This window comes from Chiloscyllium punctatum, chromosome 11 (assembly GCF_047496795.1).
Source record: "Chiloscyllium punctatum isolate Juve2018m chromosome 11, sChiPun1.3, whole genome shotgun sequence".
NCBI classification, from domain to species: Eukaryota; Metazoa; Chordata; class Chondrichthyes; order Orectolobiformes; family Hemiscylliidae; genus Chiloscyllium; species Chiloscyllium punctatum.
Genome location: NC_092749.1, coordinates 14,782,285 through 15,026,077, shown reverse-complemented (window position 1 = coordinate 15,026,077; position 243,793 = coordinate 14,782,285). Strand labels below are relative to the sequence as shown.

Genomic DNA, 243,793 nt, shown 5'->3' with positions numbered 1-243,793 from the left:
AAGGAGATCTCAGCTATCTGTAAGAATAATAGGGTGGTTATGGTAGGGAATTTTAACTTTCCAAACATCGACTAGGACAGCCATAGTGTTAAAGGTTTAGATGGAGAGGAATTCCTTAAGTGCGTACAAGACAATTTTCTGATTCAGTATGTGGATGTACCTACTAGAGAAGGTCAAAACGTGACCTACTCTTGGGAAATAAGGCAGGGCAGGTGACTGAGGTGTCAGTGGGGGAGCACTTTGGGGCCAGTGACCATAATTCTATTCGTTTTAAAATCGTGATGGAAAAGGATAGACCAGATCTAAAAGTTGAAGTTCTAAATTGGAGAAAGGCCAATTTTGATGGTATTAGGCAAGAACTTTCGAAAGCTGATTGGAGGCAGATGTTCGCAGGTAAAGGGACGGCTGGAAAATGGGAAGCCTTCAGAAATGCGATAACAAGAATCCAGAGAAAGTATCTTCCTGTCAGGGTGAAAGGGAAAGCTGGATGACTAAAGAAATTGAGGATTTGGTTAAGAAAAAGAAGGAAGCGTATGTCAGGTATAGACACGATAGGTCGAGCGAATCCTTAGAAGAGTATAAAGGAAGGAGGAGTATATTTAAGAGGGAAATCAGGAGGGCAAAAAGGGGACATGAGATAGTGTTGGCAAGTAGAATTAAGGAGAATCCAAAGGGTTATTACAAATATTTTAAGGACAAAAGGGTAACTAGGGAGAGAATAGGGCCCCTCAAAGATCAGCAAGGCGGCCTTTGTATGGAGCCACAGAAATAGGGGAGATACTAAATGAATATTTTGCCTCAGTATTTACTGTGGAAAAGGAAATGGAAGATATAGACTGTCAGGAAATAGATGGTGACATCTTGCAAAATGTCCAGATTACAGAGGAGGAAGTGCTGGATGTTTTGAAACAGTTAAAAGTGGATAAATCCCCAGGACCTGATCAGGTGTACTCGAGAACTCTGTGGGAAGCTAGAGAAGTGATTGCTGGCCTCTTGCTGAGATATTTGTATCATCAATAGTCACAGGTGAGGTGCCAGAAGACTGGAGGTTGGCAAACGTGGTGCCACTGTTTAAGAACGGTGGTAAAGACAAGCCAGGGAACTATAGACCGGTGAGCCTGACCTCGGTGGTGGGCAAGTTGTTGGAGGGAATCCTGAGGGACAGGATGTACATGTACTTGCAAAGGCAAGGACTGATTAGGGATAGTCAACATGGCTTTGTGCGTGGGAAATCATTTCTGACAAACTTGATTGAGTTTTTTGAAGAAGTAACAAAGAAGATTGATGAGGGCAGAGCAGTAGATGTGATCTATATGGACTTCAGTTAGGCATTCGACAAGGTTCCCCATAGGAGACTGATTAGCAAGGTTAGATCTCAAGGAATAAAGGGAGAACTAGCCATTTGGATACAGTATTGGCTCAAAGGTAGAAGACAGAGGGTGGTGCTGGAGGGTTGTTTTTCAGACTGGAGGCCTGTGACCAGTGGAATGCCACAAGGATCGGTGCTGGGTCTTCTAATTTTTGTCATTTACATAAATGATTTGGATGCGAGCATAAGAAGTACAGTTAGTAAGTTTGCAGATGACACTAAAATTGGAGGTGTAGTGGACTGCGAAGAGGGTTACCTCAGATTACAACAGGATCTGGACCAGATGGGCCAATGGGCTGAGAAGTGGCAGATGGAGTTTAATTCAGATAAATGCAAGGTGCTGCATTTTGGGAAAGCAAATCTAAACAGGATTTATACACTTCATGGTAAGGTCCTAGGGAGTGCAGGTTCATAGCTCCTTGAAAGTGGAGTCGCAGGTGGATAGGATAGTGAAGAAGGCGTTTGGAATGCTTTCCTTTATTGGTCAGAGTATTGAGTACAGGAGTTGGGAGGTCATGTTGCGGCTGTGCAGGACATTGGTTAGGCCACTGTTGGAATATTGCTTGCAATTCTGGTCTCCTTCCTGTCGGAAAGATGTTGTGAAACTTGAGAGGGTTCAGAAAAGATTTACAAGGATTTTGCCAGGGTTAGAGGATTTGAGCTATAGGGAGAGGCTGAACAGGCTGGAACTGTTTTCCCTGGAGTGTCGGAGGCTGAGGGGTGACCTTATAGAGATTTACAAAATTATGAGGGGCATGGATAGGATAAATAGACAAAGTCTTTTCCCTGGGGAGTCCAGAACTAGAGGGCGCAGGTTTAGGGTAAGAGGGGAAAGATATAAAAGAGACCTAAGAGTCAACTTTTTCACGCAGAGGGTGGTACGTGTATGGACTGAGCTGCTAGAGGATGTGGTGGAGGCTGGTACAATTGCAACATTTAAGAGGCATTTGGATGGGTATATGAATAGGAAGGGTTTGGAGGGAAATGGGCCGGGTGCTGGCAGGTGGGACTAGATTGGGGTGGGATATCTGGTCGGCGTGGACGGGTTGGACAGAAGGATCTGTTTCCCTGCTGTACATCTCTATGACTCTATGAGTCTATATAATGGAAAGAACATTGGAGGCTCCACCATCAGTTCCCAAAGCTCCAAACCACAACATGTATTGGTCAGAGCATTGAGTACAGGAGTTGGGAGATCATGTTGTAGCTGTACAGGACATTGGTTAGGCCACTTTTGGAATATTGTGTGCAATTCTGGTCTCCCTCCTTTCGGAAGGTTGTTGTGAAACTTGAAAAGGTTCAGAAAAGATTTACAAGGATGTTGCCAGGGCCGGAAGGTATGAGCTATAGAGAGAGGCTGAATAGTCTGGGACTTTTTTATCTGGAGCATCAGAGGCTGAAGGATGACCTTATCGAAGTTTATAAAACCATGAGGGGCATGGATAGGATAAATAGCCAAAGTCTTTTCCCTGGGTTGAGGAATCCAGAGCTAGAGGGAATAGGTTTAGGGTGATAGGGGAAAGATTTAAAGGGACCTAAGGGGCACCGTTTTCATGCAGAGTGTGGTGCGTGTATGGAATGAGCTGCCAGAGGAAGTGGTGGAGGCTGGTATAATTACAACATTTAAAAGGCATCTGAATGGGTACATGAATAGGAAAAGTTTAGAGGGATATGGGCCAAGTGCTGATAAGTAGGACTAGATTAATTTAGGACATCTGGTCGGTATGTACAAGTTAGACCGAAGTATCTGTTTCCGTGCTGTACATCTCTTATGACTCGACAAGTCTATGCATGTAAAAGTGCACATTGTCATAGCGACTCAATATTCCTAGTGAATCATAACACAACACAGCCAAGTGATCTTAAGTCAAAATACATGGGCAAACACACATATTCTTAAAGGAGAACAAAAAAATGTTAATATTGAAAGTTGTACGCATAATACCAACACAACTTCAAGCACTGGAAGAAGCTAGCTGCCACTTCACAGGAGCACAGAAAATGTCAGTGAATTTTAAACTAAACATCGATTAACATGTCACTGAAGTTTTCATTTTGCACTCATCAGGACAAATTTAAGAATACCACATTTCAAGCAATCACAATGATTTATATGAAAGCAGAAAAAGCTGAATGGTTGGCAAGTGAACCTGGTTGGCTGAGGCAGTACCATGCAAAAGCAATGAGAAATTTTAAGCTGCTGAAGTTCCCAGGTAATTCAAAAAAGTCAAGGCTTGAATGCATTCCCTTTGTTAGTGGAGAATGGATTTCAACATGTGAAGGTACATTGCGTAAATCAGCCGCATTATGAATTTGATTATTTAAAATTGGTTTATATTTATAAACTTAGCTTACCTCTTCAGAACAAAAATAAATTGACACTCCTAACATGAGACCTACTACTCCAATTCGTCCAACATATATTTTCTTTTACTTGCAACTGTTTTCCAAAAATTCTATTCCAAGTATCGATCACTGTTTGCAAGATTCTAAATTGTCTTCAGCTTTCTTGATCATGTGTCTTGCTTTACAAGAAGGTAAAATTTTGGATTGAACTTATGTACCTTTTAATATAATGTCAGCTTCTATAAAGTCTCCTTCTCAGTATGAACAAAACAGCAGCAGTAGGAAATCAGCTTTTTGATCATTTTCTACAGTCAGTAAGATCGTAGTTAATCAGCAATCTAACTCCAGATAGTCATATTTGTATCTATCTTTCAATGTCTCTGGTTAACAAAAGTCCATCATTCTCAGGTTAAAAATTTACAATAATCCTGTATCAAATGACATTTAAGACAAAGTTACAAACATCTTATACCCTTTCTGCATTTCCTAGTTTCTTAATTTTATGAAAGGCCTGACTCTAACTTTTAGGCTATGTCACCTAGCTCTAGACTCCCTAAGCAATGAAAATAATTTCTTTCCATTTGTCCTATCTGTTCCTGGTAATACCTTGAAAACTTCAACCAATTTACACCTTAGTGTCTTAAACTCTAGGGAATACATGCTCCCAGTTTGTGCAACCTCTCCTTGTAAGTTAACCCTTGGGGAAAAAATATCATTTTAAGAAATCTACACTGCACTCCCTCTGAGGTCCATATATTGATTATAATGTTTGGTGTCTGGAAATGCTCACAATGCTGTAAGAAGGTCTTAAGGTCAAATGGGTAGTGTCCATATCTCTGAACCAGGAGCTCTAGGATCAAGTCCAATTCCAGGGCTTGATGACCATTGAAGATGCACTCAAAACATGGCCAAGTAGTGCAAGCATCACTGTAAATCCTTCCAACACACCAATGCCAGACAATAAGAATGGGAAACACTATGGTAAACCACTAGATGGAAACAAAATTGGCATTTCTACCATAACAATCCTCAGGTTCAAGCGACAATGTACATGTAAAAGTGTAAGTTGCCACAGCAATTCAGATTCCTTTGGGAGCTGGTTGGCTCAATGCCTGGAGTTTGATCCTCATTCCAGTTGGAGTGAATTCTTCATGGTCGAGCCATTTTGGAGAAAGGAGTACTGGGGATCAGACTTGCCTTCAGGCAGAGAACTGAATAAGACTCCAGGTATGGTCTGATCAGGGCTTTGTGAACTGAAATATGACTTTTACCCCTTTATATTCCTGACCCATCGTTACAAAGGTCAGTGTTCCTATAGCCTTTCTCATTTTCTGTATTTGTTTCTGCCATTTTAATGACCAAGGTACCTGGACCCTCCCAGCACCTCATTTCTTTATATCTTCTTTATTCTTAAATTTTCACCATTTTGAAAGAATACTGTTCTGTTCTTTTTAGATCCAAAGTGGATGACCATTTGTGTATGACTAAAGAACCTCAGGTTTTCATCTTTTCTCATAACTCAACACTTCAATCATGAACATTCATGTCTGTCCTTTGTATCATCCCAAAATCTTAATGTTTTCATTCTGTCTTCTTACCTTCCAAAATACAGTACAATTCTTGGGGAGTAGTCTGCTCAAGTCACTAGTTCCAGCTTTAGCTTGGCAGATAACTTCCATTCAATGATCTAGTAACATAACTAAACATTCTATTCACTTTTTTCAATCACTGAAGCAGAACTATGCAATTTATTTATTTCTTCGTGGAGTTAGGTGTCACCAGCAAGGCCTGCATTTGTTTTGTATCCCCACTTGTCCCAGGACGAAGTTCATGCCAGGATACTGCAGAGAGGTGTAAAGAGACTACCACTTTGATTTGGATCTGGAGTCATGTGAGGGCCAGACCAGATAAGGACAGTAGATTTCCCTCTTTGAAGGATATTAGTGAACCAGATGGGTTTTTACAACAATGGTCACCAACACTGATAATAACCATCAATTCCAGATTTATTAATGTCATCAAATTGAAACATTTGTCCTCAGAGCATTAGCATGGGTCTTTAATGACTAATCCAGTGACATTACCACTCACCACCATCTTCCTCTTATATGTTAACAGCTGAATCTACAGCAAGATACTTTTCCACTCACCTTTAACCATCCGTGCATTCTCAGTACTATTCTTAATACACATACATTTTTCAACAAGCGTGTACACACAAGCACACAATCAGGAAATGCTTGCCTCTTTTGCTTGCATTAAGACCATAAGAAATAGGAATAGTTGGCTATGCCATTCAGCACTTCAATCCTGCTCCTCCATTCAATAAGATCTTGGCTGATCCAACATTCCTTATGTTCACCTTTTTGCCCTTTCTATGTAACTCTTGATTTTACAACTGATCAGGGATCTGTCTATCTTAACCTTGGATATGCACAAGTACTCTGCCCCACAGCTCTCTATGGCAAGCAGTTCCAAAGATTCACAACCCTCTGAGAGATTACTAAGTATTGCAATGCGGTACAATCCACTGCTTCAGTATGAATTTTGACAAAGAGTGTCAGCAAACTATTTAACTGCAAGCAGAGCATCACAGCCAATCCTAGTACTTAGCTTGTCCATTAGCAGTATGCATTTGCATTTTCAAGTCAGGGCGGGGTAGCATCACTGATTTGTGCTTGGAACTGAAAGCCTCCATTGATTTATTTCCTCCTCATCTTGCCGATGGCTGACTAGGTGAAATCACGTATTTTCGATAATGCCATCCACATATTTGTACAGTCGGAGACTAATTATATTGATTCATTATAGTAACTTATCTATATTTACCTAGTCTTGTGTGTTGCCCAATATTTAACTGTGGTGTAAGTTCCTACAAAAAGTAAATATAAGGTAAAGTGACTGTATGTTAAATATTGTGCTGAAGCATACTATATCTAGATCCTGATATAAGGTAACACACATCTGGCTGCTATTATGAATTGCTCAACATGTAACTATTTTCCCCTATATCTTGTCACTGCAGCAAAATAACCTATATGCAGTGGATTAAAGTGTACAAGAGCAGCACTCAGCAACATTTATACTTCAAGTAAAGTCACAAAACAGATAATCTTGTCACGATCACATAGCTGTTGGAGGGGAATGTGTGAAAATAGGCTGCCTACATTACAACAATAACTATGTTTCAAAAATACCTCATGGGCCATAAAGTGTTTTGGGACATCCAGAGGTGGTGATCCGAGCAATTGAAACACAAGTCTATTTTTTTAACCATGCTGTTGTACTGAATTGTTCTATACAGTATAATGTTATTGTAGGGAATTGCCTATCCCCAAAGTACCTGATTGTAGTTCCTTGTCTTCTAAATACTTATTGAGGTGAATTATCTCTTCAGAACTTGTTTTATTACTTGTGTGGACTCATACTGTATGTGGACATTGATGTCCACTTTACATATACTCTTTGAAGAATGTGAAAGCTTTGGGCCTGCTTTCACTACTCAAGCTCTTTGGCCAAGTTTGTTCTCTCTCTCCCTCACCTGTACCCTGTCCTCCAACAGCACCTGGCAGCCGCCGCAAGGCTCTCCGGGTAATGTAGTTCCTCTCCCCAGGATCTGTATGGGCGCCCGGCAGGCGAGAACTACAACTCCCACCATGCCCGACTGCGGAAAGGGAAGCTTTCCGGGGTAGAGGGCGCAGTGGGTGGTGCCATGACAACCAAGGTCTGACCCTGCTAACGCGACCTGGGGAGTGAGAGGAACGGGACGGTAGGTTCCGTTCACACCCTCCGGAGACCGGGAGATCGAGGACAGGTTGATTCGGCTGGTTGTCGCGGTGGATGTCCCTCCTCCCGGGCGCTGGAGGTGGGCCTTTCTCTTCCCCCGAAGCTTCTGGGCCTAGGCCTTCTTTCCATGGCCTTTTCCCCCTGCGACTGCAGGCGCACAGACCGTCACCCCGGCCACCCGCCGGCCTCGCTGACCCGTCATGTCCTGGGCTAGTCCAGCGCCATTCTCTGCAGCATAGCGACCAGCAGGGCTGGGGATCCCGGTAAGGAAGGCGCCCGCGGTTCTCTGTTGTGTCTGCCTCACTACTTTCCACAAACCATCACGGATCACTGTCTCCAAGTTGGTCTCTGCCCTTTTGGGAGGATCATCACCGTAAACTGTCACCGGCAGTGAATATATCGACAGACCATCCATGGGCCACAGAGTGAATGTGGGCTGCATTGCGTGGCCTACTACTCTCCTCTCCTCCTTATCTCCAAAGTGTTCTGCAAACATCATTCCTCTTGTATTACTATAGTGCCTTTTACAGCTATTAGAAAGTGCAGAGTATTTGAAAAGTGGCTCATTGCAAAGTTTCTTCTGAAAGAGTAGGTATCTGAAAATATAGCGTTCTTTCTGCCTCCCTCTGGTAGGTTAGCTTCTGTGTGGTCCAAACAAATTGTGATGAAAGTGCTACCAACTAAATTAAGTTAGTACTATATATCTTTCAGTTCCTACACTTGAATCCACCAGGAGCTTTGTATTCTTAGTGGATATTTTTCCTAATCAACCTGTTCAGAAATAATATTATATACTCTTGGCTTGAAGGTACTGTGCCACAAGAGCCCTAGGTGTTTTTGGTGGAAAATGCTTTATCAACATTACAGACCTCTGTAACAGGTGGGACTTGAACCTCGACCTTGTGGCTCAAAAGTCGAGACACTACCACTGCACCATGAGCCCTCAAAAGCCTTTTCAAACTTGTTTATAACATGCTAAATTGCCCGTAGTGTTAGGTGAAGGGGTAAATGTAGGGGAATGGGTCTGGGTGGGTTGCGCTTCGGCGGGTCAGTATGGACTTGTTGGGCTGAAGGGCCTGTTTCCACACTGTAAGTAATCTAATCTAATAAATAAAACTCTGCTCAAATGTAGTATGTTCGATTTGAATAATTGCCATTGCTTAAATTAATGTCTCCACTTGATTTATTGTTGTCACGTGTCAGGATAATGCAAATGTTGTTTTGCATGCTGTACTGGCAGATTGTACCATACCAAGTGCCTCACGGTAGCAGAACAGAATGCAGAATATAGTGTTACAGCCAGGGAGAAGGTGCAGAGAGAGAGGGAGCTATCAAAATTAGCATGAGAGGTCCATTCAAATGTCTGATAACAGCGGGGCAGAAGCTGTTCTTGAATCTGTCCATACATGTATTCAATCATGATATCTTCTGCCTGTGGGAAGAGTGTGTAATAGGGGAAGGAGGGTTCTTGATCATGTTGTTTACTTTCCTGAGGCAATGGGAAGTATAGCTGGAATAAATGGGTGGAAGGCTGGTTTGCATGATGGACTGGGCTGTGTTCACTAGTTTCTTGCAGTCTTGGGAATAGCAGTTGCCGTGCCATGCTGTGATGCATCTTGATAGGATGCTGTCTATGGTGTATCTATAAAAATGGGAATCCTTGTGGATGTGCTGAATTTTCTTAGCCTCCTAAGGAAGACAAGACATTTTCAAATATGAAGTAGCCAATTATTGTAGTGTAAGAGGGAGCTCTAGATCTTTCCTATTAGCTTTTAATATTTGGTTTATATTTTTGTTTTTAATTGACATGTTGGATAAATTTATCTCCAACCATCTGCTTCTTTAATTGTCAATATCTTAGATTAATGACCTTGCGAGTCTCTTTCCAGCTGTTAGTCACATCATTGGGTGGCACAGTGGCTCAGTGGTTAGCACTGCTGCCTCACAGTGCCAGGGACCTGTGTTCGATTCCTGCCTTGGGCGACTGTCTGTCTGTGTGCAGTTTGCACATTCTCCCCTGCGTGGGTTTCCTCCGGGTGCTCAGGTTTCCTCCCACAATCCAAAGACGTACAGGTTAGGTGAATTGGTCAAGCTAAATTACCCATACTGTTAGGTGCACTAGTCAGGGGTAAATACATGATAGGGGAATGGGTCTGGGTCCATTACTCTTTTGGAGGGTCGGTATGGACTTGTTGGGCCAAAGAGCCTGTTTCCATACTGTAGGGAATCTAATAAACAAAGACTTAACACATCTTAAGTGTTCCCTTCATAACCTTGAACTTGTGCATCTTATCCTAACATATCCAAAAATATTGTGAATTTGCTTTTTTCATCCCGTTGTCGTGTAGTTCTAAAGTAACTGATCTGAGGCATCATTGATCAAGGCTAAATAACCCTAACTGAAACAGTTGTTTCTTGTTGCCTTTCCATGCAATGTAGTCTAACTCCACATGACAGGAAAATGGCAGGGCTTTGCTGGGTTATCTGGTCTCATCTTGCTTGCAGTGGGGATTACATGTCTTTCTAAACCTGAGTGGGTTGGAGGGCAAATTCACTTCTTATTTTTATTGCTGTCAAATAACACTTAACAATTAAGAAAAGATTAACCAACTTGCTGGTTACAGATCACACTTGAGTAGGTCCCTGGGTTGGTGCACTGAATGGCAGCTTGTATCGGATTAAAACCTTGACATTAATTGGGAGAGGGACAAGGGAATGAACATTGTTTGAGAAATAGTTGATTCTTCTCAGTAGTCTAATGGTTTTGATGAAAGATGTGCAATTTATTTATATATACTTATATTAATATGACTTGTGGAATTTGGGTTTCAAAATAGATGCATGTGGGTGTTGGCTAATTCTGTGAAGGATTTTCTTTTTAAAAAAAAAGAGTCCTTCAGCCCAATGATTAAATCCAGCGTGTTGTCAGAGAGCAAATGACTTTGAATCATGGCGGTACTAATGGAAAGATATTTATATTGTTGGAATGATAACGGTCTCTGTAGAGAAAGCATGTAAGACTATTGGCTTTGTTTTCAGTTCAGAAGACCCTGAGACAAGCAAGCTTCTAAACTTCTCAACCCGCAAACCTGCCTGCCTGACATAGCCCTCAATTCCTTGTCTATCAAAAATCTACTTAACTCTGCCTTGAAGAAAATTCTATGATGTAACTTCCACAACTTTCTGGGAAAGAATTCCACGAACTGCCAACCTTCAGGGAAAAAAGAATTTACATAAAAGGAGATGTCGTCATCTTAATCTGTCCTACTGTAACATTAAATGAAATCAATTGATTACAAATCTGATGTTCTGATTGTTATAAAGGCTGTAAGTGATTATATATTTCTTTCAACCTCTCCTCCGTATCCCTACAACTTGTTTGTGATAAGCTGTTCTTCTTTAAGATGAAGTACAGAATCTGTGTCCTAGTGTCTATCACTGAATGGAGGCACAGTACATTGGAAGTGTAACCTGCTGTAGCACAGAAAACGGATTGGTACTGCGAAAGTGTCAAGACTGACATCACCAAAGGAGCATACATATTGGATAATGCACAGAATGCGAGGTCTTGACTTTGGGGAAAAATAATACAGGCATGGACTATTTTCTAAACAGTGAGAACATTTATAAATCCAAGGTACAAAGAGATCTCTGGATTGCGAGTACAGGATTCTCTAAAGGTTAACTTGCAGGTTGAGTCTGTGGTTAAGAAAACCAATGTAATGTTGTCATTTATCTCAAGGGTTGGAATGTAAAAGCAGCGAAGTGCTACTGAGACTTGATGAAGCTCTGGTTTGGCCGCATTTTAAAATACTGTGTTCAGTTTTAGGCCCCACATCTCAAGAAGGATGTACTGACGCTGGAGCATGTCCGGCGCAGATTCACATGGATGATCCCTGGAATTGCAGGCCTAACATACGATGAACGTCTGAGGATCCTGGGATTGTATTCATTAGAGTTTAGAAGGTTGAGGGGAGATCTAATAGAAACTTATAAGATAATTCATGGCTTAGAAAGGGTGGACGCTGGGAATTTGTTTCTTCCAGGCAGTGTTGCTAGAACCTGTGGGCACAGGCTTAGAATTCGAGGGGGTCAGTTTAGAATGGAAATGAGATGTTTCTTCAGCCAGAAAGTGGTGGGCCTGTGGAATTCATTGCCACGGAGCACAGTGGAGGCCGGGACGTTAAATGTCTTCAAGGCAGAGATTGATAAATTCTTAATCTCGCAACGAATTAAGGGATATGGGGGGGGAGTGCAGGTAGGTGGCGCTGAAATGCCCATCAGCCAAGATTGAGTCCACTCTGCCATTCAATGAGCCAAATGACCTTCCTTCCACTCCAATGTCTTATGGTCTTATATTCTCTATTCTTTCCCAACCTTGTACCGACTGTAGCACAATGGGGGAAAAATAGAGAATATGTACAGTACTTTGGTGATGTCAGTCTTGGCAATTGTAATTTGCTTGAGAGATCCCAAAACCTGTTCTAGCCTGCGATGTTTGAGAAGATTTGTAGATCAGGTTGAAGTTCAGGTTGTAAGTTTGCTCACTGAGCTGGTAGATTTGTTCTCAGATGTTTCTTCATCATGCTCTGTAACATCATCAGTGAGCCTCCAGTGAAGCACTGGTGTTCTGTCCCGATTTCTATTTGTGTCTTGATCTGTTAAGGTGGGTGGTAACATTTCTGGCATCATGGAAGCCCACAAACCTACTGACACACTGAAACAAATACTGATGAACCTAAAGGACCGTGTATCAGCAACCAGCAAAACCAATGTCATTTACAAAGTACCCTGCAAGGACGGCAACAAACATACATGGGACAGACGTACAGGAAACTAACCACCAATAGACATGACCAGCTATCACTAGTATCCTGACATTCGGACGAAGAAGGACACCACTTTGATTGGGATAACACATCCATCCTAGGGCAGGCTAAACAGAGACATGCATGGGAATTCCGAGAGGCCTGGCATTCAAATTGGAACTCCATCAATAAACAAATGGACCCCATTTACCAATCTCTGAGAAAAAGAATCAGAAACTATATCACCCACCTTAACAGACCAAGACACACAAATAGAAAGTGGTTCAGAGCACCAGCGTTTCACCGGAGGTGCACTAATGATGTTACCTAGTATGGTAATGAAACATCTGAGACATCAGTGAGCAAACTTACAACCACTTCTAGCCTGCCAAGCACATTAAACCCTGCAGAACCAGTACAGTTATAGGGTTAAATATGTGTGCCAGGCTAAACTATTACAAGTCATATGATGGGATGAAAGTGAGACTAGCTTTACTCAGTTTAGATTCCCTTCAGTGTGGAAACAGGCTCTTAGGCCCAACAAGTCCACACCAACCCTCTGAAGAGTAACCCACCTCGACCCATTTCCCTCTGACTAATGCACCTAACGCTATGGGCAATTTAGCATGGCCAATTCACCTAATCTTTGGACTGTGGGCGGAAACTGGAGCACCCGGAGGAAACCCACACAGACACTGGGAGAATGTGCAAACTCCACACAGACAATCGCCCAAGGTTGGAATCGAACCTGGGACCCTGGCGCTGTGAGGCAGCAGTGCTAACCACTGAGTCACCGTGTTACACAGCACAAGATCAAAGAACTCTAAGTATTTGTGGGTGGATATCAGAAGACAACAAGTGAGGGAAATGCATCGACAGCAGTGATGTTTGAATTTTATATTGATCTGCAATGCAGCAATAGGCCAGTGACAATGTGAGAGATGCAATTTGTCTTTAACTTTCTAGCCTGCACCAGAAAAGAGCTCACTTCCTTCAAAAGGATGTTAATATTACAGGCTATTCAGTCAAAATGAGCCACCTTCCATTTTGTTCCACCATACCTTTATTCGCATATATTCTTTCTACTTGGTATATTAATCTTCCCCTTAAATATATCTATGCTATTCACCCTATTCTGCTATTCTAATGTATTTCTCACCTGACATAATCTACATGTGGCTCCAGACCTACAGCAGTGGTTGAGTGTTAACTGCCCTCCCAGACAATTAGGGATGGGCAGAGTTCTGGATAGTGCCGAAGGAAGTTGTGGATTACAGAGGGACATAGATAAGCTGCAGAGCTGGCTGAGAAGTGACAAATAGAGTTTAATGTGGAAAAGTGAGAGGTAGTTCACTTCAGAAGAAGTAACAGGAATGCAGAATACTGGGCAAAAGGTAAACTTCTTGGCAATGTAAATTAACAGAGAAGTTTTGTGTCCTGGTGCATAAATCCCTGAAAGTTGCCACCCAGGTTGATAGGGTTGTTAAGAAGGCATACGGTGTGTTAGCTTTTATTGGTAGGGGGATTGAGTTTTGCAGCCATGAGGTCGTGCTTCAGCTGTACAAGACACTGGTAAGGCTGCACCTGGAGTATTTGCATACAGTCCTGGTCTCCGCATTATAGGAAAGATAGAGTCTTGGAGATGTACAGCACAAAAACAGACCCTTTGGTCCAACCTGTCCATGCCGACCAGATATCCCAACCCAATCTAGTCCCACCTGCCAGCACCCGGCCCATATCCCTCCAAACCCTTCCTATTCATATACCCATCCAAATGTCTTTTAAATGTTGCAATTGTACCAACCTCCACCACTTCCTTGGGCAGCTCATTCCAAATACGTACCACCCTCTGCGTGAAAATGTGTTGCCCCTTAGATCTCTTTTATATCTTCCCCCTCTCACCTTAAGCCTACTCTCTCTAGTTCTGGATTCTCCGACCCCAGGGAAAAGACTTTGCCTATTTATCTTATCCATGCCCCTCATAATTTTCAAAACCTCTGTAAGGTCACCCCTCAGCCTCCGACGCTCCAGGGAAAACAGCCCCAGCCTGTTTAGCCTCTTCCCATAGCTCAAATCCTCCAACCCTGGCAACATCCTTGGAAATCTTTTCTGAACCCTTTCAAGTTTCACAACATCTTTCCGATAGGAAGGAGACCAGAATTGCACGCAATATTCCAACAGTGGCCTAACCAATGTCTTGTACTGCTGCAACATGACCTCCCAACTCCTGTACTCAATACTCTGACCAATAAAGGACAGCATACCAAACACCTTCACTATTCTATCTACCTGCATCTCCACTTTCAAGGAGCTATGAACTTGCACTCCAAAATCTCTTTGTTCAGCAACACTCCCTAGGACCTTACCATTAAGTGTATAAGTCCTGCTAAGATTTGCTTTCCTAAAATGCAGCACCTCTCATTAAATTAAACTCCACCTGCTATGCCTCAGCCCATTGGCCTATCTGATCAAGATCCTTTTGTAATCTAAGGTAACTTTCTTCGCTGTCCACTACACCTCCAATTTTGGTGTCATCTGCAAACTTACTAACTGTACCCCTTATGCTTGCATCCAAATCATTTATGTAAGTGGCAAAAAGTAGAGGACCCAGCACCGATCCTTGTGGCACTCCACTGGTCACAGGCCTCCAGTCTGAAAAACAACCCTCCACCACCACCCTCTGTCTTCTACCTTTGAGCCAGTTCTGTATCCACATGGTGAGTTCTCCCTGTATTCCGTGAGATCTAACCTTGCTAACCAGTGGAAAGGATTCAGAGGAGATTTACTAGGATGTTGCCCGGTATGGAAGGAAAGTCTTATGATGAAAGGCTCAGGGAACTGAGGCTGTTTTTGTTGGAGAGAAGAAGGTTGAGAGGTGACCTAATCGTGATGTAGAAGATAATCAGCGGGTTAGATAGAGTGGACAGTGAGAGCCTTTTTCCTCAGATGGTGAAGGCTAACACAAGGGGACATAGCTTTAAATTGAGGGGTGATAGATTTAAGACAGATATCGGGATAGTTTCTTTACTCAGAGTAGGAGGAGCATTGAATGGCCTGCCTGCAGCAGTAGTAGACTCGCCGGTGTTAAGGGCATTTAAATGGGCATTGGACATACATATGGATAATAGTGGAATAGCGTAGGTTAGTTGGGCATCAGATTAATTTCAGGTTGGTGCAACTTCAAGGGTCAAAGGGCCTGTACTGAGCTGTAACGTTCTGTATAAATGCTGGACTAGCCAATGATGCCCTCATCCTGTGAATGAATTTTAAAAAGCTTAAATATTAGATTAGATTACATTACAGTGTGGAAACAGGCCCTTTGGCCCAACAAGTCCACACCGACCCGCCGAAGCACAACCCACATTTACCCCTGACCGAACACTACAGGCAATTTAGCATGGCCAATTCACCTGACCTGCACATCTTTGGACTGTGGGAGGAAACCGGAGCACCCGGAGGAAACCCACGCAGACACAGGGAGAACGTGCAAACTCCACACAGTCAGTCGCCTGAGGCGGGAATTGAACCCGGGTCTCGGGCGCTGTGAGGCAGCAGTGCTAACCACTGTGCCGCCCTTGTAGTAGCATGTCGTGTTCAAGACACTTTCCAATTCTTCTGAGCATTTATTATATAGATGTGGTATGTTAAATCAGTAATGATGCAGTAATAATGCAATGGTTATGTTCTTTTCCCCAAAGTATGTGTTGATCTTCTACGTTCAGGTGAATTTTAGTTCTTGTGTCTGCTGCTGGTTCTCTGCAATGGAGAGATAAAGGCGAGCGAATATTTTGTAGTTGTGGCTGAGTTGTCAGCCAAAACAGGATGTTCAGCAATCTGAGGTGTGGGCTTTCCTCGTCATTTCCAAATCCACTGATTCTGTATTTTGTATTTAAGTTATGGCCGCTAGATCAGAGACATTGATTGCCTTTGCTATCTGAAGAGAAGGGAAGACTGAGAAGACAAGTAATTATTTGCCCACATGAGATTAACTCCAAGCTGAAAAGTTTCCATAGTCTTAGAGGACCATAGGACTATTGTCTCATTAGAGAGAGAGAGAGAACTGGTGGTGGTTTAATCTAAACATCACTCAACCTCATGTGAGGTTGAGAAGGCGGGATGTTCATGGTGACCTCAGTCAGAGTGGGTAATGAAAGCAATTGCATGCATTTTAAGTTTCTAAGACAAGATAGAAATAGCTTTTCAACATTTTTTCATAATACTTCAGATACAATAAAGTGATCTTTTGCAGTTTAATCACTGCAGCAATGAAAGAAAAATAACATGCATTTATATAGCACCTTTTTATAACCTCAAGAATTTCCAATCTGCTGACAGCTAATGATGATTTGGAGACGTCGGTGTTGGACTGGGTGTACAAAGTTAAAAATCGCACAATACAGATGCTCCTTCATTATCAACCACCTGATGAAGGAGCAGCGCTCTGAAAGCTAGTGTGCTTCCAATTAAATCTGTCGGACTATAACCTGGTGTTGTGTGATTTTTAACTTTGGACAACAAATGAAATACTGTACATTATTGGAAATGCAATTTGCTGATTGCTGCTGTGACAGCTTACTATGTGATAATGACCAGATCATCTGTTTTGCTGATTTTAAGGGATAAATATTGCCCAAAGTATCAGGCATAACACCCCTGGTTTTCTTCAAAGTAACATCATTAGATCTTGCCTGAGGGGGCAGGCATACTTTAGATTAATCTCTCAGCCAAAAGATAGGACCTTTTGAACCTGCCTCAGGAAGATCAGTCCTGCCTTCTATGCTCCAACGTTGGAGTGGGATTGGAACCTGATGATCTGGTGACTGCTACCAACTGAGCTGCAATTGGCAGATAAGCTCTCCAGCAGGAATGCTTATGCTCGACTCTCCTGCTCACCTGATGTTGTCTTGACTGGCTGTGCTTTTCCAGCACCATACTTTTTGACTCCGATCTCCAGCATCTGCAGTCCTCACTTTCTCTAGATAACAGCACACAACTTGGTTACAATGCTTAAGTTATTTTAGATATTTTCTAATTGGCCTATTCAGATGTTATGGCACACCACTGGAGCACAGAGGACTTGAACCCAAGCCTTCTGACTCAGAGGTGGTGACTCTCCCACTGTGTCACAAGAGCCTTTAGTCATTACTTTAAATTCTTTGTGTTTAAAATTGCTACTGACAATTTTAGCAATGAAATTTTTCATAGAATCATAGAGATGTACAGCATGGAAACCGACCCTTTGGTCGGCATGGACAGGTTAGACCGGATATCCCAACCCAATCTAGTCCCACCTGCCAGCACCTGGCCCACATTCCTCCAAACCTTTCCTATTCATATACCCATCCAAATGCCTCTTAAATGTTGCAATTGTACCAGCCTCCACCACTTCCTCTGGCGGCTCACTCCATACACGTACCACCTTCTGCGTGAAAAAGTTGTCCATTAGGTCTCTTTCATATCTTTTCCCCCCTCAAACTAAACCTATGCCCTCTAGTTCTGGATGCCCCACCCCAGGGAAAAGACTTTGTCTATTTATCCTATCCTATCCATGCCCCTCTTTTGATCTTATTTCTTTTTTATTGTTTCCCACGTGGTTTGATATGTTGGGCCAAATAGCCAGTTTCTACACTGTAGAGAATCTTCTCTAATCCATCACCTTTGATAACTTTGCCTTCTCTATAAAAGCTTAAGTTGAATTGTTATTATTGGAAAATGCAACTGAGGTAACGGCTGATAGCTAGGTTATTTTAAGATCTTTTTAATATTTAAATTACTTTCCTGCAGACAGACTTTTCTCTTTGAAAAGTCAGCAGAATGGAGGAAAAGAAAATGAAACGCAGGAGCCCTAAAACCTCTACACATCAGCATCATCCTCCAGTGAGCAACAAGAAAAATACAGTACCCAGTAAGAGTGTGGGCTTAAGCAGTGGCACACAGACAGCTGCTCCAAAACAGAAGCTGAAAAGGTAATGTTTTTTAAAATTCGTTCTTGCAATATCGGCATCTGACAAGGCTGCGATTTATTGCCCATTATCATGATCCCAATGAGTGAAACCTGGCTAGTTAAACCAATTTTTTTTACTCAACCATGGAGGTCAGTTCCTGAACACAGGCATAAAGTTCTGCCAGTGTATTTTTAAAACTATTGATAAAATGTTTATTAAATAAGATTTTAAAACAGTAACTATATTACAAGAGACAAAAGTTTAGAAAGATTTCAGAAAAGGATTCAAGCTTGTGCTTTTCCGTTTATCCCAGAGTTATCTTTAAAACATCAAAACCTCAGTGAAGATTTACTACCATCTCCACACTGGGGCTGCTTGTTCAGGCTGACACAGCTGCAACTGGTTTCCTTCTAGCAAATTTTGAACACACTCACCAGATGTGCCTTTTTTCAGCTGGTATCTCTTCCTGAGACCCCTAAAACAAACTGCAAACTTAACTTCAGTGTCCCTATGCTCAGTTTGCAGTAGCTTGCAGGATTTTGTACTCAAGTTTAATGTAACACTCCTGCACCCCTGTTACCAGTCAACAGTGTAGTTTTTCCTATTATTTTCAAATGTATCAAACTACTAACCTCTAGAAGGTTAAAGGGTGATCTGATTAATGTCTTCAAGATGTAAAGATAGGGTAGATAAATGGGGGTGGCATGGTGGCACAGTGGTGAGCACTGCTGTTGCTCGGCACCAGTGACCCAGGTTCAATTCCACCCTTGGGCAGCTGTCTATATAGAGGTTGCACATTCTCCCGGCATCTGTATGGGTTTCCTCCGGGTGTTCTGGTTTCCTCCCACAGTCCAAAGATGTGCACGTTAGGTGGATCAGCATTACTAATTTGCCCATAGTTCCCAGGGATGTACAGGCTAGGTGGGTTAGCAGGGTTACAGGGATCGGATAGGGGAGTGGGTCTGGATGGGTTGCTCTTTGGAGGGTTAGTGTGGACTCAATGGGCGGAATGGCCTGCTTCCACACTGTCCCAATTCTATGAATGATAAACTATTTCCATGCTAGAATTAGTGTCACAAAGCTAGTCCCTTTTTTTTCCTAAAAGCTGTTCCTTGGCTCAAGGAGACTGTCCCTCTGAAAAAAAGATCAATAAATTGGGTCGAGCTCCAATCAGTCTGGTTTGGTACAGAGATAAAAAGGATTTTGAGAGGCTTTTTCTTTATATGTAAACAGATGAGACTTCAGGCAAAAGTGGTCATGTTTTAGAATGACCTGTATAAAGAAAGGGGAGTGGTCACCTCTCAAGCTGAGCAGTTTAATTCAGTCTTGAACTGATTGGAAGTTCAACAAAGGAGCTGTGTGGAAGCTCTTCTCACCCCCCCCCCCCCCCTCCTCTTCTCTCTCTTTCCCCCCCCCGCCTCTTCTCTCTTTTCCCCCCCCCCCCCCCGCCTCTTCTCTCGCTTTCTCCCCCCCCCCCCCCACTTAATCAACTTCAACCTTGTGTTCCATTTTGACTGGTTTTTAAATGGTGTTTGCTTATTGAGACTGTTGTGTATATTCGGAACAGCATAATTAAGTCTAGTTGGATAGACTGAGTTCTGTAGGGGTCCTTTATTCTGTTCTATGTATTTCATTATGTAATTTTGTGAATAAATGTTTGTCTGTTTTAAACTCTAGTAGTCAATCTTACCCCGGGTAATTTTCACTGTACGCTTACCAAAATAAACTGCCATGTTGTTGTCTGGGACTGCCTGCTTAAGAATATTTTGAGTAGCCTGGCCAAGTCCATAACATTAGCAAGCATAATCTGAGAATATAGGGGAGGCAATGGCCTGGTGGTATTATCTCTGACTAGTTTATCTAGAAACTCAGCTACTGTTCCAGGGACCTAGGTTCTAATTGCACCATGGTCAATGGTGGAATTTGAATTCAATAAAATTCTGGAATTAAAGGTCTAATGATGACCATGAAACCATTGTCGATTATCAGGGAAAAACCCATCTGGTTCACTGATGTCTTTCAGGGAAGGAAATCTGCCATCCTTACCTGGTCTGGCCTACATGCGACTCTAGACCCACAGCAATGTGGCTGACTCTTAACTGCCCTTTGGGCAATTAGGGATGGGTAATAAATGCTGGCCTAGCTCATGAATGAATAAAGAAGAAAAAGAAATTAGGGTCTGACTATTCGAGAGAGGTGTGAGGAAGTACTTCTATACACACAGTCTGAGGTATTTAGAACTCTGTGATACTTCTGTTAAACAAAAAATTATGTATTAAGGGCTATGGACCAAAGGCAGGTATATGCAGTTAGGTCACAGATTAAATATGATCTCATTGAATGGAGGAACAGGCGCAAGGAGCTGAATTCATCTGTTGTAAAACCTCATTAAATGCATACATGCAAACAGGCTTCAGACTCCTCCCCAACTGCTCACAAAAGCATCTTTAAGCTTAAAACCATATTTTCCCCTCCTTAAAAGGCAAAATGCAAAATATAAATGTAAAGTTATACGTTGTTCCAAACACCATAGAACATAGGACATTACAGTGAAGTAAAGGCCCTTCGGCCCTCAGTGTTGCACCAACCTGTAAAACCAATCTGAAGCCCATCTAACCTAGCCTATTCCATTATCATCCGTATATTTATCCAATGACCACTTAAATGCCTTTAAAGTTGGTGAGTCTCCTACTGTTACAGGCAGGGCATTCCATGCCCTTAGTACTCTCTGAGTAAAGAACCCACCTCTGACATCTGTCCTATTTCTATCACCCCTTAATTTATCGCTATGTCCCCTTGTGCTAGCCATCACCAGCCGAGGCAAAAGTCCGCCCGATCTAATTCTCTGATCATCTTATACGTCTCTATTAAGTCACCTCTTAACCTTCTTCTCTCTAACAAAAACAGCCTCAAGTCCCTCAGCCTTTCCTCATAAGACCATCCCTCCATACCAGGCACCATCCTAGTAGATCTCCTCTGCACCCTTTTCAATGCTTCCATGTCCTTCCTGTAATGCAGTGACCAGAACTGTATGCAGTACCCCAAGTGCGGTTACACCAGAGTTTTGTACAGGTGCAACATGATATTGTGGTTGCGAAACGCAATCCCTCTACCAATAAAAGCTAACACACCACATACCTTGTTAGCAACCCCCTCAACCTGGGTGGCAACTTTCAGGGACCTATGCACATGGACACTGAGATCTCTCTGCTCATCCACACTACCAAGAATCTTACCGTTAGCTCAGGACTCTGTGTTCCTGTTACTCCTTCCAAAGTAAATCATCTCACACTTTTCCGCATTTGCCACCTTTCAGTCCAGCTCTGCAACTTATCTATGTCCCTTTGTGACCTGCAACATCCTTCCACATTGTCTGCAACTCCACTGACTTTAGTGTCATCTGTAAATTTACTAACCCTTTCTTTTACAACCTCATCCAGGTCACTTATAAAAATGACAAACAGCAGTGGCCCCAGAACCGATCCTTGCAGTACAACTCTAGTAACTGAACGCCAGCATGAACATTTCCCATCATCCACCAGCCTCTGTCGTCTTTCAGCTAGCCAATTTCTGATCCAAACTGCTAAATCACCTCAATCCCATGCCTCGGTATTTTGTGCAAAAGGCTACCATGGGGACCCTTATCAAATGCTTTACTGAAATCCATATCGACCACATCAACTATTTAACCCTCACCCACCTGTTTGATCACCTTCTCAAAGAACTCAATAAGGTTTGTGAGGCATGACCTACCCTTAACAGAACCATGTTGACTATTCCTAATCAAATTATTCCTTTTTTAGATGATTATAAATCCTATCTCTCATAATCCTTTCCAACACTTTACCCATAACCAAAATGAGGTTCACTAGCCAGTTCACCTTGAGTTGGTGGTGGTGAGCTACCTTCTGCAACAAATGCTCTCTATCTCTCTGAAAGGGTTAAAACATGAACCATAGATTGGTATGGAACTGCTATCACATGTAGGCCGGGCTAGTAAACTTTATCCCTCCAAGGAGATTAGTAAACAAGTTTGCATTTTAATCCAATGCATTCATTTCTCATATACATTATAACATTTTCTGCAGTTGCTGAAGTATGTGTTGTCTCAAATAATGTTTTAATCTTTCTTTGTATTTTAATTTTATACATATTGTCCCTCATTGGGGTGAGTGAAGGGCACTGAAACATTTTCCTGTGTTCTCACTTCTAAATATTAAAACTTCCCTGATGAAGTATAAAACAGTTAAAACCAATTGAAATGCCCTTTACTGTACCAACATTACAGAAGAGTTCCCCTTAGTATGGCAGTTTTATAAGCATTTCATAAAATCTTATGGCCATTGACCTCTTTCAAAATGCCTATTACTAGGCCATGTCAATATAACAATGCACAAAGGTTTTACTGGACCTGTGCAATGAAATGACCTCAACATACTTGAGTGCTGATGGAGTTTGATCTTCCTACACAAGTGGTATTGAAGCAATGGGCAAGGCACATTGAAAGGCAAGAGCATGAAAAGGAATAAGATCTGAGTGAGATTGTTAATTTGTGCTCAGGCACAGGCAGATTTCTATAAGGTAGGATTTGACCTGAGAAAGCTCAACCTAATTTTAAGATTGGGCAAAAGAGAAGGAGGATATGGTGTCGTAATTATTTCATTATAAGCCAACTTCTAAATGAACAAAAATCCAAATTTCTAACTTTCAATGCCACCTGATCTTTTAGTCGTTTTAACATCTGTTTACAGCATTGAGGAAAAACTATGGCTATTGCTGCTTTCAATGTATTTGTTCTTAATAAATACTCTGCCTGGACAGTCTGGTTGCTTCAGATGCTTTTGCAACCAACCAAATTGCACACTTTGGGCTTGTGACAAAAAATGTTGCCTAGCAGCAAGTATTTCGAGGTATTCCAGTACAAAGCTGGAGGAATGCAGACAGGTCTTGTTTTTCTTTTTAAGTGAAGAAATGTATGTCAACATCCACAGTAGGTTTGGGCTGTCATTCAGGTTTGAATACAATAAAGCCTGATATTCGTTGTCTGGAGCTTTTGTACTATCTTCAGTTGTGTTGCTGTGGTACAGTTTAGTAATAGACTTTGCCATTCAGAATCTTTTGGCTGGTCACAGTATTTTTGAGCTGTTAAAGAACTAGTGATTAATTGTGGTACATAGCAGGAGAGATGGAGAAAGTTCAGGTAATTGTCAAATTACATCATGTGCTGAGAGGATGTTTACTATCATAGCAAAATGCAGAACAAGGGGACACAGTTTAAAAATAAGAGGTCTCCTATGGGAGATTGAGTTGAGGAGGAATTTCATTTAGTATTTGGAATTCACTACCCCAGATTGCATTCATAGCTGAATCATTGAATGTATTCAAGACTAAATGAAACCAGTCTTTTTAATCTGCAAGGTTGTTGAGGTTGTAGTGGGCAGGTAGGAAAGTGGAATTAAGACTACAATCACATCACCCATGATCCCCTGAATCCCTGAAATGGCTGACTCCAGCCCTTATTTCATATGGTCTTGTCTAGATATTCTGACCGTTATCAATGCATTTAGCTGAAGATGTAGAGAAAGATGTTCACCCTACAACAAGGAAACAGACCCTTTGGTCCAACTTGTCCATGCCGACCAGGTATCTTAAATTAACTGAGTCCCTTTTGCCAGCACTTGGCCCAAATCTTTCTAAACCCTTCCTCTTCATATTCCCATCCAGATGCCTTTTAAATGTTGTAATTGTACCAGCCTCCACCACTTCCTCTGCAGCTATTCAATACACACACAATTCTCTGCGTGAAAAGGATGCTCCACTCTGTTTTATACAGTATCTGTGCACCTTGCATTGAGTGATGCATCATGTCTAGTTTTATCAATTACGTGGGTAAGTTTTGAGAAATGAATTTTTTCTGTGATTTCCTACGTTTGAAGTTACTAATTGTTCTGGCAGTAAGAGTGAAAGTAGTGAGAGGAGGTCAGAATAGGAGTATTAAATCCGTCCATATATTGACACTTAATTAGATCTTGTGATAAATAATGAATAACTGTTACCAACAACAGGAGTTTACCAGCAACTGTCACAGATTTTAAGGAATTGGCAAAAGAACTAATAAGGAATTAAGACTTTATTTCTGAGAGCATGCTCTAATTATTTGGAATGCACTATCTAAAAGAATGGCCAAAGCATATTTGCTACCAAAAGGGAATTTAACAAATATATTTGAACAGAACACAGTCGAGGCTGTGGGGAAGCTAGTGAGATTTACTTTCAAAAAGCCTACATGGACACAATGGGTCAAATTACCTTTTTTTGTGAGTTTTGTTCTAAGTGCTGAATGTATGTTTATGATCAGTGATCATGTATTGTGTTTTATAGAAAAATTGAATTGTTACTTGGTTGGAATAGAGTTAGAGGAGCACATGTGAGATTCAACCCATGCCTTCCACTGAGCAGGGATATCAGAGGCATTCAGCAGCAAAAGTGCAAATATTTTACTTCAAATCTTTTAAATATTCTGAATGCTGTTAGTAATTTGGTTTGAAATCTTTCCCTTTTCCTTGTGTAGGGATGTAACGGAGAAGTTTGTCCAGTTCTAATTGGCATTCTAATATAGTGCAGTTAAAATGCTAGAATCAACAATATGGTAACTGATTGGATCATTTAAATTTTAAAAAGGCTGTTCTCCGTTGCCAACTTTAGGCGTTGGGCGAAGTCCGGTAGATTGAATGCTCCAGTTGGCCAATCTCCCTCTTGTGGTAGGATATCAGTATTGTAGCTTACTCCTATTTTCCCATGTTATTAATCTTATTTGGTCAGTTTACTGAAGATGCAGTTTCTGAGATAATGGACGTCATTTCAGCTTGGTGTGCAATGTTCAACGCGTTTTGCTTTAGACAAACCTAAAAGGTCCAAGTCAATCTTGTAATTTTCTATTTTTAAAAAGAAAGCACAAGTCTATTTGTAGTCTGTTCTTACATATAGATGGGCATGTCATAGGAACACAGAAAATAGGAACAGGCGTAGGCCACTCACTCCTCAGGTATGCACCACCATTCACTTAGATCATGACTGATCTTCTGGGGCACAGTCAAAATCTTTCTAAGCTTCAGGTAAAATGAGGAGCTTTGGTTCACTTCTGTAACTGCTGGTGCCTTAACCATACAAGCCCAGATGGTGATTGTCAGTCAGCTGCTTAACATCCACAGAATGCCTTTTCTAAATCTGTCTGTATTAATTAAACATTGCATTGTGTTTGGGGCAATTTGCTTCAGCGGCCAACTGAGAGTCAGCATGCTGGAGCACTTTCAACCCACTTCCAGACTGTGGTGGTTTGAGGATTACTGACTGAATTTTAAAACACTCATTTAAGTTATATTTGATGTTTATCATTACTAATAAATTAACTTGTTATCTAGTTCTCTGGTTAAGCTTATAATACTCCTTTCTATCTCTCCCATTGAGAAAAGTTTCTTAGACTGCTGGAGAAAGTTAACATTTTGGGTCAGTGACCTTTGTCAGAACTGAACGAATTAGTGGTTTGGTATTTTTCAAATACTTTTGAAACAACAGACCTGTTTCCAAAGCTTTTCATTATGCATTCTTCAGGGCAAGCACAACAATTATGCATTTCAAACAGTTCATACAGCAGGAGAAAAAGATGCTGAATATTTAGCAATAACTCTGGCTGAAGCATTGCTATGGCAAAAGGATGGGGAACTATTGGCTCCCAAATAATTCAAAAAGGTGTGAGGCTTGAACGTATTCCTCTGCCTATGAAAGTATGTGGCTTTTTGCAAGCATACATGAGCCACATACACTTGGTGGGTTATCTTAAGTATATTATTAGTGTGGCTTTGGGCTGACTCAGGAATGTTCAATGAGTGTTGCCCAATCACATTTAACAGTTGATGTTTTGTTTTGAATTTTCCAAGCATACGTTGGTGATGTATGGTTATTAAGATCTGTACTGAGTCCAAAAGTCTCAACTGGAAAGATGGGGAGTAACCTTATGTTAGGGAGAAAGCTTGTTCCTTTCTTATAGTTTATAAGGTCAGGTCACCAAAGGTCAAGTTCTCAGTGAGTGACATCACAAGACCTGATAGTTTAGTGAAATTGTGTTTATTTATGAACTATAACAGATTCTCAACTGTCAGCCTGACTTGAATCTGCTGCAGATTGAGGAACCGAAAGCTTGTATTGTAGGATTTATCAAGGTAAAATGGAAGCTTGCAGTAACTCAGCTCAAAATGATCAAGAAATCAAAATCTTTACTGTGTTTTCATGGCTGTGGAAATTATACAGTCGCTGTGATTGATCAGTAAGGGAAGTCAGTTGGACTGTGAGCTTGTGGTGCTGAAATGGTACGGGTTAGACTTGAATATGTGCCTCCTGGTCGAGAAGAAGGGACTCTACAACAGTCTTTGGATATTGGGTTGCTGTCAGAACACTGGAAGATTGTAAACTTGCAGCCATAAGCCAGTCAACCTAATATCAATGGTGAAGAGCTTTTGGAGACTATAATCCAGGACAAAATTGAAGTCTGTACTTAATTGTTAAAGGCAAATTGTGTTTGAACAATTTGATTGAGTTCTTTTAAAAGGGCAGTGCAAGTTTATTGTTGGGATAGTAAAAGTTGATGTTATGTATCCAGATTTCCAAAGATGTTTGACAAAATAACCATGTCATAGATTCTTCGGAAAATGAAAGCCCGTAAGAGTAAAGGAACAGTGGTAGTGTGGCTGCCGTGGGGCAAACGTTAGTGACTGACATGTTTCAGAGCCGTGGGAGGTGGAGTGGTGTTCCCCAGGAGTTTGTTTCAACACTCCTGTTTTTGATCATAGTAATGGCGTAAACTTGAGCACTACTTCAATATCTAAAAGTGAAACAAAATCTCTGAGGTATTCATGATTTGGGGGTGCCAGTGTTGGTCTGGCGTGTACAAAGTTAAAAATCACGCAACACCAGGTTATAGTCCAACAGGTTTATTTGGAAGCACTAGCTTTCTGAGCGCTGCCCCTTCAGGTGGTTCTGGAGTTATTCCACAATCACCTGATGAGGGAGCAGCGCTCAGTAAGCTGGTGCTTCCAAATAAATCTGTTAGGATATAAACCGGTGTTGTTTTTTTATCTCTGAGGTATAGTCAACAGTGAAGGGGGATATGCAGAGATTTGAAGTGAACAGATGTGTGACAGGTGGATTGTGGAATGGTCTAGAGCATCAACTGAAGAGTGGAGAGCTCAAGCCGTCCTCTCTCCATTGACATGGTCTGCACTCTGCATCATGCAGACATGGTTTCCCACTCTGAAGGACTGTACATTTTAAACGATGCTCGCTTACATTCTTGTTTTCTTTCTTTCTTTTGTCTTTAGGGTGGTAAAGGAGAAACCCAAACCACAGAGTATAGCTGGGAAGAGTACACAGTCAGCCCCTCTTCAGCATTCCTTTCTCACTGACGTTTCCGATGTGAAAGAGATGGAGCGAGGACTGCTCAGCCTTCTAACTGACTTCCACTCTGGAAAGCTTCAAGCATTTGGTACAAAGCTTTTTTTTTTAAAAAAAGTGTCTTTAACGTTCTTCAAAATGCAAACTAGGTTTCACTATTTGATTTGAAGCTGGCATTTTCTCCCTGCACTGAAAGTTGTTAGCTGTAAGTGAAGTTGAGTGCAGATCAGCAAGATCCCTGCTGGAAACTACGAAATCTGGTTAGACAATTATATGCGTATGCATAGGTGTCCGATGAACCCTGCTTTACCTTCTTGGAAATGTTTTTTTGTTGGTTTACATTATATGAGCTTCACTGGCAGGGCTGTCACTCCTTGCCTATTCCTTATTGCCCTTGACAATGTGATAATCAGCTGCCTTCTTGAACAGCACAACTCCCCCTTTGTAGATACACCCACAGGGCTGAAGGTGATTTGGCTTAGGACTCTACCCTGAGGAATTCCTGCAGTGATGCCCTAGGATGAAAAGATTGACAAACCACAGCCAACTCCCTTCCATCTGCTTTGTGCCTTTCCGTCGTGGTTTAGTGAAGCTAAGTGGCTTTCTTGTCCATTTCAGAGGACATTTAAGAGTCAACCACATTGCTTTGAGTCTGAGGTCACATTTACAATAGACCAAGTGTTAAAGATTAGTGAAGTATATGTGGTTTTATTACAATTGAAAATAGTCTGCAGTAGTTTCATGATTACTGAGACTGACTTTTAATTCTGGATATGTTAATTGCATTTAAATTCTACTTACTGCTTTGTCCCCAGAGCATTAGTCTGGGTGTCTGGGTTACTATTCCCGTGACATTACCATTTGCCACCCATACTCCCAGTACACCCGTGCTGGCAGTATTGATTTGTATTCAGGTACGGCTCCTGATGTACTTCATCTTGACATGAATGGCAGTTAGTCTAGTTGCTGATGAACCACCCCTGTTTTTCTCCAACAGGCTCTCTGTTGTGTTTGTGGGCTCTTGCTCTCACACTTGTGCATTCTGTCTCACCAGCATGCTCTCTCTGGGACATACACACCTGTATGGATTTTGCAGCTAGGCCTTGGGGTCAGTCCTGGAAGTATAGGCTGAACATCAGGTGTAATGTACTTGGGTGTTCAGAGGGGTTTTGATATGGTACTGCATAGTAGGATCCCGACAAAGGTTAGAGCATGTGGATTCGGGGAGTGAGAAGCAGAATGGATAGCAAAATGCAACCAGAAGACAGAAAAGTAGGCATCAAACGTAGTTAGGTTAGGTTAGAAGAAGGTGAAAAACCTGTGTTACGTAGGAATTGGTGCTGGGATCTCTCTCTTGTTAATTGTTCACAAATGATTTTGCCTTACTCCTCCTCCCCTTTCCAAGTCCCAACATTTAATTTTCTAATCTTTCCCCTGCACCTTTTTGATTCTTAGGGCATGTTTGTTTTCTGTCATTGCAGGTAATGAGTGTTCCATCGAACAGATGGAGCATGTGCGTGAAATGCAAGAAAAGCTAGCTCGCCTGCACTTTGACCTTTACAGTGACCTCGATGAGCCAGTGGAGGAACAGAGGAACATGGCTCAGGATATGCACCTCGATAAATTGCTAACTAACGTAAGTTCCACTCACAAAATAACGAACATAAGGCCCAATCACAAACAGCCAATTCCACTGGGTTCTAAACATTGGGCTCAAGCTGTACAGAAAAGAAAGATGATTAAAACAATAAAACCCATGTTGTCACGCTCTCCTGGTAACTCAGCTAAGCAATCCTATGAATGACTGAACCACAGACCTTGCGAGGTTGCAGGTTTGATTAGGCTAACTGATCTCAATGTTGGATTGTTACAATTGGTGTGGGATAAGTAAAGGAGATGAATCTTGCAGGTCTCCTTTTCCTATGCACCAGCAAGTGATACTGCCAGAAATACATTGTTCATTTCATCCACTTTGCATAATTTGCCTTGTACAGTACAGACAATTATTGCTGAAAACACAATGGTTTATTTCTGGGGAAAGCAGACCCCCTGCAATCTGATCCAGTTTGGTCCTTTTATGTGACTCCAGTCTCACACCAATCTGTGATTTGTTGTTTTTTGTTTTAAGAAGACTGTCTTTGGTATTCCACTAGCTTGCATCAGCCGCTCGCAATGCAGTAGATGTAAAAAGTAGCTCCCCACTACTGCTGCATTCCGAGAACAAGTTATAGAGTCCTAGAGATGTACAGCATGGAAACAGACCCTTCGGTCCAACCCATCCATGCCGGCCAGATATCCCAACCCAATCTAGTCCCACCTGCCAGCACCTGGTCCATATCCCTCCAAACCCTTCCTATTCATATACCCATCCAAATGCCTCTTAAATGTTGCAATTGTACCAGCCTCCACCACATCCTCTGGCAGCTCATTCCATACACGTACCACCCTCTGCGTGAAAAAGTTGCCCCTTGGGTCTCTTTTTATATCTTTCCCTCTCACTCAAAGTTGGCTTGAGTTGTAGATGCCAATGTTGCTGATCATGCCCACATGCATTAGAACATTTTTTGAAAAAAGACAAACCTTCATGGTTCTCCAGTTAAGCATTTGGCTGCTGTGTCAACTACAGATTTGTTTGTGTTTTGAGTTTGCAGGGATCCTCAACAATGCAGATAACTGGTCCCCTTTGTATGCACTGAAGGGATTGCGATTTTATCTTGCTCTCAGAGCATGTTTAGCATGTATAGTGGCTTCCAAATCCTGCTTTTAGACATTTGTTTTTCTCTTCTGTCTCTCTTGCAGTTGGAGGAGCTGAGCTCTTCGATGTATCCTTTCACATATGTGTTGAACCATTTTGTGTTATGAAGCAGAAATAAACAAGGCTGTACCCACAGCAAAAGAAAGAAAATCTTAGTTCTGTAGCACCATGCATGTTCCTTAGAATGTGTCAGGGTTCTCTCATGCCATTTGCATTTTTTCCAGTATCATTCTTGTTTTTAATAAGTGCACCAACTAATTTACACAGCAAGATCCCACAAAGAGCTATGTGACAATGACCAGATAACCTATTTTTCAGTCCTTTAATGGATAAACATTATTCAGGTTTCTAAGTCCTTCCCTATCCCAAGAAAAATCTTCCTCCTGATGTGAATGTTTTTTTCTGCTGTTAGCAACATTTTGATTTTTGACTGTTTTTAAGTCTGTGATGTAGAATAGCACATAGGTAATATAAAAGCCTCTCATTTCTAATGAAGGGCTTTTGCCCAAAACATCAATTTTCCTGCTTCTCTGCTGCCTGACCTGCTGTACTTTTCCAGCACCCCACTCTCTACTCTGATCTCCAGCATCTGCAGTCCTCACTTTTGTCTAGCACATAGGTAAGACCAGTACAAAAACTACATTACACATCGACATTAAAGATGAGTGAGGGGAGGAGTGTCAGCTGTATGTACATGTTGAACTGTTGATTACATTCACCCTTAACACCATTTACTTTTCAGTCAAAAGCTGAACTTGGCAGATAATCAAGATTTCCCAAGAGCATCCACCTCCTGAAGAATGGTTTGGAAGCCTATGTCTAATACCGTGCAAATACTCTTTGATAGTAGTGGCTGCTGAGGAGATTGCAGCATGGCGCTTCTTATTACAGACATTGGTTCTGCTCTTTTGCACCCATGACTTGTTCTCACTGGAGGTTCTGGAAGCCATTCCTGTGAAGATCAAAGCAGTTGCCACCAATCACTGCTTGCTGATGCTGTGTTGGTCTTCATGCTTCTGGTGAACATTTTATGTGGAAAAGCATGTTTCTTAGATTTGGATGTGTTTTGAAACATAGGGTGAATCGGTTGTATAATAATTTAATTCTGTCAATGTTCCTGCTTTTTTGTTTTTGGAGAGGTTGCTGGATGCAACCTGCTGCTACGGTTGAACGTGTTTCATCTCAGAGGGGAGCAGAGTGTCCTGAGCTGGCCTCTGTGGTAGTGGCTGGAACGGAAAACGTGTTGCTGGTGGATTTCTGGGATAAGTCGAGGCAAGTTTGCAAGACGAAAGTGAAGTAGTACCAGAACTTCTGGAATGTTTTATGTCACCATTCAGAGATTTCCACCTGGATTGAAACCATCAGATGTTTCCAAGCTTTCATTTTGGTGGGATGATGTCAGCCTGCCTCCTTTACATCATAGATCTCTTAAACTGTTCTATAGAACTGTGTCCATTGGCCCCAAGACAGGAGCCAGCTGGGGAACTGCCACTTTTGAGGCTTGCCTGTCAGACCAAATACCTTTCCAATCATAGCTTCGTGTACAGTATCAATCAGAAGGCCAACTATACGAGTAGGGAGCTGATTTGGCTCTAATACTAAATTCCGTGGCTTATCCTGATTCACGTTGGCTCTCGCCATCGTGATCATGTTCCAATTGAATTGTGGAAGCAGGGTGTTCTGACAAGGCAGGCCAAGAGTTTCCCTGTGCTCTGACAGGATAGTAGGGAGTGAAGGAGGAAGAAACTACCGTGAGCAATCCAAGAAGGACTCTTCCAAACCCCACTGCCTGAAACCAGACTAGCGCTCAGGTAGACTCCACCAAGATCAACTGATCCTTGTCCTTTGACAGATAATTTACCAAATACTGATTATGGGCTTAACTGACTGTGTAACTGATGTGGAAGACTTTTATTGAGAAGATTTTGGGGAGAGAGTGAGGAAAGAAAACCAAATCGTGAATTATTAAATTCCTAACAAGTGGAAGGACAGCGTATTATTTTTAAAAGACTGCCTTGTTTTAAATGTTACTCTGTGGTATTTTCTGTGTCCCCCTCCCCTGGCAAAGCCATTCTAACAGTGTCCTTGATCATGCTGCTAAGCTGGTATGGAGAAGGTGGTGTCTTGCCCTTTACTTTTCTCCTCCTCCACAAGCAGATCTGACTGTAAAGGCACAGGGGAGGGTGAGCTCCACCATTGAGTTGGTACATCACCTGCTGACGTTATTTGACTTATTCTAGAGAAGAGACTAGATTAATATGATCCAATTTCCTTTGGTCTGTTCATCACAATGGTTTGCTGAGCTCGGGGGTTGATTCAGATCAGTCACAGAGGCATGTGCTGTTGGTGCAGCAGTGAAATCCTAGCTTTATTGCACATTAATGTGTTTACAATTCATGCAAGTGCAATTGTGGAAGAGTTCTGCCTGCTTAGACTGTCCAATAATGTGCTGTATGTGCATATGGGTTTGTCATATCTCAAATGTGCCATAATTTTCAATTTAAAAGTGCATTCTGAGTTGCAATTTTATAGTTTTCTGTAACATGATCCTTTGAGTTGGGTGAGTGCTGCTCAATTGCAGGTGATCTTTCTGAAGTCTGAATAGAGAGATTGACTATTACCGATCTCAATGGTCTGAGTTTAAGAGGTTCCAGCTTCACAAAATGAAGTGCCGTGTTTGCAAATTGGACATGAACAAGGGCGATAATGATCACCAAGCTGCACTATAGGTAAAAATCAGTGAGGGCAATGGAGCACGGTTTGTTTCATACTTGTGTATCTTCACTGTCTGTCTGCTGGAGGCTAATACCAAATCATTGCATAATGACATATTAAAATGAAACATATTTGACTCTGTGTTTTACTTTTTGTTCCTTGTGTTCCTACTCTGCATGAGACTGATCCATCACTCACTTATCAGGTGCAGCATGTGATGCAGACAACAACAATTTGCATTCATATCTTGCTTTTAAAATGGGATCACGTTAGGTATTCCCATGCCTGCCCCTCCTTCCTCTGCCATCCACAATCCCATTCCACCCTCCCCTATCATTCCAAGTCCCACCCCCCAATCAATGCAGGGTGGGCAGAAAATTCTCTTTTTCAAATGAGATCTTACTTTAATCGCCAGTGTCCACTGTAATGGTTAACATGCTACGTTATACTGTAAAGAGGGAGTTGTTGGAACACCTGGTGTGTGCAGAATGTATAATCTCCCTGTCTCGTCTAGTCTTGTCTTATAAAAGCAAAATAGTGCAAATGGTAGAAATTGAAACAATCTTAGAAAATGCTGGAGAAACTCAGGTCTGGCAGCAGGTGTGGAGAGAGAAATGGAGTTAACATTCTGAGTCTAGTATGGCTTTTTTCAAACCTTATATCATCATGGATGCTATGTTTCTCCAGCATTTTCTGTTGTTTCTAATTCTCTGCATATTTGTTTTGCTAAATTGATAGTGAAGTTGAGGCTAGTCTAACATGCTGTGTTATACTGGACACTGTGACAATTAAAGTAACATCTCTCATTTGGAAGAGAATCGAATCTTCCAGAATGCAGGGTTGTTTTCTGCCCAACCTGCATTAATGGGGGGTGGGACTTGGAATGATAAGGGAGGGTGGAATGGGATTGTGGATGGCAGAGGAAGAAGGGGCAGGCATGGGAATATCTTTTGTCATATTTAACCTTCGACTTATAGAGGCATCACAGACTGAGAGAGGAAATCCCCCAGGGTTACAGTTACTCAAGGCTCACTACACCTGTTAGAAATAAGGTGTTTGTCCTTAGATGAATTATTTCCCTCTCTGTCCCAGAGATCTCACGAGTGAACAAAATGACGGCAGACATGCAGTCCTTGAGTAAATGAGGTGCCAGCAGGAAGGCAGTGTTTAAAAAAACACACACATGAAGAAGCAACTGGATCTTTGCCTCTTGCTGAAATGGCCACCCACTCCAGCATGAGGTCATGCAGATCAGAGCATCCCTGTTTGCAATCCAGTAGCTCCTGTGGGAATTTTGATTGTATTGAGTTCTCTGCTTGATCCATGCCCTGTTCCAGGAAACTCTAATGGCTTCATGAACGGTATTAGATATGAAGTGCTGGGCAGCATACTCCTCTCTCAAGTCTGAAGCTTCAAGCCCCACTCTGTCGTTGTCAGCACAGAAATCCACCTCCATAAGACTAAAGGAGTGCTACGCTGCATTAGGAGGTGACACCTACCAGGTAAAATATTACATAGGCAGGAACTTCAGTTTAATAGTAAATATTGTTAAGGAAGGAAACCTCAATTAGGTGGTCATTTGGAATGAAGAAGTTCAACTCTGTAACCATCCATGGTCAATACCTCCTTAAATAGTGTTTTTTTTTAGGATCAGGGATGACCTACTTTCATTCTGGTTCTAAGCTAGCTGGCATGGTGGAGGTGCTGTCAGCAGATTCTGCCACATGTTGGGCAAATGGTGTTTGGAGACTTTGGTAGATGGATTGTGCTGTCCCTCTGATACCCTGCCTTCATCTGATGGACCTTCCTGCTGAGTCTCTCAATGTGTTCAGTAAAAGAGCAGAAATGATAGTAAGTAAATGGCAGATATTTAAGGAGGTAATTCATTGAGGAGCTATCGGGGGAGGTGGAATAGTCTTGGGCTATTTTCCCTGGAGTGTGAGAGGCTGAGGAATAACCATATAGAGGTTTATAAAATCATGAGAGGCGTGGAGAGGATGAAAAGTCAAGTTTTTTTTTCCCAGGGTAGGGGAGTCCAAAACTAGAGGGCATTGGTTTAAGGTGAGAGGAGTATGATTGAAAAGGGTTTTTTTTTTTGCAGGGGATGATATGTATATAGAATGAGTTGCCAGAGGAAATGGTGGAGGCCAGTGTTATTGCAACATTAAAAAGGCATCTGGATGGGCACATGAATAGGGAAGATTTAGAGGAATATGGGCCAAATGCTAGCAAATGTGGCAATTTAGGATATCTGGTCAACATGGACACATTGGACCAAAGGATTGTTTCTGTGCTGTATGACTCAGCAAACATGTATCCCAAGGAGGAAAGATTGAGAGGGATGAATCAATCATGGCTAACCAAGCAAATTAAGCAGGGTATTAAGTTGGAAAAAAAAGCATTCAAGGAGGCATAGTCAGTGATGGCCCCAAAGACTGGGATAAGTTCAAAATCCAGCAAAGGAGCACAAAAGGATAATTAAAAGAGAGAAAATACACATTAAGGCAAATTAGCAAGGAGCTTAAAACTGACTGAGAGCTTCTCTAAAAACATAAAAAGGGACAAAGGTCTAAATGAACACAGACCTATTCGAAAATAATTCTGGGAAGACAGTCATGGAGAACAAGGAAATGGAAGAGGAATTTAATCAGTCTTTATGATGGAGATACTTCAAAGAACCCAGTAATATGAAATAATGGGGGGAGGAATTAAGTACCATCTCTAGAGAAGTAGTGTTAGACAAGCTAATTAGGCTAAACACACAAAAATCCTCCAGCCCTGATGACTTGCATCCTAGGATTCTAATAGAGGTACCTGCAGAGATAATAAATGCATTGTTTGTAATGTTCCAAAAATTCTTCAACTCTGAAGAAGTGCCAAAGGATTGGAAACCTGTGAATGTGACACCCTTCAAAAGGGAGGAAGGCAAAAAGTAGGGAACAATAGGTTGATTAGCCTAACATCTATTGTTGGAAGAATATTGAAATCAATAATTAAGAAAGTAAAAGCACATTTAGAAAAGCATTATCTAATTAAGCAGAGTCAGCTTATCACCATGAAAAGAAATCCATGTCTATTATTAGAGTTATTTCTAGCAAGCGTCAACCCGAGGGGATGGAGGGGAACCAGTAGGTGTGTAGTATTTGAACTTCCCGAAGATATTTGATACGGTACCTTGTAAAAGATACGATCAGACTGTTGGAGGTCATATATTGGCATGGAAAGAGATTTGGCCAATAGGGAGGAAACAGCAGGGAAAAAAAAGTTCACCCCTCAACCTCCTACACTCCAGTGAAAAAAGTCCTAGTATTTCCAATCTTTTTTTATCTCAAGCCCTTCATTCCCAGCAATGAATATAATCCCAGCTGACCCAGTCCCTGTTCAAACACCAGCCCTGCCAACCCAGGAGTCAGTGTGGTGAGCTTTGCTGCACTCACTCCATTGCTAGAACATCAGGTTGATGACTTGTAACCGGTGGGATTCCACAGGGATCAGTGCTGGGTCTGCAACTGTTGTGAGGGACCAAGCCAGACCCCCTCAAAATATTTTAAGATGATAGCCTGGAACTAACTTTTTCTTATTTTAAAGGCAGATGTGAAGTGGGTTTTCCATGTGTGATGTTACTGGTTTTAAGCAAAACACAATTTATTTAAACACTAATAAAAAAAACGTGGAACTTAGAACAGCTTAACTATTGGAAAACTTAACTGACCTGATACACAAACTATTACCGATAAACTGTTCCAATACAGTAACATCTCATAAACACACCCCCTTGGCAAAAGGATAAATTCAAACACACTTTCTTACAGGCAGGAGGGAACAACCCATAGAGAGATGACTGCTACAACTAAAAGAAATCTAGAAATTACCTGATCTGGGAGAACTGGCCACTCTCCTTCCATTGTTAAACTGTTAAACTCCCTAAACTCCTCGGCACCTCTGCCTTTATGACCTCTCCAATAAAACCAGGGGCAAAATAATCCTTTTCAAGTGACAGTGTCGGCACACTATTTACAACATATATTAAAGACCTGAAGGAAGGAAATCAATGGATTGTAGCCAAATTTGCAGACTTCACAAAAATAGGTGGAAAGGTAAGTTGTGAGAGGATGTAAATGGTTTAGAGAGATATATTGATAGATTAAGTGTGCAAACAGTTGGTAAATGGAGTATAATGTAGATAAATTTTGAAATTGTTCACTTTGGAAGGGGGGAGCAGATATGCAGTATTATTTAATTGGAGAGAAACAGCAGGAAGCTGCAACTTGGGGGAACTAGTGCAGGATACACAGAAAGCTAGCACACAGGGACAGCAGGTAATCAGAAAAAGATAATGAGATGTGGGCCCTCATTTCAAAAGGGTTGAAGTATAAGAGTAGGGAAGTTTACTGCAACTGTACAAGGTGTTGGTAAGACCACACCTGAAGTACAGTGAGCAGTACCTTTAAGGAAAGATATTTCATTGCTGGGGTTGTCTGTGGGAGTTCTGACATTCCACATCCCAAACTTCATTTTGTAGGTTGGCAGCTGCCTGAGCATTTTACTGTGAGGTTAGTATTTGCATGCCAACTGTGAGACGTTTTGGCCTACTTACCTGAGGAAGGATGTTCTAGCTATGGAGTGAGTGCAGCAAAGTTCACTACACTGACTCCTGGGTTGGCAGGGCTGGTGTTTGATGAGGGACTGGGTCAGCTGGGACTATATTCATTGCTGGGAATGAAGTGTTTGAGATAAAAAAAAGACTGGAAATACTGGGACTTTTTTCACTTGAGTGTAGGAGGTTGAGGGGTGAACTTTTACTGAGGTTTGTACAATCGTGAGGAGTATAGATACGGTGAATGACAAGGGTCTTTCCCCTTGTCATAACTGGGGGTTTGGTTTTAAAGTGAGGGGAGAAGGATTTTAAAAAGACACAAAAGGCAATGTTTTTACACAGAGAATGGTTTGTGCGTGGAAAGAACTGCCAGAGGAAATGGTAAATGCAGATATAGTTACAACGTTTAAAATACATTCGGATAAGTACATGAATAGAAAGGTTTGGAGGGATATGGACCAAGCACAGGTATGTGGGACTAGTTGGGAATATGGTGGATGTGACCCCAAAGGGTCTGTTTCCATGATGTCTGACTCTATGATTCTATGGCTGAGGGGTCTATCTTATAGAAACCCATAAAATTCCAACAGGGTTATACAAAGTAAGTGCAGGAAGGATGTTCCTGATGACAAGGGAGTCCAGAACTACAGATCACAGTGTGAGGATACAGACCATTTGCTATTGAAATAAGGAGAAATGTCTTCACTCAGAAAGTGATGAGCCTGTGGAATTCTTGCCACAGAAAGCGGTTGTGGCCAAAGCATTGAATGTTGGTTGACTCTTTACTGTCCTCTCGGCAATTAGGGATGGGCGCTAAATGATAACCTAGCCAGTGACATCCCCATCCCGTGAATGAACAAAAAAAGTTTTCAAGAAGGATTTAGATATAGTTCTCAGAGCTAGAAGGATCAAAGGAATTGAGACAAAGTGGGAGCAGAATATTGAGTTCAATGTCAAGAGTGTGGTGCTGGAAAAGCACAGCAGGTCAGGCAGCATCCGAGGAGCAGGAGAGTTGCCGTTTCGGGCATAAGCCCTTCAACAGGAATGAGGCTGGGAGCCTTGGGGTGAAGATAAATGGGAGGGAGGTAGGGCTGGGGGGGGAAGGTAGCTGAGAGTGCAATAGGTGGATGGAGTTGGCAGTAAAGGTGATAGGTCAGAGAGGAGGGTGGAGTGGACAGGTGGGACAGGTCATGAGGGCGGTGCCACGTTGGAAGGTTGGAACTGGGGTAAGGTGAGGGAGGGGGAATGAGGAAACTGGTGAAATCCACATTGATGGATGGTGGGTCCTGAGGTGGAAGATGAGGTGTTCTTCCTCCAAGGGTTGGGTGGTAAGGGAGTGGTGATGGAGGAGGCCCAGGATGTGCATGTCCTCGGCGGAGTGGGAGGGGGAGGGGGAGTTGAATCATTCGGCCCTGGGGCGGTGGGGTTGATTGGTGTGGGTGTCCTAGAGATGTTCTCTGGAGTGTTCTGCATTTAGGCGCCTGCCTTCCCAATGTAGAGGAGAACTCATCAGGAGCAACGGATACAGTAAATGACGTGTGGAAGTGCAGGTGGAACGTTGATGGATGTGGAAGGCTCCTTTGGGGCCTTGGCTGGAGGTGAGGGGGGAGGTGTGGGTGCAGGTTTTGCAATTCCTGCAGTGGCAGGGGTAGGGGTAGGTGCCAGGATGGGAGGGTGGGTTGTTGGGGGGCATGGCCCTGACCAGATAGTCACGGAGGGAACGGTCTTTACGGAAAGTGGATGGGGGTGGGGAGGGAAATATATGTCTGGTGGTGGGGTCTGTTTGTAGGTGGCAGAAATGTTGGAGGATGATTCTGTTTGTAGGTGGTGGAAATGGTTGAATTCAATGACCAGCCATGAATGGCCTATTGCTGCTCCTATTTTCAATGACTCTAACAAGGTCCCGTGATGCTGAGCCTTGACCTGATATCAAGGGATTTCAGAGACAATTGGAAGCCCCTTGCATGATGTTAACTCTGTGGAATAAATGAAGACATGATTAGGATACCTTATTAATGAGGAACCAAAGCCTATTTAACAGCATCCAGAGAAAAAGGATCAACCTGCGCCCACACCTCCCCCCTCACCTCTGCCCAAGGCCGCAAAGGAGCCTTCCACATCCATCAACGTTCCACCTGCACTTCCACACGTCATTTACTGCACCCATTGCTCCCGATGAGGTCTCCTTTACATTGGGGAGACTGGATGCCTGCACGCAGAGCACTTCAGAAAACATCTCTGGGACACCCGCACCAATCAACCCCACCACCCTGTGGCCAAATACTTCAACTCCCCCTCCCACTCCGGCGAGAACATGCAGGTCCTGGGCCGCCTCCATCACCACTCTCTCACCACCCGATGCGTGGAGGAAGAACACCTCATCTTCCACCTCGGGACTCTCCAACTCCAGGGCATTAATGTGGATTTTACCAGTTTCCTCATTTCCCCTCCCTCCCACCTTATTCCGGTTCCAACCATTCAATTTCCAACCTTCTAGCTCAGCATCGCCGTCATGACTTGTCCTACCTGTCCATCTTCCTTCCCACCTGTCCACTCCACCCTCCCCTCTGATCTACCCCCATCTTCATCCACCTATAGCACTCTCAGCTAACCCACCCCTGCCCCACTCCCCTCCCATTTATCTCTCCACCCCAGGCTCCCAGCCTCATTCCTGATCAAGGGGTTTTGCCTGTAACGTCGATTTTCCTGCTTCTCAGATGCTGCCTGACCTGCTGTGCTTTTCCAGCACCACAGAAACCAACTTACCTTTCACTGGTCAAATCAGAAAGTGCTGGAAACATCAGCAGGTCTGGCAGGAAAGAGGAACAAAAGTGAGTATTTAAAGTTGACTATGACTCTCCTTCGGAACCCAGTTTCTCTCTTCCTCCCTGAATGTTGAGTAGAGAATTAGCTGTAACGAGACAGTGATCCAATACTCCAGGGACGCAATTGTGAGAGTTTGCCAAGAAAATCACCTGCTGCATTGAGTTTTGTGTGTGTTTGGTTGCCTTGGTGACATGTCGTGCATACAGAGAGACTCACCTGTGGAGGAGCGACTGCTGAAAGGGTAAGAAATCAGCAATAATGGCTCAAACTCTCAGCAGAGGACCTGGGTTTCTTCAGGGAGCTTCTCATTGCTTGGTGTGATATGATGAATTGAAAAGAATTTCCCCACAGTGAGTGGGTGTAAAACAAATCCCTGTTCTCATTTATTTTCCAGTTTGTGTCATAAGTGAGTGAACTTCAATCAGAAACAAGCAGAAAGTGAAGGCGCTGGAGAGATTTGCTGCTTAATTTGTGGTAATTGATGTGATAAAGGTTTGTTTCCTCTTTTAACTTTATGATCATTAAAGGGACAATTATAGGCAAGTTACTGAAATGCCTCTCATATCAGATGTGACATGTGACCATAAGATATAGGAGCAAAATTAGGCCATTTGGCCCATCAAGTCTGCTCCACCATTTGATCACGACTGAGATGCTTCTCGACCCCATTTTCCTGCCTTCTTGTAATCTTTGACTTTCTTACTAATCAAGAACCTGTCTCTCTTTGTCTTAAATACACTCAATGACTTGGCCTCCACAGCCTTCTGTGGCAATAAATTCCACAGATTCAGTACTCTCTATCTGAAGAAATTCTTCTTCATCTCAGTTCTAAAGGGTCATCCCTTCACTCTGAGGCTGTGCCCTTGGGTCTGAGTCTCTCCTATTAGTGGAAACATCTTCTCCAATCCTATAGGTAAAAAACAATGACTGCAGATGCTGGAAAGCAAATACTGGATTGTACTCTATGCTACTCTCTCCCCACCCTCACCCTCCTCTAGCTTATCTCTCCATGCTTCAGGCTCACTGCCTTTATTCCTGATGAAGGGCTTTTGCCCGAAACGTCGATTTCGCTGCTCGTTGGATGCTGCCTGAACTGCTGTGCTCTTCCAGCACCACTAATCCAGTATTCTCCAATCCTATATCCAGGCCTCTCAGTATTCTGTAAGTTTCAATCAGATCCCTCCTCATCCTTCAAAATTCCATCGAATACAGACCCACAGTCCTCAACCACTCCTGATATAACGAGCCCTTCATCCCTGGGATCATTTTTGTAAACCTCCTCTAGACCCCCTCCCATGCCAGCACATCCTTTAGATGTGTGGCTCAAAACTGCTCACAATATTTAAAATGTGCTCTGACCAAAGCCTTATACAGCCTCAGCAATACATCCCTATTCTTGTATTCTAGCTCTCTTGAAATGAATGTTAACGTTGCATTTGCCTTCCTAACTGCCAACTGAACCTGTATGTTAAGAGAATCCTGAACTCAGACTCCCAAGTCCCTTTGAGCTTCAGATTTCTGAAGGCTTTGCTTGTTTAGAAAATAATCTATGCCTCTATTCTTCCTACAGAGTGCATAACCTCCCAATTTCCCACACTGTATTCCATCTGCCACTTCTTTGCCCACTCTTCTGGCCTGTTCAAGTCCTTCTGCAGCTTCCCCACTTCCTCAACTCTACCTGCCCCTCCACCTAGCTTTGTGTCACCTACAAATGAAACAACAGCACCCTCAGTTCCTTCCATCTAGATCATTGATGTATAATGTGAATGGTTGCGGTTCAACACTGACCCCTGTGTAACCCTGCTCGTCACCGGCTGCCATCCTGAAAAAGACCCCCTCATCCCCACTCTCTGCCAGTTAGCCAATCCTATATCCATGCCATGCCCCTAACGTTACGGCCCTAATCCAATCTCCGGACGCACTGAAAAATTCCGAATCACTGGGTCACTCACCAAGCTTTGGGATTGCACACAGAATGTTCTGGGCTGCCCCGCATTTGAACTGCAGCAAACAGGACTACCCTGTGTAAAGAAACATAAGCATTAGGAGGGAGTAGGTAATTCGGCCCCTTTTTCACCATTCTATACAATCTCTAAATATCCTTGCCAAATGGAACCCTAACAATCTGGTTTTAACATATTCAACTGGCCTCCCAGCCTTAAATGCTTCTCAGTGGAGAGAGCTCCAAACTGTACTCAACACCGTTTGTTGGACTGCATTCTGGGATCATTCCCTAAAACAGCCTTTAAAACAGCATTTTAAAGGTCAGTCTCTTTAGAACATAAAACCATTCAGCACAGGAAGAGGCCCTTCGGCCCATCATGGCTGTGCCAACTATGATGCTATTCCAAACAAATCCCATCTGTCTGCACATTGTCTGAATCCTTCTATTCCCTGCCTGTTCATGTGTCTGTCTCAATGCGTCTTAAACGTTGCTATCATACCTGCTTCTACCACTCCCCTGGCAGTGCATTCCAGCCACCTAACATCCTCTGTGTAAAAAAAACTTGCCTCGCACGTCTCCCTTAAACTTTCCCCGTTTTGTTTTAGACCTATGCCCTCTACTATTTGACATTTCCACCCTGGGATAAAGGCTCTGACTGACCACCCTATCCATGCCTACCATAATTTTAGATATTTCTCTCAAGTTGCTCCGCAGCCTCTGACGCTCTAATGCAAACAATCCAAGTTAGTCCAACCTCTTCTTACAGCTAATACACACTCCAATCCAGGCAACATCCTGGTAAACCTCTTCTGTACCCTGTCTGAAGCTTCTTCATCCATCCTATATTGTGGTGACCACATCTGCAAACAATACTCCTAATGTGGCTCGATGGCTCAGTGGTTAGCACTGCTGCCTCACAGCACCAGGGTCCCAGGTTTGATTCCAGCCTTGGGTGACTGATTGTGTGGAGTTTTCACATTCTCCCTGTGTCTGTGTGGGTTTCCTCCCACAGTCCAAAGATGTGCAGGTCAGGTGAATTGCCCATAGTGTTGGGTGCATTAGACAGAGGGAAATGGGCCTGGGTGGGTTACTCTTTGGAGGGTCAGTGTAGAATTGTTGGGCTGAAGAGCCTGTTTCCACACTGTAGCGAAATCTAATCTAAAGTCTTATAAAGCTGCAACATGGCTTGCTCACTTTTAATACAGAATGCTCTGGCCAGTGAAGGCAAGCATGCTGTATGTTTACCACTTTATTCTCTTGTATTGCCACTTACAAATGATATGGCCTTGTTCCTCAAGATCCCTCTGTATATTAATGTCCCCAAACGTCCTGCCATTGAGTGTATTATTTCCTCTTTCATTTGACCTCCCAAAATGCATCACGCCACATTTCACCAGATTAAACTCCATCTGCCATTTCTTCCCCCAACTTTCCAAATGATCGAAATCCTGCTGTATCTTTTGACAACCTTTCTCACTATCCACAACTCCACTAATGTCCATGTCATCTGCAAGCATATTGCTCACACCATCTAGATTTTCAAATGTCATCTATATACCTTACAAACTGCAGAGGTCCCAACTCCAATCCTTGCAGAACACCACTGGTCCATTTAAAACACACCCCTCAACAATGATCCTCTGTCTCCTATAACCAAGCCAATTTTGTATCCAATTTGCCAATGTGCCATGGATCCTATGCGACTTGGTCATCTGGACCTGCCTACAATGAAGGATCTTTGTTCTGGAATTCCCTGCCATAACCAGAGGAATTGTTCCTCTCCACCAACCTCATTGTTCACCTTAACCTTTTTATTGTTAATTGATGCAATGTGGACATCACTATCAAAGCCAGCATTTATTGCTCATCAGTAATTGCCCTGGAGAAGATGGTGGTGATCTGATGTCTTGATCAATTGCAGTCCTTGGGGTGTAAGGGCACCCATGGTGTTATTAGGGAGAGAATTCCAGGATATTGACCCGGTGACAGTGAAGGAACAGTGATTAGGTTCCAAATAGGAATGGTGTGATCAGATGTTTGTTTGCCAGTGTGAAAACAATGGAACAAGTGGCCTCCTTCTGTGCTGTAAGTGTCTATGCATATGGCTTGGAAGGGAACTTGCAGCTGGTGGTGTTCTTGTGTATCAGCTGCCTTTACCCTCCCAGAGGGTAAACTTCCTTCTTAGTTTTATTATCTCTAGGGTACTAATTCAGACTGACTGAAGTCACAATGGAGGAAAAGTCAGACAGTGGCAGCAGAAACCTTCCTGTTGATATCCTTTCTTGAAAGTGTTTGTGACATTTTTTCCACAGGCCAACAATTCCTGTGCATGGTTGATGTTTCAGAAGGTGCCCAGTGCCATGGCAGCTATGCTGACCAGCCTTAGACCCATGCCACATGGGAGCCAATGGCGGGAGATTGAACCCCTCGGGCGGTCAGAGGCTTTGGTCAGAGGCTCCAGTTCAAAACCGGATGCCATTATCCAGCCAACCAGATTCAGCACATGGACGCCAGTGATCCATAAAGCCGCCAATCAGCAGGTGAATTACAGATAGTAGTGAGGGGCAGCAAATAGAATGGTATTACTCAGTCTTTGGTTTATGAACGAATTTGTTTTAACAACACCAGTGATGACCTTATACCCTTTTACTTCGTACTTTCTCCATGATTTCCCACACCTCAGACCCACCCCCCACCCCCACCCCCGCCAACTCTTCTCTGGCTTTTGATTTTGTTGTTTCATATTTTCAACCAAACCTTTCTTGAACATTGATGCACTTTGGTGCTTCATTTCTTCTTATTTTTCTGCACCATGTATAGTGCTGAGGGAGCTCCACACTGTCGGAGGGCCAGTACTGAGGAGAAAGTGAGGACTGCAGACGCTGGAGATCAGAGTCGAGAATGTGGTGCTGGAAAAGCACAGCAGGTCAGGCAGCATCTGAGAAGCAGGAGAATCGACATTTTGGGCGTAATCCCTTCATTAATGAGCCCGGGGGTGGCGAGCTAAATGGCAAGGGTGTGGGGCGGGGGGAAAGGTAGCTGAGAGTGCAATAGGTAGATTGAGGAGGGGGCGATGGTGATAGGTCAGAGAGGAGGGTGGATTGGATAGGTGGGAAGGAAGATGGACAGGTAGGACAGGTCATGAGTGTGATACCGAGTTGGAAGGTTAGAACTTGGATAAGGTGGGGAGAGGGGAAATGAGGAAACTGGTGAAATCCAAACTGATGCTGTAAGTTTGGAGGGTCCCAAGGCGGAAGATGATACGTTCTTCCTCCAGGTGTCGGGTGGTTAGGGAGTGGCAATGGAGGAGGCCCAGGACTTGCATGTCCTCAACGGAGTGGGAGAGGAAGTTGAAGTGTTCGGCCATGGGGCGATAAGGTTGGTTGGTGCGGGTGTCCTGGAGATGTTCTCTGAAGTGCTCTGTAAGTAGGCGACCTGTCTCCCCAGTGTAGAGAAGACTGCATCAGAAGCAACACTGAAGCACTCTGAGGGAATATTACCTTGTCCAAGTGTCAGTGCTGAAGGGATGCTGTATTGTCCAAGGATCAGTACTGGGGGAGTGCTGCACTGTCGGAAGGTCAGTATTGAGGGAGTGCTGCACTGCCACATGGTCAGTATTGAGGGAGTGCCGCACTGTCAGGGGGTCAGTATTGAAGGAGTGCTGCACTGTTGGAGGGTCAGTACTGAGGGAGTGCAGCACTTTCGGACGGTCAGCACTGAGGGAGTGCTGCACTGTTGGAAGGCCAGTACTGAGAGAGTGTTGCACTTTCCAAGGATCAGTACTGAGGGGTGCCGCATTGTCAGAGGATCAGTACTGAGGGAGTGCTGCACTATCGGACGGTCAGTACTGAGGGAGTGCTGCACTATTGGAAGGCCAGTACTGAGAGAGTGCTGCACTTTCCAAGGATCAGTACTGAGGGGTGCCGCACTGTCAGAGGATCAGTACTGAGGGAGTGCTGCACTGTCCAAGGATTAGTACTGAGGGAGTGCCACACTGTCAGAGGGTCAGTATTGAGAGCGTGCAGCACTGTCTAAGTGTCAGTACTGAGGGAGTGCCGCACTGTTGGAAGGCCAGTATTGAGGGAGTGCTGCACTGTCCAAGGATCAGTACTGAGGGGTGGCGTACTGTCAGAGGATCAGTACTGAGGGAGTGCAGCACTGTCGAGGGTCAATATTGAGTGAGTGCTGCAATGTTGAAGTTATCACCTTCCAGCTACCTACTAGCTGGTATGTGCTGGGTGTACTGAAGCCTGTACTAACGGTGCTTGTGGATGTGGTATAAACTCTGTGGCTCAGCCTTCAGTTCAACTGAGGAACATCCAATGGGGTTGTGCAGAGTCCTCCATTTACTTCAATGGGTTCGATCATGTTATCTGGTGATGTGACATTTGGTAGAATGTTCTTTTGCTGTTTCTAAAAACAATTGTAAATACTCAAAAGATTTGTGCTGCTGCCTGTAGATGTTTGCAGTGACTGTAATTTTGTTGGCTTGCCAAATTGGTATTTGACACAAGAGCTCCTCCTGCAGGTCTCACTACCCATTACACCCTCCTCTGCCTCTGATGGTGTTGCTCCTCTCATTACACAATTTAATGTTAAGTCCCCATAGCAATAACGCAGTGAATCTTCTCCTCTTACAGCTCTTTGATGAGAGAGTGGCTCTGGTAAGTCATTGGTTTGACCTGTGGACCGACAAACAGAGGAAACGGTTTATACAGAGTCTCCTAATGCGCTGCAGTAAATCGCTGCTCAGGTAAGTGTGATCAAAACCCAACCTGACAACTTAATAGTAGTTCACGCTGTTTTTAACATTGTTTCTGTTTTGCATATTTTGTTTCCGTGCTGTGTTATGTTCCTATGTGTTCCTGAAGCAGGTGTGGGAGATGCAGCCTAGCCTGAAATGGTCCCATTTGACAGATTCATTACTGCTCCAGTGTACTGTCCAAGCTCATCCCAGGGTGGTAAGGTGCCCCATGAGAGTATGTGGAAAGGGAAATATGACGATGTTGTCACTTTAAAAGGTTATTTTGTCCTAGTTTCTTTTTTGAGGAGACATTGCCAGATAAAGTTGCTGAGCTGTCTCTAAGAAAGTAAACGATTTCTGAACATAGAACACAGAATAGTACAGTACAGTACAGGCCCTTTGGTGTCCATGTTGAGCCAACCTTTTATCCTACTCTAAGATCAGATTAACCTAATATCCATTTGCCTATCCAAGAGTTGTTTAAATATCCCTAATGTATCTGACTCTACTACCACTGCTGGCAGTGCATTCCATGCACCCACCGCTCTATGTGTAAAGAACCTACCTCTGACACCTCCTCTCAACCTTCCATCAATCACCTTAAAATTATGCTCCTCTCATGACAGGCATTTCCACCCTGGCTCTCCACTCCATCTATGCCTCTCATCATCTTGTACATCTCTACCAAGTCACCGCTCAGCCTTCTTCGCTCCAATGAGAAAAGCCCTAGCTCCCTCAGCCTTTCTTCATTAGACATGCCCTCCAGTCCAAGAGGCATCCTGGTAAATCTCCTTTGCACTCTCTCTAAAGCTTCCACATCCTTCCTATAAGGAGGTGACCAAGTTTTGTGAGGTCTTGGCGTTTATTTTAAAGTCAGAACGATGGAAGCAGCCCGGGTGTGGCCAGCTCTCACAGACCAGGCTTTTTTTTTAGTTTTTAGGTTTAGTTTTAAGCAGAAGCTGTTGGGGCCTCAAAAGAGTTGGAATCTTCAATGAATGTCTTCTAGCTGCTACTGCCTCTGACTCTTCTCTTGATGATTTTTCCTCCTAGATTCGGGAACTGCATCTGAGAATCTGTGTCTGAATTTGCCTTTTTTGCCAAGGGGTGCGTTTATGGGATGTTACAATATTGGAACAGTTAGTTAGTAATTAATGGTGGCTCAGTGGTTAGCACTGCTGCCTCACAGTGCCACGGACTCGGGTTCAATTCCTGCCTCAGGCAACTGTCTGTGAATGTTCCCCGCATGGGTTTCCTCCAGGTGCTCTGGTTTTCTCCCGCAGTCCAAAGATGTGCAGGTCAGGTGAACTGGTCACATTAAATTGCCCTTAGTGTTAGATGCATTACTCAGGGGGAAATGGGTCTGGGTGGGTTACTCTTTGGAGGGTTGGTGTGGACTTGTTGGGCCGAAGGGCCTGTTTTCACACTGTAGGGAATCTAATCTAATAGGGACTGTATCTATTATTCAGTTAAGATTTCCAATAGTTAAGTTTTCTAAATTCCTCCTTCTTTTGTTTGTATTTTAACTGCAATGTTTAAATGAATGTGTTTTGGTCAGTCACGTTGCATCTGGAACACAGCACTTTACACTTGCCTTTAAAATGAAAAAAAGTTAGGGCCTAGGCTTCCTTCTTCAAAAATATTGAGAGATTTGGTCTGGACCATGACAGAAGGCAATAGAACGTTCAGCCGATCCAAACTGTTCCTCCCACAACCCAGAACAACCTGCTCAAACTCAGTACGAAGGTCACACCTAGAGGCAGATGCTTGTGTCTGTTTCTGTAGTAGTATTTTTCATGACAAAATGTTGCCTGAGGCTACAGTTTATGAGGTCATCACTCTGCATCAATTGTGGCCAAATAGGAAACTCTCATGCACTTACTGAATGTTACCATGGTGGCTCAGTGGTTAGCACTCCTGCCTCATAGTGCCAGGGACCTGGGTTTGATTCCAGCCTTGGGCAATTGTGTGTGGTGTTTGAATGTTTTCCTCGTGTCCACATGGGTTTCCTCTGGGTGCTCCAGTTCCCTCCCATTGTCCAAAGATGTGCCGGTTAAGTGGATTGGCCGTGTTAAATTGCCCATTGTGTCCAATCATGTGCAGGCTAGGTGGGTTAGCCATGGGAAATGTGGGTGGATGGGTGTGGGGGAGGGGGTGATCCACTTTGGAAGGTGGTTGTAGACTTGAAGGGCCGAATGGCCTCCATCTACACTGTAGGGATTCTATGATCAGGCATACTAGAGCAATTTAGAGGCTAAGAATCAACCAGTTTGGTCACATTATGAACTGTGGCCATCAAGTCTTGGTCTCAAATAAAGAAAGAGATGGATAGAGCTCTTAGAGATAGTGGAACCAAGGGTTATAGGGATAAGGCAGGAAGGGGATAAGGCAGGAAAAGGATACTGATTGTGGATGAGCAGCCATGATCATAACAAATGATGGTGCTGGCTCGAAGGGCTGAATGGCCTACTCCTGCACCTATTGTCCATTGTCAAACCCAGAGTTCCTTGCCCAGAGATAGAGATATTAACGACCAGCACCAGAAAACCACCTATGATCACCGATCGTCCACTTTAAGCTACTAAGGAAAATGATCATATTAAAAACTCCAGAGATAACTGGTAAAATCTCAGCCCGTTCACCTTTTGGTGCAAATTCTTGTATAAATTCTTTAGCATCCTGGAGCAACATTGTGATGATGTCACAGAGTTGCTCCTTACTGGGCCTAAATAGCATAGTGTTGGTGGAGTTAAGGAAAGGAGAAATAGATGCCAACTGAGCCAGGGCTTAAAAGTCTAGCTGTGTGAATGTTAAAGACACAAAGAGAGAATCACATGAGAGAATCACTGACTAGCTTTAGGCAGCATCTATTGTGCAATGTTTCTATACTGAAGCAGTAAGTATAGAGCCTCCTGTATCCCTGAATATCAGTGTATTGCCATGGTTGGTATGTAATAAACAAAGAGATAGAGAGGTCTAAGCCTGAACATAGTTCTTGACCTCAGTTTCTCTTTGACCAGTTTGTCTTGAACCTAAAGTCCTGGATAACAAAAGACAAAACGTGACAAAAGACAGGTAGTCAATGTCTGACGAGAAATATATAACCCAGAACATCACCTCTGAGCCCAACGTCCATCAGACTGAGGGGGAGATCAATTGAAGTGTACAGAATAATGGAAACACCCCACAGGGTAAACCCCACAGTAAAAACCTTTCCTCCAGTGGAGGGAATTTGGGGAAGCAGCGATGATGTTATGGTGAGAGAACCAATTGCTAAGGGCTCATGAAAGGAACATTTCTTCACCCAGATGAACCTGGCATTACCAAGCTACTGGATGCTGGGTGTCAATTAGAGCTCTCAAGACTGAGACTGATGGATTTTTATTGGATAAAATTGTTAGGGATAGGGAAACAAGGCAGCTGAGTGAAGGTAAGATACAGACAAATAGTGATGTAATCAAATGATGGGGCAGTCTCTACAGGAATGGCTTTCTCTTGTCCTTACTGTTACAACATAAAGACGGTTTCTGATTATTGAGTGTAAATGTAGGGGAATGGGTCTGGGTGGGTTGCTCTTCGGAGGGTCGGTGTGGACTTGTTGGACTGAAGGGCCTGTTTCACACTGTAGGGAATCTAATCTAATCTAATCTAATCTATTGAAGGAATTTGAATTCAATATTTGTTGTAACAATGTTGCTACCTCCAAACCAGAAGGTCCAAGTTCAAATCCCCAGCACACCTCATGGATCTGAACAGGTTGATTAAAAAACAAGTCCAGTAGCAGGAAGAATGGAGGAGCTGGGTGTTGTGGTAGTATCTCTAGCTCTGGACCAGGAGACATATATTCATGTTCTAGAGGGGCAGAGTAATATCTCTGAACAGGTTGATTGGAAAATATATCGAGGGGTAATGGGGTTCTTATGTCCACACAGATTCATCCAGAAATGGTTTGCCGAGACTATCCCAGTGACCAGCCTTGATTTCACCACCGTTCTGCCACGGTTCCTGTCGCTTTACATCTTCTCATTCCTGAATCCCAGAGAGCTGTGCTCCGTCTCCCAGATTAACTGGCACTGGAGGTTTCTGTCAGAGCAGGTCAGCAATTCCATTCTCGCACTTTCCCAATGACTGCACTCCCATGGAATCTGGTGTGAGGCTTCGGATGGTCATCAATACGTAGGAGATTGGATGTTGTCAGTCCCCAAGTTAGAGACCACCACATACTGAAGCTTATTGGGAAGGTCAGCCAAATGAAACTCCGGCTCCCTTCACCTTCTTAATAATGCCATATCTCTGAGTGAATGAAAATTCCTTTTGTTGAACATCACGGAGGGAACCTTAATGGGGACACTATCACACGAGACCCTTCAGCCCATTGTCTCTTTCCAATGGGGAATTCCCCCAGCTATTACTTTCACTCCTCATGAAGCTCTTTGGTATCACAAGAAAGGCTGGGTGTTGGGGAGTGGGCCATTGATGGGACCATTTAAAACTGGTTTTGGACAACATCCTATAGTCATGGATGTCCAGGGAGAGGCAGAGGTGGGGCAGTGAATCTGCTGGAGAGGTCATTAGGTGCTCTGCAGAATCCATTCTGTTATAAGCCCAGAGTCTCCAATCTCCTCACTAACATTGGGATATGGCTTTAAGAGATGCATTTGATCCTGGATTTTTTCATTAAGAAAGGTTGAGACAGAGGGTGACAAGCAGTCTGATTCAAAACCCACGAAGTAAACAGCTTGTGAGGCCTTGGGATATTTTGCTAAATTTGGAACAACAGAAGCAGCACAAATTGTGGTGAAGTGGGGGTGGGGGGGTTAAGCTCCCACAGAACCAAGAGTTTTACTTTCAGTTTTGCAGTAGCAGTTACTGGGGTCTTGAAGCTGCAGTACATCTCTCCCTGCTACCCTCTCTGAGTTTTCTCTTGATGTTTTGCCTCCTGGACTAGAGTTGCATGTGAGACAATCAAATTTACTGAACTTGCCTTTGCCAAGGGTGTGTTGATGGGATGTTTCTATATATTGGAACAATTACTGTTTAGTAGTTAAATAATTTATTATTCTGTTTAGTTTTCCATTCGAGTTCTTTTGTGATATTTTACCTATCGTGTATGAATAAAGTGTGTTTTGCTTCAAGCCTGGTAGTTTGACCAAAGTGCATCTGGAACACAGTACCTGGTGCTAGCCTTTAAAATAAGAGAAAGTTAGGGTCCAGGCTGTCCTTTTAATATTTGTTGAGGGGGTTTGATCTGGTCCATAACACTGTGAGCCTGGACAAGGAGATGGCCAAGATAATTACACATGCTTTTCTCACTTGGTTGAATGCCTTCCTAACTCAGCTTGGAAATTGGACCAATTCTTAGTGGTATAATGTGATAAAAGATAGAGGAAGTTCCTGACATTTTAACTTCCACAACTTGCCTCTTCCCAAACTATCCTTCCTGGGTTAAATTGTGAATCTTTGAATGCCTTCCTAAAGTTGGTCAGAAGTCCCATGACATCAGGTTATAGTCCAACAGGTTTATTTGAAATCACAAACTTTCGAAACGCTGCTCTTTTGTCAGGTGGAGATGCCTTTTAGATTTACAAGGATGTCGCCGGGGTTGGAAGGTTTGAGCTACAGGGAGAGGCTAAACAGGCTGGAGCTGTTTTCCCTGGTGCATCAGAGGTTTATAAAATCATGAGGGACACGGATAGGGTAAATAGCCAAGGTCTTTTTCCCGGGGGCATAGGTTTAAGTTGAGAGGGGAAGGATATAACATGAACCCAAGGGGCAACATTTTCACACAGAGGGGTGGTGAGTGGATGGAATGAGCTGCCAGAGAAAGTGGTGGAAGCTGGTACAATTACATTTAAAAGGCGTCTGAATGGGTATATGAATAGGAAGGATTTAGAGGGATATGGGCCAAGTGCTGGCAAATGGGACTAGATAAGATTAGGATATCTGGTTGGCATGGATGAAGGGCCTGATTCCGTGCTGTATAACTCTATGGAATGTGGATAAATGTGAAGTTATGCACTTTGATGTGAAAAATAGGAAAGAAGGGTATAATTTAAGCGGTGATATATTGGGAAGTGTAGATGTTCAAAGGGAATCTGGGTATCCTTTTACATCAGTCATTGATATTAAACAAGTAGGGGCATCAAGTAATCAGGACGGCAAATGATATACAGTATTGACCTTCATTGCAAGAGGATGTGAGTTCAGAAGTAGAGATGTCTCGCTGCAATTATACCGGATCTTAGTGAGACTATACCTGGAGCATCATGTGCAGTTTTGGTTTCTCCTACCTAAGAAAGCATTTACTTGTTATAGAGGAGGTGATGGCAGGACTGTTAGACACGAAGAGATTGGTTTGACTGTGTTTATGTTCATGGGTTTGGAGGGTTAGGGGGGATCTGATTAAAACGTATAAAATTATAAAAGGGCTGGACAGACTAGATGCAGAAATGTGTTTTCCCTGGTTGTGGAGTCTAGAACCAGAGGCTCAATCTCAGGATACACGGTAAACCATTTAGGAATGAATTGAGGAAAAGATTTCTTTACTCAAAGGTGGGAGGCAAGATGACAGTATCGAGCTTGATGATCAGCCATGATCTTATTGAATGGTGAAGCAGGCTTGAGGGGTGGAATGGCCTACTCCCACTCCTATATTCAATGTTTCTATGTTTTGCTGCGTAGGACAACAAATGCTGGTGTTGTAATGGAAAACGTGCGCCTCCCTGTTGTGTTTTGTCAGGATTGCCTCTGGATGCCCAAATGTGTGAAACGAGGCTGGTTCCTGCCGTACACACCCCCTGACCACGAATATGGGGCATGGAAACGCCATTACGTGGCGTGTGCCTGCAGCCTGGACTACCTCACCCCGACAGAGACCGCTGAGATGTACGGGGTCCTGGAAGAGCCCAAGAAGAAGCTGGAGGGCAGTGAGGACGAGTGGAACGAAAGGCTTCTGAGGAGGTTAATCCAGGACAGACTGGCTGGGCAGAAGAGTGAGTAAAACTGAGGCACCTCATCCTCTCCTGTCCTCGGTCAATGTCTCTGATTTTCCCGTTCCTCCATTTGCAGCAATGTGAAGGGTGACTGATGGTGGGTGAACAAGACAGGGCATACCACACTAGAGGAGGGTGAGGGGACCAGGATGGGAGGCTCTGACAGCACCTGAGGAGCAGGAGAGAACATGCAAGAAGGCCTTTAGAGTGATATTCTTGACTCACTCCAAAATTTCCACCATAGCAGCTGCTGGAATTTAAATTCAATTAATTAAAAGTCAAACTCGGTGATGGTGACTCTGGCACGATCACCATCCGGCTCACTCGTGCCCTTCAGGGAAGGAAATCTGCCGTCCTTAGCCAGACTGGCCTACATGTGACTCCAGACCCACAGCAATCTAGTTGACTTCACCGCCCTCGGAAATGGCCTGGCCAGCAGGTGAGTTAAACGCCAATTAGTGACGGGCAACAAATGCTGGTCCACCCACATCTGGTGAAAGAATAGACGTAACAAATATGTCTTGGCCAAATTTCTGTTCGATGGCGATTTCTATTGATGCACCTTTTGGGGTGTTTAATTGCGGTAAAGGTGCTTTATAAATGCAATGTTGTTGTTGCTGTTACGGCACTTTATCACTCGCTGATTCTCTGCCTTAAACCTTCAGAAGAGTTATTGAGGTCCCGACCCCCTTGGTTGAGTGGAAAATGGAATTCTCATCATCGGGATAGAAGATCCCAGGCAGTGTTGGGGCGCCCTCACCTCAGCTCCACATTATTGCAGCTGCCAGTAACACCGAGGAGCTTTAAAGAGGGAATACACAGTTCATTCAGGGTATGGAACGGTGCAGGAGCAACATGTTCACGGTCTGCATGCGTGGCATTTTTGAACCCACAGACAACGTTCCCCCTCTGTTTAATTTTATTCTAGGATAAAACCCTCCAGATGAATGTGACTCTTTCCCAACTCCTGAGGGAGGAGATCCGATCGCCAGGTTTGTGGAGTCCGGAAGTGGAGAAAAGGAAGTTGCTGGGATCTCTCCGAGTGCTGTGTTACAGGTTGGTGAAGAAGCCCAGAGGAGACTGACTGGCTAAGCAGTGTATGTGTGAAGTCTAACGGGGTGTGTCACTCCCAAGAGTCTGGCTGCATTGCTGCGGATACAGTCTGGCCGTGTTTGCGTGTGTCCATGCATATGTGCCCATGTGTGTATTTATGTGTCTGTGACCAGGTATGAGTCCTTGCATGTGTCTCCACGTGTCTCTGTGAAGGTCCACATGTGTTTCCATGGGACACATGGTGGCTCAGTGATTAGCACTGCTGCCTCACAGCACCAGGGACCTGGGTTCGATTCCACCCTCGGGCGAATGACTCACCGTGTCTGCAAGGGGTTCCTCCAGGTGCCCTGGTTTCCTCCTACAAGCCCCTTAGTCCAACTTGTCCATGCCAACCAAATATCCCATATAAATCTAGTCGCATTTGGCCCATACCCCTCTAAACCCTTCCTATTCATATACACATCTAGATGCTGTTTTGATTTACAAGGATGTTGCCAGGTTTGGAGGGTTTGAGCTATAGGGAGAGGCTGAATAGACTGGAGCTATTTTCCTTGGAATGTTGGAGAATTATAAAATTATAAGGGGCATTGCTCGGGTCTTTTCCCCTGGGATGGGAGAGTCCAAAATTAGAGGGCGTAGGTTTTAAGGTGAGAGGGAAAAGATATAAAAGAGACCCAAGGGGCAACTTTTTCACAGAGGGTGGTATATGTATGGAATGAGCTGCCAGAGGAAATGGTGGAGGCTGGTACAATTCATTTACCTTGTCTGGCCTACATGTGACTCCAGACCCACAGCAATGCCAGGTTCATTCTTAACAGCCCCCTGGACATTTAGAGATGGCCAATCAATGCTGGGCTGGCCAGTGACTCTCTCATTCTGTGAATGAATAAAAAACGTCTCTTGAGACGGTGGATGACTTTCTTCCACTCCGGTGTTGTAGGCAGATGAACTATAATGTGGGGAAATGTGAGGCTGGAAGAAGAGAGGAGCTGAATATTATTTAACTAGACTGCAGAAAGCTATGAAACAGAGTGATTTGGGAGTCCTCATCCATGAATCACAAAAAGCTAGCATCCAAGTTCAGAGGGTAATAGGGAAGGCAAATGGAATGTCGGCCTTTACTTCAAAAGGAATGTTATATAAAAAGACAGGTCTTGCTACATCTGTAGTAGGTATTAGTCAGATCACAGGTGGAATACCATGAACAGCTTTGTTCCTCTTACCTAAGGGGAGATATATAGCCACTGGAGGCAGTCTAGAGAAAATTCACTGGGCTGATCCCAGGTATGGTGGGACTGCCTTCTGAGGAGAGATTGTGTAGGTTGGGCATGAACTCATCAGAGTAACACACAATGGAAGAGGACCTTATTGGAACACATCCTTAGGGATTTCATAGGAAACACAGGTTCTTAGGTAGTTGGAAAGGGTAGACACGAGAGATTCCTTCCCCTTGTGGGAAAGTCTAGGTCCTGAGGGCACAATCTCAGAACAAGCTGTTGCACATTTAAGGCAAAGATAAGGAAGAATTTCTTCTTTCAGTGAGTTGTGAATATATGGAATTCATAACAACAGAAGCTTGTAGAGGCTGGGTCAGTAAGTATATTCAAGGCTGAGAGAGGCAGATTTTTTAAGCAGAAAGGGAATCAAGGGTTATGGGGAAAACTGGAGTCAGGGATGATCAGATCAGCCATGGTGTTATTGAATGGCGGAGCAGACTCAATAGGCCAAATGGCCTGCTTCTGCTCTTACACAGAGTCATAGAGATGTACAGCACGGAAATCATAGAGATGTCCAACCTGTCCATGCTGACCAGATATCCTGACCAATCTAGTCCCACCTGCCAGCACCTGGCCCATATCCCTCCAAACCCTTCCTATTCATATAACCACCCAGATGCCTTTTAAATGCTGTAACTATACCAGCCTCCACCACTTTCTCTGGCTGTTCATTCCATACACGCACTACCCTCTATGTGAAAACATTGCCCCTTAGGTCCCTTTTATACCTTTCCCCTCCCACCCTAAACCTATGCCCTCTAGCTCTGGATCTTCACTCCAGGGAAAAGACTTTGTCTATTTACTCTATCCATGCCCCTCATGATTTTATAAACCTCTATAAGGTCATCCCTCAGCATCCGTGCTCCAGGGAAAACAGCAACCTATTCAGCCTCACCCTATAGCTCAAACCTTTCAACGTCCTTGTAAGTCTTTTCTGAACCTTTTATTGTATAATGAACAGTGCAATGCTAGATCCCCACACTCTGACACCTTTGGGGCAGGCAGTGTGTGAAGTCAGAGGGTTGTCACATGCCCCTTCTGCTTAGCTTCCACCTGGGCCTCTCAAGCTGGTTGGCTCCTACATGGATGCTACTTCTCCAGCTCTGGCATGCTCGGGTCAGACCTTCCCATGGGCATTGAGCTGGTATTGTTCTGGTGAATCTTCCCAAGCTGTGTTATAAAGAACGTAGACACCGTTCCTCTCACGGGCCGCCCGAGAGCTTGTTGTCAAGACGGTTATTTCTTGGTTAATGACAGGAAAAGCCTGGCTGGAGGAGGGAGCTACCCTGTACTGCCTCACACTGAATCTGCACGACCAGCGGGGAACAGCTCTGACCAACCACGGGTCATCCTCATATCATCCAGGATTCCAGCCTGGGAGGTAAGGGTTATCCGGAACCGGGGAACATGCTGGGAGTGGCGAGGGCATGTGGGGGTTAGAGGAGGGTGGATGGAGGTAGGAGAGGGGAGGTTCTGAATGGAAATACAAGGATCTGTTGATTGGTGTCTTAAGATAGCTAATTCCTGTGATGTTCAGGCCCAGCCTGGATGGGGTGTTGCTGAGTGAGAGTCAGGATCACAGGCAATCCAGAAGGCCTGAGAGAAGAGCAAAACACAAGTATTTTCAATACAATTATAAAGCACCACCACCATCACCTCACAGGACAAACAAAAGCACATCACAGCCAGGATAGTTACCTTTGATATGTCGTCACTGTTGGAGACAGTGAGGACTACAGATGTGGGAGATCAGGGTCGAGAGGAGGGTGCTGGAAAAGGCCTGATGAAGGGCTCATGCCCGAAACATTGATTCTCCTGCTCCTCGGATGCTGCCTGACCTGCTGTGCATTCCCAGCACCCCCCGCTCCTGACTATGTAGTTACTGTTGCAATGCAGAATTGGTGAAGCCCAATTTGTGTCCAGCTGGATCTCACAAGGTGCAACTGTGTTTGGACAATAGATATTGGGCAGGATGCTGCAGAGAACTTCCTTACTCTCTGAGGAAGGGTTAGAGAAATGCAGAAGGAGATCGTTCAGCCGATTGGGTCAGTGTTGGCTCTGTATAGAGCAGTCCAGTCAGCTCCGTTCTCCACTCTATCCCTGCCATTTTATTTCCTGCCAGTATCAACCTGATTTTCTTTGGAAATCATTGACCATCTCCATGTGCCCTGCCCTCACAGGTAGTGATTGCCACGTTGTTACTGATCACAATGCAAAACATTTCATTCTCACCTTCCCATCTGCATGCCTTGTGACACCCATGTGCTCTAGTCCTTGTACCATCAGCTCAAGGGAGCAGTGTTTCTTTGTCAACTTCACCTAAACTGGCCATTCATCTCACTCCATTGATCAAAGCTTCTCTCACTGTCCTTCATTCCAAGGAGAACAACTCCAGCTTCTTCAAACCGAACCTATTGCAAAAGCCCCTCATTCCTGGAACCTTCCCACCATTCCCCTTAGTGCTGGAACCATTCTGGTTCAATCTCCTCTGTGTTGTGTCACAAACCTGTCCATCCTCTCCTGAAGTGTGGGTACCAGAACTGGATGCAGTACTCTCACTGTGACACGCAGCCCTAAATCCATCTGAGAGGGGAGGTAGTGCCTTGATTTAACTGAAAGACAGCTCCTCTGATAGCCCAGACCTATACTGGAGTTTCAGCCTCCATTCTGTGCTCATTGCTTGGATGGGAGCTTGTGCCTATGATCTTCTGATTCAAAAAGATTGAGGTGCCTTTATTAAAAATGGTGGAGGGCATTTGAACATACTAAATATCACCCCATTCCCTCCTCCAACTCAATCTCACCAAAGTGGGGAAATCCATGATACAGTTTGGAAGGATGGAGGAAGAAGGCGCTATTCTCATTATTGAGGTTTGTTCCTGCTAGCAGATGGTTGTGGACTGTGTGAAGATTGGTGTGCTGCCCCTGTTATATGAGTACTCTGGGACGACGCTAGACAGCCTCCTCTACCGTCTGGAAAAAGTGCTGAGGGGTCGGAGAGCCAGAAGCATTGGGATTGTCGCTGAGGGGGACTCGACGGAGATGGACTTGGTACAAGGCAAGTAGAACCTTGGTGATCGGATACTAATGCCTCAAGAGGCCATCAATCAGGACATTATGATCAACTCAGAGACACAAGGTTAAAGAGGAACATACTTGCATTGGGGTCAACTCAGAGAACGTTTACTGACCTGATCCCTGAGATGAAAGGATTGTGCTATGAGGGTAGGTTGAGCAGTTTGGACCAGGACTCAATAGAATTTGAAAGAATGAGAGATCATGTTGTGTCAACATGTAAAGTTCTGAGGGACTCTAACCAGGGAGATACTGAGAGGAATGTTTCCTCTCATGGGGGAATTTACACTGGGGTCACAGTTTAAAAACAAGGTGAGCCCCATTTAAGTAGATGTTGATGAATTTTTTTCTCTGGTTGTGTTGATCTTTGAAATTGCCTTCTGTGAATTTTAGGTTGACATGTTATGGTCAAGGGTTACAGGAGCGGGTCAACAAGAGAGAGGAGCTAAGGCCACAATCAGCTCAGCCATGATCTTACTGAATAGAAGGACAGGCTTGATAAGCTGAATGGCTTATTCCCACTCTGATTTCTTATATTCTAATGAATGTCTGTTAAAATGGACACTGACCAGCCATTGTGGCCTCTATGAGCCATCTACCCACCTGGCCCTTTCCAGACTGGGAGTAGCCTGTGTTGTGTGACTGAAGACTTGGGCACCTTCCTTCAGGGGCCTCTGCTGGGAGTTTCCTCGACAGGTAGAATAGGCTTGAGGTCTACCAATCCTCCAGGATCCTGAGGTGTGTTGCAGGAGCATCACTGACAGAAGGTGATATTCTCAACCCTTCCCCATTTCTCCCTGTCTCCAGGCTGCAAAATCAGCTCAAAGAATCTTCCAGAGGCTGAGGTGAGGGGATTCTGGGAAAATATGAGTGGCTGCATCTTGTCGCAGGAAGAGGGAGGCCGTATCGATATCTTCGTGCCATTGGCTGCCTCAGGTTCGTGTCTGAACTTCAACGGTTTAAGATGAAGGTGCAAAACTTTTTGTGCATCATCCAGTCAGAGCCAGTACTGAGTGGACCAGACAAGGAGATTGTTTTGGAAGGCTTTCCCTGAGTAAGTCGTTTCTCAGTCAGAGACAACTTATGGTTTTGCCCAGATTTAATGTCCAACTTTGGACTGGGATCCACCTGAACATTCCCCTCAAGGCCATAGGCGAGTGGCTTGGACGGGGTCTTGCTCCTTTCATGATGGTGATCTTGCCATGTCTCTGCTGGCCTTGTCATGGGACCATGCTACATCCTACAAATTCCCCTCCAAGTCACACACTATCCTGACTTGTATCTAGGAAGTTTCTAGAATCCAAACAGAAAGTGGACAATTTTCTCCTCGTTACCAATGTCACCCTTTCAGCACTGACTTTCCCTGAGCTGTAATTTTTTTGGCTGTTCTGTAATGTAGACCTCTTCAAACCGCGACGTCTTACGTAAAGGATAAAGAACTTGCATTTATATATCACCTTAGGAATTCTCAAAGTGCTTTACAACCAATGAAGTTGTTTGGATGAGTGTGTAGGAAATGCCGTGAGACATTTGTGCAGAGCAAGCTCCCACAAACAAGTGAGATAACAAACAGGTCAACCCTTCCCAGTTATGTTGGTGAGGGTTAGATATTGGGCTGGGACAGCAGATGGAACTAGCCTGCTCGTCGAAATAATGATGTGGGATCTTCTCCATCCATCCATCTGAGAAGGCAGGCAGGGCCTCAGTTTAACATCTCATCCAAATCTCACCACACTCATGGTACTGCTTTGGGGTGTCATCCTGAATCCTTTGTTTAAGGCTTGGGATTGTGGCTTCATCCCTGGGGGCAGCTGGCGTCACTGTTGTAATGTTAACAGACTCGCAATCCAGGTTAATGCTCTGGGGCAGGAGTTCGAATCTTTCTGTGGTAGCTGAATTGATCACCAATTGTTGTAAAATTCCCATGGGGTTCACTCCTGCCCTTTTGGGAGGGAAATCTGCTGTCTTTACCCGGTCTGGCCTACATGTGACTCCAGATCCACAGAAATGTCTTCACTTCTCTGATAAGCCGTGGAGATGGAAATGCTTGGAGATACCAGATAGTCTGCAGCTTACCACCTCCATCTCAAGGGGTAATTAGGGGTGGGCACCAAATACCAGCTTTGCCAATGGCACCCACATCTCATGAAAAAAAAAGGTCAAGCCTCCATGACCTTGTGCCTCAGAAGGGAAAGTGCCACCCACTGAGCCACAATTGTCAGGAAGTGAGAGAAGAAGAGATGAGTTTTCATTAGGTCATGATGGACAGTTAGTAGCAAAGCTTTCATACGACACATTAAGTTTGTGTTTGTTCTCGGTGTTGTGCCCTGAAAAGGGCTGTTTTATTTTTCTTTTGTATTGATTTTGGACCCAAAACAAGACTTTTATTTAAATCCTGTACTGTCCCACGTATGCTTGATTGATCATAGAATCCCCGCAGTGTGGAAGGAGGCCATTTGGCCCATTGAGTCCACCAACCCTCTGAAGAGCATCCCACCCAGACCGACCCTCTAACACCACATTTGCCATGGTCAGTCCACCTAATTTGTACATCTTTGGACTGTGGGAGGAAACCAGAGCACCCAGAAGAAACCCACGCAGATACGGGAAGAATGTTCAAAACTCCACACAGACAGTCACCAGAGATTGAAATTGAACCTGCAGTTTCTGGCGCTGAGGCAGCAGTGTTAACCACTGAGCCACCATGCCAGGATTTTATCTTTAGTTAAAATGAGTAAAGGAACTCTGCTCTGGATTTTGAAATCCTTTTTGAACCCGGCCCAGGAGCATTCAATGGGGAACGGACCAAAGGGGATTTGATTTTCTTTTGGTTTTCTTTGTTTTTGAATGAGCTGGGGCAAGTTCATTTTGACCCCTTGATGTCCCTACTTCCGGAGTGGTCGGAGGGGGTAGAGTCGGGGGGGGGGCAATTTTTATTTCCACTTTCTGCCAGTGTATTTAGCCACATGCACTGATACTAGCAGAAGGTGCCTCACACACACAGGTACAGAGACAGAGACACACACAGGCGCACTCACAGACACACACACAAACGTACACGCACATACCCACACAGACACACACAAGAAATAAACATTTGCAAGTATTCTGGAAGCTGCTTTAATAATCAAAAATCACTTGCACAATTTGCTTTTAATTTCCTCTTGCACCAATACGTGTAAAAGAATTTAAAGTTCACATACAAATGAGTATTGGATCATATAGCCAATGGTAATGCCTACAGCACATTGCTTCTTTAATGATTAACCACATCTGGAGACCCAAGTAACCACAGCTGGACCATAATAGATGAATGATGTGGAGGGGCTAGTGTTGGACTGGGGTGGACAAAGTTAAAAATCACACACCACCAAATTATAGTCCAACAGGTTTAATTGGAAGCACTAGCTTTCAGAGCACTACTAGACAACCACCTGATGAAGGAGCAGCGCTCTGAAAGCTATGTGCTTCCAATTAAACCTGTTGGACTGAAACCTGGTGTTGCGTGATTTTTAACAATAGATGAACACTTGCCTTCTCAATTCTCCTCCTGTAAGGGACACGATATTTTACAATGCAAAACAACAGTGTTTCTGAAGAGAATAAAATGGAGTATCTGGGAAGCAGGCAGAAAGGTAGCATTTGCATCTACTTGAGAATGTGCGAGGGAGAGGCTCTTTGGGCTGAATGGCCTTACTGTTTTTAAAAAGTCTGTGTGGTTCACTTCTGAGTTTAATCCATCTCTCTGTGTGTGGCCAGAGGCAGGAATGGAGCTCCTTTGCCAGCTCTCAGCACTGACTGCTGTAAGTCACAGCTCACCGACTGGGATCGCCACAGGATCGTACCAGCACAGTGAGTATCTTGGGACTCTTGCCGTGCTCCTGCCTTGATGCGTTTAGTTCCTAAAGTGCAGTATCTCAACCCTGACAGGCTGTTCAACCGATTGCTGTTATCACACATGCACGATGTACCAAAGTCAATAGGGTTCACTCTGTGCTGTACTCTACCACCTACCCCACCATTCTCCCCTGCCTTGCTGTCTCTCCCACTTTCCTGCTCTCTCCCCCCTCTGCTGTTCCCCAAAACCCACACACCCACCCTCACACACACCCGCCCTCACACACAACCGCCCTCCCCAAAACTCTGGTCTGTGACATAACCATGAGCAGCTTCAAGTTCCAACCTGCCTTTCCCTAGAGAAAATAATCAAGAAAGCTAATGGAATCAGGGCAGCACAGTGGCTCAGTGGTTACCACTGCTGCCTCACAACACCAGGGACCCAAGTTCAATTCCAGCCTTGGGCGACAGTCTGTGTAGCGTTTGCACGTTCTCGCTGTGTCTGTGTGGGTTTGCTCCGGTTTCCTCCCACAATCCACAGGTGTGCGGAATAGGTGAATTGGCTGTGCTAAATTGCCCATAGTGTTTAGGGATGTGTAGGTTAGGTGCATTAGTCAGAAATAAATGTAGAGTAATAGGGGAAGGGGTCTGGGTGGACGCTAGGCCGAAGGGCCTGTTTCCACGCTGTAGGTATTCTATGCATGCATTGCTGTTTACGGGCACTGGTAATAATGTCAGGCAACTTGAGTTTATTGAATACATTCAAAATTGAGATTGATGGTATTAAAGGATATGAAGATAGTGCAGGAAAATGGCATCGAGTCAAAAGATCAGCCATGATTTAGTTGAATGGCAGAGAGAGTTGGAGGGGCTGAATGGCCTTCTTCCTGTCCTGTGTTCTTGTGTAACACTCACATTCCTCTCATGGTAGATTAAATGCTTGCTCTGTTGGCTGTCAGTTTTCAGTGAGTGGCTGTGGAACGATGGGGATCCAGCTCCCCCAGCCACGTACTTCAATGAGAGGAAGCTGCAGGAATGGAGCAGGACAGCCCAGTTACAGGAGGAGGTCCTGAGAACAGTCCGCAAACAGATGAGGCCGTATTTCAGACAACTGCAGCAAGACACCTGTGCACGGATGATCGGTACGATTTCAGTCACGTTTTATTCCTCCTCCTGCATTTAATAGTTAGGTACCTAATACTTGTTAAGTTGCTGGAATTTCTTTAAACTCCCATAATAAGCAAAGCAGTGTAATTTCTCTGTTGTTACCCCTGGTATATAACCAGTGGGCTCTTTCCTTCCTGATATCCTGGCATTCTCTGTCAAAGAACCCAGTGAATTCTATAGAAATTGAAACAGAAATTACTGGAAAATCTCAGCAAGTCTGGCAGCATCTGTGGAGAGAAATCGGAGTTAAAGTTTCAGGTCCAGTGACCCTTTCTCACTGTTTCTGATTTCCAGCATCTGCAGTTCTTTCGTTTTTTTTTTCTATAGAAATCGATGTGGAAGATTAATGTTGAGATTTCCCACTTACTGAATCTTTGCTCTTTTTTTCTTACTTAGTTTTTACCTCTCATTTCCCCTCTTCTTCCCTTGGTGAGATTTACAGACCATTTATAAACACAAATGTTGCAGAGACATTAATTGTACATTCCCAAAAACATAATGGTTCAGCCATTTCAGGGAAGTTTGTCTGCACCTGACCAGAAAACTCCTCAATACCACCTTCCATCACCACTATTTCTTGTCACAATCACTTGGGAGTCAACGTGTGATAAAATTAGGAAACAACATTCCCCAACTAAGTATCAGGACAAACAGACTACAATATGGCTTAATCTCCTACATTACAAAACTCATATATAGTATGCAAATGATCAGAACTTTGACTTAAAAATTACATACTACCCCACAGTACCCTTCCACCGACACTCTCATTCGTTTGGCCGAACTGGTCCTCAACCTTAACAATTTCTCCTTCGAATCCTCCCACTTCCTCCAGACCAAAGGCGTAGCCATGGGCACACGTATGGGCCCCAGCTATGCCTGTCTCTTTGTTGGCTACGTAGAACAGTTGATCTTCCGTAATTACACCGGCACCACTCCCCACCTCTTCCTTTGCTACATTGATGACTGCATTGGCGCCACCTCGTGCTCCCGCGAGGAGGTTGAGCAATTCATCAACTTCACCAACACATTCCACCCTGACCTTAAATTTACCTGGACCATCTCTGACGCCTCCCACCTCTTCCTGGACCTCTCCATCTCCATTAATAGCGACCGACTTGACACTGACATTTTTTACAAACCCACCGACTCCCACAGCTACCTGGATTACACCTTTTCCCACCCTACCTCTTGCAAAAATGCCATCCCGTATTCCCAATTCCTCCGCCTCCGCCGTATCTGCTCCCAGGAGGATCAGTTCCACCACAGAACACACCAGATGGCCTCCTTCTTTAGAGACTGCAATTTCCCTTCCTACGTGGTTAAAGATGCCCTCCAACGCATCTCGTCCACATCCCGCACCTCCGCCCTCAGACCCCACCCCTCCAACCGTAACAAAAACAGAACACCCCTGGTCTCACCTTCCACCCCACCAACCTTCGCATAAACCAAATCATTCGCCGACATTTCCGCCACCTCCAAAAAGACCCCACCAACAGGAATATATTTCCCTCCCCACCCCTTTCCACCTTCTGCAAAGACTGTTCCCTCCATGACTACCTGGTCAGGTCCACACCCCCCTACAACCCACCCTCCCATCCTGGAACCTTCCCCTGCCACTGCAGGAATTGCAAAACCTGCGCCCACACCTCCTCCCTCAACTCCATCCAAGGCCCCAAAGGCGCCTTCCACATCCAAAGTTTTACTTGCACATCCACTAATATCATTTATTGTATCCGTTGCTCCCGATGCAGTCTCCTCTACATTGGGGAGACTGGACGCCTCCTAGCAGAGCGCTTTAGGGAACATCTCCAAGACACCCGCACCAATCAACCACACCGCCCTGTGGCCCAACATTTCAACTCCCCCTCCCACTTTGCCGAGGACATGGAGGTCCTGGGCCTCCTTCACCGTTGCTCCCTCACCACCAGAAGCCTGGAGGAAGAACACCTCATCTTCCGCCTCGGAACACTTCAACACCAGGGCATCAATGTGGACTTCAACAGTTTCCTCATTTCCCCTTCCCCCACCTCACCCTAGTTCCAAACTTCCAGCTCAGCACTGTCCCCATGACTTGTCCTACCTGCCTATCTTCTTTTCCACCTAACCACTCCACCGTCCTCCTTGACCTATCACCTTCATCCCCTCCCCCACTCACCTATTGTACTCTATGCTACTTTCTCCTCACCCCCACCCTCTTCTAGCTTGTCTCTCCACCCTTGAAGCTCTCTGCCTTTATTCCTGATGAAGGGCTTTTGCCCGAAGTGTCGATTTTACTGCTCCTTAGATGCTGCCTGAACTGCTGTGCTCTTCCAGCACCACTAATCCAGAATCTGGTTTCCAGCATCTGCAGTCATTGTTTTTACCTACTACCTTTAATGTCAGGAGGTGGTGGCAACGTGCTTAATGCTGCTGGACTGGTAATCCAGAGACCCAGGCTAATACTTTAGAAAAATTGGTTCAAATCCCTTCACAGCAGATTGATTAAAATCTAGTCTAATTGTAACCATTGTCAATTGTCATTAAAGCAGGAAGGAACCTCTGTCACCCTTACCTGGTCTGGCCTGCATGTGACTCCAGATGCAGTTGACTATGAACTGCCCTCTGAAATGGACCTGACAAACCACTCAGTTCAATAAGAAAGGGCAATAAATGCTGAAACAGCTTCATTTAAAAAAAAGTTGAATGCAGGAATCTTTTATTTTTATTCTACAAAATAAAATGACCTGCATTTTGCAATTATTTGTATGCTGAGAAGTTCATATAAATTAACAGCAAACATTTATGTCTATAACTGTCTACAACAATGTTACAAATGATTTTTAAAAAAAATCATTAACTGCATTTAAGTAGGTCCAGATGCCATGGTGTGATTTGAACCTGTGTCCCCAGGGTATTAAGTTGGGCCTGTGGATCACTAGTCCAGTGATATGAATACCATGCTGCAATCTTGTCCCTCAATTACATTTTCTCGTTTGTATTGTTATCACCATTCAATACCTGCCACCAAGAGGAGTTTTCAATGATCTAACTATCCATTTGTCCACCTCTCCGGCCATTTTTCTTCTCCCCAGGCATCTTCTCCTCCTCTTCCACCATCTCTTTCCCTGGCACTGTTCTTCTGGCCAGCTCCTCATTTAATTCTTTTTATTTCCCATCTCCTCCATTCACTCTCCTGGCACCATTTGTGCTTGACATAAATCCTCCTTCTATTCTCTTTCACTCAGTTATACAATTAAAGAGTCATTCAGCATAGGAACAGGCCCTTCAGCCCACTCTGTCTATGCCAACCAACAAACATTGAAATGCACTAATTCTATTTACCCACACTTGGTCCAGACCCTACTGTGCCCTGGCATTTTAAGTGGTCATCCAGATGTTTGTTCAATGTTGTGAGAGTACCTATCTTCACCTCCCTCTCAGGCAGCACCTTCTGTATTTATATCAACCTCTGAGTGAAAAATGTTTTTTCTCAGATCTTCTCTAAACCATTTGCTCACCCTTAAACTTGTGCCCTCTGGTCTTAGACACATCGGCCATGGGGTAAAGATTCTCACGATCTACCCTGTCCAAGTCTCTCATAATACTGTATACCTCAGTCAGATTTCCCCTCAGCCTCCTCTGCTCCAAGGAAAACAAACCCAGCCTATCCAAGTCTCTCCTTGTAACTGAGACTTTCCATCCCGGACTACATCCCGGTGAATTTCCTCTGCATCGTCTCCAGTGCAAAAACATCCTTCCAATAATGGTGGTGACTGGAAGTGCCCACAGAAATCCATCTGTGGCCTAATCAATGTTTTATTAGGAGAAAGTGAGGACTGCAGATGCTGGAGATCAGAGCTGAAAATGTGTTGCTGGAAAAGCGCAGCAGGTCAGGCAGCATCCAAGGAGCAGGAGAATCGACATTTCGGGCATTCCTGAAGAAGGGCTCATGCCCGAAACGTCGATTCTCCTGCTACTGGGATGCTGCCTGACCTGCTGCGCTTTTCCAGCAACACATTTTCAGCTCAATGTTTTATTAGGCTTGCTCATATGTTCTATGCCCCAACTAATGCAGACAAATATCCTGTATGCCTTCTTCACCAGCATGTCTACATGTGCTGGCACTTTCAGGATCGATGGACCTGCACACCAAGGTACACAGGACAGTCCAGGGACCCATTACTCATTTTGTATACTCTTCTCTGCTGGGCCTCCCAAAGTGCAACACCTCACAATTATCGGGATAAAATTCTATCTGCTATCGCTCAGCCCAATGTACCAGCTGATCCAATATCAGACTGTAGCCTGAGACCATCCTCCTCATGATCAACAGCCCCCAATTTTCAGGTCATCTGCAAGCTTACTAATAAGACCTTCTACATTCCCACTGAAGTCATTAAAACATATGACAAACAGCAAAGGTCCCAGCATTGATCCCTGTGGTACAGTTCTTGCTCATACACCCCATAACTCTGCCTTACCTGAGTGTGTTTTCTTGCGGTCAGTTTGGGCAGTTTTTGAGACTAGAGTTCCATGAAGTGTCCTCCGGATCAGTGTGGGTGGACAGTTTCTCAAAGCTGACGGAGGGTTCAGCTGGTCCTGTTGTGCAGTGTCATGCGTACGCCCTTTATTCCTCTGCAGGGCAGCTCATGTTTGACTCGATGAGTACAACTCAGATGCTTCAGAACCAGGAACTTGCTCAAACCTTAACTGAAGGACTGATCGCAATGATGAGGGAAAAGCAGGTATGTGAGAATCAGAGGCTTCCTTAGAGAGAAACCTTCTCGAGATTGGAATTGTAACAGGGATGGTGTTCTTCGCTAACTGCGTGAGATCGGAAGATACCGGGACTTTTGTCAAAACAAGGAAAGCTAGGTGGAGAATTAAAGCAGCTTTGGATATCTTGAAGAGATATGTCAGGGGTAAATAAGAAGTAATGGTTAAACATTGACAAGAACATCAGTAACCAGAGAGTGCAAAGGCCAATATCCCTTCACCAAGTTGTCCTTTATTGTACATGAACAGTCCTTGAAATCAGTACTGCCTCTTCAGGGCTCCCTGATTGGGCCAGATTAACAGCCCCAATCAGGGAACTCACTTCTGTAAGGTCCAGCTAGCTGACCTCGAGACAAGGTACAAGGGAATCGGTGAAAGAGTTGGAGAGTAAAAACACTGAGTTCTTGTGACAGAAAATACATCAGCTGAAAAGGAAAGAGGCAGCTTCAATAACTTTCAAAAGGGTGTTCAACTGCAAGCTTCTGAGTGGTTCTACAGTCGGGCACGCTCCATTAGGTATTCTGCCGAAAGGGGTCTCCCAGCATGGTGTAACATGAAGTGTTCTGCTTATCTTTCAGGAAAACCCCCTGGGATTTCTCGCTGACTTTCTTAACAGCCAAGCAGGGAAAAGCAAGTGGTTTAAAGTTGAAGAAACATTTTTGACGCAAGGTGGAGGTGGGATTGAACCGGTGAAGGTACAGTCACTTCCTGCCTTTAATCAAAGAATCATTCAAGAATGCAACAGAAGACTAGGCCATTTGGGCCATCGTTGCCTGAGCTGGCTCTTTGAAAGGTCTATATCATTAGTGCCTCTCCCCTGTTATAGAACATAGAACATTACAGCGCAGTACAGGCCCTTCAGCCCTTCATGTTACCTGTCATACCAACCTGAAGCCCATCTACCCTACACTATTCCATGTACGTCCATATGCTTGTCCAATGACGACTTAAATGTACTTAAAGTTGGCGAATCCACTACCGTTGCAGGCAAAGCATTCCATACCCTTACTACTCTGAGTAAAGAAACCACCTCTGACATCTGTCCTATATCTATCACCCCTTAATTTAAAGCTATCGTGCTCGCCGTCACCATTCTCGGAAAAAGGCTCTCCCTGTCCACCCTATCTAACCCTCTGATTATCTTGTATGTCTCTATTAAGTCATCTCTCAACCTTCTTCTCTCTAACGAAAACAACCTCAAGTCCCTCAGCCTTTCCTCATAAGACCTTCCCTCCATACCAGGCAACATCCGCGTAAATCTCCTCTGCACCCTTTCCAAAGCTTCCACATCCTTCTTATAATGCGGTGACCAGAACTGTACACAATACTCCAAGTGCGGCCGCACTAGAGTTTTGTACAGCTGTAGCATAACTTCATGATTCCGGAACTCGATCCCTCTGTTAATAAAAGCTAAAACACTGTATGCCTTCTTAACAACCCTGTCAACCTGGGTGGCAACTTTCAAGGATCTGTGTATATGGACACCAAAATCTCTCTGCTCATCTACACTACCAAGAATCTTACCATTAGCCCAGTACTTTGCATTCCAGTTACTCCGACCAAAGTCAATCACCTCACACTTGTCCGCATTAAACTCCATTTGCCACCTCTCAGCCCAGCTCTGCAGTTTATCTATGTCTCTCTGTAACCTACTACATCCTTCGTCACTATCCACAACTCCACCAACCTTAGTGTCGTCTGCATATTTACTGACCCACCCTTCTACGCCCTCATCCAGGTCATTTATAAAAATGATGAACAGCAGTGGACGCAACACCGACCCTTGCAGTACACCACTGGTAACTGGACTCCAGGATGAACATTTCCCATCAACCACCACCCTCTGTCTTCTTTCAGCAAGCCAATTAATGATCCAAACTGCTATATCTCCCACAATCCCATTCCTCCGTATTTTGTACAATAGCCTACTGTGGGGAACCTTGTCGAACACCTTGCTGAAATCCATATACACTACATCAACCGGTTTACTCTCATCTACCTGTTTGGTCACCTTCTCAAAGAACTCAATAAGGTTTGTGAGGCACGACCTACCCTTCACAAAACCATGCTGACTATCCCTAATCAAATTATTATTTTCTAGATGATTATAAATCCTATCTCTAATAACCTTTTCCAACACTTTACCAACAACTGAAGTGAGGGTCATTGGTCTATAATTACCAGGATTGTCTCTACTCCCCTTTTTGAACAGGGGAACCACATTTGCTATCCTCTAGTCTTCTGGCACTATTCCTGTAGACAATGACGATTTAAAGATCAATGCCAAAGGCTCAGCAATCTCCTCCCTGGCTTCCCCGAGGATCCTAGGATAAATCCCATCCGGCCCAGGGGACTTATCTATTTTCACACTCTGCAGGATTTCTAATACCTCCTCCTTGTGAGCCTCAATCACACCTAGTCTAGTAGCCTGTATCTCAGTAATCTCCTCGACAACATTGTCGTTTTCTTGAGTGAATACTGTTGAAAAGTATTCATTTAGTGCTTCCCCTATCTCCTCTGACTCCACACACAACTTCTCACTACTATCCTTGATTGGCCCTAATCTTACTCTCGTCATTTTTTTATTCCTTAAATACCTATAGAAAGCCTTAGGGTTTACCCTGATCCTATCCGCCAACAGCTTCTCATGTTTCCTCCTGGCTCTTCTGAGCTCTCTCTTTAGGTCTTTCCTGGCTACCTTGTAACCTTCAAGTGCCCTAACTGAGCCTTCACATCTCAGCATCTCTGTTCTTACCCCATTCTCTTGTAAGTTTTATTTTTAATCCCTAGTACCAGTGTTTATATCCAATTTCCTTTCGAATGTTGGTGGGAAATCACAACACTGGATTAAAGCATTTCCACTCCACGCAACACTGAGCAGCAGAAGAACGATAATGAGAACCAAGCAGCTACATTTCTCACCAAACTTGACACATACACATAATTGCATGGTCCTACAGTGACCGACCTGGCCTCCGCCTCCAACTTCTGCAGAGTTCCCTGTTTTGTGAGGGGGAATGAATTTGCAAAGCGATTGCGGGTATCATACATGGCTCAATGGGGGACACCTTTGTCTGAATCTCATTCCCAAGACCTAACCATAAAATCTAGGCTGATGCTCCCAGTGTAACAGAGACAGAAGTATCAGCTCTTGATGAAATGTCAAATTGTTCATGATCTCAGGATGAATGGGAGAGATCCCATGACACTCATTTTGAAGGCTGTTACATTTGGCTTTCCAAAACGTATCTACCAACTGACATTGCTAGAATGGTTTTAGGAGCTTGTTGCATGCAAATTGCCTGTTCCATTTCCTACAACAGTCACTGCACTACCAAATCAACTTGTAGGCTCTTTAGGGATGTCTTTAGCTAACCATGGCACCATGGTGCAGAAGGTCATTCAAGAGGTGGGAGCAGAAAGACAAGTAGTTGTTATAGGCGATTCTTTAATTAGGGGGGCAGATAGTATCCTTGGTGAGCCAGATCAGGAGTCCCACATGGTGTTTTGCCTACCTGGTGCCAGGGTGTAGGACATCTCCGACCGGCTTGAAGGGATATTGGAGGGGGAGGGGAGGATCCAGTTGTTGTGGTCCACGTTGGCACTAACAACATAGGCAAGGCTAGGAAGGAGGATTATCAAGCACTAGGAAGGAAATTGAAGAACAGGTCCTCGACGGTCATAATCTCCGGATTACTGCCCGAGCCATGTGCTAATTGGCATAGGGATAAAAAAATTAGGGAAGTAAACACATGGCTAAGAGATTGGTATGGGAAAGAGGAATTCCATTTCATGGGACATTGGCATCAGGTTTGGAACCGGGGGGATCTGTACCGTTGGGACGGTCTCCACCTGAACCGATCTGGAACCAATCGGGCAAAAAGGATAAATAGGGTGGTCACTAGGACTTTAAACTTGTGAGTCGGGGTGGCAGGGGGGGGGGGGGGGGGTGGAGGGAAAGCAACAGGGAGTATGGAGTCAAGTAGAAAGATAAGCAGCAGTTTAGCATGTGTGCAGGGTTTAAGTTCAAGGCAGACTAGGAATGAAGCAAAAAGGAAGGATAACTTAGGTAGAGGTGATGGAAATCATGTGGATAAAAAAAATAGCATGAAGATACTTTATCTGAGTGCTTGAAGCATTTGAAACAAAGTAGATGAATTAACAGCACAAGTCATCTTGAATGATAATGATGTGGTAGGCATCACAGAGATGTGGTTGTTAGGGGTTCAGGACTGGCTGTTAAACATCCAAGGATTTACAACTTATTGAAAAGACAGGAAGGTGGGAAGAGTTAAGAATGAAAGAATGAAAGAGTTAAGTTAGTTAAGAATGAAATTAAATCTATGGCATTAAATGATACAGGGTCAGATGATGTAGAGTCTGTGTGGGTGGAGTTGAGGAATCACAGAGGCAAAAAAACCATAATGGGAGTTACGTATAGACCTCCCAGCAGTGGTCAGGACCAGGGGCACAAGACGTATCAGGAAATAGATAGGGATGTCATGGTGATCATGGGACTTCAATATGCAAATGGACTGGGTGAATATGTTGCCGGTCAATTCAAAGAAAGGGAATTCATGGAATGCTTACAGGATGGCTTTTTGGAACAGCTTGTGATGGAGCCCACAAGGGAGCAGGCTATTTGGACTTGGTGCTATGTAATGAGCCAGACTTTATTAAAGACCTTAAGTCAGGGAGCACTTAGGATGCAGCGAACATAGTAAGGTCGAATTCAGTCTACAGTTTGAAAGAGAGAAGGCAGAATTGGATATAATGGTGTTACAGTTAAATAAAGGTAATTACAGGGACATGATAGAGGAACTGATGAAAATTGACTGGAAACAGCGCCTAGTGGGGAAGACAGTAGAGCAACAATGGCAGGAGTTTCTGGGTGTAATTGAGGACTCAGTACAGAGGTTCATCCCAAAGAAAAGAAAGATTATCCGGGGGAGGGGGGAATTAGACAACCGTGGCTGATGAAGAAACTCAGGATATGTATAACAGATAAACAGAGAGCCTATAATGTGGCCAAGAGCACTGGGAAATCAGAAGATTGGAAAGACTACAAAAACAAACAGAGAACAAAGGGAGAAATAAGGATAGAGAAGATCAAATATGAAGGTAAGCTAGCCAGTAATATTAGAAATGATAGTAAAAGTTTTTTTCAATACATAAGAAACAAACGGGAGGCAAAAGTAGAGATTGGGCTGCACCAAATTGATGCAGGAAGGCCAGTGCTGGGAGATAAGGAAATAGCTGAAGAACTTAATAAGTACTTTGTGTCAGTCTTCACAGTGGAAGACAAGAGTAATATCCCAACAATTAAGGAGAGTCAGGGGGCAGAGTTGGGTATGGTGGCTATTACAAAGGAGAAAGTACTAGAAAAGCTAAAAGGTCTGAAAACTGATAAATCTCCTGGCCCGGATGGACTACATCCTAGAATTCTGAGGGAGGTGGCTGAGGAAATAGTGGAGGCATTGGTGGTGATCTTTCAAAAATCACTGGAATCAGGGAACGTCCCAGATGATTGGAAAATTGCTGTTGTAACCCCCTTGTTCAAGAAAGGATCAAGACATAAGGTGGAAAATTATAGGCTAATTAGCCTAACCTCAGTTGTAGGTAAAATTCTAGAATCCATCATTAAGGATGAGATTTCTAAATTCTTGGAAGTGCAGGGTCGAATTCGAACAAGTCAGCATGGATTTAGTAAGGGGAGGTCATGCCTGACAAACCTGTTAGAATTCTTTGAAGAGGTAACAAGTAGGTTAGATCATGGAAACCCAATGGACGTTATCTACCTAGACTTCCAAAAGGGCTTTGATAAGGTGCCTCATGGGAGGCTGCTGAGTAAAGTGAGGGCTCATGGTGTTCGAAGTGAGCTACTGGCATGGATTGAGGATTGGCTGTCAGACAGAAGGCAGAGATTGGGATAAAAGGTTCTTTATCAGAATGGTAGCTGACTGGTGACAAGTGGTGTCCGCAGGGTTCGGTGTTGGGGCCTCAGCTGTTCACTTTATACATTAATGATCTGGATGAAGAGACTGGGATCATTCTGGCGAAGTTTGCCGATGATACAATGTTAGGTGGATGTACAGGTAGTTCTGAGGAGATGGGGAGGCTGCAGAAAGATTCAGATAGTTTAGGTGAATGGTCCAAGAAATGGCTGATGAAATTCAACATGAGCAAATGCGAGGTCTTGCACTTTGGAAAAAATAATACATCCTCTGCCCCTCACCCTGTCACTATCCCAGCACACCCTCTACACCGCACCCGGTCACTATGCCAGCACACACTCTGCACCGCACCCTGTCACTATCCCAGCACACACTCTGCACCGCACCCTGTCACTATCCCAGCACACCCTCTACACCGCACCCTGTCACTATCCCAGCACACCCTCTACACCGCACCCAGTCACTATCTCAGCACATCCTCTACACCGCACCCGGTCACTATGCCAGCACACACTCTATACCGCACCCAGTCACTATCCCAGCACACCCTCTACACCGCACCCGGTCACTATCCCAGCACACCCTCTACACCGCACCCGGTCACTATCCCAGCACACCCTCTACACCGCACCCTGTCACTATCCCAGCACACCCTCTACACCGCACCCGGTCACTATGCCAGCACACACTCTGCACCGCACCCTGTCACTATCCCAGCACACACTCTGCACCGCACCCTGTCACTATCCCAGCACACCCTCTACACCGCACCCTGTCACTATCCCAGCACACCCTCTACACCGCACCCAGTCACTATCTCAGCACATCCTCTACACCGCACCCGGTCACTATGCCAGCACACACTCTACACCGCACCCAGTCACTATCCCAGCACACCCTCTACACCGCACCCGGTCACTATCCCAGCACACCCTCTACACCGCACCCGGTCACTATCCCAGCACACCCTCTACACCGCACCCTGTCACTATCCCAGCACACCCTCTACACCGCACCCGGTCACTATCCCAGCACACACTCTGCACCGCACCCTGTCACTATCCCAGCACACACTCTGCACCGCACCCTGTCACTATCCCAGCACACCCTCTACACCGCACCCTGTCACTATCCCAGCACACCCTTTACACCGCACCCGGTCACTATCCCAGCACACCCTCTACACCGCACCCTGTCACTATCCCAGCACACCCTTTACACCGCACCCGGTCACTATCCCAGCACACACTCTACACCGCACCCGGTCACTATCCCAGCACACCCTCTACACCGCACCCTGTCACTATCCCAGCACACCCTTTACACCGCACCCTGTCACTATCCCAGCACACCCTCTACACCACACCCGGTCACTATCCCAGCACACCCTCTACACCGCACCCTGTCACTATCCCAGCACACCCTCTACACCGCACCCTGTCACTATCCCAGCACACCCTCTACACTGCACCCTGTCACTATCCCAGCACACCCTCTACACCGCACCCTGTCACTATCCCAGCACACCCTCTACACTGCACCCTGTCACTATGCCAGCACACACTCTGCACCGCACCCGGTCACTATGCCAGCACACACTCTATACCGCACCCAGTCACTATCCCAGCACACCCTCTACACCGCACCCGGTCACTATCCCAGCACACCCTCTACACCGCACCCGGTCACTATCCCAGCACACCCTCTACACCGCACCCTGTCACTATCCCAGCACACCCTCTACACCGCACCCGGTCACTATCCCAGCACACACTCTGCACCGCACCCTGTCACTATCCCAGCACACACTCTGCACCGCACCCTGTCACTATCCCAGCACACCCTCTACACCGCACCCTGTCACTATCCCAGCACACCCTTTACACCGCACCCGGTCACTATCCCAGCACACCCTCTACACCGCACCCTGTCACTATCCCAGCACACCCTTTACACCGCACCCGGTCACTATCCCAGCACACACTCTACACCGCACCCGGTCACTATCCCAGCACACCCTCTACACCGCACCCTGTCACTATCCCAGCACACCCTTTACACCGCACCCTGTCACTATCCCAGCACACCCTCTACACCACACCCGGTCACTATCCCAGCACACCCTCTACACCGCACCCTGTCACTATCCCAGCACACCCTCTACACCGCACCCTGTCACTATCCCAGCACACCCTCTACACTGCACCCTGTCACTATCCCAGCACACCCTCTACACCGCACCCTGTCACTATCCCAGCACACCCTCTACACTGCACCCTGTCACTATCCCAGCACACCCTCTACACCGCACCCGGTCACTATCCCAGCACACACTCTGCACCTCATCCTTTCACACATGCATGTTGTTTTCCTTTGTGTTCACTGTTACAGGAAGGGGAAGTGGATGAAGCTGGGAGTCCGAGTCCTCACTCTCAGCCACTTCGGGAGCATGAGGAGACCATGCAGGAGCTGATCCACCCGGTGAGTCCTCACATGAACCATCGCAGCCTATGTGTGAACCTATGAACAGGGGAGGTAGGAGGCAGGAGTGGTCCATTCTCCACCATTCATTGCAACCATGGCTCCCAAACTGGAGTCTCAATGTCACTTTTCTGCTATCCCCCAATACCCTTTGTTCATCAGGAATCTATCTACCTGCCTTTAATCAAAGAATCATACAAGGATGCAACAGAGGAGGAGGCCATTTGGGCCATCATTGCCTGAGCTGGCTCTTTGAAAGGTCTATATCATTAGTGCCACTCCCCTGTTCTTACCCCATTGTCCAATAAGTTTTAGTTTTAATCCCTAGTGCCAGTGTTTACACTGAATGTCCTTTTGAATGTTGGTGGGAAATCACAGCACTGGATTAAAGCATTTCCAGTCCAGGCAACACTGAGCAGCAGAAGAATATTGAGAACCAAGCAGCTACATTTCTCACCAAATTTGACATATACACATGACTGCATGGTCCTACAGTGACCCGCCTGGCCACTGCCTCCGACTTCTGCAGAGTTCCCTGCTTCGTGATGGGGAATGAATTTGCAAAGCGATTGCAGATATCACACATGGCTCAACGGGGAAGGCCTCTGGCTCTGAGTCCCATTCCAAAGACTTGACCATAAAATCTAGGCTGATGGTCCCAGTGTAGCAGAGACAGAAGTATCAGCTCTTGATGAAATGTTAAATTGTTCATACTCTCAGACAAATAGGAAAGATCCCATGACACTCATTATGAAGGCTGTTATGTCTGGCTCTCCAATACATATCTATCAACTGACACTGCTCAAATAGTTATGGGAGCTTGTTGCATGCAAATTGCCTGCTCTGTTTCCTACAATAGCCACTGTACTACAAAATCAGCTGAAAGTTGAAAGCTTCCCAGATCTATCAATGTCCATTTGCAGATTAATTTGTCCTCTACACAACTTACTTTCCTACTTGCCTTGGTGACACCAGCAAAGTTAGCAACCAGACATTAAAAAGGCTACCTCAGTGTCCAATGGGACCTTGATCAGGTGAGCTTCCGGCCTAGGAGTAGCAGTTGGAGTTTAATTTAGATAAATGTGATGTTCTGTTCTGGAAACCATGATGTGGAGGAGCCAGTGTTGGACTGGGGTGTACAAAGTTAAAAATCACACAACACCAGGTTATAGTCCAACAGGTTTAATTGGAAGCACTAGCTTTTGAAGCACTGCTCCTTCATTAGGTGGTTGAAGGAGCACACTCTGAAAGCTAGTGCTTCCAAATAAACCTGTTGGATTATAACCTGGTATTGTGTGAATTTAACTGTTTTGGAAAGGCAAATCAGGGTAGGACTTTTACACTTAATGGTAAGGTCCTGAGGAGTGTTGCTGAACAGAGACCTTGGAGTACAGGTTCATAGTTCTTTGAAAGTGGAGCCGCAGGTAGATAGGATAGTGAAGAAGGTATTTGGTATACTTGCTTTTATTTGTCAGTTGGGAGGTCATGTTGCAGCTGTACAGGACATTGGTTAGGCCACTTTTGGAATACCATGTTCAGTTTTGGTTTCCTTCCTATTAGAAGGATGTTGTGAAACTTGAAAGGGTTCAGAAAAGATTTACAAGGATGTTGCCAGGGTTGGAGGATTTGAGCTATAGGGAGAGGCTGGATAGGCTGGGGCTATTTTCCCTGGATTCTTCAGAGGTTGAAGAATGACTTTATAGAAGTTTATAAAATCATGAGGAACATGAATAGGGTGAATAGTCAAAGTCTTTTCCCCAGAGTAGGGGATATTACCAAAACTGGAGGGCATGTGTTTTAAGGTGAGGGGAAAAGATTTAAGAGAGACCTAAGGGGCAACATTTTCATGCAGAGGGTGGTGCGTGTATGGAATGAGATGCCAGAGGAAGTGATGGAGGCTGCTACAATTACAACATTTAAAAGACACTCTGGTTACATGAATAGAAAGGGTTTAGAGGGAAAGGGGCCAAATGCTGGAAAATGGGATCAGATTAATTTGGGATATCTGGTTGGCATAGACGAGTTGGACAAAAGGGTCTGTTTCCATGCTGTACATCTCTATGACTCTATGGAATGTAAATAGTTCAGGACACAGCACTGATCCCTGAGGCACTCACTTTATCTTGCTGCCCCGAAAATGACCAATTTAATCTTGCATTTTGCTTTTTGTGAGCTTACTAACCTTCAATCTGTACCAATTTGTTACTCCATATGCTCTTACTGTTGAAGTGGCTTGAAAGGGTTACTGGGATTTGAGTTACAGGGAGAGGCTGAATAGGCTGGGGCTAGTTTCCCAGGACGTAGGAGGCTGAGGGATGACCTCTTAGAGGGTTATAAAATCATGAGGGGCTTAGATAGGTTGAAAAGACAAGGTCTTTTCCCCAGGATAGAGGAGTCTAAAACTAGGCGGCATAGGTTTAAAGTGAGGGGGGAAAGGTTTAAAAGGGACCTAAGGGACAACTTTTTCATGCAGAGGGTGGTGTGTGTATGGAATGAGCTGCCAGAGGAAGTGGAGGAGACTGGTACAGTTACAACACTTCAAAGGCATTTGGACGGGTATATGAATAGGAAGGGTTTAGAGGCATATGGGCCAAATGCTGACAAATGAGACTAGGTCAACTTGGAATGTCTGGACAACATGGATGAGTTGAACCAAAGGGTCTGTTTCCGTGCTGGATAATTCTATGACTCTATAAAAGTATGTTGCCTCTGTCTGATTGCATTGAGATTTTCAATGTGCCCAGATAACATCCTTAATAACAGATTCCAGTATTTCCCTTATGACAGATGTTACACAAATTGTTCTGTAGTTACCTTTATTGAATGAGCTACATACACTGTTTTCCAATCTGATGGGATCTGTACAGAATCGAGGGAAGTTTAGAAAATTAATACCAATGCATCAACTATTTCAACAACCACATCTTTTCAGATCCCTTAGGACCTGGGCAGTTACAGAGTCACAGAGTCAGTGAGATGTACAGCATGGAAACAGACCCTTAGGTCCAACCTGTCCATGCCGACCAGATATCCCAACCCAATCTAGTCCCACCTGCCAGCACCCAGCCCATATCCCTCCAAACCCTTCCTATTCACATACCCATCCAAATGCCTTGTAAATGTTGTAATTATACTACCCCCCACCAATTCCTCTGGCAGCTCATTCCATACACGTATCACCCTCTACGTGAAAAAAGTTGCCCCTTAGGTTCCTTTTATATCTTTCCCCTCTCACCCTAAACCTTTGCCTTCTAGGTCTGGATTCCCACCCCAGTGAAAAGACCTTGTCTACTTATCCTATCCACGTCCCTCATGATTTTACAAATCTCTATAAGATCACCCCTCAGCCTCTGACGTTCCAGGGAAAACAGCCCCAGCTTATGCAGCCTCTCCCTGTAGCTCAAAGCCTCCAACTCTGGCAACATCCTTGTAAATCTTTTCTGAACCTTTTCAAGTTTCACAACATCCTTCTGATAGGAAGAAGAGCAGAATTACACACAATATTCCAAAAGTAGCCGAACCAATGCCCCATACAGCTGCAACATGACCTCCCAACTCCTGTACTCAATTCTCCGACCAATAAAGGAAAGCAAGCCTTCTTCACTATCCTATCTACCTGCCACTCTACTTTCAAGGAGCTATGAACCTGCACTCCAAGGTCTCTTTATTCAGCAACACTCCCTAAGACCTTATCATTAAGTCCTGCTAAGATTTGCTTTCCCAAAATGCACCACCTCTCATTTATCTAAATTAAACTCCTTAGCTCATTGGTCCATCTGATCAAGATCCCATTGTAATTTGAGATAACCTTCTTCATTGTCCACTACATCTCTAATGCTCCCATCCAAATCATTTATATAAATCATTAAAAGTAATAGACCCAGCACCAATCCTTGTGGCACAGGCTTCCAGTCTGAAAAACAACCCTCCACCACCACCATCTATCTTGTATCTTTGAGCCAGTTCTATATCCAAATGGCTAGTTCTCCCTATAAACCATGAGATCTGACCTTGCTAACCAGTGTCCCATGGGGAACCTTGTCGAACGCCTTATTGAAAAGCTTTTAATTGCTCCTGGTAATTGTACTTTGTTTCAGTTCCTTCTTCACTTCAACCTCCTGATTGAGAATGATTTAGAATCATAGAATTTTACTGTACAGAAGGAGCCCATTCAACAAACCATGTCTGTACCAGCTCCCGAAAGAGAGACCGAATCCCACTGGAATGGAGTCCCATTTTGCATGGCCCCGTAAATTCATCACTTTCAAATATATATCCAACTCTCTTTCGAAACCTCCACCCCCACATTCTCCAAGGCAGCACATTCCAAATCCCAACTGCTCTGAGTAAAGAAACTACTACCCATTGTTCATTTCAAGATTGAAATGAATCTTGTTCATAATTTTGAACACCTCAATAAGGTCACCTCTTAATCTTCCCTGCTCCAAGGAAAATAAGCCCCATTTCTCTAATCTTCTTTTGAATCTAAAGTCTCTTGTTCCTGAAATCATTCCAGTAAATCTCTTTTACACTTTCTCCACAGCCTTAACATCCTTCCTTAACTAAGATGCCAGGAACTGAACGCAATACTCCAAATTTCTAGGATGTCATTTCTATCCTCCACAGTGTGACAACTACATAATATCTGTTCAATTCATCCACCATTTCCTTCTTTTCCATTATTAATTCCCCAGGCTCACTCTCATTTTACTTATTCCTTTTCCTGTAGAAACTCTCAGTATATGTTTTCATATTTCAAGCTAGCTATCTCTTATATTTAACTACTTCCCTTCTTACTAATCTTTTAGAAATTTTTTGCTTTTTTTAAAAAATGTTCAATCTTCTGAACTGTCACTAATCTTCATGGAGTTGTATTTTTCTATCTTTAACTTCCTCAGTAATATATTCTCAAATCTTTGCCACTGCATCTTTACTGACCGAACCTTTATCCTAATTCCTTGATTCACTTTAGCCAATTGTTTTCATGTCTTTATAACTGACCTTTTTAAAGTTTAAAACATTCGTCTTAGACTAACACTTCTCTCCCTCAAACTGAATGCAAAATGCAACCATGTTACAATCAATGCTACCAAGTGGCATCTTCACGGTGAGTTATTTAATTAATTTTGTCTCATTAGATGTTACCACATCTACAAGAGTCTACTCTGGTTGACTCTAAAAATGTGCTGCTCTTGAAAACTGTCCTGAAAATTCATTATGAACCCATCTTCAAGGCTACCTTTGCCAATCTGATTCACCCAATTGCTACATGAAAACTAAAATAACTCATGATTACTGTTATACTTTGCTCACAAGCTCCCATCAGTTTTTCCTGTATTCCCTGTCCCATGGTACTGTGACTGTCAGATGGTCTATAAACTACATTCACAAATGACTTCCAACCTGAAATGATCTAGACGTTAATCTTTAGGATTAAATTAATCGCAATTGCTATTAAATTAATGTCATCCTTATCTAGGAGTGCTACCTCTCCAACATTTCCTAGCTTCCTGTCATTCTGAAAGATCTAAAAAAGCTCAACCTGAATATTCAGGTCTCAGCGTCTGTCAGCTTCCAGTGCGTGTGAGGACAAGTGTCAGGGCACATGAGAGGGAGTGAACATAAAACATAGAACAGAACAGCACAGTACAGGCCCTTTGGCCCTCGATGTTGTGCCCACCTTTTATCCTACTCTAAGATCAAACTCACCTACATACCTACATTTGAGAGCAAGTGAGGGTGGACGGTAAATATTGGGTGAATTGGTGCTGCCAACATTTCACGGAATTAACATCCTTAAAAATAAACCTTTATTTCCAACTTGTCACCTACCCTTTAATCTTTCCCATTCTTGTTTCTTAGAACAGAAGTCCACGTGGCGAGTTTGTGGAGAAACGGACCCAGTTTGCCAGGGAGACCTTGAGAAGCGAGCAAAATTATGTGCAGACTCTGGAGATTGTGAAAGACATTTACTGGGTTCGGCTCAGAGCAGCACTGGCTTCCAACCGTGCAGTCTTGAGCATGGCCAATATCCACATAATCTTTTCTGACATCCTCTTGATCCTGGAACTCAACAGGTGCACACCTGACACTTTATTGAAGCAGGATAGCACAGGTTATCAAACCCACCGCGGTATCTGAAGGGTGTAAGAGTGGGAACTGGGGGCTGTCCCTTGGGTCAACTTTGCTGAGAGACATTAATCAAATGCACCATCTTTCCATCTGAATCATTGTATGTGTAAACCAGTTAAACCCCTCATTCAGATCCCAGCTTGTAGCTCACGCACAGGTAACCCTTAGTCTGTACATGAAGGTGAGACAGTGTCGAGTGGGAATGTCACTGGACCAGTAAATCAGAATCTCACCCTGGGGGCATGGGTTCCGATCCCACCATGTCAGATACGTCTGGAATACAAAAAGACTGGCTTAATAGTGAAGTGTAAGAATTGCTGCAAAAACCTACCTGGTTCAGTAATGCCCTTTAGGAAAGGAAATCTGCCATCCTTACCTGCTCTGACCCACAGCAACGGGTTAACTCTGAAATGGCCTAACAAGCCATATGGGGCAGCACAGTGGCTTGATGGTTAGCACTGCTGCTTCACAGCGCCAAGAACCCGGGTTAAATTCCAGCCTCAGGCAACCTGTGTGTGGAGTTTGCACGTTCTCCCTGCGTCTGCGTGGGTTTCCTCCGGTTTCCTCCCACAATTCACAGATGTACAGCTTAGGGTGGACTGGTCATGCTAAATAGTGTCCAAGAACATGCAGACTGGGTGGGTTAGCCATGGTAAATGTGGGGTTATGGGAATAGCAGAGGGAGGTGGGTCTGGGTGGGATGCTCTTCGAAGGGTCGGTATGCGCCAGATGGCCTGCTTCCACGCTGTAGTGATTGTATGATTCTATGAAGCCACTCATTTTAAGGGTGATTAAGAATGTGTGACAAATGCTGGGTCTGTCAGTAACACTCACATTAGTCATGTTAGTTCTGTTAGTCATATTCCTTGTCCATTCTAATAACAATGACTGTTCTTCTGAATGTTGCAGAAGTTTACTGAGGGACTTGAGAGAGCGTCTCAGCGAGTGGGGTCCGTCGCAGTGTCTGGGAGATGTCTTTGTGAAGTTCAGCACCAGACTGACAAATTATACCAACTTCTTCAACAACTACAGTACCATCCTGAAGACTATTGACAAGGTGCGAGTCTGCTTGAGGTGCCTGATCTTGCATGGTCGCATTATGATGGCATTGTGGTCTCCCTACTATAGATGTTGTGAAACCTGAAGGGGTTCAGAAAAGAAATGGCATGGTGGCTTAGTAGTTAGCACTGCTGCCTCACTGTGCCAAGGACCAGAGTTCAATTCCCACCTTAGGCAACTGTCTGTGTAGAGTTTGTACGTTCTCCCTGTGTCTATGTGGGTTTCCTCTGGGTGCTCTGGTTTCCTGCAGGTTGGGTAAATTGGCCATGCTAAATTGCCTGTAGTGTTAGGTGCATTAGTCAGGGGTAAATGTAGGGGAATGGGTCTAGGTGGGTTACTCATCGGAGGGTCAGTGTGGACTTGTTGGGCTGAAGGGCCTGTTTCCACACTGTAGGGAATCTAATCATTTACAAGGATGTTGCCAGGATTGGAGGATTTGAGCTATCGGGAGAGGCTGGGGCTGTTTTCCCTGGAGGCTGAGGGGTGATCTCATAAAGGTTTATAAAACCATGAGGGGAATTGTTAGGGTGAATAGTCAAGGTATTTTCCCAAGGGTAGGGGAGTCCAAAACTAGAGGGCATGGGTTTAGATTAAAGAGAGAGCTAAGGGGCAACTTTTTCACACATGTATGAAATGAGCTGCCAGAGGAAGTGGTGGAGATGGTACAATTACAGCATTTAAAAGGCATCTGGATGGGTATATGAATAGGAAGGGTTTACAGGGATATGGGCCAAATGCTGGCAAGTGGGACTAGATTAATTTAGAATATCTGGTTGGCATGGACAAGTTGTACTGAAGAGCCTGTTTCTGTGACTATAAGTGCCAAAACAGGCTTAATGGGCTAAATGGCCTCTTTCTGTTTCTGTATTCCTACATTACTATGGGACATAAGCTGGCGCTGGGGAGAACAGGTTAACTAAGAGCATCTCGCAAAGGTTAACTTCAGCTGAAATTCTCACCCGGTTCTTGAAAATGTGCCACCTGAAGTTTCATAACTTCCAGTGAACTTAGAATCAGCAACTTGAACTAACAGGTTAGTTACCAACCAGCCTGGGATCCCCTTCCTGGGCAGAATCAAAGGCAAACTGTGCAATTGATTTAATGAGTAAAACTTAGCTTTTTAACCTGCCACGTCCCTCTGACACTCTGTGGCCTTGTCTTCCTCAAAACCAGTATCCACCTATAATGGGAATTCTGAAACAACAGAACAGGGGACAGTGGGAGAAAGTTGCAAATGCTGGCCTTACATTTCTCATCCATTTTAAATCCTGCAATGGCCTCAATGCTTCTCCTCCCCCTGTGTTCATCTCTGGAACCTCCTCCAGCCCTGTAATCCTCCAAGGTCTACAATCATCCAATTTCAGTCTTGATTTCAGTTGTGCTGTGCCTTCAGTTCCCTGGGCTCTAAGCTCTGGAGCCCTCCCTCAGCCTCTCCATTTGCAACATACTCCTTCAAAGCAGCCCTTTGATCGAACGTTTAGGTCACATGCCCCAGGGTCTCCCTGTGTAGTCTGGGGGACAGATTTTGTTTGAAGTGCCTTGCAACATTTTATCACACTAAAGGTGCTACATAAATGCAAGTTGCACTTTCTGGTGTACATGGTCATGTTCATGGGTGTACATATGCAGAAGAAGGACATTCAGCCCATCGAGTCTGTTCCGCCATTCGCTTCTAACTCCATCCACTCATCTTATCTCCATAGCCTTGTTGTCCTTATGTCAGAAATACTTATGTCTGCCCCTTGCTTTAAGAAAACTGCAACAAGACCCTCATCCCCTCCCTCAATCAAAAGAATTTGCTTTTCTTCGTCTCTCCTACCAAATTCTACCAAACACCAGGCTGAATTGTGTGGTTAATAAACATTGCCTCGTTTGTCAATCTGAAGCCAGTTTGAATGATTCAGGGTCTTCCTGTGCATGTTCAGTCTCTATGCTTTTTGTTGCTAATGAGAAATGGTTTGATAGAATTAAAGTCAGACTCAGCCTTGATACTTCCTCCTAATGTCTGAAGATAATGGACCCATTTCCCACAGTCAGGAAGCTAGCTTTTCAATTCCTGCAATATGTGACTTCATTAGGCACAGATGCTCAGCTGATGATTCATTCAATCATTCTTAAAAGTTCGCAACACACCCCAGCTCTGGTTGTTACTATAGTCTGGCTAAGGCCCACTCAGTCAGTCAGTTTATGAACAAGGAGGTGGGCTATCACAGTTCCGAAACCTGCTCCTGCAACAAGAGATTTTACAGAAAGGTATTCCGAATCATGGAGGGATTTTGATTGAGGATTTGAAAATTACACTCAAGGTTCACTCCCTGATGAAGAGCTTATGCTCGAAGCGTTGACTCTCCTGCTCCTCGGATGCTGCCTGACCGGATTTGCTTTTCCAGCAACACGCTTATTGACTCACTTCCAGTGCGTTAGTGAAGGGGTGCTGCACTGTTGGAAGGTGCTGTTTTTCCCAGAAGGTGTTTAACTGAGACACAATCTGACCCACATGGGATGTATAAAATTCCACAGCATGGTTTTGAGGACAGTAGGGCAACTGGGGGAAGAAGTTCTCCCTCTATCAACAAACTATCTGCGCATGATATCATTCCTGTTTGTGGGATCTTGCTGTGCACACACTGTATTGCGCCTCTTTCCTCCATCTCACTCCAAAAATTCTCAAGTGGCGAGAAGGTGCTTGAGATGAGTGTGAAGCTGTGATAGAGACCATACATAGATTGCCCTCCCAGGGGCCAGTCCTCAGTAACTTTCCAAAGACAATCACACATTTTTGAACAGTGGGTTTGGAGGAGGGGGGGAAACAGTGGAAATATGGAATCAAATTGGACCTTCCAATTAAAGACCTAGCATCAATGTGATGGGCTGAATGGTCTCTTTCTGAGCTTTTAAATTCTATAACTCATGCTCACTGTACGGTGAACTTACTGTGTGTGTGTGTCTGTCTGTGTGTCAGTGTGTATCTGATTGACAGGGGAGATCTCAGACACCATATCTCCATAGTCATAGAGTTAAACAGTACAGAAACAGACCCTTCAGGCCAACCAGTCCATGCCGACCATAACCCCAAATGAAACTAGTCCCACTTGCCTGCACTTGGTTCATATGCCTCCAAATATTTCTTATTCACGTACTTATCCAAATGTCTTTTCAATGTTATAACCATACCTGAATCCAGCACTTCCTCTGAAGTTCATTTCACACATGAACCATGCTGTGTAAAAGAAAAATTGCCCCTTGCGTCTTTTTTAAAATCTTCCTTCTCTCACCTCAAAATCTCCCACCCTAGGGAAGTTTCAGCCTACCCAGCCCCTCCTTATAACTCAAACCCTCTATATTCCTTCACAACATCTTGGCAAATCTCTTCTGAATCTTCTCCAGCTTAATAATATCCTTCTTATAACAGGGTGACCACAATACTCCAGAAGAGGCCTCACTAATGTCCTGTACAATCTCAACATAACACAAGCTTATAAATGAATTGAGTAAATGTCTGGCACAGAAAGAGAGCAGGCACTTTGTTCCCTCTGCAATGACAGTCCACTGGAATAATCCCACTGATGTGATCCTCTCCCCATGCACCTTCCTCGAATTTTCAAACATTTACCTGCCAATGGTCAGGATCTCTATCTCAACTATTCTCATTCTATGTGACAGCAGCTTTCCGAATAAGGACAGTTTTCCACTTTCTCTTCCTACTTCTTAGCAGCAGACTTCGAGTGATAACTCCTCATTGGTGACCGCACATTGAAATAATATTGTCCCCTTCAAATAAAAATACAAATCACGAGAGAAACACAGCTTCGAATCCAGTCCAGAACTGTGCTGAAGAAGAGCTTTGAATAGAATCATGAGGAAGCAGGCCATTCAGCCCATTGAGTCCACATTGACCCTCTGAAAAACATCCCACCCAGACTCACCCTCTATCCCCATAACCCCGCATTTCCCACTGCTAACCCACCTAGCCTGAGCATCCCTGGACACCGTGGGGCAATTTCCCACGGCCAATCCACCTAACCTGGACTGTGGGAGGAAACCAGAGCACCCAGAGGAAACCCATGCCGACACGGGGAGAACTGTGCGCAAACTCCACATAGAACGGAATGTGGGTCTCTGGCACTATGAGGCAGAGTGTGAACCACTGAGCCAACATGACACCCTGAAATAAACCAGATTGAAATGTTAACTCTACCTCTCTCCACAGATGTTGCCAGACCTGGCTGAGTATTTTTGCTGCACTCTCAATGCTGGCCTCTTTCCGTGCTGTAGTATTGTATAGTTTTACAAACCTCGTACTGTCCTTCTCTGCTCAGAATGCCCAGAAGAATGGGGTAGATATTGGCTACTGATACCCACTAAGTGTAGCCCGGGGAGGGGATGTCAGCACCTTGAGGAGAGGACAGGGTAATAGGGATGATGATCTACTTGCATTTCGGTTCTCACTGATTAACAGCAGCCTTGCTTTACTGTTCTTCCAGTGTCGAAACACTAGTCCAGGTTTCCGTGTTTTCCTAACCAGACACGACCGGTCGGCGGTGACAAAAATGTTGAGGTATGCTGACTGTTGGCATCTCTCTAACGTAGTGAGTGTGCATTAGTGTGTGATGGAGAAACCCTGGCAACTGCCGGTTTTGGGTTTATTCTCTTTTAAATTGGCTGTCTCCATTGTTGTCGTTACAGTCTTCAGGAAATGCTGCTGAGTCCCAGCAGGCGCTTCGATGAGTACGTGATACTGCTGAGTGCTCTGAGGCTACACACTCCCATCCAACATGTGGACCGCCATGACCTCGCTGCAGCCATTGCCAACCTCAAGCGCTTTCGGGATTACATCCAGCAGGTACGCCCACCGATGGACAGGATTCACCATAGCGGGCAGCTCCAATGGTGTCTGAAAACCAAACCTAAATCAATCCAAGCAGTGAAGGCTCGATGGGCTGAAAGGCCTCCTCTGCTGTATTTTGTTCTATTCACTTGTGGGAAGTGGGCGTCGTTGACTGGGCCACCATTTATTGCCTGTCCCTAGTTGTCCCTTGAGAAGGTGGTGGTGAGCTGCCTTCTTGAACCGTTGCAGTCCATGTGTTGTGGGTTGACCCACAATGCCCTTAGGGAGGGAATTCCAGGATTTTGGCCCAAGGACAGTGAAGGAAAGGCGATATATTTCCAAGTCAGGACAGTGAGTGGCTTGGAGGGGATCTAACAGTTGGTGGTGTTCCCATGTGTCTACCTGCCCTTGTCCTTCTGGATGATAGGGGTCATGGGTTTGGAAGGTGCAGTCTGAGAATCGATGGTGAATTGAATGGATGCTTGTGGATGCAGTGCCAATCAAGTGGGCCACTTTATCCTGGATGGTGTCAACAGACCAACAGTCCGAGAAGAATCATCTACTTGGCACTCTGGTTGAAGATTGCTGCGAATGCTTCAGCCTTAACTTTGCACTGATGTGTTAGTGTCTTCCTGTCATTAAGGCTGGGGACATTTGTAGAGTCTCCTTCTCAAGTTGTTTAACTGTCCATCATCATACCTGATTGGATGTGGCAGGACTGCCGTGCTTAGATCTGATCTGCTAATTGTGAGATCGCTTCGTTCAGTCTGTCACTTATTGCTGATGTTGTTCGGGCATGTTGTCCTGTTTGGTGGCTTTACCAGTTCGACCCTTCATCCTCAGGTATGCCTGGTGCTGCTCCTGGCATGCCCTCCTGCACTCTCCATTGAACCTGCATTGATCCCCAGACTTTATGTTAATCATTGATTCGTGGATATGCCCGTTCATGACATTACATATTGTGCTAGAGTACAATTCTGTTATTGTTGATGGCCCACAGGGCCAGAGGGATGTCCAGTCTTGAAGTCTGTCCTAGTTAGCACAGTGATAGTGCCACACAACAGGATGGAGGTTATCCTCAAAGTGGAGGCGGGACTTTGTCTCCACAAGGACTGTGCGGTTTCCGATACTGACATGGACAGATCCATCTGCAGCTGGCAGACTGGTAAGGATGAGATCAAGTATGTTTTTCCTTCTTGTTGGTTCCCTCACCACTTGTTGCAGACCCAGTCTAGCAGCTGTGTCTCTTCGGACCCGAACAGCTTGATCAATAATACTGCTGCCGAATCATTCTTAGTATGGACGTTGAAATCCCCCACCCAGAGTACACTATGTGCCCTTGCCACACTTAGTGCTTCCTCCAAATATTGTTCAATATGGAGGAGTACCTATTCATTAGCTGAGGGAGGACAGCATGTGGAAATCAGCAGGTGATTTCCTTGCCCATGTTTGACCTGAAGCTATAAGACTTCATAGGGTCCAGAATCAATGTGGAGGACTCCCAGAGAAACTCCCTCCAGACTGTATACCACTGTGCCACCACCTCTGCTGGATGTATCCTGCCAGTGAGACAGGATACATCCAGGGTTGGTGGTGGTGGTGGTGGTTTGGGGGGATTGCCTGTAAGGTATGATTTTGTGAATATGACTATGTCAGGCTGTTGCTTGACTAGTCTGTGAGATAGTTGTCCCAATTTTGGCACTAGCCCCCAGATGTTAGTGAGGACGACTTTGCAGGGTCGGCAGGGCTGTTTTTGCCATTGTCTCTTCCGATCCCTGGGCCACTGCTAGGTGACCAGTCTGGTTTCATTTCTTTGTTGACACTTTGTAGTGATTGGTACAACTGAATGGCTTACAAGGCTATTTCAGAATATGAATTCAAATCTGCCTTGGCCACTAGGCCATTGCCTCCCTGTTGTCATGTGATCATAAGTGTTCACACATTAACATTAGCGCAAGATTTTCTACCCATACTGAGGCAGGGGGTTTGGAAATGTTTGACGGAGACCTTTTGATGTCTGCAAACATGATATTTTACCATCTTTAATTAGAATGTTATGTACAGGTCAAGGCAGCAACCTCTAGTTCATGTGATCCACCTTCTAGTTCATGTGATTTTGCACCATTTCCCAGCGGTAATACAGACTGCTCAATTTACATCTTCACATTGACTCATTATTGACCCATCTCCAGCCATGCATCTGACTCCATCCATTACATTACATCTTATTATTTACATCTCCTCCTCATACAGGAAAGGGATTGATAGTGGGCACCATACAGTAACAGGGCATAAATTGAAAAACGAGGCAATGACCATTTAGCCCATCCAATGTTCTGTTTCTGATAGCCCATGCTCTGCTATTGTTGGTACCTTAACCAGCCAACTTCTCCAAATGCTCCATGTATCCATTTCCCGTACAATCTGTACAATGTTCCGGAGCAACTTGCAAACACATTTGAGGCTGCACCTTCTAAACCTACAACCTCTACCTCTCAGAAGGCAAGGGAAGCAGTTACATGGGAATCACCTCCAAACGCTACTCCAAGGCACAGTGCCTATTATATATATGCGAATATTTGAGCATATACTCTTGTGTACATCTGGTTGTGTATGCAAGTGTACGGATTTGTGCAGGTGACGCTCCTAACTTCTGTTAGGGTGTGATTCTGTGATGCAGTAGGTCTGTTCTGAAGACTTTCTGGAACAATCCTTTCTCAATTGAGGTTACGTCACCTGCCACCAGCTCAAAACACCGCATAAAATCTGTTTTTTTTTAATAAATGACGCCGCCTTTGACAATAAAGTGATCTTCTGACACTATTTGAACCTTCTGTTACTGTTTGTTCCAGCTGAAAGTGCGGCATCAGAGAGATCAAGAGATAGTGGAAGCCCAGAGCAGCATTGCCGGCTCTCCGGTAAGTCAATTGTAGTCATTTGTCTGATGTCTGGAAGTGGAGCTAAGTTCTATTCTACTGACAGACACCAGTAACTGGATCTGTGCTTCTGCACTGTGTCAATGTGCTTTGGGCTGTATTAATACAAAGCCTTTCAATGCCAGAAGATGACAACATAATGTAATCTTTTAAAGTGGATGCAGATCTGCTTCCTTCAGCTGTCAAAAACATTTTACATACAATTTATCAATTTTACATATAAAATTAAAGGTTTGTTATTGCTGTCTCCAACATGGAGATGGGATCTTGACTTTACATAATCTTTTTCCAGAGATTGCTGTAGTGAACGCTAACTTCTAAACAGACAGATTCACGTGCCGATGCTAGGATATCAGGTTCAGGACCACCATCTCCAACTTCATAACCCAACTCTTCACTCTGCCTCAATTCGTCTCTCCCATATTTACATTTGTCCCATGCCCAGCTTCCCAACTGGAGGCCTTCTTAAAAACTTAAACTTCAGCTCACCCAAAACACTGCTGACCGTATCTTAATCCTATTCAATGTCCTACTACCCTCTGCACAGCCCATGCTTGTCCCCTTTAAGATATTGAGTATGCAATGTCCAGCACTTTTTTTTTAGAAAGGTACCCAGGGGATGTGGTCTATCTAGAATTTCAAAAGGCCTTTGATAAGGTGCCACACGGGAGGCTGCTGAGCAAGGTGAGGGCCCATGGTGTTCGAGGTGAGCTGCTGGGATGGATTGAGGATTGGCTGTCTAACAGAAGGCAGAGAGTTGGGATAAAAGGTTCTTTTTCAGAATGGCAGCCGGTGACGAGCGGTGTTCCGCAGGGTTCGGTGCTGGGGCCACAGCTGTTCGCATTATATAATTAATGAATTGGATGAGGGAACCGGGGGCATTCTAGCGAAGTTTGCCGATGATACGAAGTTAGGTGGACAGGCAGGTAGTACTGAGGAAGTAGGGAGGCTACAGAAGGATCTAGACAGGTTGGGAGAGTGGTCCAGGAAATGGCTGATGGAATTTAACGTGAGCAAGTGCGAGGTCTTGCACTTTGGCAAAAAGAATAAAAGCATGGACTACTTTCTAAATGGTGAGAAAATTAATAAAGCCAAAGCACAAAGGGATCTGGGAGTGCTAGTCGAGGATTCTCTAAAGGTAAACATGCAGGTTGAGTCTGTGATTAAGAAAGCGAATGCAATGTTGTCTCTTATCTCAAGAGGGTTGGAATATAAAAGCAGAGATGTACTACTAAGACTTTATAAAGCTCTGGTTAGGCCCCATTTGGAGTACTGTGTCCAGTTTTGGTCCCCACACCTCAGGAAGGACATACTGGCACTGGAACGTGTCCAGCGGAGATTCACACGGATGATCCCTGGAATGACAGGTCTAGCATATGAGGAACGGCTGAGGATACTGGGATTGTATTCGTTGGAGTTTAGAAGATTAAGGGGAGATCTAATAGAGACGTACAAAATAATACATGGCTTGGAAAAGGTGGATGCTAGGAAATTGTTTCTGTTAGGCGAGGAGACTAGGACCCGTGGACACAGCCTTAGAATTAGAGGGGGTCATTTCAGAACAGAAATGCGGAGACATTTCTTCAGCCAGAGAGTGGTGGGCCTGTGGAATTCATTGCCACGGAGTGCAGTGGAAGCCGGGACGCTAAATGTCTTCAAGGCCGAGATTGATAGGTTCTTGTTGTCTAGAGGAATTAAGGGCTACGGGGAGAATGCTGGTAAGTGGAGCTGAAATGCGCATCAGCCATGATTGAATGGCGGAGTGGACTCGATGGGCCGAATGGCCTTACTTCCACTCCTATGTCTTATGGTAACATACATCGTTAAAAGTGCTCGGTACAAAGCAACAAAAGGGAGCATTGCCCATGACTGCTGGGTTTGCTGATCTCAAATCCTTCAAAATTCTCATCCTGTTCCTGTCCTTGTCACCTTGTTCAGCCCTATCTCCCCTCCCTAACCTGTTGTGCATTGAAGCCTCTCATCTATTGCCTCAATGCCAGTCATCCCTCATGCCCTGTTTCTCTCTGCCTGTACCCCCGAGCTACTTACCCTCTGTCTCCTGTGTTACCAACCACCTTAAAGGAAGAACACAGGAGCAAGCCATTCTGCCCTTCAAACCGACTCGACCACTGCATTAAACTACCTCAGTGCCACATTCCCACCCATGATGTCGTTAGCCTCCAGAAACCCTTGGATTTGTGTCTTGAACCTGCTCAATGAATGAGCCTCGACAGGATGCAAACAATTCCAAAGATTCACCATCCTCAGGGTGAAGAACTTCCGTTTCGTTTCAGGATAAGGGTTAGGCCGTTTCGGTCCCCTGGTTCTAGACCCACCAGGCAGGGTTTCCCCTGGTAAAAAGGTAAAAGCAAAAGTCCCCTTAGTCCTACCAAACCATTGCCCTGCTCTGTCCACAACTGGTGGTAGTTTAATTAGAGGATCATCACGCCTCAGGCAAAGGCAGAGTTCAAGACAGAGAGTCTTTCATGGTAATCTCAGCTGGTGCAGGAACTAGCACATACTGTTGGCATCACTCTGCATTACAAACCAGCCAACTGAGCTAACCAACCCCCTCATCTCATCCACATCCATCCTATCGTGCACTGTGAGAATTTATAAGTTTCAATTAGGTCACCTCTAATTTTTCAAAACTCTGGAGAATTTGGAATTCTCCTCCATCCCTTCTCTTAAGATAATCCAGTCATCCCAGCAATTAATCTGATGAATCTCCATTGCACTCTGCCAATGGCAGATACATCCCTCCTTAGATCATGGGATCAGAACTGTAATGAATTAAATCCAAAAGGAGAATTCAGGAGAGGCATTTAACCAGAGAGTGAACAGGTCAAGGAGAATGGTATTGACAACTACGGGGAGGCAAATAAACAGATGAGGAATGGAAGGATAGCATGAGAACAAAATAAACAGGGTGGAGGCTTTTATGGAGAGTAAACATCACGATGAACAGCTTGAATGTGTCTGAAAATATCTTGACAACCTCAGTCTTTGCACCCTCAGTGCTGTCAGAGAGAGAGTTCCAGGACATTGACCCAACAACAGTGAAGGAACGATTATATATTTCCAAATCAGGATAGTGAGTGGCTTGTACAGGAACATGTGGTGTTCCTATCTATCTGCTGCCCTTCTCCTTCTAGATGTGAAGAGGTCTTAGGTTTAGAAGGAGTCGTGGTGATTTACCACAGGGTAGATTGTACATGCTGCTGCCACAGTACATAAATGACGGAGGAAGTAAAGGTTGAAGGTCATGCTGGAAGTGCCAATCAAATGGGCTGAATGGTCCTTTCTACTTTGATGGGCTGTGGGTATCACTAGCAAGGCCAGACTTGTTACTCTTGAAGTGAATGGCTTGTTTGGCCATTTGAGAGCACATCGAGTAATCATTGCTATGGATCTGGAGTCATAGGTGGGCAAGAACAGCAGAATGGCCTAAAAGCCATTAGAGATCCAGATGGGGTTTTTAATAACTGCTGGCAGTTTCATAGCAGATCACTGAGATTAACTTTAAATTTTGCCCTACATGGTACCAAGTCTTCATTCGATCCTGTATCGCTGTGGAGGGAACTGCTTTTGTCTGGGTTCACTATCCAGGATAATTATGAGCTAACTGTGAGAGGGGGTTCCTTGACCATAACCCACTGACCATATCACATTGGAGTGAGATAATTGCTCCCTGGCCATTATGGAGAGAGAAAACAAGTACCTTTTAGTTTTGGTAACATCCCCTTCTCTTTTATTCACCCCACAACCTACAATGTTAGCATTTAGGCATGTTAAAGGGATTGGGGTGTGAAGTAACTGGGTCTTCAGTCTGTCCTGGTTTGCATCCTGGTACAGCCTGCTAAAGTAAGTAATAATGGCCATTTTAAACATTTGAAGAACTCTGTCTGGTCGCTCTCTACAGAGAAGGGTCAGAGGATAGCTGAGCCACTCTCTGGAAATTCCCACAATAGAATGGGCTGTTCTAAAATTGATCTGTTTCACTAAAGTGGTTTTTGCTGCATGTTAAATTGGATGTGATTGCTTTACAGATCTTGTTGGAGGCAAATAGGTACCTGATTCAGGTTCAGGAAGTGACTCAGATGAGTTGCCTTGATGGAAAGATTTGTCCTTCCTTCAGGTGGGTTCTGAAGTTCTAACCTCGTCCGTGCACACAGCCGAAGCTCCTGCTGAGAGATCTAGCTGTTTGCATTGGTTGTAGAAACCGTATCTTTGAATAGCTGCCATGACATGCATCAACACAGCTCAATGATTTCCCCTCCCTTGGCCGTGAGAAAGCTTTGAAACCTCTTGGCGGTTACTATTGGAACACATCGACATGGGAGCTTGGGTTATCAGCAATTATTCTGATAGCTACATTGCAAATTGAGTCAAACAACAAAAAAAAACTGCATTTATGTAGAATTTTAAGTTTGGACATCCCATACCACTTCATGGCTCAAACAAATACAAAGGCCGTGCTTTCAGATGAGGTATTAAGTAGAGGCCTTGCCTAGGTCCCAGGATGGAGATGTAAGATCCCAAATATTTTTAAAGAAAACTTGAGGTATTCTCCCTTTCTAATCCCTCAACCAGCACCAAAGAAAAAGATCTGTTGCTTTTATCGTGACTTAATGGAGTGTGCTGATAAACATACTGTTTTACAAGCCATCACAAAATGTACAAAACCCTGTTGGCTAACCAAGACAAACAATTCCCCAGACTTTTTTTTTATTCATTCATGGGATGTGGGTGTCCTTGGCTAGGCCAGCATTTATTGCCTACCCTTAATTGCACAGAAGGCAGTTAAGAGTCAACCACATTACTGTGGGTCTGGAGTCACATGTAGTCCACACCAGTTAAGAATGGTAGATTTCCATTCCTAAAGGGCATTAGTGAACCTGTTGGTCTTTCCTGACAACCAACAATGCTTTAACGGTCATCATTAGACTCGTCTTTCCAGATTATTATTGAATTCAAATTCTACCTTCTGCCATGGTGGGATTTGAACCCATGTCCCCAAAACATTATCCAGGTCTCTGGATTAATAGTCTAGTGATAATAACACCAGGCCATCGTTTACCTTACAGATTGTTATTCAGGGTAAGAGAAATTCACACCGGGTTTTGTGATTAACACAAAGTAATTATTTACTGTAACACATTTAAAGAAATAAAAGCAAAACATTGCGGATGCTGGAAATCTGAATTTAAAAAAAAGAGAAAATGTTGGAAAAATTCAGCAGATCTGGCAGCAGCTGTGGAGAGAGAAAGAGTTAATGTTTTGAGGTTACTGAATCTTTTTTGGAATGCAGTGCTGAAGAAGTTATACCAGACTTGAAACATTAACTCGGTTTCTCTCCACAGATGCTGCTGAATTTGTCCAGCATTTTCTTTTCATTTTTAATTTGAACATGGCAGAGAGAAGAGAGAGTTAATAATTTACAAATATGCAACTTAAACGATTTCCCTTCAAACCCCCAGAACACAAACATATGGGGTGGCATGGTGGCTCAGTGGTTAGCACTGCTGCCTCACAGCACCAGGGACCCAGGTTCGATTCCAGCCTTGGGTGACTGTCTGTGTGGAGTTTGCATGTTCTCCCTGTGTCTGCGTGGGTTTCCTCCGGATGCTCCGGTTTCCTCCCACAATCTAAAAAAAATGCAGGCCAGATGAATAGGCCATGCTAAATTGCCCATAGTGTTAGGTGCATTAGTCAGAGGGAAATGGATCTGGGTGGGTAACTCTTCGGAGGGTTGGTGTGAACTGGTTGGGCCGAAGGGCCTGTTTCCACACTGTAGGTAATCTAATTAGAAATTAGAAAATACTCATTCACAATTAGGACAAACAAAAGACAGATGGCTTGACACATATTATGGGTGGAAAAAATATAGATGGGGAACAAAATTCTGAAAGTGAAAACTCCAGAGCAGTGTGGGTTAAATTGTGCCTCACATTTCATAGAGTTTTAACACTGATTACACACTGTGATCTGGAAAGCAATGATCATTCTTCACTTTGATAGTTTAACCTGTGGATTTAAGTCTCGTCTTCATTAAATTGGCTTTTATGCTTTCTTGTTTTTATCTCTTTTCCACTCACTGGGAGAAGGGAAGAGGGATATATTTTCAGTTTGCTAGCTCTGGCTGGATAACACTTACAGATTTGTAACAAACCACAATTTGACCAACCCAAGGAAGGTGTCAGGCAGTCTTTCCCTAACTCAAAGACTCTATAAGAGTCATAGAGGTGTACATCATGAAAAGAGAACCATCACTCCAACTTGTCCATGCCAACCAGATATCCTAAGTTAATGTAGTCCCATTTGCCAGCACTTGGCCCATATCCCTTTAAACCCTTCCTATTCATATATCCATCCAGATGCCTTTGAAATATTGTAATTGTACCAGCCTCCACCACTTTGTCTGGCAGCTCACTTCAGAAATGTACCACCCGGTGTATGAAAAATTTTCCCCTTGGGTCCCTTTTAAATATTTGCCCTCACCTTAAACCTATGCCCTCTAGTTCTGGACCCCCCACCCCAGGGCAAAGACCATGTCTATTTACCCTATGTCCCTCATGATTTTATAAACCTCTATAAGATCACCCCTCAGCCTCCGACGCTTCCAGGGAAAACAGCCACAGCCTGTTCAACCTCTCCCTTTAGTTCAAATCCTCCAACCCTGGCAACATCCTTGTAAATCTTCTCTGAAACCTTTCAAGTTTCACAACATCCTTCCGATAGGAGGGAGACCAGAAATGCACAAAACAGTCCAAAAGTGGCCTAACCAATGTCCTGTACAGCCGCAACATGACCTCCCTTATTGTCACTCCGTTTCAATGTACCCCCAACCCCTTCAAACAACATCTTTAACTGCAAGACACTGTGTGTCACTTGATTTTTCTAAGTTGTGATACTCCTGTGTTGTTTTTCACTTGCCGATCAAGCACCTTAGGATGCCTTGAGGTCAAAAAGGTGCTATATAAATGAAAGTCTTCGGAACACAAGATGGGAGGAAGCAGAGAGGTGACATGGAGATATTTAGTGAGAGAATTCCAGAGCTTGGCTTGATGACTGCATTTTGCCTTGAACAATAGTTTATTGAACGACATACAAGCAGCTCCTATATAAAGTGTACAATTATGTTATTCGTTACTGAACATGGTTTCTCCTCCCCAGGATTTATGAGCACATCAACGATATGAATCTCTTCCTCTTTAACGACGCCCTTGTTTTCACCTCAAGAACAGTTGCTCACCTGCCCTTTGAACGAACTGCAAAGATGTCTCTCCAGTTCCTAGCGGCTGTGGCTCTCTCCAGACTGCTCATCGAAGACATCCCCGATTCCAAATGTACATTACTGCTCAGTTATATCAAGTCTGTACAGTATTGGTAATCCTATTCAAGGAAGGGTGAAAACGCACTAGAAGCAGTTCACAAAAGTTCTCAGAAATACCGGGACAGAGCAGGCTGTCTTCTGCCAAAAGACAGCTCATGCTAGACTTGTATCCAGGTTCAGAAGGTTACGAGCCAATGTGATTGAGACATAGGCTCCTGAAGGCTCTTGCAAGGGTGGAAGTGGAGAGATTTCCTCTTGTGGGAGAATCTAAAAGAAAGGGTCACTGTTTAAGGACAAGGGGGTCATCCATTTAAAAGAAAGAGGAGACTTTTCTCATCAAGAGTTTTTGGAACACATTTCCTCAAAAAGACAATGGAAACAGAGTCAACGACTCCTTCAAAGTAGTAGTAGATAAACTCGCAAGGGGGTAAAAGGTCATCAGGGATGGCCATGGTATTCAGATGATCCAATATTCAAATGCATACCTTCAGAGGGCAAGGGTTTAGTTGCAGTCTATGCCCTGAAGATAATAGGAATGTTGCTCAGCCTTCTATGGTAGGAGGGATTGGTTTCTTATTGTTCCTAGTTTTTGTTCATGATTTTAAAGAATAACTTTAGTGTAATTGGTCATGTGTCCTTGATGTCACACCGTGAACACTGACTGCCTTCTCAGGTCACAGATAGCAGCACTGTAGGTTATTTGCACAATTTCTCTCCCATAGCTGATTCACCAGGGCAGATTTTCCCTCCTCTTCATAAAAAATTTGAGTACAGGAGTAGGGATGTCTTGCCACAGTTATACAAGGTTTTGATGAGGCCACCCCTTCAGTATTGTGTGTATTCTTTGGTCTCCTAGTTTGAGGAAGAACATTCTTAATACTGAGGAATCCCAGTGAAAGTTCACCAGGTTGATTCCCAGGATGGCAGGACTGACATATGAAGAAAGACTGGATTGACTGGGCTTATATTTGCTGGAATTTAGAAGAATGCTGCTGGGAGGGGGGTGGGGAGGTGGGGGGAAAGAGGGGCGGAATCTCAAACGTATAAAATCCTGATGGGACTGGACAGGCTAGATACAGGAAGAATGCTCCTGGTGTTAGGGAAGTCCAGAACTAGGGGTCACAGTCTACGAATAAAGGGAATGCCATTCAGGACTGAGATGAGGAAGAATTTCTTCACTCAGTGATGAACCTGTGGAATTCTATCCCACAGGAAGCTATTGGGGCCAGTTCATTAGATACATTCAAGAGAGAACTGGACATGGCTCTTGTGGCTAAAGGGATCAAGGGGTATGGAGAGAAAGCAGGTATGGGACACAGATCGCATGATCAATTATGATCATATTGAATGGTGGGGCAGGCTCGAAGGGCCAAATGGCCTCCTCCTACACCTTTCTATGATTCTGTGCTAATTTTATTTGCATTGCTCTTGCCCCAGCTGAAGGAATACTTCAGGAATCCAGCTTAAAGAAAGCTTGCCCCAGAGGAAACCCTGACCCCATCTCTCAATCCAGCAACTAAAAGTTAAAACCAAAATAAAAGTGATCAAACCAAGATTGGCACCCGACTGAACAAAAATTCACATGTAATCACTGTATTAGTGCACCTCACCAGCACACAACACAGTTTGGTCATTCCAGATAAATGGCTGGCCAATATGGGAACATCAGGATAATATTCCCAAAGAAGAAAGACAGGAAACTGTGTTGGAATAGATTTATAAAACAGCAAATACCATTTCATTTCTGGCACTTGGTAAGGACTTTCGTTACAGCATAGTTTAAGGCCAATAATTTTTAAAAAAGTTTTTGGCACTTTTGAAATGTTAGGAAATGCAACAAATTTGCAAACAGAACTCCCATAAACGGCACTGAGATAAATGGCAGACCATCTACTTTCTAATGGAGTTTGGTTGATGGAGCAATATTGGCTATTTGAGTATTGAACTCTGCTCTTCAAAATTGGTGCATGTAAAATATCTCCAGGCAGAAGGGACAGTGAATTTCTTAACCTTTTTAAATGGCCTACCCATTCAACTGCACAGCCCCGATTTTGAGGAAGGATACAGTGAACATCTTTGGTGTTAGAGATAAGGGCTACATCTATTGTCTGTCCAAACGTGACTCCCAAAGTTATACTTTAACTAGCTTTTACTAAATCAGATTGCAAGCAGATTTTTTTTTCTACTACACAGAAGCTGAATCATTTTCTGTTAGTTTGTTTCCAAATGTTAAAATTATCCAATATTCGGTTTCAGATATCCAAAATGCATTTGCTATGCAAGGACCAAAACGCCAATGGATTTGTGCGACAGAGACAGAGGAAGACAAAATGACCTGGCTCTCCTGCCTAGCAAGTGCCATCCGTGCTGCAATGAGAGAGGCCTAACCTCAATGCAAACTATCAGTCTCTGAAACCTTTCAGCTGGGTTAAGAGTGCACTAGTCAGGAATGTCAAAACGTACTTTTAAAAAGGATGAAGTTCTCAAGGCTTTACATTTTAATCATGTGGACTGCAAATCTTATAACTAAGTGAAATGAAAATTATTTCTGAAGAGAAAGACATTTGCTGAAACTTCTCTCATCAGGACAAATGCGAGAATGCCAAATTTCAAATGATCACAACAATTTACACTAGGATAAGACAGTGATGATGAGTTGGCTCAGATGGGAAGGGCAATAACAAACTATAGGCTCCCCAAGTTTCTGGGTAATTTAGAAAGAGCACTGGGCTTGGACATATTCCTTTTGCTGGCAGAGAACAGGCCCCTGATTGTGAATGTACATGAGCCACAGACTGATTATCTGTATTCTGGATCAGTTCAGGCAGCATCCAAGGAGCTTCGAAATCGACATTTCGGGCAAAATCCCTTCGTCAGGAATAAAGGCAGTGAGCCTGAAGCGTGGAGAGATAAGCTAGAGGAGGGTGGGGGTGGGGAGAAAGTAGCATAGAGTACAATGGGTGAGTGGGGGAGGGGATGAAGGTGATAGGTCAGGGAGGAGAGGGTGGAGTGGAGAGGTGGAAAAGGAGATAGGCAGGTAGGACAAGTCCGGACAAGTCATGGGGACAGTTACTGAGCTGGAAGTTTGAAACTAGGGTGAGGTGGGGGAAGGGGAAATGAGGAAACTGTTGAAGTCCACATTGATGCCCTGGGGTTGAAGTGTTCCGAGGCGGAAGATGAGGCGTTCTTCCTCCAGGCGTCTGGTGGTGAGGGAGTGGCGGTGAAGGAGACCCAGGACCTCCATGTCCTCGGCAGAGTGGGAGGGGGAGTTGAAATGTTGGGCCACGGGGCGGTGTGGTTGATTGGTGCGGGTGTCCCGGAGATGTTCCCTAAAGCGCTCTGCTAGGAGGCGCCCAGTCTCCCCAGTGCAGAGGAGACTGCATCGGGAGCAATGGATACAATAAATGATATTAGTAGATGTGCAAGTAAAACTTTGATGGATGTGGAAGGCTCCTTTAGGGCCTTGGATAGAGGTGAGGGAGGAGGTGTGGGCGCAGGTTTTACAGTTCCTGCGGTGGCAGGGGAAAGTGCCAGGATGGGAGGGTGGGTTGTAGGGGGGCATGGACCTGACCAGGTAGTCACTGAGGGAACGGTCTTTGCGGAATGCGGAAAGGGGGGGGGGGGGGAGGGAAATATATCCCTGGTTGTGGGGTCTGTTTGGAGGTGGCGGAAATGTCGGCGGATGATTTGGTTTATGCGAAGGTTGGTAGGGTGGAAGGTGAGCACCAGGGGTGTTCTGTCCTTGTTACAGTTGGAGGGATGGGGTCTGAGGGCGGACGTGTGGGATGTAGACGAGATGTGTTGGAGGGCATCTTTAACCACGTGGGAAGGGAAATTGCGGTCTCGAAAGAAGGAGGCCATCTGGTGTGTTCTTGGCGGAACTGGTCCTCCTGGGAGCAGATCTGGCGAAGGCGGAGAAATTTGGAATATGGGATGGCATTTTTGCAAGAGGTAGGGTGGGAAGAGGTGTAATCCAGGTAGCTGTCGGAGTCGGTGGGTTTGTAAAAAATGTCAGTGTCAAGTCGGTCGTCATTAATGGAGATGGAGAGGTCCAGGAAGGGGAGGGAGGTGTCAGAGAGGGTCCAGGTAAATTTAAGGTCAGGGTGGAATGTGTTGGTGAAGTTGATAAATTGCTCAATCTCCTCGCGGGAGCACGAGGTGGCGCCGATGCAGTCATCAATGTAGCGGAGGAAGAGGTGGGGAGTGGTGCCGGTGTAATTCCGGAAGATCAACTGTTCTACATAGCCAACAAATAGACAGGTATAGCTGGGGCCCATTCATGTGCCCATGGCTACCCCTTTGGTCTGGAGAAGTGGGAGGATTCAAAGGAGAAATTGTTAAGGGTGGGAACATCTCCGGGACACCCGCACCAATCAACCACACCACCCCATGGCCCAACATTTCAACTCCCCCTCCCACTCTGCCGAGGACATGGAGGTCCTGGGCCTCCTTCACTGCCGCTCCCTCACCACCAGACGCCTGGAGGAAGAACGCCTCATCTTCCGCCTCGGAACACTTCAACCCCAGGGCATCAATGTGGACTTCAACAGTTTCCTCATTTCCCCTTTCCCCACCTCACCCTAGTTTCAAACTTCTAGCTTAGCACTGTCCCCAAGACTTGTTTGGACTTGTCCTACCTGCCTATCACATTTTCCACCTATCCACTCCACCCTCTCCTCCCTGACCTATCACCTTCATCCCCTCCCCCACTCACCCATTGTACTCTCTGCTACTTTCTCCCCACCCCCACCCTCCTCTAGCTTATCTCTCCACGCTTCAGGCTCACTGGCTTTATTCCTGACGAAGGGCTTTTGCCTGAAACGTCGATTTTGAAACTCCTTGGATGCTGCCTGAACTGCTGTGCTCTTCCAGCACCACTAATCCAGAATCTGGTTTCCAGTATCTGCAGTCATTGTTTTTACCTCATTGATCATCTGTATTAGTTGTGTGGCCACACAACATGCAGAGAACTCAAAGTTAAACATTAAATCTGGTGTAATTGTTCAACATTCAAGGGAATTTCCATATGTATAAGACTAAGTCACAGTGCTTTCAGTCAAAATTGTGTTTCTTAAAAGATTTACAGGAAAGATTTACAGGATCTGGTGACACAAAGATAAATGGAAGGACAGTTAGTGTTGAAGCAGGGAGGCTGAAGGATCACTTGGACGCACTAGGAGAGTGAGCAAAAAGTGACAGATGGAATACACTATGGGGGAAGTGTGAGGTAATGCACTTTGGTAGGAAGGAGGGAGATACAGACTATTTTATAAATAGGAAAAGGCTTCAGAAATTTGAAACAAAGGGACTTGGGTGTCCTGGCTCAGGATTTTCTTAAGATTAACACAGAGGTTACTTGGCAGTTAAGAAGGCTAATGCAATGCTAGCATACATTTTGAGAGGGTTAAAATACAAAAGCAGAGATATACTGCTGAGGCTGTACCAAGGCTCTGGTCAGACCACATCTGAAACATTGTCAGCAATTTTAGACCCTGTATCTGAGGAAGAATGTGCTGACCTTGGAGAGGTCCAAAGGAGGTTCGCAAGAATGATCCCTGGGATAAAATGCTGGTCATATGAGGAGCAGCTGAGGACTCTGGGTCTGTACTCAGGAGGGGGCTCTCATTGAAACTTACAGAATACTGACAGGCCTGGATAGAATGGATGTTAAGATGATGTTTTCACTAATAAGAAAACCTAGGACCCAAGGGCACAATCTCAAAGTGAAGGGACAACCATTTAGAACTGAGAGGAGCAGGAACATTTTTCAGCCAGAGGGTGGTTAATCTGTGGAACTCATTACCTCAGAAGTCTGTGGAGGCCAAGTCACTGAGTGTATTTAAATCAGAGATAAATAAATTATTGATTAGTAAGGGGAATCAAGAGTTATGGGGAGAAAGCAGGAGAATGGGGTTGAAAAACAGATCCGGCATGATTAATGGCTCAAATGGCCTAATTCTACTCCTATACCTTATGGTCTTATGAAGACAGACAATAATAAAGGGCATCTTACACACTCATTTACCCACAAGTGGAACCTCCACTGCACAGGTTTTGTTTTAAAGGCTACAGACTGCTTTAATACTCACAAACATATAAGGTAAAACAGAAATTGTAGTGCAGAAGACAGTAGCTCAGGTATTTTTAATATTTACTGTCATCAAACAGGAAGTAATGTACTCAATGAAAAATCAGTCCACTGGCTTAACAGCTGAAGACATCAGGCAGCTTAAAAAAATCTTATTTACTTACTACCATGACAAGGGCTTTGGTGACAAACATCTGGAATACTATGTGTAGTTTTGGCCTGCATATTTCAGGAAGGCTATACTTGTGGTGGAGACAGAAAAACTGTAGATGGTGGAATCCAAAGTAGACAGGCAGGAGGCTGGAAGAACACAGTAAGCCAGGCAGCATCATGAGGTGCAGAAGTCAACATTTCAACTGTAACTGAAAGGTTCCTAAAGAAGGGCTACATCCAAAACGTCAACTTCTACACCTCCTGAAGCTGCCTGGCTTGCTGCGTTCTTCCAGCCTCTTGCCTGTATACTTGTGCTGTAGGCAGTCTAGTGAAGGTTCTCGAAAGCTGTTCAACAACTCGCTTTGCTCTATTTTACTTGAACAGGAACTGAGTCGAGAGTGTGTTGCTGGGAAAGCACAGCAGGTCAGGCAGCATCCGAGGTGCAGGAGAATTGAAGTTTCGGGCATAAGCCCTTCATCAGGAATGAGGCTTGTGGGCCAGGGCTAAGAGATAATTGGGAGGGGGAGGGGTGGGAAGCTGAGAAAGCAATAGGTGGATGAATGAGAGTGAGAAGGTGATAGGTCAGGTGGGGGGGGGGGGGGGGAAAGAGAAAAAAAGAGAGGAGAAAGAGACAGAGTGATGGACAGGTCTGGAGGGCAGTGCTGAGTTGGAGGCTTGGGACTGAGATAATGGGGGGGAGGGGATATGAGTAAGTGGTAGAAATCCACATTGATCCTGTGTGGTTGCAGGGTCCCAAGGCGGAATATGAGGCATTCCTCCTCTAGGAGTCGGGTGGTAATGGTTTGGCAGTGGAGGTGGCCCAGGATCTGCATGTGCTTGACTGAGTGGGAGGGGGAAATTGTAGTGTTCAGCCACAGGGCAGTGGGGTTGGTTGGTGTGGGTGTCCCAGAGATGTTCTCTGAAATGATCCGCAAGAAGGCATTCTGTCTCCCCGACGTAAAGGAGACCACATCGGACATTGGTAGAGGTACAGGTAAATTTCTGACAGATGTGGAAGGATCCCTTGGGGCCTTGGATGGAGGTGAGGGGAGTGGTATGGGCACAGGTCTTGCACTTCCTGCGGTGGCAGGGAAAGGTGCCAGGAAAAGGTGGTGGGTGGGGGGGGAAGAATGTTGACCTGATGAGTGAGTGGTGGAGGGAATGATCTCTCCAGAACGCTGATAGGAGTAGGGAGGGAAATATATCTGTGGTGGTGGGGCCCGTTTGGAGGTGGCAGAAGTGGTGGAAGATGATGCGATGTATGATCATGACCCCACCTCCCACCACAGACAACTCTTACTGCCCCCTTGATCAAGACCCTACCTCCCATCACAACCAACCTCACCATCAAACCCACAGCCAAGGGGGTGGGCAGTAGTAGTCTGGCGCACTGACCTCTATATCACTGAAGCCAAGTGCCAACTTGCAGACACCTCCTCCTACTTCCCCCTTATCACTACCTCACCTCCCATCACAAGTTCCTTCCTCGACTAGGAACTGAGTCAGTTTGCAATTACTATGCTTGAATAAAAAGACTCATTTACTATAGCGCCCATTATGCCTGCATGACCGCCCAAAGCACTTTTGAGACTTAAAATTCTTTGAGTTGTTAAAATACAGATTTCACCATGCACAACATTTTTGCAGCAAACCACTGGTCATAGGCCTACAGTCTGAGCAACAATCCTTTACCACTACCCTGTCTTTTACCATCAAACCAAGTTCGTATACAATTGGCTAGCTCTCCCTGGATCCCATGTCATCTAACCTTACCAACCTGTCTATCGTGCAGAATCTTGTTGAAGGCCTTGCTGAAGACTATGCAGACAATGTCTACCGCTCTACATTCATCTATCTTCTTGGTCACCTCTTCAAAACAACTCAAATTTGACAGACAGTATTTCTCACGCACAAAACTAGGATGACTGTGCCTAATCAGTACTTGCCTCTCCAAATGCACGTAGATCCTGCCTCAGAAATCCCTCCAATAACTCACCCACCACTGACATCAGACTCACCAGTCTATAGCATCCTGGCTTTTTTTAAAAAAAACAGCCTCTCTTAAATGATGGTACATCAGCCAACCTCCAGTCCTCCGGCACCTCACCAGTGGCAGCAGATGATACAAACATCACTGCTAGAGGCTCCACAATTTCTCCTCTAACTTTCCACAATGGGATACACGTGATCTACTCATTTATTCCATTTCCAAGTTCCCTAGCCTCCATTTCTTTCTCCATAGTAAAAATTGATGCAAAATATTTGTTTAGTATCCCATCTCGTGGTTCCAGACAGACGTCATTGATCTTTAAGGGGCCCTATTTGCTCCTTAGTTACTATTTTACCCTTAATGTACTTGTAGAATCTCTTTGGATTCTATAACTATCTGCCAAAGCTATCTCATGAACCTTTTTTGCCCTTTCCCCACCTCCTTTTAAGTGTATTCCTACAGCCCGTATACTCCTGAAGAGATTCATTTGATCCCAGCTGCCTGTACCAGACATATACCTTCTCCTTTTTCTTGACCAGAACATGAATATCACAAGCTGTCCAGTGTTCCCTATTCCTTCCAGCCTTGCCCTTCATACTAACAGGAACATGCTGTCCTTAAAGTGTCATTACCTTGCTTTTGAAAGCCTCCCACTTACAGGGATCCCTTTACCTGTGAACCTCCACAAGTTCCTGTCGAATACCATCAAAATTGGCCTGCCCAATTTAGAACTTCAACTTGTGGACCATGCCTATCCTTTTCCACAAGGATTTTAAAACCAATAGAATTATCGTCACTGGTCCCAAAGTGCTACTCCATTTAATACCTCAGTCACCTGCCCTGCCATGTTTCCCAAGAGGCCAAGTTTGGCCCCTTCTCCAGTACGGCCATCTACATATTGATCAAGAAAGTTTTTTTGAACATATTTAAACTCATCCCCATCCAAGCCTTGAACCCTGTGCCAGTCCCAGTTTATGTTTGGAAAGTTAAAATCCCCTATGGGGATGTGCCCCCTGTGGACAGCACGGTGGCTCAGTGGTTAGCACTGCTGCCTCACAGCATCAGCGACCTAGGTTCGATTCCAACCTCTGGCAACTGCCTGTGTGGAGTTTGCACATTTTCCCCGTGTCTGCGTGGGTCCCCTCCGGGTGCTCCTGTTTCCTCCCACAATCCAAAGATGTGCAGGTTAGGGTGGATTGACTATGCTAAATTGTCCATAATGTTAGCTGCATTAGTCAGGGGTAAATATAGGACAGGGGAATGGGTCTGGGTGGACTTTTTGGGCCGAAGGGCCTGTTTCCATAGTGCAGGGAATCTAATCTAATATTACAACCCAATTATTTGGGGTGCCCATTGTACAATCCCAAAGTGATCACCACCATATTGTTCAGTTGCACCCAGTTAGCTTCACTGGATGACCCTCCAGGAATATCCAAAGTATGCCATGATGTTTTCCCTCATCACTCCCCTTCCTCTTTCCTTACTGGAGCATCATTGGGCTGCCAGTCCTGTCCCACCCTCAGCTGTGTTTCTGTAATCACTATGATATCCCAGTCTCGTGAACTCAGAGCATGGAAGGGAGCATCTACCTTACTTGTCCGGCCTCTAATTAAAATGCATTTATTTCAATGCAAATCAGTCTTTCCTCATTTCTCTGCCGAATCTATTTAACTTGCTCTAACTTCTGCAGCCTGCCTCAACTTTCTTTTGATTCACTACTGCTCAGCATCCCACTTCCCTGCCAGACCAGGTCAAACCCTGCATAGCTCTAGCAAATCTTCCCCCCCCCCAGGATATTGGTCCCTCTCCAGTTCAGGTGCAATGTATCCCTCTTGTACAGATCACTTCAGCCCCAAAAAAGATCCCAATGATCAAAAAACCTGAACTCCTGTTCGATCTCTTCGGTCCATGCATGCATCAGCCCTACTCTCCAATTTCTGTTCTCACTAGCACGTGGTACTGGGAGTAGTTCAGATACTACAATCCTTGAGGTCTAGTTTTTTAACCTCCTGCCTAACACTCTATATTCACTCTGCAGAATCTCATCCCTTTTTATACCTACGTTGTTGGTACCAATGTGCACAATGATCTCTGGCTGCTCACTTGCCCTCAGAATTTGCCACAACCACTCCACGATATCCTTAACCCTGGCACCAGGGAGGCAACATACCATCCTGAAGTTTCACTAGCGGCAGGAGTGCCTGTTTGTGCCCCTAGAGAATTCCCATCACAATTGCTCGCTTGGACATTGCCATACCCTGCTTTACAGCAGAGCTACCTGTGGTGTCAAAGGCCTGGCTGCTGCTTCTGCAATTTTCTTTAAAAGGCTATTCCCCCCCCAAGCTGTACCCAAAATAGTATACTTGTTTGAGAGAGGCATAGCCACAGGAGTCTCCTGCATTACCTGCCTACCTCTCCTGGCAGTCACCCATCTACCTGACTGCCTCTGTGGTGTGGCCACCTCCCTCAAGCTGTTATCACACACCCAGCCTCCTGTTTGCTTGCCAGTGTCCACTTTCTGCTCCAACTGCTCTGTGCGGTCTGAGGGGAGCTACAGCCAGGCACACTTCCTGCGGACATAGTCACTCGGGACAGTTGACTGCTCCCTGATCTCCTACATCTGAGAGGAGATCCATACCACTCCACTGACTGCCATCTCTGCCCCTTTAAGAACAAGCAGACTTTGGGGGGGGGGGGGGGGGGTGGGGGGAGCCTCAACAAAGCCTGGTACTCACCTAGATCTCTTGGATCTAACCAGCTATGCCTAGACCACAAAGCAGCCCCTTGCAAAACTGGCCTGCATAAGACAGCAATACCTCCATCCCCTACTTGCTTAACCTCCCACACTTAATTCAATTCCAGCTATTGCACCCTCTTGCTAGTCACACTCTTCCCCAGATAAAGACCTAGATCTCCTATGCAGGGCCTGGATGGTCTTCTTCGGAAGTTTGTGGCCTAGGATAAGTTACTTAGGAAATCTCTCCACATCTCTCTCCCAACCATCCCCAACACACAGGAACCCCCCCACCACCCCCCTTCCTTGACCTGTTGATCGTAGCTGCTGGAGAAAGTGGCTTTAAGTCTCTCTCAGCCCTGATCAAAATCAACAGGGATGTGTAGAGTCAGTTGCAGGGGACATAGGGTTGAAAGTTGTGCTCCTGCAGTGCTGTTAGGTCAGGAGTTGAGATTCTGAATCAGTGCCAAGGAAGCAACACTGATACATGTCCCAGATGGCAGGCAAAATGGTTTTCATTCAAGCTGCGTGGCCTTATGACTATTACACAGAATGAAGCTTATGACAGCAAACAAATGCATGACATATGCCACTGTCAACCCTATAGGTATATTAGGTCTAATAGGTCAAATGTACAATACTAATCATCTATATTCAATAGATGACAATATTCATAGACTACAGGAAATCTCAATTTTTATAGGTTGAGAGAGACACAATGACACTTATGGATTATAGCTGTACTCTGGCTATAAACAATAGACAGGAAAGTCAGAAAAACAGCAGCTACTAAGAACATTATTCCTCCAATTATAAACTCTGGAGCTGTTTTTAATTTATTCTTTCAAGGAATGTGGGTGTTGCTTGCAAGATCAGCATTTGTTGCCCACATGCAACTGCTTACTGTTTCAGAGGGCAATTAAAATTAATCCACATTGCCTTGGATCTGGAGTCAGATACAGGCCAGACCAGGTAAGGATGTCAGATTTCCTTTCCTAAAAGGACAGTGAACCAGATTTGTTTTTCCCAAAACAATTGATCATTTCACATTACCATTACCGAGGACAGCTTTTCATTCCACATTTAGTTAAGTGAATTCAGACTCCACTAGCTGGTGTGGTGGAATTTGAACCCATGCACCCAGAGCATCATCAGTCTCTGCCTTTGGATTACTAACCCAGTGACACTTCACCAGTGCTTCACCCTCATCTCAGAACAAGGGCATTGGTTGTTGAGGACCAAGATGAGAAGAAAATGTTTTTACTGATAGCTGCAAGTCTTGAAGTCCCCTCCTTGAGGATTGCCAATGCTGTTGATGATTACAATTACTAAAGAAGTCAAGGATAGGGTGCGAAGAAGTGGAGGTAGTGAATGACATGGCAGACTTGACGTTTTTCATGATTCACTCCTAATCCTATTTATTAAATAGATAGAAATGGAGAGACGGAGTAGGCAGTCAGGTAAAATATTGTGCTGTTTTATTTGTGTAAAAATCACAGTTGCTAGATTGCTCTGCCAAGATATATCCATGCACTTTAACATCCAAGATCCCAGAGCAAGAGTAAGCAATTAAATAGAGCTGCTGTTAGTCAGCAATTTAATGGAAATTTACATACAAGATCAAAAGTGTATTATACAATTTACATCATACCCCTTATACAGTACATTGACCTGAATAACAAGGCGATTCTGATTCGGTCAGGACGCGAAGCCTTCCCTCCCTGTTCATCCCTTCTCTTTTGAAGTACAAAGCTAGAACAGTAAGGCTTGAAATTACAGAAACAAAAGATAATCCCAAATGCAAAAAAAAAAGGTTTTTTTCTCTTTTTTTGAAAACAGAAACTGTAAATCATATTAACCCTTAGAATACTGAACACCAACGTCAAAATTATAAAATCTCACTTTTTGCATAATAATTTAAAGAAATATTCTCTAGTTCTGTACAATTTTTGATTAAACTCCCATTTAAATTTAAAGATCACTTTACCAGTGTCAGGGAGGTGCACAGTATGTATTCAGTACTCAGAAGGCTATGTTGGTGGAATGGAAATCGGTCAGTAACATGCAGATAGAGGCTGTGTTGTGAGAAACCACAGAACTGCAAGTCATCAACATACACACACACACACACACACTATTCTGTCCTAAATCATCACAATTTATCCCACATACTGTGCTACTGCACAAACCCCACATATTTTAATTCATTTTGGAGTGAGAATAGGGGAACGGAGAGTATAGAATCATCTGCTTAATGCAAATTTCATACAAAACTGCACATGGATTCACCCGCAAGTGGTGGCTCTTTATATGTATCTTCCGGTTCCACGCAGGCATCTCACCCCAAAATCGTTTATGCCACACAACAGATGATCTTTTTCACAAATGCTTATGAGAAATGACACAGTATTTGCACTTATTCCTCCGCCTCGCAGGTGAGATTTGTCATTCCAGGATCCTGCTTCTTTTCATGGATATATCATGCAGAAACGGATGGAAACTGCAAAGCCAAACGCAAAACACTGCACAGCCACCTCCCTTAATCACGCGTGTATGTGCAGCAGTCAGGCCTCAAATCCTCCATGAAACACTAGTGAGCTCAGTAAACTCAAGTTAAAAAGGCCCGCTTCCCACGAGCATTTCAACATATTCAAACCAACAGACTGCTTTATCGTAAACAGTCTTTAGCGAGTGACTGTCAGACATGTATTTAAAAACATCGTAGCTACTGTCCCTAAACATTTACCCAGGCTTCAAGCATTTTTACCTTTTACACCCTCCAATTAAAAAGTGGTTTTGAACCATGCCAAATAATCATGATTACACGCATACGTCAGTAGTGCAAAATATTTCATTATGTATTTCAGAGGTTGTTATAAACATATAGAGAAATCATTTACTGCAAGAATGCAACAGGTTTTTTTTTGAGTGAAGCAGAGAAGAGCAAGGTAAGCCATTTCCTCTCAATACACTAGAATAAAACCCAACTTCTCATCCAAAATGAAAGTTATGCAGATTGAGAAGAGAAGTACTTTGACACTGACACAGGAAACAATTTCCCATTCAAGCACAGCTCTTCCATCCCTAGTCTTTGCACAATCACAATCATAATCTACTATTATTAACATGTTCCATACAGTTAAGCAAGTTGATTAATTGAGTACGGGTGCTTCAATGTTGCTGATACCTCCCGTTTTCAAATGCAGCAAATCCCAAGTATTCAACAAGCCATAGCCTCACTAAGAACTTGCGTTCTGTGGGTAAGCCAGCTGTGTTATGTTGGACTGATCTAGGAGGAGTTGTTAAATTATTTGCTCTTCTGCAGAATCAACACTAAAAACAAATGACCTCCCCATTCAGGGCTTGAATGGCCAGCTTTATAACACCCTCTTGTATCGTCATCCGCCACCCACACACCAACACAGCGCTTCTTAAAACATACTGCAGCCATGTGTCAAGTGTGCAGCTCAATGAAAGTAACCATGTAAACCTATTGCTTCATTGTAGACAGGCGAAGCTGAACACAGGTGTAAGCTATCTGCAGGGAGGAGGGTACCGTGACACAGTCGGATCAAACACTGGGTTTTTTAAAAAAAAAAGTCCCATCCAAGCACACGGGCTGCTCTGTTACAAATGTGAAAACGGCCGAAGCTGTTCCAGCTGGACTTCAAGAGAAATTCTCTCCTCGAGCACGTCCTATGGCAATTGGTCAGTGAGGTGAGGTGGGGTGGGGTGTGAGAGACAAATAAACCAAGGGAGGGAAGCCAAGATGGAACAAGACAGAGAGTTGGGGGGCGGGGGAGGTTGGAGGGAGCAAGAGAGGGATGGGCAAGAGAGGGAGCAGCAAAAGAGGGAGTGGGAGAGGGGTGGTGAAGAGAGGGAGGGAGGGAGAGAGAGAGGGCAGGTTTGGGAAGACAGAGCAAGTGATAGCACAAGCGGGGGAAGAGAGAGAGGGAGAGAGAGAGAAAAAGAGGAAAAAAAAAAGAGGGAGAAAGCTTTGGTTAATTCTTCACACTGCTCGAGTATACATATTCACTTACTCTCTCACTTCTTCATCAAGTGTCCATCCTCCCCAGTAGCAACACTGGCTGATTCTCACTAACCTCACCAGATCCCATTCATTTTGCCTTCACACTGTTGGTACATTCTAGGTGACTCTATATTTTTGCAACACGAAGAGAAACGTCAAATCAAAAGATCAATATCACTTTTTGGTGCGTGCAAATGTCACATATGTATGATGTAACTGTTATCTGTCTACAAAACAGCATGCATTTATTACCCATGATCTTTTCACCAATTTAATAAAATCACATTTAGTTTTTATAAACTATTAATGGCTCAGTATTCCTAAATCTAAGTTTTGTGTAGAAAGGAATATCGAAAAACTTTCAATTGGGAGTCAATTGTTCACTAATCAACATTTGTTATTTTTTAAATAAATACTTGAATGAGTATTATAATATTGAATTTATTGAGTACTTTAAAATCTAACCAAGGTGTCATGCTTTCCACTTGAAGCACATCCTAATCAGTGTCACCTCTTCATCGAAGATGACATGACGGAAGGCCGAAAGACAGGCTAAAATAAACTTGCTATTCAACGTGTCACAAGCATTGATATTTGCAAGTTGATCGACTTTAAGTTTCAATGATACTATACCACAAGGATACTCCAGGTGCCAATCTCTTCCTACCTTCAGTTGCTGTTGTAATTCACTGTTGAGCCTGGCTAATACAGTGTTGGTTTCTTTATTTCTTCTGATCGAAGCCTGAATAGACTTCTTGTCTTTGCCAAATGATCTAAAATTAAAAATGGTGCATTAATAAATTTTTCCCTTCCCCACTCTCGTTTTGGAGCAGCTCATTTCTGTTTTCCAGACAGTGAGGAAGAGTGGTAACTGGCGTGCAGACTAGCAACATGTGGTAGGTCCCTGCATACTAAAATGTCATTCATCTGGTCCCACATCATAGAGCATCTTGAGCCCAGCCTAGGGTTCCGAAAATAGAAATTCATTTAAAATGTCTAAATTTTCCTGGTACAAGAAAGAAAAAAAATGTTAAAGTTATGATCAACACCTTCCAAAGACAACTGATAGTCCACTGTTCTGACATTAAGTAATTAAATGTAGAGTAAATACCCAATTATGTCCCAGGACAATCAAGTTCTAGATTCAGGTGACTGGAATTAAGTCACTGTCTCACCAACGCAAGACTTTCCATTTCCCCCACTCACCATCCCAGCCCCCTGCTTCAGCCACATAAACATATTGATCACTGAACACAATTAAGAGCCAATTCCAATAAGGAATCGGTTTGAGATGATCAAAATACTCAAGTCAGAATCTTTCCAGCTTTTACAGGCTAGAAAGGTGGGTACAGGTGAAAGGGCCTTTCAGGACACTGACTTGGTTAAAACCCAAGTCACAAATGAACCCACTTACAGCCTCCAGCTCCACGTAATATCAAATTTGCAGGGAACAAGCGCAATGAACTTTGGAGCCATAAATTTACCAGCTGATGAGCCTCCAGTTTCAGCTGAATTATTGCAGAAATAGGTAGTGACTAATGTCCTTGCCTCTGAGACAGAAACCTCTGGTTCAAGTCCCACTTTATGGATTAATATTAATATGTTTGGCATTGTAATTAATGCATCTTCCTTGGCCATCAAATCCCAGAGTGGCCAAACATGTTAATATTAATCCATAAATCCTTATGGTACACCTTTGACAGGTGTTAAACTGTCAAAGCGTGGAAACAGACCCTTCCATTTAACTAGTCTATGCCAACCAAATTTCCCAAACTAAACTATGCCAACCAAGTTTCCCAAACTAAACTAGTCGCATTTGCCTGTGTACAGCCCATATTCCTCTAAACCATTCCTAATGTCTTTTAAATCTCATAATTGTACCTGCATCTATCACTTCCTCTGGCAGTTCATTCAACATACAAACCACCCTTTGGAAAATGGTACCTCTTAGGTCCCTTTTAAATCTTTTTCCCCCTCACCTTAAAATTACGCCCTCTAGTTTTGAACTCCTGCTCCTTTGGGAAAAGATCTTTGCTACTCACCTAATCTATGCCCCTCATGATTTTATCGACCTTTCCCAAGTCACCCCCCCCCCCCCCCCCCCCACCCCCGCCCCATAACTTCCTATACTTCTGAAAAGAAAAAAAAAGACAGACAATCTCCTGATCAGCCTCAATTCACATCAAATGCACCAGCTGCCCTGGCCCTCTCTGTAGCTATGGAAACAGACAAAATGCTTGTCTGTCTCATGTGCCAGTAGAGCACTGGCAGCCCAAATCTACTGAAGAAGTGCCAAGCAGAGATGTGCCACTTTGTATTTGGAGATGGAGTGGAGGTTAGAGGCTGGACAACATCAACTAGATAGAGAATATCCAAGAAGGCAGATACAGTCTGATGAGCCAAAATGAACAGTCAATTGCTTGACTGGCTCCTTAAATCTGACACATTACATCGATTGATCGCAGGAGCAAAGATTAATCAATTTGGGCGGGTAAGGGAATTATAAAGAACCATATCTACCTTGGGATTGATGACTGCGCAACTAGCACAGTATTAATTACACTAGTTTTTGGGGTATGCTCCTCTGGTTCTGTACGAAGCTCATCATCAGATTTCAATCTTCTGCGGATAGGCTTTGGAGGGGGGACAAGAGATGATGTACTTTTAGCCTGTAATTTAAAAAAAAAGGCAGAATTGACAAAATTAGAGTAATATTAAGTACGTAAATCTGTTTTGGTTCAATATGGGCTGTAGACAAATTACTGGATGTGATTCTGACCTCCATCTACTCCAGACCCATACCTGCACATTTATTTTAATCCTCTACAATCGCAGACTTGCCAACGGTATCCCTGTAAACATGCAGTGCTCCAAAAATCTCATTTGTCTTTTGACAATGACAAATGTTTTACTGAATTAATCGGCGAAACCAGACACTACTTCTGATATCTAAAACTGCTGCCCATATTCAAATTCATACCGTCATCCAATACATTCACCCAACCACTTACGCTCACTAACCTCCATCTGTCTCCTAATCTAACAGAAATTCTCATCATTGCCCTCAACCCCCATCTCTTTCCTTAACATTTGAGATAGTTTAAACTCTAGCCTCTTATGCATCCCTGATTTTTCAATGCTCAAAGAGTGGTTTGGTCATTCGAGTTTCAGAATTCACCATCTAAACCTCTCTAGCACTCTTCCTTAGTTGCTGCCTCAGGACTCATGACTGAGTTTTTGTTCAGCCATAGAGATCTACAGCATGGAAACGGGCCCTTTGGCCTAACTTGCTTATGCCACCCAGTTTTCACAATTACATTCACCCATTCGCCTGTGTTTGGTTCATATTCCTCCAAATCTATCCAATCCATGTATTTGTCCCTATATTTCTTAAATGACAAAACTGTATTTGGTTCCACCATTGCCTCTGGCAGCCCGTTCTAGACACTCACCACCCTGTCTGAAAGACTAAGATTTTGATCAGCTGTCCTAAAATATCTCCATCAAGTATCAGTACATTAAAGATCCCAGCAGCAACTTTACATTTTATAATGTAAAGTTGCTATATAAATGCAAACTACTGTTAAATGTGAGAAACATGGAAAACCAAAATGAAAATATAACTTGCTGACCTGGACAGTGCATTAAAGCAATGCCACTGAGTATATGGGCCTTCTCCAAATTCAAACAGAAGCAAAGAGGAACCTTTGGACACAAGGAAAAGCAAACGTGCGCCCAAGTTCATATTGTACAGTTTTGAATCCAGAGACAGCAAGGAGAAAGTCAAATCATGCGTTTGAAACCTAAAGCAGATTCAGATTATGGGTCTCTTACAACAAGTCCAGGTGAACAGTTGCAGGCATGTAGGTTTCAGATATCCTTTTTAGAAGGGAATGGAGAGTGGAATGACTTTTTCATTTCAGATAAAGCTATTTTTGCAGTTAACAATTTGACATTGAACTTGTTTTTGTCCCCAACCGAGTGAGTAAAAAGAAATTTGGGAATGGTCTCCATAAACTATTGTAGTGCCCATTATCAAGAACAGGCACCCACCTTCTGTTATGTGAAAACGCTCTTCTGTAACTTAGAAGGGCACCCCAAAAGGGACTCATTTATTATAAACAGCTTAATTAAGGACTCTACGTACTGTGTTTCCAGTTGGCTTTTCATCACTAGAACCATCTAGTTTTGCTGTTCTTAGGGTCCCTGCTGAATCTGAAGGTTTTTCTGCCTAAGGAAATACATTTAAAAGTTGATTGAATATGGACTTAAATCACAATCAGGTAGACCAATGACATTCCAGCCTAACCACCACAACGAAACTCGAACATTGCTCACCGGAACAGTTTCAGAATGTTTTCCCGAGTCATCCATTTGCTGTTCTGTACCCTTCGACACGAATGCTTCAAATTGCCGGAAATCGGCAAAGTTGGGCTGCTCTGGAATCTGATGAGGCGAGGTGCTGGCACGTGCTACATGGCTATCAGCCTCTACTGGGCGATGTATTGGAGGCACAGTGACCTAGACAGGAAAGGCAGAACCAAAGAGATACGTTTCAATGCATTACATTTAACCGTAAAACTGGCAATGAAGCACAAAACTGTAGCAAAACAGTCAACGTTTGCTGAAAATAATCAAACACCACTTTAAAACTTCCAAAATCTACAATGCATTTGCTGTAATTGTGAATGAATGTTTATATCAGGTGGTTTTTACTAAAAGTTGAAAAACAATTGCACTCAATTACACGTTGTGACAAATGTGCATACATGATTGTTTGGTGGCAGTATTTTTTTTATTTTAATGCATATAGAGAAAGTCGGTCAGGTGGAACATGGTAGAAAGCTGACATTTTTCTAATGCTCAGGTTATTCATATGGATTTCAAATAATTTTGGGTCAGTTTTTGAACATCCTCATGCAGGCTAGTGAGTCTTGGATCAGTTCAATGTATTCTATACACATCTTTTCAAAGTTCAGTCCTGTTGAGCTTATTCAATTACCTGTGTGGGCTGAGGTCTTGGAGGCACTGCAGGGGGACAGGCAACAATTCCTGCTTGCGGTTGCCCTTCAGAACAGCAGTTACAGGGGAAAAAAAAACAAAGCAATCACTAGATATTTTCAATCATTTCACTTGCACCTCACAAAGACTCACTTTCACACAGATAACAGATTCCAGTAGAAACGTCACAATGTAAGTTTAAACAACAATTTCTGCATTGGCGACCAGGCTATCAAAGTAATACTAAACATTCCGGATGCTTTGAAGAACCTTTGCCATAAGGTTGCTCACCCGTGTTGCTGGCAGAAAATGTTTTGTTCATGTCTAGAGATGAAGATCTTGAATGCGAAGGCTGGGGTCTTGGAGGAGGTGGAGGGGGCGCAGCAGTCTTGAGAGTATTGTCTGGCGAAGTGCCTGAATGTGAACTGCGAAGAGCACAAACATGTTCTCAGTGTGCTTTCACCCGTGTGATCAGGTGCTTCCTCCACTGAATTAAGTTCATTAATTTTTTTTTTAAAACTCTTGAGAGAACATATTAATCATAATATACTTCCCTCCACACAGTAATTTAATTTTATTAAACCACAATCCTGGAACTCCCCAGAGAAGCCATGACTTACCGCTGCCGAGTTATGCTGTTTCCGATCTGATCAGACTCTGAAACAAATGAATCTGAACTACTGTATCCATCAGCTGAGAAACAAAAAAAAGAGAATGCTGTTTCAAATGCTTTAAAAAAACTCAGATGTAATGCACAAAACCAATAGCTAAAATATTTAATGTGCAAATTCCAGCAAATATACTTGAACATTAGAGAGAGAGATCAAACTAAAAGCAGCTTTGTTATGCCACTGCAATGAAAGCGACTACTCTGGGTAAGGATATGAGCTCCGCTTGGACCAGAACAGTGTTAACCCTCCAGCATTAACCAAGCACTTTCTCTTCACAAGCTCACAATACTTTGAGATACTGTCCATTATCAGTTCGGTTTATTGTTGCACTGAGATGGGTTAGACCAATCACTAGGAGGAAGGGAAGCTTTCAGTGCTTTCTGCTGGTACACTGCATGATTTTTAAATGGATTAATTTCAGCAATAGCTTGCAGAGACCACTGGTGTCTCTCACCCTTGACCCAAACCATCTGCAGAACAAATCCCATTGGGAGAAAGCATTTATTCTGTTTGGAGAAGACAAAGGCCTCAGGCCTGGAGAATTGTTCCTGCACGCAATACCTTGCTGACCAAAACAAAAGTGTATCCTCACACACTGCGCATCACCACTCGGTTCAACCACTACCCAGTCCATCAGAAGCCAGTAGAAGCACCCTTGCCTTTGGGTTCTCCAATGAGAGGCCTCCTCACAATCCACACACCTGCACTCCACAGACTATCACAGTTGTACAAACCAAATGGTCCACCTGGCATCCCGTGGCAGACTGATAAGATTAAATAAATGTCCAATGTATTACCACTTGGGCTGCGAACATAAACCACTGAGCAGATACTGCACAGTTGATTAGATTAGATTAGATTACTTACAGTGTGGAAACAGGCCCTTCGGCCCAACAAGTCCACACCGCCCCGCCGAAGCGCAACCCAGCCATACCCCAACATTTACCCCTTACCTAACACTCCGGGCAATTTAGCATGGCCAATTCGCCTGACCTGCACATCTTTGGACTGTGGGAGGAAACTGGAGCACCCAGAGGAAACCCACACAGACACGGGGAGAACGTGCAAACTCCACACAGTCAGTCGCCTGAGGCGGGAATTGAACCCGGGTCTCTGGTGCTGTGAGGCAGCAGTGCTAACCACTGTGCCACCGTGCCGCCCATTGTTGAAGCTCCCGTCAACAATGAATTTACAAAAAAAGTTGCCTTTGCCAGCAGTGCTCATGCCCTACCAAGAAACAAACTATCCCAAAATGGTTTTATTTATAAAAAGCAAAAAAGTCAGCCTACAAAAAGTTTACATCATGCACTGAAAATATATCAAGTAATCATACTGTCTCTTATGGAATAGAAAAAGTAAGCACTATAAACATTTATTTCCCTTACCTACAGTGTTTCCTGTAACAAATTTTACAGTGGTGGCTAACTTAGCTTCTTCTGAAAGTTCAGGCGAATTTGTAAGCAAAGGGCTAGTTGGGTGTGTTAGTTCTGTAAAGAAAGAATAGAAATCATTTGAATTTAAATGAACCAAAATTCTGGACAAGAAGAAAACAAATCACTCCGACAATTAGGACGTTACTTCCATTTTAGCTACAGTCTGTTTCATAATGGATCCCTTGATGGCACCTTCTTAACAGATGGAAGAGCATGCAGTGAGCTGCCATTGCTTCTCAGGCAGGGTAGTGGTAGGCATACTCAGCAGTGCCAAAATCCACTACCTCACTTCATTAAATGAAGTTCATTTACATTCAAATAAACCCCAAACATTGTACAGTGCAGCCTCTTTACAAACATCTTTAGGAAATTAGATGGATAGTAGCCAAGAAAATAAATAAATCTGGCCACTTAAGATTTATAGTTTCAAAACACAGTAATACAACTGCAATGAGAAAGGCAATCAATCTGTAACCATAGGGAGCAAATACAAGTAAAACTACTAAGCACTTCCTCTAGCCACTGGGTTCCATCACCAGAACTATATTAAAAAGGCATTTACAGCACTAGAGAGAGATTCACCATGTAACAAGTTATTAATATGAACAAGTCAGCAGAAGTACATGCTTGAGTTTCCTATTCACTCCTTAAAATGGTACCAGATGCAAACTAAGATTATACCAACAGGTAAAAACATGAATTCTACCTAACACCAGACTTCACATAGTTGAATGCCCCTCACTCATTACATCCACTGGCACAAAATGACAAACCTAATCAATCTTTTTTTTAAAGCTTAATCCTTCAGTTTGTGAACCTATTCTGAGGCATTTGAACTGAGACAATAAAATAGGACATAACTGTATCTGTAACAGATTTAGGACTGCCCAATTTTCTAGTTTCATCTAAATTAACATTGTATAATTTATGCAGGACTGGAGCAGTTAACAGTTCATTCATCTGAAATCAAGACTCAAATCCAGCCCAGAATGATACACTGATGGCTTCTCTTCGTTGAAGTAAAATAAGGTTTAGACATTCAGTCTCAAGTGAACATAGGCTAATATTAAGCCAGCCACTCTAGTGACCTCAACTCCACTAGGGATGGGCAACACATCCCATTAAAGAACTAAAGGAGAATGATAGTTGAAACAAAAAGTAGGGAATAGGCCAGTTACTACAGAATGGTTCCTAGGGCTGGAATATGACATGCTGCAGTTGTATAAGACTCTGGTGCGGCCGCATCTGGAATATTGTGTGCAGTTTTGGTCGCCATACTATAGGAAGGATGTGGAGGCACTGGAACGGGTGCAGAGGAAGTTTACCAGGATGTTGCCTGGTATGGTAGGAAAATCCTATGAGGAAAGGCTGAGGCACTTGGGGTTGTTTTCATTGGAGAAAAGAAGGTTTAGGGGTGATTTGATAGAGGTGTACAAGATGATTAGGGGGTTAGATAGGGTTGACAGTGAGAACCTTTTTCCACGTATGGAGTCAGCTATTACAAGGGGGCATAGCTTTAAATTAAGGGGGGGTAGATATAGGACTGATGTTAGGGGTAGGTTCTTCACTCAGCGAGTCGTAAGTTCATGGAATGCCCTGCCAGTAGCAGTGGTGGACTCTCCCTCTTTATGGGTATTTAAGCGGGCATTGGATAGGTATATGGAGGATAGTGGGTTAGTGTAGGTTAGGTGGGCTTTGATCGGCGCAACATCGAGGGCTGAAGGGCCTGTACTGCGCTGTATTCTTCTATGTTCTATGTTCTATGGTTGAAGTACAGTAATGGATATGTTACTATACAGCTGACCTTGAGCACAACTGGGTTGTGCACAACTCAATTCTGCACAAAAAGTGGAAATCTTCCATATCCTTGGCACAATGATAGCACAAGAGCTCTCATTAAAATCCTCTGTGCTCTGCATTGATGAAGAAAAGCTGCAGGCAGCAAGCCAATTACCATGAAATCTTGCAATCACTGAGTAATTATATATCAACCTGTGCACTTCAACATTTTGACCCATCTTTGTAGGGTCCTATAACCAATCATCTCCAAGATCAGGATTTCCAACAACAGCCCTAGCCCCAGCAGTTACACCCTCAAGAACAAGGATAGAACACAGGCCCAGAAAGCTTTCAGGGGGACAAAGGTGAGTGATGAGAGATTACAACATGCAGCAGTTACCAGGCTATTAAGCTTGGGGAAATGGACAGCAGGGGCACAAGCAGCAATAATGCGTAAATTGTGGAATCCGTGGGTGAGAAATTCTTCCAATTTATTTCATTTGAAACTGTGAATATCAATTCAGTCATTCCCTAGATATGTGCAACATCTCTATTCAGCCAGAGGGGGGAGCATATGAGCAATTTCTAACAGCTGCCACACCTTGTAGTGCACGAGGACAGGAACTTTGGTTAATTCTATTCACATCAAAAGCACAGAAGCACTGAACACCATTGGCTGATCCAGCCAAATTACATTTCTCAGCACATTTCAAGTGATTAAGAGGGGGCTTCTAGTCTGAATGGTCTAGCAAAAGTCTGGGCAATGCCTTTACTGACTAAGCCAAAGGTACAGGAAATGGATAATATACTCAATCTACAAAATTCAAAACTGATCAACCAATTCCTGGAGCAACACTTAATAATTTAATTTGAATTAACTCAGCGATAACTAAGATACAGGAGTTACCTGATATCATCAAGTTTGGATTTTGCTGAAAAGTGAGATATGTTGCCAGAACTTTTGATCTTGTACTCAAGCATGGATAAGAATGCCAAATTTCAAATGATTACCAACAACTAATACAACAAAAGATCCCAAAAAGCCTGTTAAATGCGATTCCATGAATGGGCAGCACTAGTCGAACAATTGAGTTCACTAATAGCTACAGTAACAACCAATTAGGGATAATCACTCCAACTTGTAACATGGTTCATTCACTTTTGCTACACAGGGAAATATTTTATACAAACATACATTTGAGACTTACAGCGTTTTAAAAATTGAAGTTTTAGGAAGCTTACATTTGCTTTCTATACGTTGACTCCTTGTTCAATCACAATAGAGTGACCAACTAACCTCCCACAATGTAAGTTGTCAGGGATAATTCGAAATTTGGCATTGTATTTGGCCAGGTAAGTGCAAGTTTCAATAACATGCCTCACTTTTCCACAATACTAAAAAAAAACCAAGAGTCGGCTACAGCAAATCTGCTAAAGGTGGCAAATGGTATTGAGGACTAAACACCAGGGTTTTGGAAAGAATAGAATCCAATCTACACATCTCTCATTTGGGAAACAGACTGCATGTCGAGCTCAGAGGCACTGAAGAACCATAACACATCCCCTCATCTAACCACGATTCTAAGGCTGATGGGATAACTTTGCCGTATGCCCCTGAACAAAGACAGTGATATGCCTCTTCCCCCCCCCCCCCCATTTGATAATCAGTTTTAAAAGGGGGCACTGCAAAAGTATTTAAAAATGCATTCTTTAGGAACTAATTACATTTTCTCTGGAATGAAGAAAAGATTATAGTAATGCATCTAAAATTTTGATGGCCAAAGAAATAAACGTTGAATGAGATAGACAGACACGGGAGCAGCCGTTTTCGTTACCACTTCCAATTCTTTTCAGCTCCATTTCTTGCATGTGAATTTTACTTGGAGTCATGCGGATTGGTACAGGGTGAACGATAGCGGTGTCCTGCAATTATTTTTTTGGGGAGAAAGAAGTGGGATGGGGTGGGGAATAGAAGAGAGAACAGATAATACCATTAGCAATTGCAAAAGAGATTTAAATCAGGCTGTTCACAATACTTGAATGAATTTTTACAACTTGCCCACTTAATATTCCCTATGTCTGACTATGAGTAGCACAATCATTTTGATGAGTGACTAATCATCTTTGATTATAAATGCTTAGGAACAGGAATTTTACATTACCCTGAAATTACTTTTGACAAAAAAAATGCCACAGTCCAAATATTGACTCTAATTCCTTTGCTTTTATTTCTTGTTTACAGACATTGCAATGGGGTGGACAGACAGGTAGGTCCTCAAGACTCTGCTTCTCTGCACTTAAACTAATAGTGTGCACCAATAAAAACAATGGATATTACAAGCCTCTCTAAAATTTACTTGCCAATTGCACTACAGCAAAAGGAAAACACATTCTCAAAATACAATTGACAGATGTGACATAAATGCATTGTGTTATCAGTTAAAGATATCACAGGGCAGAGGTAGAAAATGTATTGCATCAGGGAGGCATTCCACTTGCAACTTTGAGGAGGTATCACATTCATAGACAATACATCTAGGGGATGGGGAACGATGCTCTGAGTCAGTAGGACAAAATCCTGCCATCCTTAGCATTATCTGGCCACTGACTGCAGAGCTCCTCCTTGTATTAAGGCACACACAACCTTTGCTTTTTTTCCCCCAACAAAGTCAGGGAAGAAAACAAATGTCGACTCACTGGTTAGAGTAATATGCCTCTACAACACTGCAGCAGAGACCACTCCTACTGCTGACAAGGAAGCGGAATACTTAACACTGTAAAAATTACACGTGCTCTTAAGCAACAGTTCACATCCAAAAAAGCTTGTGAAGCGAGTTAACAAATATGCAAAGAACACATCTTTTATTTTTTAATTTAACATAAAAACCTTTCACATCTTTACTCTGATGTGTAAGACAGCACAATAAGCTTATTCTGTTATTAAATCAGTAAAGAGTTAACACTAATACAATAGGCAGAGAATTACAATGGAAGTGAAACTATTGGTGGGCAAGAAGAGGAGGAGAAAAGTCAAAAAAGGGACAGAAACTTATCCATAATTCAGTAATTAGTGCACCATGTAAATAAAGGAAGATCATACAATTAAAAATAGGAAGAGAGTTGACTAAAATCAAGTTGTTAACAGTAGGGTGTTTTATCTTTTGCATGTCTACCTCCCTTTTCAACACCCCAACTCATTCTACAATTATGACCACCTAGAACAGTGGTTTGTGCATGCATATACACCCAAGCCAGAGTTCACCAAGTTTGACTAACACTTTATAACTGCAGCAAGTTCTTTACCGTCAAATTTTTATAATTGAAGCTCAGTAAGAACATAGCCATTATCTTAGACAGTTTGCAAGTGGGAAAGCTTTACCTGGTTTAATGTACATTGATTAAAGCTTTTCTTGAAAATGAATTACAACATAGAAATACAGATTGTTTATCCCTACCATTTTGTGATGCAATTAGAACCACAATTCATATGAATATTATTCACTATGTGCTTGCTGTTCCTATATCCTTTCAATCCTGACTTTCAAGCGCCTATCCACCTCTCCTTAAATGTTATCATCGTCTCTGCCTCCATCACCAGCTCCCAGCAGTGTATTCCACAGCCTCACAACACTAAAATAAAAATAAAAATCACAACACCAGGTTATAGTCCAACAGGTTTATTTCGAAGCATTAGCTTTCAGAGCGCAGCTCCTTCATCAGGTGGTTGTGAGCAAGGAGCAGCGCTCCGAAAGCTAGTGCTTCCAAATAAACTTGTTGGACTACAACCTGGTGTTGTGTGATTTCTAACTTTGTACACCCCAGTCCAACACTGGCTCCTCCAAATCAAAAATAAAAATATCGACATTTCTCCTTTTTTGGTCCTGAACACACTAGTTTGTTTTGTTCCAACGACTTCAACCTCTGGTTTCACCTGTACTCCTTTGTTCTGTTAGACTTTTATTATACTTTCATGACATTCTTTCATTGAAAATAGAAAATCAACCAGACCTGTAACTGTGACATTCATTTAGAAGGGTAATCTGGGGCTACCGTCAAAAATGATTCACTTCCATTATGGGGGCTAAATGTCAGAGAGCCAGCTCTAACGGAGGCCTGCCTCCTGCAGAATACCACACCAGTCACACTAACACTCCAAATAATGTCGTCAGATTAACTTCTATTTTAATAAATCTAGGGGTTACCAATTTACTTGGAGAACAGCGATGATTTAAAAGAATATCGAGTATCATCATTTATATAACAGCTAGCAACGTGGTGGTCAATTCAGCACAGCTGCACTAACATAAAAAGGGCTGCCATGTCATCAAATGCAGGTACGTTTGCTTTCCACAAACTGGTCAGTGCACACATACCTCAGTAACTGAATTTGCATTGTAAGACTAATGTACTTGAGCAATCTGCCCAAATTGATTAATCTTCTAGGGAACATGACATTAACTGCTCTTTATTCAGTTGGATTCCCACAGAAGTAGCACCACAGGTTTCAGGCTGCCAAAACAGCATGCCATTATGTGACATTACCAATCTGAGACTAATGTTTAATGCCACAGAGTGGCTTGTGCAAAGTCAGTGAAGGAGTCAAACAACTGACAACCGGAAACCTCTCTCCTCTCAAGTCCAAATGCCACCCCATGACCCCAGTTGATTACTTTATATTTGTATAAGAACATAGTTTTTTGAACCTGCTCCATCACTTAACTAGATCACAGTTGATGATCTACCTCAACCCATTTTCCCTCATATCATCACATGCACTGATGTCCAACGTCTAAAAATCTGTCAATTGCTCTCTTGAATATAGTTAATGAGCGAGCTTCCACATCCTTCTGTAGTAGAATATTCCAAAGAAAATCCCTCATCTCAGTCTTAAATAATCTGTCCCTTAATTTGAGATGATGTTCCTGGTCTCTCGAGAGATAGACAGGGACATGGGGTATACGTACAAGGATGTAGAGGGGTAGGGGTGAGCAGCAGAAGAAAGGGAGAAAGGAATTAAGAATTGAAGGAAAATAAGGAAGGAAAAAAACAAAATCCTCAAAGTACTAAATTGAATGCAGTCTCCTTTAGAAGGGCAGTAATTATTTTGCAGTTGATATGTCAGTTCCAACAATGGAAAGACCATGTCACTTCATTAGGTTTTTAGAATTAAAGAGAGCTTCAATTGCAAGCACATGCTGATGATTTGGACACAGCAGAGAAAGAAGCAATCAAGATTTTTAATGCATCAATATCAGCAAATTCCTCTGAACAGAGTTGATTAGTATATACATACAGATAATTTCCAACTTAACACATGCAAAAGCAGGTTATCTTAAGCAGCTCAGGGTTAATAAAACAAAAGCATATCATCAGATAGCCCACTCTATGTGATTCACTTACAGGATCAGCTGGTGCAATGTTAGAATCAAACTGGGTCAGAGTTTGCGAGCTTGAGGAGCGTTCACTAAAAGTCTCCCACTGCTGGACAGACAGAGTAGAGACCAATCAGAATGAGAAAGGTCACATATCACAAAGCTTTTATAAAGGTAATTTTGCAGAGAAAGCTTATAAAAAAGGAGAAATTTCAAGTCAAGCATTTAATTTATAACGCTTTTAACAGCTTGATGAGATGGCATTCCTTCTGCTTGCCAGTGCGTATCCAATTTTCAAACAATCAATCCCCTAATTCAGTGAACAAAACAAATATTGAATAGATGGCAGGTTGGATGTAGGAAAAATGATATTGAAGGCCTTTCAATGTAATGGTTTCTGTGCCCTGTCTAATAAAAAGACACAGCACAAACAGGCCATTCCTATTTAATGAAAACCAAAAAAACAGATCTGTAGGAACCCAAGACTTTGTCTAATAAGACAATGCTCAGTATTCCATAGCTAGGTCGTTATCAGATTAAGTGACTGAGAACTCTCACTGCATTCTTCTCACACTAGAATGATAATCCTCAAATTCAGATGCGAATCAACAGAACAAGTCAGGAATGCTAGTGTACAGTAATTCAATTACAATCAGGTTTCAGATTCCATATTCAGGGGCAAAAATATTGCAGATATACCAGTATAAGGGAAAAGGACAGGTGAGGGAACAAACATTCTTTGCCCAGATCACATGTTTAGAGTTCCTTCGACGATTCTAGAGCAAGACCAAACAGAAAAATTGAGTGATCATTTAATATCACCACGGGCCAAATGAAAAGGTGCAGGAAAGCAAGATGGGGTTATACCTTTGTTTTGGTCCCAACCATTTTGGCGAGCTTGAAATCAAACACACAAAGTCTTCCGAGCACAAAATAAATGGTGTGTTTTAAATGGCAAAGTCACATCCAAACGATGCAACTTTAACTCAGCCTGGTTATGGGTGTCAACACTACTGGTCTATTCAGACGAGAGATGTGGCAGTTTGGTTTGTCTTGTTAAGTACATCACTTTGAAGATCAGAAATGCTTTTCCAGGCCCCAGACAAACTTCTTACCCCACCTCAACCATTATCTCCTTACTTTGTTAGGGCTCTGACTTCAAGCATTCCCTTGCCAGCAAAAAAAAATTTGTATAGTGTCACTACCATCACCAGTTGGTGAGAGTCAGGGTTGGGATATGCCAATGAGATGTAGATTTTAAATTTCCCAAGCTGATTCCTGTTCAGGGTTAAATTGCATCAGAAAAGGGTGATAAATTGGGGTATATTCACTGATTGCTTTAAAGAACGGTCAGTAAAGCATGATTTGAAAAGAATACCAGTTCTATCTTACATAGTTCTTTGATTGTGGGAACCTTTTACGGACCAGCATCTACTATTAAGGAAATCTGAATCTGCCCCTATCAGCACAGACTGCTCTCCAGCTGCACCCCCAACTAATTAACAAAAGACACACACAGACCCACACACACAGACAATATTTGCTCTGTAATCATCAGGACAGCTCAAGTTAGTCAGGAGACTAAATTATGTAGAAGGACATTTTTTTTTCTCATGACATGCTCAAAACATTTACCTTTTGCAAGATTGCTTATGAATTCACTGCATATTTTTATATAACCAGTAATTCAAACCTTCCCCAAATGCCATATCACTGCATTAAACCCATTGAACTTGATTGTGTGGAACTGAGTAAAGGACAGAAGAAACAAAACATTTCTTTTTTCTCCAGCTACATTAGAGTTGGGAATTCAGGAAATGAAACACCACTTGGCTGAACTACTCTTTGAAGGTTCTAAATTCCCACAAATCAGCTTGCACTTGTGGAGAGAAAGAGAAAGCATGAGCGTGGGAATGTGTTTGATGGTGGTGTGTGAATAGGTAAGAGGGGTAGAGAGGGAAAAACTCTGACACCTTTAGGTGTACCCAATGAAGAGTATACCTTACATGTCAGAAATATCAGATCCAAATCCCTACTGCTGTGACAAAGGCTACCTCATTGAAAATAAAAGGTAATTGTCAGTGTATAGTGGTTGTTAAACCAACTTCACAGATCTCAGCTGAAGGAATGAAGATGCTAAAGGAAACTGTATTGCCAATAAGGTTTCTGCACTTGATGATCCATCAAGTTGCTTTCCATCAAGAAATTCTCAGATTTGAATAAAAAAAAAATCACTCTTAATGATCTATCATCCCTCTCGCACTCAGTCTAAACTCACATAAAAATGATCATTGTATAAGTTCATAGTATTGTACGTTGCCTTCAAACTGGGAATCACAGCACCCAGGAAAGAAATGATGATTGCGGGGTCGATGGAATAACAGTAGCAAATGCAGCAAGAATAACTTAAAAGAAGATGAAAATAGTATTTTACACCAGCAATAAAGGATAAACTAAAATGTACAAGTCAGGCTATTTGGTCTCAATCTGGAATGGATTTCTCCAAGGTTATATCCTTTTAACTTTAAAGCACAGAACTACTTCAAGAAAATAAACAAGCTAATTTTTCATGCATTTGTGCTTTATTTTTGGGTATGACACTTGCCTTGCAGTTCACTTCTCTGTTATAATTACACGTTGCATTGTATCCACCCAGTAATGGAGAAAAGGAAGATCTTGTCTGATTGCAAGAAACTGTGGATAACCTGCAATAGGATGGATGCATATCAATGGAATACAATAGAAATCAGCTACTAACCTCACTGCCCTGGTTCAGTTCTGGCCACGTCTGGTTTAGTGAGGGCATCGATGGTGATTTGCTAGGGGGCACGTCTGCCGGTGAGGTTGAGAAGCCAGTTTCTGAAGCCCGATCAGCAACTCCTACAACAGAAGGTGGGTGAATAAGAACAGTATGACATTCAGTTGTAAACAAGTTGATGAATGTACGAATCAAACAAGTCACAAAGTGCGAGGGTTAAAAAGACAACTTATTCTAAAGGAGGTCTCGTTTAATTATTTTTCCTGCAGCAAAACATTCAACAGGAAGGAAATGAACAACGTCCAGGCTATTGCTACTTGGAAATGGATTATAGTAGCCCAATTACTCCTCCTGTCTTTTTATGAAAATGTATATTCTCTACTCTATTCCTCTCCATTACTACCACCAATGGAATTCCCATTCAAGAAAATCACGGACTCAATCTAACACCCAACAGTGTCCGTATTGTTACTCCCCTACACTACTGACATTTACGCTTTACATTAAAGTTCATAAAATATGAGAACAGAATTAGGCTATTTGGCCCATTGAGTCTGCTCAGTCATTCGATCCTGACTGATATGCTCCTCATTGCAATTTACCTGCCTTCTCCCCATAACTAATTAAAAATCTGTCAAACTCCTCAAATTTACTCTGTCCCAGCATCCACCACACTTTGGATAGTGAATTGCACAGATTCACAACTCTTTGAGAAAAGCAGTTTCTCCTCAATTCAGTTTTAAATCTGCTACTCCTTATCCTTTCATCCAAGAATGTCCCACAAGAGGAAACATCCACTCCACGTCTATTTTATCCACACCTTTTATCATCATCTTGAATACCTCAATTTGATCTCCGCTCGTTCTAAATTCCAGACAGTAAAGGCCTAAACTGTTCAATCTCTCTTCATACAACAAACCCCTCATCTTTGGGGTCAATCTAGTGAACCTCAAGAAAAAAAACCTAAGGCTCTCACACATTCAGGAAATCACTCTCAGGGATTTTATTCCAGATTAAATTTCAAGCAGCGATTTCATACATGGAAATGAATCATAATTCCTTAATTGCAGCAGTTTGGAACTCTGATTTACAACGCTAGCTTTGCTCAGTTTGTAACACTTATGCAAACCCGAAGGGCTTGATGATGCACTGTTCGTACTGCACATACAGAGTCAGCCTGTACTAAGCAAGTGCTGTACTGATTGGTCTTTTGGATGAAAAGTTAAACTGAGACAGAATCTACTTGTTCAAGTGGACACAAAAAATCTTATTTCATTATCTGAAGAGCATAGTTCCATTGTTTTTTATAGCTCATTTTCCCATCAAAAGAGACAGTTGCTGTTCAATGGCCATTGAGCATAACTGGTTGTAACTCAAAAGTAATTAATTGGTTGTTCAGCTTTAAGATATGATGAAAAAGATACGCTTTGTAAAGACGACTTTTATTCACACAATAACTTGTGTGACAACTTGTCACTTAAAAGCACACCACAGATGGCATTAAGTTGTGTAGTTCTTATGATAGTCAATCACTGTATATGGCAAAAGGCCACAAACAGTAAAAAAAAAGAAATATCTCAATCTGCTTTCAGGTAAGGCTGTTTGAAGGAGTAACATTGGTCACAATATCAAGTAAACTTTTTTGTTAGTCTTTGAATAATGCTTATATGGTCTTAAGTGCCCATGTGTAATGGCAAAATGTACAACTGATCCAAAGATAGGAAACCCATAACCAATGTGCATGTAGCTATTTGCATATCTGTACAAGTGGAACATATCTGGTCAAAAGTGCATCATTTTGAGTGGCTAGCGCTTATGAATTAATTCAGTTAACTTTCTATAAACAGCCATTCCCTGAAGCACTACCTCCAATTTGAAAATTTAAGGCTTAAAACTTTCTAACAGCCATTAAGACCAAACAAATGAACTTTAAAGAATAACTAAGCAAAACAAAAACCATATTTGAAGCACATTAGTTAAAGGGCTTTCACACTTGAGTGAAACTTAAGAGGTCAGAACCCAGATTTTGCTGATTGCGCTCAAGTTAAGGTTAGATTTTCTTTATCTAGCAAATACAAAACCCAAAGCCAAATCAATAGATACCTTATTTACAAGGTTGAAGTCTGCCATTAATAAAGGAGGCACCTCTCTGACGAGCAGCACCTTTCAGTGATGTATCTCTCTACAAATGCATACGGAGGTGTAGGTGTAGATATTAGCTTCACAGGGTCTGGTTTCACTGAACTGGTTTAAACCAGATTGATGAACCATTACAGCTAAAACCTCCACAAACGACAAGCTATTGTGCTATTCAGTTTATACTCCGTATTACTAAATACCCAATCTCCAATTACAACATTTTAAAACCAAGCAAATAATTTTAACACTTTGGGATCATAACATTTCTGCTGTTAAATTAGTTGATAACCAGAATACTTCCCCGGTGAGGTTCAGTTTTTTTGTTATTACCTTGATTAGAGAGGAAATCAAATGCTACTTACCCCCTGCATCATCAAGATCAATCAACTTTGGCATCAAACTTTCCGGTAACTTCTCTGGCAAATCGTAGCCATTTTTTCTGGCCACTACTAGGTGGAAAGCTGCACAAAACTCATCCAACGTCAAAGCGCCATCTTTGTCAAAGTCTGATAGCTCCCTGAATCACAAAGCAAACACTGACAAATTCAATATTTCTGAAACGTTTGTTACAAACACTGCCTTCATTACAACAAGGATATTTGATGTATGGGGAATTACGATTACCACCCCAAACCTCTGTCTGGGCACTCAAACCAATTTCTTAAAAACAGCAGCCCTGACTGAACCATTTTTGTGGTCTTTCAATTTCTCCACACAACCAGATGACCATCTGATTGAAATTAGAGCTGACTGAGGAATGATGGTGAATGTGAAAAGATTCTCTAGAAATTGGATGAAAGTATCCAATTATTTTTCTGTCAGACACACAAAGTAGAGTGGTCAGGATTTCAACCCACATGTTAGAGATAAAAATTAGTTCAGTCCTTAAATACACAAATGTATTAAGGATACTGGAACCCAAGAAGAAAATAAAATCTCAAGGTTCACATTTCCAAAACTAGCAGCCTGTGAAGTAGAGACTGACTATACATGCTCATTGAAGCCAAAAACAGGAAATTGCCCAAAAGACAATGTCGGATGGGAAGTTCCAGATTTGTGCGCTACCTTTTGGCATTTTTTTCCAGGTATCTGGAAAAAGGAGTAACATTAATCTTTACATGAAAAAACACAGCAATGAATAGTTGGAACTGCACAGAATACAAGAGGATAGCTACTGTAATGCTAAAATTGAAAATCACTGAAACTTCGTAAACACTGAAAATTCTTGATGGTACACTACTGAAAAATTCAATCAAGGAGAGTACTGAGAATCAGAAAACCAAGGTTATCAGTTTCTCCAAACCATGCTGCACTTAAAATATAGTGTAGAAGGAATGAAGCGTTAATTATGCTTTTACAACACTTGGATTTAAGTGAATCACTTCCTCTATCTTAAATGTCTTCAGAGGGAATCTAAAAACCAATAAACTGTACATTTACTCACCAAGATAATTTATCCAGATTAGTTCTGAATTTACCCTACTTCAAGCATTCCTCCTCTTTTGGATATGGTGAAACAGTTTGACATGAACTACCTGACCTAGACCTTTGAAATCCTAAAAACAGTCACAGTCACATCAACTCTCAACTTTCTCTTTTCCAATTTATAGAATTGTTCCTCGTGATCTAATTCTTCCATCCCTTCAATCAATTTGGTTTTCTTGTGTCCTTTCAATAGTTATGAAGGAGCAATAGGGAAAACAATAGTCAGGCTGAGAGGGATCCCGTAACATATACATGAATGAAGGAATTAGGAGCATGGTATCTACTCCACCATTCAATAAGCCCACAGCTTATCTGACTGTAGCATCAACTCTCTTTCCATATTCCTATGCCTTCTGACTTGTTAGTCAAGAATCTAAGTGTGCCTTATAAATACTCAACTGCACAGACTGAACCCTTTGTTGATTATCAGCTTTTTGCTTGCAATAACCTAGCTATTTACTTGTTACACAAGGAGCCAGACTGACTGATTTTTGATGAACTATACACAGCCTGGTATAGATGTGTTCTTAAAAAAAAAGGCAATATCACTTCCGTTCAAAAATTTCATACTTTATGGTGACCGGTGGAGGACTGTAACACTCTAAAAAGATACTGAAAAGGAAATGATTGCAAGCAGTTTACTGTAGTGAAAAAATACTCCACATCATATTTCCTGCACATCAGAATGTTTCCCAGTGCTCACTTCAATGAAGTTGCATTGTGAGCTTCTAATTCCCTCCAAAGTTGTTGATTATGGGAATGCTTAAAAATGTTGCATCCATTAAATATCAATCAAGTGATATTAGTACTCACCAAATATGAGAAAGTTCAAGAATTGGCAGTTTGGATTTTGTGAAAAATTCTTTAGCAGCAGATCCTGCAAGAAGAACGTGTTGGTAACAGACTTGGTAAGAATTTTTCATAATAAATGACTCCGTGCATTCTGTTCTGTTCTTTTTTAAGATTTGTAATGTTCATTAATTTATTTTTCTGATAGAGATTCAAAAATATAGCAAGAGTGAAGTAAGTGATGGCTTTAAGGCTGAAAGACATTGCAATTCGACAAGTGTAGTCTATTGACTTTTTCTGCATATAGTGCTGCAGCCTCCATTTACTCTGATCTCCAGAACCTATACTATTTCATATTTTGAGGTAGCAGGCTGCACTTTGTCTTATTCATTCATGGAATGCGGACATCACTGACTAGACCACCATTTACTACCCATCCCTAATTGCCCAGAGGACAGTTAACAGTCAACCACATTGCTGTGGGTCTGGAGTCACATGTAGGCCAGACCAGGTAAAGATGGCAGTTTCCTTCCCTAAAAGTGATTAGTGAACCTGCTTGCACTTCCTTACTAATTGGAGTTAGTAATTTGTTTCCAGTAGCCCTCTAAACTGGGGTAAATGGAGCCTGATTTTAGTCAGCTCTAATCAATATTTTCCCTCAATAGCACAAATGACTAGAGACTTCTCTCCAACTTTAACTTTTCGTATGAACTTAATTCTTTGGATCAAAATTATAGTTCTGAAGTTTCAAATCTCATGTCAAAACATGTTTAATTCTTTTCTGTAATTAGCTACATCTGGTAAATCCATGCCAGGATACTAGTTAACATTGGTAAGTTCTGCACAAAAATACTTTAAAGGTGGTGAACAATGCCAAACTTTAGATTACTGAACATTACTTCGGTTCTGACAATCATTTCAGCATGCAAATTCATCTGGAATACATGGAAGCTGAGAGTACAAATTACACAATAATTGGTACCCAATGAGCTATCACTGAAAAACATACATTGGACAATCCTGAATTCAGTAAAAGATCAGGTGAATACTTAAATAAAATGATCTAATCATATGAAAACACTTATAGGCATTTTAGATCCTGCTAGCCTACATTGTGGGAAGCATGCATACAGTACTGTGTTAATAATGGAGCTAACAGATTCTAGCTTGCTGATTTGTGTATGGTTTGGTCAAATAGAGGGATGTATCGTGGATGTTATTTCATGCATTCCCTCATAAGGGCATCAACATTTCAGAGGTGCTCCTATGAGGGACCAGTAAATTAAAGATGACTTGCACCCTACATTTCATGTCCCTGGGTTTCTGGCAGTTAGACACCAACAGATTTCTTAACACCATCCCTTTGCCACAAAACGGTCTTTCACATCTAACACAAAGGATGGTTGAGTCAAATAGCCACTCATTTGGAAACTACTTGGAACTTGCACAAAATGATTACGATAAAGTCAGTGATTTTATATGTTACATTGCATTGTACTGAGCAACATTGTCATTTCAGCCATATCTCAGCTCTGCACATCGTTAAGAACAGATAAGTTGTTTGACGTGGCTTTTACCTCCCTTACATTGTCAGAAGTTATTGCCATTTTATTGCGAAAATAAATTACCCCTTTTCATTTACACCTGTCTTTATTTCCAAGTTTTATTGCAGAATACATTCCCAGAGAGAGGAAGTGTTCACATCTACCCAGCAAAGCTGGCAGTATCTAGTCATGTTATCCTGCTACTGGGGAAGAGCTCAACATTCAGTTCCTCCTCCATCAAGATATGCACTACTATTTTCAGTACTTTTGCTGCACTTGGTCAGTTATCCAACAAAAGGTCAGTTGTCTCAATAATAGTTAGTAATAGTTTAACACAAATCTCCCTTTACTTACCAGTAGATCTGTTTCTACTGTTGGTACATTAGCACAAAGGATGGGGAATGATATCAGTCTTCGAGATCAGCTGCAATTGCATCCTTCATAAGTATTGACAGACTGCCTGTGCACATTGCACATCCCACTTAGCACATTGTTTAACATTTTACTGGGAGGAACCAAAAGGCTTTGCTGCCAACTAAAAGGTCTGGATCAACAAAAACCTTTGTTTAACCTCCAGTGGGAGGAAGTGGAGGAGATAGGTATTTTGATACCATATTCTCTTGAAAACAAGGAACTCAAGATTGAGATTTTCTGCCTAAATTGATGCCACCAATGCAAGTAGCAAAATTTTAAAGTGCAGCTCATTAGCTTCAATTATAGACCTGGAATGTAATTGTCTTACGAATACAGACCTCTTACATATATTTAAGCTCCCACATGAAAGAGGCCATTGATGCAGCAATGATTAGCTTTTTTCAAATACTTCCTGAACTGCTTTGCGCACCTAACATTTTTGCTATTAAAAAAACGTTAGTTTCAATTAACAATTCAAAACTAAAGCTATGTGCATTTTTCTCAACTCTTGCATTGCACAAGATTTCTCTCTATATAGATAGACAGTGGGATAATTTTGCAAAGTGCGGACAAAATTAGTTGTGTATTAAATGTCATCATTCAACAAAAACTTTTCTGTAGTGAATATTAAATGGGCTGGGTGGGGTGGTGAACAGCCCACCTCAAATCAAAATTTCAACTGTACTCAACAAATGATAACTTGTAATACTGTGAACAAGACTTTTGTATTTTGTAAATGGCTGCTTTTACAGCAACAACTTGTAAATGAAAGCACATTGTTCTTCTAGGAAGAACAGCAGTGAAAAAGGATTACAATCTACTTTGACTTCTACACTTAGTCATAGAGACGTACAGCACAGAAACAGGCCCTTCCGTCCAAATCGTCCTGCTGACCAGATATCCCAACCCAATCTAGTCCCACCTGCCAGCACCTGGCCCATATCCCTCTAAACCCTTCCTATTCACATACCCATCCAAATACCTTTTAAATCTTGCAATCGTACTAGCCTCCACCAAATCCTCTGGCAGCTTTTTTCATACACGTACCAACCTCTGCGTGAAAAAGTTGCCCCTTAGGTCTCATATCTTTCCCCTCTCGCTCTAACCTTGCCCAACCCAGGGAAAAGACCTTGTCTATTTATCCTACCCATGCCCCTCATGATTTTATAAACCTCTATAAGGTCACCCCTTAGCCTCCAACGCTCCAGCCTATTCAACCTCTCCCTATAGCTCAAATCCTCCAAAGCTGGCAACATCCTTGTAAATCTTTTCTGAACCCTTTCAAATCTCTCAACATCTTTCCAATAGGGAGAAGACCAGAATTGCACACAATATTCCAACAGTGACCTTACCAATGTCCTGTATAGCCACAACATGACTCCCAACTCCTGTATTCAATACTCTGACCAATAAAGGAAAGCATACCAAACGCCTTCTTCACTATCTTGTTTACCTGCGACTCTACTTTCAAGGAACTATGAACCTGCGCTCTGTTCAGCAACATTCCCTAGGATCTTACCATAAAGTGTACAGGTCCTGCTAAGATTTGCTTTCCCAAAATGCACCACCTCATTTATCTAAATTAAACTCCATCTGCCACTCTACAGTCCATTGGCCCATCTGATAAAGATCCCGCTGTAACCTGAGGTAATTTTCTTTGTTGTCTGCCACACCTCCAATTTTGGTGTCATCTGCAAACTTACTAACCATACCTCTTAAGTTCACATCCAAATTATTTACATAAAGACCAAAAGCACCAATCCTTTGGCACTCCACTGGTCACAGGCTTCCAGTCTGAAAAACAACCCACCACACCACACCACCTGTATTCTACCTTTGAGCCAGTTCTGTATCCAAATGGCTAGTTCTCCCTGTATTCCGAGAGATCTAATGTTGCTAATCAGTCTCCCATGGGGAACCTTGTCGAATGCTTTACTGAAGTCCATACAGATCAGGTCCACTGCTCTATCCTCATCAATCCTCTTTGTTACTTTTTCAAAAAACGCAATCAAGTTTGTGAAACATGATTTCCCATGCACAAAGTCATGCTGACTATTCCTAATCAGTCCTTGCCTTTCCAAAAAAATGTACATCCTGTCCCTCAGGATTCCTTCCAATCACTTGCTCACCACCAACATCAGGCTCACTGGTTTATAGTTCCCTGGCTTGTCCTTACCACCTTTCTTAAATAGCGGCACCACTTTCGCCAACCTCCAGTCTTCCAGCACCTCACCTGTGACTATCGATGATACAAATATGTAGCAAGGGGCCCAGCAATCACTTCCCTAGCTTCCCACAGAGCTCTTGAGTCACCTGATCAGGTCCAAGGGATTTATCCACTTGTGTTTCAAGACATCCAGCATTACCTCCTCTATAATATGGATATTTTTCAAAATGTCACCATCTATTTCCTTACATTCTATACCTTTTATGTCCTTTTTCACAGTAAATACTGATGCAAAATACTAGTTTGGTATTTCCCCCATCTCCATGCAAAGACCACCTTGCTGATCTTTGAGGGGCTCTATTCTCTCCCTAGTTGCCCTTTTGTCCTTAATGTATTTATAAAAACCCTTTGGATTCTCCTTAACTCTATTTGCCAACACTATCTCATGTCACCTTTTGGCCCTCCTGATTTCTCTCAAGTATACTCCTACTGCCTTTATTTTCTAAGGATTCACTTGATCTATATTGTCTATACCGGACATATGCTTCCTTCATTTTCTTAACCACACCCTTAATTTCTTTAGTCATCCAGCATTCCCTATACCTACCAGACTTTCCTTTCACCCGAACAGGAATATACTGTCTCTGGACTCTCATTACTTCATTTCTGAAGGCTTCCCATTTTCCAGCTGTCCCTTTACCTGTGAATATTTGCATGCAATCAGCTTTTGAAAGTTCTTGCCTAATACCTTCAAAATTAGCCTTCCTCCAATTTAGAACTTCAACTGTTGGAGCTAATCTATCCTTTTCATCACTATTTTAAAACTAATAGAATTATGGGTCGCTGGTTCCAAAGTGCTCCCCCCTCTGACACCTCAGTCACCTGCCCTGCCTTTTATTCCACCCCCCCCCCTCAAAGAGTAGGCCCAGTTTCACACCTTCTCTCATAGATACATCCACATACTGTATCAGAAAATTTTCTTTTACACACTTAAATTCCTCTCCATCTAAACCCTTAACACTATGGCAGTTCCTGTCTATGCATGAAAAGTTAAAATCCCCAACCATAACCACCCTATTATTCTTACAGATAACTGAAATCTCGTCACAAACTTGTTTCTCAATTTCCCTCTGACTATTAGGGGATCTATAATACAATCCCAATAAGGTGATCATCCCTTTCTTATTTCTCAGTTCCACTAGTTTAAATCCTCCTGAGCAGCTCTAGCAAAATCTCCCTGCCAGTATATTAGTCCCCTTCCAATTCAAGTGCAATCCGTCCTTCTTGTATAGATCACTTCTACCATAGAAGAGATTCTAATGATCCAAAAAGGTGAATCCTTCTCCCATACACCAGCTGCTCAGTCATGCATTCATCTGCTCTATCCTCCTATTCCTGTCCTCACTAGCTCGCAGCACTGGGAGTAATCCAGATATTACTACTCTCGAGGACCTCCTTTTTAAAAATTCCTATTTAACTTTCATTATTCTCCCTTCAGAATCTCATCCTTTTCCCTTCGTATGTCGTTGGTTCCAATGTGTAGAATGACACTGGGCCCTGTTCCCCCTTGAGAACATTCTGTACCCTCCGAGACATCCTTGATCCTGGCACTAGGAAGGCAACACACCATTCTGATTTTTTAGTTCCTGATAAATTTCCAAGGTAAATCCCAAGAAAGAAGTCAAAGGTCAATGGCATGCTAAGTGTTTTAAAAAAAAAAAGAGTTTAAAAGTGCCATTTCACCTCTAACACAGGGATCACAATTAGTTCAGTAAGAATTTGCAAAGACTGGACACTGGATCTAATTGCAAACATACCTGGAATAAAACCGTTCAAATCGGGCTGAATATTTTTAAACTGATTAATATAATATTGTCTCTGCTCATCTGTAATCTTCCAAGGATCATCATAACCACTGGATTGCCTACGAATTTCCATGGCATTTGTAGCAGATGCCACAGTCCTCACCGTCGTGTGTTCCTGCAAAACCACCATAAGACAAGCATTATTTTAAAACAAATCAAAACACACAGGATGATACTAGAGTTTAATTAGCCATACTGATGAGGTAGCTTAAGTGAAACAAGAATATGACTCATCGACCTGTCCCAACAAGTCAGAAGTTACCTTTTCACTTTTTCTTGTGTGCATAAATTTAATTTCCAGCATAAATGTTAAAGATCTAAAGAGATTCAGTACTTTTATTGGGGGGTTTAAAAGAAAGGCCTTCAACTTGTTGAGACAGCTCAAATTACAAATGGAGGAAACCCAAATTAATGTCCCATTTGCACAGTGACCAAAAGTACCTGTGGCTGTAAAGGAAACATGGAGATTTGCAATGAACAGATCAATTTAAAAAATAGCATCATGGTAACTCCAGACACAATTTTCAGCATTCTCCTGAGAAAGTGACTGCTGCGATTTTCCTGACAGTGACGATCAAGATGACTAATTTTAATTAATTTAAAACAATAAGAGATAAATAAAAAGTGTCTGCAAAACAGACAAAAAAAAGTCAGTTTGTATTGCTTTAACACAGACAATGGGCTTCATTCAGATTTAAGTAGGAAAGTGTCAGCCATCTTTATATTATGGAATTTCTTGAGTAAGTGTTTGGTTCTTCAATTAAAACAACAGGAGCTACCACAAATCATTTCTTCCCCCTCATCTGTTCCCATCTATTTTGTTCTCAAAGTGCCCTGCCTTGGGCAACTACCTGTGTGGAGTTTGTACGTTCTCCCTGTGTTTGCATGGGTTTCCTCCGGGTGCTCTGGTTTCCTCCCACATTCCAAAGATGTACATTACAAAATTGTACTGATCCAACTCAGTACAATTTTGATTTTGATAAAAAACACAGTTCAGAGAGTAAAACAAATTGCCTCACCATATTCTGCTTACCTGAATAGAAGCTGGATGCACTGCAGGAAGTGTGCTGCTAGGTGGAGTGTCAGTGAAACTCACCCAGTTCTCTTGGTTGGGAGGAGGAGAGTGGGCAGGCCACATCCCATCACCAGCAGCAGACCCTATAACACAATAAGAATAAAACCATCAACACAAAGAAATGATAGTTAAAAAATAGGACAGTCCATCATAAGGAGGGATTTCAAAGTATGCAAGTGGCATACAAGATCCTGAGGAGTCTTGAAGTTACATTGTATATGCAAAAGGTGTTTCCTTTCTAAGTTAAGGGTCACTGTTTCAAGATAAGTCTCACCCATTTAAGACCGAGATCCTGTGAAATCTTTTTCTCTCTCAGAGGAATGTGAACTGTTCAAACTCCCTTCATTAAAGGGCAGTAAAAACAGATTTTGAATTTTTTTTTAAAAAGGCAAAGGTAAGTGGATTCTTGATCAGCAAGGGGGTGCAAGATGAACATGGAAAAGGGGAAATGTACAGTTTTCAAAAAAGAGTTGAATGGTGGAGCAGGTTTGATGGGCTGAGTGGCCTCCATATTACTAGTTTGTGAGGTTGTATGACAAAGACAGAAGAGAAGCAGTAAGCTAGGCATGACAAGAAGCTGCATAGAATCGGTAAAGAGCAAAATACACTGGGAACTTAAGACTTCTTGTGATGTGGCAGTAGTGTCCCTACCTCTGGAATAGGAAGCCTGGGTTCATGTCCCAATTTCTCGTGGTATGAAATAGCAATTGTGAGCAGGTTGATTAAAAAACAACAACACTGGGAACTTATTGAATGCAGTCTGATATCATTTCTATGAATCACACAATACATTTACTTACGTCACACAAACCAAGCAAGCACCTTTTCAATAAATGCAATCAGCGTTATGATTAACAGTTTCAAACTATTTAAGGCCACCGGATTTTGGGTTTCACTAACCACACTGTAGTCAGAAAAAATTCCCGAATCCATTGCAACAGACATTAAGTCAGTGTTGCTGCTGCCAACATAAACAGATGTTAGATAATCTAACAGCACAGAATAAAAATATTCAGAATGAAACCTAGATTTTGGGATCCTTCAATGGATACAGGCACCAGATCAAGGTGATATTTAGCTACACAGGATTAGATTAGGAGAAGGTGCAGAGAAGATTCACCAGGATGTTGCCTGGGATGCAAAGTCTCAGTTAGGCTGTGTTTGCTTTCCCTGGATTAGAGGCGGCTCAGGGGGATCTGATTGAGGTATACAAAATTTGAGGGGTGCAGGTAGGGTATATTGCAAACATCTTTGCCATGGCTGATGTGTCAAAGACAGAAGGATAAGACCTCAGTGATTTGAAAGGGATCTGAGGAAAGGTCTTTTCATCCAGGGGGTGGTAGAAATAAGGAATGCACCAACAGGATGGAGGAGGCAGATACCCTTGCAATATTTATGAAGCATCTGAACAAGCACTTAAAACGCCATGGCATAATAGACTATGGAACAACTGCACATAAATGGATTTAGTATAGCGTGGTGCTTGTAGGTTGACACTGACGTGGTGGTCAAAGGGCCTATTACTATGCTGTTTAACATTATGAAACTCTAAGGCCAATGTATGCTAACAGCTGATTTCCAAATCAGCGGGATTGTTGCTAGAAGTGTCAAGGATGGGAGACACTAAACTCATGTTTGTCGACAACATTTTTTTTGGTGACCTCTGCTGGAAGGATGCAGATATGCAAGAACATTGACAGCTCAGTTACGATGCTATTTCACAAGAAACTGCTAACATTCATTATCTGATTTCTGCTGAAAAAATGGCCAATTAGTGAGATGGGGAGGCCTTCCAGCACCCCAGCTCCAACTGACCCTTCAGGAAGGTTGGGGAGTGAGGAACAAAATTAAACTTTCAATAAAAGGCAAGTAATTTTTAAAGAAAGAAAAAAAAAGTCAGTGTGACACTGGATTAATCCTGTTAATTTAGCAACAAATGGACAACTTATTGAAATTGGAGATCAGCCAAGTGTATGGGCAGCACAGTGGCTCAGTGGTTAGCACTGCTGCCTCACAGCACCAGGGTCCCAGATTCGATTCCAGCCTCGGGTGACTGTCTGTGTGGAGTTTTCACATTCTCCCGGTGTCTGCGTGGGTTTCCTCCGGGTGCTCCAGTTTCTTCCCACAGTCTAAAGACGTGCAGGTCAGGTGAACTGGCCATTCTAAATTGCCCATAGTGTTAGGTGCATAAGTCAGATGTAAATGGGTCTGAGTGGGTTACCCTTCGGAGGGTTGGTGTGGATGCGTTAGGCCGAAGGGCCTGTTTCCACACTCGAGGGAATCTTTTAGTTTCCTGTCATATCAACAAAAATTGAATAAGCCAAGAGAGAATTTGAATCCCACTAAGGGAGACGGAGATATTCCAACTGACCATGATAAAACTACCCACTTCCATTCTCGTTTAAAGCCTTCATTGACAATAACATCTGTACCTAGCTCACCGCAAACCCAAAGTGATGCTTGCTAACAGAATTAGGGAACTGGCAGTTACGTGATTATGCAAATCAATTACAGACCCCCTTTGATAAACAACAATTATAGGGATGTTGATATGGCAAACAAAGCATCTCTGCCCACTTGTGATCAGAATACATTTAATCAATAGGGAACAGGTTTCTTCTGAATTCCCAAGTGGTGAGAAAACTGAATTTAGCACATAAGTAGTTGAGGGGATGAGGTAAGCAGATGAGGGGGAAAGGAATAGAACAATGTCCAAATCAGAATTTGCTCTTTGCTTCACATTTTGAATTACCTACCGATTTGTGGAGATTGCAGGTGACTGACTTGCAAATAGTGACTAATTATTCTTAAAAAGGTTCCGTCATTTTTTTAAAACACTTTTTTAATCTGAGGTTTAAAAAAAAATTCTTCTACTGAAGGTTTAGAAATCCACTAACGTCTACATGAACTAAGTTAAGTTGCAAGTAGTACTAAAGTTCATTAGAAATAGAGACACGTTAGCAGACAGTTAAGGGAGGGAATGGCAACAAAGCAACATAAAGAAAGCAAAAAAACTTAAAGAAAACTAGAATGCTGAAATGTATGATATCATTCTTAAGGTGCTCAGTGGATTTGACTTCTCAGCTCAAATTACAAAACAACATTGTCATTTGGAGTGGCATTCTCCAGCCTTAGTGTGCAGAAACATTAGAAGCATATGCCCACCCACATCCATGGGAAGTAGCTAGACATTTGAACGGTTTACTACCCAAATCTACAGATTCTATAATTTGTTACCCATTAGTTAACCACTGCTCGAGAGCCAGCTGTGCTCTTCCAAAGGAATAATGTGGAGGACATTAACCATATGATAAAGGAGGTCTTGCAAAACCCAGATCTCATCCTTTACACCGACGGATCCTCTTCTCTGAAGAAGGGTACAAGGAAAGCCGGATGGGCTGTCACCGCACTGCACACAGTCATGGCATCAGGAAGCCTACACCACCCCCCACCAGAGCATCAGCAGTGCAAGCAGAATTAAGAGCTCTGACAGAAGCCTGCAGATTAGCAGAGGATCAGTCTGCCAATATTTATATGGACTCCCTATGTTTTTGGGGTTGCCCACAACTTTGGCCAACTATGGAAACAGGGTGGATTCCTAACGGCTGCAGGAACAGACATAAGAAATGGGAAGGAAGTCAAGGGCTTGCTGGAAGCTCTCCAACTGCCTAAAGTAGTGGCCATGTGGAAGTGCAAAGCCCACATTAAAGATAATGCCATGGAAGCCCAAGATAATGCACTGGCAGGTCAGGCAGCCAAAACAGCTGCATCCAAGCAGTCCTGCCAAGAGCCTCAAGCACACACCTGCCAGCTTGACATTGGGACTGCAAATCAAAATCTGCAAACAATGCAGAATGAATGTTCCCAGGAAGAGGAATGAGAATAGATCAAAAATGGACATAGGCTATGCAAGGACGCAGTTTGGAGACATCAGCAATAAAATCGATCAGTCACACCCAGAATCTTGATGCCATACCTAGCACAACAAATTCATGCATGGGGACATTCAGGGCCTGAACAAATGACAGCCCAGTTCCAACATAGCTGGTGGGGACAAGGTTTAAAAAAATATGCCCAAGCGGTGGTAGACTGCTGCCTCACTTGCCAGAATAACAACCCCAGAACCAAAGTGCAGGTTCCCCAACTGGCTTACAGCACTTGCCAGTGGATTAGATTAGATTCCCTACAGTGTGGAAACAGGCCCTTTGGCCCAATATGTCCACACAGACCCTCTGAAGAATAACCCTCATTATTTGTCATTCTCACACTGTCAAGGCTATTCAGACATCCTGGTAATTATGGACAAATTTTCCAGGTGGGTGGAAGCTGTCCCCACTGTGTAAGTCACAGCCAATCATACAGCCATAGTACTGTGTAAGGACTATATAGCCCAGTGGGGGTTACACCTGATGAAGGAGCAGTGCTCTAAAAGCTAATAATACATCCAAATAAACCAGTTGGGCTATAATCTGGTGTTGGGTGATTTTTATCTACTTCCAGAGGAAGCCCAGTCCCTGCTAAAGTCATGTATTACCTCCACTTGGATGCTGCTTGCTGTGTTTCCTCCAAGCAACTGGTGAAGTTGGTGGTGATTGGTGAGGAGATATAACTGGGGATGTAGAATCCTAAGAGAGGGGAAGAGGAATGGGGATAAGATCAGAAAAATAATCAGCTGCGTCACATACAAAGAAACCTTTGCAGATATAAAGCAGTCTTAATCTTTGTTTTTATACACACCTCTGGTTTTATACAAAGGAATGGCATTGAAAACCTGGGCTCCTGTTCACAAAACAATGCAAATTAAATTGTAAATGCCAATTCCACCCTTTTGTCCAAAGGGAAAGGACTAACAGAAGTGAACTTGAATGGCATTGAAAAGTAAGACATGTTACTGAAGCTCTTAATTATGCACTCATTTGGAAAATTGCAAGAAAACCACATTTTAAATGATTTCAACAATTTTTACTCAGAGTAAAGAATGCTGACAGGTTGGCAAGACATGACTTGCAATATTCAAAATCTGTATGGTCAGTTCTTCTATAAGATGATAGTTGCGTTCTTGTGCAACCCCGCATTATAGAAAAACCAATTTAGAAACAGTGCTTAAAGTTTGGTACTGTAATTGCGTTACAACCAACACATGCTTTAAAAGTCTGCACTGTAGAAACAGCATCCCTATTTTGTCAAGTGGGTTACAGCAAATTCGCATTGACAAACTGTGCGTTGTTAACAGAACGACCTGTACTACCGTGAAGTAAATTCTCCAGATTCGCAGTACCTGGCGTTCTGCTGCTGCCACACGTTGCCCTATCACATCATGAGGCACACTTGTGGAGACCTTTTTGACTTGCGTCCTGCTGGGAGGTGGGGGGATGACGCTGGTATATGTACCCTGGCTGTCAGGATCAGAATACATAGATGCGTGCCTCAGCTGCAACTTCTTCTCAGAAATGATGGATTTAGGTAAAGGATTCTTCACTGTTAGGGGGAAAAAATGATAAAGAGAGAATAATAGTCAGGATGGATAAAAATACTATGAATTTTATTTGCAACAGCCGGACATAACATTTTAAAAGGTTGTATCTTGCTGTCATAAGTTTACCTATATACTGTAGGCTATACAACTTTAGACATTTTCTAATCAGTGTTCAGATATGTTATTACATACCTCTGGAGCAGATGGGGCTGAAAGGGGTATACTGGCTCAGAGATAGGGACACTACCACTCCCCCCACCAGTGTCTCTCTACACCAATTATATGGTTAGCATCTAGATTCAGCAATGAAGTAATGAAATTGCCCATCATTCTCGTTACTCCTTTCAATTTATTTACCCCTTCTTTATTCCTTGATAACCATGCCTAAGCAATTTAGTCAAAAGGTCATGCTGCCACTCCAAACTGACAGATGCTACAATGGCTAAATAAAAACACCCAGAGGATTCAGAACAAAATGGAGGGTCTAGTCAGATTTAGAATTGATATTCTATTTGGTAACTAATAAGTCACTAGGTTCTGGATTAGTGGTGCTGGAAGAGCACAGCAGTTCAGGCAGCATCCGAGGAGCAGGAAAATCGACGTTTCGGGCAACAGCCCTTCATTTGGCTTTTGCCCGAAACGTCGATTTTACTGCTCCTCGGATGCTGCCTGAACTGCTGTGCTCTTCCAGCATCACTAATCCAGAATCTGGTTTCCAGCATCTGCAGTCATTGTTTTTACCACATAAGTCACTAGGTCACCAGCCCATGTGAATTCCTGGAATATGCACTGAACTGAATAGCCCTGAACTGATACACACAAAAAAATTCTTCATACAATACCAAATATAAAATTGATGGATTCAACACCAGAGGGACAAATTGGATTACTTCCGTGCCTACATTTGTACGAGGTTGACATAATATAATGACTAAAACAGATTTGGTCTTTGATCAATAGCATTTACTCAATATCAAATCACATCCTGGATTTCAGTCTGGTGATCAGCTCTGACGGTCTGCAGACTTAAAACCATTTCAAATGGAATTGTTAGTGGAAGGCGTTCACGTGAGAAGTTTGCTTCACAAGACTGAAGACTATAAGTCAAGGTAGGTGCACTGGCAGAGTGAGAGAAGTTGTAGAAGGTGGGGTGGGAACTTACCAGGTACATCAGAGGTTAGAGGAAACAATCCACTTCCTGACCCACCAACATCACACACTAAAAGGACTCAGCACTCCTTGCCTTTTTTCAAAACAAAATTTCCCTAAACTCAGCTCTATGTCTGTGTATGCAAAGACTCCTATAACCAAGGCAAGTGACCTCATTAAATACTTAAGTGATCAACCCAGCTACTGCAGATTAGATGTCAGCCCATCGTCCTGCCTCAGTTAAGGCAGGAAGTGGTTGACAGGTTTGGTTCCTGTCTGGATTAGGTTCTAGCATGAAACTCAGACGTGAAAGAGTTAGGATTCAGAGCTGAAAATGTGTTGCTGGAAAAGTGCAGCAGGTCAGGCAGTATCCAAGGAGCAGGAGAATCGACGTTTCGGGCATGAGCCCTTCTTCAGCAATCTTCAGATTGCTGAAGAAGGGCTCATGCCCGAAACGTTGATTCTCCTGCTCCTTGGATGCTGCCTGACCTGCTGCACTTTTCCAGCAACACATTTTCAGCTCTGATCTCCAGCATCTGCAGTCCTCACTTTCTCCCAGTCAGAATTCAGCCCAAAGTCTAGAAAAGGCTATCCAGTCCACCAGAATAAAAAAACAGAAGTTTTCTCACAAACATGCCTCAAACTATGCAGACTGATAAAGATCACAATTGGTCCCAGGGGGTCACACTGGCCTTTCATTTAGGAGTCAAGAACTGATTCCAAGATTCAGCAACTCTATTCAAACTTCCCAAATTAGGCAACTTGCCAAGTTTTATCTGCTTGCTAGCATGCCAGGTATGGGTGCAGGACTGGAATCAGCATGGTCATGCTCCATTCCACAATTCTCTTAGCAAGCAACCAAAGTGCAGAACATGAAGTATTTCATAAAGACCTTTCTAATACAAGGCTAAATGGTAACCATGCTTGAGAGCAAAGAGAAAATCCATTTGGGGCAGGCTGAGATTAAATGAGATGAACCTGGATACTCGGGAAAGAATGTACAAATCGAGGATTTAAACAGGAACCTACTGCCTTCAAAGTTTCTGATTAAAATTGACACAGTTACCATTACTGCAAGGCACGTCAATGTTTGCATGGATCTCTTATGGAGAGTTACAGTTCTACCAAACAAAATAAAGTGCATCTTAAATGGGCCATGGTTGGTAATGCAAATAGTGTTTAAAGTATTGTGTGTATTGTTGATAACTGTATCGGTATTGCCTCGTTCTCCAGAGGAGCTTGAACACTTCATTCACCACACCAACACCTTCCATCCTGACCTAAAACTCCCCAGGTGCATCTCCGACACTTCCTTCCCCTTCCTGGGGCTCTCGGCAACAACTGACATTTACTGCAAACCCCCAGACTCCCACAGCTACCTTATCTACGGTCCTTCCTCTATCCCTCACTTCCATCTATCATCCCTATCTCCTCCAACCCACAAAAATGTGATCCCCTACTCCCAATTGCTCTGCCGTACCTGTGATCAGGTTTAGCGAGCACATGCCATGAGATCCCAGATGTCCTCCTACTTCAAGGATCATAAGGATGCCCCTTCCCTGTGATCAAAAGTGCCTTCAATTGTATCACCTCTATTTCCCACATCTCTGCTCTCGATCCAGACACACCCTCCCCTCCCCACCCAACCCCAACAAGAATAGCACTCAACAAGGATAGCATCTCCCGGTCTTGACATTCCACCCTACCAATCTCCAAATCCAGCACATCATCTGCCATTTTCGCCATCTAGAGTCAGACCCCACCACCAAAAATATATTTCCCTCCCCAACCCTATCTGCACTCCATGACTCCCTCATTGGGTCCACACGCCCCACACCTGGCACCTACCCCTGCTGCAGTCAGAGATATAAAACTCACGTCCACACCTCCCCCACTCACCTCAGACCAAGGCTCCAAAGGATCATGCCTAATCCAGCAGACATTTACTTGTATAATCCTGAACCTCATTTACTGCATCCGTTGCTCTCGATGTGGTCTCTCTACAGCAGAGAGACCAAGCGCAAAGTGGCAGAACAGTTCAGGAACATCTCTGGTCCATATTCAACAACCAATCCCACCTTCCTGTGGCCATCCACTTCAACTCCCCCTCACCTGAAGGCATGTCTATTCTGGGCCTCCTCCACTGCCCACACAAGACCACCCGCAAACTAGAGGAGAAACAGCTCATCTTCTGCCTAATGAGTCTATATCACAGGGCAGTTTCCAGATCTCTTCTCCTCCCACCCCATCCTTGACCCAATCTCTGACTCAGCTCTGCACTCTTGACATGAATTACCTATCCATCTTCCTTCCCAACTATCTGCTCCATACTTCCTGCTGACCTATCACCACCACCACCTACCATTGCCCATCTATTGCCATCCCACCTACCTTTGTCCTAGCCCCACCCCAACCACTACTTATTTCTCAGCGCCCTTCCCCAGTCCTGAAGAAGGGTTATGCCTGAACTGTTGACTCTTTTGCTCCTCAGAAGCTGCCTGACCTGCAGTGCCTTTTTCCAGTGCCACACTTCATCAATCTTGGCATAGTTGTTCCAACAGAGTGATCATATGCTCAACAACACAAAGAAGTGGTGATGGTGAAAATGAATGCTGGTTTAAAATCATTTTAGATATCTTCAAAATTCAAGAAATAAATGTAAAAAATGGAAATGGAATGCAAATTCAATTAAACTATATACTAGATGGCTTATATAACTATCATACTTTACAAGTGAAACACTTGTCAGTTAAAACAAAACTTCAATAAAATTTCTATGAATACTTAAAGCCTGTACTGAGTATTTCTCAAGAGATAACAAATCTATTTTGGATTGGAGTGCAGCTTCTCAGTAGTGGAAAGTAGTATCCAGGTTAACGAGTGTGAGGTTATGAAAGATACCAACTTTAATAGCATGGATTCCAGAATGTCCTCATTTTCCCTGTCAAAGTTTCTCCTTTACAATAGTAGACTAGAGTAAGAAAAAAATGTTGACCTTCATTACCTTGTTACTTCCCTCACAGAAAAGCAATGTTTCCCTTAAACTTACCTTTTACCCCTGAGCCTCTGCATTAAATGATTAGCTTCTGTCACCTCCAACATAATCATATCATCAAACATCATCTTATCCCTCAGTGTTCCAGAGACAAAGGAGGGGTGGGAGACCATCCTTTGTGATACCTTGGTATACTCAGTTTTCCTCACTCTGGCAGCTGCCTATTTAAGTACCATAGATGCATCATCTTCTCATTGGAGACTCCTAAACCAAACTCCAAGTGCCGTTCTGTCAAAGCAGCAACATACATTTACTTCTGCTGATTCAGTACACCATATCAGTGCTCATAACGAGACTGGCTCTACAAGAGATACAGATTGCAGATTAAGCAACCACCTTACTGAAAATCTTCATCTGCAAATGTTATACTGAGCTTTGTGCTGCTGGTCAATTCCATTCCCATCTTGCTGGCACATAGTGAAAGGCCAAAACAATGAGCTGAATGTTGACAAGTGGCTGGCTATATCAAGTAATTGCTAGACTTTTGGCTAAGAAGTCCCAGAAAATGAATTATTAAATCTAAGTTAAAAATAATTAACTAATTAAGCTACAAAACAGAAATCATGACTGAGCATGCCAAGACTTTTTACTGTTCTAAATATTTTCTCTATTTAAAAAAGGTAGAGTCCAGGAGTGCGAAAGAAGCCTCAACCTTTGAGCTTGTGTAACAAGTTTGAGGATCTTGTTCCCTATGTGAACAAAAGCAGAGACCAATCGGAGGATGAGCAAACTGACCGTAGCACCTAGGTATAGGAAGCCATTTGAAGGGGGGGATGGAGGAAAGAGAAATGTCCTTGTAATCGGGGAATAGAAACTGTTTTCTGTGAACAGGTTCAAGAGTCCCGAAGGCTGTGTTGCCTGGGCTCAGGACCTCTCACCTGGGCTGCAAAGGAACTTGGAGTGGGAGGAAGAAGATACAGTTGTTGTGGTCCATGAAAGAATCAATGACATAGGTAGAAAGAGGAAACAGGTTCTACTGAGAATGAGAAGCTAGGGGCTAAATTAAAAAAGCAGAACCAAAAAAGGTAATAATCTCTGGATTACTACCTGAGCAATGGGCTAACTGGCACAGATCTTAGAAAAATGATAAAATCAAAGCTAAATGAGAAGGTGAGATAGCAGGTTACAAGTTGTAAATTGTTTACAATGTACATAGATGATTTAAGAATTGGGGACCAAGCGCAGTGCGTGGAAGTTCCCAGATGACACTTAAATGAGTGGTACAGCAGAGTATAAACAGGAAATTGGAAGTCTGCAGAGGGATGTTAATGGCTTGAAAGAGAGTGGGCAAGGGTCTGACATATGGAGTACAATATTGGCAAACGTGAGGTCAAGCATTTTTTGGTGGGGATGAACAGCAAAATGGACTACTTAAGTGGCAAAAGTTGCAGCATGTTGCTGTGCAGAGGGTCCTGGGTGTCCTTGTGAGTCAATCACAAAGCTGGTTTGCAGGTGCAGCAGATAATTAAGGCAGCAAATGGAATATTGTCCTGTATTGCTAGAGGGATAGAGTTTAAGAATAGCGAGATTATGCTGCAGCTGCGTAGGGTACTGGTGAGGCCACACCTGGAAATACAGTGTACAGTTTTGGTCTCCTTACTTGAGAAAAGATGCACTGGCACTGGAGGGGATGCAGAGAGGCTCACTAGGTTGTCTCCAGATTTGAGGGGGTTAGCTTGAGGAAAAAACGAGTAGATTGGAAATACACTCATTGGAATTTAGAAGAATGGGCGGGATCATATAGAAACATAAAATTATGGAGGGAATAGATAGAAGCAGGAAGGTTACTTCCACTGGCAGGTGAAAGTAGAACTAGGGGGCGAAGTCTCAAAATAAGAGTGAGCAGATTTAGGACTGAGTTGAGGAGGAACCTCTTCACCCAAAGGATTATGAGTCTGTGGAACTCCCTGCCCAGTGAAACAGCTAAGACGACCTGTGAATGTTTTTAAGGCAAAGATGGATAGATTGTTGAACAGTAAAGGTTTTGGTGAATGGGCAGGTATTAACTGGGCCAACATGACATCATTTGTTAAAGTTCACTTGAGAATGTAACTTTAAAAAAATTCTGAGATTTACATAAGAACGAACTGAAGCCAACACGTTCATTCTAAAAGAGGAGAGACTTTAACAAGCCAGGTCATTTTAATATACAATTACAGTTACATCACACTGTAAATGTTTGCTATAATTTCTGTGTCTTATGATTTTATACTCCACAGCCACCTGAAGGAGCAGCGCTCCAAAAGCTAGTGCTTCCAAATAAACCTGTTTGAGACTATAACCTAGTGTTGTGATTTTTAACTTTGTACACCCCAGTCCAATACCGGCATCTCCAAATCACGAGAGAATATGCAATTCTGGATCCGTTGACGTGTAATGAGGCAGTCTTGATTATGGACCTAAAGGTGAAGGAACCATGAGTAGGCAGTGACCATAATATGATAGAATTCACCTTGCAGTTAGACATGAAAAGCTTGAATCAGATGTAACAGTACTACAACTGAGTAAAGGTAACTTCAAGGACATGAGGGAGGAGTTGGCCAAAGTTGATTAGAAGGGAGTCTAACAGGGAAGACAGTAGAACAGCAAAGGCAGGAGTTTCTGGGGGTAATTTGGAAGGCACAGCAGAAATTCATCCCAACTAAGGAGAAACAAAACAAGGGCAAGATGAGGCAATTACAGCTGACAAGGGAAGTCAGGGACAGCAAGAGAAAGAGTACAGTATACAATGTGGTGAGGATTAGTGGGAATCTGAGGATTGGGAAGACTTTAAAATCCAGCAGAGGACAAATAAAAGCAATAGGGAAAAGATGAGTGACGGTAAGCTGGCTAGTAATATCCAAAAACTCTCTTCAATTTTTTTATATGTAATACAGAAGGAGAGGCAAGAGTGGACATTGGACCACTGGAAAATGAGGCTGGAAAAGTCTAATGGAAAACAAAAAAAATGGAAGTAGAACTTTGCATTAGCTGAGGAGGTGGGAAGACTACAGAAGGACTTTGATAGGCTAGGAAAGTGGGTAATGTATTGGCAGACGAAATGTAATCTGGGAAAGTGAGAGGTTATGCATTTTGTTAGGGCGAGAGAAGTATAGAAGTTTTTCTAAATAGGGAAAATTATCAAAATCTGAAACACCAAAGGACAGGCATCCTAGTTCAGGAATCTTTTAAGGTTAATATGCAATTTTGGTCAGTAGTTAGGAAGGCAAAGAGGGCTAGAATACAAGAGCAGGGATGGAATGCTGAGGCTGTAAAAAGCTCTGGTCAGACTGTATTTGGAATATGGTTTTGGGCAGTGTATCTGAGGAAAGTGTACTAGTCTTAGATAGGGTCCAGTGGAGGTGTGGAAGAATAATCCCAAGAACAAAGGGATTGTCATATGAGGAGCAGTTGAGGACTCTGGATCTGTATTTGATGGGACTTCGAAGGAGAAAGGGGAATCTCACTGAAACTTACAGAATACTGATAGGCCTGGATAGAATGAATGTGGAGATCATGTTTCCATTATTAGGAGAGATCAGGACCTAATGGTACAGCCTCAAAGGGAAGGGACAAATGTCAGAAGTTAGATTGAGGAATTTCTTCAGCCAAAGGTGGTTAATCTGTGGAACTCATTGCTGAAGAGGGTTGTGGAGACCAAGTCATTGAGTGTATTTAAGGCAGAGGTAGATTCTTGATTAGTAAGGGGATCAACGACAATAGGGAGAAAGCAGAAGAATGGGGTTGAGCAACAAGTCAGCCATGTTTGAATGGCAGAGCAGACTTGATGGGCCAAATAGCCTAATTCTACTCCTATATCTTATGGTCTAAGATTTGAAGTTGTACCATTGGAACTTTCTCAAGAAAGTCTGTGTTGTTCACAGGAACTTCACATTTATCAGGATGATGGATAGAAAAGGGTGATCTATTCTGATACTTAGCACTCTGGTTGGATTAAATGATGGGAATTTGTAGGGGGAAAATGGTTGCTCTTTATAAAATATCAGAGAGAACAGGCTTTTTAATCTCTTCAGCAGTAGTACATCAATAGAAACAGTGGCAAGTTTGTAGTTAGCCAAGAATCAAAGATGACTGCTCTGAATATTAGACATGGAGCAGCTCTTCAAAGACAAATCATAAGATTTTGATCACACAGATGTTGGACAAAGTGTATTCAGGATACATGATGATGTAATGGAAGTTTAATTAAATAGTTACAACAACCAGATACCTGCAGACAGAAGCACACTACTCAATAGTACAAACATTCAAGATCAAGGAAGGTGCAAATGAAGTTAGCTCAGATGAATCACTGATGCCAGATGTGGGTTCAGCAAGAACTGAATAATCTAACTAGAACAGAGAATTCAATCACCAAAAGAGTCATCACCTCAACACTTGAGTAGCTAATGCCCTGGTCAGGAAGGACTTCAATTCAATCTCACGAATCAAAATGACAAGGTCATCATTGCTCCAAACCAATGTCAATGATTCACATAGATCCTGTGCTACCTCTGGCTATTTCATGCTGTTAACTTGTCATCTATACAGCAATCAATCTCACTCTGCAACAATCTCAAACTCTGTACTCTGCTACACTGATACCTAGTTCTTAATAATGGTGATTTATGTCGAGACATAATTTGGAGATGCCTGTGTTGGACTCGGGTGTACAAAGTTAAAAAAATCACAACACCAGGTTATAGTCCAACAGGTTTAATTGGAAGCACACTAGCTTTTGGAGCGTCGCTCCTTCATCAGGTGATAGTGGAGGACTCAATCCTAAAACACAGAATTTATAACAAAAGTTTAGTGTGATGTAACTGAAATTACACATCGAAAAATACCTTGATTGTCTGTTGAGTCTTTCATCTGTTTCATATGTAAACTCAACAGACAATCAAGGTACTTTTCAGTGTATAATTTCAGTTACATCACACTGTAAACCTTTGCTATAAATTCTGCGTTTTAGGATCGAGTCCTCCACTATCACCTGATGAAGGAGCGACGCTCCAAAATGCTTCCAATTAAACCTGTTGGACTATAACCTGGTGTTGTGATTTTTAACTATGTTGAGACAGAGTTCCTGCATGGCCTGCTACTCATTTGGTGTATAACACTGTCCATTAATGATTAGCTAATCAGCCTGCTTGATGACCTTGACAACTATTCATAGATGAGTGTTTGCATACCCAATGTTTAACCTGAAGTTTGACCACTGAGCTAATAGATGTTAGTGTAATAATTGTTTAGCTCAATCGTTGATGATTTGGCAAAAAGCATCACGTTTCTCACATATTAGATTGCGAATGATGTCATTGTCCTGAGGTAATCACGTCACCAAACATATTTATATATTAGCATGGCACCTTACATAATTGGAGTTAACTCTCCACCTAAGACTTTCATACTTCATTTAATTAATCATTGGCTCATGGTGAGAATCTGGACCTCTGCATGAAAGGGTGCTGGAGTCAGAAATTCTCAACACTGAAGGGGTTTTTAAGATATTTACATGCCTTGCCCCAGCCTCCAGGGTTATGGGCATAAAGCTGGAAAATGGAATTACAGTGGTCAGTGTGCTGTAAACATCAAGCAGCCTAGCTAAGTAAATGAGTGTAATCTACTTCCCAATTAGCAATTCAAAGACATTCAGCCCAAAACAAAAAAAAATGCACTCAAGTGCTAGAATAGGACACCCAAGAGCATTGCCAATGGCATGTGGAGAGGGGATTGCTGCTGAGTAACTCCCATTACAGTATTCCTTGGCTGAACAGCCCAATTATTTAGATCTGATGAGTCACATTTTTAAAACAGTATGTCTACGAAGCGTGAGATGTATATTTTGCATTTGGACTGGAGATAATTACCCACATCCACATTATGTCCTCATTATTCAGCACCCAAGTTCAACCCCATAACAAAACTTCCAAACAAAATTGCCCAAAACACCACCACCTCCATTCTATGCTGCATCACACTCCAACTCTTATTACATCTGCCTTATTGATTTCCACAATAACAGAATTCGAATCCTTTGCCTTTGATTACAAAAATCCCTAAATTTGCAACATCCTGCTGACCAGTAAGCCTCCCAAGATGCCCTTGCCATCCAGCATATTTCACAATTCCCCTCCTTGTCCTCAGTTTTTTTGTGGCAGAGAGCAGACTTGGCCTGAAAACATGCAACTCTCTCCTGGAACAACCTTACATCTTCAAAAAACCTTTCGTCAAACCTATACCTATGTATGCTGAACATGTTGAAAGGTCAAATGAGGAAGAGGACGAAAAGTTTAAAGTAAAAGGTGTCAGATCAGTGGTGGGGAATTCACTCGGGGAACTTTTGAAGTACATATCCGATTGGGAGTGATTTATAACAAGAGGCACTATATTCAATTGACTATCTGTAGGTGATATACCAATGGGAGGCTGGTGTGTCCCAGAACTGTAACCAAAAAGGCACTGCCCTCAGGAGTCAAAGTCAGAGGCATACAGCACAGCCCATCAAATCTGCGCCAGTCAAAAAAACAACCTAACTATTCTAAACCATTTCCCAACACTTGGCCCATAGCCCTGTGCGCCTTAGCATCACAAGTGCACATCTAAATACTTGGTGTCTATTTACCCTCTCCAAACTCAGTATTCAAACACAGGATGTGGGCATCACTGGTTAGGAGAGCATTGCCTATCCCTAAATCACCTAAAAGGGACAGTTAAGTGTCACACTTTGCTGTGGGTCTGGCGTCACATGTATACCAGACCAGGTAAGGATGGCAGTTTCCTTTCCTGAAGGACTAGACTTTTATCCCCCCTGACAATTGACATAGTTTCATGGACATCATTAGACTTTTAATGCCAGAATCTTAGCGAAATTCAAATTTCACTATCTGCGGTGGTGGGATTCAAATCCAGGTACCAAGAACCTGGGTCTACAAATTACTGCACTATTAATGCAAGCAGCCATAAAAAAAAGTGAGTGGTGAAAGGGTAGTTACCATACCTGCAGTGCTGACCTACTGTATTCATTTCCCAGGGCACATTTTGTATATAATCAAGCAAAGATTGCTGCCATTATTAGAAGCTTTAAAAGACTGTCTTTAAAAATCTTCCCTTAGTTGCGAATGCAGATCTGTAAATTAGGCAGTATTCACAAATCACTTATTTCACTGCACAGAACTTTTCACAATTAGGTGGTTTTCCAAACATATGGACAAACGCCATTTGAAAGGATCATTACTGATCTGACTTAAAAGCCTCAACTCCAACCCCCTTCAATCAAGAATCTGGGCAATTCAACCTTGAATATATTCAATGACTCAGGTTCCATTGCTCACTGGGGAACTGAATTCCATAGACAAATTGCTCTCAGAAGAAAGTGTCCCCAACTTTGTCTTAAATGGGATACCCTTATTTTTAAAAGCATCGTCTTCCTATTCTAGACTTTCCCAAAGCAGAAATATCATTTCAGCATCCATCCTATTAACTGTCCTTATTTCCTACATGTTTAGTAAGAATTATCCCACACTTTGACTTGAGAAAGTGGTTTGGTTCAGTTGACAGTGAGTTGAATACAGATATAGTACTTCAGCATTTAACTGGAATAACACTGTTGCAGCACTTCGTATAAGAGGATAAATCAAAGCCCCATCTATCTGATAAGGTGGGCATTAAAGTTCCCATGTACCTGCCTGGAAGTTCACCTATTATGATCAACATTTCATATTGAATTTACTTCAAAAATAAATCTATAAAGCATGCATTTCACTTGTTAATTGTTCAATCTTGTTTGTAAAAGAGGGCGACATCCCAACGCAGTACTGTTAGAGGTGATGGTAAACCAAGGTCTACCTCTCTGCTTCAATGGACATAAAAAAAAGCTCATGGTATTAGTCAAAAGAGAAACAGGAGCAGCTAGTTTATCTATCCTCAGTGTTCTGGTCAATATTTAATCCACAAACATAGATTATCTGGTCACAGTTACATGGTTGCTTGCCGGACCTTCCGGTGTGCAAACTGACTGCCACATTCCTACATTACATCAGTGAAGTCTCCTTAAAAATACCTGATTGTTTGGAAAGTGTTTTGATCTATCTAGTGATTGGGAAAAAGCACTCTGAATGGAAGTCTTTACTTTCAAAGCAACAACTTCGCATTTTAAAACTAATTAATTACATGTGAACTAGATTAGGTTGCTTTAGAGACATAGTAGAGACAGTTAGAGCTAAATTATTTTTAAATTGCATACGTAGAAAGAAAAATATGTAGAAAATAGCATTAGACCACAATAACCACATCAGAGGTCAGGCTTTTTAATTAATTTTAAAAAAACTTGTTCAACACTGAATCTTACACACTCACTCTGAGAAGAAAAATTAAAAACTACTGATTCACAGATTGCTGATTTGATGGATTGCAAGAGGCACAAGGTATATTCCAAGACAGAGCAGACAACAGAGGGCAATTACTCAGAACAGTTTTAAGGCATTTTGTAAAAGGATTATGTAGAGGACATAAGGGAAATGATTTTCACCCAGAGAGGAGTGTGCCTGAAAGTTACTGCCCAAATTGCTCAAGATAGAAATTTTCAACTCATTTATAAAAGGGGCCTGAATTTTTACCTAAGTGCTATAGTTTGTAAGGTTGTGGACAATGTGCTGGTGTATTCAGCTGGCACATACAATAGACTGCATGGTTTCTTTCTGTGCTGTTCTATGTTACCTTCCCAATTACCTCTTTTGGACAAACTGCAGCCATTAAGAGAACACAAAAATATTTCACACGGATCCTGTACCTGCATAGTCGAACAACAGTTTTCATACTAATGTTCTCAGTTTCTCTCCAGGTAGGAGACACAAAAAGAACAGCCGTGATACAATACTATAACAGCCTACAGTAGGAATAACAACAGACTTCCACAACTCATTCCGGTGAATGGGTTGCTCTGTTTGTTTACACAGGAGACAAACAGTTGAGATTATCTTTTCCAGATTTAGTTACACTAAAAATCTTAGTAATCGAGAATGATAACCTTCTATAAACAGAACACTAAAGCACCAGGCTTCATTTTAATGTTTGGAAAATAACATTCACAAATTTAAATGCCTGCAGGTGTTGAGTACTAACTGAGGATTTGCTTATGCTGTAGTCAAACTGCTCTCATGGTGCAATGGTACCGTTAAAAGAGAAGGCCTGAGTTCAAACCCCATCTGCTCCAGAGGTGTGTCACACAGTTTGTTACACAGTCCTTTGCAAAGGTAAGTGCTTCATAGGGTATTCCCATCATTTTACCAGGCTGTTCATGAAATGAAATGGCTGAGAAAGTAAAACACATATGCGAGGCAGTGCTTCTGTCTTTCTGAGATAAGGGAACACAAATGAGTTGCATGTCAACTTTCTTTGTTCTTTTATAAGTTCTCTGAACACCAACCTGCAGAATTTTCACATTTTAAAAAAATACATGAAAAAAATGGCCGAGAAAGCAAACGCATGCGTGAGGCGGTGCTTCTGACTTTCTATCATGACACTGAGTTCACAGAAACTGACAAATGCTCTTGTGATCATAGAAGCTGTTCGACACCTTGCTTAACGCTGAGATTTCATACATTTTTGTGATGGCAAGGGCTTAGTTCTTCTCAGTTTAACCTGCAATTTGCAGAATGCAAAGATTTGTTTAAATAGCAGACTCATCAGAATTATACATTTAAACAAACTCTCCAGTAGAGTACAACATTAGATCAGGATGGCTTCCCTAGTTTAAAGGTCAAATCGATTACCCAAATAATCAATTATCCAAAAGAAAGAGTGCCTGCCCATCTTGTTTGGATAATTGAGGTTCCTCTGTATTGCACTTCCTCTTGAATGACTGAAAAATATTTCCTGTTGACATTTATTTGGGCAACCATTTGAAATGCTGAACGTTCTTTGCAAGAAGGGCTCCATACATCAGGTATGTAAAAAACATAGATCTAAATCAATTCCAGTCCATCTCACTGGGTCAGGGACAAGTCCCAATTGCTGCCAAAATGGTTAGAGAAGGTATGCTTGATGGTAGAGTCAGAGAGACACAGCACAGGAACAGACTCTTTGGTCCAACTTGTCCATGCCGACCAGATATCCCAACCCAACCTAGTCCCACCTGCCAGCACCTGGCCCATGTCCCTCCAAACCTTTCCTATTCATATACCCATCTAGATGCCTTTTAAATGTTGCAATTGTATTAGCTTCCACCACTTCCTCTGGCAGCTCATTCCATATCACCCTCTGCGTGAAAAAGTTGCCCCTTAAATCTCTTACATCTGTTCCCTCTCACCCTAAACCTATGCCCTCTAATTCTGAACTCTCCCACCTCAGGGAAGAGGCTGAGTCTTTTTATCCCATCCATGCCCCTCATGATTTTATAAACCTCTATAAGGTCACCCCTCAGCCTCTGACCCTCCAAGGAAAACAGCGCTAGCCTATTCAACCTCTCCGCATAGCTCAAATCCACCAATCCTGGCAACATCCTTGTAAATCTTTTCTGTACGCTTTCAAGTCTCACAACATCTTTCCAATAGGGAGGAGACCAGAATTGCACACTTTATTCTAACAGTAGCCTAACCAATGTCCTGTACAGCCGCAACATGACCTCCCAACTCCTGTACTCAATACTCTGACCAATAAAGGAAAGCATACCAAATGCCTTCTTCACTATCTTATCTACCTGCTCTTGGGCGTGTCTGCAGAACTGTCACCTCACTGCGTCTTGTTGCTAACACTGGAAAGGATTTGTGAAGACTTTAGTGCTGACACTTTCCATCCAGACTTCAGGCTCTGGCTCTCTAGTTATCCTCCCCTAAGGTAATGAAGTTATTACCAAATGATCCAAGAGGTGGCATATTTAAAAGAGAGGGGAGAAAGATTTAAAAAGGACATTAGGGTCAACTTTCTTTTTTTTTTGTAGAGTGGTTCATATGTGGAATGAACTACCAGAGGAAGTAGTGGATGCAGGTACAGTTACATTTAAAAGGCATTTGGAGAAGTACGCAATAGGAAAGGTTTGGACGAATATGGGCCAAACGCAAGTGGAACTAGTTTGGTTTGGGAACATGGTCAGTGTGGACTAGTCGAACCGAAGGGTCTGTTTCCACACTCTATGACTTGCAGATTTGCTTTTTGCTAGCCTACAGTCATTTCCCCTCAGTTTGAAGTTGTGTTTCTTAAAACAACGATGCTTTCAGCCTCACATTTTAAGGCAAAAGCCTTTGCACACAATTCAATTTCCAGCACTACACATCAACTCAGTGGTTCTTCGCCGTGTTTGAGAGCTGGGATTTTTTTTCCCTTTATGTAATAGGGCCTGAACATTGTATCCAGATCACAATACCATACACCTTTAAAATAGCAGCATCTAACTTTTTTTTAAAAAACTGGTTTGGCAACTGCAGTGTTCAGTCAGCTTTCTTGATGTCTACTCCACAACTACTAGTGAAGCTAATGGCACAAACAATTTAAGGTGTAGCTTTGCACACTGAGCTGTAGGTTTGATATCCAGACGTTTCATTACCTGACTAGGTATCATCATCAGTGGCGACCTGCAAGTGAAGCGAAACTGTTGTCGCCTGCTTTCTAGATTTGTCCTGGATGGGGTTCCAGGAGTTTGTGGTGATGTCATTTCCTGTTCGTTTTCTGAGGGGGTTGATAGATGTTATCTAGATCTGTGTGTTTGTTTATGACGTTGTGGTTGGAGTGCCAGGCCTCTAGGAATTCTCTGGCATGCCTTTGCTTAGCCTGTCCCAGGACAGATGTGTTGTCCCAGTCGAATTGGTCGTTTTTTTTTTCATCCGTGTGTAGGGCTACAAGGGAGATATAAATAGAAAGCAGGAAACAACAGCTTTGCTTCACTTGGAGGTCGCTACTGATGATGTTACCTAGCCAGGTAATGAAACGTCTGGATATCAAACCTACAGCTCAGCGAGCAAACCTACACCCTAAACCTCAACCTGAGCTACAAACCTTCACAAACCTTGCAGGCACAAACAATATTCACTTCCTCATTTAAATACATCCTTTCTTTCAATGTGCAATACCTTAGGACTTCATTTATGCGGACATTCACCAGCAATAGCTCAAGCGGTACATCCATCTTCTAATACTACAATAACTTGCTATCCATTGCAATCCCTTAAAGTTGTCTAAAGTATGCCTGGGCTCACTTATTGAAAGTATCAAGGCAATTTTAACATGGTCTTATTTTGCATGTTATTAACACAAGTAGTTAACCAAATTTCTTGCATTCTTGAAGTCAGATTTCCTGCCCTCTTATTGCAAATTCAGACAGCTCTTGCTCTGCTTTCGTGCAATCTCTGCAAAATCAGATTTACTTCATACAGCTTCATACTATCCAACTTAACATTCTTCTGCAAAAGCCACAGATTCTTAGGTGCTTTATCGGTTTTGAATCTCAAACAACAGTTTGTTTTTAAAATCAAGTTTAGTTTCTAAATCTCATGTGTAACTCCCACTTTCATTTTTTATGGTGAAAACTAAACCAATTGTTACATAATGTACCAGTTTCTGAAATAATAGCCCATTAAGAAAAAACAATGGGCAAAAATTTACATGGTGAAAAAATGGTGTGTATTCAAGGTTTTGATCTATTGTTTGGATTCAGAACCTTTTGTTTTCAGAAATTCTGCCATTAATTCAGTATAGCTATCATATAAAAGGAACTCTAGTTCAGTACAACTTTTCTGAATACTACTTGCCTGCCAGTTGTATCATTGCCTTCATTATCAAGCACAAAATCTTGAGAGCAGCATGTGATTTGTTACTTTTGACTAAACACAAAGTCAATCACTGTAACAGAACATATCAACTGACAACAAATCTAGAAACTAATTCACAAACACAAGATTCTAAACATTAATTAGAAATGGTTGAAAGCTGTCATGTTTACGTTTAGCTCTGATAAACATTCTAACTCCACAAAATGAAGCATCTTGGATTTTAAGCTTCTGTGTATACAACTGTGCAGTGCTTCCTACTGTCTCTTTTGTTATAAGCTTCAAGAATCAGCATGTACACGCTGCATGTGCACTGGTTTTAAAAAGACGTATGGGGTACCTTTTCTTTACACAATGTGGCTAGTGTGTGGAATGAACTGCCAGAGGACGTGGTGGATGCAGGTACAGTCACAATGTTTAAAAGACATTTAGATAAGTACATGAATAGAAAAGGTTTGATGGGATATTGGCCAAATGCAGGCAGGTGGAATGGTTTACTTTTGGAACATGGTCAGTGTGGACAAGTTGAACCGAAGGATCTGTTTCCATGCTGTCTGACAAAATAACACTTGTATGTTGCTTTAGAGACAAAATGTTTTATACTAAACATTACACAAGTAAACTGGTTAACTAATCTGGCACTGAAAAAGTGATACTTTAGCAGACAGAACTCAGCAATTGAACAGAATTTTTACTTGTTGGACTAAAGGACTCTCCATGTAGTTGGAAAGTTAAAAGGATAACTTAAATATCTCTGAAAAATCTCTTACAAGAGAGAGAAGTCTGCAGTCGAACTCCAGATTACAGCAGATGCAAAGGATATTTAATACCAGGAGATTTTAATTGGGTCATAGGTGGGGTGATGTTCAATTACTTGAACTGTGCAAGATGTAAATGTAACCTTCAAGTTTATTTGATTAGATTTATTCACAGCATGATGTTTTTCCAAAGATTAATGTATATGATAAATAGCAACTATTTCCATACAGTATAAATATTTCAGTGGAAACATCATCGCCAAACACCTGAAAAATTAATACCTCAACAAAACTTTAAATCTACAGAACACAGTCAATGCAAATCTATAAGCAAATTATGTTAAAAAGCAACATAAAAACATTACAACTTCCCGGCATATCAGCTGCAGATTAGATTCTTGATAAAGATATCATAATTCTAAATTATCCTGTGGGAATGTCAATGTAATTTACATTATTGACCACTGAATTCTGGATGGAGATTTCTTCCTTTTCTCAGGGGGGTGATAAATGGGATCCAAGTCAATGTGTTTGTTGATTGACTTGGATCCCATTTATCTCTCTTTCACTGTCTCACCTGTGAAAAGGAACAGGAAACAACATCACCATAGGAAATGATGTTACCACAGGAAATGACATCACCAACCCAAGGAAACTCAAACCATACAAGTAGAAAGCGGGCTACACCACCAGTGTTTCAATTGGAGGCTCCCTGAAGATGTTACCTAGTATGGTGACAAAACATCTGCAAATGAACCTTCCAGCTCAGCGAGCAAACCTACACGTAGAACCTCAACCTTAGCTACAAATCTTCTTAAAATTCACTGATCACTGAGTGTAAGAGCAGAACAAAAGCCCCCACAAAACTGAATCCATGTATAATATAAAAACATTACACTAGTTAATAATTAGATAGCTGGAACTCAATTTGAGGCTTCAGGTACTAACTGATTCATATGTAGCTTATAATACACATCTAGTTACTTAGATAAATTGGAAGACTGCCTTGCAATCAATGACAGAGAGAAGAACCAGCTGATTCATTAAGTCCCTTTAAAAGACACCATGTAACCCATTCTAGAGTATTTACTGGTGCATACAAGTTTAATAGAAAGTGCTTTCTAGATGGTCATAGCAAAAACCCCTTTGAAAGCTGCAATCTAAAATGATAGAAAATAATGTGAATCAAGCGGGAAAAAAATATTTCCTAGCATGCCAATTTGAGACACAGCAACTAACACTATCCGATTTACTGTACCACTCTGATATTCTTAGAGCAATTCCTGCTAAATTAGACCCATTATTCAGTGATGAGTCCCCGTTTTATCCCATTGATAGTTTCACACCCTATAAAGTACTCCTTTTCATATTTGAGGTTTTAGCCAAAAAATAGATTTGTCAATACTAAAGCTAAATTGATATGAGGAAGCAGCTTTTGAAGTGATTGACTCATACAGAAGTTTCTAATTCTTAAAAATATGAGAAACAGTTAAACTTTACAAAATACTCTCCCTCAGGAGTAAAAGGGAATCTTGCTTCATTCAATTAAAACAGTAGGAGTGCAAGTGGGAAGACAAACATGCAATTCATTTGTTGTGCAAGGAGGAAAGGATTCCTCACAATGTCAACGTCAAGAACAAATGGAAAGCAGAAAGACAACAACAGTGCAAGATGATATGGCAGATGAGATATAATGTGGCACACTGTCTTTTTCTGTCTGAGAAAAAAGAAAGCAACCTGATCAGAAAATCCACAACTTGCAAATGAGTGAAAGTGCCCCATTTCAGAAATCATAAGGCAGATCTGCTACCTATGCATTCAGTCAGGGAACAATGTGTGTAACACTGGAAAAAAAAAGGAGTTTTTTTTTAAAATGGAGGATGACAGGAATGTGTGGAGAGATGAACAATTTATACACATACTACTAGATCACTTTTATTCATCATTAGCAACACATGTATAAGATATGAACAGAGTCATGTAAATGGACAAATTAAGAGCAGGAACAGGTCAGTCACTCATTCCTGCTCCATCATTTAATTGGGTGATCTAACTGTGGCCTCTATCCTATAACCCTTTTGTCAGTCAAGACTCTAACTCAAAGTATTTAAGGCAATGAGCCTGCCTCCATTGTTTTTTTCCCCAGAAAACAATCCACAAACTAATGACCATTTGAGATTTAAAATACTCACCTGTCTTAAATAAGAGCATTCTTGTTTTGAAATGGTACTCTCTAGTCCTACTCTCTCCCACCAGTAAATGTCCTTTGAGCACCCATCTTGTTCAAGTCCCCTCAAGATCTTAAAATGTCTCAATAAGATCACTTTTCACTCTTTTGAACTCCAAAGGATCCAGGCCTAAGCTGTCTAACCTTTACGCAGAAGACAAACCCCCTTCACCCCAGCTCAGTGAACCATCTCTGAACAGCTTCTTATACATTTATATCCTTTCTTAAATTAGGAAAAGTATACAGAGGACTTACAGGTGCAGTCTGACCAACACAGTGCAATTATAGTAAAATATCCCAACTTTTACATTCCAGTTCCCTTGTAGTAAACAATATCCATTTGCCTCACCTGCCTACTAATTTTTCTAATCTTCCTGCCAAAGTGGACAAACTCAATGTGCCACATTACATTTCATTTACCATATTTTTGCCCACTCAAATGTGTCCAAGTCCTTTTCATAGCTACCTCCGTCTTCAGAAAACTCAGCAATCATATATTCATCCCCTTTATCCAAGTCAACGATATGACTATTGATAGCTGAAGTCCCCAACACTGATCCCTGAGGCACTAGCGTGCAAAATCAAAAACTAGTCATTTGTCCCTCTTATTCCTGTTCACTTGCCAATGATTAATTCATACTAAATAGTTTCCCCTCCACCACAAGCTCTTATTTTCAGTTCTAATCTTTGATGTGGCACCTGGTCAAACATCACAGATGTAACATGTCAGCACAGCTGCTTTATATATTTTACAAACTGTATATAAAGAAAAGATTGAATTGTGCTTTGTCAGTTGAGGAGGGCTGCATTGTACATACAAAATTTTAAACTTTCATTTTTTCTCCCCCACAAACTGCAGGCTAACAAAGCAAAATTCAGGTTTGGCTTTTGTCTTATAAGAATGAGAGCAATAAAAATTAACTGACTCATCTGGGAGGAACAAAGCCAGTATCATAGAATCCCTACAGTGTGGAAGCAGGCCATTTGGCACACTGAGTCCACACCATACATCCAAAGAGAATCCCACCCAGATCTACCCCTACACTATTCCTGTAACACTGCATTTCCCATGACCAATCCACATAACCAACACATCCCTGAACATTATGGACAATTTAGCAAGGCTGATCAACCTAACCTGCACATCTTTGGACTGTGGAAGGAAACCAGAGCACCTGGAAGAAACCTATGCAGACATAGGGAGAATGTCCGTGTGGAGTTTGCACAGTCATTTGAGGGGGAAATTGAACCCAAGTCCCTGGCACCACGAGGCAGCAGTGCTAACGACTAAGGCACTGTACTGCCCCAAAACATCCCTTAAAATACAACACAATTAGGTATACTATGTTTCAACTCAAAAATTCCTATTTATGGTAAAATGAGACACACACAAGTAGGTAAAATTTATTTTTGACATATTTGAAACATTGAGGTCACCGACTCATTTTCCAGGAGAAAATGAGGACTACAGATGCTGGAGATCAGAGTCACAAGCATGGTGCTGGAAAAGCAAGAGCATCAGAGGAACAGGACAATTGACATTTCGGACAAGAGCCCTTCATCGGGCCTTTCATTAGAGCTCTTATCCGAAATGTCAATTCTCCTGCTCCTCAGATGCTGCCTGACCTGCTGTACTTTTCTCGCACCACATTCTCTACTATAAATGAAAAACTGTTTGATGTTAAAGGTTGTGCTCCACATAACGCAACGTAGCCATCCTTTGAAGATCGAACACGATCAGCTGAAAAACAAGTCTCACACAGAAACATCACAGCCTACGAAGATAAGCATTGTGATCACATCTGTAAATGAAACCATTCTGCAGTTACCACATCAATTCCTCTTCAACTCCTCAATCTTTCAACTCATCTACCTCAATGAAGATTTTATCAGGACACAAGCTCAGACAACTTACTTGATGGGTAACATTTTTTGAATTTATCTTCAAAAAGCAATTTAATATTCATTTAAGCTTCTGAATGCATAATGCTTTTGAATGTCATGAAGCAAATCAAGCTGAAAGGAAGGTACATGAAGTTCAGAAGTAATTGCAACCGGTCTCTTTCATCGTGAAAATAACTACAAAATGTATGCAAAGTATCTCATGATCACCTGGGTTAACATCCCAAGCAGAATCCTAGTTTCTCAGGAAAGCAACAGTCAGTATGAATCAAATACAGCTAATAAAAGGACATAATGGTTCAAAACATTAACTGCTCCACGTGCTGAATTGCTACAGCTCTGTTCTAATCAAATTTAGACATTTTTGATACAAATTAAAAATTCAAAGAGCTTCCATCAAATGCAACCATGCACAGGAAAACCAACAGTAGTCACCAGTGCCCTTGTTTGGGCCAAGCAGAAAAGAGTCAAGAGTGTGGTGCTAGAAAAGCACAGCAGGTCAGGCAGCATCCAAGGAAGAAAGTCGATGCCTTGGATGCTGCTTGAAGGGCTTTCGTCCGAAACGTCGACTATCCTACTCCTTGGATGCTGCCTGACCTGCTGTGCTTTTCCAGCACCGCACTCTTGATTCTAATCTCCAGTATCCACAGTCCTCATTTTCGCCAAGCAGAAAAGAATGTATGCCAGCCCGTGAGAATTTGAATCCATTTTCTGTAGTTACCAACTGGTTCATCCCTCACTGTCAGAAAATGACAACATAAAAGGAGGGCAGTTTTGACTAATGTTGAGTTTTTTTTGAAAAAGGTATCAAAGGGAAAAATATTTACAATTTCTCTAAGTGTACAAACATAGCATACTATCAGTCCTTGCTCTAACTTTCCCTCACTTAATTGCAACAAATCTTAGATATAGTTACACTAACATCATCTGGTACTAGGTCACAATTAAGACTTTGTAGAGTTATCACAAGACTACTTAACACCATCCCATTTTCTTCCAACAGGGAAGATATTAAGTGGATAGCAATTACATAGACAAATATTTCCTAATTCTCAAGTACAAATACAACCACAACCAGTACTCTGGTGGACAGCCAACTTAGTACACATACCACGATCGATAAAAAACAGAACCATGAAAGAGAGATGAAAAACAGTAAAACATTACATGGAAACCCTGGCCAAAGCAAACCACATTGCAACCCTCACCCTCGGATATATTACGGATGTAAAGATAGATCTATGAGCAAATTTATCAACCCAGGACTGTAAACGAATAATGCAATCAAGTAAAACACAAATAATATTGGGCTTTAAATACAAATGGTTTACTGTAAATTACCACCTTGTTATTAGAGAAGCGTTCAGTTGAATTCCCAACCTCTGGACGCCTTTTAACTCATAAACACGGTGCAGTCGCCAACAACGAGGACTGGACGTGGTGCAAGTTGAAATAAGAACACGTAGAAACAGAAACTAAGTCTCGAAACACAAGTCGGATTATTGGGCAACCTTCAACACAGCCCTGAATACACAGAAGGTGCCTATGAAACTACGGCACAACATCAAGAGGCCACTCAGGCACTCCAGCTTGTTGCACCGTTTATTTGCAGCATGGCGGATTTGCATCGCGGTTGCATTTTCTCGATAACCAGAAGAAAACCGACCGCAGTCACAAAGCCCAATGATCTTCAACCCTTAATGGGGTTGCAGCAAGCGCAACTTTTTTTTCCCCTTGCCTGAGGTGTGCGACTGCGTGCTTTGGAGAGTGTGACGGAGGGACAGAGTACCGCGGTGCGTGCTGGGAGTTGTAGTTCCCCCGCTGCCTCCTTCAGCGTCGCCATGTTGGCCCGGCCCCCCGCTTACATCCCCAAACCCCCGGGAGGCGAGCCCGCTCCTCGTCGGCCCTTTCCTGCTCACCCGGACCAAGAGCCGACCTGCGGCAGAGGAGGGTGAAAGGAGTTGATCTCCCATGTCGGTAGCGCCCCCACCCTCAACGATCATCTTTAGGATATCTCCTAAAGGAGCGCTTGCTACAGCCCCTTTCCCCGCCCCCTTTTCCCCTTTACCTCCTAAAGTCTTCCCAGTGTAATGGCCGCCCGGCTACCGCGACCAGATCACTCTTTGGGGGAGGGGAGGGGATGATAATGTCTTCTCGCGAGAGTGACCGTCCCAAACTACCGGCAGCCCACATCACCTCGCGAGAACACGGCGTGTGACTGTCGGCCAATCACATTGTGTTCTGTCGATGGGCGTTGGGGGAAGGTGGGACCAGCGAAAAGTGGGCGGGGCGGCAACCGGGGTCGGCAATGATTGGGTTAGGGTAGGCCACGTGATGATCGCCCCCCCCAACCGCATAAAAATCCTTAGTCACGTGATTTGCTCACTCCATTCTCCTCTCCTCCAGGGTAGGCGGTTATTTCTGGCGGGAAGGTCGCCATTTTGTAGGGGAATGGAGATGTTGGAGGAAATTGAGAACTGGATGGGAACATCTGAAAAATCAATAAATTGCTGGAGAAATCAAATGATGTTTCTTCAGAACTCATTTCAAGATTGGAAGCTTTTGTAGAAGCATGAAATTGGTATTTCCCCACTTCATCTCTTCAGTACTCCTGACGTTGGAGGTTAAAAGTTTCCCCCCCTTCCCACTACTCATTCACTTCTCCTGGCTGCATGACTTGCAAATTTCCTCTGGCGATGCCAAAGCGGAGGAGAGATTCGATGGAAGCTTTCAAAATCACAAGGGGCCGAGTCAGTAGATGGCAAGAAAATGTTCCCATTTGGAAAAGGGTCATGAACAAGGCGGCTGGTTGTTAAGGCAATTTACAAAGGAAGTTAAATGTGACGTGGAATTCTTTCACCGCATGCAGTTCAGGTCAGGAATGTAATTTTGGAAAGACCCTGAATCAGTCACATCATTGAATGCAAACAACTTTCCTGCATTGTCAGTGCTCCAAGGACCGGTTAATTGATTATTGAAACATACTGTCTAATGTGGAAGAATCGACTGATGAATTTACTAGTTGAAGGGGAATGAGAAGTTGTTCTGAAGAAAGCTCACAGGACTTGAAAATTAACTTTTTTTCCCTCTCTCTACAGATGATGCCAGCATGCTGACTTCCTCTAGTATTTTATGTTTTTGTTCATTTAAGAAGAATTTGATCCTGGATTGACCAGTGCATCTCTTTGACACCAACATACAGTAGCAGGAGTTTGTACCATCCCCTGAATGTACTGCAGTAACTCACCAAGACTCTTTCAACAATGTCTTCTAAACCCATAATCATTACCATCTAGAGAAAAAAAGAGGTGCAATGGAACACCAAGTTCTCTTCCAAACCACTCACCACCTTGACTTGAAAATGTATTGCCATTATACTGAGCCACTGTGGGGTGATATGGTGGCTTAGTGGTTAGCATTGCTGGCGCACAGCACCAGGGGCCGGGGTTCGATTCTAGCCTTGGGCAATTGTCTGTGTGGAGTTTGCACATTCTTCCAGTGTCTGCTTGGATTCCCTCCAGGTGATCCAGTTTTCTTCCACTGTCCAAAGATGAGCAGGTTAGGTGAATTGGCTATGCTAAATTGTACCATAGCCTTCAGGGATGTGTAGGTTAGGTGCATTAGTCAGGGGGAAATGTAGAGGGATGGGTCTGGGTGGGATACTCTTTGGAGGGTTGGTGTAGACTTGGGCCAAAGGGCCTGTTTCCACACTGTAGGGATTCTGACTTCACTATTGCTGAGTCAAAATTCAGGAATTCCCTTCACAAATAGCTTTGTTGGTTTACTTACACTCTGTGGACTGCAGCAATTCAGAAAGTTTGTTCACCTCCACCTTCTGGAGGACATTTAGGGATGAGCATTAAATTCTGGTTTAGTCAGCAATGTCTTTGACCCATGAATGTATTTTTAAAATGAGACTGACAAATAACCAAAATTATAATGGGCATTGGTTTATCTAGTTTTGGGGTTAGCATCTCTCAGAGATGACATTTTGACACTGGAAAAAGAGCAGTGGACTTATGCCCGAAACGTCGAACGTGGAGTTCAATGTAGCTAAGTGTGAAGTAGGTAGGCACTTTGGTAAGAGTAATAAGAAGATGGATTACTGGGCTAATGGTAGGCTACTTGGTAGTGTTGATGAGCAGAGGGATCTTGATGTCCATGTACACAGATCTCTGAAAGTTGCCACCCAGGTAAATAGTGCTGTGAAGAAGGCATATGGTGTACTGGGCTTTATTGGTAGAGAAATTGAGTTCTGGAGTCCTGAGGTCATGTTGCAGTTGTATAAGACTCTGGTGCGGCCTTATCTGGAGTATTGTGTACAATTCTGGTCGCCATACTATAGGAAGGATGTGGAAGCACTGGAACAGGTGCAGAGAAGGTTTACCAGGATGTTGCCTGGCATTGTAGGAAGATCGTATGAGGAAAGGCTGAGGCACTTAGGGCTGTTCTCATTGGAGAAAAGAAGGTTTAGGGGAGATTTGATAGAGGTGTACAAGATGATTAGGGGTTTAGATAGGGTTGACAGTGAGAACCTTTTTCCGCGTATGGAGTCAGCTGTTACTAGGGGACACAGCTTTAAATTAAGGGGAGGTTGGTATAGGACAGATGTTAGGGGTAGATTCTTTACTCAGCGGGTTGTGAGTTCATGGAATGCCCTGCCAGTAGCAGTGGTGGACTCTTCCCTCTTTATGGTCATTCAAGCGGGCATTGGATAAGCATATGGAGGTTACTGGGCTAGTGTAGGTTAGGTAGGCTTCAGTCGGTGCAACATCGAGGGCCGAAGGGCCTGTACTGCGCTGTATTTTTCTATGTTCTCTATGTCCTGTTCCTTGGATGCTGCCTGACCTGAATTTCTAGAAGCATGGCATTCCAACTGGAACTCTATCGACAAACACAATGACTTCAATCCCATCGACCACCCCCTGAGTAAAAGAACAGGAAATGACATTACCATAGGAAATGACATCACCAACCCAAGGAAATTCAAACCATATAAATATATAAGGAGGAAACACCAACAGTGTTTTGCCTGGGGGCTCATTGAAGATGTTACCTAGTATGGTGACAAAATGTCTGAAAATGAACCTTCCAGCTCAGTGAGCAAACCTACATCCAGAAGGAGAATCTGTTTGTTTAAACTGGAGGATACTCAGCAGAGACTCACTTATTACATTCTTGTACAAATACTGACCAGTTGAATGGCAGAAGGAGAGGAACAACAGTGAATGAGTATCAGATTAATTTCAGAAGAATACAAGGTGACTCTGTTGATTTAGTATGGTTATCTGACATGTGCTTGCACTTCACATTTATGTTTAAATGTTGGTAGCTCCTCATTCACTGGATGGGTGTACTGTTCCTTCATCTCAAAGAAACATACATTTCTGGGGGTTACAGAGTCATAGAGATGTACAGCATGGAAACAGACCGTTGGGTCCAACTTGTTCATGCCGACCATATTCTAACTTAATGTACTCCCATTTGCCAGCACTTGGCCCATATCCCTCTAAACCCTTCCTATTTATATATCCATTCAGATGCCTTTTAAATGCTGTAATTGTACCAGCCTCCACCACTTCCTCTGACAGCTCATTCCATACATGCATCACCTTTTGTAATAAAAGTGCCCCTTTAGTCCCTTTTATATCTTGCCCCTCTCACCTGAAACCTATGCCCTCTAATTCTGGACTCCCCCACCTCACCTTTGTTCCCTGCCTGCCCTGACAGTTTGACTTGCTCCTTTTCCCAACTGTAGCAGTCTCAGTTTGATCTCTTTCCTCAGCATTTCCCAGCCCCCTCCCCCACTAGTTTAAATCCTCCTGAGCAGCTCTAGCAAATCTCCTTGCCAGTATATTAATTCCCTTCCAATTCAGGTGCAATCCATCCTTCTTGTACAGGTCACTTCTAATCCAGAAGAGATTCCAATGATCCAAAAGTGTGAACCCTTCTCCCCTGCACCAGCTCCTCGGCCACACATTCACCTGCTCTATCCTCCTTACCCTTACAAGCTCATAGGACCAGGAGTAATCCAGATATTACTACGCTCAAGAAGCTCCTTTTTAAATTCCTGTCTAACGTTCATTATTCTCCCTTCAGAATGTCACCCTTTTCCCTTCCTATATCGTTAGTTCCAATGTGTACAATGAGTCCTGCTGGTCCCTCTTCATTTTGAGAACATTCTGCACCCTCCGATGGCCAAACTGCATACCTTTCTTCTCCAGCAACATCCTGGACAAAGAGCTTGCGATATCTGCTGATACATTTGAGGCCTTTAGCACCAAGAGGTGTCCGATGGTATTGGAGAGCATCTCCACTCTTGGAAATGCCAGAAATTTTACAGAGCAAGTGGTGGCCATTCAACCAATCCTGTCTGCAATGGCTGTCAGAGCATTTTGACTCAGGTGTCAAATCTCTTCCCTTTAACTCTACACATTGGTCAATTATTTCAATAAAAACAATAACCTCTTGAAAGTCTCAATTGAACATGCGCCACATTTCCAAGTGTGACATTCTAGTCCCTAACTACATGCTGTATAAAAAGTGTTTTCTCACCTCACATTTACTTTCTTTGTAAAACACTTTAAAAGTGTAACCACTCGTTCACAATCCTTTTGCAAGTGGGAACAGTTTCTCCCTATCTACTGTGACTAGGCTCCTCATGATTTTGAAAACTCTCAAATCTCCCCTTGGCTTTGGCCTCTGTATAGGAAATGTGCTGTGGAGGAAGAAAGGGATGAAAGCTATTTTTTTCCCCCTCCCTCTTCTAACATAGGAAGCCGCGAGGAGGATTTGAAGAAGGGAAATACCAGCTTCATGGTATACAGCCTTGCTATGTTTGCTTCCTAACAGCAAAGATACGCAACATTATGGATGATGAGATGGCATCAGTCTGCTTAATTGCCTCTCCTCCAACTTAGTTTACTGTATCTGGTGCTCACAATGTGGTCTTCTCTCCATTGGCGAGACCAAATGTAAACTCGGCATGTTTTGACGAACATCTCAGCCGGGCCTGCAGGGGCTGACCTGACCTCCTATTACCGTCCATTTTAATTCCCCTTCCCATTCCCTTACCGACATGACCATCGTCGGCTTCCTCCATTGCCACAGCAAACCAAACTCTCCAGAGTTCTCCAATTTCAAATAACCTCTCGTCCCATTACCCAACTGCCTTTCCAGCCCTTCCCCCTCTCATTCCTCTGACCTTTCCAGTCACCAACCAAATTCATTCTTCCCATTGACCAACCACATTGTACCCGCTACCTGTGTTCACCTATCACTACCTCACCTCCTGATGCTGCCTGGCCTGCTGTGTTCTTCCAGTTCCCTGTTTATCTCCCTTGGATTCTAGCATCTGTAGTTTTTTTGTCCCAAATTGAATTCATTAGCAGTTTGATGTCAGATTGTTTTAGGAGCTCTTTAGAATTTGAAAATATGTTGTGTATTTGATTCTAATCCACATCTTGATGCCAGTATTTATTCTCAGTTCGTTGGATCCCTTGAGATGCCAGGAAATGTGTTAGCATTTAAACGATATTCTTAAAATTATGTTAATATGTACAGGGATTGTTGGGGGGGGTGTCACTATTTACACTGGTTTCCTGGGAATGTGTCAATATTTACAGCAATCTGTTAGGATTGCATTGTTTACAGGGAATATCTAGATTTGTCATTATTACAAGGGGTCTCTGTAAATATAGACATATTCTCAGGAGATTGCTAGGATTTTGCCTAGCCTGATAGGGATCACTGCGAATGCTTCAATATTTACACAGAATCTCTAGGAGTGTCAACATTAACAGAAAATTCCAGTAAATTCAGAAGATGTGAAGACATTGGTTAAATTGGAATGGGCAAATAGTTTAAAAGGTAAGAGCATATTTATGCAGATGCTGGGATCTGTACTGAAAACAAAAATGCTGGAGATCGCAACGGGTCAGGCAGCCAGGATTACAAGTATCTCCAGGACATACAATGCCCCTTGGACTGCTGTTCCTTTCTTCCTTCTGTACTCCGCCCTTCCCACCCCCCACTATTACATAAATACTGTCCCCTTCACTCTTTATGTGAGCTCTGATGAAGAATCATAAGACTCTAAATGTTCGCATGCTTTCTCTCCATGGATGCCACCTGACCTGCTGTGATCTCCATTTTCTGTTTTTGTTAAAAGGTAATATGATAGATAAGCAGTGGTATTTATTTAAGGCAATGTTTCAGAATGCACCACAGAGATGTATTGAGAAAGAAGATGCTACAAGAAGGACGCACTATCTGAGAGACTCAGCGTAAGGTTGCATTTTGGGTTTTGGAAAGTGCTGGGTCTCCTTCAGATTAACCTGGGGAGGGTAAGGTATCTCTTCTTGCATGGGCATGAATACTGCTGTAATACAGTAGGAGCGCAAATGGTTGCCAGTAATAGGATGCTGCCATAAAGCCGAAAAGATATTCTGCCTATTCCACAAATGACTAACATAGCATATGGGTTTCAGTACTGGTGTGACATAGGCCTTACATCTCTCAAATTGACAAATCATATCAAGCAGCATATTCCTTCAGCTGTTTTCTACACCAAGGTACTGACTATGTCCAACCAGATTACACTTGCAAAACTCTCAACAGTGTCCAACATTGGATGTAATTCTGCAATTGGGCAACATTTGCTAAACAATCCCAAAGTTTTCAAAAAGTAATGCTGAAAATCAATTTGGAGTAGTTAGTTGGGCTGACAATGTGCAGCGTTTGTGTATACTAGCTGCTACATACATTAATATACAAGGCTGTATTCTCTGCAGGGAGGAAGAACATAGTATACTGCACCGATAATCATATCCACCTACTCCATAAGTCATCACAAAATGTATGCATGATAAAATTCCCACTAGGACTACCAAAAATCAAATTGCCTGACTGCTACCCGGGATGAAAGCATGCCACACATGCTTTCTTTCCTGTCAGAAAGAATTTGTAACATACAACTTTATAAAGAATTGTAAAATGATTTTTAATTACTAAAATTTAAGCTATATCCTTTCAAAACCCAACATACACATATACACACGCAATCATGAGTAAGACAGGCAAAGGGTAAACTATGGGCGAAACAAAACACATAGGTAGGGTAGACAAAAATCTAAAGATCAAAAATCCAGACCACAAGGTAGAAAATTCTTTTCCTCTTTCAGTCCTTTTTATTTTTGCTTTGCTGAAATGGTGGTATCTGAATGGTGATGCTTGTCCTTCCTCGAACTCAGCAATGCCTTCCTAACCTGCAATCTTCTTCCTGACCTCTCTGCCCCCACCCCCACTCTGGCCTATCACCCTCACCTTGACCTCCTTCCATCTATCGCATTTCCAATGCCCTTCCCCCAAGTCCCTCCTCCCTACCTTTTATCTTAGCCTGCTGGACACACTTTCCTCATTCCTGTAGAAGGGCTCATGCCCGAAACTTTGATTCTCCTGCTCCTTGGATGCTGCCTGACCTGCTGCACTTTTCCAGCAACACATTTTCAGTTCTTCAATTTGATAGTTTGGCAGGTGAACTTAGTTTTTTTTTATGAATTCTTTTAGGCTTGCTAAGGCCTTCTGTCTTTATCCCCACACCAAGAGAGAAAGGGATACTGTCTGTAAGCTCTGGATGTTTTTATTCTCTGTTGCTCTTGGAATTTACAGCTTTGAGGAGCCTGCAGTTCAATTTTCCAGTGGATTGTTATGGGGTAGATTTTCCTTAACTCAAAAGGTTCATAGTGATTTCAGTTTTGAGTTCCTCTTTTTTTTTTTGCTTCCAAAAATCTAGCATTGTACTGGACAGCTCAACAACACTTGATTTTTAGCAAAACCTTTTTGATTTTCGGTTAAAGGAGTCAAGCTCCCATTCAGTTATTATTCTGAAAAAAAATGTGGTGTCTTACCATGCGTGTTTCAATCCAACAAAATAGGTGACAACCATTTTTTGATTTATTTTTCAGGGCAATTTCTTGACCAGTCAACCTGCCAGGTTTACAATTTAAACAAAGCTTGGCAATTAACTGTACACTATCATTACCCGGTGCATTCTCAATTGCATTGCCTCAACTAACCCAAATGCACTTGTCAAGCAGTCAAAATTCTCCTTTCACATACTATAAATGTTTTTACTTTGGTCATTCTTATAAATTGTTCTGCTGTGTGCAAGATGAAAAGCTTCAACAAAATCTATTTTAGCAATTGACAGTAATAGTTTGTACAAGTAGTGAAGTGGAAGAGATTAGTTTAAGTGATTATTTGTTGCTTACAGAACTAGACTGAAAAGATAATCAAGGAAAACACAGATGTTAAAATTTTCAACAGGTGTTTGATGTCTGTCCTCACAGAGGGCACAAAAAACATTCTCAGAATACTGAAAAATGAGAAGCAGAAAGAAATCAGATCCATCACAATCACTAGGGAAAAGTACCAGGAAAAATAATGAAACAAAGTACTGAAAAAGTACTTTGGATCAGATGGCCTGCATCTGAGAGTCTTAAAGAAAGTGACTGCAGAGAAAGTGGATGGATTGCTTGTAATCCTCCAAAATCCCTGGATTATGGGAAGATTCCAGTAGTTTGGAAAACCTTAATGTAGCATCACTATTAACGAAGGCAAGGAAATAGAAAACAGGAAACTGAAGATGAAACGGGTCAGAATGTTGTGGCTACAGCGAGAAATTCAGGACAATTGCGTTAGAAGTCGAGTGAAGCCTATCGTGATGTGGGGAACCACTAGCTGTGTTTTCCAACAGTTTTGATATCAAACAAAGTCTTGCTAGATCTATTAAGAGAATTATTGCTTGTTGTCAACCAAATTAACTGGGAGATCTCACTTCATTAATATGAAGCCTTTTATAATCCTGTTGCAAATGAACTTGACACAGGGAAATCTTGACTTTGAAGTCTTGAGTGAAAAACCTGGTGACTCCAAGTTGCTGCATGCTCCATGGGTAGTGACTGCAAAGAACCCAACACTTGCCAGCCCATTTGCATCATCGTGGCACTTCTCCAATTCACTTATAGTATGGTTCTCCACTTTAAGCTGTACATTGGGGTGCACCAGCATTTGCATTGCAATGTTGCTGCAAAGATACTTTATGCAATGATCACCAGTTCCAACATGTCACTGTGAAAAACTGCACAACCCCATCAGAAGACAGACACAGGATACGACTGATAGAGTACCCTTTGTCATCCAGTACTTCCCTCGAGTGGAGATACGATGCCATATTCTTTGCATCCTTCAATATGTCATCAATGATGATGAACAACTTGCCAAGATCTTCCCTATTCCTCCACTTCTCACCTTCAAACAATCGCAAAACCTTAAAAGGACCATTGTTCGCAGCAAACTACCCAGCCTTCAAAACAACATCAAACACAACACCACATAACCCTGCCGTGGTAACCTCTGCAAAACAAATCAGATCATTGACTTGGATACTACTGTCACACATGGAAACACCACCCACCATGCTCACAGCAGATATTCATGTAATTTGACCAACAGGAGGTCATTGAACACATTGGTACCAACAATCTAGGAAGGGAAAAGAATGAGATTAGATTACTTACTGTGTGGAAACAGGCCCTTCGGCCCAACAAGCCCACACCGACCCGCCGAAGCGCAACCCACCCATACCCCTACATTTACCCCTTACCTAACACTACGGGCAATTTAGCATGGCCAATTCCCCTGACCTGCACATCTTTGGACTGTGGGAGGAAACCGGAGCACCTGGAGGAAACCCACGCAGACACGGGGAGAATGTGCAAACTCCACACAGTCAGTCGCCTGAGGCGGGAATTGAACCCGGGTCTCCGGCTCTGTGAGGCAGCTGTGCTTGCCACTGTGCCGCCCACAGATTCTGAAGGGAGAATATAGAACTTTAGGCAGGAATTAAAAAACTAGGTCCTTGAGGTTAGTAATATCTGGATTACTCCCTCTGCGATGAGCTAGGGAGGATAGGAATAGGAGGATAGAGCAGATGAATGCGTGGCTGAGGAGCTGGTGTATGGGAGAAGGACTCACATTTTTAGATCATTGGAATCTCTTCTGGGGTAGAAGTATCCGTACAAAAAGGACGGATTGCACCTGAGTTGAAAGGGGACTAATATATTGGCAGGGAGATTTGCTAGAGCCGCTTGGGAGGGGATGGGGTGGTTGGGGGTGGTGGTGGCTGGAAAATACTGAGGAAAGAGATCAAACTGAGACTGGGACAGTTCAGAAAAGAATTGAGTCAAACAGGCAGGGCAGGCAGGAACAAAGCAGAAAACAAGATAAGACTGATAAATTAAACTGCATTTACTTCAATGCAAGAAGCCTAACAGGGAAGGCAGATTAACTCAGGGCATGGTTAGGAACATAGGACTGGAATATCATAACAATTACAGAATCGTGGCTCAGGGATGGACAAGACTGGCTGCTTAATGTTCCAGGATACAAAAGCTATAGGAATGATAGGTACAAAAGGAGAGGGAGTGACGTTTTTGATGTGGGATAGCATTACAGCTGTACTTAGGATATTCCTGGAAATACATCCAGGGAAGTTATTTGGGTGGAACTGAGGAATAAGAAAGGGATGGTCACCTTATTGGGATTGTATTATAAACCCCCTAATAGTCAACAGGAAATTGAGAAACAAACTTGTAAGGAGATCTCAGTTATCTGTAAGAATACTAGGGTGATTATGGTAAGGAATTTTAACTTTTCAAACATTAAATTGGGATGCCATAGTGTTAAAGGTTTAGATGGGGAGGAATTTGTTAAGTGCGTACAAGAAAATTTTCTGATTCAGTATGTGGATGAACCTACTGGAGAAGATGCAAAACCTGACCTACTCCTGGGAAATAAGGCAAGGCAGATGACTGAGGTGTCAGTGGGGGAGCACTTTTGGGCCAGCGACCATAATTCTATAGTTTTAAAATAGTGATTGAAAAGGATAGATCAGATCTAACAGTTGAAGGAAGGCTTATTTTGACGGTATTAGGCAAGAACTTTCAAAAGCTGATTGGGGGCAGATGTTTGCAAGTAAATGGATGGCTGGAAAATAGGAAGCCTTCAGAAATGAGATAACTAGAGTCCAGAGACAGTATATTCCTGTTAGGGTGAAAGGAAAGGCTGGTAGGTATAGGGAATGCTGGATGACTAAAGAAATTGAGGTTTGGTTAAGAAAAAGAAGGAAGCATATGTCAGGTATAGATAGGAGAGATCGAGTGAATCCTTCAAAGGCAGTAGGAATATACTTAAGAGAAAAATCAGGAGACAAAAAGGGGGCATGAGAAAGCTTTGGCAAATATGGTTAAAGAGAATCCAAAGAGTTTTTACAAATACATTAAGGACAAAAGCGAAATTAGGGAGTGAATAGGGCTCCTCAAAGATCAGTAAGGCAGCCTTTGTGTGGAGCTGCAGAAGATGGGAGAGATCCCAAACAAGTATTTTCCCCTCAGTGTTTACTGTGGTGAAGGGCATGGAAGATATAGAATGTGGGGAAATAGATAGTGACATCTTGAAAAATGTCCATATTACATAGGAGGAGGTGCTGGATGTCTTGAAACGCAGAGAGGTGGATAAATCCACTAGATCTGATCAGGTGTGCCCTAGAACTCTGTGGGAAGCTGTGGAGCCTCTTGCTGAAATATTTGTATCATCAATAGTCACAGGTGAGGTGACAGAAGACTGGAGGTTGGCTAACATGGTACCATTATTTAAGAAAGGTGGTAAGGATGAGCCAGGGAATTATAGACCAGTGAGCCTGACATCGGTGGTGGGTAAATTGTTGGAGGGAATCCTGAGCGATAGGACTTATATGTATTTGGAAAGGCAAGGACTGATTAGGAATTGTCAACACGGCTTTGTGCATGGGAGATCATGTCTCATGAACTTGATTGAGCTTTTTGAACAAGTAACAAAGAGGATTGATGAGGGCAGAGCAGTAGATGTGATCTATATGGACTTCAGCAAGGCTATTGAGAAGGCTCCCCTTGGGGGAGTGGTTACCAAGGTTAGATCTCATGGAATACAGGGAGAACTCACCATTTGGAAACAGAACTGGCTCGAAGTTAGAAGATAGAGGGTGATGGTGGAGGGTTTTTCAGACTGGAGGCCTGTAACCAGTAAAGTACCACAAGGATCAGTGCTGGGACCTCTACTTTTCATCATTTATATAAATGATTTGGATGTGAGCATAAGCGGTATAGTTAGTAAATTTGTAGATGACACCAAAATTGAAGGTGTAGTGGACAACAAAGAAGGTTACCTCAGAGTACAATGGGATCTTGATCAAATGGGCCAGTGGGCTGAGGAATAACAGATGGAGTTTAATTTAGGTAAATGTGAGGTGCTGTGTTTTGAGAAAGCAAATCTTAGCAGGACTTATAAACTTAATAGTAAGGTGCTAGGGAGTGTTGCTTAACAAAGATACCTTGGAATGCAGGTTCATAGCTCCTTGAAAGTGGAGTCACAGGTAGATAGGATAGTGAAGAAGGCATTTGGAATGTTTTTCTTTATTGGTCAGAACATGGAGTGTAGGAGTTAGGAGGTCATGTTGCAGCTGTACAGGACGTTGGTTAGGTCACATGGAATATTGTGTGCAATTCTAGTCTGCTTCGTATTGTAAGGATGTTGTGAATCTTGAAAGGATTCAGAAAAAAATAACAAGGGTGTTGCCAGGGTTGGGGGATTTAAGCTATAGAGAGAGGCTGAATAGGCTGGGGCTTTTTTCCCTGGAGCGTCAAAGGCTGAGGGTGACCTCAAAGAGGTTTATAAAATCATGAGGGGTATGGATAGAGTAAATTGACAAAGTTTCTTCCCTGGGGTGGGAGAGTCCAGATCTAGAGGGCATAGGTTTAGGGTGAGAGGGGAAGGATATAAAAGGGACCCAAGGGGCAACATTTTCACACAGAGGATGGTGCATGTATGGAATAAGCTGTCAGAGGAAGTGGTGGAAGCTGGTAGAGTTGCAATATTTAAAAGCCATCTGAATGGGCATTTGAATAGGAAGGGTTTTGAGGGAAATGGGCCAAGTACTGGCAAATGGGACTAGATTGGGTTGGGATATCTGGTTGGCATGGATGTGTTAAACTGAAGGGTCTGTTTCCGTGCTGTACATCTCTGTGTCTCTCGTTATCTATCTCATATGCTGCAAGCAAGAATGCCCCAAGGCATGGTATATTGGCAAGGTCATGCAGACCCCACAATAATGGATGAATGGACACTGTGCAACTATCACCATACAAGAATGTTCCTTCCCAGTTGGGGAACACTTCAGTCAAGGACATTCAGCCTCTGATCTTCAGGTAAGTGTCCTCTAGGGTGGACTCTGAGATACACAACAATGCAAAATGGCTGAGCAGAGACTGATACCCAAGTTCCATACCCATGAGGACAGCCTGAACAGTGATCTTGGGTTCATGTCATGAACAGGTCACCTCACCACACTTCTGTATCTGTAAAACCTTCCTTGCTTTCACACTGACTCACACGCATACATACACAAACTCTCACACAGACCCCTCTCTCGCACACCCTCTCTCACACACACATAAGCACACTCTCTCAAGCGCATAAACTCTATCTCTCCCCCTCCCTCCCTCCCTCCCTCCCTCCATCTCTCTCACACACACACAAATCTATGGGGTGAATCATTTCATCCAAGATGCTTGTTTATTTACAGATACATTCTATTTTATTCAAAAAACACATAATTTGTAGTCAAAGTCAATCAGTGTGGCATCTTATAAATTACTTCTTTCAGAATAAAACCAGCCTGATTCCAAGTTAAGACTCTGAGATTTCAGTGTGTCACCTTTTGTATACTCCACTAGCTCTGCTTGATTGTCATGACTGCAGAGCACTGACATTGGCTTGATAAACACTTTGAGAAAATGTGGTCTGCAGATGCTGCAGAATCAAAGTCGAAAAGTGTGGTGCTGGAAAAAGCACAGCAGGTCAGGCAGCATCTGAGGAGCAGGAGAGTGGATGTTTCAGGCATAAGCCCTTTAGCCTGACTTAAACACAGTCAGCTGCATGGGCAATCAGGGTCATGAGCCATTCATAAGGGGCAAAAGGTGCTGAATGTTGGAGAGCCCACCACCTGTTTTGGATCTTCTCCTGTATTTAGTGAAAGGGAGTTATTAAAGGGGCTGGCACAGCTGTAAGATTTTTTTTGGGGGGGGGGCATAGAGGTTGTGGGGTGGCAAGTGATGACTTGTACAAATTAATAGGCTGTGCAGAGACCACAGGGTGAGAGGGTAGGTGGTTTGGGGCAGGTGAGACTGAGGTGAGAGACAATGTTTAATGCAATAGGGAGAGTGGGAGAGCCACCTCAGTGGGAGGTGGCTGCAGTAGCAAAGAATTAGTATGAGGAATCAGAGAGCAGATGGTGGCACTTACTGTGGTGGACAGACTCAGCTTGTATCAGCTGAAGTTTAGAGGACGAAAAAGCAATTTGAAACAAAATTGTGAAAGACCTAGACAGGGTAGATTTAGAGACGATGTTTCCTCTTATAAGACAGTCTGGATCAAATGTGTCCCATTTTAAAACATATCAGGCAAAATCCTTTCTCTCAGGATCATGAGTCTGTGGAACTCTTTTCCTGAAAAGGTGATGGCAACTATGTCCTTGAATATTTTTAAGATAGGTGTGGATAGATTTTTGTTAAGCAAGGAGTTAAAAGGTAATCAGGGATAGGCAGGAATATGGATTTGAGGTTACAACAGTATCATCTATGATGACACAGCAGGTTTAAAGGACTGAATGGCTGACTCCTTCTGATTCACTCATTCATATGCACAAGATAATTCATGAAGTTGGAGTGTTTTTTTATTAATTCATGGGAATGTGCTGTTGGCCAGTATTTATTGCTCATTCCTAATTGCCCCCAAGGAGGTGGTGGTGAGCTGCCTTCTTGAACCATTGTGGTCGTTGTGGGGTTTGTACACCGACATCACTTAGGAAGAGCGTTGTGGGATTTTGAGCCAGTGATATAGTTACATGATAGAATGGAGTGAGGCTTAGAGGAGAACTTGCAGTTGGTATTCTCATGCATCTGTTGCCCTTTTACCTTTAGCTGGTAGGTCACAGGATGACACTAGAATGGATAGAGAATTGGCTAACAGGAAACAGATTCGGAATAAATGAGTCATTTTTTTGTTGGCTAACTAACTGGTGGATTGCCACCAGGATCAGAATTGGATGAAGGTGCAGACTTCATGATCCCTGATGAAGGGCTTATGTCTGATACCTCGATTCTCCTGCTCCTTAGATGCTGCCTGACCTGCTGTGCTTTTCCAATACTACATTGTCAACACTGAAGGCAAAGACTACTGTAACCAGATCTGCTGGTGATACAAACCTAGAAAGGAGATCAAGTTGTGAAGAGTGAACAAACCGTCTGAAAGGTATATAAACCGATCAGGTGATTGTGTTAAAACTATTGGCAGATGGTGTATAATGTGGTAAAATATAAGATTGTTCACTTTGAAGGGAAGATTTACAAAGCAAAATGTTAATTAAATGTAAAGGTAATAGAATGCTAAAACAACAGGATTATGATATCTTTGTACTCAAATCACAAAACACTAGCAAGTATGCTGAGTACTTAGAAGGCAAATGGTAAATTGACATTATTACAATGGGAATGGAATATGCTGTGTAGGCAATTAGTGAGTCTGCATTTGAATTCCTTACTTCAGGTCAGATTTACTTGTACTTGTTCAGAAAAGGTTCACTAGACTGATTCCTGGGATGATGGGGTTATTGTATGAGGAAAGGGCTTTCACTCATTAGAATTCTGTAAAACTGGAGATGATCTTATTGGAACATACACCATTTCAAGAAAGCTTGGCAGGGTAGATGCTGAGAAGATGTTTCAATTTGTGGATTATGAAGGATTTGGAGGATGGTCCCTATTCAAGTCTGTCATTTAAGGTGACAATGAGGAAGAATGACTTGTTCTCAGAGGCTCATTTGTCTTTGGAATTCCCTTCCAAGGAGAGAAGTGAAAGCGGAGTCATTGAATGTATGTCAGATAAGATCTTGATTGACAAGGGCATGAAGGGTTATGGGAAATAAAGGAATGTGGATTTGAGATGACAATCAGGTAGGTCTTGATCTTGTTGAACCGTGGTGCAGGTTTAATTGGCTATTTGGCCTACCCCTGTTCCTCTCTCTTATGGCCATATTTGTCAATATTTGCTAGAGTTTCTTGGGAATATGTCAATATTTAAAGGGGCCCCCTTGGAATGTGTTAATATTAACAGGAGTCTTTTGGGAATATGTTAATATTTAAAGGGGACTACACAAACTGCCAGTAGTTATAGGGCATCCTGGGTGTCTCAATATTGACAAGGCATCCTCGGGAATATCAATATTTAAAGGAAGTTCCTGATTATGTGTCAATATTTACAGGGTATCCCCGGAAAAGTGTCAACATTTGCAGGGGGTCTAGGGATTCTGTCAATATTTGCAGGGTATCCCTGGCAGTGTGCCAGTATTTACAGGGCTTCCGAGGTATGTGTCACTACTTGCAGGGGGGCGCTGGCATAAAGGTGATCTTTGCGAATATCAATTTGCGCTTGGAACCTTGATTAACATCAATTATCTCACAGAAGACGGATCAGAATTAGAGTCACACAACGGAAAAGACATGCAACACCGTTCAGTACCGTTCAGACAGGACTCTCCAGGAGGATGTGAACAAATAAAAACCCTGGTGGAAATCCGCTGAAACTCGCAGAAAGAGCTTCCTGACGTCAGCCTGAGCAGCCGATCTTTTTCTGAACTTCCTCATCGTTAACACTTCCTGTACTCGAGCTGTTGCTTGTTAATTACTTGACATAAACCAACGAAAGCAGAGACAGAAGAAAACTGAAGTATGTAGATTTATCATCTTGCTTTTACGAAATTATATGGGATGAATAGGTAGTTGTTTCTGAGAGAAGAGAGATTGGTTTGGAATTTAAGCGCTGGAAACAGCTGAAATTAGCAAACACTTGTGTTCCGATTTTGTAACAAGCGATCGCGTTTTGCCTTTTCATTCTGTCAGTGCAGCTCGAGTGGGGATTTTTTTTTAACTGGAACCTTGGTTCAGTGACCGAAATTGGTTCTGGGTGGTGCGACATTTCGGGGGAGGTGTTCTGTGTATAATGTATAATTCATGTCCGGCTGTGTTCCGTGCGGGATGTTGGTAAAGGCGGGTTACTTCCGTGCTGGTTACATTAATATCACGTGTGAATCGAGGCATGAACCGGACGCAACACCCTTTCTAAATGTTACAGTGCCCCACTTCCCAATATCTCAGGGGAGCCAAGCATGGCTCTAGTTATAAGACTCACTTTCACATTTTGCTTATGTATGTGTGTGACTGAAATGTGTTGTATGCATTGTACAATCGCCTGGCTCCTTTCATATTTTGGTCACTTTTTACCCCACGCCGTTTCCATCTCCCTCTTTCCCCCTCGCCCCTGCCTTTTTTTCCACGGGTCCGTCCCCATCTCTCCTTCCCACTTTGCTGTTGTCCCTCATCCTCACTTCTCCCCCCTCCCCCCACCCGCCTTTCTGATGTAGTCTCCTATAAAACTCACCACTTCCCCCATTGATCTCCTTGTATTTTTTTCCCCTAAAGTTGAACTTGAGTTAGGGAGGCAGTCGAACTGATCAGAATTATGCTGCAACTCCCAGTTGAGTTAGTCTGGATGTTGGGGATTAGAATGAGTTTATGCAGAAATCACTTCAAAAGCTGTTCATCTGCATCATGTGAGGAGTATCTACTTGCCCTGAAGCACTCACTGCATTTCTTTAAATAAAACTTGTTCAAACAAAACCTGCCCCATCTTGTTCTTTGCGCAAGTCCTTTTTTAAGAGCAGCCCATCCCCTGAACAAAACTGATGCACAGATATAGTGTTTGAATTCATGGAGTTATACAGCACAGGAACACCCTTCGATCCAAGATTAGATTAGATTAGATTCCCTACAGTGTGGAAACAGGCCATTTGGCCCAATAAGTCCACACCGACCCTCAGAAGAGTATCCCACCCAGACCCATTCCCTTACATTTATCCCTGACTAATGCACCTAACACTGTCTTGCTCACACATGGTGGCATTGCGGACAAGGTGGCAGAAGGGTGGCACGGTGTTTCAGTGGTTAGCACTGCTGCCTCACGGCACCAGGATGCCAGGTTTGATTTCAGCCTCGGGTGACTGCCTCTTGGAGTTTGCACATTCTCCTCGTGCCTGCATGGGTTTCCTCCAGGTGCTCCGGTTTCCTCCCACAGTCTAAAGATGTGCAGGTCAGGTGAATTGGCCATGCTAAATTGCCCATAGAGTTAGGTGCATTCGTTCAAGGGAAATGGGTCTGGGTGGGTTACTCTTCGGAGGGTCGGTGTGGAGTTGTTGGGCCGAAGGGCCTGTTTCCAAACTGTAGGGAATCTAATCTAAAAAAGGGTTCAAAGTCGTTGCACAATCTGGAAACATTGCAGTAGGTATAATTAGCAGTAATAGCTTGTGAATCCCAGTTTAACTGTGTTTGTTTATAATATAAATGTAATGTGACAGACCCACTGTATAAGAATGGAAAGTCAGCACTTTATCCATGAGGTGGTCAGAAGCAGAGTTTTTGTTTTGTTCAAGAAGGGGAGTACAGACAACCCTGGTAATTATAGACCTGTGAGCCTTACTTCAGTTGTGGGAAACGTGTTGGAAAGGGTTATAAGATAGAGGATTTATAATCATCTAGAAAGGAATAAGTTGCTTAGGGATAGTCAACATGGTTTTGTGAAGGGTAGGTCGTGCCTCACAAACCTTATTGAAATCATTGAGAATGTGACCAAACAGGTGGATGAGAGTAAGGTCATTGATGTGGTGTATATGGATTTCAGTGAGGCATGTGATAAGGTTCCCCATAGTAGGCTATTGCATAAAACATGAAGGCATGGGATTGAGGATGATTTAGTGGTTTGGATCAGAAATTGGCTAGCTGAAAGAAGGCAGAGGATTAATGGGAAGTGTTCATCCTGGAGTTCAGTCACAAGTGGTGTTCCATTTTGGGGCCACTGCTGTTTGTCATTTATATAAATGTCCTGGATGAGGGTATAGAGGGTAGGTTAATAAATTTGCGGATGCCACTAAGGTTGGTAGAATTGAGGATAGTGACAAAGGATGTTGTAGGTTATAGAGGGACATAGATAAGCTGCAGAGCTGGGCTGAGAGGTGGCAAATGGAGTTTAATGCAGAAAAGTATGAGGTGATTCACTTTGGAAGGAGTAACAGGAATGCAGAGTACTGGGCTAATGGTAAGATACTTGGCAGTGGAGATGAGTAGAGAGATCTCGGTGTCCAGGTACATAGATCCTAAAAAGTTGCCACCCATGATATTAGGGTTATTCAGAAAGCATACAGTGTGTTAGCTTTTATTGGTAGAGGGATTGAGTCTTGGAACCATGAGGTCATGTTGCAGCTGTACAAAACTCTGGTGTGGCTGCACTTGGAGTATTGCGTACAGTACTGGTCACTGCATTATACGAAGGATGTGGAAGCTTTGGAGTGGATTCAGAGGAGATTTACCAGGATGTTGCCTGGTATGGAGGGAAGGTCTTTCGAGGAAAGGCTGAGGGACATGGAGATGTTTTTGTTAGAGAGAAGAAGGATGAGAGGTGACTTGATTGAGAAAAGTAAGATAATCAGAAGGTTAGAGAGGTTGGACAGTGAGAGCCTTTCTCCTTGGATGGTGATGGCTAGCACAAGGGGACATGGCTTTAAATTGAGAGGTGATAGATATAGGACAGATGTCAGAGGTAGTTTCTTTACATAGAGAATATTAAGGGCATTTAAGTGGTCATTGGATAAACATATGGATGATATTGGAATAGTGTAGGTTAGATGGGCTTCAGATTGATTTCACAGGTCAGCGCAACGTCGAAGGCCGAAGGGCCTATACTGCGCTGTAATGTTCTATGTTGTATGTCTGCACCAACCAGATATCCTAAACTGATCTAGTCCTATTTGGCGCATATTCCTCTAAACCCTTCCTATTTCTATACCCATCCAGATGCCTTTTAAATGTAATTTTACCCACCTCCACCTCCTGTAGCAACTAGTTCCATAGATGCACCATCCTCTGCATGAAGAGTTGCCCCTCAGGTCCTTTTCAAATCTTCCCCTCTCACCTTAAACCTATGCTGACTAGATTTGGACCCCCCTAACTGGGAAGGACCTTGGCTATTCACCATATCCATGCCCCTCATGATTTTATAAGCCTCTGTAAGGTCACCCCCTCAGCCTGTGACACTCCAGGGAAGGAAGCCCCAGTCTGTTCAGCCTCTCCCTTCAGCTCAAACCCTCCAACCCTGGCAACATCCTTGTAGATCTTTTTTGAACCCTTTCAAGTTTAACAACATCTTTTCTATAGTGGGGAGATCAGAAATGAAAGCAATATTTGAAAACTTCTGTACTGCCTCAACATGATGTCTGAACTCCTATACTCAATGCACTGACCAATAAAGGGCTAGGCCAACTAAGAATCTTCATTACCCATCACTGGCCTCCCCTACTAAAATCATTATCAATGTTTGTCAAGAATAAAATGAAATTTTGCATCTCCAGTTTTCCATTACTGACTTGCCACATTGCGGATAGCTAGGCGGTACCTCATCGGAATGACTGATCACTGTGTCTGGAGTGAAATTTGGGAGTGCTGTACAACATAGTGGATGTGGGATCATTGGATAAGTATCAATGATCGAATTGTCCCTTCCCCCACCACAATAACTGGATATTAAACTCCACAATACTTAGTACTTAGACCTGGGACTTAGAAAGTCAGTGTTGACTGTCCAGATGATAGGCATGATTTTGAAGACAAGTCTTATCCTTGTCTGACATTCACTAGCACATACTGCGTAGGAGACAATTGGTTAAGCATCAGAGACAAGTTAAATTGAGCCTATTCATAGTGTCACTTTTTCTTGTACACCACCACCCAGGAAGATGTCCAATTACTGTAGATCCTATTACTATGCTAGCATACTCGATTATAAATCAGACTTCAAGATCAGAATAAAACACAGAACTGTGGATTCTGGAGATTCTGAAACAAACAAACAACAGATATTGCTGGAGAGACTCAGCAGGTTCTGGCAACACCTGTGGAGAGAAAACAGAGTTAACGTTTTGAGTCCAGTGACCCTTCTCCAGAACTTAGTTCAAGATTGGAAGCCTTTATGCAATCTTGAGCAGGAGCTATGTTTTCTTATTGTGCCAGATAATATTTTAAAATAAAAATAACCTCAGAGTCTGTATTCTGCAGCATTTTTGTCAAACAGATAAGGAACCCTTTATTGCATAGAATTTACATCTCAGAAACAGGCAATCTGTCCCAAATGTCTGTTTTGCTGACTTTTCATTATGTGATAAATGTCAACTAACCTTGCTTAAGATTTAATACCTGTTGGACTGAAGAACAGTATTATTCCTCTTATTTAATATTGAAATTCACTACCTGTTTCAAGGACTAAAGGTCAGAATTTTGCTCTGTTATTATAAGTCATCCATTTTAGTCAATTTCCACACCAACAGCTTGTGTTATGCAAGACCATTGCTGAGCAAGAACATTCTATACATTTGACTACATTTAAGAAAGAATCATAGAACCCTACTGTGTGAATTCTATGATCCTCTCTTAAATACAGAGAAAGAGATAAGTTCTTGATTAGTAAGAAGATCAAAGATTAAGGGGAAACAACAGGAAAATAAGGTTGAGAAACATATCAGCAGTTCATATCGAATGGTGGGTCAGATTGAAGGGGCTGAATGGCCTAATTCTGTTTCCTGTCTTTTGGTCTTATGAGGCCTTGTTCAATGTCTCATGTGAAAGGCAGCATCTTTGAAAGTTTAACACTCCCTTCAGAGTGTCAGCCTAAAGTAAGTGCCTATCTCCACTGAGGCATGTACCAACAGCCATCTGATACAGAAGTGAATCTGCTACCCACTGAATTAAGCTAACATTGGATCTATAACATTTTGTTTTCATTTTAATCTTATTTGTGTGTTCGGTGGATCAGTGGTTAGCACTGCTGCCTCACAGCGCCAGAGACCCGGGTTCAATTCCCGCCTCAGGCGACTGTCTGTGTGGAGTTTGCACATTCTCCCCGTGTCTGCCTGGGTTTCCTCCGGGTGCTCCAGTTTCCCACAATCCAAAAATGTGCAGGTTAGGTGAATTGGCCATGTTAAATTGTCCGTAGTGTTAGATGAAGGGGTAAATGTTGGGGAATGGGACTGGGTGGGTTGCGCTTCGGCAGGTTGGTGTGGACTTGTTGAGCCGAAGGGCCTGTTTCCACACTGTAAGTAATCTAATCTAGTGTGATTGGGTACTGCTGAATTTGAATGCTGGCAGAAACCGAGCTTTCTCCCACTCTATATAAGCTTGCAAATGTTATGCTGTTGTTAGTCTCCATCCTCAGCAACTTACATGGGGAATTACTTCCATTGGTACAATCCTTCCAGAATCACACAGCACGGAAATAAGTGGTTTGCTTATGCTGACTCTTTGAAAGAGCAATACAACTCCCTGCAATTTTCCTCAGACCCCTTCAAATTCTTCCTTTTCAACTGAGGACCCAATTCTTAACAAATCACTGCACTTAAAACAAAACTCATCTTGTCAAGAATGTTAAACTATGTGCTCTGATCCGCTTGCCAGAAGAAACAGTTTCTGTCCGAACACCTCAGTATGTTCAACTCCTCTATCAGTGTCTTCTTAACTTTGTTCTAAGACCTGTACAAATCCATAGGATAATTCAAATTAATTGGTGTAAAACCATTAAGAATAGTCTTTAACATATTGACAAGGATGATTAACTCCTTTCAGGTGAGAATGGATGTTGAACATGAGATCGATCTTCTAATCGAAGAGATTCGTCGTCTTGGATCTTCAGGTTGGTGAATTATGGAGGCTTCTAAATCCTAACAAAGCCATAAAACATCATTTTGATCTTTCTTTTTAATTATTTCTCTTTGACCTAACCACATGGTTCTGCCTAGGAGAAGAACAGAAAGCATTGGCCATTATAGGCACCTAATATGAATAGATAGCAGGCATGATCATCTTTGGTTGTTTCTTTGGGATGTGGTACAGTGAAGGAGGCTTAGTAGGATTCTGCCAAAGGAAATTAGATTAAAGTGAATTGTTTGAATGGGCTAAATGGCCTTCACCTGATCCAAGTATAACAGTGAGACACAGAAGACTTATGCCAGCAATATGGTAGAATCATGGAAGCCATATTTGGAATTAGGAAATGGAACATCATCAAGACCCTTAATTAAATCAACTATTGTGGAGGTCTCAAGGACCTTTTGCAGTCCTGATAGTAATTCAACTTACAAGGTATATCCCACGGTTAGAATACAGCCATTGCTCTTCCCTCCATACGGCCTACAAGTATTAGCCTTGATTTCTCCCTTTCTGCTCAACCATTAGTTAAGTAAAACTGAAAAATACACCTCACAGGTGACTGGAGAGAGTGTTGAAAAAGCTTAGTATTCAGATCATAGCTGAAAATTTATTTAATTTCTCTTTCTAATAATTTGCACTGATTATGGCAGTCTAATGTATGTTCATGATATCTGGATTAGTGGTGCTGGAAGAGCACAGCAGTTCAGGCAGCATCCAACGAGCAGCGAAATCGACGTTTCGAGCAAAAGCCCTTCATCAGAATACCTCTGTTCATGATATCTGCCTAGCCAGTTAGAAATTGAAACTTCACATTCTGAATTCAGTGGACTTGCTAATCTGTGCGTTGGCACCAAAAACACACATGAGATTGGTCAGATGGTGTTAAAAACCCAAGTGATTCAGTGTGATCTTTCAGGTTCAGAAATCTAGCCACGAATAACCCCAGACCTCTGTATATAATTAACTCTTAATGCTCTTGCTGCCTTCTCTCAATTACAGTAGATGACCAGATGATTCAGTTGAGGTGTTTAAGATAATGAAGGGATTTGATGAGATCATTAGAGAGAACAAAAGGCTGCAGCTTTAGAATATATTCCTGGCTGATCACCCCTTCATGTTGTCAGATAAAGGATAGTACAGTCTTCCACAAAAAAGTGTTGAGGCTGGATGATCAATTGAAAATGTTGAAACTGAACAGATTTTTGTTAGGCAAGAGTATTAAAGGCAAGGAACGAAGGCATGTAGATGGAGTGAAGTACGGATCAGCTGTGATCTACTTTAATGACAGAACAGAAGGAGCTGAATTGCCTCCTTCTGGTTCTGAGATGTGAAGTTCTTGGTGGGGCTGCATAGGATGAGTTCTGTCTTGCTAACATCAAACTGTGAAAGCACTGTGATACAGGTGTAGAGATGGGACCTTGAGGTGTGGACCTCCTGACATTCTGTTATTCTTGTACTATGTCCAGGTGCAGATGGAAAAATTAGGGTGAAATTTGGATTGCTGTTCTCCGATGATAAATGCAGCAATCTTTTTGAGGCCCTGGTTGGCACCCTAAGAGCCGCAAAAAAGAAGAAGAAGGTCAACTTCGCTGGAGAACTGCTGCTTCAAGGAGTTCATGACGATGTTGACATTATCTTAGAAACGGATTGAAGATGGGCTGACTCCAGATTGCACCTGCAGCACTAGCAACATCCGAAATCTCTGGGATGGGTTTGTAACCAGGATGAAACCTGAATGTGCTTTGAAACCACATTTTTTGACATTTAATTTATAATACTGTTGAAATCTTGGATTTCTAATTTGTGTATTTCAGTTGAGTGGCTTCGGAATCCACAGCAATAAAATGATATTTGTCTGCCGGTTGGATGCATTTTTTAAATGGTCCTTTAAGAAATAAAATCTCTTTTGCAACCCTACAGTGAAACATTATCTCACTTCATAGACATGTATAAGACATACAACACAGGAAACACCTTTTGTCCCATCCAATCAATGTCGGCATTAATCCTACAGGTGAGCAGATATTCCTAATTATATTTACTGTCCCTGATCACTTACCCTTCTCTATCCATTCTCCTTCATTCACCTATCCAATCAAGCCTTTAATGTTAACATAGTGACTGAGGCAAAAAGTTTCAGGCCAATTCCACAACTGTCTGACTCGAGGAATATCTTCTGCCCTCCTTTTTTTTCTGAAGCCCTGACATTCCACCAACAAAGAGTGAAGTCTTCCTTCTGGAAACTTTGAAAGGCATTGGATGAGTATTGGGTGAAAGATGTGGGAGGAACGACAGAGGATGGGAAAAGGGTGTGAGAGATGGGGATAGAGGATGGGGCTAGGATATAAAACGATGGGCATGAGGGATGGGAGGTAGGTATAGGAGAAGGAATGAGCAAGGGAGGAGGGTGTGGGAGATGGAGACGGATAGGAGGAGGGTGTGAGAGGTGGAATGAGGGTGGGACGAGAGACTGGGTGAGGCATGTGAGGGAGATGGGGACAGGGGGCAGGAAGAATATGTGGGAGATGGGGACGGGGGCAGGAGGAATGTGTGGGAGATGGGGATGGGGGCAGGAGGAATGTGTGGGAGATGGGGAGGGGGATAGAAGGAATGTGTGGGAGATATGGACAGGGAGCGGGAGGAATGTGTGGGGGATGGGGACAGGGGGCAAGAGGAATGTGTGGGAAATGGGGAGAGGGGAGGGGGATAGGAGGAATGTGTGAGAGATGGGGCAGGGGATGGGAAGAATCTGCGGGAGATGGGGACGGGGCGGGATGAATGTGTGGGAAATGGGGACAGGAGGCGGGAGGAATGTGTGGGAGATGGGGACAAGGGGCGGGAGGAGTGTGTGGGAGATGGGGACAGTGGGCAAGAGGAATGTGTGGGAGAGAGAATAGGAGGAATGTGTGGGAGATGGGGCAGGGGATGGGAAGAATGTATGGGGATGGGGGCGGGAGGAATGTGTGGGAGATGGGGATGGGAGGTGGTTGGGGAGAGGAAGGCGGAAGGAATGTGTGGGAGATGGGGACAGGGGATGGGAAAAATGTGTGGAATGTGGGACATGGAGGATGGAAGGAGGGACAAGCTCCGTTGCCAAATTTAGAAGAACAGAGTATACTTAAACTTGTGTTTTTGTTTTTGTTTGAGTGCAGGATGTTGGTGTCTGCTCCTTTCAGCCTTCTCCCTATTCAGGAATTGACCTGCGGTACTCTTAGTGAAGCTAACCTGCCTGACAGATGCCTCTCAGCAGTGGCTGGATTTTCAGTCAGAGCTCTGTTTCTGAGCTCCAGTAAATGGGGATACCTCAGTAAAAGGTGTGCACATTCAGTGAAGTGCCCAAACTTGATTTCAGTCACTTTGGCGCAAGTCCAGGAAATAAACTAGAGATCAAGGCGATAAATTCTTTTTTGATAACCATCCACAATATCAACGGTACCTTCTAATTTTGTATGATCCACAAACTTACTAGTCATGCCTTGTACGTTCACATGCAGATCATATATGTAAATAACAAATAACAAAGGTCCCAGCACTGATCCCTGTGGCATACCACTAGTCACAGGCCTCCAGTTCAAGAAACAACCTTCAACTATCCCCCTTTGCTTCCTAACATTGAGCCAATTTTGAATCCAATTAGCTAGTTCACCCTGAATCCCATGCAACCTAACCTTCATGACTAGCTATCCATTGAGAAGAACAAGGACAGCAGATACATGGGAACACCAATCCCAGGAAGTTCTGATCTTGATAGTTATATGGAAGGAGTAGGGTGGGGTGGAAAATGCAGGGAACCCTGGACAATAAACGTAGGAGGATCTGTTACCCACAAGAATTCTTTTAATTTTCTTCCTGATGTTCTCTTGTTGGACAGCATCCTGATTTACACATGGCCTATCTACACATGGCCTATCACAAGAGAAAGCACATGGCACAGGACTTCAGCCAAGGACCAAGGAAGATTGCTGTCAGGGACTGGATGCGTCAGAACTCGTGATCGATGTCGAAGATCATGGTTGAAGATGGCGTTAGATTATGGTTGAAGGGGAGAGATCAGTGCGAGTCAATTGCTTGGAAGATCTTTGAGAGAGTGTGGGTTGGAGGTATATACATGGCACACAAACAGTGCTGTAAATACACTTAGACTCAAGGATTTGATCCATCTCACTTTATTTTCAAATTTCCTGAGGCCAGGAATCACTGGCTGATGTGGAGGAATGATACGCTGTAAAAATGGAGGGATTCGCTTTGTTAAAAGGTTTCACTGAATTGACCCATGTGGGGGATTGGTCAGCTGCTGCATATCCCAATGTTGTTGAAACTGGAAGTGACCTGGTTAAAACTGGGTTGAACACTTCTTAAATATGAAAATGTTACCTGATCCAAATCTGTCCATTCTCAGGAGTTGACATTACTCCCCTCTCCTCCCTTTATGTAACCCCCCTCTCCATCTCTCACACCACCAGTGTCAGCAATGTCTCAACTGGGATAATACTTTTGCCTCTGAGGGTAAAAAGGTGTCGGTTGAGGTTCCATTCCAGTGACTTCAGCACATTAATCGCGCTGACATTCCAATTGTGATTCTGAAAGGTCTTGACAAGATTGACAATGATGGGTTATTACCCAGGCTGAGGTATTTAGATCAAGGCATAGCCTCAGGATAAGGGGCTGCTCATTTAGACAGAAACAAGGAAAGGTTCCTTCACTCAGACAGTCGGAAGATCCACAATTTAATATATTCAAAGCTGGGATAGGTAGATGTTCAGCGCTCAGGAAATCAAGGTATGGGAAAGTGGAATTTTGACAAAAATCAGACATGGTGAAATGATAATTTTGTCAATTCTGATCCTTTTCATGTTCTCATATTCAAAAACTGTCAATAGAATGCTGCACTCCCATTCCCTGTGTCTCTTATCCCACACCCTCCTTCTATCCGCATCTCCCACACCCTTCTCCCGTTCTCTGTATATCATTTCATACTCTCCTCCCATCACTCATATCCTTCACCACATACCCTCTCTCATCCCCTGTTCCATCTCCCACACTCTCTCCCATCCCCTGTCCCATCTCCCACACCCTCTCCCATCCCCTTTCCCATCTCCCTCAACCTTCTCCCATCACTTGTCCCATCTCCCACACCCTCTCCCATCCCCTTTCCCATCTCCCACACCCTCTCCCATCCCCTGTCCCATCTCCCACACTCTCTCCCATCCCCTGTCCCATCCCCCACACCCTTCTCCCATCCCCTGTCCCATCTCCCACAACCTTCTCCCAACCCCTGTCCCATATCCTACACCTCTCCCATCCCCCACAACCTTCTCCCATCCCCTGTCCCATCTCCCACACCCACTCCCATCTCCCGTCCCATCTCCTACACCCGTTGCCATCCACATTTCCAATACCTTTTTACCATCCCTTCTACTTTGTCCCACACCCCCTTCACATCACTCATTTGCCTCACCCTACACCACCTCCTATCTCTGTCTCCATGTCCCACAGTCCTGCCTCTCAGATCCTATTTGCCATTTAAAGGACACAACCAAAATTTATCCCTCAGCCAAAATCATCAAAACAGATTCTACAGTCATTATTGTGTTGCTGTTTCTGGGAGCTGCTGTGCACAAAATTGGCCAGCATGTCTCCTACAGTCCAGCACTTTGTAAAAGTGGTTTGACTGTTCTGAGTTATCTTGGGTGTTATATAAGTTTAAATCTAATTCTCAGTAGTAATATCCTATGGCTGGAAACATTTACAAAACTCATTTAACGACAGCACTTCTAGTATAAATAGCCGCATGAGGAATACTTAGCAATCTCAAATGCGACATTAGCACTTGTTACCCGAGCAACTGTGGAGATAAAACAGCCAGGGCACATAATGCCACATTTCATGGTGGAGAAATTTTGTTCCGAAACAATTCTATTCTTCATAGTATAGCTAATGACGTTTTGCGTGGTGCTCTGGGGGCTGCCTAGTAAGCGTGGAATGTGAAGTGGTGACACCACAATAGAGCAGTGTTAAAACACCCAGTCATACAGCAACAGTTGCACCTTATACTGAGCAATTTTAACTGTCAGTGAAGACTGGCTGTGCTGTCTTCTCCAGAAAAGTAAAAGCTGAAGAAAGGGATCTTTATCATTTAGATACAGGGTTGATAGGGTACACATAGAGGGTTTCTATTTGTGGCAATGACAAATGCTAGGGGCCATAATGGGAAAGAGTCAGTCGGGATTTCAGGAAAATGTGGGACTTAAAACCATAAAGAGTAATTCAGGTGGGATGCATAAGCTGAAAAAGTAATGGGGCAGGTTCATTTGAGGCATTCAAAAGGTCATTGGATGGTTATTTGGTCAGTACAGCCACCTATGGACTCACCTTGAGAGTGGAAGAGGGTCATCCTTGATCTGCAAGGGACTACTGATGAATGGCTAGTTATTTGGATAGAGGATAATGTGTAGCAATATTGGGCAAAAGGCTGAAGATTGGTGGTGGCTTGATGTGGGCTAGGAAGCCCAGAGTGGAACTGTAGCAACAGAGAAGGAAAGGTTGGACTCTCTCTTCATGTTATTTTTTTATTCTAAGTTAATGTGAATGGTATCTATGTACAATGACGGTGCACATTTTCACTGTATTTTATATTGAAAACACATGACAATAAATAAATGATTTTATTCGAGGTAATGGAGCCAGTATAGGGACAGTGGACTGAATGGCCCCCTGCACACTAACAATTCTGTGATTGTGTCGTATAGATTTTATAATTTAGATAAATGTGAGGTGCTGCATTTAGGGAAAGCAAATCTTAGCAGGACTTATACACTTAATGGTAAGGTCCTAGGAAGCAAAGAGACCTTGGAGTGCAGGTTCATAGCTCCTTGAAAGTGGAGTCACAGGTAGATAGGATAGTGAAGAAGGCATTTGGTATGCTTTCCTTTATTAGTCAGAATATTGAGTACAGGCGTTGGGAAGTCATGTTGCGGCTGTACAGGACATTGGTTAGGCCACTTTTGGAATATTTCATGCAATTCTGGTCTCCTTCCTTTCGGAAGGATGTTTCAAAATTTGAAAGGGTTCAGAAAAGGTTTACAAGGATGTTGCTAGGGTTGGAAGATTTGAACTATACAGAGAGGTTGAACAGGCTGGGGCTGTTTTCCCTGGAGGTTCGGAGACTGAGGTTTATAAAATCATGAGAGGCATGGATAGGACAAATAGACAGGGTCTTTTCCCTGGGTTGGGGGAAGTCCAGAACTAGAGAGCATAGGTTTAGGGTAAGAGGGGAAAGATATATAAAAGAGATCTAAGGGGCAACTTTTTCATGCAGAGGGTGTTACGTGTATGGAATGAGCTGCCAGAGGAAATGGTGGAGGCTGGTACAATTACAACATTTAAAAGGCATCTGGATAGGAAGATATAAGAATAGGAAGGGTTTGGGGGGATATGGGCTGTGCGCTGGCAGATGGGACTAGATTGAGTTGGGAAATCTGGTTGGCATGGATGAGTTGGACTGAAGGGTCTGTTTCCATGCTGCACATCTCTATCACTCTGTGACACTACGCATTGTATGGTGGCCACACTAGCTACAAATCAAATCAGAGTGTTTATTGTAGGGTATTGGGGAATGGGTGGGGGGATGATGTGAGGGTATAGAGTGAAGAGAGAAAAGAGAGAGAAAAACAATATGGCTCTTGATTGCTGAAATAATTGCACAAAGGGCAGTATCCTGTCACAGATTCACCCTTTAAAGACAAAAGATGGAAAATTATAGGCCGATTAGCCTAACCTCGGTTGTAGGTAAAATTCTAAAACCCATCGTTAAGGATGAGAATTCTAAATTCTTGGAAGTGCAGGGTGGGATTAGAACAAATCAGCATGGATTTAGTAAGGGGAGGTTGTGCCTGACAAACCTGTTCGAATTCTTTGAAGAGATAACAAGTAAGTTAGACCAGGAAAACCCAGTGGATGTTATCCACCTATACTTACAAATAGTCTTTGATAAGGTGCCTTACGGGAGGCAACTGAGTAAGGTGGGGGCCCATGCTGTTCAAGGTGAGCTACTGGCATGGATTGAGGAATGGCTTTTTGACAGAAGGCAGAGAGTTGGGATAAAAGGCTCTTTATCAGAATGGCAGCGGGTGATAACTGGTGTCCCACAAGGTTCAGTGTTGGGGCCGCAGCTGTTCACTTTATATATTAATGATCTGGATAAAGGGACTGGTGGCATTCTGGCGAAGTTTGCTGATGATATGAAGTTAGGTGGACAGGCAGGTATATTTAGACAGTTTAGGAGAGTAGTCCAGGAAATGGCTGATGAAATTCCATGTAAGCAAATGCAAGGTCTTGCACTTTGAAAAAAAGAATACAGGCAGGGAATATTTTCTAAACGGTGAGAAAATTCATAAAGCCAAAGTACAAAGAGATCTGAGAGTGCTAGTTCAGGATTCTCTAAAGGCTGACTTGCAGGTTGAGTGATTAAGAAAGCAAATGTAATGCTGTCACTTATCTCAAGAGGGTTGGAATAGAAATGAAGCAATATGCTACTTGAGACTTTAGAAAGCTCTAGTTAGGCCCCATTTAGAATACTGTGTCTAGTTTTGGGCCCCACACCTCAGGAAGGACATATTGGCACTGGAGTGTGTCCAGCGGTGATTCACATGGATGATCCCTGGAATGGTAGGCCTAACATACGATGAACAGCTGAGGATCCTGGGATTATATTCATTAGAGTTTAGAAAGTTGAGGGGAGATCTAATTGAAACTTATAAGATAATGCATGGCTTAGAAAGGGTGGATGCTGGGAATTTGTTTCTGTCAGGCAGAGATACTAGGACCCAGGAGCACAGCCTTAGAATTAGGGGAGGTCAATTTAGAATGGAAATAATGAGACATCTCTTCAGCCAGGAAGTGGTGGGCCTGTGGAATTCACTGCCATGGAGTGCAGTGGAGGCCAGGACGTTAAAAGTCTTCAAGGCAGAGATAGATAAATTCTTGATCTCGCAAGGAATTAAGTGGGGAGAGTGTGGATAAGTGGCATTGAAATGCTGATCAGCCATGATTGAATGGCGGAGTGGACTTGATGGGCTGAATGGCCTTACTTCCACTCCTATGTCTTTTGGTCTTTATTTACATGTGGAGATTCCTTGACACTAACCCAGCTACCTCAGAGCTGACTTCTAGAGTGAGCAGAACCTCTTATACTCCTGTTTATCGTTTTTTTTTAGCCAGCTTTCAGACTGAATAGAACCTGTGACACTCCTGTTTATTTTCCCCCCCTTTTTACCCACACTCCCGCCTAATAGCGGAAATTTGAATAAAGATTCATGCACCTTGTGACTTTCACTGCGTCTCACACCTGCACGCACACAACATGGGTGCTGGGGAGAAATAAGCCCTAACTGCGGTAGTGCTTATTCTCCCCACACCCATGTTGTGTGTGTGCAGGTGTGAGACACAGTGAAAGACACAAGGTGCACAAATCTTTATTGTGTTTCCACCACCAGGAAGAAAGGAAACACCCGAGTGGCCCGTGACAAGCAGTGCCCTTCACATCAAAGGGCAATGCTGTGTGATCAAACAGTGAAGGGGAGGGGGGGCAGGGATCAAATCAAAATAGAGTTGGAGGGGGAAATAATGCACTCCACTCCCTGCAGCGCCCACCTATCCCTGAACAACTCCAAGGTGTCGGTGGACACCGTATGCTCCTTTTCCAGAGACACCTGGGCTCTAACGTAACCAGGGAAGAGGGGCAGGCAATCGGCCCTAACGACCCCCTCCACAGCCCGCTACCTGGATTGGTTTATGGCCAGTTTGGCCAGGCCCAGGAGCAGACCCACGAGGAGCTCTTCAGACCTGCTCTCTCTCCTCCATACCGGGCGAATACTCCTGTTTATGTCTGTCAGCCAGACCTCTCTGATTGGACCAGATTCACAGCCACAATCAGGGAACTCCTATTCTATGAGGTCCACATGGCTAACCTCGTTCCAATCACTATAATTGCTAATCCAGTGTCCTCTGTGGGAAGTAAATGTGTGTGAAGGGCAGCCTGGCAGATTGTGATGCCTTCCAAGGTAGACTAGCCTGTCATCACTTCCTTTGAACATCAGAAAGCAGGCATTAAAATGAGTTGGCAATCAGCAGTAACAGCTGCAGGAGACCTGAAAAAGGAAGTCGCCAACAGTGGATAATAACACACTTTTATTGACAGAACATAATCCTGACTCAGCACCAACCAATGTTGAATTGTTCAAAAGCAGAACTCCTGCTGCACAAATGAACATTGATTTATACAATGAACTCTTCGTATGAGGTTTGTTTAGCTCTCGTTATGTTTGGATGCTGTGGTGTTTGGGGTCTGCGATCTCCTGGTCCCGTGATGTCCTGTGAGTGTCATGCCTGCTTCTCTAATAATTCTGCTATATTCTATTGTAAACCTTGCTAAAAGCAGAATATTGTCTGACTCACAATGAATAATGCTGAGGGAGACGTGCTGAAATTCAAAATATGCCCTGTTCTTCAAAAGGATTAGACAGGGAATTATTTTGTACTGCAGGAATACAAATACAACTCAGTCGTCAAGACCATTTTATAAATCTTATGGTGCAGTTTATTTATCTCGCATTGTGTTTGTTTTTAAGGTGATTTGTACTTTGCAGCCAGTTTCCAGGTAAAACAGAACACAAGGTCATTCAGAGCTACTTCAGGGAGAATTATCAATTATAGGCCAGGCTATTGCTTAAAGCCTGAGAAATCACCAGCCTGCCTTTGTGACTCTTCAAAGCACATTTGGAAGAGGGCATACGGTGCAAGTTACTCTCACTCTCCTTGGTATGCACAGATGGCACATGGACCTGGTTGTCGGGAACTGAAGGGAGGTGGCGTGGTAAACTTGAAATTTATTAATAGCGCACGAGTCATAGAGTCACAACGATACAGAAGGTAGGTATTTTTCTTTGTAAAGCAACTGGATCATCCCCATTTTCCCGCTGTATCCTTGTTTCTCTGCAAGTTTATTTCTCTCAAGCATCCATGCAGTTTCCTTTCCAATTCATTGATTGTCTGCCTTTCACTATCTTCATGGGGCGGATTTTGCTACTCGCTGTGTAAAAGAGCACATTCACATGCACCTCAATCCCAAACGTTTACATCTGGTCCTTGACCCATCAGAAGACCTTTTCCTTGTCCATTTCATCCAATTCTGTCACAATCCTCTGCACTGCTATCAAATCTCCCCTGAGTAGCCTTTGCCCCAAGCAGTACAATCCTGTACAAACCCACAAATTGGGAGCAGGAATACGTCACCCGTGCCTGCTCTGTCATTCAGTAAGAGCATGGCTGATCTGATTACCCTGTATTAGCGTCTGTCCTGGATGATCTTTCACTTCCTTGTTTATCAAGAATCTTGCTAACAAAACCATAAAAATATACAAGCGCTTTGCTTCCACTGCCTTTTCAGGAATAGCATTCCAAAGACTCGTGATTTTCTGTGAGAAAACTCATTGCTGTTTTAAATGGGTGACCAGAGGACCAGAGGACACAACTTAAAAATACGGGGTAGACCATTTAGGACAGAGATGAGGAGAAACTACTTCACCCAGAGAGTGGTGGCTGTGTGGAATGCTCTGCCCCAGAGGGCAGTGGAGGCCCAGTCTCTGGATTCTTTTAAGAAAGAATTGGATAGAGCTCTTAAAGATAGTGGAGTCAAGGGGTATGGAGATAAGGCTGGAACAGGATACTAATTAGGAATGATCAGCCATGATCATATTGAATGGCGGTGCAGGCTCGAAGGGCAGAATGGCCTACTCCTGCATCTATTGTCTATTGTCTATTGTCTATTGTCTATTTTTGAACAGTGAACCCTAGTTCTAGATATCCCTCCAAAAGGAAGCATCCTTTCTACATATACCCTGCTAAGACCCCTCAGCTTCTTATATTATTCACTCAAATCACCTAAATTCTATTGGCTACAGCCTAGCCTGTTAATTTTCTTCATAAGACAACCCACCAGCATTCCAGGTATTGGCGTAATAAATCTCTAAACTGCTTCTAATGCATTTACAACCATTCTTAAATCAGGAATACTGTTGTACACAGTAACCAGACATGGTCTCACCAGTGCCCTGAAGAACTTTTGAATTTAATTCCCCTCGTAATAAATGATAATGTTCTATTGTCTTTCCTGGTTACTTAATGTCGTTATATGCTATTGTTTTCTGATTCGTGCACTTAAACAATTCAAGAGAGGAGGAGGTTCCACAAATATCCCCATCCTCAATGACAGAAGAGCCTGACACATCAGTGCAAAAGATAAGGCTGAAACATTCGCAGCAAACTTCAGCCAGGAGTGCAGAGTGGGTGATCCATCTTGGCCTCCCTCAGACATCCCCACCATTACAGAGACCAGTCTTCAGCCAATTCGATTCTCTCCACGTGATGTCAATGGTTGGTGACACTGGATATTGCAAAGGCTAAGGGCCCTGACAACATTCTGGCAATAATTCAGAGCTTACTATCTTTGAGCTTCTGCTTTTTAACCTTTTACCTAACTTCCAATATTCAGTTTGCAAAGCTTTAGCTCTTTCCCAAGGCTAAAGAAGGACTGAAATTTTGAAACTTTTAACTTTATTTCTTTATTTACGACTCAATACTGAATGTTAAACCTTTAACTTATTTCTTTATTTTTCTATTTTGTGTCTATGGTTTTGTACATAGCTACACTGTACATAAGATGGCGCCATGAATGGCAACATTTTAAACTTTCCTCTGTACTCCTGTATCCTGTACTTGAGTACACGTGACAATAAAACCTTTCTAATTCTAATTATGTCATTCTTATCAATGTGTACAACAACTTCCAGCTTCTCATTACCTGTTCGAGAAAAGGGGCAAAACCTTACCTTCTCTTGTGAAATAAGGCAGGGAAAGTGACTGAAGTGTTGGGGGGAAGCACTTTGGGAACAGTGATCATAATTTTATTAGCTTTAAAATAGTAATAGAAAAGGATAGGCCTTGTATAGAAGTATAGAAATTTCTCAACTATAGAGTAGGGCAAAATTTGATGGTATTAGACAGGAACTTTCAAGAGTTGATTGCAGTGGACTGTTCACAGGTACAGGGATGACTGACGAAGGGGAGGCTTTCAAAAGTGAAATAATGAGAATTCAGAGGCAATATGCTAGAGTGAAAGGTAAGGCTGGTTACATTAGGGAATGATGAATGAATAAAGATATTGAAGTTCTGGTCAAAAGTAAGAAGGAGTCATATACTGTATTAAGTATAGGCAACTGGGATCAAGTGAGGTGCCAGAGGTCTGGAAGGTGGTTAATGTTGTGCCATTATTTAAGAAAGACTTAGAAGAAGTCTAGGAACTATAGACCTGTGAGTCTGATATCAATAGTGGGTAAGTTGCTGGAGGGGATCCTGAGACATAGGATTCATTTGGAGAGGCAAGGACTGATTAGGGATAGTCAGCATGGTTTTGTATGTGGGAAATTGTGTCTCACAAACTTGATTGAGTATTTTGAGGATGTGATCAAAATGATTGATGAGGATAGAGCAGCAGACATTGCCTAAATGAACCTTAGTAAAGCATTTGGCAAGATTCTGCATGGCAGATGAAGTCAGATTATATGGAATTCATGGAGAGGTCACCAATTGGATGCAGAGGTGACTTGATGGTAGGGGGCGGGGGGGGGGGGGTGGGGGGGGGGTGGGGGGGGGGGGGGGGGTGATGGTGGAAGGTTGTTTTTTGGCTGGAAGCTGTGAACCAGTGGTGCTTTGCAGGGATCGGAGCTGGGTCCACTTTTGCTTGTCATTTATATAAACAATTTGTCATTTATATAAACAAACTTAGGACGCATGATTAATAAGTTTGAAGATGACACCAAAGTTGTTGGTATAGTCAACGATGAAGAAAGTTATCTAAGATTACAAAGGGATCTTGATCAATTGGCCCAATCGGCTGTGGAGCGGCAGATGGAGTCTAATTTGGATAAATGTGAGGTACTGCATTTTAGTAAAATAAACAAGGGCAGGACTTATACAGTTAATGGTAGGGCCCTGGATAGTGTTGTCGAACAGAGAACCTAATGTTCAGGTACATAATTGTTTGAAAGTTGCATCACAGATACACTTGCCACATAAACACAATGGCAACAAGAGTAGGTCAGAGGCTAGGAAAACTGTAGCGAGTAACTCACCTCCTGATTTCCCAAAGCCTATCCACCATCTACAAGGCACAAGTCAGACGTGTGATGGAATATTCCTCACTTGCCTGGATGGATGCAGCTCCAACAACACTGAAGGTTAAGGAGATGTTTAGCATGCTTGCCGACATTGTCAGAACGATGAGTATAGAAGATGTCATGTTGAGGTTGTAAATGACATTGGTGAGGCCACTTTTCAAGTACTGAGTACAGTTCTGGTTGCCTTGCTATAGGAAGGATATTATTAAACTGGAGAGGGTTCAAAACAGATTTACCAAGATGTTGCTGGAACTGGACGGTTTGAGTTATGGGCTTGGGCTGGATAGTCTGGGACATTTTTCACTGGAGCATAGGAGGTTGAGGGGTGACCTTATAGAGGTTAATGAAATCATGAGGGGCATGGAGAGGGCAAATAGCAAAGGTCTTTTCCCTAGGGTTGGGGAGCACAAAACTAGGGTGCATATTTTTAGGGTGGGGGGAGAAAGTTTTAAAAGGGATCTGAGAGAAAACGTTTTCACACAGAGGGTGGTTCATATGTGAAATGAGCTACCAAAGGAAGTGTTGGATGCAGATACAGTTAAAAAAATTTAAAGACTTTTGGGAAAGTACATGAATAGGAAAGACTTAGAGGGATTTGGGCCAAAGACAGTCAAATGGGACTAGTTTAGTTTGGGAAACGTGTTTGGCATGGACAAGTTGAGATGAAGGGTCTGTTTCTATGCTGTATGACTCTATGGTTCTATAATATTGAAGACTTGTGCTCCAGGACTTGCCACTGCCCTAGCCAAGATGTTCCAGTATAGTTACATCTCCCTGACATGATGTAAAATTGCCCAGGTATGTCCTGTACTCAAAGAGCACAGCAAATCCAGTCCCGCCAATTGCTGTCTCATCAGTTGACTCTTGATCGTAAATAAAGTCATTGAAAGTGACATCAACAGTGCTACCAAGCAGCACCTGCTCAGTGATGCCAAGTTTGGGTTCCACCAGGGCCACTCAGCTCCTGACCTCATTACAGCCTTGGTTCAAACATGGACAAAAGAACTGAATTTCAGAAAAGAGGTGAGAGTGACAGCCCTTGATAACAAGGTCACATTCGACGAGGTGTGGCATCAAAGAGCCCTAGCAAAACTGGAATAAATGAGTATTAGGGGGCAAATTGGTTGGAGTCATAGCTGGCGCAAAGGAAGATAGTGGTGATTGTAGAAAGTCAGTCATCTCAGCTCCGGGACATCTCTGCAGGAGACTGTCCTCGACAAACCATCGTCAGTGACCTTCCCTCCATCATAAGGTCAGAAGTGGCAATGCTCACTGACAATTTCACAATATTTAACACTATTTGCAATTTTTCAGATACCGAAGCAGTGCCTGTTCAAATGCAACAAGATCTGGACAATATCCAGGCTTGGGCTGACAAGTGGCAAGTAACATTTGTGCCACACAAATGCCAGGCAATGACCATCTCCAATAAGAGACAATCTAATCACCACCCCTTGAATGCAATGGTGTTACCATCACTGAATCCTCCACTATCCACTGGGAGTTACTATTGACCAGAAACTCAACTGGACCCACCACATAAACACAGTGGCTAAAAGAGCAGGTCAGAGGCTAGGAATAATGTGGCAAGTAGCTCACCTCTTGACTTCCCAAAGACAGTCCACCATCTACAAGGCTCAAGTCAGATGTGTGATGGAATATTCTCCAATTGCCTGGATGGATGCAGCTCGACCAACACTCAAGGAGTTTGATACCATCCAGGACAAAGCAGCTTGTTTGACTGGCAGTACATCCAAAAGCATCCATTCCCTCTACCACCACTCAGTACTGGTTGTACATGCTATCTACAAGATGTACTGCTGAAATTCAATGATCCTGAGACAACACCTTTCAAACCCATGATCACTACCATCTATAAGGGCAAAGGTAGCAGATGCATGGGAACAACATCCCATGCAAGTTCCCCTCCAAGCCACTCACCATCCCACATGGACTGCAGTGGCAAGAAGACACATTCTTAAGGGTAGCTAGGGACTGACAATAAATGCTGGCCAGGCAGTGGCACCATGTCCCATGAATGAATAATAAAAACAAATCCCTCTGTATCACAGAAATTTGCAATTTCATCATCTAGATAATAGGCTACTTTTAATTCAGCCTGCCAAAATTAGGCATTTTCACAGTTTCTCATATTGCTGTCTACTTCCCAGATCTTTGCTTATCACTTATTCCTATTGTGATGAGTTGTGTCCTCCTCCCAATTTTCCTATCTTTATGTTATCAGCAAATTTAGCAATCATTCCTTTGTTCCCTGCATCCAAATCATTTATGTAAATTGTAAAAAGTTAAGGCCCCAGCACTGACTCCATGTGACACACCTATGGTTATGTTTCGCCAACCAGAAGATGAACTATTTATGCTGACACAGATTCTTGTTAGTAAGCTAATTATCTGTCAAAGCCAGGATCTTCCGCCTACATCATGAGCTTTTATATTTCACAATAAACTTTGAGTTGGCATCTTTCTGGAAACCTAAGCACAGGATGTCCGTTGGTTTCCCTTAGTAAACAGCAAAGGTTACTTAGAGTCATAGAGATGAACAGCACGGAAACAGGTCCTTCAGTCCGACTCGTCTGTGCCAACCAGATATCCAAAATTAATCTAGTCCCATTTGTCAGCACTTGGCCCACACCCCTCTAAACCTTCCTATTCATATACCCTCCAGATGCCTTTTAAATATTGTCATTGTACCAGCTTCCACCACCTCCCACACATGCATCACTCTCTGTAAAAACGTTGCCCCTTAGGTTTCTTTTAAATCTTTCCCCTCCTACCTTAAACCTATGCCCTCCAGTTCTGGACTTCCCCACCCCAGGGAAAAGACCATGTCTTTGCTTCATTCATGCCCCTCGTGAGTGTATAAGGCCACCTCTCCACCTCTGATGCTCCAGGGAAAACTGCCCTAGCCTGTTCAGCCACTCCCTATAACCCTCCAACCCTGGCAACATCCTTATAAATCTTTTCTGAACCCTTTCAGGTTTTACACCATCCTTCCTATAGGAGGGAGACCAGAATTGCACACAATATTTTAAAAGTGGCGCAATCAATGTCCTGTACAGCCGCAACATGACCTCCCAACTCCTATAGAGTCATAGAGTCATAGAGATGTACAGCATGGAAACAGACCTTTTGGTTCAACTTGTCCATGCCGACCAGATATCCCAACCCAATCTAGTCCCATCTGCCAGCACCTGACCCATATCCCTCCAAACCCTTCCTATTCATAAACCCATTCAAATGCCTTTTAAATGTTGCAATCGTTGTAGCCTCCACCACTTCCTCTGGCAGCTCATTCCATAGATGTACCACCCTCTGTGTGAAAAGGTTGCTCCACTTTCAAGGAGCTATGAACCTGCACTCCAAGGTCTCTTTGTTCAGCAACACTCCTCAGGACTTTACCATTAAGTGTAAGTCCTCTTCTATTGGTTCTAACATTCTCCCATTAGGGCCTCAGCTGTTGTCACTGAACATGGTTTCTGAGATCACAGTAGATTTGCATTTTACAATATGAGCTCCAGGTGACCTTTCTGCACATTCACAATCAGCTACCTGATGAAAGAGCAGTGCTTCAAAAACTAGTGCTTTCAAATAAACCTGTTGGACTATAACTTGGTGTTGTATGATTTTTAACTTTGTACACCCCAGTCCAATACCGGCTCTTCCAATTCATGACTTTTTAATGTTAATTGTTAACTCCAAATACACAGGCAAATCCATAAGCTAAACTTCGAATTCCAGCAACCCAAGCTTGCAGTTAACAATGTTAAATTGCATACAGACAAATCTCACAGTTTCATCACACAGCTGATCCCCAAATCCCTTGGCGCCCAACATCTAAGAGTCCATCAAGCCTGTATGAACACATTGTCCACATTTCCACTACTGACTGGTGTAGGGAATGCCGAAGGATCAAATCCTCAGTTAAAGTAATGTTCCCTCATCTCGGTCCAAAATGGCTGTCCCCTTATTCCTGAAACCTGGGCTCCAAAGTTCTCGATCACCTAGCCCAGAGAGGCAGCCTCTCAGCATCTACCCTATCAATTCCTCTAAGGAATTAGAACCTCTCATTCTTCAAGCTCCCTGGGAGCACAGGTTCATTCTATTAAATCAGTGCTTTGAACCCTTGTAGCCCCTTTAGTGAAAGATATCCTTCTTTAGACAATGAGAAGAAAACTGTACTTTGATGTTGTCTACTGTTTAGTGATAGTAAGACTTCTTGTACTTCAACTCTGAGCATTAAATGGCAATGTAACATTTGCTTCACTGGTTGCTGCTGGTGATGGGATCCTGGTCATGACACAAGATTGGAAATCCAGGGGCCCATACTAATTAATATTCCAGGGGCAAGAGTTCTACTCTCAGCATGACAGCGTATGGAATTCAAGTTCAATTCAAAATCTGGGACTGGAAGCTGGTCTTAGTCACAATGACCATGGCACAGAAATTCCACAGTCTATCACAGTCCTGGAAATTCTACAATTTTGTAATTACCCACAAAAAAGACAAAGGAAACATTGGGACACTGGCGTTTAATGGGATTTATTTATTTAAAACGTAAACTGAGCTTCCACAAGTCCAGAATGGGGAGCCTTGAGCTGCAGGGCACTCTGACTTTTAACAAGTCAGAGTGTTAAAAGTCTGACTTGTAGAATTTTTGTTGTAGGATTGCTGTTGGATTTTTCGAATCCTTTGCTCCTCCCAACTTATGTTGCCTCCTCCTGATCTACGATCCTCCAGGGTCCCTGCGCTCCCCCAATTCCACCTTCAGCTGCTTGGGCCCAAGGCCTGAGATCTCCCTCTCTAAATCTTTCTGTTTCTCTCCTTCAAGGTGCCTCTTTAGATTTGACTCTTCCTCACCCATCTGTCAAGTTCTGTTTGATAATTGCTCCTGTGAAGAGACATGCCAACAAATGTTGTATTAGTGCAGGTTGTTATTGCTGTCGACAGTGTAGACCCCACTGGATCACTAAATATATTGCTAATATTAGTCTACCAATGTGGAAAGGCGAGAAACAGCTTGTATCCCTCTGTATGAGCTTCGTCTGAGTGCTCCAGTTTCAAAGATGTGCAGGTTAGGGTGGATTGGCCATGGGAAATTGCCCATAATGTCCAGGGATGTGCAGGTTAGGGTGGATTGGCCATGGGAAATTGCCCATAATGTCCAGGGATGTGCAGGTTAGGGTGGATTGGCCATGGGAAATTGCCCATAATGTCCAGGGATGTGCAGGTTAGGGTGGATTGGCCATGGGAAATTGCCCATAATGTCCAGGGATGTGCAGGTTAGGGTGGATTGGCCATGGGAAATTGCCCATAATGTCCAGGGATGTGCAGGCTAGGGTGGATTGGCCATGGGAAATTGCCCATAATGTCCAGGGATGTGCAGGCTAGGGTGGATTGGCCATGGGAAATTGCCCATAATGTCCAGGGATGTGCAGGTTAGGGTGGATTGGCCATGGGAAATTGCCCATAATGTCCAGGGATGTGCAGGTTAGGGTGGATTGGCCATGGGAAATTGCCCATAATGTCCAGGGATGTGCAGGTTAGGGTGGATTGGCCATGGGAAATTGCCCATAATGTCCAGGGATGTGCAGGTTAGGGTGGATTGGCCATGGGAAATTGCCCATAATGTCCAGGGATGTGCAGGTTAGGGTGGATTGGCCATGGGAAATTGCCCATAATGTCCAGGGATGTGCAGGCTAGGTGGATTAGCCATGGGAAATGCAGGCTTACAGTGATAGGGTAGGCCTGAGTGGGAAGCTCCTTAGAAGGTCAGTATAGGCTCAATGGGCTGAATGGCCTGCTTCGCACCGTAGGGATTCTATGCTTCTGTTTACCTGAATGTTGCAACAGTATATGATTTTAGCTAATGGTTGGAGGAGTCGAAGTCTTCCTTCATTCAAAAAGGGAGACAGAGAGCAGCAAAATACAGGCCAGTTAGTTGAACATCAGCCAAAGGAAGGTGTTCAAAGCTGTTGTTAAAGATGTTATGGTAGGATAATTAGAAAAATTCAAATGACTGAGGCTGAGTCACCACGACTTTGTGAAATCATGTTTAACAAAAATACTGGAGTTCTTTGAGGACCGCAGGTAGATAGGATAGTGAAGAAAGTGTTTGGTATGCTTTCCTTTATTGGTCGGAATATTGAGTGCAGGAGTTGGGAGGTCATGTTGCGGTTGCACAAGACATTGATTTGGCCACTTTTGGAATATTGCGTGCAATTCTGGTCTCCTCCCTAATGGAAGGATGTTGTGAAACTTGAAAGGATTCAGAAAAGATGCACTAACAGTGTCCTTCAGACTGAAGTATTGTTAGAAAGCCTTAAGCTCAGTGAACAATGCTTCCCTTATCAAACAGAGCAATGTCTGTAGCACATCAACAGATATTGAAAGAGGAAGTCAAGTACCATTGGTGCCAGTTACTGCCACTATATTTCAAAAGCTGCAGACGTGCCACATTGAAAGGATGTTTCCTCATGTGGGGCAATCTAAATGAAAGGTCATAATTTTAGGATAATGGGTGGCAGATTTAAAATAGAGACAAGGAGAAAATACTTTGTTCAAAACATTATGAATCTGGAATTCACTACCCCAGAGTACAGTGGATGCCAGAACAAATTGAAGGAGGAGACAGACAGAGTTTTAATTTGTCAAAGGGTTATAGACAGGGGACAGGAGAGAGGAGTTGAGGAGAAGATTAAATCAGCCACGATTGTATTAAATGGTGGAGCAGGCTGGAGGGGCTGAATGGCCTACTCCTGCTCCCAGTTCTTACATTCACGGAGATAAGCAGAACAGCAACATATGAAAATCCATGTCATCTGGAAGCAAGCAGCACCCTGGAGCCAGTCACTTTGACACAGCATTCTGCTCACATGCCCACTTGTACGCTGCAGTGCTTCAGCGAATCACAGCAAAAATAGTAGGAATAACATCTCATCTTCAGACTAGGCACTTTACAGTCTTCTGCACTCAATATCAACAGCTTCAGATTCTAAACACACTCCCATTCTTTCCCTTTCTTTTAAGCTCTACTTGTTGCATTTTCTGTCATCATGTCCTCTCTCCCCTCCCCCCACCCCAGAGGGACTATCTGTTCTTCTCAGTCTGGCAGTTAGACACACCATTGTTCTGCCAGTCTCACATTCCAATCACTTAATCTAAACTATGAACACCCTTTCCCTGCCAGCAGTCTGTTCCCCACGCCTTATTATAGCATAAATGCTGCCCCTGCCATGCGTCATGTCAGCTCTGAAGAGTCACCTAGACTTGAAACATTAGGTTGCTCTCTCCCCATGGATGCTGCCTGACCCATTGTGATCTCCAGCATTTTTTGGCTTCAGTACAGATTCCAGCATCTGCAGTAATTTGCTTCTTCCATGTTATCTGGGATGGGGAAGTCCTGTGAACTGACTGCAGTTAGCTATACTATTTCAGCAGATTCAGATCAACAGGAGTTCTTTAATGAGTCATTTTCATCAGTTGCTGGTGTCACAAAGCTAGTCCCTTTTTCTTCTAAAAGCTGTCCCTTGGATCAAGGAGACTCTGTCCTTGAATTTTTTCAGAGGGGCAATAAACCAGGCCGGGCTCCGATCAGGCTGGATTGGTACAGAGATGAAAGGGATTTTGAGAGGCCTTTTGTTTATATGTAAACAGATGAGACTTCAGGCCAAAGTGGTCAGGTTTTAGAAGTGACCTGTAGAATGAAAGGGGAGTGGCCAGCTCTCTAGCTGAGCTGAGCAGTTTAATCCAGTCCAGAACTGGTTGGGAGTGCAACAGTGAGCTGTGTGGAAACTCTCTCTCCTGCCCTTCTGACTTCAACCTGTAAGCATCAGACCCTTTTTTGTACTGTGTTTGAAAGGGATTTGCTTATTGGGATTGTTGTGTATATTCGGAACAGCATACTGAAGTCTAGTTTGGATAGACTGAGCTCTTTAGGGGTTCTTTATTCAGTTCTTCGTGTTTCATTCCATTCCTTTCAGTATGGAAACAGGCCCTTTGGCCCAACAAGTCCACACCGACCCTCTGAAGAGTAACCCACCCAGACCCATTCCCCATATTTACCCCTGACAAATGCACCTAACGCTATGGGCAATTTAGCATGGCCAATTCACCTGACCTGCGCATCTTTGGATTGTGGGAGGAAACCGGAGCACCCAGAGGAAACCCACGCAGACATGGGGAGAACGTGCAAACTCCACACAGATAGTCACCCGAGGTGGGAATTGAACCTGGGTCCCTGGTGCTGAGCAGCAGCAATGCTAACCACTGAGCCACTGTGCTGCCCCATTGTAAAATTTTGTGAATAAACATTTTGTCTGTTTTAAACATGGTAGCCAACCTTGCTAACTTAATCCGGGTAATTTTCATTTACACTTATCAAAACAAAATGCAAAGTTATGACAATAGACAATAGACAATAGGTGCAGGAGTAGGCCATTCTGCCCTTCGAGCCTGCACCACCATTCAATATGATCATGGCTGATCATCCTTAATCAGTATCCTGTTCCGGCCTTATCTCCATAGCCCTTGATTCCACTATCCTTAAGAGCTCTATCCAACTTTTTCTTAAATGAATCCAGAGACTGGGCCTCCACTGCCCTCCGGGGCAGAGCATTCCACACAGCCACCACTCTCTGGGTGAAGAAGTTTCTCCTCATCTCTGTCCTAAATGGTCTACCCCGTATTTGTAAGCTGTGTCCTCTGGTTCGGCACTCACCCATCAGCGGAAACATGTTTCCTGCCACCAGAGTGTTCAATCCCTTAATAATCTTATATGTCTCAATCAGATCCCCTCTCAGTCTTCTAAACTCAAGGGTATACAAGCCCAGTCGCTCCAGTCTTTCAGTGTAAGGTAATCCCGCCATTCCAGGAATTGACCTCGTGAACCTATGCTGCACTCCCTCAATAGCTAGGATGTCTTTCCTCAAATTTGGAGACCAGAACTGCACACAATACTCCAGGTGTGGTCTCACCAGGGCCCTGTACAGCTGCAGAAGAACCTCTTTGCTTCTATACTCAATCCCTCTTGTTATGAAGGCCAGCACGCTATTAGCCTTCTTCACTACCTGCTGTACCTGCATGCTTACCTTCATTGACTGGTGTACAAGAACACCCAGATCTCTCTGTACTGCCCCTTTACCTAAATTGATTCCATTTAGATAGTAATCTGCCTTCCTGTTCTTGCCACCAAAGTGGATAACCATACATTTATCCACATTAAACTGCACCTGCCATGCATCTGACCTCTCACCTAACTTGTCCAGGTCACCCTGTAATCTCCTAACATCCTCATCACATTTCACCCTGCCACCCAGCTTAGTATCGTTAGCAAATTTGCTAATGTTATTACTAATACCATCTTCTATATCATTTACATATATTGTAAAAAGCTACGGTCCCAGTACTAATCCCTGCGGTACCCCACTGGTCACTGCCTGCCATATCCAAAATTGAGCCGTTTATCACTACTCTTTGTTTCCTATCAGCCAACCAACTTTCAATCCAAGTTAGTACTTTGCCCCCAATACCATGCGCCCTAATTTTGCTCACTAACCTCCTATGTGGGACTTTATCAAAAGCTTTCTGAAAGTCCAGGTACACTACATCTACCTGGATCTCCCTCTTCCATCTTCAGAGTTACATCCTTAAAAAATTCCAGAAGATTAGTTAAGCATGATTTCCCCTTCATAAATCCATGCTGACTCTGACCTATCCTGTTACTATTATCCAGATGTGTCGTAATTTCATCCTTTACAATAGACTCCAGTATTTTTCCTACCACTGAGGTCAGACTAACTGGTCTATAATTTCCTGCTTTCTCTCTCCCACCTTTCTTAAAAAGTGGTATAACATTAGCCACCCTCCAATCCACAGGAACTGATCCTGAATCTATCGAACTCTGGAAAATAATCACTAAAGCATCCACGATTTCTCGAGCCACCTCCTTCAGTACCCTGGGATGTAGACCATCAGACCCCGGGGACTTATTAGCCTTCAGACCTAACAGCCTCTCCAACACCAATTCCTGGCAAATATAAATTCCCTTAAGTTCAGGTCCTTCAGCCACTGTTACCTCAGGGAGATTGCTTGTGTCTTCCCCAGTGAACACAGATCTAAAGTACCAATTCAATTCTTCTGCCATTTCTTTGTTCCCCATAATATATTCCCCTGTTTCTGTCTTCAAGGGCCCAATTTTAGTCTTAACCATTTTTTGCCTTTCACATACCTAAAAAAGCTTTTACTATCCTCCTTTATATTTTTGGCCAGTTTACCTTCGTACTTCATTTGTTCTCTGCATATTTCCTTCTTAGTAATCCTCTGTTGTTCTTTAAAAGCTTCCCAGTCCTCCGTTTTCCCACTTATCTTTGCTATGTTATACTTTTTCTGTTTTAACTTTATATGTTTCTTAACTTCCCTCATCAGCCACGGCCACCCATGCCTCCTCCTAGGATCTTTCTTCTTTTTTGGAATGAAATGATCCTGCACCTTCTGCATAATACACAGAAATATCCGCCATTATTCCTCCACTGTCATCCCTGCTCAGGTATTGCACCATTGAACTTTGGCCAGCTCCTCCCTCATAGCTCCATAGTTCCCTTTATTCAACAGAAATATTGTCACTTCCGATTGTATCCTCTCCGTCTCAAATTGCAGATTGAAGCTTATTGTATTATGGTCACTACTTCCCAATGGCTCCTTCACTTCGAGGTCCCCGACCAATTCTGGTTCGTTGCACAATACCAGATCCAGAATTGCCTTCTCCCTGGTCGGCTCCAGCACCAGCTGTTCTAAGAATCCATCTCGGAGGCACTCCACAAAGTCTCTTTCTTGAGGTCCAATACCATCCTGATTCTCCCAGTCTACCTGCATGTTGAAATCCCCCATTACAACTGTAGTAACATCTTTGCGACAGGCCAATTTCAGCTCCTGATTCAATTTACATCCAACATCCAGACTACTGTTTGGGGGCCTGTAGATGACTCCCAAGAGGGTCCTTCTACCCTTAGTATTTCTCAGCTCTATCCACACTGACTCTACATCCCCTGATTCTAGATCCCCCCGTGCAAGGGACTAAATATCATCCCTTACCAACATGGCCACCCCACCCCCTCTGCCAGTCAGTCTGTTCTTACGATAGCACGTGTAGCCTTGAATATTCATTTCCCAGGCCCTGTCCACTTGAAGCCACGTCTCAGTTATCCCCACAATATCGTATCTGCCAATTTCCAAAAGAGCCTCAAGCTCATCTTATTTCTAATGATTCGTGCATTCATGTATAGTATTTTTAATTTGTTACTGCCCTCACCTTTCCCATCAACTCCTATTTCACTCAACCTTACAGCATGATCCCTTGATGAGTTTTCTGCCTCATTGATACAGTTGTCTTTCTTGATTTCTCTTGTTTTAACTTTCCCTTCAATTTCCTTCTTAAACATCCAGTTTGTCCCCTCCCCCCGTTACTTAGTTTAAATGTGGCGGTGTTGCAGTAGCAAACCTGCCTGCCAGAATGCTGGTCCCCAACCTATTAAGGTGCAAACCGTCTCTCTTGTAGAATTTATGCTTACCACAAAACATACCCCAGTGATCTAAGAATTTAAATCCTTGCTTCCTGCACCAGTTCCCCAGCCACACGTTCAAGTCCATTATCTCCCTGTTCCTGGCCACCACCAGCCCAAGGAACTGGAAGCAAACCGGAGATAACCACCCTGGACGTCCTACTTTTCAGCCTTCTTCCTAGTTCTCCGAAGTCCCGCTGTAGTATGTTCCTCCACTTCTTCCTGACATCATTTGTGCCGACATGTACCACCACCTCTGGCTCTTCACCTTCGTCCTTGAGGATTTCCTGCACTCTGTCTGTGATGTCCTTAATCCTGGCACCAGGAAGGCAACACACTATCCTTAAGTCCCGCCTGCTGCCACAAAAACCACGGTCAGTTCCTCTCACTATGGAGTCCCCTATTACCACGGCTCTGTGCGATGTCCGACTCTTCCGCTCTGCCTTCACGCTAACTTTTGATTGACAGATCTGGCCGCCTCACGGACTGGCAGTGTCATCTGCTTCTACTGTTTCCAAAAGATTCAACTTGTTCCTGACAGGTACTTCTCCCAAGGTCTCTTGCACCTGTCTCCTCTCTGCCTTCCTCATCGTCTGCTCTCTTCTGGTATGATTGGTGTAATAACCTCGCTGAAGGTCTTGTCCAGAAAGATCTCATTCTCTCGGATGAGCCTAAGGTCCTTGAGTTCTTTCATCAGCGCTGCAATATGCTCTGTCAGTAGCTGAACGTGCGCACACTTTCCACACATATATGAGCCAGACACACCAGAGTCGTTGACCTCCCACATCAAGCACGTAGCGCACTGAACCAGCTGGGCAGTCATGTCTTCACCCTCTTCAACTTCACTCAACCTCCTTGTCAAAGATTCCTGAGCTAAAGCCTCACTCTTCAATCCACAGGAACTTCCTTGGACCCTCTTTTTGGGGCAAGTCTGTGGACTCTTAATTTAGGTTAGAGGAGGAGGGAGGGAGGGAGGCCCTACTTTGTAGGACCTGGGGTCTGGAACACACCCACTCTAATAACAATCACTTACCTTCCCGACCAGCTTTGTGCTCTGCCTTCACTTCCGCCCAGCGCCCACCGCTCTCTGATGCGAAAAGACCGTTGGTCTGGGCTGCCTGCTTAAGAATGTTTTGAGTGGTCTGACCTCGTCCATAGCACTGGGGATAGCATTGTTGCAAGTGTAGCAGTGACAGACCATTACAGCTATTTGAGTGGACCTGTGAATCATGCGTTTTGAACTATTATCAGTTGTGCCCCACAGACATCGACATTCTCTGGAGATGGGACTTGGATCGAAGGAGCTTGTAATCAAAACCAAGTGAAATGTGAGAACTGCTTCAACAAAAGCTCAAAAGTTTTAATTATGAGGATTGATGCTGATTTCAGGACTGATTTCACGATAGACAAAGAAACTACAGCGATGACCCCTGTTGCTAATCAAGTTGACAGAATTTTGATCAGCAAAAATAGACCAGCTCTGGGACAAAGTGGAAAGCATGGAAATGCTGTTTGAAATACAATGTGGTCCATTGTTGAAACTACAGTGAAACAGCAAAGCACACAGACAGCTAAGGTCAGCACAGAGGAGAAACGCAACTACATGATCCTACAGGCAACAGATTTTAATTCACATATAAAGGAATCATGTCCCAGACAGTGCAAATGCAAACTGAGGAAAGTTCTTGGTAGTATTTGCAGAGCTGAAGAAAACATGCAAAAGTACAGATGTGCAGAAGCAGAATTCTCTTTACCTTCTGTGACCAAAGCTAGAAATCATTCATCACACTGCTGCAGGGGTTTGAAGCAAAGAATTAGAAAGGCAGTGTTCCAGCTTTTGAAATACAATATTGGTTGCATCAACTACATTGTTGGAGAGTTTAAAAGTTGGCTGTCGAGGAGAAATCTGGAGTCGTTTTGTTTAAGCTTGGCACTGAGCTTGCCGCAGCTGTAACATCTGCTTTACAGAAGCTTAAAAGGAACCAAAGTACGATGTGAAAAGTACTGGGAACGAAAATGTCATTCTACATGTTTTGTCGCCACTGCAGGATCTGTAATGTATAAAAACATCACTCATTATATATTTAAGGTTAACATGCTATGGCTGTTAGTTTTACACAGAAGTAGTCAGAAAATAATCTTGATACATGATGTAAACGTCTTTTTCAGATACATTTTCATTGTTCTTTGTGGGAGGTAAGATGAAACAGCGAGATTTACATACACCTACTTTAATGTTTAGGTTAGATTCCCTACAGTGTGGAAACAGGCCCTTTGGTCCAACAAGTCCACCCCAAACCTCCAAACATAACCCACCCAGACCCATTTCCCTCTGACTGATGCATCTAACACTATGGGGCAACTTTGCATGGTCAATTCACCTGACCTGCACATCTTTGGAGGGTGGGAGGAAACCCACACAAGCACAGGGAGAATGTGCAAACTCCACACAGATGGTTGCCTGAGGCTGTGAATTGAACCTGGGTCACTGGTGCTATGAAGCAGCAGTGCTAACCACTGAGCCACTGTGCCACCCAATGTTATTTGCTGCAAATTTGGGCTCTAGGAATTCTAAGTTAAACATAGATAATTTTCTGTGTTTCAAGTTAGTAATCACCTTCCAAAAACCACAAAACAATTCCAAGTAAGAACGAAGTTACCCAGAGTTGCTAGTGAGACTACCCACAGGGCTACAGGGATAACTTTCCAGATATGACTTTCATTTCTCAGTCTGTGCTAGGAAGGCAGTCTTCAGGAAGCATGCATCAAGGTCCGAAATGCTGAGAGTCAAGAGTGTGGTACTGGAAAAGCACAGCAGGTCAGGCAGCATGCGAGGAGCAGGGGAATCGACGTTTTGAGTAGAAGCCCTTCATCGGGTGCTTTTTTGGCACCACGCTCTCGACCCTGATCTCCGGCATCTGCAGTCCTCACTTTCTCCTAGTCAAAGTGCTGAGAGGTCTTTTGATGGAGTAACATGTGTTGTCAGCATTCCTAAGAAAAGGAGTCTAACAATATTATCTTAGAATGAGAAATTATTGTTAATCCCAAACTGGAGTGCTGGTGGAAAAGAAGTGAAGCTTTTTGTGAATATCTTTTCAAATAAAGGAAAGGAATTGAAACAGGATCAGGGACAGTACAGCATTGGTAGGAGGGGGGGTCGGTATAGCTCAGTTGGCTGGACAGCTGATGCAGAGTGACACTAACAATGTGCGTTCAAAGTTTACACCAGCTGAGCTCAGTGTCAAGTATTCTCCTTCTCAATCTCTCCCTTCACTTGAGGCACAGTGACCTTCAGATTAAACAACTATCAGTTGTCTTTCTTTAATGAGAGAGCAGTCCTATGGTCTTGTAGAAAGTTATTAGGAGTGTAATAATAATAATAATTTTAAAAAGAGTTATCGGGATTCCAGCAGAAATTTTAATTACTTCAAGCCTATTTTGAAAAGAAGAGAGTTCCTTTACCTTGGAAGTGAGCTGAAATGGATGGTGCGATTACAACTGAGGCAGTTGCATTTACATAGTTCTTCTAATGGATTAAAATATCTCACAACAACGCACAGGAACAGTGTCAACAAAGTTCAACACTGAGCCACGTAGGAGCTGCCGGATGGAAGACCAAAGGCTTGAGCAAAGACGTAAGTTATAAGGAGTGTCATAGTGGCAAAGAAAGAAAATCCAGCCGTAGAAAGGTTGTGGGATGGCATTAGGAGCTTTGAGTGTTGGCATCGGAAAGGATGGCAACCAATGGAGGAGCAATGAAAACTGGGAACATGCAAGACCCCAGAGATGGAGGAGTCCAGATATGACAAAGATTGTGATGATGGAGGAGATTACAGAGATAGGGAGGAACAGGGATTTGAAAGCAAGGCTGAGAATTATAAAATTATTAATGTGGGTCGGGAGACAAATGGGTGACAGGTGAATGGGACCCAGTGTGAGTGAAGAGACAGGTAGCAGACAGCCTCAGGTTTATGGTAAGTAGCAAGTGGGAGACCAGTTGGGAGTGCATTGGAATAGCCAAGTCCACAGGTAACAGAAGGAGGATTGAGAGTTTGGCAGAGTATTTGCTGAGACACAAACAAAGTCAGGAAATGTTGTTGAGGTGGAAATAGCAGATGTGTGGTTGGAAGGCCATCTCGGAATGGCTTAGACTTGGATATGTGCAAGGGAAGAGGGTTGAAGTCCATAGTTAGGGAAGAGAGTTTGGAGCGGGGATTGAAAACAATGGCTTCAGTTTTCCAAATATTTAATTGGTACAGGTTTTTGCTTATGCATCACATCTAAAAATGAGTTAGGAACAGGAATAGGTCATTTGGCCCTCTCAACCTGCCACACAATTCAATAAGATCAGGGTTAGTCCACATTCCTGCCTTTCCCCGATTACCTTTCACCCATTTGATCTGTCCACCTCTTTCTTCAAGTTGTTCAATGATTCTGCTTCCACCACTTTTGACGAAGAGCATTCCAAAGACAATGACCCATTGTCTTAAATGCAACTCCTCCTTTTTAAATAGTACATAGTGGGGACAGACATTTGATTTGAAGGATTAGAACATGGAACATAGAACAATACAGCGCAGAACAGGCCCTTCGGCCTTCAATGTTGCACTGACCTGTGAACTATTCTCAGCTTATCCCCCTGCACTATCCCATCATCATCCATGTGCATATCTAAGGATTGTTTAAATCTCCCTAATGTGGCTGAGTTGACTGCAATGGCAGGTAGGGCATTCCACACCCTTACCACTCTGCGGAAAGAACCTGCCTCTGACATCTGTCTTAAATCTATCACCCCTCAATTTGTAGTTATGGCCCCTCGTACAAGCTGACGTCATCATCCTAGGAAAAAGACTTTCACTGTCTACCCTATCAAATCCCCCCTTAGCCCTCTTCTTTCCAATGAGAACAGACCCAAGTCTCTCAGCCTTTCCTCATAAGACCCTCCCTCCAGACCAGGCAACATCCTGGTAAATCTCCTCTGCACCTTTTCCAATGCTTCCACATCCTTCCTGAAATATGGGCACCAGAACTGTACACAATATTCCAAGTGCGGCCACACTGGTGTTTTGTATAGTTGCAGCATGATATTGCAGCTCCAGAACTCAATCCCTCTACCAATGAAACCGTGGGTGACACGGTGGCACAGTGGTTAGCATTGCTGCCTCACAGCGCCAGAGACCCGGGTTTAATTCTCGCCTCAGGCGACTGACTGTGTGGAGTTTGCACATTCTCCCCGTGTCTGCGTGGGTTTCCTCTGGGTGCTCCGGTTTCCTCCCACAGTCGAAAAATGTGCAGGTTAGGTGAATTGGCCATGCTAAATTGCCCGTAGTGTTAGATGCAGGGGTAAATGTAGGGGGGTGGGTATGGGTGGGTGCGCTTCGGCGGGTCGGTGTGGACTTGTTGGGCTGAAGGGCCTGTTTCCACACTGTAAGCAATCTAATCTAATCTAACCTAACACACCGTATGCCTTCTTAAAAGCACTATCAACCTGGGTGGCAACTTTCAGGGATCTATGTACATGGACTCCAAGATCCCTCTGCACATCCACACTACCAAGAATCTATCCATTGACCCAGTACTCTGCCTTCCTGTTATTCTTCCCAAAGTGCATCACCTCACATGTAGGTGCATTGAACTCCATTTGCCACCTCTCAGCCCAATTCTGCAGTTTATCCAAGTCCCCCTGCAACCTGTAACATTCTTCCAAACTGTCCACTATTCCACCGACTTTAGTGTCCTCCGCTAATTTGTTAATCCATCCACCTATGCCTGTGTCTAAGTCATTTATAAAAATGACAAACAGCAGTGGTTCCAAAACAGATCCTTGTGGCACACCACTAGTAACCAGACTCCAGGCTGAATATTTTATATCAACCTTCTTTCAGTTTGCCAGTTTCTAATCCAAACTACTAAATCACCCTCAATTCGATGCCTCTGCATTTTCTCCAACAGCCTACCATGTGGAACCTTATCAAAGGCTTTACTGAAGTCCATGTATACCATGTCAACTGCTCTACCCTCATCTACATGCTTGGTCACCTTCTCAAAAAACTCAATAAAGCTTGTGAGACACATCCTGCCCTTGACGAAACTATGTTGACTATCTGAAATCAAATTGTTGCTTGCTAGATAATTATAAATCTTATCTCTTATAATCCTTTCCAAAACCTTTCCTACTACAGAAGTAAGGCTCACTGGTCTGTAATTACCTGGGTCATCTCTGCTGCCCTTCTTGAACAAGGGCACAACATTTGCAATCCTCCAGTCCTCTGGTACTAAACTTGTAGACAATGACGACTCAAATATCAAAGCCAAAGGCTCTGCTACCTCCTCCCTTGCTTCCCAGAGAATCCTCGGATAAATCCCATCCGGCTCAGGGGACTCCTTCTAGAATTGATAACACCTGTTTGTAACTAACCTTGATCCTTTCTAGTCTAATATCTCGTACCTCTGTCTTCTCCTCTACAATATTCTCTTTTTCCTGAGTGAGGGATGTGGAAGTGGAAGCCAGATCTGACAGTGGATGTCTAAAGTTGTCCAAGTCGGTTCCCTTTAGGATAAATGCCATTCTGGGAGAATGGTCAAGATTGAGAGAGTAATGGTTTTATTGGTTGTAGAAGCTCAAATTGTGGTGAATGGAGACCTAAAGACTAGGATTTGGAAAAGGCCATTGTCAGTGATGTTTCTTTTCATTCCTTGTTCATGAGATGTGGAACAGCATTTATTGACCATTACTAAATTTGGGATTTACCTGCGGAGGTTAATGAAATGTAAGTACCATAGCATCATAATTTATAAACATCAAGACAAAAAAATCATTTTCCTGAATCAGACTTGTATTTATATAACATCTTTCACGTCCTCATCATATCCCAAAGTGCTGTACGTTTTGAAGTGGGGTCGCCGAGATTGAGCAGGAAACATTGCAACTTCCTGTGGAAAAATAGGATTCTGCTTATCTTTCTCCGCTTCACTCATGAGAAAGTCTTCCCTTTGAGGAAGCAGTTTCTCAAAATACTTCGCAGTTTGTTCTCATCCTCAATTCAAAGACTGGTCATAGGTTCCCAGGCTTCTCCAACTGATGTGGTACTTAATTGCAGAGCCTCACTTACAATGTCCATGTCCAAGTCTCTCTTTGCCCCTCTGATTCATCCTATCGCCTGTCCCCCGATGGATCTTTTCTCGGTAAATCATTTAAAGTTCAGTTTGCTTTGGTCACATATTTGCCCTGCATGTTCAGCATTATACCTTTGGCTTTGGAAGAGTTACAGAGCTGCTTTAATTAAATCTTTAATCGTTGAATTTATTCATTTTAAATGTATGACTTTTATTGTGTTTTTGTTTATAGGTAATTACGAATTCCAGATCATATAAAATGTTATTCTGTGATTTCTTCTCCCTGAGAGATGATATGGCATCCATCTGATGTTAAGGGAGGTGATGGATTTGTGGTGTCATCGCTATTAATCCCGGTAATGGACCCAGCTAATGTTCTGGGGTTCATTTCAACTCCCACCACAGCAGATGGTAGAATTTGAATTCAATAAAAATGTTGGAATTAAGAGTTGAACGATGTCCATGAAACCATTTTCAACTGTTGGCAAAATCCCATCTGGTTCACTGATGTCCTTGAGGGAAGGAAACTGCAGTCCTTACTTGGTCTGGCCTGCATGAGACTCCAGACCCGCAACTCTTAGTTTGGGCAACGACAGAAGGCAATAAATGCTGGCCAAGCCAATGCGTCTACGTCCTGTGAATGAACAAAAAATAAAGTAATTAACAAGCGCCGTGCCAAGGTCATATCTATCAGGAAAGAGCAAGGGAGTAAGACGTGAAAAGGACACAAAAGGGCTGAGCAGAATTTTTATCATTCCCTGAAGGTGATTAAGGATGAGTTAGTTTCTTTAACAGAGCGAAGCATTACCCTGTATGTGTCAGCTGACTCTAAACTTTTCTTGTGCTTTCTGAATTACTATTTGGTTGACTGAAGTCTCTCGTTATTGTTGGTTTTCCTGCTCTCACAGCTCTTTTTAGTAACTTCACAGCCAGAAATGAACTCCTTCTACTGACTGTGTGATCTGTAACACCTCTAGTGTTACTTTGTGGCGTTGCAGCTCTGAACCAGAACATTCCATGCTTTCTACACTAATGCTTTATAACTTTGGGGTGCTCCTCTGACAAGATGTTAAACCAAGGCCAGGTCTGTCGTGTTGGATAGAAGTAAGAGATTCCAAAGAACTAATCTGTAACAGTGGGGATGTTCTTCTAATGGGTAATACCTAACCCTTAAACTATGACCACCCCGACCCTCCAGCTCTGGAGCCGTTCCCTCCATCTGCTCGGAGCAGCCACACATTCCACACTTCAGTGATACTCTGGCAGCTTGTGGTGAGGTGGTTGGTGATCTCAAAAGACGGTTGGCAACGAGATGGGAACGCGGAGGCGCGAGAGATCTAGCCCCACGTGGGAGATAGAAGAGGACATTAGTGAGGCTTCTTCTGGAGTCCTGTGTCCAGTTCTGGTCGCCCAGTTATAGGAAGGATATAATCAAGCTGGAGAGGGTTCAGAAGAGATTTACCAGGACGTTGTTGGGTATAGAAGGCTTGAGTTATAAAGAAAGACCTGATAGGCTGGGACTTGTTTCACTGGAGAATAGGAAGTTGACAGGTGACCTGATAGAAGTTTATAAAGTAATGGGACGTATAGATAGAGTTAATGGTTGGCGTCTTTGCCTTAGGAAGGGGGATTTCAAGACCACGGGGCACATATTTGAGGTGAGACAGATTTTTTAAAAATACATGAGAGGCAAACTTTTTACACAGAGAGTGGTTGAAGTGGTGGACGCAGGTACAATTACAATGTTTAAAAGACATGTTTAAAAGTAGGTACATGAATAGGAAGGGTTTGTAGGGATATGGACCTGGTGCAGGCAGGTAGGATTAATTTAGTTTGGGATTATGTTCAGCATGGAATGGTTGGACCGAAGGATCTGTTTCCGAGTGTAAGACTCTATGGTGGTCAGTGGCAAGATGGCAGGGCAGGGGATCAAGAGATCGAGTCCAGGGCGTGAGAGAGAGGATGGAGATCAGCAACGGGGAGGTGTGGGGATCAAGAGGTCAAGTCCAGTGTGAGAGAGAGAATGGAGATCGGCAACAGGGAGGTGTGGGGATCAAGAGATCAAGTCCAGTGCAGGAGAGAGGATGGAGATTGGCAGCATGGAAGTGTGGGGATCAAGAGATCGAGTCCAGAGTGGGAGAGAGAGGATGGAGATTGGCAGCGTGGAGGTGTGGGGATCGAGAGATCGAGTCCAGTGCAGGAGAGAGAGGATGGAGATCAGCAACAGGGATGTGTGGGGATTGAGAGATCGAGTCCAGAGTGGGAGAGAGAGGATGGAGATTGGCAGCGTGGAGGTGTGGGGATCGAGAGATCGAGATCAGTGTGGGAGAGAGATCAAGGCCTCACGAGGAAGCCCAGCTATAGAAGGACTGTGATTTGGAACTTCAACCTTATTCCTTATTTATTCCTTTACACTGAGAAAAACTGTAATGTTGAACTTCTAACTTATTTCTTTATTTTATACTTTTTAAAATCCAAAATGGTGCCGTGAGTGATGACGTTGTAAACTTTTCACTGTTCTCTGTACTTCAGTACAAGTGACAATAAAACCTAACCTAATCTAATGTAATCTAACCAACATTTCTCCCACAGATTAACTTGCTGACACTGCTGTCTCTGAGAGCATGCTGTGTAATAGATTTCCTACACTGGAACAGGGATAAAACTGCAAAAGTAATTGATGGTAAACTGCTTTCTGAGGTTTTGAGATTGAATGGGTGATGTCATGAGGAGACAATAGACAGACTGTGCCTGTTTTCACTAGAGTTTGAATGAGTGAGAGGTGACCTAATTAAAATGTATAAGATTCTGAATGGTCTTGACCAAGCTACGGACGAAAATAATGTTTACTTTTATGGGTGAGTTTAAAAAATAGGATTGCCCTTTTGGGACAGAAATGAGAAGAATTAATTAAAATCATCTATAAGGTGAAGAGCCAAAGTCCTTTCTCCAGGATGAGGAAGTCCAAACCAGAGGCCATAGCTTTAAGATGAGAGGGGAAAGATTTAAAAGGGACCTTAGGGGCAATGTTTTCACACATTGCGTATACAGAACAAGCTGTCAGAGGAAGTGGTAGGGGTGGGTACATATACAACATTTAAAAGACATTTGGGCACTTACATAGATGGGAAAGATGTTGAGCGATTTGGAGTAAATTAGCCAAGTGGGACTAGTTATGTTTAGGAAATCTGGTCGGTAGGGACGAGTCTGGCCGAAGGGCCTATTTTCGTGCTGTATGACTCCATACTGTTTTTCCTCAGAGGATTAAAATGACTTATTAATGACTTTGATAATGGCATAGAAAGGCATATATCCAAATATGATGAAGGCACAAAGTTAGGTGATGTTGCAGACATTATAGACAATAGCATAAAATTACAAAGGGATATTGATAGACTATGTGATTGGGCAAAACTGTGGTAGTTAGAGTTCAATGTAAATAAGTGTGAGGTCATCCATTTTGGACCAAAAAAGGATGAATCTGGGAACTTTCTAGATGGCATGAAGTTAAATACAGTGGATATTCAAAGAGACTGAGGTGCATTAAAATGTAAAATGTCATAAACAGGTGCAGAAAAATTATGAAGATAGCTAATGGAATGCTGCCCGTTTTATCCAGAAGACTGGAGGATAAGAATGCAGAAGTTATGCTGTGGTCATACAAAACCCTAGTTAGAGGGTTGGAGCACTGTGTACAGGGATCTGGGCACTACACCTTAGGTAGGATATATTGGCTTTGGAGGGAGTACAATGTAGGTGTATAAGAATGATATCTGGATTTAAGAGGTTAAATTATGAAGAGAGATTATACAAATTAGGCCTGTTTTCTTTAGAAATTATAAAGGAAGTGGTGATCTGATCATAGTCTTCAAGATATTAACAGGAAAAGACAAGATATATAAAGATAACCTGTTAAGCCCTCTGATCTTGAATGTCTCAATGAGATTGTTTCTCATTCGTCAAAGCTCCCGAGAGAACAGGTCCATTCTATTCAGTCAGTATTTCATCTCAAAAGTCAATCTGTAGCCCCTTTAAGTGAAAGATGTCCTTCTTTAGGCAATGAGAACAAACCTGTACCTCGATGCTGTCCTACCAAACAACTGTATAATGATAGCAAAACTCCTTGTACTCCAACTCTGTGCACTAAATGTCAATGTAACATTTGGTTTACTAAATACTTGCTGTGGGGAGGTGGTGGGATCCTGATCGTACCACAAATTTGGAAATCTAGGGGCCCACACTAATTAATGTTCCAGTGACAGGAGTTCCACTCCCAGCATGATAACACGTGGAATTTAAATTCAATTCAAGATCTGGAATTGAAAGCTGGTCTCAGTCACAATGATCATGTAACAGAAATTCCAATAGGGAGGTAAGTCGTTTCTGAGGATTAGATTGGAGTTGTGCTTTGGGACTGGATGGAGATGGCATACAACTGATTCTGCATAAAATGCCTGGGAAATTTCCTCAGTCATTGGGATGTAACAGGAAAAGACAGGGTAGATAAAGATAAACAATTCCACTGGTTTAGATTTTAGAGCTAGGGGCATAGTCTGAAAATTAAGGCCAGACTATTCAGGAGAGATGTTAGGAAGCACTTCTACACACAAAGAGTATTAGATGTTCAGAACTCTCTTCCGCAAATGACAGTGGATGCTGGATCAGTTATTAATTTTAAATCTGAAATAGATAAATTGTTGTTAAGCAAAGATATTAAGAGATATAGGTCTAAGCATATATATGGAGTTAGGCCACAGATCAGTCATGATTTAATTAAATGGTGGAATGGTGGAACGGACATGTGGGGCTGAATGGTCTACTCCTGTTCCTATGCTCCTAAGGATTGTACACAAAGGTGAAGCACTCCGATATATAGAAATAGAAACAGAGAGAATACTTGGGGTAGCACAGTGGCTCAGTGGTTAGCACTGCTGCTTCACCGTGCCAGGGACCCAGGTTCAATTCCAGCCTTGGGTGACTGTCTGTGTGGAGTTTGCACATTCTCCCCCTGTCTGTGTGGGTTTCCTCTGAGTGCTCTGGTTTCCTCCCACAGTCCAAAGATGTGCAGGTTAGGTGAATTGGCCATGCTAAATTGCCCATCGTGTTAGGTGCTTTAGTCAGAGGGAAATGAGTCTGGGTGGGTTACTCTTCGGAGAGTTGGTGTGGACTGGTTGGGCTGAAGGGCCTGTTTCCACACTGTAGGGAATCTAATCTAATCTTGTGAGGAGAGAACACAGATCATTCTCGGGAAGAGATCAGCTTTTCCTATTTGGTGGAAAAGGAGACAGGACCCTTGAAAGTATTGTGTGAGCTGGCTTAAAAAGGTCTCAGGTCTGGAAAGTTATGTGATCACCTTGAAGAGTTGGGTGTTTATCTAGAAGTGGCCAATCTGTGAAGTGTGATGTTATTGGTTGGAAAGGAATGCTGAAAAGCTCTGCTCTGTGGGCTGTTGTGACCTGAGGGAGAGAGAGTTCACAGAAATGATGTGGGTGGCATGTTGGCTCAGTGGTTAGCACTGCTACCTCACTGTGTCAGAGACCCGGATTCGATTCCGCCCTCGGGTGACTGTCTGTGTGGAGTTTTCACTTTCTTCCCGTGTCTGCGTGGGTTTCTTCACACAGTCCACAGTTGTGCAGGTTAGGTGAATTGGCCATGCTAAATTGCCCGTAGTGTTCAGGTTAGATGCATTAGTCAGGGAGATTAGATTAGATTACCTACAGTGTGGCAACAGGCCCTTCGACCCAATCAGTCCACACCGACCCTCCAGAGAGAAACCCACCCAGACTCATTTCCCTCTGACTAAAGCACCTAACACTATGGGCAATTTAGCATGGCCAATTCACCTGACCTGCACATCTTTGGACTGTGGGAGGAAACCAGAGCATCCAGAGGAAACCCACGCAGACATGGGGAGAAAGTGCAAACTCCACACAGACAGTCACCCAAGGCTGGAATTGAACCTGGGTCCCTGGCACTGTGAGGCAGCAGTGCTAACCACTGAGCCACCGTGCCACCCACATCATTTCTGTGAACGCTCTCTCCCTCAGGTCACAACAGTCTTTTTCAGCATTTCTTTCCAAGGAACCAACCAATAACATCACACTTCACAGATCAGCCACTTCCAAATGTAGAGTAATAGGGAATGGGGCTGGGTGGGATATTCTTCAGAGGGTTGGTGTGGAGTTGTTGGGCCAAATGGCCTGTTTCTACACTGTAGGGATTCTATGAAAATCATCTTACTTATAATAATTGTATTCGTGAAACTTTGAGGTGGAAACTGTTGTCAGATAGGACTCCTGGCTTATACAGCACGAATAAAGAGCAGCATCGTGTGGACTTACAGAATGCTATAAATAAATCTTGTCATTGCATAAGACATTGTTTTGTTGAAAATGTAAAGTGAACATTTGAATTATTATTTGTTAATTCTTGTGCAAGTTGTGTCTGTTCTCATTCACTTTACGGAAGTGGAATCGTAATTTCTTCAGTGGGGCTGTTTTGGCAAATCTGCTCCCTGCGGGGATTGTAAGACTGTTCTTCATATATTGTACTCTCCACCAACCCTAAAAAATCCACTTTCCTCACAAGCCTGACATTCCAGTTAAAGTGATGTTTAAATACTCCTACGTGTATGTGTGTTGAGATCCATTGCTGTAGCCTTTTGACAGAAGAAAAATGTGTAATGTACACCTGAAACAAAAACTGAAGATTTGTAGCTCAGGTTGAGGCTCTGGATGTAGGTTTGCTCTCTGAGCTGGAAGGTTAGTTTTCAAATGAAAATGAACCTTACAGCTCAGCGAGCAAACCTACATCCATAAAAACTGAAAATATTGGAAATATTCAACACAGTTCACATTTCAGGGTTTTGTCCCAAATTTGTTTTCTTTTGCAGCTCAGAAAGACACATTCCTTTCCCCAAAGTATATGGACTTCATTAAATTTGTAAAAGTATGTTATATAATATTTCAATTTCAATTTATTTCCCTTGACAATGAGGGAGGCAGTGCCAATGTGTTAACATTACTGCATGAGTGATCCAGATACCTGGGTCAATTGTCCAGGTTTGAATCTCACCTTGGCAGTAAATGCAGTGAGCAACATGCTGAATTGTTAGAAACTTGAATTCAATTAATAAATCTGGAATTAAAACCTAGTTTAATGGTAACCAGGAAATTGTTGTCGATTCTTGTAAAAATCCAATTGGTTCCACTCATGTCCTTTCGGAAAGGAAAATCTGCCGTCTTCATCTGGTCTGGCCTACACGTGACTCCAGATCCAAAGCAACGTGACTGATTCTTAACTGTCCTGTGGAATGGCCTAGCAAGTCATTCACTTGAAGTGTTGTTTGGGACAGGCAACAAATGCTGGCCTTACCAGCACGGTCCACATTCAATAAAAGAATAAAGAAGCACATATAGTGCAATACTGACTTGTCTCAGTGATTAGCACTGCTGCCTCACAGCACCAGGGTCCCAGGTTCAATTCCAACCTTGGGTGACTGTCTGTGTGGAGTTTGCCTATTCTCTCTGTGTCTGCGTGGGTTTCCTCCCACAGTCCAAAGATGTGCAGGTCAGGTGAATTGGCCATGGTAAACTGCCTATAGTGTTAGGTGCATTAGTCAGAGGGAAATGGGTCTGGGTGGGTTACTCATCGGCGGGTCAGTGTGGACTGGTTGGGCTGAAGGGCCTGTTTCCATGCTGTAGGTAATCTAATCTAAAATGACAGTGCATTAAGTCCCTTACTACACTTACCACAACAGGTTACATTAACAATGTATATTTACATTTTATGTCCAATCTTCTCTGGAACATACAGCCTGTGATTTCGGTGTGTTGCACACTAGCACAGTCCAAGGCCTAGAAAAATGTATCGGGGGATGCACTGAGCTTGGGGCCAGTGCTCCAAAGGGGCAATGTGGAAAGAACACGATCTAATGTTCTTTAGAGTATAGAGGGGCTGGAAAAGGGTGGCATGGTGGCTCAGTGGTTAGTTCTGCTGCCCCCCCCAGTGCCAGAGACCCAGTTTAATTCCAGTCTTGGGTGACTCTCTGTGTGGAGTTTGTACATCCACCCCCTGTCTGTGTGGTTTTTCTCTGGGTGCTCTGGTTTCCTCACACAATCCAAAGATGTGCAGTTCAGGTGAATTTACCATATTAAATTGCCCTCTAGTGTCCAGGGATGTGCAGGCTAAATCCATAAGTCATGGGAAATGCAGGGTAATGGGTGGGGTGGGTCTGGGTGGACTTGTTGAGCTGAATAGGTGAAAGTGGGTACTGCAGACGCTGGAGATTAGAGTCAAGATTGGAGTAGTGCTGGAAAAGCACATCAGGTCAGGCAGCATCCAAGAGCATTTCTGATGAAGAGATTTTACCCAAAACATCGATTTTCCTGATTGTCGGATGCTGCCTGACCTGCTGTTCTTTTCCAGCAACACTCTAATCTTGTTGAGCTGAATGGCCTGCTTGTATACTGTGGGATTTTTAAAATGAAATTGTGCTAAATGCTTTAGAATGTATGTTGAACATCTAATGAGTATGTCAAATAATAAACATTATTGTAAACGTAGTGAGGATCATACGGTATTGTTAGAAACCTATATGCCTTGCACATTATGCCGACATTGAAGGATATATATCCCTCAATTTTACGAAGGAAGCATAGCGTTAAAAATGTGCCTTACTGAACTAAATCCATCGGGGTGGATGTATCAGAGAATAGCTGGCGTAAAATGCAACCGCCTGTTGAAAACATGCTCAGACCAAAAGCCTGCTGTCTGTGAAACATGCCTTGTTTACCTTAGTCTAGATTAGAGTGGTGCTGGAAAAGCACAGCAGGTCAGGCAGCATCAGAGGAGCAGGAAAATCGACGTTTCGGGCAAAAGCCCTTCATCAGGAATACAGGCAGGGTGCCTGCAGGGAGGAGAGATAAATGGGAGGGGGATGGGGATGGGGAGAAAGTAGTGTAGAGTACAATAGGTGAATGGGGGTGGGGATGAAGGTGATAGGTCAGACAGGAGTGCGGAGTGGATAGGTGGAAAGGAAGATAGGCAGGTAGGACAGGTCATGAGGCGGTGCTGAGCTGGAAGGTTGGAACTGGGGTGAGGTGGGGGAAGGGGAAATGAGGCGGAAGATGAGGCGTTCTTCCTCCAGGCGTCTGGTGGTGAGGGAGTGGCAGTGAAGGAGGCCCAGGACCTCCATGTCCTCGGCAGAGTGGGAGGGGGGAGTTGAAATGTCGGGCCACAGGGTGGTGTGGTTGATTGGTGTGGGTGTCCCGAAGATGTTCCCTAAAGCGCTCTGCTAGGAGGCATCCAGTCTCCCCTATGTAGAGACCGCAATGGGAGCAACGGATACAATAAATGATATTAGTGGATGTGCAGGTAAAACTTTGATGGATGTGGAAGGCTCCTTTGGGGCCTTGGATGGAGGTGAGGGAAGAGGTATGGCGCAGGTTTTGCAATTCCTGCGGTGGTAGGGGAAGGTGCCAGGATGGGAGGGTGGGTTGTTGGGAGGTGTGGACCTGACCAGGTAGTTACGAAGGGAACGGTCTTTGTGGAAGGCAGAAAGGGGTGGAGAGGGAAATATATCCCTGGTGGTGGGGTCTGTTTGGAGGTGGTGGAAATGTTGTCCGACGATGTGGTTTATGCGAAGGTTAGTAGGGTGGAAGATTAGCACGGGGTGGGGGTGGGGGGTGTTCTGTCCTTGTTGGAGGGGTGGAGTTTGAGGGCGGAGGGGCGGGATGTGGACCAGATGCGTTGGTGGGCATCTTTGACCACGTGGGAAGGGAAATTGCATGCTTTGTTTACCTGCCTGGTCCATTTTATACATAGGGGGGAGGTCCCATTTCTGGACATCCGTTTGACTGACAGCGGAGCAAACCAATCCTTGCGTGGAATGCGCTGGCGCAGCTCAAACCAGTCGGACAAGGAAGGTGAGGAGCTGACAGCGAAGTGATTTCAGCGAAATGGGGAAGGAAAATAGATGCTGTCGCATCTTTGGAGCGAAAGCGGACACGGCATATTGATCCATTGGGGTCTGGAACATTGGCCCGGGGAGAGAACATTGATACATTAGGGTTTGGAACGTTGGCCCGGGGAAGGAACATTGATACATTAGGGTTTGGAACGTTGGCCTGGGGAAGGATCATTGATACATTAGGGTTTGGAACGTTGGCCCGGGGAAGGAACATTGATACATTAGGGTTTGGAACGTTGGCCCGGGGAAGGAACATTGATACATTAGGGTTTGGAACGTTGGCCCGGGGAAGGAACATTGATACATTAGGGTTTGGAACGTTGGCCCGGGGAAGGGAGCCTGATCCATTCTCTTGCAGTGGTTATGGGAGGCGCCATTAGACACGCCTTCTCTGTGCACAGCGCGTAGGCGCTGCCTGCACTGTCCAGAGACGGGGAGGTGGAGAATCGCTGTGACGACGGGAATACACACAAATATACATTAATAGAGGCGGATAGGGATAAACAAGGGAAGCGGGGAGCCAGAGAAGCTTCAGCGAGGCGGATGAACCGAGCCCGGAGCTGCACTAGCCCCGGACCATGCCGAACCAGAAGAACGCCAAGGGCAGGAAAAACAAGCGCACCAACAGCAGCGGAGACGAGCAGGAGGCTGCGGCCGGAGCTGCCGCCTTGTCGGCCGGAGCAGCAGGATCGGCGGCTGGAGGCGCTGCTTTGGGCCAGTCGGAAACAGGCAACGATCACGGTGAGAGGGCAGAACCAGAATTTAACAACAAAACCCCTCTAAACCATTCCAAGTCCCGCAGGTCACAGCCTTGCAAAGCCTGTCGCTTTTCATTTTACAGCGGAGCAGGAAGCTTTTTTTTTGCAAAGTACTTTCAGTTTTGATGGAAAATATGCAAAGTGAGGCTGTTTTATTAAAAAAAGGAAAATATGCAAATAACCTCTGATATCAGCGTTCCTGTTCCATCCGATATCAGTGTGGTTAGGGGCCTCTGACAGTGTTCAGTATTTAAATTGGTTAGTGATTTGTCTCTAACAAAAACACCATCCCATCCACTCTCCTTTTATGCGATTGGGAGAGATTGGCCAATCAATCCACTGGGGAGAATGTCTATCTTAACCAGTTACAAGTATTCCCTCTTTAACCCACTTCTTGCCAGTAAGATCTGAGGGGGAAAAAAAAAGACTATTTTCTTTCTGCCCCGAAGGCGGGATTTTCTCTTGGGATGAGCCAGAATACCCTCTGGATGATCGGACGAGCTGTTCCACAACGGGAGGCGGTAACATGTGGCGTGACAGCCAAACTGTGCAGACAGGAGAGTTCATGGAGTACGAGGAACACTGTCCCAGTAACACTCCTGTTTTTCTAACTTGGGGAAAGTAATTGTGGCGAGCATACTGCTTATTCTTGCTTTGGGGCTGGGGTAAAATCAGCAACTTGTGGGTTACAAACTTTCCTGAGCCCTGCAGATGGTTCAGATGAACTAAAAGACCCATGAGTGGACATCCTTTTCGCTCAGCCGGTAGAGTAGCTGGCATTGTTTAATACGGGGGGGAGGAAGATTTGCATTTACATAGCGTCTTTCACAACTTTCAGTATGCCCCAAAAATGCTTTGCAGCCACTGGAGATTCTGTGCAGGTAAATCAACAATAAGGTTTTGTGGGGACTTGAGAGGTTAGATACTGGAAGGGGTTTCACAGAAACATTGAATTTTTACAGTACAGAAGGAGGCCATTCGATCCGCCATGTCTGTGCCAGCTATTCAGCTAGTCCTCTTCTCCATTGCCCTGTAAATTCATTGGTTTTATCTATGAATCCAGTTCTCTTTTGAAACCTCCTATGGAATCCACCTCCACCACTTTCCCAGGCAGCGCATTCCAAATCCCAACAACTTTCTGAGTTTCTGAGGTTTCTCCTCATCTCACTCCGAGCTCTCTTGCTGCCAATGACCCCGAGTTACTGACATAGCAACTCGTGGGAACAGAATATCTTCTTTACCTCTCAATATTGTTCACATTTTTCCCTGTGGGAAGTTTAATACCAAAGAGGACAGTGTCAGAATACGGGTGGGGGAGGGAACAGCATTTAAATTGGAGATTGGAATTTTTTTCTCTCATGGGGTAGTTAGTCTTTAGAATTGTTGTCTGCTGAGAGCAGGGGATTGTGTATATATTCAAGGATCAGAGATTGTTTGACTGACCGAGGGAGTTGAGGGTAACGGGACACAGGTGGGACAAGGGCAGTAAATACGTGAGATCACCCCCCCCCCCTCCACTCCAAGCCACTCACCATCCTGACTTGGAAATATATCGCCGTTCCTTCACTGCCGCTGAGTCAAAATCCCGGAATTCCCTCCCTAATGGCATTGTGGGTCAACCCACAGCAGGTGGACTGCAGGGGTTCAAGAAGGCAGCTCAACTAGGGACAGGCCATAAATGTTGGCCCAGGCAGCAACACCCACGTGCACCAAATGAATCAACAAATTTAAAGTAAGTGAAGTTAAGGCCAAAACCACATCTTATTGAATGGCAGAGTGGGCTTTGGGGGGGCTGAATGGCCTCATAAATAGCATCTCTAAAGTGGTTTAAAAAGGTCGAAGATATTTCATAACTTCAGAGTTTGTTACCAAGCCAAGTAAGGTGCCATTTGAGACAATGGACAATAGGTGCAGGAGTAGGCCATTCGGCCCTTCGAGCCAGCATCACCATTAATTATGATCATGGCTGATCATCCACAATCAGTATCCTGTACCTGCCTTATCCCCATAACCCTTGGTTCCACTATCTTTAAGAGCTCTATCCATCTCTTGATCCAGAGACTTGGCTTCCACTGCCTTCTGGGGCAGAGCATTCCGTATATCCACCACAAGTGACTGAGAGCTTTGTCGAAGAGGTTGGTTTTAAGGAGCAGGTTAAAGGAGATAAGAGAAGCTGCGATTGTTCACTGGGGAAAATCTCATAAGTGTATAAAAATGGGTGGTCTCTATTAGAGTGGTCAAGAGGTGCATTGTGATGAAGCACATGGTCAACAGGACATAGCTGGGGTGGGGGAGGTGTTGGCGGAAGAGAGGGATGGGTTTTGAATGATACGTTTGGGTGCGATTTGAGGGAAAATATTTTCACCCAGAGAGTAGTGATAGTCTAGTACTCACTGTCTAAGAGGGTGGTAGCAATCTGTGCATTCAATGGGCCCCAGCCTACGCTGTTACAGACCGAGGAACTGGAAAGAGAGATTAGACTGGATGGCTCCTTGTCAGCCAGCACAGATAAGATGGGCCAAATGGTCTCCTTCCCAGTTGTAAATGTCTGAGTTTGAGACTCGGCTTAGTTGCGAGGGAAATTGAATACAGAAGCAGGAAGGTTATGTTTGGCTTATACAGGACCCTGGTGTGACCGCTTCCGGAATACTGTGTAGGGAATTGGTCATCTTAGTTAAGGAAGGATCTGAATGCGTTAGAAACTGTTCAGAGGTTTTAACGGATGAACAACTGGAATGGGTGGATTGTGCCATGAAGAAAGGTTAGTTTATATCTATGGAGTTAAGAAGTGTGATACAAAATTTGATTGAAACATACAAGATCTTGAGGGCTCTTGACAGTGTCTGTGTGACGAGGATGTTTCCTATTGTTGGAGAATATAGAATGGGGGGGGGTGTCACTGTTTAAAATTACGTGAGAGCTCATTTAAAGCATGAACTTTTTTTTTCCTCAGAGGGTGATCAGTCTGAGGCAGGGAAAGCAGAGTCCTTGAATATCTAAAGCAGAGGTGGACTCTTGGTAAGCATGATTGGGTGAAAGACTAGGGGTCGGGGGTCATATTGCAGAAATATGGAGTAATCAGATCAGACGTGGTTGATCTAATGGCTGAGTGGCCTATTCCTGCTCCAAACTTGGATGCGTGTATGGCTGCTGTATTGTACGAACAGGCCACAATTGCTGAGATCCACCTGGAAAACTTTCGGAATGCTTTGCTGCTTCTTCCGGGAGCTGCTCTGTCACTGTGGTACCCACCCACCCCCAGCTACGTTTCTGCTTGTGTTTGAATCCAGTAGTGAGCAGCTGTGGGCGAGTTGGGAATGGGGCTGTTGGACTTCCCGACTATGGGAAGAGCTTTGAGTTGGACGAGGGACAGTGTCCATGGACTGACTGTCAGGATGGTCGGTGCTGGTTCGCACTAAACTGCAGCTCGCGCTTGTCTGACTGCACCTTCCCAACGGGACTCAGGATGGTCTGCTTTTTCTGCATGCTTTATCACTGCATATTACTGTCAGGGAAATACCCAACTGGGAGAGTGCAGCACAGTTAGCTAGAAACTTCCCCAGTCTTTCACAATTGTAAGCCTGCATTATTGGACAATATTTCAGAATCACCGTGCACTAACAGCAAGTGGAGTTTAGCCTAGGCTTGATCGTAGACCAATCAAGTCAGCCAGGGGTTCAGTTGAAGCATTCGAGAGGGCCATTGGCTGATTATTTTGGATTAATGTGCAAGGGTATGGGGAGAAAGCAGCAGTTTGCGACCAGATAATGATGTCTATTTAATGAGCGCCAGTACCCTGGGCCAAATGGCCTCCTCCTGTGCTGTAAACACTTACTTGATTTTGTGAAACAAGAACAGAAATTGCGGGAGAAACGCTGCAGATCAGGCAGCACCTGCGGAGAGAAAGCAGAGTTAACATTTTGAGTCCAGGGACCCCTTCGTCTGCGCAAGGGTCACTCAACTGGTAACATGAACTCTGCTTTCTCTCTCTCCACAGATGCTGCCAGACCTCATGAGTTTCACCAGCAATATTGGATTTTGTTTCCGATTTCCAGCATCCACAGTTCTTTTGTTTTATTTTGTGATTCTGTGAACTTGGCTTTGGGGCTGTCCTGACATTGAAAAGGCATACAAAAATGAACACAAGTACAGCAAACCTGTGAACAGATGCCAATGGGACCAGGAGTATATTGGTTGATCAGATAGTTTGGATAATCACAAGGG

At 43.2% G+C, this 243,793-nt stretch overlaps 5 protein-coding genes and 1 long non-coding RNA gene across 13 annotated transcripts in view; 5 read left to right on the top strand and 1 right to left on the bottom strand.

The window, feature by feature from the left end:
• The first annotated feature begins 7,398 nt into the window (after positions 1 to 7,398).
• ccdc28a (coiled-coil domain containing 28A) lies at positions 7,399 to 33,307 on the top strand. Of its 2 annotated transcripts, XM_072580332.1 has the most exons (6): positions 7,400 to 7,764; positions 18,094 to 18,275; positions 27,629 to 27,792; positions 29,183 to 29,337; positions 30,501 to 30,523; positions 31,199 to 33,307. In XM_072580332.1, the coding sequence occupies exons 2-6, from the start codon at positions 18,124 to 18,126 to the stop codon at positions 31,251 to 31,253; spliced, it is 549 nt and encodes a 182-aa protein (XP_072436433.1). In that variant the 5' UTR covers positions 7,400 to 7,764; positions 18,094 to 18,123; the 3' UTR covers positions 31,254 to 33,307. The 2 variants fall into 2 exon arrangements, with proteins under 2 accessions (XP_072436434.1, XP_072436433.1); XM_072580333.1 differs by lacking the exon at positions 30,501 to 30,523 and having other exon boundaries at positions 7,399 to 7,764.
• Positions 33,308 to 34,541: 1,234 nt separating this feature from the next.
• ect2l (epithelial cell transforming 2 like) lies at positions 34,542 to 102,790 on the top strand. The gene is made up of 23 exons (XM_072580156.1): positions 34,542 to 34,673; positions 44,852 to 45,079; positions 47,180 to 47,292; positions 51,213 to 51,375; positions 54,020 to 54,272; positions 54,938 to 55,104; positions 55,201 to 55,328; positions 57,860 to 57,983; positions 59,492 to 59,660; positions 60,485 to 60,613; positions 63,437 to 63,529; positions 64,474 to 64,656; positions 69,305 to 69,408; positions 70,018 to 70,134; positions 77,785 to 77,874; positions 83,737 to 83,951; positions 84,916 to 85,063; positions 89,550 to 89,623; positions 89,752 to 89,908; positions 92,746 to 92,811; positions 96,879 to 96,967; positions 100,006 to 100,178; positions 102,422 to 102,790. The coding sequence occupies exons 1-23, from the start codon at positions 34,542 to 34,544 to the stop codon at positions 102,550 to 102,552; spliced, it is 3,246 nt and encodes a 1,081-aa protein (XP_072436257.1). The 3' UTR covers positions 102,553 to 102,790.
• Positions 102,791 to 112,586: 9,796 nt separating this feature from the next.
• On the bottom strand, positions 112,587 to 173,144 carry reps1 (RALBP1 associated Eps domain containing 1). 7 transcript variants are annotated; one of them, XM_072580328.1, is made up of 19 exons: positions 173,028 to 173,144; positions 148,931 to 149,130; positions 148,187 to 148,277; positions 143,611 to 143,735; positions 142,530 to 142,692; positions 136,612 to 136,675; positions 134,676 to 134,830; positions 132,175 to 132,296; positions 129,445 to 129,522; positions 125,880 to 125,967; positions 122,218 to 122,319; positions 120,782 to 120,854; positions 120,453 to 120,586; positions 120,163 to 120,227; positions 119,499 to 119,681; positions 119,308 to 119,391; positions 117,681 to 117,829; positions 115,828 to 115,933; positions 112,587 to 114,826 (listed from the first exon to the last, which is right to left on the bottom strand). In XM_072580328.1, exons 2-19 carry the CDS (start codon positions 149,066 to 149,068, stop codon positions 114,758 to 114,760), a joined length of 1,989 nt encoding a protein of 662 aa, XP_072436429.1. In that variant the 5' UTR covers positions 149,069 to 149,130; positions 173,028 to 173,144; the 3' UTR covers positions 112,587 to 114,757. The 7 variants fall into 7 exon arrangements, with proteins under 7 accessions (XP_072436429.1, XP_072436425.1, XP_072436426.1 ...); XM_072580324.1 differs by having other exon boundaries at positions 129,445 to 129,525; positions 173,028 to 173,143; XM_072580325.1 differs by lacking the exon at positions 173,028 to 173,144 and adding an exon at positions 172,304 to 172,696 and having other exon boundaries at positions 129,445 to 129,525.
• Positions 173,145 to 173,351: 207 nt separating this feature from the next.
• Positions 173,352 to 177,433, top strand: LOC140482749 (uncharacterized). Its single transcript, XR_011961784.1, has 2 exons — positions 173,352 to 173,833; positions 174,058 to 177,433. It is a non-coding gene; the product is annotated as an uncharacterized lncRNA (long non-coding RNA).
• A 12,233-nt stretch (positions 177,434 to 189,666) lies between these two features.
• Positions 189,667 to 197,775, top strand: abracl (ABRA C-terminal like). The gene is made up of 3 exons (XM_072580323.1): positions 189,667 to 189,838; positions 195,832 to 195,898; positions 197,382 to 197,775. The coding sequence occupies exons 2-3, from the start codon at positions 195,838 to 195,840 to the stop codon at positions 197,564 to 197,566; spliced, it is 246 nt and encodes an 81-aa protein (XP_072436424.1). The 5' UTR covers positions 189,667 to 189,838; positions 195,832 to 195,837; the 3' UTR covers positions 197,567 to 197,775.
• A 40,975-nt stretch (positions 197,776 to 238,750) lies between these two features.
• heca (hdc homolog, cell cycle regulator) overlaps positions 238,751 to 243,793 on the top strand; it is a 32,810-nt gene continuing 27,767 nt past the window's right edge. The window contains exon 1 of the mRNA XM_072580322.1: positions 238,751 to 239,552. Within this exon, the coding sequence (XP_072436423.1) occupies positions 239,390 to 239,552 (163 nt within the window). The 5' untranslated portion in view covers positions 238,751 to 239,389. The remainder of the gene's footprint in view (positions 239,553 to 243,793) is intronic.

What these genes read in the sequence shown, in the direction of transcription:
- ect2l (XM_072580156.1), top strand. Translation starts at nt 34,542, where the DNA reads ATGAAGTGCTGGGCAGCATACTCCTCTCTCAAGTCTGAAGCTTCAAGC. An exon ending in ATAAAGCCGCCAATCAGCAG is followed by an intron (nt 45,080 to 47,179) that starts GTGAATTACAGA and finishes CTCCTCTTACAG; the next exon opens with CTCTTTGATGAGAGAGTGGC. An exon ending in TTCGGGATTACATCCAGCAG is followed by an intron (nt 89,909 to 92,745) that starts GTACGCCCACCG and finishes TGTTTGTTCCAG; the next exon opens with CTGAAAGTGCGGCATCAGAG.
- ccdc28a (XM_072580332.1), top strand. Translation starts at nt 18,124, where the DNA reads ATGGAGGAAAAGAAAATGAAACGCAGGAGCCCTAAAACCTCTACACAT. An exon ending in CCAAAACAGAAGCTGAAAAG is followed by an intron (nt 18,276 to 27,628) that starts GTAATGTTTTTT and finishes TTTTGTCTTTAG; the next exon opens with GGTGGTAAAGGAGAAACCCA. An exon ending in TCGATAAATTGCTAACTAAC is followed by an intron (nt 29,338 to 30,500) that starts GTAAGTTCCACT and finishes TCTCTCTTGCAG; the next exon opens with TTGGAGGAGCTGAGCTCTTC.
- abracl (XM_072580323.1), top strand. Translation starts at nt 195,838, where the DNA reads ATGGATGTTGAACATGAGATCGATCTTCTAATCGAAGAGATTCGTCGT. An exon ending in TCGTCGTCTTGGATCTTCAG is followed by an intron (nt 195,899 to 197,381) that starts GTTGGTGAATTA and finishes TACTATGTCCAG; the next exon opens with GTGCAGATGGAAAAATTAGG.
- reps1 (XM_072580324.1), bottom strand. Translation starts at nt 149,068, where the DNA reads ATGTATTCTGATCCTGACAGCCAGGGTACATATACCAGCGTCATCCCC. An exon ending in GCTGAAAAGAATTGGAAGTG is followed by an intron (nt 122,320 to 125,879) that starts GTAACGAAAACG and finishes CTTTCTTTACAG; the next exon opens with AACTAACACACCCAACTAGC. An exon ending in AAAAGCCAACTGGAAACACA is followed by an intron (nt 117,830 to 119,307) that starts GTACGTAGAGTC and finishes TTTAAATTACAG; the next exon opens with GCTAAAAGTACATCATCTCT.